Genomic DNA, 288,358 nt, shown 5'->3' on the forward strand with positions numbered 1-288,358 from the left:
CACCCTATCCTTGGTTTTATTAGTGATTACCTTGAGACCAAGACTGGACAATTGACCAGAAGGCCTTTCGGAATGATACCAGTGATAAGGGACTTCTGTTTTGCGGAGGGATCGGAGGCGGGGTCTTTTTCTTGTTGGGACAGAGAAGGCTAAGTGGAAATTTGATAGAGTGTTCAAAACCATGAATACCAGAGCCACTGAGAAGAAAATGTTTCCTGTAGGGAGGCAGTCAAAATAAAGGACATCAATGTAGGATAATTGTCAAAAAATCCAGGGGGGGAGATGAGGAGATATTTTTCTTTAATGCTCTGACTCCTTGTGATCTGGAACACACAATCTGAAAGGATGGTAGAACATTAAATATTAACATTCGGAAGAGAATTGGATAAGTGCCTCAAAAGGGAGAGGGAAGCATCGGAAGAGAGGAGAGTGGGACTAATTGGAATGCTCTATCAAAGAGTCAGCACAGGCACAATGGGCAAAATGGCCTCCCATGTGGCGTTTACACATTCTCCCCATGTCTGCATGGGTTTCCCCCAGGTATTCCAGTTTCCTCCCACAGTCCAAAGGTACGCAGGTTAGATTGATTGGCCATGCTAAATTGCCCCTTAGTGTTAGGGGGACTAGCTAGGGTAAATGCATAGGGTTATGAGGATAGGGCTTGGGTGGGATTGTGGATAGTGCAGACTCAATGGGCCAAATGGCCTCCTTCTGCACTGTAGAATTCTAAAGACTTTACAGCAACTGCTAACGACTTGAGTTAATGATCCACAGTCCATCTCCATGCAGAAGTATGAAGTCACTGTCAGATTAAGGTGGTCTGTTTGTGAGCACAGGTTTATGGGGTGGCATGGTAGCACAGTGGTTAGCACTGCTGCTCCACGGCACAAGGATCCTGGGTTCAGTCCCTGGCTTGGGTTACTGCCTGTGAGAGGTTTGCATGCTCTCCCCATGTCTGCATGGGTTTCCTCCTTGTGCTCCGGTTTCCTCCCACATTTTGAAAACATGCTGGTTTGACGTGCCAGAGTATGGAGACTAGGGGAATTTCACAGTAACTTCATTGCAGTGTTAGTGTGAGCCTTACTTGTGACTAATAAATAAATTTTGTAATCTTGTGACCAGCTGTGTGGTGTTCGTAACAGGTAAATCACTTGTGATAAGTGACAACTGGAATATCTTTAGCCAAAGCTTTAAAAATGTGCCCTCAAAGCAAACTACATCCATTTTATAAATTCAAAATGCATGTTTTAAATGAGGAATATTTGTTATGTAGTTAGAGCTGTCTTCTATAATGACAGCTCTCGTCAGCACTCTTTATAGTCTAAGATCATTCACTCTTGAGTCAGTATTGTGTAAGTGTTCTTAAACCCATAATTATGTGTTTTCTATTAGTCTAATTTAACTCCCCTACATCAAACACCAAAGACCTTTCTGTTCATTTAGGCTTTTCACTATTGTGCAGTTGGTAGTACACTGATTTTCCATAACGATCGATCCAATGTGCATTACTTCACACTGAATTCCATCCTCGTGCCAATCACGCCATTGCGATGTGGTGCCTCTGTGGCTCAGCTGGGCAGTGGCTCTGTCTTTCTGCCTCAAACTCTCAGCTCTCACTCCAGGGAAGGAAGGTTTATGGAATCATGGAATGGTTTAAAATGGTTGCCAATTTCATTCTCAATATTCCCGAAAAGGGTGAAATCAACAAATCCATTCCTAAGGGTGCTTTTTTAAAATTTATTTGTGGGATACGGGCATCGCTGGTGGGCCAGCATTTATTCCTGTCCCGAGCTGCCCGAGGGCAGTTGAGAGTCAACCACATTGCTGTGGCTCTGGAGTCACATGTAGGCCAGACTGGGTAAGGATGGCAGATTTCCTTCCCTAATGGACGTTAGTGAACCAGATGGGTTTTTCCAACAATTGACAATGGTTTCACGGTCATCAGTAGATTCTTAATTTCAGATATTTAAGGTATTTGGATACAAAAGCTTCAGGTGCAAGGTGACAATCCAGAGTGTCAGTAGCCCTGACACTCCTCAGGATATTTACAGGTGAGACTCCCTGATTTGGGGCAGGCAATCAGGAAGCTCATACTCCAAGAGACCCAGCTCGCGGGCCTTGCTCAGGTCATTACACGCAATGATTCCTATTTCTCAGCCAGAAGTTCCGGGTTCAAGTCCCGCCCCAGGACATGATGGACAAGGAAGGTGCGTTGGTAATGCGGCCAAACAGGTTGAGTGTCAACCTATAACATCCTTCCAAACACACCAGTGGCTGGCAGTAAGAATGGGAGAGACTCTTGGTCAGCAAAGCTTGATGTGGAGTGGCGCCCCTCAAGCTACAAGCCCCTGGCGAGAGATTAACAACCTGTTCCGGGAACTGAAACAGATGAAATTACGCCACTAGGTGCAGGAGGAGATTTGAAATTGGAAACCTATCATTCTCTGGATCATGGTTCACTGCAGACTTTATCAATGTTGCTCTTTACATCTGAGCAGTAATACATGTGACAATAATAAATTAAATCAAAAAAAATCACAAAATGGAAGACAATTGCCAATTTGTATTGCTGACTCAGAGAGGGTCATTTACAAACCACTAAGCTGTTTCAGAAATATTTAACATGGTTCTAGGTGTAACTGAAGGTGGCAGCAAATCTTAAGAAATATTTTATTGTATTTTCCCCTTTTCAATGGAATTAAACAGACTCAATTCTTACATTTACAGCCCATTAAAAATAATAATGACAGCATGCATACTGGAACATGTCATTTCAATGTGAGTAAATCTCTTAATGACATTTTGAACAACTTCCGTACTCATAGAATCCCTACAGTGCAGAAGGAGGCCATTTGGCCCATCGAGTCTGCACCGACCACAATCCCACCCGGGACCTATCCCCATAACCCCAAGTATTTAACAGACTAATCCCCTTGACGTTAAGGAGCAATTTACCATGGCCAATCCATCTTACTCGCACATCTTGGAAGCATGGGAAGAAACCGGAGCACCCTGAAGAAACCCATGTAGACACAGGGAGAATGTGTAAACTCCGCACAGACAGTGACCCAAACCAGGAATTGAACCCCGGTCTCTGGCACTGTGAGGCAGGGACCACTATGCCACCATTGCTTAGAGCTTCTCCAACGGATAATGAACCATGGAAGCTACGTAAATAACATAAATCCTGGGTTCTCGCTCTAGCTGCATGGACCAAAAGGCAACCTAAATCACGGGTATGGACTTAGTTCAGTGGTTGGAGATGACTATTTCATTCCTCCCCCCACACAATGGAGATACCTGCCCTTCTATTGTGGTAATGATCGGATTATCATCCAAGACTTGGTAAGGGCCAAAGGTGTCTTATTTTATGCTTCTCAAAGTGTTCTGGCCCATATTCTTCCCTCAGCCAAAACGCACCAGATAAACTGGTCATTCATATCATCCAGATTGTTATAAATCACCGCTTAGGCCTCAGCTAATGGACCATTTGGGGCTGTGTGCTTCAGGAAAGGCTGAGGGCAGCTTTACAAGGACATTACCGTGGATGATGGATTTCAGTAATGAGGAGAAGTTGGGAAAGCTCAGAATGTTCAGTTTGGAACCATGAAGGATGCTATGAACACATTCTGTTAGCTAAGTACTTGGCCACTATTAGCACCTGCTTAGTCTTTAACACTATTTGTTTTTATTCATTCGTAGACATGGGCATCGCTGGCTGGAAAGCATTTATTGTCCATCCCAAATTGCCCTGCAACTGAATGGCTGACTAGATCAATTTCAATTACACATCGTAGGAGCACAGAATCCTGCCAGTGCAGAAGGAGGCCATTTGTCCCATCAAGTCCACACCGACAACAATCCCACCTAGATCCTATCCCCATAACCCTACATGTTTACCCCACTAATCCCCCTGACACTAAGGGGAAACTTAGCAAGGCCAATCCACCTAACCCGGACTGTGGGAGGAAAGTGGAGCACCCGGAGGAAGCCCATGGTGAGAAGGTGCAAACTCGGAACAGCGGTGAGCACTGCTGTAACACAGCACCAAGGGACCTGGGTTTGATTCCCAGCTTGGGCCACTGTCTTTGTAGAGTTTGCACCTTCTGGGTCCTCCCCACAGTCCAAAGATGTGCGGGTTAGGAGGATTGGCCGTGCTAAATTGCCCCTGAGAGCCTGGGAGAGATTATGACCGGCGCAGATTCGATGGGCAAATGGCCTCTTTCTGCTCTGTGGGGATTCTATGATTCCGCAGGGACAGTCACCCAAGGCCATAGTGGGACAGCGGAGCTAACCACTGTGCCGTCCATTTTATAACACCATCACATAGCTTCAATGTTTCTTGCTTGTCCACGCAGCCTCCTGTCTGAATGCGTGATGAAATAATCCAGTCTATTCTGTGTTGACTGAGTGTTGGCCCAGAAGTGCTTAACGATGCAGTGTGTCAGTCATTGTTACCAAAGCAAATAAATTAGGCGCAGTTTGCAAGTTTGATGGGTACATGCTGACTGTGCGTGTCCGGGGAATTTTCTATGCAGATCTTTTATGGAAACACATGCCTGGTGAAATGCTCTGACCATGTGGAATTAATGCATTGACAATGCGGCTGTAAAGTGCTGGAGAAAAGGACAATAATAAATAACGAGGCATTGTCTGGAGTCCTGTGTTGTTCCCAAATGTATTTATTCTCCTGGAAAGGGGCTTGCTGGCCCTTCATATATTGGAGGGGGTGCTGTGCGGTCTAGGGGAGCTTGTCCACTGCAGGGGGGAAGCTGCTTCAATCCGAAACAGTCGGCTTTGACAAGGGAAAACCGGCACAACCCCGGCATGTTCGGCTCGAGGTACCTGGAGGCAGGGAAGCAAAACGAGCGGGAGCCGGACCCCTTCGCAGAGCGGAGCGGGGCAGAGTCTCCGGGGCCCAGCATGGGAAGTCTGCAGGAGTTCAATCTGCGGCTCAGCAGGTACATGGAGCGAGCCCGAGCTGTGCAGCGCAGCAGTGCCGCCCTGGAGAGGCAGCTGGAGAGTCTGCGCCAGATCGAGGAACTGTCCGGCCTCGAGGGGGTCTTTGCCGGACAGATCGAGTACAACCGACAGAGAATCTGGCAGCTGCTCAATGACCTTAACCGCCTAGAGAAGGAGCTGAAAGATGCTCAGAGAGCCCTGGAAGAATATCGCACCAAGTAAGACCATTTACTTTCCGTTTTCACACCCACTGGGGCCTGACCACAAATAAGCAGTGAATAATGAGACTAACCTGAGGCGTTATCCTCACTGGGGTGTAACTGATAAACACAATCAATAAAGGGATAATTTGACATGGCTTAATAAGAGTAAAATTTATTTACCAGCTACAATTAAGGCTTACATTAACACTGCAATGAAGTTACTGTGAAATTCCCCTCGTCGCCACACCCTGCTGCCTATTCAGGCCAATGCACCCAAACCAGCACGTCTTTCAGACTGTGGGAGGAAACCAGAGCACCCGGAGGGAACCCATGCAGACACGGGGAGAACATGCAAACTCTGCACAGACAGTGTCCCAAGCCAGGCCCCAGACGCTGTGCCACCAGGCCACCCATAATCAGAGCAGACAAAAACGAGAGCAGGTGAAATTGGAATACATTGCACCCGTTTTCTGGACAGAAACCACAGAGACTAGGGGTTCAACTGAAGGCGGAAACCTCCTGCAGCCAAATAGTATTGGAATTATAACCAAAGCCACATCGGTATTGGGTGCTGGTGGCTGCCAAGAATAAGTGTGTTTTTGGGTCACTGTTTGTGTGGAGTCTGCACGTTCTCCCTGTGTCTGTGTGGGTTTCCTCCGGGTGCTCCGATTCCCTCCCACATTCTGAAAGATGTGCAGGTTAGATGCATTGACCCGATCAGGTACCGGAGTGTGGCGACTAGAGGATTTTCGCAGTAACTTCATTGCGGTGGCAATGTAAGCCTTACTTGTGACTAATGAATAAACAAAATAAGACATGCTGGTTAGGTACATTGGCCGTGCTAAATTCTCCCTCAGTGTACCCAAACAGGCGCCGGACTGTGGCGACTGGGGGATTATAGGTAAAGGGGCAGGAGAGGATTTGAGGAAAATCTTTTTCACCCAGAGGATGAGAGGAACCTGGAACTCACTGTCTAAAAGGCTGGTAGGCGTGGGAACCCTCACAACATTTAAGAAGCATTTAGATGAACACTTGAAACACCATAATGTACAAGGATACAGACCAAGTTCTAGAAAATGGGGTTAGAATAGGTGGGTGCTTGATGGCCTGTACAGACAAGGTGGGCCGAAGGGCCTCTTTCTCTGCTGTTGACTCTACAATGGAAATAGTATTTGAATTGAAGGGCAGATGGGTATAGGAGTGGTGGTTGTGGGGGGGGGGATGGTGGGGAGGGGGCATCGTGTGGGTGGGTGGCAGGGTTGACATGTTCTGTGTGGGTGTAACTGATATACAACTGAGCAGGGTGATGGGAGCTGTGTCTTGCATGCTGCCACCGAGGTGTGATAGACTCGATACTGACACAAAACGGATTGAAATGGATGGTACCCAGATGGCAAAGGCTCATCTAGACTGTAAACGTTGGCTCTATTCTCTCTCCACAGATGCTGTCGGACCTGCTGAGATTTCCTAGCATTTTTTGGTTTCTGTTTTAGATTCCAGCATGCGCAGTATTTTGCCTTTATATACGGGGAGCTGCTCCAGTTCGTAGAACACCAGTCTAAACTTGGTGTGAGTGCAAAATCGAGGGCCAGTGCAGTGTCATAGAGTCATAGAGGTTTACAGCATGGAAACAGGCCCTTCGGCCCAACTTGTCCATGCTGCCCTTTTTTTCAAACCCCTAAGCTAATCCCAATGGCCTGCATATCCCTCTGTACCCATCTTATCCATGTAACTGCCTAAATGCTTTTTAAAAGATAAAATTGTCCCCGCCTCTACTACTACCACCTCTGGCAGCTCGTTCCAGACATTCACCACCCTCTGTGTGAAAAAATTGCCCCTCTGGACCCTTCTGTATCTCTCCCCTCTCACCTTTAACCTTTAGACTCCCCTACCTTTGGGAAAAGATGTTACATATCTAACTGATCTGTGCCCCTCATTATTTTATAGACCTCTATAAGATCACCCCTCAGTCTCCTACACTGCGGAGAAAAAAGTCCCAGTCTATCCAACCTCTCCTTATAACCCAAATTAAAAACTCTGTCAAAGAGAAGGACTGTTGACTGTGGACTTATTGCAATGAATATTGAATAGAATCCAGGTCTGGCCTGAAGAATTATTGGGAACTGTTAATGGTGAAAGATGTGGTTACTGTCTCCTTGACAACTGCTGTAATTACCTGTCATCTTGCTGTCCCTTTCAATTCCATTGCTGAAATGAATGTATCTGTTAATGGGCATTTAAATAGCAATGCGGATAGGGACAATGAAATCATAATTAGCAATTATAACAGCGGTTTGTGATGTGAGTTTGTGAGGGAAAGATTGCATTCGGATCACCTCCTCTGCTGCCATGTATCATAATCGCTTGTGACTGGCAGGACCCGAATCTCCAAGTGTCTGCGCCATACGGGGGCCAAAGCTAGCTGGGTCCTCTGTAGCTGCAGCATCGGATAGAACTTTCCAGCAAGAACCTGGTTTCAAAATACAGAATCATTTCAAGGTGCTCCACATGGGGTGGTGAGGGAGCTGGTGGTGGTGGGAGAGGGTGGAGACAACAAGTTATATTCATGTAGCACCTGTAACTATAACCTATAACCTTTGAAGAGAAACTACTTCTCGAATCTGTGGAATTCGCTACCCCAAAATGCGGTGGACGCTGGGACAATGTGCAAATTTGAGGAGGAGTTAGACAGATTTTTAATTGGTAATGGGTTATAGGGAGAAGGCAGGAAAATAAGGATCAGGAGTATATCAGCCATGATCGAATGGCAGGGCATTCTCGATGGGCCGATTGGCCTAATTCTGCTCCTATATCTTATGAACTTAGGAACCTAAGGAAGGATATGCTGGTCTTGGGGAGGATCCAGAGGAGGTTCACGAGAATCATCCAGGGAATGAAAAGCTTGCCTTCTTTAAAAAAGTTTATTCATTAGTGTCACAAGTAGGCTTACATTAACACTGCAATGAAGTTACTGTGAAAATCTCCCAGTTGCCACACTCTGGCCCCTGTTTGGGTACACTGAGGGAGAATTTAGCACGGCCAATGAACCTAACCAGCACATCTTTCGGACCAAGGGTGGAAACCGGAGCTCCCGGAGGAAACCCACACAGACATGGGGAGAACGTGCAGACTGCCCCTGGTATTGATAAACTTGAAGGGGAGCTGGATAAATGGATGAGAGAGACAATGTTGAAGAGTTAGATGATGCCAGGAGGCTGATGTGAAGCATCAGTGTCAGTATAGACTAGCTAGACTGAATGACTTAGTTCTGCACTGCGTAGTCCTTCATTGTTATGGATGTGATGCGTTGTCAACTGAGTCCTGCATTGTTTGCTCCCTGGAGATCCCGCAGGGAAGGCCGCCTTCAGACCGACCAGAAGATCCCATCAGCAAGAAAGCTTGGAAAATCCCACCCATTATTTCTTTACCCCAGCAGCCACATTGGATAAAGTTTTCCAGTGTTCCCAGTAGCGAAATCTTCCTCTACCACCAATGGCGAGCCCTTACCATGGGGTCCCTGGCATTGGAGGCTGCGAACAACAGGAAAACCCATTGACATTCCTATCAGATTAGATGATCCTATTCAATGGCAGGGTAGGTTGGAGGGGCTGAATGGCCTAGTCCTGCTTGGGAAAATATTGCTGTGATTTATCATCGCTTTCTACAGTGATGGCTGATCAGGAATTTCTGCATTAGGCGTATCGGAAAGATTTACAGGGTGGTAATTTGACCTTTTTGAGCATGTTATGAATGCAACTTCCATCGACCTGAAGCCCCAAAGTGGGACCTGAATCTGGAGCTGTTGGGTCAGAGGTCGGGACCCTCATGCTGACACTATAGTTAAGAAAGCCCCACCAACGCCTCTATTTTCTCAGAAGACTAAGGAAATTTGGCATGTCAGCTACCACTTTCACCAACTTTTACAGATGCATCATAGAAAGTATTTTTTCTGGTTGTATCACAGCTTGTTATGACTCCTGCTCTGACCAAGATCGCAAGAGACAATAAAAGACTGTGAATGTAGCCCAATCCATCACACAACCCAGCCTCCCATCCATTGACTCTGCCTACACTTCCCATTGCTTCGGCAAAGCAGCCAGCATAATCAAGGACCCCATGCACCCCAGATATTCTCACTTCCCCCTTCTTCCGTCGGGAAAAAGTTTGAGGTCATGTACCAAACCATTCAAGAACAGATTCTTCCCTGCTGCTGTCAGACTTTTGAATGAATCGACCTCGCATTAAGTTGATCTTTCTCTACACCCTCGCTATGAGTGTAACACTCCATTCTGCACTCTCACGTTTCCTTCTCTATGAACGGTATGCTTTGTCTGTATAGCGTGCAAGGAGCAATACTTTTCACTGTACGTTAATACATGTGACAATAATAAATCAAGTCAAACGAAATCAAATCAAATCTTTCCCGACAGTTGCCCTTCACTATCTCAGTACAACCACCATCTTCATTGACTAAGCTAATGTATCGCAGTCTATATAAAACCAAGAAGAAAGACTAGCTGAAAGATTTACCCTGTTAGAGTGGGTGAGGGAAGAGAAATTGTGACAGTTTTAGAATTTCGTAAGGCAGTCGAGGATGGAGTGTATATTTCTCATGCATTAACGCTGCATCTTGTAGGCTTATCTTTGGAAAATTGTAATAATATAACACGAGTAAAAATGAATTAATTGCGCAGTTGCTCAGGTTTGTACTTTGAACATTTGACACCTGTCTTGCTTTCAGATACCAAACTGAGTGGGAGAATCATGAGGAACTTCAAGAAACGTTTGTGGATCTGAATAGGGTGAGATTCTTTGATTTGCCTATTCACTGCAATTAAACAGGGGAGAACAGGACAAGATTATAACATCATAGACCGATTCTGGGGGCGAGCGAGACTCGGAGAACGGCATGCTCTGTTGGCCTCGGACGGGATTGTACAAACCTCGACGTGCCGGTAAAATTCCACCTATAGAAACCCGCCAGTGCAGAAGGAGACCATTTGGCCCATCGAGTCTGCACCGACCACAATCCCACCCAGGCCCTATCCCCAAAACCCCATGTATTTACCCTAGCTACTCCCCCTGACACTAAGGGAGAACTTAGCGTGGCCAATCCACCTAACCAGCACATCTTTCAAACTGTGGGAGGGAACTGGAGCACCCGGAGGAAACCCACGCAGACATGGGGAGAAGGTGCAAACTCCACACAGACAGTGACCCAAGCCAGGAATCGAACCCGGGACCCTGGCGGTGTGAGGCAGCAGTGCTAACCACTGTGCCACCGTGCTGCCATTCAGCCCCTCGAACCTGTTCAGCCATTCACCCTAACCCATTGCTCGGGACACAGACGTTGACACAGGGCTCCACTCAATACCTCAAGGAGTAAGTGCCGTATGTTTCAATGCTGAGTCAGGTGGAATATCAGTCTGTGCCTACTTAACTCATGTGAGGCACCCAGGAAAGGTTGGCCGGAGAGGAGGAGATACTATTAAACTCCTTGGAGTTGGAGGGGGTTGGCTGATGCGTTACAGGTCATTAAACAACTAATTTTACTGCCAAGACTTGTCTCAAAGGCACTGCTGCCCAGTGTGGTTGTTAATTGTACATACATTGAGTGTTTAATTATATTCAGATGGTGGGCATTAACTGGGGATTCAGTTATGTTTGTATATGTAGGAGCAGATTGTAACTGGATTTGGAGGTGTGATGTGTATCTCTGTAAATAAAATCCTATAAAAATTGTGAAAAGATTAGCTTCCATAAGACTTAAGAACAGAAGTAGGCCATTCGGCCCATCGGGTCTGTACTGCCATTCAATGAGATCATGACTGATCTGATGTGATCTTCCTCAACTCCACTTTCCCGCCCTATCCCCATAATCCACGGTTCCCTTTCTGATTAAAAATCTGTCTATCTCAGTACTTAATGACCCAACCTCTACAGCCCTCTGCAGTAGGGAATCCCACAGATTCCCTCCCCTCTGAGAGAAGAAATTCCCTTCTCATCTCTGTCTTAAATGGACGACCCTGTACTCTGAGATTGATACCGCCTGGTCCTGGTGTCTCTCACAAGGGGAAACAACTCTCAGCATCAACCCTGTCAAGCCCCCTGAGAATCCTATGTATCTCAATAAGGTTGCCTCTCATTCTTCTAAACTCCAGTTAGTACAGGCTCAACCTACTTAACTTCTCCTCATAAGAAAACCCTTCTGTGAACCTTCTCTGGACTGCCTCCAATGCCAGTTTACCTTCCCTTAGATGAGGGGACCAAAAATGTTCCACAGATTCTGTTGTCTCCTTCAGGGACCAGAGTAACTGTGGATGTGAGTGTGCTAACGTGACTCTCCTGACACTGGAGAGTGAGTCTTTGCAAAGCCTTGATCACTAAAATAGAAATTTTTCAAAATCAAATAAAGATGTGCTTGTCATTGTGCCCACTTCACAGAATGCAAATGAAGCTTTATTGAAGAACTTGGAACTGCAAATCCGTACCCAATTCCTTCAGGAAGATATAAACTCCACGAGAGAGAGAAACAGCAAGGTAGGTGCAAACTGTCCATGGCCTGGCGGCTACAGAAACACACTGAGTAACGATGAGCGAAGTGAGCAACTCACACATGTCAACAATAAGTAATGTACGCCCTCAAATTTACTTCGATTGAGAGCACTGCAGAGTTGTGCATGACCCAAATCTTAACAATGCTTGCCTGAGGCTACACTTGATCCAGGATGTGTAACAATTTTCTCGAGAGCTGCATAAATCAACAAATAAAAAGGCATTTGAAATGAGCGAGGGTGGAATATTTATCCACCTTTCACCGATAGGGAGAACCTTATAGCTTACGGACAACACATCCCTGTTCTGGCTGCCACTCGGGCCCAATCCAAGACAAATGGTTCATTTATGTTGGCCCTTTCTACACAACAGCCATCAAAACCCTGCAGATAAAATTAAATCATGGTCTGTTTCAGCTTACTGTTAATGGGAAAACATATCCTGAGAGGGGCAAAGAACAAAGACACAGGAATAGGCCCTTTGGCCCTCCAAGTCTTGTCCTATCACCTTGTCCAATCTAGACCAACCACTTATATCCTTCTATTCCCAGTCTGTTCATGCGCCAATCCAGATAAGACTTAAATGTGGCTAACACGACTGCCTCAACCACCTCACTCGACAGTGCATTCCAGGTCCCCACCACCCTCTGTGTAAAAAACTTGCCCCACACATCTCCACTGAACCTTTCCTCCCCTTACCTTGAACTTGTGCCCCCCCCTCGTAAATTGTCATTCCTGCCTTGGGCAAAAGCTTCCATCTGTTCAGACTATCAATATGCCTCATAATTTTATAATTATGGAAGTACGAGGCACTCTTCTCCCTGCTGAATGGTACATTTTTGTAAAATTAGAGCCCTGCCAACGTCGCTGTAATCTGGGAGATGGCGGGTAGGTGAAAGGAAGATCAGATGAGCCCTGTGTTCAACGGGATGTCAGTGATTGGAACTACGAGCGAGAAGCTGGAATTGGTTCAGCAGACGCACGATCCAGCGCTACTGACTCAAAGTGGCCAGGCTGATTTTAAATTCAATGCACAACAGCGAGTGAGCGTTGTGGTACATGGGGAGAACATTACGGCAAGGGAGGGGGGAGAAGTGGAAAGAACGGTGCCAATTTCCTTCTTGCGACACTCAAAATTACCAGCCGATTGAGAAGGTAAAAAGAACTGAAATTGACGCCATGCCATCAGGTTAGATTATTCCTAAATCTGATCGAGAAAGATCATAGAATCCATACAGTGCAGAAGGCTATTGGGCCCATCGAGTCTGCACCAAAACAATCCCACCCAGGCCCTACCCCCATGTATTTCCCCTCCTAATTCCCCTTATAATGACTTCAATCAGGCCATTGAGATTGGCCTATTGGAGTATGAACTCCCTGATTAAGGATCCAATTGATGGGCCAATCAAGGAGCCTTTTCCTTGTATTTAACCGGGGCTGTCAGTTCCTCTGGCACCCCTGGACGATTTGAGTTTTGCTCTCAAGTACCCTGCCCCCGGAGGTAGACTGCTGACTGCGAGCACTCTGTGTACTGCTGTTAGAGTTTGTAAATAAAGGGATTTTAGTGGAGGGACTTCGGCCTCTGCTGACTTATTACACCCCTGACACGAAGGGGCTATTTATCACGGCCAATCCACCTAACCTGCACATCTTTGGGGTGCGGGAGGAAACCAGAGCACCCAGAGGAAACCCACACAGACATGGGGAGAACATGCAGACCCTGCACGGACAGTAACCCAAGGCCAGGATTGAATCTAGGTTCTTAGAGCAGTGAGACAACCGTGTTAACCACTGTGCCACCGTGCCACCCTTGATGACCTGGATTTTTGGGGGAAAGGAGGGGGGGTACATGTGCTCCCTTCCCTGTCCTCCCTCATTCTACCCTCTGTACAGTTGGAGTGTTCCAAAATTCTACTGCCCATATCCTCATTTGTACCAAGTTCCATTCGCCAATGACCCCTATCAAAGCGACATTTGGACTCAGAATGTTAACTCTGTTTTCTCTCTCCACGGATCCTGCCAGACCTGCTGAGTCTTTCCAACATTCTCTGTTTCTATCTCCAGCACCTACAGTACTTTGCTTTTACATTATTGCGCTAACCTCCCTTGTGAGTGACAAGGAAGTGAAGTTTTGCTCTCAGATCCCTCCACGGCGGTTTACCGGTGATGTATCTCACGTGACAGGGGCCTGCCTGGAATTTCCATGCAAGATTGGAAATTTCAAGGGTGGGGTGTGTAAAATAATTGTGTTTTGTTTTCTGAGATCTTTCTTCGATTCTTCAGAACCTGGCTGAAATTCAAGACTACATGAATGTTCTAAAGGACGTCCACGATTCCACAAGCAGCAAACCTTCAACCACAGAAAGCCAGGAGGTAACACAGCAGATGCCGAAAGAGACTCGTTTTCGCGATTTGTCACTACTTAAAATGTCAAATTTGAAATAAATAGCATCTGAGCACGTTTGTACATCATAGAGTCATAGAGGTTTACAGCATGGAAACAGGCCCTTCAGCCCAACTTGTCAATGTTGCCCTTTTTTGTAAACCTCTTAGCCAGTTCCAATTGCCCACATATCCCTCTATACCCATCTTACCCATGTAACTGCCTAAACGCTTTCTAAAAGACAAAATTGTACTGGCCTCTACTACTACCTCTGGCAGCTTGTTCCAGACACTCACCACCCTCTGTGTGAAAAACTTGCACCTCTGGACCCTTTTGTATCTCTCCCCTCTCACCTTTAACCTATGCCCTCTAGTTTTAGACTCCCCTACCTTTGGGAAAAGGTATTGACTATCTAACTGATAGTTCTCCTCTTTGTTACAGGCTGAGGAGGCAGTGGAAAGGAGGACATCTCCATTGGACGTTGACAGGGATGGTTCATGTGAGACACAGAGTCGGATACAGAATGAGGTCAGTCAGTGTACAAAACACGCCTGGCAGATTCTCCTGAACCCAGGCTATTCATCAAATGAACATCTGAATGTTCAGAATGAAATTTTTTTAAAATCTTTACTCCATTCTTAATGCTCAGAAATGACAGAACACTCTACCGAGGCTCATTCCCGTGACCTCTCCAAACCGATCCAAATCCATCTCCTTACTTGCTCCAAAAACCAAATTCAAGTTGAATCCAATTCATTGTCCCCACAAGAGATACGTACAGAAATTTTAATTATTGGCGTCACAAGTAGGTTTACATTAACACTGCAGTGAAGTTACTGTGAAAATCGCCTAGTCGCCACACTCCGGCGCCTGTCCGTGTACACTGAGGGAGAATTTAGCATGGCCCAATGCACCCTAACCAGCGCGTCTTTCAGACTGTGGGAGGAAACCGGAGCACCCAGAGGAAATGCATGCAGACATGGGGAGAATGTGCAAACTCCGCACAGACAGTGATCCAAGCCGGGAATCGAACCTGTTCCCTGGCGCTGTGAGGCAGTAGTGTTAACACTGTACCACAGAACTGTCCTCAAGATCCAAAGTAACAAGATAAGGCATTATAAGCCCCACCTTGGGCTTGATCTTAGCCTTATGATACTCCGAGTAGCTTCCCTCTGAATATAATGAGTCTATATCTGTGCTCTGCCATTTCGGGCTCCATGCGCATCTCCCACATTTTATTCATTCTACCATTGGCAGCTGTGGCTCCAGTTACACCAGTTCTAAGCTGTGGAATTCCAACAGGTCATTAGAGGGAGAGCTATTCTGTAGAATTCCATTCGTCTCACAAGAGCACATCTTTCAGTTCCCTTTTCTTTATCTAGTTTCCTTTTGAAAGATATTTACCTTGATCACTTCCTGCGATAGTAAGCTTCACATTCTAACCACTCTCTGAGTAAAGACATTTCAGTTGATTTCCCTGATGGATAAATTAGTGACCATCTTGTAACTATGAACCCTAGTTTTGAATTCTCTCACAAGGGGAAACATCCTGTGTACGTCTATCCATCCAATCTGTACATCACTTTACACAACTCTGTCAGGTCACCTCAAAGGGAAAGCTCCAAATTGCTCTCAATCTTTCCCAACAACTGCACCAACTTTGCAAATTCCTTTGTGTTTTCTCCGATGCTTCCATGTGCTTCTTACAGCATGGGAAGCAGAAATGTGCACTCTACATAAAGACAGGTCTCACCAGAGACCTATATGTTTACAGTAAATTCACTTTTGGATTTTATACACCTGGACATAAAACCCAATCGACTTACATGTGCAAATGGGCAGCACGGTGGCACAGTGGTTAGCATTGCTGACTCACAGTGCCAGGGTTCGATTCCTGTCTTGGGTCCTGCCTGTGCAGAGTCTGCACATTCTCCTCGTGTCTGCACGTGTTTCCTCCGGGTGCTCCAGTTTCTTCCCGCAGTCCAAACATGTGCAAGTTAGATGGATTGGCCATGCTAAATTGTCCCTTTGAGTCCCAAAGATGTGCAGGTTAGATGGATTGACCATGCTAAATTTCCCCTTAGTGTTACCAGCCATGGTCAGTGCATGGAGTTACAGGGATAGGTCGGGGGAGTGAGCCTAAGTAGAGTGCTGTTTCGGAGGGTTGGTGCAGACTCAATGGACTTGAATAGTCTCCTTCTGCATTGTAGGGATCCTATGAAATGGGCAGAGGTAAATGGGAGATACAGTATCACACGGACAAATGGGAAATGTACAATGGTTGGAATTATGTATGGACACAATGAATGAGAGAGATTTAGTATAGGCAACAGAAAAGGAAACTGGGATGTATTGTGAGGCAACTTTGAATAAAAGAAGCAAAGTGCTGTGATAGCTGGAACAGTAGAATACAAATCCACCTCGGTTATATCATCATAAAGATTTATTTATTCAGCAGTAAATCTGAGAATATTGGAAAATTGGAGTCTGAAGGACATCTAAATGCCATTCTGTGGGTGAACTTTTAGTTTATAGGTTATTTTATAAAGTTTGTAAAGGACAGCTTGACCTTCATCCAACTGGACAGTAATTGAACTGGAGCTATTTGAGGAAAATTGGAGTCTGAAGGACATCTAAATGCCATTCTGTGGGTGAACTTTTAGTTTATAGGTTATTTTATAAAGTTTGTAAAGGACAGCTTGACCTTCATCCAACTGGACAGCAATTGAACTGGAGCTATTTGAGGATCTGTCTGATTCTCATCCCACCTGAATGGCATTGGCAACTTGCTGTGTGCGTAGACCCAGATACAGGACATTGCAGGGTTTCTCTGGGGCGATTGTGGCATTGCCCTTTTGGCGCACCCTTTCTCCCAGATGCCACCTGAGGGGTATAATCACAGAAGGTTCTTACACAGAAGCACGGGACTGGAACAGCCTTTATCTTCTGGCAGTTAGCTCCAACAATACAACAATGACTTCACTTCAGAATTACTTCATTGGCTGTGACAGACTTACGGGCTGAATGAACTGATGAAAAGTGCAGTAGAAATGCTCTGGGCACTGGAGCTGTTGTATATGTGGAATCTCTTTCTACGCACTCTGGTCTCAATGCCCATGTGCCAGTAGTGTGGTATTGGGAAGGTGAATGGAGAAGTTTGATATTTATTGTTGTATTCCATCAATTTGAACTCATCCAAAACTCTTCTCCCAGTCCACACGTAAAACATCGAGCCACCTTGGTCCTGTTTCATTCCTCTTCATTACAAGCTGCTATCTGCTTCCTACTGCATAGACATTGCTTTGTAAGTGTGTAAGTAACTCAGAACTCAACACTTACTAAAAGATTTATTGGTTCCAAAAGATTCCACAGCAGTGTTGCAGTGCCCGTGCTGTGTGAATAGAACATTGGCTCTTGTTGGTGATATATAAGGATTGATACATAGATGACATATGTAGTTAAGATTTTTTGGCAGCCTGTCAGAAGCCAGCAGCATCACCTCCTCATTAGTCTGCTCCGGGCACCCTTCCAGCTCACTTTATTATGAGCGGGGACGAAACCTCTTTAAAATTGCTTTTGTTTCACGTTGAAAGATTAAGTGCGTCTTCCATCCGATGGTGCATCTGGAATTCATTTTACAGTCGGGTAAAGATCACCTCCATCTGGTTTTAACCCTGTGAATTAGGACCCAGCACCTGTGGTGGCAAAGTATAACATGAGCAGCTGGGATGTGCCTGAACTTCAAATGATTTCTACTGACCCATTAGTGTATATTTAAATTTGATTTAATATTGTCACACACATCGGGACACAGTGGAAAGTATTATTCCTTGTGTGCTATACAGACAAAGCATACCATTCATAGAGTGCAAAGGGGAGAAGGAAAGGAGAGGGTACAGAAGGTATTTTTTTTTATTCGTGGGACATGGGCATTGCTGGCTGGCCAGCATTTATAGCCCATCCCTTGTTGAGAAGGTGCGGGTGAGCTGCCTTCTTGAATTGCTGCAGTCCATGTTCTGTGGGTTGAGCCACAATGCTGTTAGGGAGGGACTTCCAGCGACTGTGAAAGAACGGCGATAGATTTCCAAGTCAGGATGGTGAGTGGCTTGGAGGGGAGTTTGCTGGTGGTGGTGTTCCCCATGTATCTGCTGTCCTTGTCCCTCTAGGTGAAAGCGGTCATGGGTTTGGGAGGTGCTGTCTAAGGATCTTGGGTGAATTGCTGCAGTGCATCTTGTAGATAGTACACACTGCTGCTACTGAGCGTCGGTGCTGGAGGGAGTGGATGTTTGTAGATGGGGTGCCAATCTAATGGGCTGCTTTGTCCTGGTTGGTGTCGAGCTTCTTGAGTGTTGTTGGAGCTGCACCCATCCAGACAAGTGGGGAATATTCCGTCACACTCCTGACTTGTGCCTTGTCGATGGTGGACAGGGTTTGGGGAGTCCAGAGGTGAGTTACTCACCGCAGTATTCCCAGCCTGTGAACTGCACCACTGTGTTTACGTGGTAAGTCCGGTGTATAATGCAGCAGTTACAGATGGGGCGAAGAGAAAAATCGGTTTAGATGCAATTCTTTGACACTGTCAAAGAAATATTAGGTTGATTCTCACCTAAGCATACAAAGATTTGACCATTTAGCCTCTTGAACTTGCATGTAGCCATTCAGTAAGATCAGCACCCACATCCCACCTACCCCCAATAATTTTTGACTTCCTCTTAGCCCAGCCTTAAGAATATTCAATGGTACTTCCTCCACTGTTCATTTATTAGTGTCACAAGTAGGCTTACATTAACACTGCAATGAAGTTACTGTGACAATCCCCAGTCGCCACACCCCGGCGCCTGTTCGGGTACACTGTGGGAGAATTTAGCATGGCCAATGCACCCTAACCACTGCGTGTTTCGGACTGTGGGAGGAAACTGGAGCACCCGGAGGAAACCCATGCAGACACGGGGAGAATGTGCAGACCTCACACAGACAGAGTCCTGAGCTGGGAATCGAATCCGGGTCTCTGGCACTGCCCTCTGGGGAAGAGAATTCCACAGGTTCATGACTCTTTTAGGAAAAAATACCTCCTCCTCTCTCTGTGAGACCTCTTATTTTTAAAAGCTGTCCCCTATTTCCAATCTGAACCACAAGGGGAAACATACTTTTAGTATCCACTCGTTCGAGTGGACCTCAAACATTTCAATGAGATCACAGATAGAAATCATAGAATCCCTACAGTGCAGAAGGAGGCCATTCAGCCCATCGAGTCTGTACTGACAACAATCCCACCCCAAGCCCTAACACCACAACCCCGCTAACCTACACGTCCCGGGACACTATGGGCAATTTAGCGTGGTCACACATCTTTGGAGTGTGGGAGGAAACCGGAGCACCCGGAGGAAACCCACGCAGACACGGTGAGAATGTGCAAACTCCACACAGACAGTGACCCGAGCCCGGAATTGAACCTGGGTCCCTGCCACTATGAGGCAGCAGCGCTAACCATTGTGCCACCGTGCCGTCCGCAATCACCTCTCACTCTTCTAAACTCCAATGGATACTGACCCAATCTCCCTGGGACGCATTACCCATAGAGCACAGAAGGAGGCCATTCAGCCCACTGCAGTTGTGCCAGCTCTTTGATAGAATGAACCAGTTAATGCTAGTCTCTTTCCCCAATGCCCTGTGAATGTTTTTCCTTGAAACATTTATCCAAAGTTATTACTGAATCTGCTTCCATCGCCCCTTCAGGCAGCGCCTTCCAGAACTCAAATGTAGCCCGCTGCATTAAAAAAAGTTCCCCAGCGTCACCTTTCATTCTTTTGCTATCACTGATAATCTGTGCCCTCTGGCTATCGAATGTTCTGTCACTGTGCATGTGCTTGTCCACATAGTTCATGAAACTTGAAGGAGAAAGAGCAACATTTATCATTATTAGAGCTTTCAGAAATTGAGGGCATGGGGAGGGTGCCATCGCACCACCACAATAACAACTTGCATTTATATAGCACCTTCAACATGGGAAAACCTCCCAAGATGCTTCACAAGAGCACTTATCAAATCAAAACATGATTCCAAATCACAGAAGCAAAAGGAGTTGAATTTCAGGGGTATCTTAAAGGGGGAGGAGAGGTGGTAAGGAGGTGGAGAGGTTTAGGGAGACAATTTCAGAACTCAGGGCCCAGGTAGTTGAAGACTCGGCTGCCAGCGGCGGGGCGATTAAAATTGGGCAATTAAAATCGAGGAATGGTTGAGGACTCTGGGCCTGTACTCATTGGAGTTTAGACGGATGAGGGGGTGGATTTTATTGAAACTTACAGGATACTGGTAGGACTGGATAGAGTGGATGTGGAGAGGATGTTTCCACCAGTGGAAAAAACTAGAACCAGAGGGCATAACCTCAGGCTAAAGGGACGATCCTTTAAAACAGAGATGAGGAGGAATTTCTTCAGCCAGAGAGTGGGGAATCAGTGGTACTCTTTGTCACAGGAGGCCAGGTCATTGATTGTCTTTAAGACAGAAATAAGTAGGTTCCTGATTAAGAAGGAGATCAGGGGCTACAGGGAAAAGGCAGGGGAAAAAAAATCAGAGCAGACTTAATGGGCCGAGTGGCCTAATTCTGCTCCTATGTCTTATGGTCTGATGGTGTCATGAGCATGCTTAAGAGGTCAGAATCTGAGGAGTGCGGAGGCGAAGAGAGTTGTAGGGTCTGGAGAAGAGTACAGAGATAGGGAGTGGAGAAGCCATGGAGAGATTCAAAAACAAGAAGTTTTATATCGATGGAAGTGCCAGCCCGGGAGTCAGTGTAGGTCAGCGAGCACAAGATGAGAGGGGTGACAGGAATTGGTGTAAGTTGGAAATGGGCAGCGGAGGGGCTTCTGGTCAGTCCGAAGTACTATCTCACCTATGAATAAAATAACAGGACTTGCGCTGTAATCCAATGCTTCACTGCCACCTGCACTCTCTGGAGTTGTTGCAACAAAGATGGAAAGCAGATGAATTAAATAGATCCCCCGGCATTGCTCCCTTGCATGTCCTGTCTGCGTTGGACAGTCTGGGAGATGGAATAGTTCAGCAAGATAAGGGAGGGAATCAAGAATCAGAGCTGTGGCCAGGTGAGTGACGATAGACTTTACAGATCAATTCTCGTGGCAGAGAAGAAGAGCCAAAGAAAATTTTGTAAAATCTTTTCTCAAGGTTATAGGAGATTAAGATAGGGTAGATTACACATAGGGCTCGTACATAAGGTTGCCACTCTCTGCAATACTGAGGGAGTGCTGCATTGTCTGAGGTGTCTGATAAGAACATGAGAACTAGGAGCAGGAGGAGGCCATTCAGCCCTTCGAACCTGCTCTCCGCCATTCAATGCGATCATGGCTGATCTCATCTTGGCCTCAAATCCACGTTTCTGCCCGTTCTCCAGAACCCTTCAACCCATTACAAACTAAAAATCTGTCTAAGTCCTCCTTAAATTTACACAGTGTCCTGACATCCACCACACCCTGGAGTAATAAATCCATAGACTCACCATCCTTTGTTCCTCTACATCTCTACCGCCTCCTTAGCCTAAAGCTATGACCTTCTTGTTCCAGATTTCACGTCATACTTTCTACGTGTAGGACTTGTGGAGGGTTGATTTTTCTCATTGTGCTATTAGCAAAAACTTTCCTTTTCAATGAATCCTGGTTCCATTTGTCCAATATTGCCGGTTAGTCAGGAAAATGTTTGATCATCACAAACAAAAAAACTTGCGCATATCAAGCACCTTTTAGTATATCCCATAGTGTTTCAGAGCCAATGAAATGTAGCAGCCAATTAGCATACGCCTTTGGGGTGTGGGAGGAAACTGGAGCACCCGGAGGAAAATCGTGTAGACCCAGGGAGAACGTGCAAACTCCACACCCTCAGTCACCCAAGCAGGGAACTGAACCAGGGTCCCTGGCACTGCAAGGCAGCGGTGCTAATCACTGTGCCACCCCTGTGAGATATCTAAACAATCCATTCATTCTTTTTATGTCCAAGTATTCGGTGCTGGGCTGAAATTTACAATCTTCTGATAGAAAGGAGAATAATCCCATTGAATTGAAGCAAACACTTATTACCTATCTGAGTAATGAACACTATGGTTATTAATATATGTAATTAAGTCATCTTACACGGCATAATTAATACTTACTTCAAACCCTTTGTGTTAAAACTGGCAACACTGCGGCAGACAAGCCAGCCCCTGAAGGAAAGTTACCTTGATCAGATCCAACCGTACAGGGAACAAATTGAAGACTTGAGGAAAAGGATGAGGGGAGCTGAGACCAACTTGGAGAAGTGTGCCAATGAGTGTCGACAAGTTATCATGTACCAGCAATCACTGGAAGATGAACTGGAAAGCTACAAGAGGTCTATTGCAAGCGAAGATTACAGGTGCGTAACAGGATCATTAGTTTTGGCCTTTTCAATTGCCCAGAATTAATTACATTGTTAATAATCTCAGTCCTGGCTTTCGGCTGTTGTACAATAAGGTATGATGCTCAGTTTTCATTCTGCACGAGATTACTTAGGCGGGAGTTATTGTCTGATGTACGATGTAACCACATAAGCGATTTTGTCTTCACAAATCGAGGCAAGACACCAGCCAGAGAGTGTGAACCCATTGACAGCGGCAGGACTGGAAGATCCCACCAGCAGCCAATGGCAGATCACCTCTGCTGCCACAAATTACATACCAGCGGGAGGGAAGGGAGGGGGGCATTGGAAAATCCCGTCATCTTCTATAATCCCGCACACAAGGGACGCGCATAATATGGTCGAACGGTATTGTCAAGTCTTAGAGCAACAGCAACTTAACATTTATTCAGCGCCATTGGTTAATAAAACATCCCAAGGCACTTCACACAGGTGGCACACTGGTTAGCACCGCTGTCTCACAGTGCCAGGGATCTGGGTTCCAAGCTAGGCTTGCCATTGATGTCCACATCACATAAAGAATAAACACAATGGGGAAATCTTCGCCTTTCCTATGAATGCCTCCCCAATCCATTTGAACAACAACAATGATAAACAGCATAGCTAACACAAGTGATAGCCTAGCGGTATTACTGCTGGACTACTAATCCAGGAATTCAGCTAACATTCTGGGGATCTGGGTTCGAATCTCAGCATGGCAGATGGTGGGATTAGAGTTCAATAAAAAAAGGGATCTGGAGTTAAGAATCTACTGATGTCCATGAAACCATTGTTGATTGTTGGAAAAAACATCTGGTTCACTAATGTCCTTTAGGGAAGGAAATCTGCCATCCTTACCTGGTCTGGCCAACATGTGACTCCAGAGCCACAGCAATGTGGTTGACTCTCAATAGATGGATGTTTTCTAATTTTTTGCCTCTTGATCTAAGTTCACACTTTGGTCCAGTTGTAGATATTACGGTTGAGGCAACAATGCATGGGGCATCCACTGCATAGGTGTTAATGCCAACTATACCCCAAAAAAATACAAAATACTCATTGTCCTTCAGCACCTGGGGATGGGACAACAAATGCTGGCCAGCCAGTGATGACCATGCCCCACGATTGAATAAAAAAAATCCCAAGGTGTTGAAGACTTGTTGCATATGGGCACTCAGAATTGGAACTAAAGGCAACAATGGCACAGCAGGACTACACATGAGTAAATCTATTGGGCAAGATCACCTAACTTGGCCTTGGAGTTAACGACTTGTGTAGTTTTTTTGATGGAATAGATTCTCTACTGGGTTTTCCTGGTCCATGTTAAAGAGATTTATAAATAATTAGTTACTCTCCAGCAACTAAATGGATTACATTCATTTACAGATCTACCCTGACTGAGACACAAGCCACCCCTCTGTCCACAGATCTTCATTATGAATACACGCAGGGCACACCAGAGAGTAAAGGTCAGATGCCAATTTAAAAAATAACTAAAATATTAATGTTTAATGTCTCTGGAAATTCTGCAATAACTTTTATTTCAGCTTGGTACGGGGTTAGGGTGGGATTGTTGTCGGTGCTGCCTTGATGGGCTGAATGGCCTCCTTCCGCCCAGTAGGAATTCTACGATTAATAGAACTGAAAGCTGGAATTATTCTGTAACGATTTTCGAAACTGAAAGGTTGTGCAAGCTTCCATCAGTTTGAAAAGATTTTGAGAGTTGACGCATTTGAGTGACTTTCCAAATGGATTTGTCTTTCTATAGAAACAGCAGGAGGAAACTCTCCTTTAAAAATTCATTCCAAGTGTATTTTGGGTGTCGTTGGCCAGGCCAGCATCTGTTACCCATCCCTAATTGTCCTTGAGCAGGTGTTGGTGAGCCATCTTCTTGAACCACTGCAGTCCCTGGGCTGTAGGTACACCCAATAAGAAGTCTCACAACACCAGATTAAAGTCCAACAGGTTTACCTGGCAGCACTAGCTTTCGGAGTCTCGCTCCTTCAGTGAGTGAATGTGTAGGTACACCCACAGTGCTGTTAGGGAGGCAGTTCCAGGCATTTGACCCAACAATGCTTTATGATATATTTCCAAAGTCGGGATGGTGTGCGACCTGGAAGGGAGCTAAGAGTCAGTGTTGTTTCCATGCACAAGTGGAGGGGTGGCATTTTTAAAAAAAGCTGTTCTTGAACTAAGAGATGCCAAAGCAACAAATAGCTTTGTAACACTTTGTTGAGATTTCCTGGCGGGAGAGTGAGGGGGATGGGGTGTTGGGGAGTGGGGGGATTAGTGGAGTAGAATTTTGTCCCCCATTATAGAAATATCAGGGTCAGGGGATTTTGCAACTGTGGGCACACTGGGGCCAATCCCGCCTGCCGCAGGGATTGGAGCAGGCGAGGGGTGGACCATGGAAAGGTCCGTTGACCTCAGGCGGGATTTTCCAGTTTCAGGGTGAGCACGGCTGGAAAACTCCAGCCATCCACTTTGATCTGGCTGTGAGTTTGGGAGCGGTTGATGGGAAATGGAGGTCTTTACCCTGCCCCGGGAACACGCATGGGAAATATCGCTAACCTTGGGCTGCCTTCTCCCCACTCCACCCCCGGTGTAAGCAAGGGTACCACTCTGCGACCCATTCTATTGCAAAAGTGTCCTGGGACAGTTGGAATTCCCCATGTGCCTTCAAGCTGTTAGCTCTGCTTGACGACAAGAGTTCCTAGGCTCACTGGAGCCCAATGTCCCTCTCAACTTCAACTGAAATCAAGAAAGTGTGGGTGTTTTCCTAATGTACATGATACACTGACCCTTGGTGTATATTCCATGTCCCAGTTCACACCAAGTCCCATTCACACATCACCCACTGTGCTCACTGCCCTACGTCCATTCCTACTGAGGGTAAGAATTTTAAAACAAGGTGTTGTGGGAATAGGATTCGGATCTTTCCTTCCTCGTCCCTCCCAATCTCAGTAACCTCCCCCCAGCCCCACAACCCTCCGAGATCTCTGTGCACCTCCTCCTTGGCATCCCTCACTCCCACCCTAAACCTCTCTGCTTCTCTCTCCTCCCCGTTAATCAGCACGCATGCCAAAGATTTTCACAGCAGAATAGAGGTGGGGTGACTCAAAGAACAGTACAGCACAGCAACAGGCCCTTCGGCCCTCCAAGTCTATATCGATCATGTTGTCCTATCTGGACCAACCGCCTCTATCCCTCTATACCCCATCTGTTCATGTCTATCCAGATAAGTCTTAAATATCGCTAATGTATCTGCCTCAACCATCTCACTTGGCAGCGAATTCTGGGCCCCCAACACCCTCTGTGTAAAAAAACTCCCCCGCTCATCTCCACTGAACCTTTCCCCCCTTACGTTGACCTTGCGCCCCCTTGTAATTGACATTTCTGCCCTGGGAAAAAGCTTCCAGCTGTTCACCGTGTCAATAACCCCCCTAATTTTATAAATTTCTTTCCGGTCGTTTCCCTCCCCCCCCAAAAACCCCTCAGCCTCCATGATAATATCCTCACGATAATTTTGATTTTAAGAAGCTGGCTCTGATTTCCCTGAGAATTGACAAAGTGTATCATCGGCCTGTCGGTCAGTAAAAGATTGCGTTGTATTTTTTTCTTTTTAGCTCTCGCTGCGGCCACTCAGTCCGATGCCCGTTTCAAATCCAGTCAGAAAGGACATTCCGGGAAAGTAGCCGAGGGAAAGGACGCCCCGCCTTCAGACAGCACAGGCGGCAACGGAGCTGATGAGGAACGTGCAAAGAAATCCTCGGAAGTGTGCAAGGACCAGAAAACGGGTGAGGGTGAAGGTGAAGAGGGAGAGTTTCACTCTGACGAAGGGGAGGCGGGTACAAGACCAGATGATGTACCAGACGGAGCACAGATCAGTAGGATGTATCGTGCTTTGTGTAATATAGTCAGGGACAAAATGAGAAAGCACAAGAAACCGGAACCTCCTGCCGCAGAGTTCTACACTAAAGGACATTATGTGCAAGTTACAGGTGAATCCAGTTACAGCGATCCTTTCTTCTATACATGGGTTCCTGCACAGAGCCAGGTCACTGTCACCTTCGACAATCAACACATTCCTGTTGATAGCGACTCTCTTCCGCAACCTGACCAGCCCACACCGTTGAAACCCAGCGGGAAGGACGATGAAGGGAAAGAAATCGATTCCACTAAAGACAGAGGCAAAGATGGGCCTGAAGGTGAGAAGCAAGATGCCAGGAAACCAGGGGCCAATGGAGAGCCCCAGAGGCCGACGCCACCCCCATCAATTCCACCCCCGATCCCACCCGCGCCAGAACCTTCCCAAGCCTCCGATGACAAGCCGACACCTTCCAGCTTCCCATCCGTGCCACAGCCGCCTCCGGACGGCCCGGAGAAATGGGCGGCTAAAGATTCTCCTCCCGGAGACGGCCAGAAAGGGGATGAGGAGAGAGCCAGGATAATCATTCCCCAACAGCCGCTGCCCCCAGCTACTAAACCCCCCGAGGAAGCCAAGTATCGATACTATGAAAAGATAGAAATGACTGAAGCAGTTGAGACGTTTACAGACAACAAACTGAAAGGCTATTCAGAGACTTCCACAATCGTGGAAACCACAGTGGAGAAGACAAACCAGGAAAAGCGAACAAGGAGGTCCTAAGTTACTGGAATTTTCACATTTTTTCACAATTTTTGTTTAAGAAACGTAATTTGCGTCTCAGAGTTAAAAAGTTCACAACAGCCTGTGCACACACATTGATCCTCAACTTGCCTTTCCAGAAACTAAACGAATGCCAGGATCAAACCAGAAATGACCATTTAATAGTTTGTGTGTGTTATTTATGAATGAGCACTAGTGTAGCATTGACGAAGGCAGCACTGGCCACACTGCTTAATTTCTGCTCAAAGGTTGGTTTCACGTCATGAATCCAGTTTAGTTTCTGCGGCAATTCGAGTTCACGCCATGGTTTCAATGGAAAATAATTTGATAGATCTGTTCTCGGGGATCTTTAGTTGTAATGAAAGGGTTTGACCTTATTGACCCAGTGTGCGATGGATAAGTAGAACGATTTAAGAAAGCTCATTTTGTTATTTGATTCATATACTCTGAATGGATTGTCTTCCAGTGATCAATATAATTTGCTTTGTAAAGAAAACTGCAATAAAACCAACTGGCTGAAGATGATCTGCACCAATATTTTCAATATTTATGCTCCATAAAAGCAGATGAAGTTTGATTTGATTTATTATTGTCACATGCATTGGGGTATAGTGAAAAGTATTGTTTCTTGTGTTATACAAAGCATACTGTTCATAAAGAAGGAAAGGAGAGGGTGCAGAATGTAGTGTTACATTCATAGCTAGGGTGGAAAGAAAAATCAACTTAATGTGATATAGTAATAAGTCTCACAACACCGGATTAAAATCCAACAAGTGAGCCATGATGAAGGAGCAGCACTGCAAAAGCTCGTGATTCCAAATAAACATGTTGAACTTTGACTGGTGTGAGACTTCTTACTGTGCCCACCCCAGTCCAACGCCAGCATCTCCACATCATAACTTAAAATGAGGTAGGTTCATTCAAAAGTCTGATGGCAGAAGGGAAGAAGCTGCCCTTGAGTGGGTTGGTGAATGATCTCAGACTTTTCTATCTTTTTCCCAGTGGGAGAAGATGGAAGAGAGAATGTCCGGGGTGTGTGGGGTCCTTAATTATGCTGGCTGCTTTTCGGAGGCAGTGGGAAGTGTAGACAGAATCAATGGATGGGAGGCTGGTTTGCCTGATGGACTGGGCTACGTTCACGACTCTTTGCAGTTTCTTGCGGTCTTGGGCAGAGCAGGAGCCATACCAAGCTGTGATACAACCAGAAAGAATGCTTTCTATGGTGCATCTGTAAAAACTGGTGAGAGTCGTAGTGGACATGCTGAATTTCCTTACCTTCCTGAGAAAATGGAGGCTTTGGTGGGCTTTCTTAACGATAGTGTCAGCATGGGGGAACCAGGGATAATGTTGGCAATCTGGACACCTAGAAACTTGAAGCTGTCGACCATTTCCACTTCATCTCCATTGATGTAGACAGGGGCACGTCCTCAGCCACACTTTCTGAAGGCTGATTCTAATTAGAAGTTATCTCATGACTGCCCTTAAATAAATAAGATTAATTTGTGTCCTGGAGCGAGCGATCACTTAAGTCCACTCTTGTTACTTTAGTCATTTTCACTTAAACATTCTAATTATTCTGTAGGTGTAGATATCAATCTTAATTAACAGGACAAGTGTTTACCATGAATAATTTAAAATCAAACTGAACAGATAATTTAAGTAAATTCAATTAAGAGTCAACGTTTTTATATCTCATATATTTTGGGTGTAATTGATGCAATCTTAAAACTACAATATTTTCAATTTATATTTCAATGATTTATTTTATTTGTCCTGAAGGCATTCAGTGGCAAGGAAGCACTCATTGTTCATCCCTAGTTTAGTCACAGCCATATGTTTAAGTCTATTTTACATTAACACCGCAATGAAGCTACTGTGAAAATCCCTTGGTCGCCACACTCTGGCGCCTGTTCGGGTACACTGAGGGAGAATTTAGCCAATACACCTAACCTGTCTTTCAGGCTGTAGGAGGCGAAGGAAAATATATCCCAGGGGACATTTTGCCTTTGCAAAGTAATCATAAATGTCTTTGCTTAGCAGGTTTGCAAGTTTGTTAAGTACAGTGTGGGGAGAAAAACCTTCCCTGTTATCAAGGTAGATAGCTTGATGTGACGTTGAGAATCTTAGAGTGTGTGACACTGAGCCCCATTGGGATGGCTTTGTGCTTCCGTTCAGTAGATCCTCATGCTGAGATTCCTCAGATACTGTGCGTGTGGGGACACTTACTGCCACAAGACGGATGGTTTGGATTTTTGGGTGGGGGGTGGGGGATTGGAACGTTGTCTGAATCTGGACGTCAACTCTCTTCTAACCTGTCCACTTCCCATTTTAAGAGAAGTGGGAATGGGAGCTTGGTGGATAATCTGTTCCAAGGTTGTCACTTTAGATATTATAATAAGACGATGAGCCTCTTTTATTCATTCATACTCGAAACCTAAAAGCCTTATTAAGTTTGATAGTTCAACAGCGATGAGGGATTCTGGATAAGGAGGTCGTTGCCTTTCTTTCCATTTACCTGCTGGTTCCAGTGTGTTTGCCTCACCCATTTCAGGTCCCACCCATCTCCCAAACTCCCCAAGGCCTCCAACCCTCCCACTAGACCCCACAGTTGCCAGGAGTAAAAGAATTTCAGAACTCTTGGGTCGCAATGTCTCGTTAGGAGAAGTGTTTGCGATGCCTTTTTAAAATTCATTCGTGGGACATCGCTGGCTGGGCCAGCATTTGTTATTCATCCCTAGTCGCCATTGTTCGGAGGGCAGCTGAGAGTCAACCACATTGCTGTGGCTCTGGAGTCACATGTGGGCCAGACTGGGTAAGGATGGCAGATTTCCTTCCCTAAAGGACATTAGTGAACCTAGGCGGGTTTTTCTGACAATTCTCAATGGTTTCACAGTCATTGATAAATCCTTAATTCCAGATTTTTTTAATGAATTCAAATTTCACCAGCAGGATTCGAGCTTGGGTTTCCAGAACATTAGTTGAGTTACCCAGTTCCGTGAGCTATTAAATACTTGAATGTGCAGAGACCAAGATGTAGCAAATAATATGAGTCAGTGCTTTGAGTCTCATAATGTCAGAGGGAGACTTTTGACAATAATTAGTATTTTTGAGGATGATAACTAGTTTGGATATCCAATCGTCAAGCGTAGGTTTATCTAATAAATGTGCATGGCTGAATATGTAATAATCAGTGTTCCATCACCATTAGTCAGCAACATTACTCAATAGCTGCAAGAGATTGAATCCAATCATCTTATTGCTACAAGTGAAGGAATGCCGCAAGCAACACACATATAAATTAAAGGTTTTATCAGTGTTATTATCTTATTTGAGCGGAATGTAAATGCCAACACTTTCTATCAAACGTCTAAATGTAATTTACACGTGAGCTGCGGAATCCCTAACTTTGTGTCGTATGGTTCTTTTTATTTATTCATTCGTGGGACATGGGCGTCGCTGGCTGGGGCAGCATTTATTGCCCATCCCTAGTTGCCTTTGAAACTGAACGGCTTGCTAGACCATCTCAGAGCTAACTACCTCGCAGTGGCTCTGGAGTCACATGTAGGCCAGACCGAGTAAGCATGGCAGATTTCTTTCCTAAAAGAACATTAGTGAACCAGATGAGTTTTTCCAACAATCATTTCTATGGTCATCAATAAATTCTTAATTCCACAGGGGTGTCATGGTGGCACAGTGGTTGGCACTGCTGCTTCACAGCGCCCGGGACCCAGGTTCAATTCCAGCCTCGGGTCACTGTCTGTGTGGAGTTTGCACGTTCTCCCCATGTCTGTGTGGGTTTCCTCCGGGTGCCTCCCACAGTCCAAAGATGTGCAGGTTAGGTGAATTGGCCGTGCTAAAATTGCCCCTTAGTGTCTGGGGGTTAGCAGGGTAAATATGTGGCGTTATGGGGATAGGGCTTGGGTGCAGTTGGTGCAGACTCGATGGGCTGAGTGGCCTCCTTCTGCACTGTAGGGATTCGATGATTCCATGAATTCCAGGTTTTTTCTACTGAATTCAACTCATGGTGGGATTTGAACTTGAACATGAACTGAGTTTCCGGATTAATAGACTAGCGATCACACTATTAGGCCAATGCCTCCCTGTGTTTTCTGCATAGTTTTCTCCAGAGACATGTTTAGCAGTGCAACATTAAACATTTCTCCCCATACCCACCTGGACCATGCAAAGCAAGCCTTGCTACTATTGTTAAACTTCTGGAAGTGTTACCCCTGATGACACTGAGTGTAACAGACTGAAGTCTAACTGAGATGTTTAATAGAACGATAAAAGGGTGAAATGATGTGTAATTCCTCACTTTGGTAGGGTGGGTTCAGACGAAGGGGGCTGATTCACGTTAGAGTCAGTTCATTCAAGGGCGAGGGCAGCACGGTGGCACAGTGGTTAGCACTACTGCCTCACAGCTCCAAGGACCCGGGTTCGATTCGCGGCTTGGGTCACTGTCTGTGTGGAGTTTGCACATTCTCTCCGTGTCTGTGTGGGTTTCCTCTGGGTGCTGTGCTTTCCGCCCACATTCCAAAGGTGTACGGGTTAGGTAGATTGACCTTACTAAGTTGCCCCTTAGTGTCAGGAGCTAGGGTAAATGTGCGAGTTTACGGGGATAGGGCCTGCGTAGGATTGTGGTCAGTGCAGACTCGATGGGCCAAATGGCCTCCTTCTGTACTGTTGGAATCCTATGGTGATGAAAGGGAGGACTTCTTCACTCAAAGAAGAATGGAAATCTGGAAATCTCTCCCTCAAAAAACTTGGGAATATAATTAAAAATGTCAAAACTGAAGTTGTCACGTTTTTGTCAAGGAAGTGTTACAAACACAAGCTGGGTGGATAAGGTTAAGGTGTACATCAACCGTGATCTAACTGAATGATAGCAAAGACTGAAGGGGCTGAATGGCCTCCTCCTGCTCCTGTGTTTCCAAGGATTGGGGACGACTTATCCTTTTCTCTTCATGTATCGATTTCCAGATATTGAGTGGGATTTTACGGCCTCGCTCCTCCCGAGACTGTAAAATCCCGCCTGAGGTGAGAGGACCTTCCCACGTTGCGGTGTCCCTCGCCCGCTCCGATTCCTGTGGCGGGCGGGCTGGTAAAATTCTGGCCAGTGTATTGGATCGACGGCTAAACGCATCGTGAATTTGATGGCCTGCCAAGCGCCAGAAGATGCTGTTTCAATATTGTCCATTCTACAATCAAGAAACGTGCCAAAGGTAATGTTTGGTACACGCATTACCTTTGGGACTTGGTACACGCTCAATATAAGACAATGCAGCACGGGGAAAGAGTGCAGAAGTGTTCCTGCACTGTTGGCCTTCACTGACCTGGGATATAAACAGGTAGCAAACTAAGGCTTCATCTTCCAAGTTTCAGCTTGGGATTCATTATTTTTTTTAATGTGGTACAGTGCAACAAAACACAAGTGCTCACAATTACAAAATGGGCAGAAATTGGTCACCAAACAGTAATCTACTAATGCATGGTCTGTTTTATTTTGTATTAGTCCAAGGTTGAGAAAGAAACCCACTCTGTCTATCGATTGCCAGCGGAGCTGGAGTGCGCGTGACTCAGTGTTATCCAACTGCAGCAACACAGTGTAAAGTGCAAATCCAGCCAGCGGGAGTCTGCTTTCACCTGGGCTAAGCTCTGAATAGAGGCGGTTTGCTCGAACCTAACGCCTGTAAATTGGAAAGGCATTTCTTTTCATATAAACATTTATCACAAAAATATAAAGAGAACCTGCTTCGTTTGCAAGATTTCACTTTTAAATTTCACACACAAAGGATCCTTTACAGTCACAAACTGTACATAAAATTGGTGGAATTAACAGTTCTGGCGTAAAAAATTGTCATTTAAATTTAGTTATTAACTGACAATATGCAACAGATGAGTTTAAGATCACACAGCGAGGTGTGATAGTTTTGCTACAGGGAACATTAATTTGTAGTTTTAGATCACAAAGCAGCGAGGATGTGGGGTTCGGGGATGAGAGACTGACATGCAGTGTTCACTAAATCTAGTTCTTTTTCAGTAGACTTTTCAGGCTTCTCTCTACAGCTTCATCCAGTTCTTCCTCCAGCTCCTCCTTCTTGGACATGGCCAATTTGGACTGGTAATCATTCACTATTTGGTCTATGTAAGGGGCAGTCTGAGTCCCATGGAGCATCAGTGTCCATTCCTTCAGCACACCTTTCTGTGCGGTGCCTCCAACAAAGCCAACTTCGAGGATCCAAGTCCCCCGGGGGTCCTCCCCCCAGGTATGCGTGGTCATGAAAGGCCACTTGTCAAAGCCCACCTTAGAGTCATCGTCTCTGGGCCTCCGACTGAGCAGAATGGATTTGGTGCCCATGGGAGAGGTCATGTTGGCATTTAGGTCACCCCGCCTGGTGGCATTCATGGTTATCACCGCCTGAACGTGCTCTAGATACCGGACAAAGTTATCCTTCCCTTCACAAGCGTCAGTTGATATTGTCAGGACCAACTTGTTGTCTGTGGAGATCATCCTATGACAAGAAAATGAAACAAGAGTGTGACTAAGCCATTAAACAGGGGAAAAAATACTCCAATTGTAATCATAAATAGAAGGAATGGTCATTAATCTGTTAGTTATGGCAGTATTTTAATGGCAGATGTTGCAGATGACCTAAAATGTGCACAATTAACCTATCATCAACCATGATGTGGAGATGCTGGTGTTGGACTGGGTTGGGCACAGTGAGAAACCTCATAACACCAGGTTAAAGTCCAACAGGTTTAATTGGAATCACGAGCTTTTGGAGCGCTGCTCCTTCATCAGGTGAGTGGAGGGGTAGGTTAGGGTTAGGGTTAGGGTTGGTGAACCTACCCCTCCACTCACCTGATGAAGGGGCAGAGCTTCAAAAGCTCATGATTCCAATTAAACTTATTAGCCTTTAACTTGGCCATGTGAGACTTCTATTAACCATACATTCTCCCTTCCACCTTCTTCCATCGGGAAAAAGATACAAAAGTCTGAGGTCACGTACCAACCAACTCAAGAACAGCTTCTTCCCTGCTGCTGTCAGACTTTTGAATATTGAGCTGATCTTTTTCTACACCCTAGCTATGACTAACACCACATTCTGCACCCTGTCTTTTCGTTCTCCCCATATACTCTGTGAATGGTATGATTTGCCTGTATAGTGCGCAAGAAACAGTACTTTTCACTGTAAGGTTTTAAAGTTTATTTATTATTGTCACAAGAAGACTTGCATTAGCACGACAATGAAGTTATTGTGAAAATCCCCTCTAGCCCCTGTTCAGGTACACTGAAGGAAAATTTAGCATGGCAAATGCTTATAGACTATGGGAGGAAGCCAAGAGCAACCAGAGGAAACCCACGCAGACACGGGGAGAACGTGCAGTCTCTGCAAAGGCAGTAGCCCATGCTGGGAATCGAACCTGGGTCCCTGGCGCTGTGAGGCAGCAGTGCTATCCACTGTGCCATCATGCCGCCCATTTACCAATGCACGCGACAAAATTTTTAAAAAGTAAATATTATCTGAGGGTTCAGTCGTCACACAATTAGTTCCACGGCACACTTGCCAACAAATCTTGATTCTTACACTCCATTAGTGGTAACAATTGGCTGAGCAAATTTTCTGCGTCTCTTTCTCTCTTTCAGAATACTGATCCAGCTCAGCTTCTGCAGATCAGAATTGCATTCCGCAGAATGTGCTTCAAAGTCGAAACGTAGACCCACCAAGCACAGGCGAAAGAACTCTCTGGGCAGGCAGAAACTGCGGATACATCCATCAGGACTATAAACCTGACGTGACTTTTTTTGCCTACGCAGACTGCATGCGAATTATGGATTAACTGCATTCTGTGGGTGAAGTCAATCTAGCGAACATGTCCTCCCACTCCTTTCCTTTGCCTCAGGAAGCTTTTAGCTTTGGCGCAGAATGAAACATCGTGATAGTTGAGTGTTGCAGCTCAGCGCATCTGTTTTCCCAGCTCTGGAGTTGTTCATTTATTCTGTTCTCTTTGCTGTTTTGTTTGATAAGCTTTTACTTTGAGGACGCAATATTAAGTTACCCGACCACAGACTCCAAACTTGCATCACCACTTCACCTCATCTAATGTCTTTCGACGTAAAATGAAAGCGATTCATCTCACGTAGGTGCACACTGAAGAATACTTCTCTGCCACTTCTTCATGGAAGAGGCGTGATTTAATTGTCTGGATTCAGCCATTCCCTCCTTGCTGTTAAACCATAATTGCATTCCTAGCTATATTCATATAAAAAAAACACACATTATGCAGCTTACATACCAACTGGGAGCCATTAGCTTGAATCGTGTCTCTGCATTGATTTAGTCTTTAATTGTTATGAGTCAGCGTCGAAACTTAATTAATCCTTTAATTGTTAAAGGTTTTGAGAACAACATTCAGGGCAACATATTTGTATTTAACGTTTCATTTATTTGCTCGAGGTATTATTGTACCTTTATTAATCACAGGTTGTAACAAACGCAGAATGAGATCTCTATCTTTACCAAGCTCATGTTATACAAACGGATACTTAATCAAATCATACAGTGCGATTCCACATAGTTATACATTGGTTAGCACTGCTGCCTCACAGCGTCAGGGACCCGGGGTTCAATCCCAGCCTTGGGTGAGTCCGGGTGTGGAGTTTGCACGTCCACCCCGTCTCTGTGTGTGACTTTCCTCTGGTTTCCTCCCACAGATGTAGACTGGCCCCTTTGTGTCAGGGGGACTAGCTAAGGTAAATGCATGGGGGTCATGGGAATAGGGCCTGGGTGGGATTGTTGTCGATGCAGGCTCAATGGGCTGAATGGCCTATGTCTACATTGTTGGGATTCCAAGGTTCTTTATTATTTAATTCGCAACTCACTGTAAGAATTCGGGTGCCAAGCATTACACTTCCAGCCTAATCAGAACAATAGTTTGCTTTTAACACTTACACCAATCTGACTTTGATCTGTGCATTCCATACATACGGACACTAAACTACAACACATTCAAGGACAGATTTCAGGTCACCTGCAGTCATTAAGTTACACTGGTGTTATTCAATCCCCTCCAACAATTCTTTTAAAATGGCTATATGGTCCACTTCAACCCTTCAATCACTTTATTGCTCTAAATAGTGAGCGAACAATATGTCCCAAGACATGGGTAAGCTGTCTTTCCCATTCTGTTGCCTTTGCAACCTTTACAAAGCAGCTGTTTACACTTCTCATGTGGAGATCCCATCACTGCGGAGATATAGGTAGCATGAACTCACATTCCCATATATCTATTCACTTCAGACATCAAGGACAGTAAGTGACTGTTGAATTTGTGAGTTATGGGTGATCCACCGACTAATTTGCCCTGAGGTTTAAGTGGTGCTGGAATATTGCAAAATCCTAACCAAGGGAGGGTTTAAAACCTCATTAAAAATGAAGAAATCTGTACTGGAAAGGTGTAACAAACACTGTCTGTCATTACATAAACCAAGGGTTCCCCACCTTTATTTGCTCACCACCCAACACCTCCTACCCTCCACTCCATCTCTCCAACAGCAAGCTCAGAGATTCATGATCGGGTACACAGGCAGTGGCACAATGGTTAGCACGGGTTCAATTCCTAGCTTGGGTCACTGTTCGTGCAGAGTCTGCACATTCTCCCCATGTCTGCGTGGGTTTCCTTCGGGTGCTCCAATTTCCTCCCACAGTCCCAAAAGGCACTTACACCCGAATTTTACCACCTCGCCTGCCCGAGACTCATAAAACCCCGCCCCAGGCCAACGGAGAATGCTGCTCTGCGAGCCTCACCTGCCCTGATTCTGAGGTGGACGAGGTGGCAAAATCCTAGCTTTAGTGTCACAAGTAGGCTTACATTAACACTGCAATGACGTTACTGTGAAAATCTCCTAGTTGCCATACTCCAGGTATACTGAGGGAGAATTTAGCTTGGCCAATGCACCTAACTAGCACATCTTTTGGATGTACAGGGGGCGAACAGGACATGATATGAGTTAGGATATGAACAACAGAGGTTTGGACTAATTTAACAGTCTCAGACAGACTGCACCCACCTGCACAGACTTTGGTCGCATTGTTAAAGTCAATTAATTAATTAATCAACATTAACATTGTTAGTGTTAGGGTTCTAAAACCAGTTACCCTTACAATGAGCGGTCAGGAAATTGCTGAAATCCCCGTTAAATTGTCATCAAATAACCTGACAGCTAAGGGTCACAGCCAAGGATACCAGCTAGGTGTTAACATTACAAATACATTACACTGAATGCCCCTGATATCGCTCTACGCCCACTACAGCAGCACGTGATAAATGTTGGATTTCCATCGGGAAAAATAAATATCATAAGTGACAAAGTTACGATTGTTTTTACAAAGTGGGTTCTAAGTTTAATAATTAAATCCATTCAAGTTCAGTTTTGATGGAGTTAATCAGGCCACTGAGCTGGCCACCAATCAGAGCAGTCAATTTGTGCACAGCAAGCTCCAACACAGAGCAATGTGTAAGTGACCAGAGAACCTGATTTAATGGCATTGATTGAGGGATAAATATTAGCCCCAGGACATGGGGGATAAGCCCCCTGCCCTTCTTCGAAATACCACTGGATCTTTTACATCAGAGATATAATGATAGGACCTTGATTAGGTGTGTCACCCAAAAGACAGCACCTCTGACAAACTGGAGGCCTGTGACCAGCGGTGTGCCTCAGGGATTAGTGCTGGGTCCACTGTTATTTGTCATTTATATTAATGATTTGGATGAGAATATAGGAAGCATGGTTAGTAAGTTTACAGATGACACCAAGATTGGTGGCATACTAGACAGTGAAAAAAGTTATCTCCGATTGCAACGGGATCTTGATCAATTGGACCAGTGAACTGATGAATGGTAGATGGAGTTTAATTTAAATAAATGCGAGGTGATGTATTTTGGTAGATTGAACCAGGGCAGGACTTACTCAGTTAATGTTAGGGAGAGTTACAGAACAAAGATATGTCGGGGTACAGGTTCATAGCTCCTTGAAAGTGGTTTAAGGTGAGAAGGGAGAGATACAAAAGGGTCCAGAGGGGCAATTTGTTTCACACAGAAGGTGGTGAGTATCTGAAATAAGCTGCCAGAGGTAGTGGTAGAGGCGGGTACAATTTTGTCTTTTAAAAAGCGCTTAGACAGTTACGTGGGTAAGATGGGTATAGAGAGACTTAGACTAAACGCGGGCAATTGGGACTAGCTTATGGATTTAAGAAAAAGTGCAGCATGGACAAGTTGGGCTGAAGGGCCTGTTTCCCTGCTGTAAACCTCAATGACTCTATTACAGTGCAGCACTCCTTCAGTACTGCATGGAGAATATCAGCATTGATTATTGTGTGAAAGGCCTGGAGAAGGTGTTTCCTATCCCGATGCAATATCAGGTGCGTCATAGAATCATGCAAGTTACTACTTACTGCGGCTCTTGAACTGATCCTCCAACGCAGTGGAATCTTTCAGGAACTGTCTTCCAATCTTTGGCCATTTTAACCATGCCTCCGGCATCCAGCACTCCGTAACCAAAGAGGTGATTAAATTCCAGACCCACACCGTTCCTCCTCCACTTGTGGACCTCATCGTGAAGCTGGTTGCGTTTGGAGGTCAGGACAGTCAGATGTTGCATGTCTCGCCATGTGAGGGTGGGACTGAGAATCAGAAGTTGGATAAAGAGAGGGGAGATCTGTGTGAGTTTACACAGCTGCTGTTGGCTTTGCAAGACTGAGAAACATCTTAAAGGAAATGCAAAACTCTTCTAACTGCACACAATACACAACTTTTTCACTTTATTTTCCTTTTTGTAATGAATTTTGTATCAGTGTGCCCCTCGGTTTACAATGATTCAGAAGGTTGTCAGTAAAAAGCCCTCTTCTGAAATTTGGGTTGAAAATCATCAGCGCTGATATCCCAGTCTCCCTCAGAGTATCTCCCCCACGCCTATCCTTGTAACACCACACGCTTACCATGGTCAATCTACCTAACCTACACATCCAGCATTTAGCTGTAGCTTTGTAATTTCGGGCACTTGAAGTCTAAATCCAGACACCAGAGAAACAAGTTGTGGGTTTCTGTCTCAGTTATCCCTTCGGGCAGTGAGTTCTAGATCCACCACCTCCCCTCCTCCCCACCCCCCACACCCCCCACATAACCCTCTGGGTGAACATAAGAACATAAGAAATGGGAGCAGGAGGAGGCCATCTAGCCCCTCGAGTCTGCCCTGGCATTCAATAAGATCATGGCTGATCTGATAGTGGGTTCAGTTCCACTTACCCGCCTGCTCCCTGTAACCCTTAATCCCCTTATTGGCCAAAAATCTTTCTATTTGTGACTTAAACAAATTTAACGGGGTAGCCTCAATGGGCAGAGAATTCCAAAGATTCACTACCCTCTGGGAGAAGAAGTTCCTCCTCAACTCTGTTCTGAATTGACTCCCCCGTATTTTGAGGCTGTGCCCTCTTGTTCTTGTTTCCATTCTAAGTGGAAAGAACCTCGCTGCTTTCTCCCCTGTTGAGCCCCTTCATTATCTTATATGTCTCTATAAGATCTCCCCTCAACAGGATATGGTCAGGATTCTGACAGCAGTAGCAGAATGATTGCAATGAAATATTTCACACGTACTTGGCTTCCAGAGAAAGGGCAAAGACACCAGCCGCCTCTGGCGCGGCAGCGGATGTGCCAGAGTGACGGAGGGTACAGTTCCCGTACAAATCAGTCGTTGCCTGTAAATGAAGCAATTGGAGAGAAGAGATCATTAGTTTGTTTATTTCATTAAAGAGTTCCTCTGTTGGCTCGCGGGAGGATGGGACGGCCGTATCAGTTACGCCCAATGGCGCGTTATCAACCCTGGTGCGTTTTGAAACCAGCCCCAACGCAAAGCTGCCCGTCCGGCGTGACCTTCGGGGCGACGGCGTAACCACTCACCACGCCGGCTTCCGGGTTCCTCTTCCTGCCGTTGCTGAAGGTGGAGGCGAGGGTCGAGGAGCAGCTTTCGTCGTAGAGCGCCGTCCTCCCGTCGTTGATGGCCGAGTTAATGGATATGGTCCACATGCTCGAGGCGTAACCGTCACAGTTGCAGTCGTCGTAGCTGCCGCCATCCCCGGAGGCCCAGACGTAGATGCTTCCCTTTCCGTTCCGACCCTGCAACGGAAAATTAACCCGTCCAGTGAACTGACCTGCTTTCACGGGGGGGACATTGCTTCAAGAGCCAGATGGAGAGCGACGTTCCAGCGCACGGCATGAATATTCACTGCAAATAAATCTATTTCCAGACCAGACACTAAACTGCAGCCCAGTCTTCCCTCTCAGATGGCAATAAAATAATCCCGTTACCACCGTCTGGGAGAAGGGAGAGCAGGGACGTTTCCCCCACTGTTTAACCCTCAATCCACAGCACAAAACAACAATTCTCTGCTCAGTATCACATTGCTTCCCGTGGGGGCCTGCTGTGCGCAGATTGGTCACCCCCTTTTCCAACATCGCAACAGTGACCAGATTCGGAAAACATTTTATTGGCTGTGAACCTCATCTGGACATCCTGTGGTTGCGAATGGTGCTATATAAATGCAAGTTGTTGCTTCTTTGACATAACATGTAACCTTGCTGCATTGGGAGCAGCACAGAAGCAATGGTGACAATGATCATTAGTGAGACTATAAGACACAGGAACAGAATTAGGCCATTCAGCCCATCGTGTCTGCTCCACTCAATTGTGGCTGATCTCAAGCCCATTCGCCCTCTTTTATTAGTAAGAGGTCAGGTGAGAACATTTACAACAGAACAGAGAATGTCTGGGGTCAATGCCTTCAATCTCCCAGGTAATTGGAGCTCATAGAATCTCCACAGTGCAGAAGAAGGCCATTTGGCCCACTGAGTCTGTACCGACCACAATCCCAGCCAGCCCCTAACCCAGTAACCCCAAACATTTACCCTCCTAATCCCTCTCACACTAAGGGTCAATTTAGCATGGCCAATCCACCTAACCCGCACATCTTTGGACTGTGGGAGGAAACCAGAGCATCCGGAGGAAACCCACGTAGACACGGAGAGAATGTGCAAACAGATAGTGGCCCGAGGCTGGAATTGAACCCGGGTCCCTGGCGCTGTGAGGCAGCAGTGCTAACCACTGTGCCACTGCTCATACATAATAAGTTCAGGCACTTTCTATATAAGTGCTTGAATCTGCACTCTCCGTCCACAAGATCAGTGGCGGGGCTCAAGATCTGACGAAAACCCAGAAATGGTGAATCTTGCCATCATAATTAGAGAGAACCTGATCTATATTCATGAATTTTAATCAATTTCAATCTAATTACAGAGCTCCCTCACCAAATCTTCCCGTCTCACTAGATTTCTGTACCGTGCCAACATGGCGAGGCATGGCTCACAAGTTCACCCCCTCCCCCCGCCAAGGGTGCAAAGGTCACACAGCTCCTGGATCTTGGCGTGATCTGGATTTCGGCCTTTAATTCAAGGGATGCTGTTGTAAATCGTAGAATCCCTGCAGAAGGAGGCCATTCGGCCCATCGAGCCTGCACCGACCACAATCCCACCCAGGCCCTATCTCCATAACCCCATACATTTACCCTGGCTAGTCGCCCTGACACTAAGAGGCAATTGTGTGGGACCTTGCTGTGCGCCAATCAACCCAATCCGCACATCTTTGGACTGTGGGAGGAAACCGGAACAGCCGGAGGAAACCTACGCAGACACGGGGAGAATGTGCAAACCCCACACAGACAGTGACCCAAGCCAGGAATCGAACCCGGGAACCTGGCACGGTGTCACCATGCCGCCCCAAAATGCGGGGATTGTGGCAGTGAGTTGGTGCACAGCAAGATCCCACAAACACCAAAAACACAGAATCATAGAATCCCTTTAGTGCAGAAGGAGGCCATTCGGCCCATCGAGTGTGCACCAACCACAATCCCACCCCATAACCCCATGTATTTACCCTAGCTCGTCCCCCTGACATTAGGGTCAATTCAGGATGGCCAATCCACCTAACCCGCGTATCATTGGACATCATTGGTGCCCGGCCCACGATGTTTTTAAGATGTTGAATGAGGCCAAGGCACAGGAGCACGGATCCCGACACCCCTACCCCACAGAACTTCCAATCGGGACCATGGCTGGGATCTATAACACATCCAGCAGAGAGAGCAGCCTGTTTGCATCTCACCTGAACTGGAGCTTGAAGACGTGAGCTTGAGGCTGATTGCCACCCCTGATGAAGGGATGATGCAGTGAAGAACAGGAGGTAGAACATCTAATCTCTGACACATTTGGAATATTGTGAGCAATTTTGGGCCCCGTATGTAAGGAAGGATGTGCTGGCTTTTGAGAGGGTCCAGAGGAGGTTCACAAGAATGATCCCGGGAACGAAAGGCCTGATGTAGGAGGAGTGTTTGAAGACTCTGGGTCTGTACTCAATGAAGTTTAGAAGGATGAGGGGGAAACTTACAGAATACTGAAAGAGTGGGCATGAGGAAGATGTTTAATTTGTAGGAGAGACTAGGATCTGAGGACACAGCCTCTGGGTAAAGGGACAACCCTTTAGAACCAAAATAAGGAGGAAGTTCTTCAGCCAGAGGGTGGTGAATCTGTGGAACTCTTTGCCACAGAGGGCTGTGAAGGACATTGAGTGCATTTAAGACAGAGATAGATCGGTTCTTGAGGGGATCAAAGGTTACGGAGAGAAGGCAGGAGAATGGGGTTGGGAAACTTATCAGCCATGGTAGAATGGTGGAGCAGGCTTGATGGGCCGAATGGCCTAATTCTGCTCCTGTACCTCATAGTCTGACAGTTAAGCTGCTGCATGAACATTGGTTCCATTAACAGCAAGGCAGCTGAGCAGAGACGAAGAAATATGGTTCAACTGACAGGAACCAACCACAAAAAGCACAAATAGATTTCTGTTGCGTAATTATTTTATTTATGGCTACGCTTATTTGTGTGAGGGAAAGCAATTAGAGGAGCGAATCAGCCCTGCCAATAGAGATTCCCCGGTGACTCAGCAGGTAATTCTATCGTGCTGTTCGAGACACGAGAATATTAACTCTCCCACCTACCAGAAACCAGATCGTGAGTGGGGATGGGGGAGCCAGGGGCTTTGGGAGAGGGGCTGGCGAGGGGCGGGGAGGGGCAAGTGGAAATGTATACCGCAGCCTGGTACGGAGGGTATTAACCGTGGGGAGAGATTGAATAAACTGGGATTGTTTTCCCTGGAAAGATGGAGGCTGAGGAGCGATCTGATAGAAGTTTATAAAATTATGAGGGGTACGGGATAGGGTGAGCAGTTGGAAGCTTTTTCCCAGGGCAGAAATGACAATTACAAAGGGGGAACAAGTTCAAGGTAAAGGGGGGGAAAGGTTCAGTGGCGATGTGCGGGGGTAGTTTTTTTACACAGAGGGTGGTGGGGGCACTGCCAAGTGAGGTGGTTGAGGCAGATACATTAGCGATATTTAAGACTTATCTGGATAGACACATCAACAGGTGGGGAATAGAGGGATAAGGAGGTTGTTCTGAAGTAGGGAAAAGCTGAACGCATTTTGTACCTGAAGGGAAAGGCTTAATGGATTTTGTACCTCGAATATATCACAAACATAACCCTTTCCCATGACTGATCTTCTCAAGCTTATACTGCTCCTGGCAGCAATATAAGTTATTTGTTCATGTTTTACATACTGTAACTCTCGTTTTTATAACAGCTGATAGTTAAATGTGACTGTTATTTTGTAGACTTTGCAAATCTTACCTGTTTGTATTAGTGGGACATCGTTACACAGATGGTAGTTTACAATACCGGCTTTGAACAGGAAGAGTCCTGCTGGGACAGCCGCGATGGCACAAGTAACTTCAAAGAAGGGATTCCAGTACTGCTACAGAAGGGTTTTCCTGTGTCCTGACTGCAGGACTGTAATTCCTGATTAACTCTGGGGCTGCGTCACAACCCAGGAAGGAAGAACTGGAGGTCTGGCAGGAATTGGAACTTTGAATCGTGCTTCCTGCTGGAGCTCATAATGTATAAATACCCACTTGTGTTTGTGTTCTATGAGAAGTCTGGTAAGCCTTAATCAGAGCCAGTTTGTCCCCAAAGCTTTGGAATAAAAACCTCTGTATTTTGACTCACTAACAGTCTTCGAGGTATTACTTTACCACAGTCTTGGAGGGCCGAAGGGCCTGCTTCTGTGCTATACTGTTCTTTGTTCTTTGTTCTAGTAGGCCATTCAGCCCTTCAAGCCTGTTCCACCATTCAACAAAAGTGTGGCTGAACTTCCACCTCAACTCTACTTTCCTGCCCTACCCACATATCCCACACTTCCGCACTTGTCCGAGAAAATCTTGAGAATTCAAGAACTGCATCTCCACAGGGATAGTGAATTCCAAAGATTCACAAGCTTCTGAATGAAAAAATTTCCCTTCCTCTCAGTCCTTATGCATACGCCAACCTCAACACTATCGTAGTCAAAAACGCACCAGCCAATTTGCACCCAGCAGGTTTAAAGTTTATTTATTGGTGTCACAAGTAGGCTTGCATTAACACTGCAATGGAGTTACTGCGAAAATCTCCTGGTCACCACACTCCGGTGCCTGTTTGGGTACACTGAGGGGCAATTTAGCATGGCCAGTGCATCTAACCAGCACATCTTTCGGAGCAACTGGAGCACCCGGAGGAAACCCACACAGACATGGGAAGAACGTACAAACTCCACACGGACAGTGACCCAAGCCGGGAATCGAATCTGTGTCCCTGGCGCTGTGAGGCAGCAGTGCTCACCACTGTGCCACCCTCCATGCCACCTTGTCACCCTAAGCAAGCTCCCACAAATGGCTGATAATGACCAGGATAATCGAGTTTACTGGTGGTGATTGATATTAGGTTATTATAGGTTGGATCCAAGTCAGCTCTGAAAGTCCCTCTCCTTTGTTCCAAGGTTAAACTGGGTAACAGGATTGTATGTATAGAATAGTCACCGAGCTGAGATGCCAATGGGAAACTAGGTTCCAAGAGGAGCCACCTTCCTCAGGGAAAAGAGTACTAGAAGCGGGAAGGGAAATGAATTGGAAAAATCCCACTCTGTGCCGAAAACATTAATATCCCTTTGATTATAATTTGTGAGGACTCGGAGTGAGATATCTAATCACAGTCACTTGGGTTAGAGACTCAAAACCCTTTACAAACTAGTCTGAATAGTTCAAACCTGGCACCACTGCCACTGGCCAAGCAAGGAAACCTTTGATCCCAATCAGTCTAGAAATGTCATCATGACACGCAGGTGAAAAGGCCAGTGTTTTCATCCAGCACTGAGTCAAATCCCTGATTATTGTTAACATTGGAATATGAGACACACAAGCTAATCCTTTCTCACACATCACAGATTGTCGACAAACACTGTTCCGAACACACACACAGGCTCTGGTTCATTAGCTTGAGGTGCAAAGCCAGGGCTAACCAACAAATGAAAAGGTTCCTTGCACCCATGTTATACTAACAGACTTCTGTAAATTAGCTGCTTCACTCAGTGTAAATACTAAAATAAAACATGATTTGCAATGTTTAAAAATTCAAACAAATGACCTTTGGTTATGAGGAGAGATTGGAGAAGTTGGGGTCATTCTCCTAGTTGAGAAGAGATTTAATTGATGCACCGCCTTGTATTTGTCCGGATTAAACTCCATCTCCTATTTCTGTGTCAAGTCTCCGATCTATCTCTATCCTGCTGCCTCCTCTGACAGCTACAGGTTTCCATTCTGAAAAACACCCTCCGCTACTCTCTGCCTTCTACATCCAAGCCAGCTCTGTATCCATCAATATCATGAGAGGTCTAGACGGGATAGGGAATCATAGAAACCCTACAGTGAAAAAGGAGGCCATTCAGCCCATCGAGTCTGCACCAGCAACAATCCCACCCCAGCCCTATCCCCACAATCACCCTTCTAACCCCTCTAACCTACTGGTCCTGGGATTCTAAGGGGCAATTTAGCACGACCAATTAACCCAACCAGCACATCTTTAGACTGTGGGAGGAAACCGGAGCACCCGGAGGAAACCCATGCAGACACGGGGAGAATGTACAAACTCCACACAGTGACCTGAGGCCGGAATCGAACCTGAGTTCCTGGTGCTGTGAGGCTAACCACTGTGCCACCATGCCACCCACAGAAGCAATGGTTCCAACAGGGTCGGAGGGTCTAGAGCCAGAGGCCACCGTCATGAGATGGATGACAAAAGTAAACCCCAAACGGCGACAGGAAGGGGTTTCCAGTTTCCAGAGTAGTCTAGGATCTGGAACGCTCTGTCTGGGAGTGTGGTGGAGACCGATCCGATTGTGCTTTTCGAAAGGGAATTGGAAAAGCACCAAAACAAAAACATTTTCAGGGTGGACGGGGGAGTGGGATGAGCCTTGTTCCTCCTGCCTGGACTCAAGGCACTGAAGGAACTCTGGTTGTGCCCTCGGTTTTATTATTGTTGCCTCTCTCTGTACAAACTAAAAACAGCCCTCTTTAAAATACTCCAGGGATGCATTAGCAGCCAGGAGAACAATTTAGGAGTTTTACACCTATTGCTGCAACTGGATATGTATTTGAGAATGACTCACTTGCCAGGTTGTTGGGAACAAGCAGAGGTGGAATTACACTGGGCGGTGCTTTAGAAGGGGCTAGCACAGATACGACAGGCCAAAGGGCCTCTGTCTGTGCTGGAAGATTCTGTAATGATTTCATGGCACATTCGGAGAGTTATTGTATTGGTTGAAAGGGAGTTCTGAGTGTTAGCAGAGTTCTAGTGGAATCAAAGGATTTCCCACTTCTTATTTATTCCCTGAACGTCCTCTCCCCATCTCCTCTCTCTTTCCCACATTTCCGTTTATTGTCTTCCTGGCCTGTCATTCTGATTCTCACACACCAACTGTTCCTGTGGAATAATAGGAAGTCTCATAACACCAGATTAAAGTCCGACAGGTTTATTTGGTAGCGCAAGCTTTTGGAGTCTTGCTGTTAGCGAGATTCCGGAAGCTGAGGAGGACATTGGGTTGCAGGGGTGTAAAATAGACAGTATTACGGTTGATAAAGAGGATGTGCTGGAAATTCTTGAGGGGCTGAAAATAGATAAGTCCCCTGGTCCGGATGGGATCTACCCTAGGATTCTCTGGGAGGCTAGAGAGGTGATTGCAGAGCCTCTGGCTCAGATCTTCAGGTCGTCATTGGTCTCTGGTGTAGTCCCGGAGGATTGGAGGATAGCGAATGTTGTCCCATTGTTTAAGAAGGGGAACAGAGACTTTGCCGGGAATTATAGACCGGTGAGTCTTACTTCTGTTGTGGGCAAGGTCTTAGAAAAAATTATTAGGGATAGGATTTATAGTTATTTGGAGTGTAATGAATTGATTAGAAATAGTCAGCATGGTTTTGTAGCAGGTAGGTCGTGCCTTACTAACCTTATTGAGTTTTTTGAGAAGGTGACCAAAGAGGTGGATGGGGGTAAGGCAGTTGACGTGGTATACATGGATTTTAGTAAGGCGTTCGACAAGGTTCACCATGGTAGGCTTCTGCAGAAAATGCAGATGTATGGGATTGTGGGTAATCTAGGAAGTTGGATCAGGAATTGGCTATCAGATAGGAGACAGAGGGTGGTGGTGGATGGTAAATATTCATCATGGAGTGCAGTTACGAGTGGTGTGCCTCAGGGATCTGTTTTGGGGCCACTGTTGTTTGTAATTTTTATTAATGATCTGGATGAGGGTATAGTTGGGTGGATTAGTAAATTTGCTGATGACACCAAAGTTGGAGGTGTGGTAGATTGTGAGGAAGGGTGTCATAGTCTGCAGGGAGACTTAGATAGGTTGCAGAGCTGGGCCGAGAGGTGGCGGATGGAATTTAATGCGGAGAAGTGTGAGGTAATTCACTTTGGTAGGAGCAACAGATGTGTCGAGTATAGGGCTAACGGGAGGACTTTGAATAGTGTGGATGAACAGAGGGATCTAGGTGTGTGTGTACATAGATCCCTGAAAGTTGGGAATCAAGTAGATAAGGTTGTCAAGAAGGCGTACGGTGTCTTGGCGTTTATTGGTAGGGGGATTGAATTTAGGAGTCGCAGTGTAATGTTGCAACTGTACACTACTCTAGTGCGGCCGCACTTGGAGTACTGTGTGCAGTTCTGGTCCCCGCATTACAAGAAGGATGTGGAGGCGTTGGAGAGGGTGCAGAGGAGGTTTACTAGGATGTTGCCTGGTATGGTGGGGAGGTCCTATGAGGAGAGACTGAGGGATCTAGGGTTGTTTTCGTTGGGAAGAAGGCGGCTAAGAGGGGATCTTATTGAAACATATAAGATGATTAGAGGTTTAGATAGGGTGGATAGTGATAGCCTTTTTCCTCGGATGGAGAAAGCTAGCACGAGGGGGCATGACTTTAAATTAAGGGGGGGTAGCTACAGGACGGATGTCAGGGGTAGGTTCTTTACCCAGCGGGTGGTGAGGGATTGGAATGCCCTGCCTGCTGCAGTTGTAGATGCGTCTAGTTTGGGGGCGTTTAAGAGATCTCTGGATAGGTTTATGGACGAAAAGGGATTGGTATAGGCTAGTGGGTCATTGTTTTTGTAACTGGTCGGCGCAACATCGTGGGCCGAAGGGCCTGTTCTGCGCTGTAATGTTCTATGTTCTATGTTCTAAATCAACCTGTTGGACTTTAACCTGGTGTTGTGAGACTTTTTACTGCGCTTACCCCAGTCCAACGCTGGTATCTCCACGGAACAGTGAAAGGGGAGTTGGGTTTTGCGTGTGTCGATGCAATAACATCATGGGATTGGGCCTCACATGATCACAGATGTCATATGATCATTCTCCAGGAATGTCTCCAACCAGTCAAGGAACAGCGATATAGTTCCAAATCAGGATGGTGTGTGGCTTGGAGGTAACATGCTGATTGTGCTGTTCCCCTACAACTGCTGCCCTCCTTCTGCTGGATGGTAGAGGTTGCAGATTTACATCCTGCTTTGTGTTGCAGTGACACAGATTTCCGCAAATAAACATCATTCCGTGGCTGATACCAAACTCAATGTTGTGTGGGCTTTGAATATCTGGCAGAATGCAATTTTCATCACATTTCGTTCTCCGCAGTTACCTCGTCAATAACATGACCTGTGAGGTTCCAGCTCCAGTTAATGCTTTAAAGTTTATTTATTAGTCTCACAAGTAAGGCTCACATTAACGCTGCAATGAAGTTACTGTGAAAATTCCCTAGTCGGCACATTCTGATGTCTGTTCGGGTATCACTAAGGGAAAATTTAGCGTGGCCAATGTACTTAATCGGTACATCTTTCGGACTGTGGGACGAAACCAGAGCACCAGAGAAAACCCACGCAGACACGGGAAGAATGTGCAAACTCCACACAGACAGTGACCCAAGCTGGGAATTGAACCCGGGTCCCTGGCGCTGTGAGGCAGCAGTGCTAACCACACTACCACCATTACAGCCCACGTGATTGTTAACCAACCAAATTGTAGAACTAAAACATTTCAATCTAAGAAAAAAGGCAATATCTATCATGGGATCATTGAATCCAAGAATGCAAAAGCATTTTAGCCTATCATATTTCTGCTGGCAATATGGGTGACACTGGTGGCGATGGTGATTAACACTGCTGCCTCACAGCACCAGGGACCCGGGTTCAATTCTGTCCTCCGGTTGTGGTCTGTGTGGAATTTGCACGTTCTCCCCGTGTCTGCATAGGTTTTCTCTGGGTGCTCCTGTTTCCTCCCACCATCCAATGATGTGTGGGTTAAGTGGATTGGCCAGGCTAAATTGCGCCTTAGTGTCAGGGGGACCAGCTAGGGAAAATGCATGGGGTTATGGGATAGGGTCTGGGTAGGATTGTGTTCGGTGCAGACTCAATGGGCCGAATGGCCACTTTCTGCACTGTGGGATTCAATGATTCTATACACGGGGTTATGGGGATGGGACCTGGGTGGGACTGTTGTGCAGACTCGATGAGCCAAATAGGGAATCTATGGTAATCTATCTATGATAATCTATCTCCGTACTGGTTTAATCATATTGCAAGAATGAGTTCCTGTACTTTCTCCAACACACCTCCCTCCACCTTCCTTACCTTATTAACACCATCAGCCATGGCCTGTAAGGTCAACTCACGAGGTCCATCCACTGTTTTGCCATCATCAGTTGGTCCCCAGCTCGCACTGTAGATGTCGATGATCTGAGGCATGTGACTGATTGAAGAAGCCTCTATGATGTCAGTCATGAACGGCTGGTCCAACATTCGAATGCCTTTGGAAGATTGAGAGATCATTAACTTCAATCCCTTTCTTAATGTCATAATTATACTTCACTGGAAATAACACTGGTTAATTTTAATATGAATGGGCACTTCTTTCTAACCATCATTTTAGTCCAATTATTATACAGGATTTGATATTGAAAGGATTTTGGTGTCTTTGTACTCAAATCAGTGGAAGCCAAGATACAGGACTGGCATGGTGGCACAGTGGTTAGCACTGTGGCCTCACAGCTCCAGGGACCTGGGTTCGATTCCTGGCTTGCCTGTGTGGAGTCTGCACATTCTCCCCATGTCTGTGTGGGTTTCCTCTGGGTGCTCCAGTTTCCTCCCACAGTTCTGAAAAATGTGCAAGTTAGGTGCATTGCCCATGCTAAATTGTCCCTTAGTGTCAGTGGGACTGGCTAGGGTAAATGTATGGGGTTATGGAGAGAGGGCTTTGGTGGGATTGTGGTTGATGGAGACCCATTGGGGCGAATGGTCTCCTTCTGGATTCAATGAGCCACCACAAGCAATCAGTAATATCAATGGTTTATTAGCCTTAATCTACTCAATGCATTGTTAGATGGAATTTGTTGTCAGTTCTGGAATGGTTTGAGGCAACTTAATGTCAGGATTTTCAAAAAGTTTTTTTATTCATTCATGGGACATGGGTGTTGCTGGCTGGCCAGCATTTATTGCCCATCCCCACTTGCCCCTTGAGAAGGTGGTGGTGAGTTGCCTTCTTGAATCACTGCAGTCCATGTGCCGTGGGTTGACCCACTATGCTGTTAGGGAGGGAATTCCAGGATTTTGACCCAGTGAGTGCGTAGGAATGGCAAAATATTTCCAAGTCAGGATGATGAGTGGCTTGGAGGGGACCTTGCAGGTGGTGGTGTTCCCCATGTATCTGCTGCCCCTTCTCCTTCTGGATGGAAGTGGTGGTGGGTTTGGAAGGTGCTGTCTAAGGATCTTTGGTGAATTGCTGCAGTGTATCTTGTAGATAGTAAATTGGTGAACTGTCATAGGTCAGTTCTAATTGTCTGCAGTGTAGTGGTTATCACGTTTGCCTCTCACATGAAAGGTCCCTGGTTCAAAACCAGGCAGGATTACTGTTGGATCTTTCTCATTAAGCGTGAACAAAGTCTGCATAATTGAGCAGCACAATGGCACAGTGGTTAGCAGTGCTGCTTCACAGCACCAAGGACACAGGTTCGATTCCCGGCTCGGGTCACTGTCTGTGCAGAGTCTGCACAGTCTCTCCGTGTCTGCATGGGTTTCCTCCGGGTGTTCCGGTTTCCTCCCACAGTCCAAAGATGCACAGGTTAGGCTGCATTGGCCTTGCAAAATTTGCCGCTAAAAGTCAGGGGGACTAGAACAAAGAACAAAGAAAATGACAATGCAGGAACAGGCCCTTTGGCCCTCCAAGCCTGCACTGACCATGCTGCCAGACTGAACTAAAAACCCCCAACACTTCTGGGGACCATATCCCTCTATTCCCTCCCTATTTGTGTATTTGTCAAGATGCCCCTTAAAAGTCACTATTGTATCTGCTTCCACTACCTCCCCCGGCAACGAGTTCCAGGCACCCACCACCCACTGTGTAAAAGATCTGCCTTGTGTATATCCTTTAAATCTCGCACCTTAACCCTGTGCCCTCTAGTAATTGACTCTTCCACCGTAGGAGAAAGTTTCTGACTATCCACTCTGTCCATCCCCCTCATAATCTTGTAGACTTCTATCAGGTCAGCCTTCAACTTCCGGAGTTAGGGTAAATGCATGGAGTTATGGGCATCAGGCCTGGGTGGGATTGTGATTGGTGCAAACACGATGGGCTGAATGGCCTCCTTCTGCACTGTAGGATTCGATGATCAAGAATCAATGATATTGATCATATCTAACAGGCAGATCCTGTAACAAATGAATTACTATCTCCGTCTACCAAACACTCTAAATGTCAGGGATGTGGGCTGGAATTTTACCGTCCTCTCTGCCATGGGAACCAGAGCGGGTGAGGGGCAGACCATGGAAAGATCCATTCACCTGGGGTGGGATTTTGCAGTTTTGGGGCAAGTGAGGCTGGAAAATCCTGCTGTAGATCTCACAGCAGTTCAGGTCAGAGTGAGTAGAGTGTTCAATCCCAGCCATGTAAGGTAGTTAGTCACTGTCCACAGGGGACCATGGACAGCTCTCTGTCTCTCGTTTGAGGAGAGAGACGCATATCCAGCATGGGCGCAAGGCGAGGAGATAGGCCCCAGAGAATTATTACAACGGGTACTGAATCCATGCTGCGGGCATCACACTCTGGCCATCTAACCAACTGTCTCCCACCCCTTCCAGCATCATGTGAGCAGAATATCTTTGAATACCAAAGTCTCATCGCGTCGCAAGTGAATTTTCATTTCTGTTTTAGAAACCCTCAGCAAATACTGTTCATTTAAAATAAACAAGAAATGGAAAATGAAACTCATTGAGTATGGGTGGCACGGTGGCACAGTGGTTAGCACTGCCGTCTCTCAGCGCCAGGGACCCGGGTTTGATTCTAGCCTCGAGTGACCGTCAATGTGGAGTTTGCACATTCCCCCCCCCGTGCCTGGGTGGGTTTCCTTCGGGTGCTCTGGTTTCCTTCCACAGTCCGAAAGACATGCTGGTTATGGGAAACGGGTGAGGTAACAAGGATAAGTGAGGGGGAGAGGGCCTGGATAAGACATTCTGCCAGAGAGTCGGCGCAGACGCGATGGGCCAAATGGCCTCTTCTGTGCTGTTGGGATTCTATGGTCAGGATCTTACCACTATTCACACCAGTGGGGTATTCCCATCTCACTGCAGCGAACTGAGATTTGGCTGGATGCAGCAGGAACTTGGTGTGAAAGGCAGTAAGATCGCCTCCAATACTGACAAGAAAAGGATGCGTTTCTTTGGCAATTTCAATCCCAACGGGATTCACAGAGGAGTAATCAAACAGAAAATAAATTAACATCGTCTTTCAGGAGTGACATTTTTTGTAAAAAGAGCATTGTTTTTCTTCTTACCTAATTTCAATTCACATTTGTAAAATACAATGGATATTTCTGCTCCTCCATTGTCTCATTGCTATTGTTAACTCAGCGTAGCGTTAAGGTGATCCCGTACCTGCTACTCTTGATGAGTAAGCCACCCCCACACCACATATGTTGTTATTTGCAGCGGCAGACACTTCGCCAGCGCATCTGGTCCCGTGGCTGCAGAAGGAAAGTTCCACAATCGTCAGACAATAAAAAAAAAACACTCAAATGATTTTTCTTTTAATGCATTCGGGGGAAGTGGACATCGCTGGTAAGGCCGATATTTATTGCCCATCCCTGGCTGCCTGTTGAGTAGGTGGTGAGCTGCCATATTGACAGCTGGGTGTTTTGCTAGATCCATTTTTGAGTCACCCACATTGCTGTGGCTCTGGAGTCACATGTAGGCCAGGCCAGGTAAGGAGGGCAGATTTCCTTCCCTAAAGGGTATTAGTGAACTAGTTTTTTAACTGTAATTCATTTGCTTCACGCATTACTGACACTAATTATTCCAAATTTATTCAATTGGCTTAATTTACTGTGGTGAGATTTGAACTCATGTCACTGCATTATTAACCTGGGCCTGTGGAAGTACTACTAATCCAGTCACATAAACACTATGTTTCCATTCCAAACTAGCCAGCATGGTGGCACAGTGGTTAGCACCACTGCCTCACAGAGCTAGGGACTTGGGTTTGATTCCCAGCTTGGGTCACTGTCTGTGTGGAGTTTGCACGTTCTCCCTGTGTCTGTGTGGGTTATCTCTGGGTGCTCCAGTTTCCTCCCACAGTCTGAAGATGTGTAGGTTAGGTTGATTGGCTACGATAAATTGCCCCTTAGTACCAGGAGGATTAGCAGGCTAAATACGTGGGGTTACAGGGATAGGATCTGGGTGATATTGTAGTTGGTTCAGGTTCGATGGGCCAAATGGCCTCCTTGTGCACTGTAGGGATTCTGTGATACAAAGCGTGGGTAACTTTATTCTTTTATTGCTTGAGCAGCAAACTTTATTTTCAAAAAATCTTCAACAATTCTCTTCCTTTTTGCTGTGTGTGAAGTGTTTAGGTTCTGTGCCAAACTCATTCAGGGTTATGCTTTATGAATAATGGTTTAAATGTATATGTGTTATGGCCAATAAGAAGCTGCAAGCAAGGCAGCATTGCATTCTGCTTTAATGTCGTTCATTAAAACTGAAAGCAGCTGTGTGTGTGTGTGTGTGTGTGTGTGTGTGTGTGTGTGTGTGTGTGTGTGTGTGTGTGTGTGTGTGTGTGTGTGTGTGTGTGTGTGACAGAGAGTGTGTGTGTGTGAGAGAGAGAGTATGTGTGTGAGTGTGTGTGTGTGAGAGACAGAGAGTGTGTGTGTGTGTGAGAGAGAGAGAGTATGTGTGTGAGTGTGTGTGTGTGAGAGACAGAGAGCGTGTGTGTGTGTGAGAGAGAGAGAGTATGTGTGTGAGTGTGTGTGTGTGAGAGACAGAGAGTGTGTGTGTGTGTGTGTGTGAGAGAGAGTGTGTGTGTGTGTGTGTGTGAGAGAGAGTGTGTGTGCGAGTGTGTGTGTGTGAGAGACAGAGAGTGTGAGTGTGTGTGTGTGTGAGAGAGAGTGTGTGTGTGTGTGAGAGAGAGTGTGTGTGTGTGTGTGAGAGAGACAGAGTGTGTGTGTGTGTGAGAGAGAGAGTGTGTGTGTGAGTGTGTGTGTGTGAGAGACAGAGAGTGTGTGTGTGTGAGAGAGAGAGTGTGTGTGTGAGTGTGTGTGTGTGAGAGACAGAGAGTGTGAGTGTGTGTGTGTGTGAGAGAGAGAGTGTGTGTGTGTGTGAGAGAGAGAGTGTGCGTGTGAGTGTGTGTGTGTGAGAGACAGAGAGTGTGAGTGTGTGTGTGTGTGTGTGAGAGAGACAGAGAGTGTGTGTGTGAGTGTGTGTGTGAGTGTGCATGTGTTTGTCTGTGTATGCGTGAGAGAGTGTGTGTGAGTGTGTGTGTGTGTGTCTGTGTGCGTGAGAGAGTGAGTGTGTGTGTGTCTGTGTGCGTGAGAGAGTGTGTGTGCGTGAGTGTGTGTGTGTCTGTGTGTGTGAGAGAGTGTGTGTGTGTCTGTGTGTGCATGACAGAGTGTGTGTGAGTGTGTGTGTGTGTGTGAGTGTGTGTGAGTATGTGTGTGAGTGTGAGTGTGTGTGTGTGTGTGTGAGAGTATGAGTGTGTGTGTGTGTGAGTATGTGTGTGTGTGTGTGTGAGTATGTGTGTGAGAGTAAGTGTGTGTGTGAGTGTGTGTGTGTGAGTATGTGTGTGAGTGTGAGTGTGTGTGTGTGTATGTGTGTGAGTGTGTGTGAGTATGTGTGTGAGTGTGTTTGTGAGTGTGTGTATGTGTGTGTATGTGAGTGTGTGTGCGCGTATGTGTATATGTGTGTGTGAGTGTGAGTGTGTGTGTGTGAGTATGTGTGTGAGTATGTGTGTGAGTGAGTGTGAGTATGTGTATATGTGTGTGTGTATGGGGTGTGTAATGACTTCAATCAGCCATTGAGCTGGCTACAGGAATATGAACTCCTGATTAAGGAGTTAATTGCTGAGCCAATCAGGAAGTCTTTTCCTTGTATTTAACTGGGAATGTCAGTTCCTCTGGCACTCCCGGAGGTAGACTGCTGGCTGCGAGCACTGCTGTCGGAATTGTAAATAAAGGGATTTGGGTGAAGGGACTTTGGCCTCACAGACTCATTGTGAGGGGGTGAGGGGGAGTTGCAGAGATCAGTTCCAGTTAGGAAGGCCCCTCATGTTTTGATAAAAACAGCGGGCGGGTTTATTTTAGGTGTGCACTGTGCAGGCTGCAATGCCCAGCTGTCGGCAAACGGTGGAGGTGCCCCCAGCAATGCCATGCAGTGAGCACGTGAACGCCCTCTTAAAGGGGCCACGCCACCCACAGTCACTCCCCGAATGCACAGTGACCCCCCATTCCAGACACACTTGGAATAACGATGTTTCATAACCCATTGCTGAGTTACAGAACTAACTGTGTCCCTTGATAAACACAAAGTGCTGCGGATGCTGGAATCACAGAATAAAGCCCCAGCAGGTCTGACAGCATCTGTGGAGAGAGAATAGAGCCAACGTTTCACGTCTGGATGGCCCAGTGTCACGGCTCTGTTCTCTGTCCGCCGATGCCGTCAGCTCTGCTGAGATCTTCCAGCATTCTTCTGTTTTTGTGTTCATGTTGGCCACCGTGAAAAATTGTAATTAAGGATGGAGAAATCCTATTATTACCAAGAAAATGTACAACCCATTGTAAATACATCAATGACTGTAGCCAAGAATAGAACAATAAATACAGATTACATCTGAGTACAGCAGTCCCTGACTGCGAATAAACTGTTGTTTATTACCAATGGATTAGTCTTGTCTGATAATGAAATTTGTGTTGGTTATATCATCAGCCTACATATTCCTCAGCTGTTTGCCAATTGTGTAAGCCCCTTGATTTATTAAAACCCTTTTAATAAATCAATAATGAACTGATCATATATCTTGCTGGCTTTATACTGAGAGTTTTATAGCTGCACTTTTTCACAAACCGGGCATATTCCAGGATGAGGGCAAACACAATTGGGGTTTGCACTTTCTCCCCATGTCTGCGTGGGTTTTCTCTGGGTGCTCCAGTTTCCTCCCACAGCCCAGAGATGTGTGGGTTAGGTTGATTGGCCGTGCTAAATTGACCCCAGTGCCAGGGGAGTTCGCAGAGTGAATATGTGGGGTTACGGAGATAGGGCTTGGATGGGATTGTGATCGGTACAAACTCGATAGGCTGAATGGCCTCCTTCTGCACTGTAGGGAATTCTGTGATCGCACACCTGAAATGAATACTAAAAGTGATCGTACTGACGCAACATGGCCGGAATCTTCCCATCCTGCTCGCCAAGGGAATCACAGTGAGTGGGACACGATCCATACAAGGGTTCTTGGATGTCAGGCGGGATTTTCCGGCTTTTGGGCGAGCGCGGCTGGAAAATCCCGTTCCGTGCTACTGGGAAAACACTGTTTAGACGCAGACATGGCATTTCCATCGCACCTTTTGGGAAAGCACAGCAGTGGAATGGGAGCAGCTCCCAGATAATTCCCACATTATACAGAATCTGCAGTACAGGAACAGGCCATTCGGCCCAACTCCTCTATGCTGGTGATTATGAGCCTCCTCCCAGCCCCTCTTCATCTCACTTCTAGTCCTTTCTCCCTCTTGTCTGGTTTCTCCATAAACACATCCCATGCTATTTGTGAGCTTGACATTTTTGCCACTTTTGAGTAAATCTCACAACTTTGAATATACTCAACAATTTGGTATCCACACCTCTCTGGGGTAGAGAATTCCAGAGATTCACAACTCTCTGAGTGAAGAAATTTTCTCCTCATCACATAGGATCTCTACAGTGCATGAGGTGGCCATTCAGCCCATCGAGCCTTCAGCCACAACAATCCCCGTAACCCCACGTACTTGCCCTATCAATCCTCCTCACATTAAAAGACAATTTAGCATGGCCAATTCACCTAACCTGCACATCTTTGGAGGGTGGGAGGAAACCGGAGCACCCAGAGGAAGCCCACGCAGACACGGGGAGAATGTGCAAACTCCACACAGACAGTCACCCGAGGCCGTAATTGAACCCGGGTCACTAGCCCTGTGAGGCAGCAGTGCTAACCACTGTGCCACCGTGTCCTAACTACTTGAGTCCTTAGCCTGAGACTGTGACTCTGTGTCCTAGATTCCCCGGCCTTTGGAAACAACCCTGAGCAGTATAATTCATCAGATCTGAGATGATTAAGTGTTATAAATTCTAATATTAAATGAAAAATTTGGTAAGTATTTAACTTGTGTTTGGTTTCAATTTTTTTGTACATTTCTGCTACAGGGAGAACATGCAGACTCCGCACAGACAGTCACCCAAAGCCAGTATCGAACCCTGGCTCTAGGCATTGTAAAGCAGCAGTGCTATCCACTGTGCCACCCCCAAGAACGGTTCATGAATTTGCATGTCACCCTTGCACAGGGACCATGCTAATCTTCTCCGTATCATTCCAATTCTAGAGTATGCGCTGCCAAAGTGAGCATGATAATGGATAGATAAGCTCAAAGGCATTCCCAACCGAAATATATGAGCACGAATTCTGCAAAAGTCGAAAGCACTTTGGTGCTAAAGGAATATAAATTTGACAGCAGCTAAACACGAGAACATAAAGTGCATTAAAATTGCTTTGGGTGGGATGCACATCTTCAGAAAATCAATACCAAATGTAACCTAGACACTCACTGCTCTCTATCACTAAATAGCCCCAATCGCCCAGCATATTTATACTTCAGCAAGAGAGTACACACTCTGACATTGAACCAGCCTGCTCAAAGCTTCCTAAGAATGAACCACTTGTGTCTAAGTTACCTGTTAAACCAATCGTCCGTGTAACGTGGGTATGGATATGGATCATTGCTGCTGAAGTCATAGCTGGCTTCTGCATTCTGTAAGAGATATGTATCCAAAATTTAACCTTATAAAGACAAAAAATGTATTAACTTAACAATAGACACTATGTTAAAGTTTATTTATTAGTGTCACAAGTAGGCTTACATTAACACCACAATGAAGTTACTGTGAAAATCCCCTAGTCACCACACCTGTTTGGACACACCGAGGGAGAATTTATCATAGCCAATGCACCCTAACCAGCATGTCTTTCAGACTGTGGGAGGAACCCACGCAAACAGGTGGAGAATGTTCAGACTCTGCATAGGCAGCGACTCCAGGCCAGGACTCGAACCCAGGTCCCTGGCAGTGTGAGGCAGCAGTGCTAACCACTGTGCCACCATACCTTCCCTGTATGGCTGTATGGAAGTTGAATATTGCTCAACAGAAAGACATGCCGAAGCTTTTCATCTTGCACTCATCTTGCCGGACAAATGCAAGAATGCCAAGTTTCAAACAATCACAACAATTTATATTACATGAGCAAGGAATGCTGTTTACAATCAGCACCTATTTCTCCTGGAGTACAAATTGAAAGGAAGCAATAACTATATTGCACATTTTAATTACTAAGCATTTGATTTATTAATGGCACATGTATCAGTATACAGTGAAAAGTACTGTTTCTTGCGCGGTGTACAGACAAAGCATACTGTTCATAGAGAAGGAAAGAAGAAAATGCAGAATAGAGTGTTACAGTCACAGCTAGGGTGAAGAGAAAGATCAGCTCAATATATGATAGGTACATTCAAAAGTCTGATGGCGGCAGGGAAGATGATGTTTTTGTGCTGGTTGGTACGTGACCTCAGACTTTTCTATCTTTTCCCCGATGGAACAAGGTGGAAGAGAGTATTTCCACGGTCCTCAATTATGCTGGCTGCTTTCTCGAGGCAGCAGGAAGTATAGGCAGAATCAATGGAGGAGATATTAAGACAGGTTACCACAAACTTGTGATATTGATGTAAGAAGTGTCTTAAAGGAGGAGAGAAGTAGAGAGAGGCAATTCCAGAGCTTAGGAGCCAAGTGGCTGCAGGCATGTTGGAGCCGGGAATGCCTAGAGGTCAGAATCAGAGGTGCACAGAGATCTCAGCGGGCTGGAGGAGATCGCAGAGATCGAGTGGGACAAGGCCATGGAGGAATTTGAAAACAAGGCTGAGGGTATTGCTGGACTTGGAGACGATGTAGATCATTGAGCAAAGAGAGTAATGGGACTTGTTGTGAGTTAGGGAACAGTTAACAGTTCCTGAGATCAGCTTAATGGAGCAATGGAAGATTGGAGAACAGCCAAGAGAGCATGGATTAGTTAAATCTGGACATAATTTGGGTTTGTCACATTCTCAACACCTAATGTATGTTCTAACCACATGCTATACACTTGTAAACTCCCCAACACAGTGAAGAATCATGAATTATTCTCCCTTTAGTCTGCGGAGTCACTAATAACTCAATATTCACCAATGTTTCTGTAATATTTTTATTGAAGGAAGTAAATTGGGGGACTTTTAGCCACAAAAGAAGTGGGTGGGTCCAGGTTGGATGGGAGGTTAGAATTTTAAAAATCTCAAATCAGATCTCAACCAGACCCTACCCTGGCATCAGAATATTAGACACTTTGGGCAACACTGCTAACCACCGTGGCACCATGCCACCCAAAAGGGCCAAGAAAGGATCAATCATTTAGGGCTGTGATTTTGGACTTGCAAGTGGAGTACCCCAAAAAATAGTTGGGAGGCACTTTAAAATGACTCCCCAATGCATTCTTGATGCTGGGGAACATTCTGGGATAGGTTGGGAAGGGGATTGGCTATCCAAGTTAAAGGCTCCAATTAGAGACGATTTTTCACCTCACCAGCATCTTGCTGCCTTCACTGTGGTTCCTCTGCCCAGTACAGAACCTACCAGCTCAATAGAAATAGCCTCCCAATGGCAGGCTGGGGTAGGGGAATCATCAGAGCCAGAAGGTCCATGCTCCAGAGTGGGGGCTACATTCATAAAAGGCCATACTGATCGGGATTTCCTGATGGATCTGCCAATCTGTCCTTGTTATTTAATGACTAAAACGTTTCCATGCTGCCCTTCTTCCACCCTCACCTCCTCACTAGCTCCTACCTCTCCCATCATCTCCATCACCGACTCCTCCCTCTGCCAGGAACTACAGACCTGGAGCCTCATCGTATCCCAAAAAACAGGATCCCAAAGCCATCAGGAAAATGATCTCATAGAATCTCTACAGTACGGATGGAGACCATTGAGTTTGTACCAACCACAATCCCACCCAGGCCCTATTCCCATCACCCCACACATTTGTCCTGCTAATCTCTCCAACGCTAATTTAGTATGGCCAATCAACCTAACCTACACATCTTTGGACTGTAGGAGGAAACCCACACAGACACGGGGAGAGCAGTCCCCACACAGACCGAGGCCTGAATTGAACCCAGGACCCTGGTGTTGTGAGGCTGCTGTGCTAACCACTGTGCCACCGAGTCTAGTTTCAGACTTGCCAACCAGCACGCAACATCCTCTCAACTGCTAACCTGTCAAGCCCGCTTGGAATTTTGTAATTTCAATTAGATAATTTACAACAGATTAATGCAAATATTAATCAGCAAATTGTAAAATCACATTCCCGGGGAGCTGAAAAAGCCTCCATCAAGCTTCCTTCTGAAATTGTAACTTAACTGCCATTAAAGTTAAGTTTAATTAGAATCACAGAATCGTACAGTGCAGAAGAGACCCTTCGGCCCATCAAGTCTGCACTGACACGCGAGAAACACCTGACCTCCCATCTAATCCCATGTACCAGCACGTGGCCCATAGCCCTGAATGTTACGATGTGCCAAGTGTTCATCCAGATACTTTTTAAAGCATGTGAGGCATCCCACTTCCACCCCCCTCCCAGGCAGCGCATTCCAGACCCTCACCACCCTATAAGTAAAAAGGTTTTTCCTCACGTCCCCCCTAAACTTCCTACCCCTCACCTTGAACTTCTGTCCCCCTTGTGACTGATCCTTACACTGAGGGGAACAGCTGCTTCCTTATCCACTCTGTCCATGTCCCTCATAGTCTTGTACACCTCGATCAGATCACCCCTCAGTCTTCTCTGCTCCAACAAAAACAACCCAAGCCTACCCAACCTCTCTTCGCTGCCTCAGAAAAGCAGCCCATATAATTAAGGACCCTACGCACTCCGGCCATTCTCTCTTCCATTTTCTTCCACTGGGAAAAAGTCTGAGGTCACGTATCAACAGATTCAAGAACAGCTTCTTCCCTGCTGCTGTCAGACTTTTGAATGAACCTACCTCACATTAAGTTGATCTTTCTCTACACCCTCGCTATAACTGTGACACTACAGTCTGCACTCTCTCCTTCCCTTCTCTATGAACAGTATGTTTTGTCTGTATAGGACGCAAGAAACAATACTTTTCACTGTATGCTAACACACGTGACAATAATAAATCAAATCAATTCAAATTCATAACTTAAATGTTCCATCCCAGACAATAAACTTGCAGAATTCACATGTTAAACCAATCTGTACAGATTTATTAAGCTGGATTAGATCCGTTTAAACTACGCAGTGACATGCTGCCAAAATCTAACCATCAAAAGATATTTCAGTGGCTTTGAGAGCTTCATGTTGTTGCCTTAATGCTGAGGCAGTCCCCCGCAGAGCTGTTAAGCCTCTGAACATCAGTCAGACTTTGAGAAAAGAAAAGCAATCTATTTTCTGCCCTGTCTCTTGAGGTTATTTAAATAATGAAGGTTGTCATGGCAGCCTTTTTAATCTCCGAGCTGGCCAAGAGGAGATGTGTTTGGATGACACCTCCGGCTAGTAGCAAGAAACCACGGGCCTTCCCTGCTTCCCCTTGAGGGGCTGAATGGTCTCTGCCCATTCCTACGCAAGTGAAAACTCGTCCTCAAATGTCCTCCTTTCTTGTCCCCCAGTTGATCACCACGCCACGATTGAGAGCAAGTTGCTTTATTTTTAGTATCTGATATCGTCTGGAGCCATTTTACCTTCCTGGTTCCTGCCCAGGGGTGGCACAGTGGATTGGCACTGCTGCCTCACAGCACCCAGGGACCCGGGTTCAATTCCGGCCTCAGGTCACTGTGCGGTGTGTGCACATTCTCCCCATGTCTGCGTGGGTTTCCTCCGGGTGCTCCAGTTTCCTCCCACCATGCAAAGGTGTGCAGGTTAGATTGATTGGACAAGCTAAATTGGCCCTAGTGTCAGGGGGATTAGCGGGGTAAATATGTGGGGTTACAGGGGTGTAGGGCCTGGGTGGGATTGTGGTTGGTGCAGACTCGATGGGCCGAATAGCCTCCTCCTGCACTTTGGAGATATTTGATTTATTATTGTCACATAGATTGGGATACAGTGAAAAGTACTGTTTCTTGTACACTAGACAGACAAAGCAAACCGTTCATAGAGAAGGAAAGCAAAATATATAGTGTTACATTCATAGCTAGGGTGTAGAGAAAGATCAATTTAGTGCAAGATAGATCCATTCAAAAGTCTGATGGCAGCAGGTTTTTATGTGACCTCAGGCTTTTGTATCTTTTTCCCAATGGAAGAGAGAATGAATCCAAAAGGTTACTTATCTATATGGAGGAAGGTCAATGATCAAGTGCGTAAACCTTGTATTCCAGCCCTGTTCCTCAACCAATCCCTACCCCAGGGTGTTCATTATGATTCTGCATGTTATTACATTAAGAATTCTCTTCAACAGCAGCTTAGTGACCAGAGTACGAAGACTGCCTCTGAGTCTGCTCTTGCAGTGACACAGTTAGAGCCTGAAGGGGTTTGAGCTCCCTGATCATATTAACAGGGACATCATCACCGGCGTTTAACAATCTCTGGCACAACCTGTCTTTATTTTTTTAACACTCGGTCAAGCGACCAAGTGAAATTCTGAAAAGAAAATGCATGTTCGTTCATCATACCTCATTGAAATTTATTCCGTTTAGTGGCAAAATAATGGAATAAAAGTCATTTCAATTAATTTCTCATTTATTTTTGGCAATTATTCTCACAAGAAGGGCTTCAATGGACATTTTATTTACTAATGGGGCATGGACGTTGCTGGCTGGGCCAGCATTTATTGCCCATCCCTAGTTGCCCTTGTTCAGAGGGCAGTTGAGAGTCAACCACATTGCTGTGGCTCTGGAGTCACATGTAGGACAGACCAGGTAAGGACGGCAGATTTCCTTCCCTAAAGGACATTAGTGAACCAGATGGGTTTTCCCGACAATCATTTCATGGCCATCTTAATTTTTTTTATTGAATTCAAATTCCACCATCTGCTGTGGCGGGATTCGAACCCGGGTCCCCAGAACGTCAGCTGAGTTTCTAGATTAATAGTCTAGCGGTAATATCACTAGGCTATTACCTCGATTCAGAAATTTGAGGGATAAATTGGACCAAAACATTAACAATGAGGCCTAATGTGCGTAGTGGGCTATCTAGAAAATGTTTAAATATTCCATGTGACAAGTTGCTATACGCACGAGCTGATAATGATACTGTGAGAGAAACAGGGCATCTGGAACTATAGGGAATGGTGCAAATCACTGTCTATTCCTTTACCAATTAAACTGAAGGATCACAGAATTAACAGCGCAGGGATTGAGAGGGATGTCGGGATTGGGATGTGTCATTTCAATGTCGCATCAGATACAGGCAGAGAAATGAGAAGAGGAAAAGGAAGAAAACTCAATGGTAGCAGTCCCGATTCTGAAACTAATTCATGCAATTGAATCCATCTTCAGTAACGATGGAAGCAGTTCCTTTCGATGTGTATCTCATCCCTCTTATAACAGAAGAGGCCAAATCTTCCAGTCTCTGGATTGTCAGAGACCAGACACAAGTCTGAAGATACGCATGTCAGAACTCTGTGGAATTCCACCCTCCCCCCACCCCACCCCACCAACTACCCTCTGACCCACGAATACCCTCCCAACCTGTCTTGACCACGCTTTGATACAACCCAACCAACCCCATGCAATTATCTCCTGGCCACCCAACTATTGCCCCCTAACCTAAACTAACTACCCTCCCCAGTCATCCAACTACCTCCCTGACCTGACCTTACTCCCCTCTTGATGCAACATGTCAACCCCCACCCCACAGGGGTTGGCACTGCTGCCTCACAGTGGAATTGAACTCAGATTCAATTCCAAACTTGGGTCACTGTCTGTGTGGAGTCTGCACGTTCTCCCCGTGTCTGCATGGGTTTCCTCCCAGTGATCCGGTTTCCTCCCACAGTCCAAAGATGTGCTGGTTGGGTGGATTGGCTGTGTTAAATTGCCCTTTAGTGCCAGGGGGACTAGCTAGGGTAAATGTATGAGGATAGAGCCTGGCTGGGATTGTGGTCAGTGCAGACTCGATGGGCTGAATGTTCTCCTTCTGCACTGTAGGTTTCTATGATTCTAACTGCCTATCTTACCCAGCAAGACAACCCTCTTAATCACCCTGACTACACGGCCCCTGACCTGATCCAACCATCCTCTGAACTCAACCTTTCAATCAACTGACTGCCCCCTGACCCAAGCATCCCCTCGACCTGGTCTGACCCCCCCATCAACTCACTACCCCCCTGACCCTACCCGACTACCCTCATGACCTGACCTAACTACTTCCCCCCAATCAACTGACAACACCCCCTCCCTACCACAACCCCCCCTGCCCCACCACACCCCCAAAACAACCCAACCATCTACAAGGCACAAGTCAGGAGTGTGATGGAATACCCCCCACGTGCCTGGATGGGTGCAGATCCAACAACACTCAATAAGCTTGACACCATCCAGGAGGCAGCCCACCACCACCCCGCCGAACCCCGACCACTCGAATACCATTCCAACCCGTCTCAACTGCCTCCAACCCAACTGCTCCCTCATATACCCAATCATGTACCCACCTTCCCACTTACCCACATAACTCTAACCCCAGCCGCCCATCTACTCATCTGTTTCACCCACCTCACCCAGTTCACTGTCTCACCTGCTTATCCATTCACCCACTCACCCATTCATCCTTTCATTAACCTTCTGTTGCCCGGATCTTAAACATTTACCACTACGGCAGCCATGCCACACAGCAGGGACACTTCCTGCCTTCCCCTTGCTCCACTTCGCCCCGATGGAACTCCCCAAGGGATGCTACGTTACACGTTTCTGGGAAAGCCGGAATCGGAAGACTCTGGAAGAAAGTTGGAGCAGCGTCCAGGCAGGGTAATTGGGTTAGAGGGTTATGGGGAGGAGGCAGGAAAATGGGGATGAGGAGTGGACTCGATGGGCCGAATGGCCTAGTTCTGTTCCTACATCTTATGAACAAGAGTAGCGGGAATCTGGTGACAATCATTGCCGCTGGTTAGAGGATCCAGTTCCATTGAACACCAATGTAAATTTGGGAATTCTGCCAGGTAGGGATATGGGGGTAGGGCCTGGATGGGATTGCGTTCGGTGCAGACTCGATGGGCCGAAGGGCCTCTTTCTGCACTGCAGGCTTCTATGATTCTATTTAGGTTACTGCTTCTGTTCATTTTGTAATTCAAAGGACATTTTCTCACAAGCAGACAATGACTACCTTTGATGATTTGCGACATCTATCAACACATCCACTCTTGCTATAAAATAAATTACAAGCCAGAAAATTCACTGTGTACTTACATAGTTATCAGCAAGGTCAGGGTGTAAGTAATCGATCCCTGCATTGAAACAATAAATACATTACATCCGCTGAATTTCAAAGGGGATTCTGCAAACTGATCAAATTACATTTTCAGCAGCTTTGAAGGGATTTGAAGAATGGCTTTAGAAATATCTCGAGTTTCCACAGTTACGGCATCAGTTTTCTTGGATCAGAGACCATTCCTTCCACAAGGTCTGGTGTAATGGGCATCACTAAAGTTTAAATATAAACATCCTGAAGATAAGGGGTGGCACGTTGGCACAAAGGTTAGCACTGCTGACTCACAGCGCCAGGGACCTGGGTTCAACTCCCAGCTTGGGTCACCGTCTGTGGTTACATGTTGTCTGCGTGGGTTTCCTCCAGGTGCTCTGGTTTCCTCCCACGGTCTGTAAGACGTGCTAGTTAGGGTGCATTGACCCGAACAGGCGCTGGAGTGTGGCGACTAGGGGAATTTCACAGTAACTTAATTGCAGTGTTAATGTAAGCCTTACTTGTGACTACTAAATAAACTTTTTACTTTTCAATAAAAGGGAAAATGTCCTCCCTCCCTAACAGCACAGCAGGTGTACCTACCCCTGCAGTGATTCAAGAAGGCATCTCACCACCACCTTCTCCCACCAACTAGGGGTGGGCAATAAATGCTGGTCCAGCCAGCGACACCCACACTCTGTGAGAGAATTTAAAAAATGACCGCCCCTCATGACTTTTAAATGTGGCAGGATTTAAATTAGAACTGAAATGATTTTAACAAAGATTCAGGTGAAATGAGTCACGTCTCAGAGGTTGACAGTAAACCAGGGCTGAGGAGAAGAATTCTCGGGGAACCTCAGACCTCTTCTATTCCCCCTTTGTTCTCCAACTCATTTTGGGTAGATTACATGGGAAAAGACCACCAACATCCACTTACTTCCTCAAAATTAAGTATCCAGTAAAAGACACAGAGAAACTCGCAAGCACATACTGTCAACAGGCTTATAGTGTCATGTGAGTGTACCTTTACGAAAGCTTTTCTTAAAATCATGCAGCTTACAGCTTCAGCAATGTCATCAGGGAGCGGGGCTACACTCCTGCATGATAGGGGTAATAGGGGTTTCAGTTTCATTTGTGGCAATCAGGAGATAGGGGTTTTTTTTCTTTTGGGCTTTCAGTTTTGTTTTGGGGAGTGCTTTTTGGAAGCAGTTTAGGAGCAAGTTAAAAAGCAGTCTCCTTCTCTCTCTCCCTGTTCTTCTCTTTGTTTGGTTCTGAGACTATTATCTGCTGCCTTAAAGAAGCTGTATTCTGGGAAACAGATTCGACTACAACCTCTTGTGAGTTTCTTCACAAGGGATTTTCAATCCAGGAGGCCAGATTCCTGTAAATGAGTGGGCATTAACCTATGCTACGTTGTGTTTATTTGGAGGGTTTTTTGTATTGGATGCTGGCTTTGGTTGGAGCACAGATATTTCCTTAAGAGTCGTACATTATCTCGGTTGCTGTGTTTCTTGTTTGTAATTGTTAAGAGTTCTTGCTAAGTGTTTCACTATACATGTCAACAATATTCTTACTTAAACTTTGTTTTTGATAAAAGCTCCTTGTGGGTCAGTTAAATCACACCTGGAATGAACCCTGTCATGCTCATCCTAGCTAAATTCCATGTAAACGTTACAGGTCAGATGAGCTTCATTGAACCCCTTGAAGTATCTAACCTGACTTGTAACAACAGTAACAACAGTCAAAGAGCTCTTACCATCATCCATGATCGCTATGGTTACTCCTTTTCCAGTGTAACCCAATTCCCAAGCCTCGGCAACATTAAGATCTAAGCCAGGGGTTCCATCTGCTTGACCTGTGTTGACCTGTTTGAACAGGAATAAGGACACACACGAGATGAACGTGTTGCAATATATATGCACTGTTCTTTCCCAGAGCTTCAACCCAACTTAAACCCAACAGGAACAGAGCGGGGAGGGGGAGGAGTTAAAATGTCAGGCTGGCTGGGATCAACCTGTGCCAAATAATGCCCCATCCATGGAGCATGGAGCCGTTATACCCCCTGTCATTTCAACTGCTGGGTTTCTGGGGGTGTAATGGCTCCATGCTTCATACATTTTCCTTAGACAGCACTTTTCAAACCTGCAAACTCTACCACCACAGGCAGACGCAGACACATGGGAACCCCACCATCTGGGCGTTACACTCTGAGGCACGTAATAATCCAATTTGGAAATATATCGGCCATTCCTTCTCTGCCACTGGGTCAAAATCCTGGAACTCCCTCCCTAACAGCACTGCGGGTGTACCTAGCCCACACTGACTGCAGCGATTAAAGACGGCATGGGATTGTGATTGGTGCAGACCGATGGGCTGAATGGCCTCCTTCTGCACTGAAGGGATTCTATGATGCTATAATATACTGGTACTCCCTACCTGGGAACACCATTGGCACATGGATTACAGTGGTTCAAGAAGTCCACCCACCCACCACGACCCTTCCCATGACAACCAGGGATGGACACTAAACGCCCAGATGCCGTGGGAGAAGAAAAAGTCAATGAGGGGTAACAGGAACAGGTAAACATTGAGCACAAGTTAAAGAGATGTAGGTAAGTTAGACAGTGCTTACAAGATACCACTGTTTAGTAAACAATGGATCATTCATCATGATACCGATTTCACTAATGCTTCGATATCCTCGCTTCTTTCTGTTAAATGCTTCTTGCTGCAGGACATGTTTTACCTGGAAAAGAAACATTCGACATGAGTAAATACATCAATATTAAATTGAGCTTTAGGATTCTAAAGGCTGCCATTCAAAATTTCAAACCAATTGCATGAATTGCAATGTCTCATTCTCTACATCAGGAGCACAATTTCGACTGGGTTTCCAAGGTGTTTTAGGGGTGGCGCGGTGGCACAGTGGTTAGCACTGTTGCCTCATAGCGCCAGGGACCTGCGTTCAATTCCTGGCCTCGGGTCGCTGTCTGTACAGAGTCTGCATGTTCTCCCCATGTCTGTACGGAGTCTGTATGTTCTCCCCATGTCTGCGTAGGTTTCCTCCGGCTGCTCCGGTTTCCTCCCACAGTCTGAAAGACATGCTGGTTAGATGTATCGACCCAAACAGGAGCCAGACTGTGGTGACTAAGGGAATTTCTCAATAACTTCATTGCAGTGTGAATGTAAGCCTACTTGTCACTAATGAGTCAACTTCTCTGACACTATTTTCTCAATATACTTTTAAACAAACATGCGCTCCTCCAGAGATCTCACTTTTCAGTATTCATCTCACAAAAGTGAAAAGAAAGACAGACAGAAAAGCAGTCACTACTCCTGTCCCACATGGTTGTAATGCCTTATGTACCTTGTACACAACCCACCCCACGAAAAACCAGATAAAAACCAAGGACAGGGGCACAGAGGAGATTTACCAGGATGTTGCCTGGCCTGGAGAGTTTTAGTTACAAAGAGAGATTGGATAGACTGGGGTTGAGTTCCTTGGAGCAGAGGAGACTGAGTGGGGGGACACGGTGTATAAAATTTTGAAGGGCATAGAGAGGCAACAGGAAGAGACTTTCCTCTTGTTGAAAGGATCAACGATCAGGGGACATAGATTTAGGGTAAGGGGCAGGAAAGTTAGCGGGGACATGACTAAAAACTGTTTCGCCCAGAACATTGCCGTATGAGGAACGGTTGAGGACTCTGGGTCTGTACTCATTGGAGTTTCGAAGGATGAGGGAGGATTTTATTGAAACTTACAGGATACTGCGAGGCCTGGATAGAGTGGGGATGAAGAGGATGTTTCCACTAGTAGGAAAAACTAGAACCAGAGGGCACAACCTCAGGCTAAAGGGACGATCCTTTAAAACAGAGATGAGGAGGAATTTCTTCAGCCAGACAGTGGGGAATCTGTGGAACTCTTCGCCGCAGAAGGCTGTGGAGGCCGGGTCATTGAGTGTCTTTAAGACAGAGATAGATAGGTTCTTGATTAATAAGGGGATCAGGGGTTATGGGGAAAAGGCAGGAGAATGGGGGTGAGAAAAGTATCAGCCATGATTGAATGGCAGAGCAGACGTGGTGGGCTGAACGGCCTAATTCTGCTCCTATGTCTTGTGGTCTTATGGTCATGTGGAACTTGGCTATCATGAGGACAGCCTCAACTGGGATCTTGGGTTCGTGTCACACTATCTGTAACCCTCAGGACTTGCCTGGGCTTGCAACATCTCACTTGCTATCCTGCCCGGAGACAATACACATCTCTTTAAACTATCTTAATGTTATCTCCACTCACATTGTCTGCACCTTTAAGACTTGATTAGCTGTAAAGACTGGCATTCTAATCAATATTCTGTAAACTGAGTGTGTGTCTTTATATGCCCCTGTTTGTGATCAGAACTCCCCACTCAACTGACAAAGGGACAAAGCCCTGAAAGCTAGTGGCATTTGCTACCAAGTAAACCTGTTGGACTTTAACCTGGTGTTGTGAGACTTCTTACTGTGTTTACCCCAGTCCAACGCTGACACCTCCACGTCATTTTAAAACAAACAGCTCTCCAGTGGCAACTCTGGAAGTAATGAGGCCAGCGTTGATATTGGAAAAATGACCTACATTTATATTGCATCCTCGGATGCAATTATTTCTGCATCCTCGGAACATCCCAAAGTGTTTGATAACCAATGAATTCTTTTTGAAGTGTGGTCGCTGTTGCAACAGTAGGAAAATACTATGGGACCAGGTTACCTGGGAACTGCAACCGTTTGGTGTGTAGGAGTCTCAGATCATTATTGTTATGTGTTTTTATTTTGCTGCTGTGACCTCTCCAGGTGCGTTCAAGTGGGACCACATGAAAATTGCAAGAGGCAATTTGGCGGCAAATCAATTCAGACGGAGGAAAGCGTTAGAAGAATTGCTGCCCCTCCCCTCCCAAAATGTCTGGTGCACAGGCTCCCCATTATCAGATAAGAGCAAATTACAAAAGGTCCCCTGGACTCGAAACCTCAGCTCTATTTTTCTCTTTACAGATGCTGTTAAACCTGCTGAGATTTTCAGCATTTTCTCTTTTGGTTTCCCAATTTCAGACGCTGTCCCATCACGATAGACTAGAAAATCCTCGCTAACAGTCTAGCAAGGGCAGGGCTATCGGTATTCTTCCTGTTACTCTCCTATCCAGCTAATGCTTCACATCTGACGCTGCATTCTAGATGTATGGATATAAATGTTTGTGTCTGTAGCATTTTTTTTTCTTTCTAATCAAGTGCCCAGTCAGATTTATCCTCAAGTGCAAAATACCGCAATTCAACGTCCATCAGAGACAAGAGTTGATTGAATTTCATTTCAGTCTCGAGCAATTGAGCGCAAACCGTTTGCCTTTTGAGGCTTTGTGACTTTGTTCCAGCCACTTGACTTTATTCTGGAGAGACTGAATGCCTTCAGCTTCCTTGCGCTTGTGAAATACAACAAATGTGAACAAAACTAACCACTATGCCACCATGCCACCTATCTCAGCTTTCACGTGTTTGATGTTTATCATAATGGCTGGAATCTGATAGGAACGAGAAGAGGCCATTAAGCCCCTCTTCCGCCATTCAGTTCGATATGGGTTCATCTATATCTCAACTCCTTTCATGCAGAGTGGGAGAGGGGATTACCAAAAGGAGGAAGTATTTGTCTCCTCTTTCCCTGCATTATAAAATGTTTATGTCCTTGAAGTAATAGAAATAATCCATGTTTACTTTATTTTGTAATATTTACAATCTTTGCTCACCCATCCTCAAGAGAACGAACTGAATATAATTTAATTGCGTTTACCAGTCCGCATCATTTTAGTTAGTTTTTGTTATGGAATAGGGTGCCCCAATATGAAAAGTCAGCTGACAATATTGATGGCAGTTTTTGAATTATTTGTGAATTCGGTCACTTTATATTTAATGTTCATTTGTTGCTGTTTCTTTATATTGCATTCTCCATTTAGCAGCGACTCTTTATCCGGACAATTAAATTTAAATTCCTCCCCCCCCCGCTCAGGATATGATACAGGCTTAGAAAAGGGAGTATCAAACCTCCTCGACATTCAAACCACATTCTCAATGGCCTTTGCTGACAAGTTGATAGCTACCCCACAGTGAAACTGCACAGACGTAACAAAATGTCATTCCCTCAGCTCCGCGTCTCCTGTTGTAATGATATGACCCAGTTCAGCAACAAACCCAGGCTGACCGTATCTGATGCAAATTACATCTGATAGAATTTGAATAAAATTAGAAAGCAGTAACATGCGTCGAATCATCGAGACGTTTCAAAGATTGTGTTGCTCCTTTCTCCATTTCTTCACCACGGATAGTAGAGTTGTTTTTTGTTTCCCGCTGATTAGCTGACCACATTACGAACTGTTGCCTTGGTAACAGCTGCCGAAGGGTGGAGAAACATTAGCTTACCCTTGGGTCCTTTACCAGATAAAGCTTATGACGAATGCTGCGTCTTCTTCTGGACTTTGGAACACCACTATGAGTGAAGTGGAAGAGCCTTTCTGCAAATGGCAGCTGTGGGAAAACAAAAGAAATATTTAAGAACATCTTATTGGCAATGTAAGAACCATCCTGAGTATCTTATGTGGCACCTTCAGTCAAGAATAAATGACCAGACCCTTTTTAACTTCCCCTTTCATGAGGGGACAATTCTTTGAGTGGAAAATGAATGTCAAACCGCATTTGGAATATCGTGAGCAGTTTTGGGCCAGGGAAGGATGTGCTGGCCTCGGTCCAGAGGAGGTTCACAAGAGTGATCCCAGGAACAAAGGGTTTGTCATATAAGGAACGGTTGAGGATTCTGAGTCTGCACTCGATGGAGTTTAGCAGGAAGGAGTGGGGGGGGGGGGGGATCTAATTGAAGCAGACAGAATTGAGGGGCCTGGATAGAGTGGAGGAGGTTTCCAACAGTGGAAAAGACAAGAACTCGAGGGCACAACCTCAGACACTCCTTTAAAACTGAGATGAGGAGGAATTTCTTCAGCTACAGGGTGGTGAATCTGTGGAACTCTTTGCCACAGAAGGCTGTGGAGGCCGGGTCTTTAAGACAGAGGTAGACAGGTTTCTTGGTTAATAAGGGGATCAAGGGTTACGGGGAGACAGCAAGAAAATGGGGCTAAGAAAAATATCAGCCATGAATGAATGGAAGACCAGACTCAACGGGCCGAATGGTCTAATTCTGCTCCTATGTCTTATGTTTTTATGGTTTTATGGTGGTTTTTATGGTATATGAAATTTTACACCCTCTCCAATTTTAATATCCATTGAGCAACATCGGGGGGGAATAAAACCAGATCATTCCACCTCATCTCATCCTCACTCAACAATTCCATTTAATATCACAGAAAGATTTTCTACAACACTCATAGGAATATATGAACAAAGGGCAGGAATAGGCCATTCAGCCCCTCAAGCTTGCTCCGCCATTTAATAAGATCATTGCTGATTTGATAGTAACCTCAGATCTGTATCCCTGCCTACTCCCAATAACCTTTCACCCCCTTGCTTCCCAAGAATCTCTCTACTTCTACCTTAAACTATTCAAAGATTCTGCTCCCTTTGTCTTGTTAGGAAAAGAGTCCAAAGAATCCCTACAGGGCAGAAGGAGACCCACCAAGTCTGCACCAATCACAATCCTATTCCCATAACCCCACATATTTACCCTACTAATCCCTCTGACATTAGCATGGCCAATCCACCTAACCTGCACATCTTTGGAGGAAACTAGAGCACCCAGAGGAAACCCACGCAGACACAGGAGGATGTGTAAACTCCACACAGATAGCCACCCAAGGCTGGAATTGAACCCAGATCCCCGGCACTGTGAGGCAGCAGTGCTAACCACTGCGCCACCATGCCGTTCAAAGAGCTCCAAAGACTCACAACGCTCTGTGTGAAAAAGATTGGCATCACCTCAGTTTTAAATGGGCAATACTTAGGGGATTTTTGCACTAACTTCATTGCAGTGTCAATGAAAGCTGACTTGTGATGCTAACAAATAAATAAAAAGTTAAAGGATAGTTTCTTAGTATGGCATGTTCTGGGACCAGCCAGAGAGCAAGCTATCCTAAACCCATTATTGTGTAATGGGATGAGATTAATTAGTGGTTTCTTAGTGAAGGCACCTCTAGGTAGCAGCGACCAAAATATAATTGAATTTTACATTTAGTTTGAGGGAGAGAGGAGTGAGTCCAAGACTGTGTTTATAAACTTAAACAAAAGCAATAATGAGAGTATGAAAGCAGAGCTGATTCAAGTGAATTGGCAAATAAGATTAAAAAAAAGGTCAAAATAAGATTTTGTGATAGAGAGAATAGTGTCCCTGCCTCTGAGCCAGAAGCTCCGGGTTTGAGTCCCCTACCAGGATTGGAATTCTCTTGCCCCGCCCACCATGGGAATCGAAGCGGGCAGGGGGATAGACCACGCAAAGGTCTGTTGACCTCAGGCAGGATTTTCCAGTTTCGGGGCGAATTGGAAAATCCCACCTCAGGACCTGATGACGAAGGAAGGTGCGCTCATAACATAACCAAACATGGTGCATATAAACCTGTAACATCCTTCCAATACACTGTGGCAGGCAGTAAAAGTGGGATAGACCTCAGTCAGTCATGCTTGATGCAAAATGGTGTCTCTCAAACCCCTGGTGACAGGGTTGCTAGCTTGAAGGTGGCACGGTGGCACAATGGTTAGCACTACTGTCTCACAGCACCCGGGACCCGGGTTTGATTCCCAGCTTGGGTCACTGTCTGAGTGGAGTTTGCACATTCTGCCTGCGTGGGTTTCCTCTGGGTGCTCCGGTTTCCTCCCACAGTCCAAAGATGTGCATTGGCCGTGCTAAATTGCCCCTTCATGTCCCAGGATGTGTAGGTTAGAGGGATTAGCAGGATAAATATGTGGGGTTAGGGGGATAGAGCCTGGGTGGGATTGTTGTAGGTGCAGACTCAATGGGCTGAATGGCCTCATTCTGCACTGTAGGGATTCTATGTACTCTAACCCACTCCTGGAAAAGCCTTGCTATGGGAACAGGTGAAAATTTGCTTTGGGAGCCACTGAGAGCAAGAAGAGAAATGAAAAAAAGGTCGATAGAGATGCAATAGCAAACACTGGAGGAGATATTTCAGAATACGTACATTCTGATGAGAATGAAACTGTCCAAGGAAAGTACACACCTTCTGAAGTTAACTAGGGAGTTAAAGATAGTATCAAACTTAAGGAAAAAGTGTATAATTGTACAAAGATAGATGGAAGGTCAGAAAATTGGACACAACGTAAGGAATGGCTAAAAGAGAGGGAAAGTTAGAGTCTGAGGGAAATATGGCCAGAAATATAAAAACAGGTAGTAAGAGTATTTTAAAAAGAAACAAGTTAACAAGGCAAGTGTTTGTCCTATAGAAACCCGAGTCTGGAGAACTGATAGTGGAAAACAAGGAAATGGCAGATTAATAGGGGACAGTGGTGGAGGTGGGATGCCTCACTCACATCCTTTAAAAAGTATCTGGGTGAGCACTTGGCACATCATAACATTCAGGGCTATGGGCCAAGTGCTGGCAAGTGGGATTAGGTGGGCAGGTCAGGGCCTTTCATGCATCAATGGAGGCTCGATGGGCTGAAGGGCCTCTTCTGCACTGAAGTATCATGTGATTCTGTGAACACAACAGGTATTTTGCGAGAGTCTTCACCATAAGAGGATAGAATCCCAGAAGCAGCAACAAACCAGGAAATGGAAGTGAGGGATGAACTCTGGGAGATTACAATCACCAGAGTGAATGGTTGGGGCTGTGGGCTGGCCTGTGCCCGCTTCCTGATGGATTTCATTCTTAACAGAAATGACCAGTGAGGAAGTTGATACATTGGTTTTAATTTTCCAAAACTCTCTAGATTCAGGGAAAGTTCCATTAGGTTGGAAAATATTAAATGTAATTCCATTATTTACAAAGGGAGGGAGACAGGAACTCGGAAATTACAGGCCAGTTATCTTAAAATCTGTCATAGGAAAAATAATAGAAGCCATTATTCAAGAAGTTCTAGCAGGGCACTTGGATATGCTCAAGCTAAGAAGGAGGTATTCAGCCCATTAAGCCTGCACCAACCATACCCTCACCCAGCCTCTATTCCCCTAACCCCACATATTTACCCTGCGAATCCCCCTGACACTAGGATCAATTTAACACGGCCAATCAACCTAACCCACACATCATGGAATGTGGGAGAAAATCGGAGCACCCAGAGGAAACAAACACAGACATGGAGAGAATGTGCAAACTCCACACACAGACAGCTACCTCACAGCGCCAGGAACCTGGATTGTGTGTGTGTATATGTGTGTGTGTGTGTGTGTGTGTGTGTGTGTGTGTGTGGGGCAGGGGTTGCGGCGGGGTGGTTACATTCACACAGCAGGGATGCAGATGTTAATAGAAAACCTTGGGCACTTACCTACCTTTCTGTAGGCTCAATATTCAGGCCTCAGAACTCAGTCCATCAGGACAAGTTCATTGGCAGAATCATAGGACCCCTACAGTGCAGAAAGAGGCCATTCGGCCCATCGAGTCTGCACTAGCCACAGTCCCACCCAGGCCCTATTGCCCATAACTCTACTAATTGCCTGACATTAAGGGGCAATTTAGCATGGCCAATCAACCAAACCTGCACATCTTTGGAGTGTGGGAGGAAACTGGAGCACCCGGAGGAAACCCACGTAGACATGGGGAGAATGTGCAAACTCCACACAGACAGTGACCCAAGCTGGGAATTGACCCGGGCTCCCTGGCCCCGTGAGGCAGCAGTGTTAACCACTGTGCACATCTGGCAAAGGGTCTCAGAGACAATGTTGATCTTTCTCTACACAATGACTGTAACACTACATTCTGCACTCTCTCCTTTCCTTCTCCACTATGAACGATACGCTTTACCTGTATAGCATGCCCCTAAGTTAATGTGAGTTTGTTCATTTGTTTGGTATGCAAAACAGCTACCTGTAGAGCATGGAAGAAACAATACTTTTCATTATATACTGATACACATGACAATAGTAAATCAAATCCCAGGACTGAAACATCTGAGTCTCTGCTCCATGGTAATATCTACCTCTGAGCTCACGTTCCCAGTTGCTTCTCCCACCACCCCAGTGGGGGTCGTAATCCACAGTTTGGGAATCTCTGACCTCAAGCTAAGGGTCCACAGTCAATATACTCGCTATTTATTGAAATGCACAGATTATTTGTTTGAGTGTATGGCCCCTTTGAAGTAAATTATTTGGTATGTAATAATTGAAAACAGTCAATGTGTGCGGGACCTGCATGGGAAACTTTGGATTGCTTCAGCGTTGACCATCACAGGATAAGGGGTTGGCCATTTATGACAGAGTTGAGGAGAAGTATCTTTGCTCAGAGAGTTGTGAATCTTTGGAATTCTGTGCCCCAGAGGGCTGAGGATGTTCAGTCATTGGGTGCAAACGAGACTGAGGTTGACAGATCTTTGTGCAGTGAGGAGTCAAGGGATTTGGGGTTAGGGGTCAGAATGTGGAGTTGATGTAGCAAAAAAACTACAAAATGTCCTGAACAAAGCCCAGTCCATCACTGGAACCAGCCTCCCATCCATTGACTCTGTCTACACTTTGCCTCGGCAAAGCAGCCAGCATAATCAAGAACCCCACACACCCCAAACATTCTCTCTTTCACCTTCTTCCATCGGGAAAAAGATACAAAAGTCTGAGGTCACGTACTCAAGAACAGCTTCTTCCCTGCTGCTGTCAGACTTTTGAATGGACCCACCTCACACTAAGTTGATCTTTCTCTACATTTTAGCTACGACTGTAACACTACATTCTGCACGCTCTCTTTTCCTTCTCTATGAATAGTATGCTTTGTCTGTATAACAAGAAACAATACTTTTCACTGTATATTAATACATGTGACAATAATAAATCAAATCAAATCAAAAGTTTGATCAGGATTTTATGAGGATAAACAAGCCTAAAGTGCTGAACGGCCTGTTCCTGTTCTTATTTCTTACATTCTTATATATCCATGTGGTCTTAGTCCAACCCCTCAGTCAACATAACAGATCAGTTTCTGTCTACTCTGGCCCACCTCTAAATTTCAAAATATTCTACTCAATTATCTCTTCATTTGTAACCTCCCTAATTGTACAAAGTTTGGGGAAACACGAGAGTTTCTATTTTTGCAAAGTGGCATTAATTTATTTAACGACAATTCCTTCTCCTGCTACCAAACATCCCACTGTTGATCCGTAGATTTTGTCACAGTTCTTCCCCCCTCAATCCTCAGCTCCCTCGCTCATGTCTAACCGTTGAGTTCCAAATGTTGATGAAGATATTTATGTTGCCAATGAGTCAGGGGAATACATTTGGACCCACATTACCATAATGTATTCTGTCACGCTAATTGCAAAGCATTATCTGAGACTGTTCTGAACGAAGCAGGAACTTGCACCAACTCCTACACCTGAATAAATTACACAAATGTAAATTAAACAGCGAACACCCTCACACACGTAACAATTTAGCACTGCCAATCCACCTAACCAGCATGGCTTTCAGACTGTTGGAGGAAAATGGAGCACCCAGAGGAAACCCATGCAGACACTGGGAGAACGTGCAGACTCCACACAGACCCGAGGCTGGAATCGAACTCAGGCCCTTTGCACTGTGAGGCAGCAGTGCTAACCACTGTGCCGCCCACATGTGAGGGTTTACAGGTAAAGGGTGTGGCTGGGTTGCTCAGTCAGACAGCCAGTGACGACTAGATGGGCCGACTGGGCTCATTCTGCACTGTGGGAATTCTATGATACTCACCCACTCAAAAAATGTAAAATCCAGCTTTAGGCCAATAATAATTACATTCCACGCTGACCCCTGACCTTGTACACTGTTCCACACAGGCCTGAAGAGCAATGCAGTCTGTTCTCTGGTTACCTTACCAGCTGGGTCATTCCGAGCACAATCTTGCCTGGTGGAGGTAGACTTGAAGGCAGGACCAGGATTAAGGTCGGAGGTGAGGGTACCGAGACGTGTCACCACTTCCCAGCAATCCTGCCAGGGGCTGGTCAACCCCCCCACCACCATGCCTCCCCACCCACATCTCCCCACCCCCTCCCCCGGCAGCGGCAGGCAGCCAGTAAAGAGCTATTCAGGCATCAGTGAGGAGGATGGGGAGGACCCTCCAGCCCTTGGGGCAGCTCCCCGTAAAACGCAGACCCCAACAGCACCATTAGTGAAAGGCCATTACTCAAACCAGCTCCCATCCATTGACTCTGTCTACACTTCCCACTGCCTCGGCAAAGCAGCCAGCATCATTAGGGACCCCACACACCCCAGAAATACTCTGCTGGGCCCTGCAAGGTGGCACAGTGATTAGCACTGCTGCCTCACAGTGCCAGGGATCCGGTTTTGATTCCCGGATTGGGTCACTGTCTGTATGGAGTTTGCACATTCTCCCCATGTCTGTGTGGGTTTCTTCCGGGTGCTCCGGTTTCCTCTCACAGTCCAAAAGACATGCTAGTTAGGTTCATTGACTGCGCTAAATTCTCCCTCAGTGTACCCAAACAGGTGCCAGAGTGTGGCGATAAGGGGATTTTTGCAGTGTTAATGTACATGTACTTGTGACACTAATAAATAAACGAAAAAAAACTTCCACCTTCTTCCATTTGGAAAATGGTTCAAAAGTCTGAAGACATTTACCCAAACTACTCAAGAACAGTTCCTTCCCTGCTGCCGTCAGACTTTTGAATGGACCCACCTCGCATTAAGTTGATCTTTCTCTACACTCTAGCTATGACTGTAACGCTACATTCTGCACTTTCTCGTTTTCCTCTCTATGGACAATGTGTAAAAAACAATACTTTTCACTGTATGCTGATACACGTGACAATGATAAATCAAATTAAAAATTCCTACAGTGCAGAAGGAGACCATTCAGCCCATTGAGTCTGCACCGACATCAATCCCACCCAGCTCCTATCCCCGTAACCCCATACATTTACCCTAGCTAGTCACCCTAACACTGAGGGGCAATTTATCATGGCCAATCCACCTAACCCACACACCTTTGGAGTGTGGGAGGAAACCGGAGCACCTGGAGGGAACCCAGGCACACATGGGGAGAATGTGCAGATTCCACACTGACGGTGACCCCAGCTGGGAATGGAACCTGGGTCCCTGGCACTATCAGGCAAGAGGATTTTCCCAATAACTTCACTGCGGTGTTAATGTAAACCTCACTTGTAACACTAATAAACAAACTTTACTTTTAAAAGAAATGGCATCTGCCTCCTGAAAATTTAACAAACGCTGGAAGATTCCAGCCTGAGTTTCTGTTAACAGATTTCCAGCATCTGCAAAGTTTTATTCTTAGAACTTTAGAACTGCCAGTCAGAAGTCACCTGGGAGTAGACAGCTTGTACAGCACTTTCACAATCAGCGCTGACATCCCAAATGAGGGCTAAAGTTTATCACTCACAGCTGGCAGTGTGTGGGAGGGACCTCTCAGCAAGAGGAGAACCTCTGACTGGTGTCTTTTCCATTTTCCACACTTGGATTCAGCTGTTGCTTTTACACACTTTGTCATTTCCATTCCGACCTCTCCATCCTACACTGCAGCAAACCCCAGGGACCACAGCTCATTTCAGATGGAGGTACTTTGCAGCCTGCCGCAGTCAGTAATGTGTCTCAATTTCATCACTGCAGCAATTCCCGAGAATGATTTGGCAGCTGCCGTTCACACCTCCTCCAGACCCATTCCCTGTTTCTCCCATTATCACCCTCCTTCGTCACAGAGTTTTGATTTAAGGGATATGGGCAGTGGGCAGGAAAGCAGATCTGAAGGTTAAGGTCAGTCATGTTCATTATGAGTAATGGACAGGCTCAAGGGGCTGTTCCTTCCGTTCCTATTTATTTTTATTTATTAGTCTCACAAGCAGGCTTATGAAGTTACTGTGAAAATCCCCTAGTCGCCACACTCTGGCGCCTGTTTGGGTACATTGAGGGAGAATTTAACACAGCCAATGCGCCGAACCAGCATGTCTTTCAGAATGTGGGAGGAAACCGATGCAGACATGGGGAGAATGTGCAGACTCTGCACAGACAGTGACCCAAGCTGGGAATTGATCCTGGGTTCCTGGTGCTGTGAGGCAGCAGTGCTAACCACTGTGCCACTGTGTCACCCCTATTTATGTTCTCACACCATTATCCCTTTCGTCATTTAATCTCTCTTGCCCTGTGACACTCACAGACTTCCCAATCTGATTAATTTTTTGCCCCCTACCCCCCAATCCCTGCCTTTCCCTCCCTCTATCCACTTGCTTACAAACCTGCTACACGTCTAGTTCCAGTTCCGATGGAAGGGCGGCACGGTGACACAGCGGTTAGCACTGCTCCCTCACAGCGCTACGGAGCTGGGGTCGATTCCCGGCTTGGGTCACTGTCTGTGTGGAGTTTGCACATTCTCCCCGTGTCTACGTGGGTTTCTTCTGGGTGCTCCAGTTTCCTCCCAAACGCCAAAGATGTTCAGGTTGGGTGGATTGACCATGATAAATTGCCCCTTAGTGTCAGGGGACTAGCTAGGGTAAATAAGTGGAGTGGTGGGGATAGGCCCGGGTGGGATTGTGGTCGGTGTAGACTTGATGGGCCGAATGGCCGCCTTCTGCACTGTAGGATTCTATGATTCTAGATCATTGATCTGGAACATTAATCCTGCTTCTCTCTCCACAGATGCTGTCTGAGTTGCTGAACATTTTATCATTTATTTCAGATTTCCAGCTTCTGCAGTATGTTATATTTTGCGACCTGCTCTGCTTACACATTTCAATAGTGTGTCTATCTCACACTCTGGCTCCTAACCATGTTTGACTTAAACAAACCTCTGGCATCTCCAAGGCTGAAGTAGGCTAACCATCAGTTCTCGAAAGGATCTCTGGGGTTTTCTCAATTAAACACTCAAGTATTTGAATTTTACTGTTCTGGGTTTCTCCAGCTGTAAATACTCTAAGGGCGGGTACGGTGGCATAGTGGCTACCACTCCTGCCTCACAGCACCAGGAATCTAGGTTCGATTCCCGGCTTGGGATACTGTCTGTGCAGAGTCTGCACATTCTCCTTGTGTCTGCATGGGTTTCCTCCGGGTGCTCTGGTTTCCTCCCACAGTCTGAAAGACGTGCAGGTTAGGTGCATTGGCCATGCTAAATTCTCCCTCAGTGTACCCGAACAGGTGCCAGAGTGTGGCAACTAGGGGATTTTCACATTAACTTCATTGCGGTGTTAATGTAAGCCTACTTGTGGACACCAATAAATAAACTTAAGCTTAAAATTTAAACCGACTCCACAAAAGAATCGATGACCACTATCGTCGCCAGCACCCCACCCCTGCCCCCTTCTTACCCAGATCAGTTCCTTCTCTAGAGAAATAATGAGTGCAAGGTCCACTAAATTTCCTGTCCTGCAAAAGTTTAGTTTAGTTTATTTATTAGTATCACAAGTCGGCTTACATTAATACTGCAATTAAGTTACTGCAAAAATTCTAGTCGCCACACTCCGGTGCCTGTTCGGGTACACTGAGGGAAATGCTTGGTCAATGCAGCTAGCCTGCATGCCTTTGAACTGTGGGAGGAAACCAGAGCACCCGGAGGAAACCCATGCAGACACGGGGAGAACGTGCAAACTACACACAGACAGTGACCCAAACTGGGAATGGACCAGTCCCACTGGAAGTCAATGGACTTTGACTGGACCATCACATCTCACGTGATATGTCCCGATACGACAGTAAAGTTTACTTATTAGTCACATATAGGCTTACATTAACACTGCAATGAAATTACCATGAAAATCCCCTGGTCGCAACACTCTGGTGCCTGCTTGAGTGCACTGAGGGAGAATTTAGCATGCTTAATTCACCTAACCTGCACATTTTTGGACTATGGGAGGAAACTGGAGCACCTGGAGGAAACCCACGTGGATACAGGGAGAATGTGCAGACTTTGCATGGATAGTGACTGGAGCTGGGAAGGGGACCCAGGTCCCTGATGCCTTGAGGCAGCAGTGCTAACCACTGTGCCACCTCAGGGTCAGAAAATCCCAACTTCTCTCTGTTGCTTTTGTAAAATACAGAACTGCACTGAGTACGTTGTGAACTCTACTGGAATGTTCCCTGTGGTCTGTTAGATGCATTTTCTTTTTTGCTTAGTTATGGTTTCCGAACACTAACTCAATAGAAGAAATGCTACACGGATGGCGCAGACTATTCAACATTCTGCTACTTTTAGCTGCTCTGCAGGTTACTGCAAACATGTGTGAGTAAAATCAAGAACAGTTATGAATCCTTTTTATAACATTTACACTTATTACATCAACTCAAATGATTCCTGCCCTCTGTTAATAGATCCAGAAGAAAATGCAATTTTTCGGAATTACTCAGCATCACCCCAGGATAGCAAATCTGGCTGTCAAATATAACATGCACTGCTCCAATTAGACATAACCATTGTTTTTATAGTTCTTAGCCATTCCATGGCATTGGATCAGCAAAAAATTCAAAAACTGCAGAAACAAAAGCAGAGATTGCAAGAAATACTTGGCAGGTTTCTCAAGGTAGAACGGCCAAGTTGACCATTCAGGCTGCTCAACCCATGGTCCTGCCTCAAACATGAACATGTTTGATCCCTACGCAGACTCTGCCTGGCATGATGGATGTTTCTGGCATTCTTCGATCTTGTGTCAGCTTGGCTTTTTTCTCAAAATCATAATCCCGGATCCGGAAAAGAACGCGGCGACATTTTTGTCATAAAATGAGATGCGTTGGTAATGTATACTGGAAATAATAGGGTGGCACGGTGGCACAGTGGTTAGCAGTGCTGCCTCACAGCGCCAGGGACGCAGGTTCAATTCCCAGCTTGGGTCACTGTCTGGGTGGAGTCTGCCCTGTGTCTGTGTGGTTTCCTCTGATTTTCTTTGAAAGACATGCTGGTTAGGTACATTGGCTGTGCTAAATTCTTCCTCAGTGCACCCGAACAGGCGCTGGAGTGCAGCAACTAGGGGATTTTCACAGTAACTTCATTGCGGTGTTAACGTTAAGCCTACTTGTGAAACTAATAAATCAGGAGTGGCGCTGGTCGCAAACTGCAGCATCGAACATTGCATTTATTTTGGCAGCTTTTGTATGACAGCTCAGTGCCTGCATTAGAAAAATTCAAAGAGGGATTTCACACAAACCTTAGTCATAAAATATTCCTCACAGAGCGACTTGTGGGAATGTCCTCGTCAGCCAGTGTATTCCAATCAAGTATATGTTCCTTCACCAAAATCCCTTTATTTACTAACTCTAACAGTGAGACACAGAGTGCTACCAGTCAGCAGTCTATCTTTGGGCCTGAGGAGCTGACACTCCTGGATAAGAGCAAGGGAAAGATTGATTGGCCCATCAATTGGATCTTTAATCAGGGAGTTCATACTCCAATAGGCCAACCTCAATGGCCTGACTGAAGTCATTACAGTTATCCTGTTATAGCTATACCTATCCTGCTCTCAATTATCTCAGTTAGCCTGTTACAACAATAACTACCTTGTTCTTAGTTATCTTAGTTACCCTGCTAAAGACAATCTTCTGCTGCCCACCATAAAGTTTCACCATTCATTGTGATCATGGCTGATCATCAAATTCAATATCCTGATCCTGCCTTCCCTCCGAATCCCTTGTCCCCTGTAGCCCCAAGATCTGTGTCTAATTTCTTCCTGAAATCACACAATGTTTTGGCCTCAACTACTTTCTGTGGCAGTGAATTCCCCACATTCACCACAGCCTGGGTGAAGAAATTTCTCTCCATTATTCCTCCTACAACTTACGCAATAAACCATATTCATATAATTATATTCTGATTCAAGGACATAAAGCTCAAAAGATGAAGATCAAGTGATATCTTGGGTTTAATTATGAAATTCAAGTCAAAACTCTGATCGCACCATCAGAATGGGGTAACTATGTAAATTTTCTCAATTAGCTGTAATTAAAACCTCCTTTAATGACAATTCACAAGTCTGCCTGCATTTAATCTCTAAATGTGGATAAGAACAGGACATGGAGCTTGACTCATCAATCGACAGTTCCGACGTGACGCAGCAAAAAACCGCACTGACCTCCTCAGAAGACAAACACGGGACACAGTGGACAGAGTACCCTTCGTCGTCCAGTACTTCCCCGGAGCAGAGAAGCTACGACATCTTCTCCGGAGTCTTCAACTTGTCATTGATGAAGATGAACATCTCGCCAAGGCCATCCCCACACCCCCACTTCTAGGGACATGTTCGACACAACTTTGTGGGCCAAAGGGCCTGTATTGTGCTGTAGTTTTTCTATGTTTCTTGCCTTCAAACAACTGCACAACCTCAAACAAACCATTGTCTGCAGTAAACTACCCAGCCTTCAGGAACACAGTGACCATGACACCACACAACCCTGCCACAGCAATCTCTGCAAGACATGCCGGATCATCGACACGGATGCCATCATCTCACATGAGAACACCATCCACCAGGTACACAGTACATACTCTTGCAACTCAGCCAACATTGTCTCCCTTATAGGCTGCAGGAAAGGATGTCCCGAAGCATGGTACATTGGGGAGACCATGCAAACACTATGACAACAGATGAATGAACACCGCTCGACAATCACCAGGCAAGACTGTGGTCTTCTTGTTGGCGAACACTTCAGTGGTCACAGGCATTCGGCCTCTGATCTTCGGGTAAACATTCTCCAAGGCGGCCTTCACAGCACATGACAGTGCAGAGTCGCTGAGCAGAGACTGATAGCCAAGTTCCACACACATGAGGACAGCCTCAACAGGGTTCTTGGGTTCATGTCACACTATTTGTAACCCCCATGACTTGCTTAGGCTTGCAACATCTTACTTACTGTCCTGTCTGGAGACAATACACATCTCTTTAACCTATGCTTAATGTTATCTCCACTCACTATGTCTGTACGTTTAAGACTAGATTAGCTGTAAAGACTCGTATTCTAATCAGTATTCTGTAAACTGTGTGTGTGCCTTTATATGCCCTATTTGTGATCAGAACTGCCACTCACCTAACGAAGGAGTAGTGCTCCAAAAGCTAGTGATGTTTGCTACCAAATAAACCTGTTGGACTTTAACCTGGTGTTGTGAGACTTCTTACTGTGCTTAATCTCTAACCCATTCTAAAGTCCTACAATACAAATTACTTAACACTCCAACTCTTTTTCAGAAAAGAATACAGGAAATGTATTTAATTTACAGAGTCAAAGTCTTAGATTAAATCAGGTTATGTGCAAAATGCACACCCAGAAAATGATTGTATTGAAAGGGTTCTGATAGTGTTAGAAGATGCAAGAACATCAGTGGTATGGTGGCACGATGGTTAGCACAGCGCCAGGAACCTGGGTTCAATTCCAGCCTCAGGGTCTCTGTCTGTGCAGAGTCTGCACATTCTCTACATGTCTATGTGGGCTTCCTCCAGGTGTTCTGGTTTCCTTCCACAGTCAAAAGGTGTATGGGTTAGGTTGATTGGCGATGCTAAAGTGTTCCTTAGTATTAGGGGATTAGCAGAGTAAAGCAGTTGTGGAGATAAAGCCCAGGGTGTTATTGTGGTCGGTGCAGACTTGATGGGCTGAATGGCCTCCTTCTGAACTGTAGAGATTCTATAATTCTATGAAAAGGGTTGAGATAAATTTCATCAACAGAAATTTTCATTCCAGTTCCTTCTTTACATCAGCTATCTTTATCCTAAATGTGCATTTCCTACATATCTCTTTTCATTCAAAAATCTCAATAAAATGAATGTTATTTAAACAAAGTTCATATTTTACGAACTTGTATCCAGATTTTATTCCTTATCAAGGGTTACGGCCCAGGTTTTGTGGTGATAATGACTGTCTCACCACTCATCTGAGGTCCAGCTTCAGGAGTCTGCGTACGCGCAGTTACACATAGAAATCCAGAAATTGCTCTGTGTGATTCCACATTTCCCCATTGGGTGAATTGTTCAAGACCTGCTCAAACAGAACTGAATAAAAATCTCAAACGCAGCTGTGTTTTGTTAATTGAAGCGGGCCTGACAAATTTCCCCATTTTGATAAATGTGTATATTTTAAATACATTTGTTTGCAATATTACAACTTAGTGTATGTCCCAAATATTCATTTCATCTTGGTAAAACTGTACTTAGAGGTAAAAACTTCAGTACATTTCACTTCCTGGTTTGCTGTCTGTGAGAATACTTCACCGTGATTGGATGCTTACCCTTTTTGATGGCACCACTGATGTTGGATGCTTGGGAGTGCAGGCGCAGCAAGCTATTAGGACGGCTAATGGAATGTTATCCTTTGCTGCAAGAGGATTTGAGTATGGGAGTAGTGATTCCTACTTCAATTGTATGGGAGCTTGTTTAGAGCTCACCTGGAGCACTGTGTACCATTTTCGTCCCCTTACCTCAAAAAGGATATTATTGCCATAGAGGGAGTGCAACAAAGGTTCACTAGACTTGTTCTGGGGTAGCGGGACTGTCTTATGAAGAGGGATTAAGCAAACTGGGCCTGAATTTGTGGAGTTCCCTCCTCTAATGCATTGTTTAATAACTGGCATTCAAGACTGGCTGTGACAGGGTCATAGAATCCCTACAGTGCAGAAGGAGGCCATTCAGCCCATTGAGTCTGCACCAACAGCAATCCCACCCAGGCCCTATCCCTGTAACTCCACATATTTACCCCACTAATCCCTCTAATCTATGCATCCTGGGACACTAAGGGGTAATTTAGCATGGCCAATGCACCTAACCCACACATGCTTGGGCTCCAGAAGGAAAAAAAAGTTTGGGGAGCCAGTACTCTCATTTCCATGTTTACTGGCATTCCATTTTAAAGTATACAAGAAGAGTTCAGACCAGTATTTTCCCCATTTTACTGTTTTTCTTCCCTTCCGGGACTGCAGAGCTTAGATCTGTTCCATTGGTTGTGGCATTGCTTAGCTCTGTCTAAGACTTCAAGTTTAGGCTGTGTTTCGCTACATCACACAGTTCAATTAGGTTAATACCAGCCCAGTGAAATGTAATTGCTGTTTGGGGAGATCAGTTCTGGAAACTGGGATGTACTGGTCAGTTTCAGAAACATCCGGCACTTTGAGAAGTGCAGCATCTGCACGACACTTGCTTCACTTGGCAGTAAGTGAGCAGAGGTTCTTGCGATATAAAAACAGAGGCTGGATTTCCTTTCACACATCACATACACAACAGGATCAGCGCGATTCACTTCTCCAGCAGAGTTACTTTCTGCTGTTTGGTGCTCCATCACATGATCAAAAGTGAAAAATCATTTACTGGTAAGTCGAAAAATGCAACTCTGCAAAAACAAGCATTCACTGGACTTAGAAATGGAAATATCCATATGTAGGAAGGTCCTCCGGGATAACGCAAATTAATAAACTGAAGTCCATGCCATACATTCAATAGAATTGCTTTCATATGACTACATTATTCCAAACATGTACAGTTTTTTTAAATCAATTAATTTAAATAAAGAACACCAACATTGTTGTGATACAATCAGCAAGTTATAGAATGTTTTTCCGACCTGACACCATTATTATCCACTGAGCTACCCGGCCTGTATTATTTTGTGAGCTTTAATCATAGAATAGAAGCACAGAATTCACATTGAGCTGAAGGAGGCCATTCAGCCCATCAAGTCTGCACGGAATCTCTGACAGAGCATCTTACCCAGCCCCCTACCTTATCCCCGTAATCCCACATATGGACTCTGCTAATCCCCCTAACCAACACTAAGACACAACTTAGCATGGCCAATCCACTGTGGGAGGAAACCAGAGCACCCAGAGGAAACCCACGCGGACACAAGGAGAATATGCAGACTCCACATATACAATGACTCAAGGCCGGAAACGAACCCAGGTTACTGATGCTGTGAGACAGCAGTGCTAACCACTGTGCCACCGTGCCGCCCCCTCTTCAGTAGCTCTTCCAGAGGTGCCCAGCATCACGGATGCCAGTCTTCAGCCAGTTTGATTCACATTCCACATGGCGTCAAGAAATGGCTGAAGGCACTGGATTCCGCAAAGGCCATCACGGGCCCTGACAACATTCTAGTAATGGCAATGAAGACCTGTGTTCCAGAACTACCTGTGGCTCTAGTCAAGCTATTCCAAACCAGCTACAACCCTGGCATCTGCCTGCCAATGTGGAAAAATGCCCTACCCACAAAAAGCAGGACGAATCCAACCCAACTGATTACTGCCCCATCAGCCTACTCTTGATCATCAGTAAAATGATGAAAAGAATCATCAACAACGCAATCAAGTGGCACTTAGGAACATCGGAATGGAGCAGGCCATTCAGCCCATCAAGCTTGTTCCGCCATTCAATATGATCATGGCTGATCAGACACGTAAATGTCTTTTACCCGCACTATCTTCATGCCCCTAGAATATTGTGTGCTGTTTTGGTCTCCTTTCCTAAGGAAGATGTCCTTGCTCTCGAGGGAGAGCAGCGAAGGTTTACCAGGCTGATTCCGGGGATGGCGGGACTGATATATGCGGAGGGATTGACTAGATTAGGATTGTTTTCGCTTCAGATGAATGAGGGGGTGTCTCATAGAGAGTTATAAAATTCTAACAGGTCTAGATGAGATAGATGCTAGAAGGATGTTCCCAATGGTGGAAGTGTCCAGAACCAGGAGTCACAGTCTGAGGATTCAGGACAGACTATTTAGGATGGAGATGCAGAGACATTTCTTCACCCAAAGCGTGGTGAGCCTGTGGATTCATTACCACAGGGAGTACTTGATGCCAAAACATTGAATGTATTCAAGAGGCGGCTGGATATCGCACTTGGGAAGAATGGGATCAAAGGTTATGGGGAGAAAGCAGGATGTTGAGTTGGATGATCAGCCATGATCATGATGACTGGTGGAGCAGGATCGAAGGGCCAAATGGCCTCCTCCTGCTCCTATATTCTGTTTCTATGTTATCCTTTATGTTATCGTGAATCCGAAATCTATCAATTTCTATCTTAAACAGACTCAATGACTAAGTTTCCCTCTGAATAGAGAATTCCAAAGATTCACAACCTTCTGTGTAAAGAAATTTCTCCTCAGCTCAGTCCAACGTGGCCTCCACATTACTTTGAGATTATGTCCCCTGGTTCTAAGTGCCCCAACCAAGGAAAATATCTTATCTGCATCTACTCAGTCTGTTCCTTGAAATATTTTGTAAATTTCAATTAATCACCTCTAATTCTTCAAAATTCTCTTGGTTTCCCCATTTTTAATTGAGTTCAGGATCCACCCAGAGTACCAATCTCTAATTCATATTAAGAATAATTTAGGAATGTGACAATAAGTGGAGCATGAAGTGAGGATATCTGAGAATTTACAGTAGAGAAACAGGCCATTCAGAACAACTGCTCCAGGCTGGTCTCAATGCTCACTAGGGGCCTCCTCCCAACCTGCTTTATCAGCAATAGGGAACAGTAGCGTTTACATTACTGGACCAGTAAACCAGAGACCTGGGCTAATGAACCAGGGATGTGGGGCCAGAATTTGGCCACCAAGGTAGATAGTGTAGCAATTTCCAAATTGCTGAACCCACCTCTGTGAAAAGTATCCCGAATCATGTGAATTTAGCTCTGACGGAGCCTGGGAGGGGTGGGAATGTGTGATCTTGGAAGCAAAGCCTGGGATAATGGATGCTGAGGCAACCTGGTTAGAAGACCCACTTTTGTATTCTTGGTCTTTGCCCCAGTTATTTTAATAGGTGTTAGGCCCCTAGCTCTCACCTCTCAAGCCCCCTCATTCCTACCCATTCCAATGGCCTCTTATACCTTCCAGGCCAACTCATGACCCCACCCACCCCCACAACATCTCATACTCTCCATGCCATTTACTCAGGATCCACCACAAGTAAACCTCAGGGGCCATGTGGAGATAAAAAAAAGTCTAACAATCTAATTCAGCTCTCACTCCTACGCACTTGACAGTGGGAAAACCTCCCACTCATAAATCCATTAAAAGCTCTTAAATCTCCTCAAGCAGTTGATTTCCTATAAAAAAAAAGCTGTATTTAAACCCTACATCAAAGACAGTTAATCATTTAAATTGTCAATTAAATAGTGAACTCAGAATCTCCATTCTAGCTTTTGAAACTCAGCCAAATATTCCTAATTGCATAATACTAGTGCTAGAGGAAGTGTCAACAAGGACCTCAATGGAAACTGCACAGATGCCTTACTTTCTAAGCTATCAGGTCTGCCAATCAAAGCAAGCCAATGGAGGGATTTTTAAACTCTTTCTGATAGCCACAGCCCATTTTTCTTTATCCCAAAGTTTAAAAAGTGGGACATTTTTTTAAAAGTCAGAGATTGATAGTTCTCCAGACCTTATCCACCCTTCAAGTGCACTTATGTCTACTCCATCAATTTGTGACCCCCACATTGTGTGTTAAGGCCCTTGCAATAGCCAAAATTATGACTCAGCACTCGGTTCCAATGGCCCTGCTGAGTTCAGGTTTGCCACCTAGTGATTCACAGCCTCTCCCACGCAGTGGAAGTTGGAACTATCAGAAATGGGCGTGGAACTTCCGCACCTGGGTCCTACCCACCATTAGTAAAGGTCCACAAAATCTTCCCCACTCTGAGAAAATCCAGGCCATGAATTCAAATCCCCAGATGACAGTTGGGAATTTAAATTCAATTAAATAAACCTAGTGTGTACATATATGTGTATTTAAAAAGTGGCACCAGTGATGATGACTATGAAAATACTGGATTGTCCTTAATTTAGAAAGAGTTAAACTTCCTGGTTCACTAATGAACTCATTCTTATTTATACCCAATCTGCTTTACAGAAACTCCAACCATTTCATTGCTAGCAATGAAATGACCTAGCAAGCCCCCAGCTGCCCCTATCCCCAACACCAACACCCATTCATGGTTTTTTGACAAAGCACAACTCCTCATTCCCTTCTCCCTTCCAGTGTTTAGCTACCTAACCCTAAACCCCTCAATGCACCAACACACTTTGTCTCCTGCACTCTCCGTGTTCCAGCTTCTCACCACTCTCTGGGGAAAGATACATGGCGGTTTTCAGAGGGCAATTGAAATAACTCCCACACCAAGAGCCACAAGGGACAAAGTATTTTCCAAAGCTCTGAGCATTCAGCCCTTCAATCTGCTGTCCTTGCCCCTCGAACCCCCCCCCCCACCCCTGTACATGTCCACAGAGATTTAATAAAACGTCACTTTAAGCAAAAAACGTGCAAAGGAGCCCAATATGGATAAAATGCAGCAGAATTTAATGACACAATAATATAAAAATCTATCCTATTTTACTAGGAGATCATTTGGGAGGGAAATTGACTTGATTGGGGAAAGTAAATGGGAAAACAGTCTTGTGAAATTGAAGGCAAATTGAAGTGATGTTTATAAATCAGGGTCCCCGCTATGTTACCAATTACTGACGGTATCAGTCTCCATGAAGAAACATTCTGTGGAAAATGTTAATATTTTTGAAAAGGTGGAATATTGTTGAGTGGATGAAGGCATGTTGATGATTATCACTCAACAGTAAATTTTATCATATTAAAAACCGCAATTTTAGCAAAGTGCAATTGTGTTGTAAGGAAATTCCTAGTCCTCCAGAGACACAGCTCTCTGATGATAAAGTACCTGTCCCTCTCTGTACAAATTGAACACAAATGAAGGGTTAGGAAATTGGTCAAACTATGTTTGGACGAGAGGGTTTGAGAGTCAATCCCAAAGGATGATTGGAGAAAAAACGATCAGCAACGCTGCAAAGTCTTTTGACAATAAATATTTAGTTCCATTAAAACTGACCAACGCAAAAGGCGGATGTCCAGTTCAAAACATTCATCACAACTCCGCGGTCGACCAGCAGTAATGTTTCAAAGTTGTGGGAATAGCACCTCGGATTCAGCACCATGGACAGCGCCGAGTGGGAACAGCGTCGGGTGCTGAATGAATGAATGAATGGGTTCTTCACTCTGAATGTAACTTAAGATTGTGAGATGTACCGCACTTTACACAACTACCACGCCCACCCCCCACCCCGCACTCACCTCCCCCCACCCCCCGGCACACACACACACACACACACACACACGCTTTAAAGAGTTGGTTACAATGCATCTCATCAGAAATTCTACTGGCACCTATTAACCACCCACAAGGCAAATGTATTAGAGTTTCTCTCTGGAGAATTGGAACCTGCAATTGGATTTATACTCAGAGGTTACATTCCCTGAGTGATAGCTTTCAGAGCTCCAATGGATTTCCCAATGTTTAAATCGTTGATCTGGATCTATATTTTGAGCCTTGCCGACACTGTAGCTGGACAGAGATGCTTTTATCTATAGGGATGATGGTGGAGTGATGATTTTCCACATCTAACCTTCCCTGAAGTCTGGACTTCCCACTCTCTTTGTACTGGGGTTTTTATATCAGACTGCAGTTTCACAACATCAACAGCAGCAGTGTGTGTGTGTGTGTGTGTGTGTGTGTGTGTGTGTGTGTGTGTGTGTGTGTGTGTGTGTGTGTGTGTGTGTGTGTGTGTGTGTGTGTGTGTGTGTGTGTGTATAAGTGTGTGTGTCTGTGTACGTGTGTGTGTGTGTGTAAGTGTGTGTGTCTGTGTACGTGTGTGTGTGTGTGTGTGTGTGTGTAAGTGTGTAGGAGGGGAGTTGCTCTAACAAATAATCGAAGCACACCATCTCCCATCTCCCAATCATGGCACAGATCATAATTGTTTCCAAAAGATGCCCCAAACTCCCTGTCTCGCAGATGTTTAGCGCATCCAACTCTCCAAAACAAACCCCCCCCAAGAGGCCTTTTCTATTTCTTTCCAGACACAAATATAGACCCATTTCAATCTTGTCTGGACCAAAATAAGATAACACCAGTGTAAACAAAGAGTTAACAGGGTTGTAGAGCCACAGACCAGCTCTGCATGTTATCTCAGTGACTGAATAGGGGTTTTCATAGAAACTTATAAAATTCCAGCAGGAATAGAAATAGATAGGGTAGATTCAGAAAGAATCCATAACTAGGTTCCAGGATTCCATAACTAGAGGGTCACAGTTTGAGGATAAGGTGTAAAACTTTTAGAACTAGAGGTGAGAAGAAATTTCTTCACCCAGAGGGTGGTGAATGTGTGGAATCCACTACCACAGAAAGTAGTTGAGGCCAGAATGTTGTCTGATTTTAAGAAGGAATTAATCATAAAATCATAAAATCCCTACAGTGCAGAAGGAGGCCATTCAACCCATCGAATCTGCACTGACCACAACCCTATGCAGGCCCTATTCTCATAACCCCATATATTTACCCCGCTAATTCCCCTAACACTAAAGGTCAATTTAGCATGACTAAATTCTTTGGACTGTGGGAGGAAACCCGAAGCACCCAGAGGAAACCGACACAGACACGGGGAGAATATGCAAGCTCCACATCGACAGTGACCAGAGGCTGGAAGTGAACCCAAGTCCCTGTAGCTGTGAGGCAGCAGTGCTATCCACTGTGCCACTGTGCCACCTGGGTAAGAACTAGAAATAGCTCTGCGGCTAAAGAGATCAAAGGATATGGGGGGAAGGCGAGATCAGGATATTGAATTTGATGATCAGCCATGATCAAAATGAAATGGCGGGGCAGGCTCGAAGGGCCAAATGGTCTACTCCTGCTTCTACTTCCTATGTTTCTATGAATTAATGGACAGTTAACCTAAGCCCAAATAAACAGGGGGTGAGAGGGGCATCTCTTAATGACAGTGAGAAACTGGTCGGGGTGTGGAGGGGGCAGCTCCAGTTAATGAATTATGAACCTTGTTAAAGTGATGATCAGCCTGCCAGATGGTTTATGAGCTGAAATGTAGAAGTGTTTAGTAAGAATCCTGGCTAACCCACTTCAGGAGTGGCTGATCTGAAAGTTTTTGTGGATGCCAGTGACCAGTCCTTTGTGTGGATGCATAATCCACTACTATTTGATGGCCGGACATCACAACACTTTATTGACATCAACAAGGCAAAAAAAAAAATTATTTTAACCAAGGGAGATTTTAAACCCCAATACTTTTTATTATCCGCCATGAAAGCGAGAAAAGGGGGGAACGTTTCCCGAGCAATTTGCCAATTTCCAAAATATTCAGTGCAAGACAGAATGGTGCAGAATGCGGGTTAGGTTCCAGAGATGAAACAGAATGTTAAATAACACTGTCAGCGTTTTCAATAAGTGTGGGTGGCAAATTAGCACAGCTCTGCCTGATTAGATTAATGTTATTCCTTGCATGAGCTGACATGCACAATTCCTACCTTCCTGACACCGATGAAGCCAGTGTCTGCTGCAACTCGCTGGGCCACATCATCCCCTTCTCCGGCTAACTCCACCAAGAAGTGATTGGTGTAAAGCTTCTGCTGCGCCGCGGTGGTTGCCAAAATTGCTGCATTGAGCAACAAGAGGAGAACATCCTTGATAAATCCTCCCTTCATCTCTCGCAGGCAGAGAGTCAATGCTGCAAGCACACAGGCGGATAGAGAGAGAGAGAGAAAGATAGAGGCAAGCAGGGAGGGCTGAACTGGACACTAAGGTTAGCACAACTGCTGTCCACACTTCATGAGAAGTGGCTTCTTCCCCTGAGTAACTAGGCGGAGGATGGAGCTATGCAGCCTAGGGACCGCCTCGTTCCTCTCTCTCTCTCTCTTTCTCTGTGTGGGGAGGTTAAAAAAGAGCCTGCCTTTTTCCGCGGCTGATCTATAATTCATGTCGAAATTCCCTGCTCCCTCACTGGGTCACGTCGAAGGCGCGTCAAAGCCATTAAACATTCAGGATAATGTTCAGGGGGGCGGTGGTGGAGAGAGTGCTTTTGAAAAACATGCATGATTTACAGGTTCACACCAGAGTGACACAGAAGTTAAAATGGACCCTGGAAAATAAGCTGTTTCTGGGAGAGAGAGGACTGTCACCCATTCCCCCAAAATAATCCCTTTCTGGGAGAGATAGGACTGACACCCATTCCCCCACAAGATACCCCTGACATTGTCTGTTGGCAAACAAGAGAGCCACTGGACACACACTGAGGTCCTGGTTGTGCCATTCCTCATCATACAATCCCTCCAGTGCAGAAGAGGTCATCCGGCCCATCACGTCTGCATTGACTCTCTCATAGAGTATCCTAAAGTATTTATTATTTCTACACTTTACAGATCACTCACTGCCTTCTCTTTGTGAGAACAACGGAGAAGATGCAACCATGATTGACATGGAGTCGTTGCCAGGACAGGTCAATGAAGATTGGACGGGCAAACTGACCTGTTTGCGATTTTTGTGATGGGCAAGGAGCAAAGGAAGAGCATAGACAATGAGAGAATCAAAAGTGTCTAATGGAGATGTTACCAATTGTGGGGAAATCCAAAGCTGGAGTCCATAAAAAGACAACAGTCACTGATAAATCTAACATCGGAATTCAGGAGAATCTTCTTCAGCCAGAGAGTGGGAAGAATGTGAAATTTACTGCCAAAACCACTGGCAGAGGAGATAACAGAGACCCATTGAGGAGAAACTGGATAATCATATCAGGGTGAAAAAATAGTGAAAGGATACGCTGATCAGATGAGAGAACCCAAGATGAGATGAGGCTTGTGTAGAACATAATCACCAGGATAGACCCACTGGGCTGAATGGCCTGTTTCTGTGTTTAGGTTCGACATAATTCTATGCAATATAAGATGCAGTCATCAGCAAAACATGCAGATATATTGTATGAAATATCAAAGCTAAATGCAAGAATGGGCAGCACAGGGGCACAGTGGTTAGCACTGCCATCTCACAGCGCCAGGAGCCTGGATTCAATTCCGGCCTTGGGTGATTGTTTGTGTGGAGTCTGCACATTCTCCCCGTGTCTGTGTGCATTTCCTCCGGGTGCTCCAGTTTCCTCCCACAGTCCAAAGATGTGCAGGTTAGGTGGATTGGCCATGCTAAATTGCCCCTTAGTGTTGGGGGACTAGCTAGGGTAAATACATCGGGTTATGGGAATAGGCCCCAAGATGTGTTGGTTAGATGGTTCTAGCTGTTAAGAAAGTGCTTTCTTGCAATTTTGTTCTGATTCAAGGATCTACAGCTGAAACATCAACTCATTTGCTGTCTCCACAGAGGCTAATCTGGCCTTGCTGAGTGTCCCCAGGTTTTGGTTCTCTCCTATTTTACCAGCACCTGTAGATTTGTTTACAGGGCTAATGATGTTCAGAATAGGGGAAGAAAGGGTCAACTTGTTTCGGTGTTTAATAGTTAAGCCATAAAGGGTGGAAAGATCTGATTCTCAGACTGTGCTGATTTAGATGAAGTTAGACAGAGCAGTTAATTAGTCAAAGTGAAATCATAGAATCCCTACAATGTAGAAAGAGGCCGTTCAATCCATCAGTTCTGCACTGACCACAATCCCCCCGGGGCCCTATCCCCTTAATCCAAGTATTAACCCTAACTAGTCCCCTTGACACTAAGGGGCAATTCAGCATGGCCAATCCACCTAACCTGCATATCTTTGAACTGTGGGAGGAAACCGGAGCACCTGGAGAAAACCCACACAGACACAGGGAGAATGTGCAAACTCCACACAGACAATGACCCAAACCTGGTCACTGGCGCTATGAGGCAGCAACGCTAACCACTGTGTCACCATGGTAATGGTTTCATCAGTAGATTCTTAATTCCAGATATTTTTTATTAAATTCAAATTCCACCATCTGCTGTGGCAGGATTCGAACCCAGGTCCCCAGAACATTGGCTGAGTTTCTGGATTAATAGTCTAGTAATAATACCAGCAGGCCAACGCCTCCCCTCCAGCCTTTAGCTACCTCAGTTTCGGACTCACGTATTAAGGACAGTCGCTTAGCTATTGTTCAGGAAGGCGAGAAGCCCTGTGGGGAAATACCCTGAAGCAGCTCGTTCCAAATTTTGATCAATTCTTCACTAATGTTTTCCATTGTCAAAGTCATCGTTCACTAATTCCTCTCTGTGATCTTCGGCGCGACAGCAGATAGCACCACAGTGGCATGGCAACAGCAGAATCAAAACATACCAAATAAAATCAAAACCTGATTAATTTGTGCTGTGCTGGGCTCTTTAAACTGGCTCCCACCTTTTCAGAGTGTCCAACAACCATGTGTAATCCATGCCACACAGATCGCGAGGTCATTGTGGACAGATTTGTTTGGGATCAGTGGCAAATACAATCACTTCTTTGTTGTTGCAGAGTGCAGTCCATTAACACATGGTTCCTTGCCCTGACACCAGGCAATGTGAAGTATTGTCCAAGCTGTGTATTTTGGAAGGCGATGGCCTAGTGGTATTATCGGTATTAATCCAGAAACTCAGCTACTGTTCTGGAGACCCAGGTCCGTATCCCACCGCAGCAGAATTTAAATTCAATAAAAAAAACTATGGGCTTAAGAATCTACTGACGACCATGAAACCATTGTCAATTATTGGAAAAACCCACCAATGTCCTTTAGGGAAGGAAATCTGCCGTCCTTACCCCGGTCTGGCCCACGTGCCATTCCAGAGCCACAGCAATGTGGTTGGCTCTCAACTGCCCTATGAAGTGGTCCAGCAAACCACTTAGTTCAAGAGCAGCTAGGGATGGGCAATAAATGCTGACCAGCCAGCAACGTCCATGTCCCAAGAATGAGTAAAGAAAAGGTCATTTAAGGCCACATGTGTATGCAAGCTATATGAAGTTAGAAAACACTTCTTCAAGAATCTTTCTCCACACCCTATGACTGTAACACTATATTCTGCACTCTCTCCTTTCCTTCTCTATGAATGGTATGCTTTGTGCGCAAGAAACAATATTTTTTACTGTATACTAATACATGTGTCAATAATAAATCAAATCTAATAAGTTATATCTTAAATCTAAACTGTGACACATGTTATACATGCTGTATTAACAGATCATTTACATGTGAGAGGTTTTCTTTTCCTATTAACTTTTCCTATAGAATCCTACAGTAGCATGGCCGATCCACCTGCACATCTTTGGACTCTGGGAGGAAACCGGAGCACCCGGAGGCAACCCATGCAGACACAGGGAGAATGTGCAAACTCTGCACAGACAGTGATCCAAGCCGAGAATTGAACCCAGGTCCCTGGCACTGTGAGGCAACAGTGCCAACCACTGTGCCATCATGGCAAGCTCCCTTACACAGTAATGACAGAATGACTATCACCTTAGGGCACTGTCTGTGCAGAGTCTGCATGTTCTCTCTGTGTCTGTGTGGGTTTCCTCCGGATGCTCCGGTTTCCTCCCACAATCCAAAGATGTGCAGGTTAGGTTGATTAGCCATGCCAAATTGACCCTAATGTCAGGGGGATTAGCAGGGTAAATATGTGGGGTTATGGGAATAGGGCTTGGGTGGGATTGTGGTCGGTTCCAGCTTGATGGGATGAATGGCCTCCTTCTGCACTGTAGGGATTCTATGATCCTATGACCCTTTAATCTGTTTTTAGTGAATGTAAGTTGGAAGCATTGTCATAATAAATCTCTTAACTTCTTCATTGTCATCACTGCCACAAGTCTTCCGTTAAATCTCATAAATCAGGCACTTAATGTCTATTGTTGATAATCAATTGTTGCATCTGAACTGGTTAGTCATCATCTCTGCCTCAGAAAATCCTTGCTGTAATAAAGCCTGCACCTTGTGCACAATTCACAATCAATCAGAGAGAATTCTTCCATGATCGCAGCTGGTCTGGACTCCCGCAACTTCTCAGCCTTCGGTGTAAAACACCACAACCTCTTCAGGACTCGCTGTCCAAAACGATGGCAAAATGTTTGATAAGACAGAGCAGACTCCAGAGGTAAGGAATGTATGGTTCAGCACTTTGAATATTTTGTCAAGCTGCGGTTGGATTCTGCATTTGAGCATCTCTGTGGAAAGGTATGTTTAATTAAAATAGGTAGCATTAATGTAAAGTCGCCCTGACCATTGCCAAATTATACATGTTAACAAATTTGCTATGTTGCAACTGTTTTATTAGATTTAAGGTAAAACTTATTAGATTTGATTTGTTATTGTCACATTTATTAGTATACAGTAAAATATATTGTTCCTTGCGCGCTCTACAAAGCATACTGTTCTTAGAGAAGGAAGGGAGTGCAGAATGTAGTGTTATAGCCATAGCTAGGGTGTAGAGAAAGATTCTTCCAGAAGTGCTTTCTAACTTCATTGCAGTGTTAATGTTTGATTTGATTTGATTTGATTTATTATTGTCACATGTACAGTAAAAAGTACTGTTTCTCGCAAGCTATACAGACAAAACATACCGTTCGTGGAGAAGGAAAGGAGAGAGCACAGAATGTAATGTTACAGTCATAGCTAGGGCGCAGAGGAAGATCAACTTAGTGCGAGGCAGGTCCATTCAAAAGTCTGATGGCAGCAGGAAAGAAGCTGTTCTTGGGTTGGTTGGTACGTGTCCTCATACTCAGAATAGAATGCAATTCAGTTTAAACTGTGTAAACTAAATAATTTTACCTCTACCTGAGAACATTTGTTGGCTTTTGAACTTTCATGTCCTCATTTCTTTATTCTTCCAATGTTCTCCCACACGTAAGGTCTTGCTTCCATCAATATGTTCCAGATAGGAGGTGGTTTCATTTATTCCCATTGAAGTAACTAAATTATTTTCAGGCAGGCAGTGTGCAGCTGCAAACTCTTTTTATGTGTCTATCCAGAATATATGACATATTACACATAAAATTGGGACAAAACAACTACATCAGAAGACATTGTTTGATTTACTTTACAATAAATCGCAACTGTTTGGATTTTGCAATCTCTGCGATGGTGAGGCAATCAGTACTCAACATAATTAAGGACAAAAACAGAAAATGCTGGAAAACCTCAGCAGGTCTGACAGCATCTGTGGAAAGAGAATAGAGCCAACGTTTCGAGTCTGGATGACCCTTCATCAGTGCTGTTAATTAAGATCTCAACTGTGACCACAAAAGCACAGTTCAATACAGAATGTGGAAGTTGCTATACAAATTTCACTGCTTCATGATCTTAAACGTATGAAGGGGTACTCAAATGCAAGAACATATCCACCAGCTACCCACTAAATGTGCTGGAAATTGTTTGGGCTGATGCACACAGGAGTAAATGATTTTTTAATGGTGTGATTTGTCTTAGTTACTGCCAAATAGCCACGCTGACATTGAGAATTTACTTTCACAAATGAAATGTCTGTGAAACTGGAGTCTTTGTTCAAGATTCTCTTAAGGTTAATGTGCAGATTCAGTTGGCAGTTAGAAAGGCAAATGCAATGTTAGCATTCATGTCAAGTGGGCTAGAATACAAGAGCAGGAATGTACTTCTGAGGCTGTATAAGGCTCTGGTCAGACCCCATTTGGAGTATTGTGAGCAGTTTTGGGCCCATTTCTAAGGAAGGATGTGCTGGTCTTGGAAAATGTCCAGAGGAGGTTCACAAGAATGATCTCTGCAATGAAGAGCTTGTCGTATGAGGAACAGTAGAGGACTATGTACTAGTTGGAGTTTAGAAGGATTTTGGGGGGGGGGATCCTATTGAAGCTTGCAGGATACTGTGAGGCCCAGATAGAGTGGACATGGAGAGGATGTTTCCACTAGTAGGGAAAACTAGAACCAGAGGGCACAACCTCAGGCTAAAGGGACGATCCTTTACAACAGAAACGAGGAGGAATTTCTTCAGCCAGAGAGAAGTGGATCTATGCCTCAGAAGGCTGAGGAGTGCCTTTAAGAAGTTGATAGATTCTTGATTAATAAGGGGATCAGGGATTATGGGGGAAAGGCAGGAGAATGGGGATAAGAAAAAAATCAGCCACGATTGAATGGTGGAGCAGACTCAGTGAGCTGAATGGCCTAAATCTGCTTCTATGTCTTATGGTCTAAGTTGGTCTAAATGTGAAATCTCATTCCTGTAAATTTTAATTATTGGAGATTTCAACAAATTTTTAAAAAATTCTGATCTGCTTATCTCCTTCTTTCATAATCCTGTTTATTTTTTATCCCTCAATGAACTTGCTGCATATGATTTTATACTGAATTAAAGATTCCGCTTGCATTTCCTTGGTGTCTTAGTGTGGGCAGCATGATGGCTCAGTAGTTGGCACTGCTGCCTCACAGCACTAGTAAAGTAAAATGTAAAGTTTATTTATTAGTCACAAGTAGGCTTACATTAACACTGCAGTGTGATTCTTTTGAAAACCCCCTAGTCACCACACTCAGGGACCCAGGTTCAATTCTGGCCTTGGGTGACTGTCTGTGTGGAGTTTGCACATTCTCCCCATGTTTGCATGGGTTTCCTCCAGGTGCTGCAGTTTCTTCCTACAGTCCAAAGGTGTGCGTGTTAGTTGGATTGGACATGATAAATTGCCCTTGAGTATCCCAAGATGTATAGGTTCGGTGAATATTTACAATTATGGGGACAGAGCCTGGGTTAGATGCTCTGTTGGAGAGTCAGGTTTGGGTCACTGTCTGTGCGAAGTCTGCACTTTCTCCTTGTGTCTGTGTGGGTTTCCTCCGGGTGCTCCAGATTCCTCCCTCAGACTGAAAGACATGCTGGCCATGCTAAATTCTCCCTCAGTGTATGCAAACAGGCGCCGGAATGTGGTGACTCGGGATTTTCACAGTAACTTCATTGCTGTTTTCGGCTCAGACAAGGAGGGCCAAAAGGCCAGTTTCTGAGCTGTGATTTTCTAAGGTTCTATGGTAAGCCTACTTGTGACACTGAGAAATAAATTTTAAACTTTAAAAAAAGATTAAGACCATTGTGGCCAGAGATTCAGCATATAATTTAAATTTGCCGCAATGTTAAATTCTTTATTCATAGAATCCCTACAGTGCAGAAGGAGGCCATTTGGCCCATTGAGTCTGCACTGACCACAATCTCAACCAGGCCCTATTCCTGTGCAGACTCAATGGGCCAAATGGCCACTTTCTGTACTGAAGGGATTCTATGTTTCTATGGATCTTCACTCTGATTGAGGAGGCATATTGTTGCTTATGCTGTTCATATGTGCCACACACCCCCTATAGAGTACACAGTTTTGGATTCCTAATGACCACAAGTTTCATTGTAAAAGCTATAGAAAGTCAGTGGGCCAGTGGAACTGTAATGAATAGAAGATGCAGTTGATGCACCACTGACTACAAAACCTGGGCTAGCTAATGTATCAAAATATGTAAAATAATTCAGTCAGAAATTAAAATAAGAAACAGAACAGTGTTTCAAAACAGATGGTCTCCAATTTCAATTCAGTTGTTCTTCCCTTTAGTTTAGAAATTAGGATCTTGTCAGAGTCAAGGAGTGGGATTTTCCATCTCCAAAACCTGAAAATCACACCCATATTCTGTCCCTCACCCACTCCAATTCCCCTGGTGAGCAGACTGGGAAATTCGCCCCAAGGGAGTATGACCTGATTTTCAACATTTATTGTAAATGAGGTCATACTCGGCAGGAAGTCTAAATACATTAGAAAGGTCTTTGCACTCAGAGAAATAATAAGTTCCTTAACTTTAAAGAGCCATTTTTCACTTAGGCATAAATAGCAGCATGTGACCCCAGCCTATTGGCTAAGATCAAACATTGGATGGAGCTTAAGATGAGGTTCAATGCCTTATCTTGTCAGCTTGGATCTTGTTTGTATCTCTGATGGGAACCATGATTTGAATTCAATTTGAATTTGGTTTTTTTGGAGCAATCAAGGAGATGGATTTGGGTTTGCCCAATCCACTCTGATCATTGGCTTTGTAACTTCAAGACTGGGATGAAATAAATAAATAGCAGCATGTACTGTCATTAACATTGTGTGGGGTTGTGTGAATGCAAACTTGTTTGGCAGCAGGGAACCACAGTCACTCATAGCTTATAATAAAAAAAGTGCCCCCAAAAATATCAGCAACAAAGATATTATTGTTTAAATTCATAGAATACACAGTACCACCCAGGCAAAGCAGCCCACATGATTGGCACTCCTTCTATAAACGTTCAATCTCTCCACCACAGACACCCAGTAGCAGCAGTGTGTACTATCTACAAGATGCACTGCAGCAATTCACCAAAGACCCTTAGACAGCACCTTCCAAACCCATGCCCAGGTAGCAATCAAAAGGGTTGGTTTGCACAATGTGAAATTAGCATTATATAAAAATAAATGATTAGTTCTTGTCAAAGTTAGCAGCAAGATTAGGGCGGCAAAGTGGCACAGTGGTTAGCACTACTGTCCACAGCGCCAGGGATCCAGATTCGATTGCCGGCTTGGGTCACTGTCTGTGCGACGTCTGCACGTTCTCCTCGTGTCTGCGTGGGTTTCCTCCGGGTGCTCTGGTTTCCTCCCTCAGACCAAAAGACATGCTGTCCATGCTAAATTCACCCTCAGTGCTACCCAAACAGGCGCCTGAGTGTGGCGACTAGGGGATTTTCACAGTAACTTCACTGTGGTGTTAATGTAAGCCTACTTGTGACACTGATAAATAAATATTAAATTTAAAAAAAAAGACCATTGTGACCAGAAATTCAATATATAATTTAAATTTGCTGCAATGTTAAATTTTTTATTCGTAGAATCCCTACAGTGAAGAAGGAGGCCATTTGGCCCATCGAGTCTGCACTGACCACAGTCTCAACCAGGCCCTATACCCGCATATTTTTCCTGCTAATCCCCCTGACACTAAGGGGCAATGGCCAATCCATCTAACTAGCATATCTTTGGAATGTGGGAGGAAACCGGAGCACCCGGAGGAAACCCACGCAGACACAGGGAGAACGTGCAAACCCCATACACACAGTGACCCGAGGCAGCAGTGCTAACCACTGTGCCACCACGACGATTTTGTTTTTGACATTATTTTTTCTGGAGATTAAATTCAAAATTTTAAAAAATGCTGCAAATTTTACTTGGCAAAGTGCCCTGAATAAATTTGATTTTTCTTGCGGGCCATCTATATTCTTTACCCCACACCTGCTTTTGAAACGGGATACAAAATGTGAGCCATCCTTTCTTTGTTTGCCTGGGCTGAAAGTAATATTTTTAATAAACAGAGCAATGATGATGTTTAAAAATAAGTCAATCACTGATATAAAGTCATCAGAACATTGGCTTTCTGTTGATAATCCCAGCATGAAGGGTGGCTTTCTGAAAATAGCAGAGAAAGCTTTTACAGCTGATCTGGAGAAGGTGAAACCTTCACATCACATTAAGGACCAAAGGCAACCGTAGCCTGTAGAGAATTAACTCAACTAATACGGGTGAAGATGAAAAATTGAAATGATAAAGCGCTATGAAAACACTGTGGAAATATGAAACGCTTGTTCATAAACCTCAAAGCAACGAAAAAGCCGTCACAGACATTTTGATTACAACGAGTGGAGATTGACTTGACACAGTCTAATTAAATATGATGTGATTGTTCAGAAATAGGACACCTCGAAACTTTTGTGAAACATTTGATCTGTAGATGTGACTGTTGAGTGTGGCACACATCCCAGCAAAAGATGTGTTTAGTATTAATATTATGAGTTCCTCAGGAGAGGGGTAAGTTTTAATAACTTCAGATAAACTAAAAAGATAATACATTGAAATGAGTGATTGCTAAGTAATAGTGTATGATCAGCGTATAACTGATCTACAATTGAGAGATACCATAATTACACAGTCTGTGCTCAATATTCCTGCTTGTTCCAATGTGATCCTGCCATTTTACATTCTCCATTTACTTGGTGCATCTGAAAATTAGGCCTCCATAGAATCCCTACAGTGCAGAAGGAGGTCATTCAGCCCATTGAGTCTGCACTGACTCTCCAAAGAGTATCTTACCTAGGCCCACCCCTCTATCCCTGTAACCCCGTGCATTTACCCTGCTAATCCACCTAACCTGCACATCTTTGGACACGAAGGGGCAATTTAGCATGGCTAATCCACCTAACCTGCACATCTTTGGACACGAAGGGGCAATTTAGCATGGCTAATCCACCTAACCTGCACATCTTTGGACACGAAGGGGCAATTTAGCATGGCTAATCCACCTAACCTGCACATCTTTGGACACGAAGGGGCAATTTAGCATGGCTAATCCACCTAACCTGCACATCTTTGGACACGAAGGGGCAATTTAGCATGGCTAATCCACCTAACCTGCACATCTTTGGACACGAAGGGGCAATTTAGCATGGCTAATCCACCTAACCTGCACATCTTTGGACACGAAGGGGCAATTTAGCATGGCTAATCCACCTAACCTGCACATCTTTGGACACGAAGGGGCAATTTAGCATGGCTAATCCACCTAACCTGCACATCTTTGGACACTAAGGGGCAATTTAGCATGGCTAATCCACCTAACCTGCACATCTTTGGACACTAAGGGGCAATTTAGCATGGCTAATCCACCTAACCTCAACATCTTTGGAGTGTGGGGAGGAAACAGAACCATGTGGAGGAAACCCAAGAGGTGAACGTGCAAACTCCAGACAGCCGAAAATTGAACCTAACCATTGTGCCACAATGCTGCCCAAGTCCTATTTACCCATCACCATGGCACTCATCCTTATTTTAAATCCCTTCCATAGCCTTGCTCCTTCCCTATCTCCCTTAACTTTTCCAGTATATCCTTTTGAGATCTCTTGCTCCTCCAGTCCTGGCTTTTTCTATCTCTCCAGTTTTATTCACCACTGCTGCTGGCTGTACCTTCAGGTGACAAGGGTGCAAAGCCCCCTCACTAAATATTTCAAAGTCTCTATCTCTTCCCATCCAACCTGTCCTCGCGCCACCCTCCCTCCAGCTCGACACATACACACACACACATACACATACACACAGACACACATATACATACACAGACAGACACACACACATATACACAAACATATACACACACACACACATGCACATATACACACACACATATACACACACACATATATACACATACACGCACATGCACATATACACACACACACATACACAAACATATACACACACACACACATGCACATATACACACACACATATATACACATACACGCACATGCACATATACACACATACACAAACATATGTATACACACACACACGCACATATACAAACATACACACACACATACACACACACACACGTTTTAAAAGGGTACCGAAACGTATATCTTTGACCAAGCTTTTGTCACCAGTCCTAACGAGTTCTCATATGCCTCGGTCTCAAACTATATTTAATAATCATTCCTGTGAAGTGCTTTGGGACTTCTTACACGTTAAAGATGCCATACAAGTGCAAGTTGTTATTGTTGTAGTAGCGCTTTTGTCAGTGAAATAGTCCCATCAGAGTTATATTACCTTCAGCGTGTGTACTTTCTCACCAAAGTACTCGTGATCATACAGTCCCTTGGCAGAAGGAGGCCATTCAGCCCATCGAGGCTGCACTGACCACAGTCCCACCCAGGCCCCTCTTCCTGTAACCTCACATATTTATCCTGCCAGTCCCCTGACACTAAGGGGCAATTTAACACGGCCACTCAACCTAACCCGCACATCTTTCGGACTGTGGGAGAAACCGGAGCACGCGGAGGAAACCCACGCAGACACGGGGGGAATGTGCAGGCTCCACACAGACAGTGACCCCAGCCACAAATCGAATCCAGGTCCCTGGAGCCGTGAGGCAGCAGTGCTAACCACTGTGCCATGTGGTATATTTATGGTGCTTCCCTCCTTTGCAATGGGGATAACGGCACAATTAAATTGGAATTATCTTCATTTCATCAGTTGTCGGCCAAGATCAACATTAAGGTCAAAAGTGATCGATCACTGGCACCACCATAACTTGGGTTCACACTGGAAAACACATCAGTCAAGTGTTGATCGAAGTGCAGTAACCCTGTTTCTCATGGAGAACATGAACCAAGGAAATGTTTTAGGTTCTGCATTTCATTTATAATACTACTGAACAAAAATCTCCACGAAATACCCTTTGTTTAGATCTCAGCTTCATTAGAAATGATTTGTTCTGGATCTTTCTCACTGCTGCAGTCACTGCTGTCCACTTGTGTTTTCAAGTTAATGATCACCTCAATCTGTTTCGCGAGCCGCACGGTGCTGTCCATTTCCAGCGACTCCTCATCCTCTTCCTCATCGTCGAAATTGGACACTTGAGAATCCCCCGTCTTCCTCAAATCACTCAGTTCTGCCGCCAAATCTTCAGAGTTCTCCTCTTTGAAAGCTTCTTGAATTTTATGCTCGATCGCATCTACCTCTCTCTGCTTCTTGCCACTGGGGTCCTGAATGCTTATTTCCGAGTGGGGAGAAATCCTTGTCCTTGAGCTGAAGGGAGCACGTGTCTTCACTGAATTTCCAGCTTTGCCTGGCAAATATAAAATTGCAGCATTAATAATCTTGTCATCAACACAGTGGGAGCTTTGAACAGATTTGGGGGCTCGATGATTCAATAAGGCTGAGGGGGCAATCTGATCAAGATTATGAGGGCCCAAAAATGAAAAGCTTGATGTACAAAGAGCATCTGGGGACCCTGGGTCTGTGTTCGATGGAGTTTAGAAGGATGAGGGGGGACCTCACTGAAACTTACAGATTACTGAAAGGCTCGGATAGGGTGGACATGGGGAAAATGTTACCATTAATCGGGCACCATAAGGCCATAAGACCTTAAGACATAGGAGCAGAATTAGGCCTCTTGGCCCATCGAGCAGTAGTGTTAATCAATGTGCCACTGGGTGGCATGGTGGCAAAGTGGTTACCACTGCTGACTCACAGCGCCAGGGTCCCGGCTTTGAATCTGGGCCTTGGGTCACTGTGGAGTCTGCACATTCTCCCCATATCTGCATGGGTTTCCTCCAGGTGCTCCAATTTTCTCCAAACATGAGTGGGTTAGGTGGATTGGCCATGCTAAATTGCCTCTTAGTGTCGGCTGGGGGGTGGGGACTTGTGAGGGTAAATGCATGGGGTTATGGGATGGGGCCTGGGTGGGTTTTGGGATGGAGCCTGGGTGGATTATGGGATGGGACCAACTGGCCTCCTTCTGTACTGTAGGATTCTATGAATCTGCTCCACTATTCCATCATGGCTGATATTTTTCTCATCCCCATTCTCCTGCCTTTTCCCCATAACCCCTAATCCCCTTATAATCAAGAATCTATCTATCTCTGTCTTAAAGACACTCAATGACCCGGCCTCCACAGCCTTCTGCGGCAAAGAGTTCCACAGATTCACCGCTCTCTGGTGAAATTCCTCCTCATCTCCGTTTTAAAGGATCATCCTTTTAGCCTGACGGCATAAGATTTAGAATGAGTGTAAAACAAACGTAATTATTTTTTATAAAACCAAGTTTCTGAAAATTGCTACAAGGGAATTTAGGAGGGTTGCAAATTGTCTGGGCTGGGATCTGTGTCTGGTTATTCACTTGGTCCTACAATTCAGTGAGATATCACACCTGGAGTGCTAACTAATGGGCAGCACGGTGGCACAGTGGTTAGCAGTGCTGCCTCACAGTGCCAGGGACCCAGGTTCGATTCCCGGTTTGGGTCACTGTCTGTGTGCAGTCTGTACGTTCTCCCTGTGTCTGCGTGGGTTTCCTCCGGGTGCTCCGGTTTCCTCCCACAGTCTGAAAGGTGTGCTGGCTAGGTGTATTGGCCGTGCTAAATTCTCCCTCAGTGTACCCGAACAGATGCCGGAAGGGGCAACTTAGCATGGCCAATCCGCCTAACCCGCACATCTTTGGACTGTGGGAGGAAACTGGAGCACCCGGAGGAAACCCACGCAGACACAGGGAGAATGTGCAAACTCCACACAGACAGTGACCCAAACCGGGAATCAAACCCGGGTCCCTGGCGCTGTGAGGCAGCAGTGCTAACCACTGAGCTGCCCAAATCTCCAACGCCATTCAGAACAGTTTCCTTGTGAGGATTAATGAAAAGAAATTGCTGACTGATGGCTTAAAACGCAGACAGGTTGAGAGGTATCTTATTTTGGTGTAATGTGATTATACAGATCTCATTTCGATCAAATACCAAAAGGGGGAAATTCACATTGCGGAGGAAGATTTGCATAATATCTTTGTTGAGTGATTAAAGTAAAAACTAGCCAACCAGACAGGGGAAAAAACAAACCAGTTTGTAATCAAAGCGATTAATACAGAAAATAATTCACTGGTAGTCAAACAGTCCCAATGCTGACAACAAACAAGACATCTTATTGCAAACTGGGTGCAAAAGTGGACCTTGGGTGTTCCCAAACAACAGTGGTAATGGTCAGAGATGTCCTCTGTGCTCAGAGTAATAAAATCAAAGTCCTGTTTTTTTCAATTTGGCCACAGATGAATCACAAGAGGAAATCCTAGCCCTGGGTTGCCTTGTCAGTTGTAATGGAGGAAAGTCGCTTAGGATGATGGATGCTCCCTGATGTTATCAGCTCTCGATCAAGGGTGCCTGTAAGTTGGCCTGTTACTACTTCAAAGCCAATTATATACACATGAAGCAGCCTATCAGGTGGTTGGTTTTCAATAATTCTCTACCAACAGCGAGTCCTCCACTGCTGTGTGTCCCAGACCAAAGCAAGTGGAGCAGAATGTATTCACAGAATCATAGAATCTCTACAGTGCGGGAGAGGCCATTCAGCCCATTGAGTCTGCACTGACTCTTTTTTATCCAGGCCCACACCCCCTTGCTCTATCCCTGTACACATGTCCCATGGCCAATCTATCTAACCTACAGATCTAGGGGCACTAACGGGCAATTTAGCATGGCCAATCCTCCTAACCTGCATATTTTTGGACACAAAGTGGCAACTTAACATGGCCAATCCCTGTAACCTGCATATATTTGGACACTAAGGGGCAATTTAGCATGGCCAATCCACCTAACCTGTGCACCTTTGGACACTAAGGGGCAAATTAGCATGGCCAATCCCCGTAATCTGCACATCTTTGGTCACTAAGGGGCAATTAGCATGGCCAATCCTCATAATCTGCACATCTTTGGGTACTAAGGGGCAATTTAGCGTGGCCAATCCCTGTAACCTGCACATCGTTGGTCACTAAGGCTCAATTTACTAGGGCCAATCCAATTAACCTACAAATCTTGAAACATGAAGGGGCAACTTATCATGGCCAATTCACCTAATCTGCACATCTGGGCTGGTATCTGTGTCTGGATGCTCACATGGTTCTACAATGCATACCAGGAACACCCAGAGGAAACCAGGGCACCCGGAGGAAACCCACGCAGACATGGGGAGAATGTGCAAACTCCACATGGACAGTGACCCAAGCCAGGAATAGAACCCGGGCCCCTGGAGCTGTGAGGCAGCAGTGCTAACCACCGTGCCACCTGTATTGCTGAAGATAATTATACAACGAAGTACGGTCAAGTAGAATAGACGAAATTGGTGAGTGTAAGCACATGTAGCCATGCCAAGTGATGGGTATTGAAAGATAAAGTGACAAGATGGGTAAATGGAGTTAGGGTATAGATCAGCCCCCATCTCACTGAGTGGTGGTACAGGCTCCAGGGACTAGATTTGTACATGCGTTCCCATTAAAGAATTATGGAATGACAGAAGGAGGCCATTAGGCCCATTGTGCCTGTACTTTGGGCTTAGAAACTTTTCTGGAATATGCCATGGTGTCACTGCTGCTCTAGAACTGTGACAGGTGGAAATTCTGCCTCCTGTTGGTCCCATCCTGAATCACAGCTACAGTTGCTTCAACAGTCGTGCTGGACAACCCCTGTTACGCCTCTCCAAGTGTGTACGTCCACTCTGGGAAGAGCAGATCAAACTACAGAACTGGAATTCCCCAATCTTGCCCACAGCTGGAATTCTCCAGGCCCCGCTGCCGTGAATGAAGTCTTGGCTGAGCGCCAAATTCTCCGTTCTCACTGGCAGCGGTGGCGGGGACGAGCAAGACCGAAGAACTCCGGCCACCGTCCCTGGGGGGGTGATGGAAGAGTCAGCGATCCAGTAGGACTGCAAAAACTGCCAGAACATAAGACATTTTCATTTTCTTTCCCCACGGTGGCTGTAAGTATTTCAATGGAAACTTCCCCTACAGCTCAGGCTGTGCTGAAATCTCTCTGATATTTCCCACAATCGCCATCCCTAAAACTGATTGCTGCTGTGGGATCTTGCTGTGCACGGCTCGCCTGGCAGTCATTGCCCATTGCAACTGTGATGACGCTTCAAAAAAGTTGTTAAGCTTCTTCGGACATCTTGAGGTCTGAAGGGTGCTATGTAAATGCAAGCCTTGTATCTTTTGTTCCTATCTGGGATGTGAGTGCCGCTGGCTTGGCCAGCATTTATTGCCCATCACTAATTGCCCCTTGAGAAGATGGTGGTGAGCTGCCTTCTTGAACTGCTGTCGTCCGTGTGGTGTAAGTACACCCACAGTGCTGTTAGGGAGGGGGTTCTTGGATTTTGACCCACCGAACAGTGAAGGAACGGCTGATATTTTTAAAATCAGGCACGTGTATGGTTTGGAGGGGAATTTGCAAGTGGGGGGTGTTCCCATGCATCTACTGTCCTTGAGCTTCTAGGTGGTCGAGGTCGTGAGGTTTGGAAGGTGCTGTTCAAGGAGCCTTGGAGTGTTGTTGCAATGCATCTTATAGATGGTACACACTTCTGCCACTTTGTGCCATGTTGCACAGAATGAATGTTGAAGTTGGTAGATGGGGTGCTAATCAAGTGGGGCTGCTCTGGATGGTGTCGAGCTTCTTGAGTGTTGTTGGAGCTACACCCATCCAGGCGAGTATAGAGTATTCTCCTGGTTTGTGCCTTGCAGATGGAGGACAGGCTTTTGAGAGTTACTTGCCTCAGGATGTTGCACAAAGCGCAATTGTATTTGAGCAAAGGGAAACAGTATGAATTTTTCATCAGTTTGTAATTCCACCCCTGAATGACACAAGCATCTAGCTTTTATTCAATGTTCGACTGTATGGAAAATAAGCCAGAGCATCCAGCTGAAAGTATAATGAACTGGTTCTCAAATTTCTACAGCCACTTCACCACTAAATATCATAGATTTCACTTCCGTTTTGATGTAGGATATTTGCCCATTTCTCAGGCTGCCCATAGCTCTATGGGTGGCACGATGGCACAGTGGTTAGCACTGCTGCCTCGTAGTGCCAGGGACCTGGGTTCGATTCCTCTCTTGGGTCACTGTCAGCATGGTTTTCCTCCGGGTGCTCCGGTTTCCTCCCACAGTCGTGCTGGTTAGGTGCATTGGCCATGCTAGATTCTTCCTTAGTGCACCCGAACAGGTGTGGCAACAAGGGGAATTTCACAGTAACTTCGTTGCAGTGTTAACGTAAACCTACCTGTGACTAATAAATAAACTTCAAACTACCTCTGAAGTCATGACAGGCGATCTAGAGAATCCCTTCAGAATCTGAATAAATGACCTTACTCTGTTTTTTTAAGTGTGAACGGTAACAAGTCTTCAGAGGCAGAAGTCCTTTCACCAAAATCCCTTTATTTACAAACTCTAACAGCAGCACACAGAGTGCTCGCAGTCAGCAGTCTACCTCCGGGAGTGCCAGAGGAACTGACACACCAGGTTAAATAAGGAAAAAGCTCCCTGATTTGCCCTTCAATTAGGTCCTTAATCAGGGAGCTCATACTCCAATAGGCCAATCTCAATGGCCTGATTGAAATCAATACATAAACCCAGCTGGCTCCTGGGATTCTAGATCCCTCTCTGCCTCTTGTAGTCCATGAAGCCACAGCAGAAACCTGCTCACAGTTCAGATTGAATTGACAATCACACTGGGGGTGCAGTCGGGGAAGAGGGACGTACCGAAGGCAGTCTCTCGGAGGATGGGATTGTAGCTTTTGTCACTGCAGGGCAGAGAGAGGTTCACCTAATCATGCTGGAGGAGATGGCAGCTCACCACCACCTTGTCAAGGGCAACTAGGGATGGGCAGTAAATGTTGGCACTCACATTGGCACAAACCCTGCTTTTGGCCCCTCGTGACATTTTGTGGCCAATACGGGGTTGGTGCCTGCAGCTAAAGGGACAACTAAATCCTGCCCAAAAGATGAACTCAGAACCCACGTGGACAGCAGTCCCTTTTCCCCAGAAGAATTTGCTGCTACATTCAGTCGCACTCCTGGTGGCAGGGCCGTTCCTCCTGCCCTTACACTGCCTCATCACAGCTTCTGTAGCATCGCTCACAAAGCATTTCACATCCGACAGCCCGAGAATATGGCAGGCAAAGAAACATTCCAGGCTATTCACTCAGTAACAAGCCTCACAATGCCAGGGATCAGGGTTCGATTCCTGGCTTGGGTCACTGACTGTGTGAAGTTTGCGTATTCTCCCCTTATCTGTATGGGTTTCCTCCGGGTGCTCTGATTTCCTCCCACAGTCCAGAGATGTGCGGGTTTGGTGGATTGGCCAAGCTCAAATGCAGCGTCAGGGGGACTAGCTAGGGTAAACGCATAGGGTTAGGGAGATAGAGCCTGGGTGGGATTTTGGTTGGCGCAGACTCAATGGGCCCAATGGCCTCTTTTTGCATCCTTCTACAGCCAAAATCTGGGCGACTGGCACGATGATGTTCCTGACATCCCCATGTCTTATTTTATGTTCAGATGGCAGGGCAGGCTGAGGGAGCGGGATGGAGTTGGGTACACTCTAGCCTCTATTCTCCACATTCAGGGAAGATCACACACGAAAGAGTGCACTGTTGTGAAATCAGTATTTAAGAACATAAGAAATAGGAGCAGGTGTAGGCCATCTAGCCCTTCGAGCCTGCCCTGCCATTCAATAAGATCATGGCTGATCTGAAGTGGATCAGTTCCACTTTCCCGCTTTCTCCCCATAACCCTTAATTCCCTTGTCTATCAGAAACCTATCTACCTGTGACTTAAATATATTTAGCGAGGCAGCCTCCACCACTTCAATGGGCAGAGAATTCCAGAGATTCACCACCCTTTGAGTGAAGAAGTTCCTCCTCAACTCTGACCTAAACTGACCCCCCTTATCTTGAGGCTGTGCCCCCTAGTCCTGCTATCCTTTCTAAGCAGGAAGAATCTCTCTATCTCTACCCTATCCATCCCCTTCATTATCTAATACATCTCTATAAGATTCCCCCTCATCCTCCTAAACTCCAGCGAGTACAGACCCAGTCTATTTAGTCTCTCTTCATAGTCCAACCCCCTCATCTCCAGTATCAGCCTAGTGAACCTCCTCCGCACTCCCTCCAAGGCCAATATATCCTTTTGCAAATGCGGTGACCAAAACTGCACACAGTACTCCAGTTGCAGTCTCACCAGTGCCCTGTACAGTTGCAGCAAGACCTCCCTGCTTTTATATTCTATCCCCCTCGCTATAAAGGCCAAATTTGTACAAAATCAGACCGAGATACGTGAATCAGAAATTCCTCATACTGGAAGCTTCTCATTGGCAGGGCACTGATATAACCACAGCCGGAAGTGCGACACTCAAACAAATGTGTGCTTTGTCATCAGGCCTTTTTTGTAAATAATGCCCTAAGATTAAGTCTATACACAATAATTACATTTTTAATGCTAACACAACACTGGAATCTGATGAGAATAAATAAATGCAACCTTTGCCTGGTTGTTAGGTTACTAATGTGATCTCAGCATCAACAGAATAAGGGGCTGGAATTTATAGACCATTATTTAACACTTTTAAGGTTTTATCATTACAGTGCAGAAATGAAGTGTAGCAAAGATATATTCTTGTGTCTAATGATATTGACTGTGGAACATACACACTCCACTTACACCAGCAAAAAACCCTCTCTAAGGAACCTCAATAACGTTACTGCGCCTCTCAAATCCCATAGTTGTGATTGCTTGATTCTGAAGGAAAAAGATTTGCATTTATATAGCAACTTTGACCACTCCAAAACCTCCCCAAAGTGCTTTGCAGCCAATGAAGTATTTTTGTTGGTACTTTTCGGTACTTTTATTCCAATCAAAAAACCCAAATATAATTAAGGACCCCACGCACCCCGGACATTCTCTCTTCCACTTTCTTCCATCGGGAAAAAGATACATCAGTTTGAGGTCACGTACCAACTGACTCAAGAACAGCTTCTTCGCTGCTGCCGTCAAACTGTTAAATGGACTTATCTCGCACTACGTTGATCTTTCTCTACACCCTATTACATTCTGCACTCTCTCCTTTCCTTTTCTATGAATGGTATGCTTTGTCTGTATAGTGCGCCAGAAACAATACTTTTCACTGTATACATGTGACAATAATAAATCAAACCAAATCAATTCAAGTTAAATCCAATTCACGGTCCCCACAGGAGGGACAAATAAGATCCAAGCTGACAGGATGAGGCATTGCACCCCTTCTTGGGCTGAATCTAATGTTTCATTTTAGTCAAAAGGCTGAGATGACTTTGAAAAACTTTTATCAGCTAAAGCTTCGATTTAACCTCATTGGCTATCCTGATTCTTTACTCTACAGTAAAAAGTCATAAGAACATAAGAAATAGGAGCAGGAGTAGGCCATCCAGCCCTTCGAGCCTGCCCCGCCATTCAATAAGATCATGGCTGATCTGTCGCTGCTCAGTTCCACTTTCCCGCTTTCTCCCCATAACCCTTAATCCCCTCTCTTATCAAAAACCCATCAACCCGCGTCTTAAAAATATTTAGCGAGGCAGCCTCCACCACTTCAACGGGCAGAGAATTCCAGAGATTCACCACCCTTTGAGTGAAGAAGTTCCTCCTCAACTCCGTTCTAAACCGCCCCCCCTTTATCTTGAGGCTGGGCCCCCTAGTCTTACTGTCTTTTTTGAGCGGGAAGAGTCTCTCCACCTCTATCCTATCCATCCCATTCATCATCTTATACGTCTCAATGAGATCTCCCCTCATTCTTCTAAACTCTAACGAGTACAAGCCTAGTTTATTCAGCCTCTCCTCATAGTTCAACCCCCTCAACTCCGGTATCAGCCTAGTAAACCTCCTCTGCACTCCCTCCAAGGCCAAAATATCTTTGCGCAGGTGCGGCGCCCAAAACTGCACACAGTACTCCAGCTGCGGCCTCACCAATGCGCTATACAGCTGCAGCAAGACCTCCCTACTTTTATATTCAATCCCCCTCGCTATGAAGGCCAGCATCCCATTCGCCTTCCTGACCACCTGCTGCACAACACCAGGTTTTAGTCCAACCGATTTATTTGATAGTAAACGCACAAGCTTTCGGGTTAGTCCCTTCGTCACCTGGTGTTGTCAGACTTTTTACCCCAGTCCAATGCCAGCACATTCACATCATCTTTACTCTACCCCAGCCTGGGCAAACCACTATGGCAGACATCAGCAGCCCCCCCCAGCGCAATAGGCTAGCCTCATTCCCTGCCTGACCTTTGAAGTGTACAAAAAGCAGCAACACATTTCCACACAGCAAACTCCCACAAACAACAATCTGATTATGACCTGTTCATCTGTTTTCATGACACCAGTGGAGCGATAAATATTTGCCAGGGGAATTCCTGCGATCTTCTTCAAAGTATCTCATGGAATTATGGAATGCCTACGAGCAGCACCACCACCGAGAGACGGTGATAACATTCCTGCAGTTTGATTTTCTGCCGACGGCCATTTGGTTCATTCGTATTGCTTTGGGGAATGTGAGCTGCCTTCTAATGTAGCAAGACAAAGCTCTGGGTGAATCTAAATGCAATGATTATGCAGACAGTGAGTTAAAATGTGGTAATTCAATTCTAACAGTGGCATAAACTGTAACAAAGCTTTTAACATGCTTGTGGCAAAGATTATTCTTTATTTTATAATTGGAACTTGGAAAAAAACCTTTTCTTTTTCCTGCTAAACAACCAGTTACACTGAATCTGACTGGAGCACCATCAAAAGGATCCCTGAATTAACATGAAGTGGAAATTTAAGTTTTAATACTCCACCATTGGCAGTTGTACTTTTAGCTGTATAACACCTAGACACTGGAGTTCCCTTCTAATCATGACCATCTCACTTTCCTCCCTTAAGCTACTCTTTAAAACCTACCTCTCTGACCAAGCTTTCACTCACCTATCCTAATTCCTCTCCACGTGCCTCAGTGCCAATTTTTATTTGATAATCAGCGATAGCTGTCAATTATTTTATTTAGCTGAAATGTGTGCACCTGTCCTTCCTGTCTGCAAAGAACAGGGCCCTGTGTATGTAGCTTCTAGAACACCCAAATGCAGCTGTGAGCCCAACTGATAACCTTAAATTGGTTGTCAGCAAAATTCTTAGCATGTTACGGATAATGTCATCTTTGCAGATGGAAAGAGTGCGCACACACATATTGCCTCCGTTTCAGCAGTTGACAGCCATTCACTGATTCATTCCCCAGGGCAATGCTTTGATCAGTCAGAGTCAAGCTGCCTGGTTTGAATTTCAAACAATATCTGGCAGTTAACTGTCAGTCAACATCAACTGGTGCATTCTACATGGAAACGCCTCTACCAAACAGAGTCAAATTGCCAACCAATCAGCCCTCTCTTCTCGTACAATATTAATTGTTGTTTTCCCCTTCTATTAGCATCCTTGCCAAATGTCCTGATGATTGCCAGACGCAAAGCTTTGACAGTATGTGTCTTTTTCAACAATACCCAAGTTTCCAAATAACTATTATATGACATCATATGACTGTTAATACACTAATTGCAATTCATTTATCAAGAAAATGCACCTTATACAAACAGATACATAAGAAACAATATACAATATACCACATTATTATAACACATATTGTGCAATCTGGTCTTGATTTTCCACCGTAATGACCTGACAAAACCCTAGTGCAGCACAACAGAAAGTTCTTCAACAACCAATTATTCAATTCTCCACCATTTTCTGCGTTATTTTTTGAAGGTGATTTTGGGTGTATCATACAGAGGAATTAACATGTTGATCATAGAATCATAAACTCCCAACAATGCAGAAGGAGGCCATTTGGCCCATCAAATCTCCACTGACTCTCCAACAGAGCATCCCACCCAGGCCCTATCTTCATAGCCCCAAATATTTACCCCACTCATCCCCCTAAACTATACATCTTGAGACACCTAAAGGGCAATTTGGCATTGCCAAACCACCTAACCTATGCATCTTTGGACGCTAAGGGGTAATTTAGCATGGCCAATCCACCTAACCTACACATCTTTGGAAGCAAAGGGACAATTTAGCATGGCCAATCCACCTAACCTACACATCTTTGGTCGCTAAGGGACAATTTAGCATGGCCAATCCACCTAACTTACACATTTTTGGACCCTAAGGGGCAATTTAGTATGGTTAATCCACCTCATGTACACATCTTTGGATACTAAGGGGCAAATTAGCATGGCCAATCCACCTAATCTGCACATCTTTGGAACATGGGAGGAAACTGGAGCACCGGGAGGAAACCCATGCAGACGCGGGGAGAAGTGCAAACTCCACACGGACAGGCACCCAAGCCGAGAATTGAACCCGGGTCCCCGATGCTGCGAGGCAGCAGTGCTAACCGCTGTGCCAACCTAAATGCAGGGCTGATTAGTGAGTGGTGAAGGAAGCCAGCATGTGGGCTCAGGCACATGTCAAAGCACACATCACTAGTCCATGATCCAGACTAAAATTTATCTCCTGGGCTAAGATAAAACACTGGGAGCACATATCGGGAAGGAAACATGTAATAAATAAAAAGAACCTATCTAAGGATTAATGCTTTCAGTAGGACAACACTGCTGGGGTGCGGGGGATGGGGGAGACACTAGTTGAAAGCTGTTCCTACAGTCATCACACCACTGACAATTTTGGAAATCGGAATCCTTTTTATGCTTATGCATGCTTCATCTCACCCACACACAGCTAACTCACAAATGCTTTCCTGCCCAATCTTGTTTTTAATGAAACCCCTGGGTTTAACCTGTTAATGGGTAGTCAGGGCAGTGTCCTAGACACAACCATCTTCAGCTGCTTCATCAATGACCTTCCCTCCGTCATAAGGTCAGAAGTGGAGATGTTCGCCGATGATTGCACAATGTGCAGCATCATTCACGACTCCTCAGGCACTGAAGCAGTCCATGTTCACGTGTAACAAGATCTGGACAATATCCAGCCTTGGGCTGACAAATGGCAAATAACATTCGCGCCACACAAATGCCAGGCAATGACCATAACCAATGAGAGACACTCTAACCACTGCCCCTTGATACTCAATTGTGTTACCATCACTGAATCCCCTTCTGTCAACATTCTTAGGGTTACGTTTGACCAGAAGCTTAACTGGTCTCACCACATAAACACAGTGGCTACAAGAGCAGATCATAGGCTAGGAATACTGTGGCAAGTAACTCACTTCCTGACCCCCCAAAATCTGTTCACCATCTACAAGGCACAAATATAATGGGATGTTCCCCACTTGCCTGGATGGGTGCAGCTCCAGCAACACTCAAGAAGCTTGACACCATCCAGACAAAGCTGCGTGTTTGATTGGCACCACATCTACAAACATTCACTCCCTCCACCACCGACACTCAGTAACAGCAGTGTGTACTATCTACAAGATGCACTGCAGCAATTCATCAAAGATCCTTAGACAGCACCTTCCAAACCCATAACCACTTCCATCTGGAAAGACAAAGGCAGCAGATACATGGGGAACACCACCACCTGCAAGTTCCCCTCCAAGCCACTCATCCTGACTTGGAAATATATCACCGTTCCTTCACAGTCACTGGGTCAAAATCCTGGAATTCCCTCCCTAACGGCATTGTGGGTCAACCCACAGCACGCGGACTGCAGCGATTCAAGAAGGCAGCTCACCACCACCTTCTCAAGGGAGGCTAGGGATGGGCAATAAATGATTTTGATTTGATCTGATTTATTATTGTCTTATTTATTAGTATATAGTGTAAAGTATTGTTTCTTGCATGATATACAGACAAAGCATACTGTTCATAGAGAAGGAAAGGAGAGAGTGCAGAATATAATGTTACAGTCATAGCTAGGGTGTAGAGAAAGATCAGTTTAGTGCAAGGTAGGTCCATTCAAAAGTCCTATGGCAACAGGGAAGAAGCTGTTCTTGAGTCGGTTGGTACATGACCTCAGACTTTTGTATCTTTTCCCTGATGGATGAAGGGGTCCTTAATTATGCTGGCTGCTTTCCCAAGGCAGCGGGAAGTGTAGACAGAGTCAATGGATGGGTTGTGTGATGGATTCGGCTACATTCATGACCTTTTGTAGTTCCTTGCAGCCTTGGGCAGAGCAGGAGCCCATACCAAGCTGTGATACAACCGGAAAGAATGGCCCAGCCGGCAACACCATGTCCCATGAATGAAAAAGGAAAGGTAATCCAAGCCTCTGGAGCTATTGAAGCAAATGGGTAGGATGGGTAAAAATGGTTTCTCGTTTTCCCATTCCCACATGCATGTTTGCTACCTCCGATTTGGAAATGTTATGCCACGCTGGCGAGCTGCCAAAACTCTCAAAGTAAGAGATAATTCAACATTTTCGTCTAACGGCAGGGTGTTCAGCATTCTTGCTACCGACCAAACTCAATTCCTCCCCAGTGTTTCTCTCGCTGTCATATCTTGTGTGTTGGTATGAGACAACTGGAGAGAGCTGCTCCTGTCTGGGTAAGCATGCTGGCGTCAGTGATAGAGGTAATTAGGGCAGCCTGCAGAGCGTACCCTTCAAAGTCAAAACAAAAAGCAGAAACTTGACTGGGTTTAATCTCTTTCTTTAGAAAGTGAACTAAATATCCATGATTCATTGGGATGTCTCGTTGAAGTTGTACAAGACATTGGTAAAGCCACACTTGGAATACAGTGTGCAGTTCTGGTCACCCTATTGTAGAAAGGATATTATTAAATTAGAAAGAGCGCAGAAAAGATTTACTAGGATGCTACCGGGACTTGATGGTTTGAATGTTAAGGAGAGGCTGGGTCGACTGGGACTTTTTTCTCTGGAGTGTAAGAGGCTGAGGGGTGATCTTATAGAGGTCTATAAAATAATGAGGGGCATAGATCCGCTAGATAGTCAATATCTTTTCCCAAAGGTAGGGGAGTCTAAAACTAGAGGGCATAGGTTTAAGGTGAGAAGGGAGAGATATGAAAAGGTCCAGAGGGGCAATTTTTTCATGCAGAGGTGAGTGTCTGGAACAACCTGCCAGAGGTAGTAGTAGAGGTGCCAGAGGTAGTAGTAGAGGCGGGCACAATTTTGTCTTTTAAAAAACATTTAGATAGTTACATGGGTAAGATGGGTATAGAGGGATATGGGCCAAATGCGAGCAATTGGGATTTTAAAAAAAGGGCAGCATGGACAAGTTGGGCCGAAGGGCCTGTTTCCATGCTGTAAATCTCTATGATTCATCTCTGGGTGAAGGAACAGAGTTAGCTCATTGACCTGTCAGAGTTCTATAATGTTAGCTCTGTCTCTCTCTTTCTCTCAACAGATGCTGCCTGCACTGCTGAGTATTTCCAACCTATTTCTGCGTTTACCGAGTATCCAATTGTTTGTTCAGGAAAGTGTAGGCAGAGATTTGAAACACGTCATGAAATCAACAAAATTCACTGTGTTTCTTCATCCATTATTCAGCTATTTACCATTTATATAGATGATCTGGAGGAGGGAACCGAGTGTAAGGTGTTGAAATTTGCTGATGACACAAAGATTGGTGGAACGGCAAATTGTGCGGAGGGTGTGGAAAGTCTGCAGAGGGATCTAGATAGGCTGAGCGAGTGGGCGAAGACCTGGCAGATGGAATACAATGTTGGCAAGTGCGAGGTTATCCACTTTAGTAGGAATAATGGTAGGAAGGGCTACTACTTACAGGGCGAAAAACTGCAGCATGCTACGGTGCAGAGGGACCTGGGGGTCCTTGTGCATGAGTCGCAAAAATCCAGCCTACAGGTGCAGCAGGTGGTCAGGAAGGCAAATGGGATGCTGGCCTTCATAGCAAGGGGGATTGAATATAAAAGCAGGGAGGTCTTGCTGCAACTGTACAAGGCACTGGTGAGGCCGCAGCTGGAGTACTGTGTGCAGTTTTGGTCGCCGCACCTGCGCAAAGATATTTTGGCCTTGGAGGGAGTGCAGAGGAGGTTTACTAGGCTGATACCAGAGTTGAGGGGGTTGAGCTATGAGGAGAGGCTGAATAAACTGGGCTTGTACTCGTTGGAGTTTAGAAGGATGAGGGGAGATCTCATTGACACGTATAAGATGATGAAAGGGATGGATAGGATAGAGGTGGAGAGGTTCTTCCTGCTCAGAAAGGACAGCAGGACTAGAGGGCACAGCCTCAAGATAAAGGGGGGGCAGTTTAGAACTCAAAGGGTGGTGAATCTCTGGAATTCTCTGCCCGTTGAAGTGATTGAGGCTTCCTTGCTAAATATATTTAAGATGCGGGTAGATAGGTTTTTGGTAGGCAAGGGGATTAAGGGTTATGGGGAGAAAGCGGGAAAGTGGAACTGATCCACTTCAGATCAGCCATGATCTTATTGAATGGCGGGGCAGGCTCGAAGGGCTAGATGGCCTACTCCTGCTCCTATTTCTTATGTTCTTATGTTCTTATGGGATAGAACTCAGGGACTGCATCAAAGCCTCCTGGTCATGGTTATGGGCAGGGTCATGGTCCAAGCTGGGGAATCTCTGTGCGGAAAGCCAGCCGGACTTTTGCTGGCATGCCCCGAGTCTCACAAAACGGCATTCTCCATTGGCCTTGGGTGGGATCTTACGATCGTCAGGCAGGCAAGGTTGTCAAATTCCACAAATTCCAGTATGTGTGTATTATTTACTTGCTTTTAATATATTCATCACTTTTTAACCATGTAACTATTTCTTTATTCCATTTCTATTATTGAATGTTGACCGAGTGTTTGGTGGGCAGCTCACCTCATGGTGGTAACAAGGAGAAACTGTACTCTGGCTGAAGGCGTGAAGAACTGTATTATGGGAGTAAGGCAGGATGGGTAATTTAGCCAAGACACAGCGTTAGCAAAGTTGTCAAAACGTATTAAACTTTGCTGGAGGACTGGCCTGGAACTGTGAGAGAGATAGACACACTCAGTGATAGACTCACTGAGGTTAGTAAAGAGGACGGGCGCGATCTCACCTGCTGTTCGTGCCACGCTCCCGTCGCAACCAGTTTGGGAAATTTGGCACCCAGCCAAATCTCCATTCACTGCAGCGGGAAGGGAAAATCCCACTGGCGTGAACGGTGATAAGATTCCAGCCATTGTCTATACCAGCCTGGGATTTAATGAGCGCAAGAGATAACAAAGTAAACCAGAGGGTGCAACCTCAGGCTAAAGGGACGATCCTTTAAAACAGAGATGAGGAGGAATTTCTTCAGCCAGAGGGTGGTGAATCTGTGCCATCCTTCGCCGCAGAAGGCTGTGAAGGCCGGGTCTTTAAGACAGAGATAGACAGGTTCTTGATTAATAAGGAGGTCAGGGGTTATGGGGAAAAGGCAGGAGAATGGGGATGAGAAAAATATCAGCCATGAATGAGAGGTGGAGCAGACTCGATGGGCCGAGTGGCCTAATTCTGCTCCTATGCCTTATGGTCTAATGGGCTGACTCTATTCCATCCAGTTTGGCTTGATGAGAGGCCCAGGCCATAAAGACAAGGGAAGAGACACTGATATAAATTGTATACTCATTAAACAGGCTAAAAACAGGTATTACCTTACAAGGCCAGAGTCAAAACTAATATAAAGGAAGAAGACACAAAGATATTGTTGCTGCAGTGCATTCAATCCATCTGATCAGTCACTCCAAAGTCATGCACAGACACCTTGTTGGTGGATTGAGGATCGAGGTGAATTCCAGCTCGCAGTTAGTAATTAAGCAGCAGGGTGAGTATGCACTCTTGTGTTGTAATATTAACGAAAATGTACCGCACTTAGTGGAACAGCACCCAAGTGGCCGTGTTAACCATTGATACCCACAGGATGAACCTTTAGACCAGATCGATGGTCTTACAGAATCTTTCAGGACCTGCGTAGGGTATTAGTGGGACCGCCCCGGGAATAATGTGCGCAGTTCGGGTCTCCTTTATCCTAAGGAAGGGTAAACCTGCCCTACAGGAAGTGCAGCTGAGATAGGGGATTTTCCTGTGAGGAGAGATCGAACAGAGGTCTGGATTTGAGAAGATTGACAGATAGTTTCACCAAATCATATGAACTCCTGAAGGGTTTGACAAGGTAATCCCCCCCGGGCTGGGGAGCCCAGAACGTATCATATTCTCATACTGAGGGTCGGTCATTTAGGACAGAGATGGGGAGAAATTTCTTCACTCACAGAATACATGGAGTTTTGTAGCCCAGGGAACTATGGATGTTGAGTCGCCTGATGAAGGAGTAGCACTCTGAAAGTTCGTGATTCCAAATAAATCTGTTGGATTTTATCCTGGTGTTGTGAGACTTCTTACAGTGCCCACCCCAGTCCAACGCTGGCATCTCCATACCACATTCAGCCAAGACAGAGGCCAATAGATTTTTGGGTACTTGGACTAAAAATGACAACATGACACTACAAACACTTAACAAGTCGGTACTTCATTCCTCACTTTGACATTTCGATGGATTTGTTAAAATGAAATAGGATAGCAAGTCGATTGGGAGCAGAGAAAAACGTGGGTCAAACGCATTGGGCAAAATCTTACCAACAAATGGCAAAGTGTTGGTTCCGGCACAAGAAACGGAATGTTTCCCGTCAGCATTGCTGTTGTGGTTCCGGGCCACATCTCGTGTATTCCACAAGATTCTCTCTCCCAATTCGCCCGCCAGGTAAAACTTAACAGCCGCAATCGCTACGGAGCTCCATACAGACACTGCCCAGCACTTGTTCCACAATGGCTCCAGGACATGGTAGCCAAGAAGCCCGGACCTGGCCTTACAGAGGGGACCCTGACTGCGTGACAAAGTAGGAAAGCCAGTACCCAGCCGTCAAACTGTGTCACCCACCCCTGCCAGCGATACAGTGGCAGCCCTGGTCAAATTAACCTAGTGGCGTTTGCTACCAAATAAACCTGTTGGACTTTAACCTGGTGTTGTGAGACTTCTTACTGCGTTTACCCCAGTCCAATGCTGGCATCTCCACATCAACCCTGGTCAGTGCCAGTGCACTGCCAGCCTTGAAAGCAATGGGCAGCCCAACATGAAGGGATGGTAAGGGATGCAAGTGGCCCCTCCCAACCTCTCTCCCCGAAATGGTGACTCCAGGACCCCTACCCCTCTGGACCCGAGTTGAATTTATCTTTGCATCCCCCTGAGTTCTCTCTAGTGTCCCTTGACTGTGAACACCACAGAGGGAGCTGGCTGCCTGAGCACTCACCTTCCAAACCTCCCCCCAGCCCCCATCCCCGGTCCCTCAGAGGTGAAGACGCCAGGTTTATGCTTCTGTAGCAGGTGGCATGGTGGCAAAGAGGTTAGCACTGCTACTTCACGGTACAGAGGTTCGATTCACAACTTGGGTCACTGTCTGCGGGGAGTTTGCATATTCTCCCCGTATCTGCATGGGTTTCCTCCAGGTGTTCTGGTTTCCTCCCATATCCAAATATGTGTAGGTTAGGTAGATTGGCCATGCTAAATTGCCCCTTAGTGTCTAAAGATGTGTAGATTAGGTGGATTGACCATGTTAAATTGCCCCAAAGTGTCCAAAGATGTACAAGTTAGGTAGATTGGCCATGCCAAATTGCTAAATAGTGTCCAAAGATGTGTAGTTTAGGTGGATTGGCTATACTAAATTGTCCCTTAGTGTCCAAAGATGCACACATTAAGTGGACTGATCATGCTAAATTGCCCCAAAGTGTCCAAAGATGTACAAGTTAGGTAAATTAGCCATGCCAACTTGCTAAATAATGTCCAAAGATGTGTAGGTTAGATGCATTGGCTATGTTAAATTGCCCCTTAGTGTCCGAAGATGTGTAGGTTAGGTGGATTGGCCATGCTAAATTACCCCTTCGTGTCCAAGGATGTACAGATTTGGTGGATTGGCCATGCTAAATTGTCCCTTAGTGTCCAAAGATGTGCAGGTTATGTGCATTGGTCATGCTAAATTGCCTCTTAGTGGATTGACAGGGTAAATACATGGAGTTACAGGGATAGGATGGGATTGTTGTTGGTGCAGACTCGATGAGCTGAATAGCCTCATTCTGCATTACGGGGATTCTACGATTCTAAGTGTTGTAAATGGCACCGATGTGACATCATACAGGTGCCAACTGTAAGCTCTGTGCAGGTAGGATATCCAGAAAGGGTGCTCATTAGTGACACACCAACATATCCTTCGGTGAGCTCACACACCGCTCCGTCAGTGAGGGCAGCACAGTAGCACAGTGGTTAGCACTGCTGCTTCACAGCTCCAGGGACCTGGGTTCAATTCCCAGCTCGGGTCACTGTCTGTGTGGAGTTTGCACATTCTCCTCGTGTCTGCGTGGGTTCCCTCCAGGTGCTCCGGTTTCCTCCCACAGTCCAAAGATGTGCGGGTTCGGTTGGTTGGCCGTGCTAAAATTGCCCTTTAGTGTCCTGGGATGCGTAGGTTAGAGGGATTAGCGGGTAAACGTGTAGGGGTATGAGGGTAGGGCCAGGGTGGGATTATGGTCAGTGCAGACTCGATGGGCTGAAGGGCCTCTTTCTGCACTGTAGGGTTCTATGCATTCTATGCATCGATGCAGATGGGAACTCAGAAACTAGCCAGCACAAATCACGCTCTCAGGATTTTGAGCGTGCATTGTCATTCCCACTGACAGGGCTCAGGATTGTCCCCATCAGCTGCATTGTGCAGTAAATCAGTGCCAGGATTTTTGTCCTGTAATGTGTGACTGAGCTTTCTCATGAGAGATTATTGTAATTTGCTTTCTAAAAGAACACTTAAGTCGGTTTCTTTGACATCAAAAACTGACGTGCAATATTTCTCTGCAGCTTGTAAATAAGCCACTCCACACTCCAGGCATTTATTGGCTCATTCTAACCCATTTTAGAGGAGCTCTTGTCAATTCTGGAAGATATTCAAACGTTCTATCAAACATCCTTTGTCACTTCACGAGAACCACTTAACAGCATCTACACGACAGGACTAGGTTAGCACTTAGACACAAAGGCTATCGAATGGATCTATAATCTCTAGAGTTCAGAGTAAAAGAGAGGTCATCTCAAAGAAATGTGTCAAATTCTTCAAGGGTTTGACAGGGTAGATGTTGAAAAGCTCTTTCTATCAGCTAGAGGGTTTTGAACGAGGGGTCACAGTGTCAGAACATGTGAAAAGGGTTGAGTGTAGACTCAATGGTGTGACAATTTAGCTATGAGGAGAGATTGGGTAAACTGGGGTTGTTCTCCCTGGAAAGACGGAGAATGAGGGGAGACCTAATAGAGGTGGATAAAATTATGAAGGGTCTAGATAGAGTGAACAGTGGGAAGCTTTTTCCCAGGTCAGAGGTGACGATCACAAGGGGTCACAGGTTCAAGGTAAGAGGGATGAGGTTTAACTCTGATATCAGAGGGACATATCTTACACAGAGGGTGGTGGGGGCCTGGAATGCACTGCCAAGCAGGGTGGTGGAGGCGGACACGCTGGGACGGTTTAAGCTTTTTACCATTTATATAGATGATCTGGAGGAGGGAACCGAGTGCAGGGTGTTGAAATTTGCTGATGACACCAAGATTGGGGGAAAGGCAAATTGTGCGGAGGGTGTGGAGAGTCTGCAGAAGGATCTAGATAGGCTGGGCGAATGGGCCAGGAAATGGCAAATGGAATTTAATGTTGGCAAGTGTGAGGTGGTCCACTTTGGTAGGAATAATGGTAGGAAGGACTATTACTTACGGGGCGAAAAACTGCAGCAGGCGACGGTGCAGAGGGACCTCGGGGTCCTTGTGCATGAGTCGCAAAAACCCAGCTTGCAGGTGCAGCAGGTGGTCAGGAAGGCGAATGGGATGCTGGCCTTCATAGCGAGGGGGATTGAATATAAAAGTAGGGAGGTCTTGCTGCAGCTGTACAGGGCATTGGTGAGGCCGCAGCTGGAGTACTGTGTGCAGTTTTGGGCGCCGCACCTGCGCAAGGATATTTTGGCCCTGGAGGGAGTGCAGAGGAGGTTTACTAGGCTGATACCGAGTTGAGGGGATTGAGCTATGAGGAGAGGCTGAATAAACTAGGCTTGTACTCGTTAGAGTTTAGAAGAATGAGGGGAGATCTCATTGAGACGTATAAGATGATGAATGGGATGGATAGGATAGAGGTGGAGAGACTCTTCCCGCTCAAAAAAGACAGTAGGACTAGGGGGCACAGCCTCAAGATAAAGGGGAGGCGGTTTAGAACGGAGTTAAGGAGGAACTTCTTCACTCAAAGGGTGGTGAATCTCTGGAATTCTCTGCCCGTTGAAGTGGTGGAGGCTGCCTCGCTAAATATTTTTAAGAAGCGGGTTGATGGGTTCTTGATAAGAGAGGGGATTAAGGGTTATGGAGAGAGGGCAGGAAAGTGGAACTGAGCAGCGACAGATCAGCCATGATCTTATTGAATGGCGGGGCAGGCTCGAAGGGCTAGATGGCCTACTCCTGCTCCTATTTCTTATGTTCTTATGTTCTTAAGACTTACCTGGATAGTCACATGAGCAGACTGGGAATGGAGGGATACAAACGAATGGTCTAGTTGGACCAATGAGCGGCGCAGGCTTGGAGGGCCGAAGGGCCTGTTTCCTGTGCTGTGCTGTTCTTTGTTCTTTGTTTGTTCTTTATGTTGCAATTACATAGTGTGTCCTGGAGGATTTCTCCTGCCTGGGGGATGGTCTGTCCCTACAAAGCTGAAAGATCAGTCATTTAGGACTAAGATGAGGAGACATTTCATCACAGTCCAAAGATACGCGGGTTGGGTGGATTGGCCATGCTAAATTGACCCTAAGTGTTGGGGGGACTAGCTAGGGTAAATGCATTGGGTTATGGGGTAGGGCCTGGCTGGGAATGTGGTAGGTGCAGACTCGATGGGCCGAATGGCTTCCTACTGTACTGTAGGGATTCTATGATTCTATGATACCAACCAAGAGCCTATCTATCTCTATCTTAAATACACTCAGTGACCTGGTCTCCATGGCCTTCTGTGGCAATGAATTCCACCATTCACCTCTGGCTCAAGAAATTCCTCCTCATCTCAGTTCTAAAGGGTCGTCCCTCGGATCCCAGTCTCTCCTACTCACGGAAACATCTTCCTCACTTCCACTCTATCCAGGCCTTTCAATGAGTCTCATTCTAACCCATTTAAGTTCTGGAGAATGTTCAATCCTTCTATCAAACATTCCTTGTCACTTCAAGATAACCGGTTAAGAATATCTCCTCACTGGACTGGATTAACACTTAGGTTTACCTTATCTTAAACTTACTTATTGCAGACAAAAATCGATCTGTGTTCTCCCGAGCAGAAAACTATTCTACCCCAAGTAATGAGAAGACAAAGGAAGATATACGTTATTGTCCCAACAGTTGTACAGGAGGGTGTCTCAATTACACTATTCAACGCTCGTGGCCTGGCAGTATTGCTCCCTTTTTATCAGCACACTGTTATGCTGGAGGAGTTAACTGATTTCTAACAGATCTGTCATATCTTTTGGCCACGGCGCTGAGAAGTACGCGCTAAAGGGAAAAGGAACAAAATGTAACTCAATTCACTGACTGGATTTTGTGTTAATAAAAGAAAATGGCCACAGGCAATTGCTGACATCCGCTGTGAACCATGTTACATTACTAAGAATTGCTCCCGGTTCAGGAAAATATTTTCTGCACATTCTGCATGTGTTACTGGCACATGGGAGTCGCTGGCTGGCCAGCATTTTGTACCCATCTCTAGTTGCCCTTGAACTGAGTGGCTAGCGAGGCCATTTCAGAGTGAACCACCTCGCTGTGGCTCTGGAGTCACATGTAGGCCAGACCAGGTAAGGATGGCAGATTTCTGTTTGCCCCTGTCCAATGCCAACATCTCCACATCATGAACATTAATGAACCAGATAGGTTTTTCCAACAATCGACAATGGTTTAGGGCGGAGATGAGGAGACATTTCTTCACCTAAAGAGTGGTGAGCCTGTGGAATTCATTACCACAGGAAGTAGCTTATTGTCAAAACATTGAATGTATTCAAGAGGCAGCTGGATATAGCACTTGAGGTGAATGGGATTATGGGGAGAAAACAGGATTAGGCTATTGAGTTGGACAATCAGCCATATTGCGATGAATGGTGGAGCAGGCTTGAAGGGCCAAATGGCCTCCTACTATCTTTCATGGTCATCAGTAGATTCTTAATTCCAGATTTTTTAAATACCACCATCTGCCGGGCAGGATTTGAACGCGGGTCCCCAGAACATTCGCTGAGTTTCTGGATTAATAGTCTAACGGGAATACCACTACCTCCCCTATGTTATAACAGCTAGGAAACCATCTTTAATTCTTTGCTTGGGCAGAGTTTTCCTGTCCCCGCTGACATGGGAATGGCAGCAGGCAGGACACGGACCATGAGCAGGCCTATTGACCTCAGGTGGGATTTTCCGGCCTTTGGACAAGCGTGACCAGAAAATCTTAAAGATGGTGTTGGAGGGAGGCAAACTTTTGCAAACTGTCCCCTCCATACTCTCTAATTGTACCTTTTACTCTCATTTAGAACTCTTAAAACTCTACTCTAACTCTCTCAAACTCATTTCATTAAGCTGACCTTTCTCTACACCCTAGCTATGACTGTAATGCTACATTCTGCACCCTCTCCTTTCCTTCTCTATGAATGGTATGCTTTGTCTGCATGGCGTGCAAGAAACAATACTTTTTACTGTATACTAATACATGTGACAATAATAAATCAAATCCAAATGATATAGGGTGAGATTCTCCAGTCTCTCAGCTGCATGTTTCCCATCGATGTGAGGTGGTGCACTGTCCACTAGTGGTTGAATTCTCTGGTCCCACCATGGTAAATGGAATTTTGTCAGAGCTGTTTTGTCCTTGACCAGCATCCCCTGTTGTTTCTGAAGCAGTATAATTGATACCATGTTTGTTTTAATGTGAACTAATGCAGTGTTCTGTAGTTTAAGAGTTCCCCTGGAATTACAGAACGGAGCTTGATTGGGATGATTGACAGGTCAGGTCAGGTGACTGGAAACAGCTAGGCTTTCACAGAATTCCAGCTTAGTTGCTGTTTTCAGATGCTGTTTGGAGTTGTGAGAGTGCAGGGTCCCTTTTTTCCCCTCTCTGGAGTTGGAGATTCTGCTGTCTAAGTGTTGCTCTTTTAGAAGCTACAAAGAGAGGAAGGTACCCTCTCCTGTCTCTGAAATATGAAGACTGGAAGCTGCTTACTTGTCTGTCTTGCTGCCTTGCGGATATATCCTTCTCGGAAAACTGCTGTTTAGATTTCAGTCCATAGGTGTTGTAAAGCTGGAAATCGAGTATCGCATGAGCATGCTTGTTTTAGTGCTAACCAATTTTGAAGAAGAGTGTATACCTATGGGGTATTGCTTTAAACTGGAACAACAGAGATAACTAACTGTTAAGAATTTTAATGTGTCATATCTAAGTCTTGTAATGGGTAAAAGTGATGCTAATTCTTAGTGTTATATTCTAACTGTCTTCTTAAATAAACTTTGTTTGATAAAAGCATCCTAGTGGATCACTTGAATCATACTGGATGAAACACCTTATGGTCACGCTAATGCCAAAATCAAATGTAAACTTAGAGTCTAGGTTAAATTCATAAAACACTTTGGAGTTTCTGGCCTAGATTTTAACACAGGGTTGTAAACAGTCTGATTACAGGAGGATGGAATTTGCGACTGGGATGGTGATATTGGCTTCCCACATCCTTTTTTTAATATTAATACTCTCCTTAAAATCTATCTCTTTCACATGGTCCTTTCCTTTCCTTTAGCTTCTGTTTTTATCTGTCTACGTCTCTTTGTAGCACCTTTGAGTGGGTTTGATATCAAAGACTTGATGGATTGAGTTATAAGGAGAGGCTGGATAGACTGGGAGTCTTCTCTCTGGAGCGTAGGAGGCTGAGGGGTGATCTTGTCGAGGTCTACAAAATAACGAGGGGCATAGACAAGGTAGATAGTCAATATCTTTTCCCAAAGGTAGGGGAGTCTAAAGCTAGAGGGCATAGGTTTAAGGTGAGAGGGGAGAGATACAGAAGTGTCCAGAGGGGCAACTTTTTCACACAGAGGGTGGTGCGGTAGTAATAGAGGCAGATACAACTTTATCTTTTAAAAGGCATTTCGATAGTTACATGGGTATGATGGGTATAGAGGAATATGAATCAAATGCGGACAATTGGGATTAGCTTAGGGGTTTTAAAACAAAAAAGGGCAGCATGGACAAGTTGGGCCGAAGGGCCTTTTTCCACGCTGTAAACCTCTGTGACTCCATGACTCTCTGACACTGCAGCGGGACTGGAGAATTCCACCAGCATGAATAGCTGGAGAATCCCGCCCATTCTCCAGCACTGACATCACTTGCCTTAGTGAACACAATTCACAAATCTGTTTTCAATTTCTCAGCAACGAGCAATGCAAATAACAAAATACAAAACAGGACTGTACGTTAATCAGAATATCTCACTTTTCAGTGTATCCGTCCTTCCTGATCCATTTGTCACATGCGTGTCAATCACAGTAGCTGCTGTGAGCACCTTTACAAAGAAAGATATCAGAACATTTTCAATTTAAGTGTTCCCTATTTTAGTGTGTTGCTTTACAGTTATTCATAACCAAAATCATTTTGGAAAAATATTTACAACATAGCACACAGAATGGCATGGCGGCATGGTGGTTAGCACCGCTACCTCTCAGTACTAGGGACCAGGGTTCGATTCCCGGCTTGGGTCACTGTCTGTGCGGAATCTGCACATTCTCCCCATGTCTGCGTGGGTTTCCTCCCACAGTCCAAAGATGCGAGTGTTAGGTTGATTGGCCGTGTTTAAATTGCCCCTTAGTGTCAGAGGGATTAGCTAGGGTAAATGCATGGGGATAGGGCCTAGATGGGATTGTGGTCAGTGCAGACTCGATGGGCCAAATGGCCTCCTTCTGCATTGTAAGATTCTATCATTCTATGATTCCTCCTCCTGGCCTTCACTTTCGCTACACAAACCTTCTCCCAGTCACCTCCAACCACAGCGTAATGATCACTCAACCCTTCAGCCTGGTTTGACCTGGAGCATACTCATAAATCCCCAAGGCCTACCACAGGTTAATGTTTATTTATTAGTCACAAATAGGCTTGCATTGACACTGCGATGAACTTACTGTGAAACTTCCCTAATTACCACAGTCTGGTGCCTGTTTGGGTCAATGCACCTAACCTGCACATCTTTCAGAACATAGGAGGAAACTGGAGCACCCGGAGGAAACCCACGCAGACACGGGGAGAACGTGCAAACTTCACATAGACAGTGACCCAAACTGGGAATTGAACCCGGGTCCCTGGCGCTGTGAGGCGGCAGTGCTGACCACTGCGCCACCGTGGTGTGTTAAACGTCAAGTTTTCATTGTTAATAAGTGGGGCTAAGGGTAGGGCTCCTGTTTCATTATAAAATACATGGGTCAGTCAATTCTTTTTGATTTTTTTATGACAACGTTGGGACTGCGGTGAAGTTGCAGGATGGTTTATGTCGATATTTCTCTTCTAGATGGGAGACCGATACCTCAATAACCTTTATCTCACCTTTTCATCGGGCCTATTTTTAGAATTAAGTCTGTTAGCTCCATCCAACCATTGAGATGTTAAAAACAGACAAGCTGTACACAAATTACTACCATAATCAATCTCCCGCTGTGTTACTAAAAAAAGGTGTCAAGACTGCTTATTGCCCTGAGGTGAAGGAGTCAGGGTGGGGTGGGGGAAGGGGGGTGGGGAGAGGGATGTGGTGGAGGGGGAGGTGGTGGAGGGGGAGGTGGTGGAGGGGGAGGTGGTGGAGGGGGCAATGGTGGAGGGGGAGGTGGTGGAGGGGGAGGTGGTGGAGGGGGAGGTGGTGGAGGGGGATGTGGTGGAGGGGGAGGTGGTGGAGGGGGAGGTGGTGGAGGGGGAGGTGGTGGAGGGGGAGGTGGTGGAGGGGGAGGTGGTGGAGGGGGAGGTGGTAGAGGGGGAGGTGGTGGAGGGGGAGGTGGTGGAAGGGGCAATGGTGGAGGGGGAGGCGGTGGTTGTTGGAAGAACAGGAATAGTTGGACAGGAGTACATAGACATAATTCAACATGAGAGGCTTGTGGCCGGTTCTGTGGGGGAGGGAGGACACACCTTGCGCTCTCGAGACATTGAATGTTGAGTTCCGAAGGCTGCAAAGTGCCCCATCTGAAGACGAGGGAGTATTTTCCAGTAACGGCTGAGCTTCTGAGCATCATAACTGGGGGTGGCGGGGGGATAGTGGAGTGTTGTACCCCAGAGGTGTACTGGGAACCCACCACCTCCCCTGAATGCCCCCATGTTAGCCAAGTAGTTGCACAGGGTGGCACGGTGGCACAGTGGTTAGCACTGCTGCCTCGCAGCGCCAGGGACCCGGGTTCAATTCCCAGATTGAGTCACTGTCTGTGTGGAGTCTGCACGTTCTCCCAGTGTCTGGGTGGGTTTCCTCCAGGTGCTCCAGTTTCCTCCCACAGTCTGAAAGACGTGTAGGTTAAAGTGCATTGGCCGTGCTTAATTCTCCCTTAGTGTACCTGAACAGGTGCCGGAGTGTAGCAACTAGGGGATTTTCACAGTATCTTCATTGCAGTGTTAATGTACACCTCACTTGTGACCCTAATAAATAAAATTTACTATTAAGTTCAAGAAAGAGATATTTGTTTTAGAATTTAGTGGCATCAGGGGAAATGGGCAGAAAGCAGGAATATGGCATTGAGCTAGGGAATCAGCCACGATCATATCGAATGGTGGAATAGACTTAAAGGGCTGAATGGCCTCCTCCAGGCTCCTAGTTTCTTGGGTAACTGCCCTGCAATCAGAGCCATGCAGAAGTTATGATTTTAATTGCAAATCACGGATGGTTTCTGTGGATTTATCAGAATATTTACCCAGGATAAGCTACAAGAATTAAAAGAACTTCTACTTTCGGGATGACTCCCTCAACCATCCTGAGCTGCGCCCCCCACCCCACCCCACGCCAAACCCCCGTCCCCCCCCACCCCCCACACACCCCCACTCCCCCACTCCTCCTCGCTCAACGTCAGGACTCTCCACTGACCACCTGAATCCTCCCAAACTCTCAACCAGCTGACAACTAATACCCACCTGAACCTCAGACTGACCAGCTAACCTCCCACCACTACTGCCCCCACCCCACCCCCGCCCACCCCAAAATGGACAGATCCCTTCCCCCCAACTGACCACCCAATCCCTGCCTTGGATTGCTGCCCTGTAGATTGTCAGGTCCAGTGTCACCGGATGGAAATCTGAGCTCGGGAGAGTTGAAATGGCAAGGTGCGTTTGAAGTTCTTTGATAGTTTTGTGCAGTTATCACAGAGCTATCATTACAAACACAGCACTGATACTTTCCAACAAAGACAATTGAACTTCTTCTCTTTCATTGAGTCTTTCAGGTTTTCCCTCTGAATACTAGATTCTTAACACATTATCAATCATATTTTCACAAAGTTTTTATCTAGGACACGTAACAAAGCAACCACCAAAACTTCTGAAGAATAAAAATGCGATACCTGCCTTTCAAAGTTTGATCATGGAATCCTTACAGTGCAGCAGGAGATCATTTGGCCAATCGAGTCTGCTCCGAATCTGCAGCAGAGCATCCCACCCAGGCCCAATCTCTGTAATCTCATGTTTCTTTCCCACTAATCCCCCTGGCCCACAAATCTTTGGACACTGGGCGACAATTTAGCATGGCCAATCCACCTAATCTGCACATCTTTGGACACTAAGGGGCAATTTAGAATGGCCAATCCACCTAACCTGCTCATCTTTGGACACTAAGGGGCAATTTAGCATGGCCAATCCACCTAACCTGCTCATCTTTGGACACTGGGAGACAATTTAGCATGGCCAATCCACCTAATCTGCACATCTTTGGACACTAAGGGGCAATTTAGCATGGCCAATCCACCTGACCTGCTCATCTTTGGACACTAAGGGGAAGTCTGAGGTCATGTACCAACCGACTCAAGAACAGCTTCTTCCCTGCTGCTGTCAGACTTTTGAATGGACCTACCTCGCACTAAGTTGATCGTTTCTCTACACCCTGACTGTAACACTACATTCTGCACTCTCTCCTTTCCTTCCCTTGTCTGTACAGCACGCAAGAAACAATACTTTTCACTGTAGGTTAATACACGTGACAGTAATAAATCAAGTCAAATTCATCGTGGCCAACCCACCTGACTCGCACATCTTTGAACTGTGGAAGGAAACAGGAGCACCCGGAGGAAACCCATGCAGACATGGGGAGAACATGCAAACTCCACACAGATGGTGATCCAAGCTGGGAATTGAACCTAGATCCTTAGTGCTGTGAAGCAGCAGTGCCAACCAGTGTGCCATTGGTGGGTGTTCTAACTACTTAAAAAAAAGTTCTTTCCAATAAACAGTATTTGCCCCCAAATCTGAATCACAGTAATTATTTAAAAACAGTGACCATTCTCTGGGTCCTGACAGCTATTAAACTGTACAGCCTACACTGAAGAACTGTGCATTTCCTACCTGGTTACTGCTGTTGTTGCCATTTCTCCTCTGTTTCAGCTCCAAGGATTTGGAAATTTGGTTACATCTCAAAACTGTGTTGAGTTTTGGCGTCCTACACCCAGGAAAACCACTCTCGGTGTAGCCTAAGACAGATTGGAAATGGAGTAAAATTGAGGAATTTGGCATTAAGATTGGTGCTGGGTGTGAGGGGGGTTGGGGGGGGAGGAGGTGGAGAGCTGGTGGAGGGGGGTGGCATGCGGAGGGAGCAATGATAACATCAGTTAGATTTGCAGATCATAAAGCTCAGGAGGAGGTTTACCAGAAGGTTTCTGACACCAGGGATGAACTTTGCAGTGAAAATAAACATTGGCAAAACCCAAAGTGACGCATATCTCAAAATCCCCCACAAAATACTCATCAGATCATAAGAGAACAAGGCTAGGTGCAGGAATTCAAGTGTTGAGGAAGCAGATGGAAGATGCAACAAAGAAATATGAGGGAGGATAGCAATAGCGAAGGCCGTGTTTGGCAAGGAGAGCTGGGTGCTAACTGTAAAGCTGAATAGACAACTCAAGAAGTGACTTGTAAAGTGCTTGATCTGGAGTGCTGTGTTATATGGATATTGGACTTGGACCTTATGCGAAGAGGAGAGCAACTTGCTCAATAACCTTGAGGGCTCAGAGGAGGATGGAAAGGTTCAGCTGGGCAAACAAAGTAATAAATGATGATGCGGACAGGAGGCATAGAAACATAGAAACTAGAAGCAGGAGTAGGCCATAAGAACATAAGAAATAGGAGCAGGAGTAGGCCATCTAGCCCTTCGAGCCTGCCCCGCCATTCAATAAGATCATGGCTGATCTGAAGTGGATCAGTTCCACTTTCCCGCATTCTCCCCATAACCCTTAATTCCCTTGTCTATCAGAAACCTATCTACCCGTGACTTAAATATATTCAACGAGGTAGCCTCCACCACATCAACGGACAGAGAATTCCAGAGATTCACCATCCTTTGAGTGAAGAAGTTCCTCCTCAACTCTGTTCTAAAATGCCCCCCCCCTTTATTTTGAGGCTGTGCCCTCTAGTTCTACCATCCTTTCTAAGAGGGGAGAATCTCTCTACCTCCACCCTATCCATCCCCTTCATTATCCTGTAAGTCTCTATAAGATCCCCATTCAGCCCTTTGAGTTTGCTCTACCATTCATTATGATCATTAAATTCAATATCCTGATCCCCCTTCCCCCCATATCCCTTGATTCCTTTATCCCCGAGAGCTATATCAAAGTCCTTCTTGAAAACATACAACATTTTGGCCTCAACTACATTCTGTGGGAGTGAATTCCACACATTCACTACCCTCTGGGTGAAGAAATTTCTCCTCACCTCAGATCTAAAGGGTTTACTCCTTATCCTCAAACTGTGAACCCTAGTTCTGGACTCCCCCACGATTGGGAACATTCTTTCTGCATCTACCCTGTCTAACCCTGTTAGAATTTTATAAGTTTCTATGAAATTCCTCCCCTCACTCTTCTAAGCTCCAGTGAATATAATCCTAACTGACTTATTCATTCTTCATATGACAGATCTGCCATCCCAGGAATCAGCCTGGTGAATCTTTGTTGGCCTTCCTCTAAAGCAAGGACATCCTTTCTCAGATAAGGACACCAAACCTGCACACAATACTCCAGGTGTGGCCTCACCAATGTCCTATACAATTGCAGTAAAACATCCCTATTCCTATACTCAAATCTTCTTGTCTTTGCATTTGCCAACAACTTTCTTCAATTTCCAATCCATCCAGCAACAATATTCTCTTTCGCCCTCTTCCACTTTTTCCTTGAAACCTTCCCTCCATTGCATCTCTTACATTTCCTCTCTAAGACATGCCCTGCACAGACTCTCCTCTCTCCTTCATCTGTTCCTAATTAGGTTCAGCAAATTTCTTTGTTGACTTTCCTCAGGTACAGGAACAGCCTGTAGAGAAGGCAAATGGCATGTGGGCCTCCGTAGCGAGTGGATTTGAGTACACAGATAGGGATGGTCTACTGCAATTGTACAGGGCGTTGGTGAGGCCAACCTGTAGAATTGTGTGAATTCTCTAGAATGGCCTGCTCCTGCTTCTAGTTTCTGTGTAAGACAGAAAGATATGGAAGTGTGCCTCAGCCAAGGACCTGCCTTTGGACAGAATATCCTTGATCACGAAGGTGAAATTTGAGGAATCTAGACCAGCCGTTAAGTGTGAGTTTAAATTCATCAACTTTGTTCATAGAATAATGGTTCTTCAGCAAGCCAAATGCATTTTTTCTGAATTCTAGAACTGCTCCATGCTATAATTTGATATGTCTCTGAACACAAACCTTTAGATGACATTTTTGTAACTTCCATGATGCAAAACTTGCCATTTATTTTCCAGGGTCTGCTTGAAGCCACATTGCTAAATTAGGTGAAAGTTAATAAAAGCATTGAGGGACATCTGCCACTCCAGTCCCAAGAAAGGTTCAGACTCTGGAGATAAGTTAATGCTCAAGTGTATTGAATGCTTCCTTGAGTTTTACTGCAGAAAAGAGACATGCTATCAAAGTTTTTCATCTTGCACTCATCAGAGCAGCTTGCAAGAAATTACCAATGGTAATGGAGGATCAACAGTTGATTACAAGTAAACAAGTATGTCTATTTGCTTTGTCTAACTCCCTCCTGCATTCTTTAAACCACCACAAAAGCCAAGTCTTTGATTCTACTCAGTGTTGATTCTACTCTTCTGAACTCCCTCCCAAAACTTCTCCATCTTTATACTTCTTTCTCTGGCTTTGAGAATCATAGAATAATAGAATCCCTGCAGTTCAGAAGGAGACCATTTGGCCTATCGAGTCTGCACTCAGGCCCTATCCCCATCACCGCACATACTTACCCTATTAATCCTCCTGACATCCCCCTAACACTAAAGACCAATTTAGTATGGCCAATCAACCTAATCTGCACAGTGGCACAGTGGCTAGCACTACTCCCTCACAGTGCCAGTGATCTGGGTTGGATTCCTGGGCACTGTCTATGCAGAGTCTACACTTTTCCCTGTGTCTGCATGGGTTGCCTCCGGGTGCTCCAGTTTCCTCTCACAGTCCAAAGACGTACGGGTTGGGTGGATTGGCCATGCTAAATGACCCCTTAGTGTCAGGGTGATAAGCAGGGTAAATACATGGAGTAGGGCCTGGTTGTTGGCGCAGACTCGATGGGCTAAGTACCCTCCTTTTGTACTGTAAGAATCCTATGATTTTATGATTCTACATGAAGGGATACATTTTTAGAAGTCCAACTTCATAAATGAAGGGTGAATTTGCCAAAACAACATTAAACAAAGTGTCTATGAGCTAAAATGTAATTCTCCTCAAAATGAGCTAGTTGCATAGTTACCCAAAATAAAGTCTCTTTTTTGACTGCACTTTAAAAATGGCTTTTCTTCTTATTACGCTTGCTGAAGCTCTACCTGGGCTGACATCCCAGGGCAGTACTGAGGCAGCACCACAGGGTTGGGGATGTCCTTATTTCACCTGAAGAATTGAGGCACTTCTGTCTGTGCAGGAAGACACAGAAGATCCAAAGGCGCTATAGAAATGCTGCTTGATTTTTCTTCTTCCTTTCCAGAACTGTTCGCCCGTGAAATCTATTCATACAATAAAGATAAAATACTGCGGGTGCTGGAATCTGAAACCAATGCTGGAAAATCTCAGCAGGTCTGACAACATCTGTGGAGAGACAATAGTTTTGAGTTCTCATTTTGAGTACCCAAGTTTCCACTTCTAAAATCTTGCTTTCCATCTTATTTCATCACCCCTAAATCACCGCTACCCCCTTCACCTCACTCGAGCTATATACTGCATTCCTCCATCTTACATCTTAGTTCTGCCATTCCAATTTCTTAATGATGTGGAGATGTTGGCATTGAACTGGGATGGACATAGTAAGAAGTCTCACAACACTAGGTTAAAGCCCAATAAACCTGTTGGAATTTAATCTAGTGTTGTGAGACTCCTTACTGATCTCTTAATGGATGCTGTTACCACCATTCCTGGCCTTTAGTATCACCATTTAGACCCCCCTTTGTCTTTTTATCTCTGCCACCCCTATCAATTACAACTCCCTCACCCCCACAGTATAAATCGTGTTCAAATTTTCTCGTCTTCAGCTCTGACGAAGGGTCATCCAGACTCGAAACGTTGGTGCAATTCTCTCTCCTGATGAGATTTTCCAGCATTTTTCTGTTTTGGTTCAAATGTTTTCCATTAACAGCTTTTTCTGAGGAGTATCAGTCTCGAGGACTTTGCGGTGTCTCTGTCCATGTTAAGAGTACGATACAACTATAAGCTGTTGTTACACGCCGTTACACTGATCCAGCCGGACATTTCATTTCAACAGTGAAGAAAGTGCTGTCTTTGGGAATTAACATTAGACCATAGCTCTGTCTGCCCGTGGTCCAGTTCACTTGTGTTTGTGGTCATGGTGCCCTCACCAAGATTCATTGCTCAATCAACACCACCCAAACATATTCCCCAATATTTTACCTTCATTGCTGGAATCTTAGAATCCCTACAGTGCAGAAGGAGGCCATTCAGCCCATCGAGTCCCACACCAACCACAATTCCAGCTAGGCCCTAGCTCCTTAACCTTACATGTTTACCCTAGCTAGTCCCCTTGACACTAAGGGGCAATTTAGTATGGTCAATCAACATAACCTGCGCATCTTTGGACTGTGGAAGGAAACTGGAGCACCCGGACGAAACCCACGCTTTGTGCGAACTCTGCACAGACAGTGACCCAGACCGGGAATTGAACCCGGGTCCCTCCAGCTGTGAGGCAGCAGTGCTAACCACTGTGCCACATGCCACTCCGTGGTGCAAGTAGGTGGGCTCCAGCTAATTCTTTTGTCCTTTCTCATCTGGCTTGCTGACGTTAATTTCAGTGTCTCACTTGATAAGAATCATAGAAATCCTACAGTGCAGAAGGAGACATTCAGTCCATTGAGTCCGCACCAACGACAGAGCATCCTACCTAGCCCCTATCCCTGTAACCCCACACATTTATCATGGATGATCCTCGTAATCTACACATCTTTGGACATTAAGGAACAACTTAGCATGGCCAATCCACTTAAACTGCACATCTTTGGACATTAAGGAACAATTTAGCATTGCCAATCCACCTAACTTGCACATCTTTGGACACTAAGGGGTAATTTAGCATGGCCAATCAACCTAACCAGCACATCTTCAGAGTGTGGGAGGAATCCGGAGCACCCAGAGGAAACCCAAGCAGACACGGGGAGAATGTGCAAACTCCACACAGACAGTGACCCGAGGCCGGGAATCAAACCCGGCTCCCTGGCGCTGTGAGACAGCAGTGTGAACCACTGTGTCACCATGCCATCCTTCAGCTGAGATGAACTTATTCAAATCTGTACACTTTGTGAGGATTTTGTACCAGCGCATTTCAGAAAGAAGAAACACTGGGAGTGACTCAGGCAGAGGCTGAAAATAGACCTCTGACTGTACATTCTAATAGTCACCCTTCACCAGCTGCCTCTCCTGGCGTGACATTTCTGAAATCACTTCAGGCTCCGTGTGAAATTATCTCTAACTATATTTAACCTGCACAATTTTCAATCCCATTTTAATTTAAATGTTGACTGATCCAACATTAATTGATTTAACTAATGGTTTCTGCTTCCCCAAGACAGCAGATCATCTGCTCAGGTCATCTGCACCATCAGTGTGACTGCAGTTTGTGAAGATTCAAACAGCCTGCCCAAAACTGGCGGGTGACACACGAAAATATCTAAATGATGTTAGGATTGTCCTGCCCATAGTTCCCTGACAATGTTCGTACAAGCAACCCAGTGTTATTAATGATTTGATTTGATTTGATTTATTATTGCTACATGTATTAGTATACAGTGAAAAGTATTGTTTCTTGCGCACTATACAGACAAAGCATACCATTCATAGAAAAAGAAAGAGTGTTGAATGTGGTGTTACAGCCATAGCTAGCGTGCAGAGATAGATCAGCTTAACATAAGGTAGGTCCATTCAAAAGTCTGATGGCAGCAGGGAAGAAGCTGTTCTTGAGTTCGTTGTTATATGAATGGCGGGGCAGGCTCGAAGGGCTAGATGGCCTACTCCTGCTCCTATTTCTTATGTTCTTACATGACTTTTGTACTTTTTTCCTGATGGAAGAAGGTGGAAGAGAGAATGTCTGGGTGCGTCAGGTCCTTAATTATGCCGGCTGCTTTTCCTAGGCAGCGGGACGTGTAGACGGAGTCAATGGATGGGAGGCTGGTTTGCGTGACAGATTGGGCTACGTTCATGACCTTTTGTAGTTTCTTGTGGTCTTGGGCAGAGCAGGAGCCCACACCAAGCTGTGATACAACCAGAAAGAATGCTTTCCATGCATCTGTAAAAGTTTTGAGAGTCGTAACTGATGGCCAAATTTCCTTCTGAGAAGGTAGAGGCGTTGGTGGGCTTTCTTAACTATAGTGTCGGCATCGGGGGGACCAGGACAGGTTGTTGGTGACCTGGACACCTAAAAATCTGAAGCTCTTGATCCTTTCTACTTTGTCTCCATTGATGTAGACGTGTAATCCACCACGCTTCCTGAAATCGATGACAATGTTTCGTTGACATTGAGGGAGAGATTATTGTCATTGCACTTGCTCAGAAAATGCTCAAAAAATAGGAGCTGACACTCATTAATTGCATGTGGATGGCAGATTAAAGAACGCAATGAATCGTGATGTCCATCGTTCTGTTCTCACTGACCTCCTATTGTCGTCCTGTCTTGCAATACCTGAGTTTTGAAATTATCATCCTTGTTTCCGACTCATCCATAGCCTCACCTCTTCCCTGTTTGTTTAAATTTATTTATTAGTGTCACAATTAGGCTTACATTAACACTGCTACTGTGAAAATCCCCATCACCACACTCCGGCACTGTTCAGGTACACTAAGGGGGAATTTAGCACAGCCAATGCACCCTAACCAGCACGTCTTTCCGACTGTGAGAAGAAACCAGAGCACCCGGAGGAAACCCACACAGACACGGGGAGAACATGCAGACTCCACACAGCCAGTGACCTGAGCTGGGAATGGAACATGGGTCCCTGGTGCTGTGAGGCAACAGTGCTAACCACTATACCACCGTGCCACTCTTTCAATAGGGACCAGTCACATGGGACCTGGCGTTGAGGTGGGCAGGGGAGGGGGTGGGAGCATGATTGGTGAGGACAGGGGTTGGTGTTTCCACGGGGGTGACCTTTGGTGTCAAGGGTGCCCTCTGTGGGTCACAAGGTGAGTGTGGCATGGTTAGACTGCTGCCTTATAGCGCTAGGGGCCTGGGTTCAATTCCAGCCTCACTGTCTGTGTGGAGTCTGCACGTTCTCCCCGTGTCTGCGTGGGTTTCCTTTGGGTGCTCCAGTTTCCTCCCACAGTCCAAAAAATGTGCTGGTTAGGGTGCATCGGCCATGTTTAGTTCTCCCTCAGTGTACCCAAATAGGCGCCAAAGTGTGGCAACTAGGCGATTTTCACAGTAACTTCATTGCAGTGTTAATGTAAGCTTACTTGTGACTAACAAATAAACTAATAAACTAACCAATCAGGGGCCTGAACAGCTGGATCGCCCACATACGAATAAAATCATCTGGCTCAGCTCTCTTCCCATACATTGAATGCCAATGAGGGAGCAGCGACACAGAGGGGTGTAAGCTGAGGCATCTTGGGTCACTGTCCGTGTGGAGTCTGCACGTTCTCCCCGTGTCTGCGTGGGTTTCTTCCAGGTGATCTGGTTTCCTTCCACTGGTCAAAGATGTGCGGGTTAGGTGGATTGGCCGTGCTAAATTGTCCCTTGGTGTCAGGGGGACTGGCAGGGTAAATACATGAGGTTATGGGGGTAGGGCCAGGATGAGATTGTGGTCAGTGCAGACTCGATGGGCCGATTGGCCTCCTTCTGCACTGGAGGGGTTCGATGATTCTATCTGTCTCCCTCCTCAATCTACCTGCTCACTCACTCAGCCGGAGACCGGAGACGGGTTCGATGTGTTCCCACAGACCCCACGAGGGTCAGTATGAGGAGCAGGGTGCATGACCCCCCCCCCCACTCCGTGGCTGCCCCCCTGCGGACAGTATGGGAGATCCCTGGGGCAGTCTCTGCATAAATCAGACGGCCCTATTCACTGCTGGTAAAACGCCAGCAGAGGCACAGAGCAGCGCTCAGGGGATTATTAATTGGCCACTTTCCTGTAACTATTTGAGCCGCTGAATGTTTTGCCCGTGTTCAGTCCTTCACTCTCAACACTTCTACATTCTTTGTGATCCTAACCTGCCCTCGGGGCCCGTGCGTGGTAATGAGCTGATGCCCAAAGACCCCAGGAATCCACTGGTACTGTCCTGGGGTGGGGGGATAACCACAAGGGGCAAGCACACTGCTCCTCATTTCACCCTGGGAGGGTCAGTGGGAGCACACTGAACCCGTCTCTGAACCCCACCTGAGTGAGCGAGTAGGGAGGTGTCTGGGCCTTCACTCCAGTGTGTCCCTCCTCCCTCATTGGTGCCATGTGTACAGGGAAAGGTGAGCTGGCTGTCCTTTGGAGGAAACCTTCCAACTGGGGCCCATTTACATAGAAATGGAGAAGAGGAGGAGGAGGCTATTCAATCCTTCGAGCCTGCTCTGCCATTCATCAGGATCATGGCTGATCATCCAACTCAATAGCCTAATCCTGCTTTCTCCCCATAACCTTTAATCCCATTCACCCCAAGTGCTATATCCAGCCGCCTCTTGAATACATTCAATGTTTTGGCATCAACTACTTCCTGTGGTAATGAATTCCACAGGCTCACAGGTGAAGAAATGTCTCCTCACCTCCATCATAAATGGTCTACCCCCAATCCCCAGGCTGTGACCCCTGGTTCTGGACTCCCCCCACCATTGGGAATATCCTCCCTGCATCTACCCTGTCTCGTCCGGTTAGAATTTTATAAGTCTCTTTGAGATCTGCCCCTCATTTGTCTGAATTCCAGCAAAAACAATCCTAACCTGGTCAATCTCTCCTCGTACATCAGTCCCCCCGGAATCAGCCTGGTAAACCTTCGCTACATTCCCTCCAGAGCAAGAACATCCTTCCTCAGAAAAGGAGACCAAAACTGCACACAATACTCCAGGTGTGGCCTCACCAAGGCCCTGGATAATTGCAACAATGATGTGGAGATGCCGGCGTTGGACTGGGGTAAAAACAGAAAGAAGTCTCACACAACACCAGCTTAAAGTCCAACAGGTTTATTTGTAGCAAATGCCACAAGCTTTCGGAACAGGCTGTTCCTTCGTCAGGTGGGTGGGAGTTCTGAGGGGTTACTCAACCCCCACCCACTTAACGAAGGAACAGTGTGTTCCGAAAGCTTGTGGCATTTGCTATAAATAAACCTGTTGGACTCTAAGCTGGTGTTGTGTGAGACTTCTTTCTAATTGCAACAACACATCCCTGCTCCTGTACTCGAAACCTCTCGCAATGAAGACCAACATTTGATGAAGCTAAATATTTATCTCTCTCACCCTTGCTCGGCCTGGCCCAGGAACACTGGAAGTCTTGGGTTCTGACGAAACCTTAAAGGGAATTTGAGGTTGGAGTGTTACTAATGCAATAATGACTGTAGCTAGATAGCATTTGCAGATACGAAATGGCGCAAGGTATTAAACGGTTAACCAAAGCCACAGACTTGCACAATCAGAACTTGAAGGTCACAGCGCTATACTTAGAATCTTACCCCATCCTCCTGCCAAGTAGGCCCGTCCCTGAGGTATAGACATGCGAGGAGGCAGCAATGGACTCCCGCTGACAGATGATGACGGAAGCATTATCTTGTCCTCGCTGGCTCTCTGCGAGTGGGCCTTTGCAGCTCTGCCGAGCTGCTCTGTCCTTGGAAAAGTCTGAGAACTCCGAAGGTACCTGCTGCTTTGGAAATGCATTGATCGTGAGGGGAGGAATTTCATGACAGGCGGAACTACACGCGGCTTAGTGCAGGCTGTTGCTGCATTACTCTCGGCTAACAGTCACTGACAGTCAGGGATAGAGGCGTGCCGGCCTCCATTATGTGGGAGGCACGATGGCACAGTGGTTAGCACTGCTCCCTCGTAGCGCCAGGGACCCAGGTTCGATTCCCGGCTTGGGTCACTGTCTCTGCACATTCTCCCCGTGTCTGCGTGGGTTTCGTCCAGGTGCTCCGGTTTCCTCCCACAGTTTGGAAGACATGCTGGTTAGGGTGCATTGGCCGTGCTAAATTCTCCCTCAGTGTACCCGAACAGGTGCTGGAGTGTGGCGACCAGGGGATTTTCACAGTAACTTCATTGCAGTGTTAATGTAAGCCAACTTGTGACACTAATAAATAAACTTTAATTAAACAGGCGCAGAATTGGCACTGGTCAAACACAGCTGAAAATACCTGACATTGTCCAAACATCTGGCCTTTATAACCCCTGAGAATATGTATTGTTCCTTCAGCAGAGAGAGCTCTCCCACCTCAGAGAACTAGACAACTCATGTCATCTTGTGTGGATGCTGGGGAGAAAGGGCATGGGAAAAGGAAGGCAGAGGAGAATGGACGGAAAGGGAGAGAGGATAGACAGAGAAAGGATAGACAAAGAGAGGAGAGAGGACAGACGGAGAGAGGATGGACAGAGCAGAGAAGATAGAAAGAAGAGAGAGGGAAGAGGAATGAGTGAAGATAGACAGGATAGAGGGAGGATAGAGTGAGAAAAGATTGACAGAGAGAGGATAGAGAGAGAATAGACAGAGGATAGATAGAGAGAGGATATACAGAAGAGGAAAGACAGAGAGAGAAAAGAGGATAGAGAGAGAGAGAGACAAGTGAAGATAGACAGAATTGGGAGAGGATAGAGTGAGAGAGGATAGGCAGAGAGGGGATAGAGAGAGGAGCAAGGATAGACACAGGAGTGAAGACAGCAAAAGAGGAGAAGGGAGGTGACACAGAGGAGAGAGAACATAGGGCAGAGACAGGAGTGAGGGAATTGAGAGGAGACAGAAAGGACACTGGGAAGAGGGCCAATTGTTGTTGGCAAAATTGACAATGATAATTGGAAGAACAGGAGTTGAAAACGAGACTTGACTGCCATTTGCACCTTCAGCAGGGTGCATTGTGGGATCCCTGGAGAAAGGACAGTGATGTGGGATAGGGGTCATGGGGAATGGGTCATGGGTCGTGAGCAAGGGGATAAAGTGTAAGGAGTGAGCATCCCAGTTCCTGAGGCCAGGGACCTCAATCAGGCACTGTGTGCCTTTGAACAAGGGAGCATCAAACAATTTCACCCTATCCCAATCAAACCCCTCTACACCAACCCCCACCAGTGACCCCCCCCCCCCCAACTCCCCCCACCCCTCCGCCACCCACCCACGTGCAGACAGATTCCCTTTACAGACGTGGAAGGTGTGGCACAGAAGGGCAGCGGCAACGATCCCAAATAACAGTCCGAGAATCGTGATGAAATATCAGAGAAATTTACACTCCTGTTGGCCGGAGAGAAGGTTAACAGGAAACCTCCTGGGGTATGGGGAAGTATTAAATTGCGCTGAAAAGGGTGAATTCAAAATGTGAGAAAAGGTCATTCATTTAATTCAAGAAAAGTAAGTTTGACGTGGATTTGTAAAAGGACGGTTATCCTGATGGGAAATAAATAATTGGAGTGATCGACCAGATGAGGCAGTGAAGAGAAAATATTAGGGGATTTTGAGATACAATTGTGTGTTTTGTGGACTGAGATCAAACACTGGAGTCTGAAACCTCCTCAAGCTTAACTTTTGAATGTCTTCACGCAGACTTCAATAAAACTGTCAATTGAATACTCTTTTAAGATGTCGTGAAGCACTCAACTGTGGGAGTCAAGCAATTGGTCAATTGAATGTTGAACCCAATTAGTTTGGACGAACTGTTCGAATCTAAGTTCACTCGTCAAATACAAAATCCCTTCCTTCAGCTGTGACTTGGTCTGAATACTTAAGATAAGCTGGAGACTGAAAAGGGAAGTCTCGTTACACAAATACACGAGTATTTGCTCTACTCTGCTGCGTAGTGTGTTGCCAGTCCAAAACGTTGCCGACAAACTCAATCACAAGTCCTATTAATCTAGGCATAGAAGCTGGGAGCAGGGGGAGGCCATTTGGCCCTTCGAGCCCGCTCCACCGTTCATCGTGATCGTGGTCAGGGCAGAAACATGGTCGGTTGTGTCAAACGTAAAGTTTATTTATTAATCACAAGTAAGGCTTACATTAACACTGCAATGAAGTTACTGTGAAATTAGCCTAGTCGCCACACTCCGGCGCCTCTTCAGGTCAATGCACCCTAACCAGCACGTCTTTCAGAACGTGGGAGGAAACTGGAGCTCCCAAGGAAACCCACACAGACACGGGGAGAACATGCAGTCTCCACACGGACAGTGACCCGAGCCAGGAATCGAACCTGGATCCCCAGCGCTGTGAGGCAGCAGTGCTAACCAATGTGCCACTGCAGTGCCCCAGGAGATAACCCTGGGATTATTTTCTTCCCTTAGCCTTCCTGTTTCCCATATCAATCTTAAACCCTTTGATCTGCTTGGCCTATGGCATTGGTAATTCCTGGTCTGATCTCTCTCAGGCAGGAGACAAGGCGTATACAGTCAGCAGCTTAATAATGGCCAGATCATCTGTTGTTGTGATATTGAAGGAGAGATGAATATTGGGCCGGATGAAGGGGAGAACTCCCCTGTTCTTCTTTTTTTAGAGTTAAGTTTATTTATTAGTCACAAGTAGGCTGACATTAACACTGCAATGAAGTTACAGTGAAAATCCCCTAGTCACCACACTCTGGTGTCTGTTCGGGTACACTGAGGGAGAATTTAGCACGGCCAATGCACCCTAACCAGCACGTCTTACAGACTGTGGGAGGAAACTGAAGGAAACCCACGCAGACATAAGAACATAAGAACATAAGAAATAGGAGCAGGAGTAGGCCATCTAGCCCCTCGAGCCCACCCCGCCATTCAATAAGATCATGGCTGATCTGTCGTGGCTCAGTTCCACATTCCCGCCCTCTCCCCATAACCCTTAATCCCCTCGCTTATCAAAAACCCATCAACCCGCGTCTTAAAAATATTTAGCGAGGCAGCCTCCACCACTTCAACGGGCAGAGAATTCCAGAGATTCACCACCCTTTGAGTGAAGAAGTTCCTCCTCAACTCCATTCTAAACCGCCCCCCCTTTATCTTGAGGCTGTGCCCCCTAGTCCTACTGTCCTTTCTGAGCGGGAAGAGCCTCTCCACCTCTATCCTATCCATCCCATTCATCATCTTATACGTCTCAATGAGATCTCCCCTCATTCTTCTAAACTCTAACGAGTACAAGCCTAGTTTATTCAGCCTCTCTTCATAGCTCAACCCCCTCAACTCCGGCATCAGCCTAGTAAACCTCCTCTGCACTCCCTCCAAGGCCAAAATATCCTTGCGCAGGTGCGGCGCCCAAAACTGCACACAGTACTCCAGCTGCGGCCTCACCAATGCCCTATACAGCTGCAGCAAGACCTCCCTACTTTTATATTCAATCCCCCCCGCGGGGAAGAATGCACAGACTCCACAAGGTGACCCAAGCTGGGAATTGAACCCGGGTCGCTGGTGTTGTGAGACTGCAGTGCTAACCACTGTGCCACCATGCTGCCCTTTCAATACTATCCCATGGGACCTTATATACCCACCCGGAAGGCTTTAATCTAACCTCCCATCCTCCAAAGGCAGCAGTGCAGCGGACAAATGCCAGCTTTGATATTTATGCCCACAACCTTCTCAACTCAGTAGCAGGAATGTGACTCTGACCTGAGTCACGCACAGATCCTGCCAAGGTGGGTTTGCAGTTTGGAACTGTGCAGAAAGTAAGTGGATTGTAATAGCTTTTGAAGACAGAAACTCATCTAATTTTAGCAATAGTGATGACAAATGGGGGTAGAACACACAGAATGCCCGGAGTGATGATAAATACCAAAGAGAAGAAGACTGTGTGTAATCCCAGGAATTAACAACGGCAAGTAAACCAATCAAGCAGAGAAAGGAATGAAATCTACTATTAGATACGAAAGCCAGTGTTCTTACTTCAGGGGAAGGTGCTGAGCTCCGCTGTTCCTCGGCTGTCTGGTGTTATTGCTTCTCTCGGGATGGGAAGGAACTGCGCTCTGAAACACAAACATTCCCTCATGAGAAAAGAACAGGCAAAGAGGTGGGAAGCCGGACATCTGATGGAAGTGAGAATGAGAGTTCAGTCTTACTGGAGTGTGCGGAGGGGTATCCTGCCTTTGAGGAAATCAGCTTGAGTATAAATACAAAGTTTTGTCTCCAAACATTGGCCCCACCTAAGCAGGGGAGACTTACCTACAATGTGGGGTGGTGATGGTCTAGCTGTATTATTTCTAGACTATTAATCCAGAATCTTAGCTAATGATCTGGGGACTCAGGGTTCGAACCCCGCCACAGCAGATGGTGGAACTTGAATTCAATAAAAAATATCTGGAATTAAGGTGACCGTGAAACCATTGTTGGAAAATCCCATCTGGTTCACTAATGTCCTGTAGGGAAGGAAATCTGCCGTCCTTACCTGGTCTGGCCTACATGTGACTCCAGAGTCACAGCAATGTGGTTGACTCTCAACTGCCCCTCTGAAATAGTCCAGAAACCCACTCGGTTGTTAACCCACAGCACGTGGACTGCAGTGATTCAAGAAGGCGGCTCACCACCAACTTCTCAAGGGCATCTCAAGGTGGGCAATGTTGGCCCAGCTAGCGCTGCCCATGTCCCACGAATGAATAAAACAAGGTGGATGTCAAGGATTAAGGGGCACCACTTTAAAAGTAGGGGTTGACCTTTTAGGACGGAGATGAGGAGAATTATTTTCTCTAAGGGTTGTGCGGCTTTGGGACTCTGCCTCAGAAGGCGACGGAGTCAGGGTCACTCGATAATGTTAAGGAGAGAGAGAGAAGCATTCTTGTTCAGCAAGGGAATCGATAACCATCGAAGGATTACAGGAGTATGCAATTCAAAACACTGAACATTCTTACTGAATAGCGGAGTGTGCTCGAGGGGCTGAGTGGTCTACTCCTGTTCCTATTTCCTATGCTTGTGTGTCTTTCTGTGAAAGTCTCTTCCTCAGAAAGCAGTGGAGAGACCTGGTCATTGAGTTTATTGGAGGCTGAGTTAAGATTTTTAAGGGACTTCAGGGCTATGGGGGACAGACAGGCAAACGGAGCTGAGGCCCACAACCAGATCATCTTATCTAACGATAGAACAGGCTTGAAGGGCCAAATGGCCACTCTGCACATTCTCCCCATGTCAATTTCCTCTGGGCTCTCTGGTTTCCTCCTACAGTCTGAAAGACGTGCTGGTTAAGAGCATTGTAAGCCTAAGTGTTAATGTAAGCCTACTTGTGGTACTAATAAATAAACTTTAGTTTACGGGGGTAGGACATTAGAGATTGTTTCACGGTTCTTGCGAATGAAAACTGCTTCCGTAATGTATAATTTTCCCTTGTGTTCACTCCTCAGGAATATAGGATTTAAGAGTACAGATTGTAGACCAGGCAGGAGGTAATGGGACAGGTAAAGTAAAGTTTATTTATTAGTCACAAGTAGGCTTACATTAACACTGCAATGAAATTACTGCTAAAATCCTCTCGTTGCCACAGTCCAGCACCTGTTCGGGTACACTGAGGGAGAATTTAGCACGGCCAATGCACCCTAACCAGCACGTCTTTCGGACTGTGGGAGGAAACTGGAGCGCCCAGAGGAAACCCACGCAGACACAGTGAGAACGTGCAAACTCCGCACAGACAGTGACCCAAGCCAGGAATTGAACCTGGGTCCGTGGCGCTGTGAGGCAGTCGTGCTAACCACTGTGCCACCGTGCCACCACTTATCTAGGTCTTACCCAGCTTAGAGATTGGCGCAGCCAATGTTACACTACGGTTTATTATTGGCTGTGCCGGAGGGTCCAGACTGGAAACGTTGGCTCTATTCTCTCCCCACGAGCGCTGTCAGGCCTGCTGAGATTTTCCTGTGTTTGTTGCTTATTATTTTTCCTGCGCCCCGCTGTCTCCCATCGTGACTCTGTATATAACAGCACCGTTAAACCTCGCAGCATTCGCTGCTTATCAAACTAACAAGGTTCATTATGTTACGGGAAGGAGAAGCCCCGCAGCCCTGTGACTGACACCTCATTTGTAAAATGAAATTGAACTGTTCTTTCACTTATCACGGTCACACTTGGAAGCTGAATCCTTATTACATTCTGGACAGGGAGCACATTGCTTTTCGCCTCCAGTCTTTTATCAGCCATCAGGCCTAACGTGTCAGCAAGGCCCGAGGTCACACTAATCCTCCCTGAAGTCTTACTTATCCGACTGCCTTCTCTTGCTTCAGACACTCAGCTGAGCACAGCTTAATTTCCCAAAGACACTTCAGTGTTAGAATTAGACATTTTAAATGCATTGAGATCAAATAGGTTCCGCACTTTGGCTGCCGCAAATAACACTGAATAAATGATTTCCCAATCTCACCATCCCCTCTTTCTCCCTGATTCCTGGGATGGCAGGTCTGCCATATGAGGAGAGATTAAACCAGTTGGGATTCTATTCGCTGGAGCTGCGAAGAGTGGGAGGGGATCTCACAGAAACTGACAATGTTCTAACAGGATGAGACAGGATAGAACCATAGAACCCTACAGTGCAGAAAGAGGCCCTTCGACCCATCGAGTCTGTATCGAACACAATCCGACCCAGGCCCTACCCCCATATCCCTACACATTATACCCACTAATCCCTCTAACCTACTCATCCCTGGACACTAAGGGGCAATTTCTTAGCATGGATTCAGAAAGAATGTTTCCAGTGGTGGGGGAGTCCAGAACTAGGGGTTACAGTTTGGGGATAAGGGGTAAACCTTTTAGACGCAGCACAGTGGTTAATTAACACTGCTGCCTCACAGCGCCAGGGACCCGGGTTTGATTCCGGCTTCGGGTCACTGCCTGTCTGGAGTTTGCACATTCTCTCCGTGTCCGTGTGGGTTTCCTCCGGGTGCTCCAGTTTTCTTCCACACTCCAAAGATGTGCAGGTTAGATGAATTCATCATGATAAATTGCCCCTTAGTGTCAGGGGGATTAGCAGGGTCAATACATGGCGTAATGGGGATAGGACCTAGGTGGGATTGTTGTTGGTGCAGGCTTGTTGGGCTGAATGGCCTCTGTCTGCACTGAGGGTTTCTATGATCCTGTAGCTGAGGTAGGGAGATATCTCTTCACCCAGAGAGCGGTGAATGTGTAGAATTCACTACCACAGAAAGTAGTTGATGCCAAAGCATCAGGTTTCAAGAAATTAGATATAGCTCTTGGGGCTAAAGGGATCAAGGGGTAAGAGGGAGAGGGGGGGAATCAGAATATTGAATTTGATGGTCAACCATGATCAAAAAGAATGACTCAAAGGGCCAAATGGCCTACACCTGCTTCTGGTTTCTAAGTTTCTATTACTCTTCCATATTCACTCTCCAGTATCAAAACAAGCCAAAGGCAATGTTTGCAATGGTACACCATCCTTTCAACTGATGGTCAGGGGTGTAGACTGGGAGCTTCCTTGCACTTATATAACAATTGGGAGAGTCAGAGTCGACACTGATATTATAGTTTCGGCCAAGAGGTTTACCAGTTTCTATCTAAACAATTACAGGCAGCAATCTAATTGGGCAGAGTGGCCCACCAGCATTATTGCCAAACTTTACTAAGTTTACTAACTCTTAATTAGACGATTGTTTCATTGCTCATTTACCATTCACAAGTTGCCACTATGGTGATAGCAATTGGTAACAGTGAAGCAGAAATCACTCTGCTAATGATATACACTGAGGATTTGTCCTGACCGCTTTTTCACCAAAAAAAATGGAAGTTCCAGGAAAGTGAAATGTTAAAGATCTTGGCCAGACCAAATTTTCACACTCTCGCTTAGACTTTTGTTAAATTATCTTCCAAAGTAATTATTCTCTCATTGTGTCCCACTGAGCGAATGTGTCTTACTGGCATTATTTACATAGAGTCATAGAGGTTTACAGCATGGAAACAGGCCCTTCGGCCCAACTTGTCCACACCACCCTTTATTTTTAAACCTCTAAGCTAGTCCCAATTGCCCACATTTGGCCTATATCCCTCTACACCCATCTTACTCATGTAACTGTCTAAATGCTTTTTAAAAGACAAAATTATACCTGCCTCTACTACTACCTCTGGCAGCTTGTTCCAGACACTCACCACCCACTGTGTGAAAAAATTGCCCCTCTGGACACTTTTGTACCTCTCTCCTCTCACCTTAAAGCTATGCCCTCTAGTTTTAGACTCCTCTATCTTTGGGAAAAGATATTGACTATCTAGCTGATCTATGCTCTTCATTATTTTATAGACCTCTATAAGATCACCCCTCAGCTTTCTACACTCCAGAGAAAAAAGTCCCAGTCTATCCAGCCTCTCCTTATAACTCAAACCATCAAATCCTAGTAGCATCCTAATAAATCTTTTCCGCACTCTTTCTAGTTTAATGCTATCCCTCCTATAATAGGGTGGCCAGAACTATACACAGTTCTGGTCACCTTATTCTGGATCTAAAAGGGATGTAAGAAAAATTCAAATGGACAGACGCACTGTAAGAATCCTCCATTCCCAAGATTTGGCCAAATATTTCAACAGTAAGCTGAATGTCAAGTTTCTTTTTTATATGTTCATGGGATGTGGGCATCACTGGCTGGGCCAGCATTTATTGCCCATCCCTGAGGTAACAACTTAAGAGCCAACCACATTGCTGTGGGTTTGGAGTCACATGTAGGCCAGACCGGGTAAGGACGGCAGATTTCTTTGCCTGAAAGACATTAGTGAACCAGATGTGTTTTTCGACAATGGTTTCATGGTCATTGTTAGACTTTCATTTCCAGATTTTTATTGAATTCAAATTTCACCATCCGCCATGGTGGGATTTGAGCCTGGGTCACTGGGCCATCACCCTGGGTGACCGGACAAGTAATCCAGAGACCCAGGAGCTAATTTTCCCATACAGCCCACCACGAAAGCTCCATTGACTTCGGACAGGATTTTCCGGTTTCAGGGTGAGCGCGGCTGGAGTATCCTGCCCTCTAGAAACAAAAAACGCGGGGAAACCTCAGCAGGTCTGACAGCATCTGTGGAGAGAGAGAATAGAGCCAACGTTTCGAGTCTGGATGACCCTTTACCAGAGACCCAGAGTAATGTTCTGGGGACACAAACTCAAATCCCATCATGGCAAAATTTGAATTCAGTAAAAATCTGGAAATTGGAAGTCTAATGATGGCAGTGAGACTGTTGTCAATTATCATAAAAGCCCAAATGGGTCACTAATGTCCTTTAGGGAAGGAAATCTGCCGTCTTTACCTGGGTCTGGCCTACACGTGACTCCAGAGCCACAGCAATGTGGTTGGCTCTTAAATTATCTTAGGGATGGGCAATAAGCGTTGGCCCAGTCAGTGACACCCACAACCCAGCATTGTTGGGACTTTCAGCTTACTGTTTATGTATTTGTCCAAATCACAGAGGTTTCTCACAGTGTTATTTGTCTGTTTTTTTCTTACACCTCTTTAGCTCCAATATAACTTACGGGTTAACTTGCTGAAAACGCAAAGGCACAGAGATTGCAATCTCCGGTAAATCTGGCACCTCGATCGATTGGTAATGTTTACAGCCCACTCCCTAGTCAATTCGATTTAAGGATTGAGAAAGAAACATTGCAACAGCAGAGAAGGAAATGGGATGAATTAGCGTTACATTAGATATAGGAAGAGAAATAAAGAGAGGGAAAGAGAGATTGGATCAAGAGAGAAAAGGGAAACAGCAAGGAGAGGAAAAAAATTAAATTTTAAAAATTAAATTTTAAAAATCTCTATCAGCAACTTACTGTCTACAGCAGTGAGGCTCACAGTTTAAATTGTTCCCTTTCTGGCGATGGATTGGCATTGCATTAAAAATGATACCATAGGAGAAGCAATGGTCTACTGGTAATACTGCTAGACTATTATTCCAGAAACTCAGCAATTGCTCTGGGGACCCGGGTTCGAATCCCGCTACGGTGGAATTTGAATTCAATAAAAAATACCTGGAATTAAGAATCTGCTGATGACCACGAAACCACTGTCGATTGTCAGAAAAAACCCATCTGGTTCACTACTGTCCTTTAGGGAAGGAAATCTGCTGTCCTTACCTGACCTGGCCTCCAGAGCCACAGCAATGTGGTTGACTCTCAACTGCCCTCAGGCAGCTAGGGATGGACAGTAAATGCTGGTAAGCCAGAAACACCCATGTCCCACGAATGAATGAAAAAAAAGGTTTCGTGCATTGAAAATTACCACTCCTAACTTCCTGTAGCAAGTTTACTGTCAAATCCAGCAAGCTCTTAGAATTCACAGGGAGACCATGGGAGAGACAATGGGCAGAAAATGAGAGCGTGGCATCAAGTGTTCGGGGCCTCTGGAGATTCATAACTCAGTGTCTATCTACATTCCCTGAACTTGTTAGTCGACTTGTACAGGAATAACCACGCGTGTGGTTAACAGCCTGTTATTTTTCCAAGAAGACTTGTCTCAGTAACAAATCTTCCTCCCTCTGATGCTAATTAACCTGTTGCTCAGTCGCTGAATTCACTTTTTATCTCATTACCTCTCCAGCACTTAAGAGTTTACATGTCAATACTGCCAGCAATCGCTCTACTGCCCTGTGACTCCTCCTGGCCTGCAATTGCCCAGAACGAAAAGCACTAGTTTAGTTTTTAACGACAGGTTATCTCATGAGTGGGTGATAAAACTGGTTCACTGACCTACAACATTGTATGGAAATAATTGGATGGCAAAACCGTCTATCCGAGTGATACTTCAGCAGAAACTTTATTTGTTTTTGACAACAATGCAACAACATTACTGTCTACTTTGGCTACTGATTGTACCAATAAAACAATTACTTCTGTTTAAATATGATATAGCTACCATCTATCTTTTCAACCATGATTACATTATGACACTTTTGTCATTTCCAACCATGACTACAAGCAATCACTGGAGGACAAGGCACCCCGATTTGGCACTCCATACACAACCTTCAGTTTATTTATTTGTGTCACAAGTACACATGGCAATTAAGTTACTGTCAGAATTCTTCAACGTCCTCCATCACCGGCGCACAGTGGCAGCAGTGTGTACCATCTACAAGATGCACTGCAGACTCTGTAGATCTCTATGACTCTATTAGACTGGGACTATTTTCCCCTGGAGCGTAGGGGCGATCTTATAGAAATATATAAAATAATGAGGGGCACAGATCAGCTAGATAGTCAACATCTTTTCCCAAAGGTAGGGGAGTCTAAAACTAGAGGGCGTAGGTTTAAAGTGAGAGGGGAGAGATACAAAAGGGTTCAGGGGGATAATCTTTTCACACAGAGAGTGTTGAATGTCTGGAACGAGCTGCCAGAAGTAGTAGTAGAGGTGGGTACAATTTTGTCTTTTAAAAAATGTTTAGATAGTTACATGGGTAAGATGGGTGTAGAGGGATATGGGCCAAATGTGGGCAATTGAGACTAAGTGGTTAAAAAAAAGGGGTGGCATGGACATGTTGGGCTGAAGGGCCTGTTTCCATGCTGTAAACCTCTCTGAGTCTATAATCCTAACTCACCAAGACTCCTGCAGCTGCACCATTCAAACATGTGGGCCCGATTTTTACCATTTTGTCACACCCGTTTTCGGATATGCAAATGTGGTAAAGTCGGGTGTGAGGCCACTAACGCGATCCGCGCAGATTGCCACTTTACCGAAACCTGCGAATGGCGGCAATCGGCTTTGCACCCAAACCGAGCACAACGGCGATTTAAATGAATTCATTTCAATTGAATTAATGAACTGCCTGCCCAACTCTACCAGCATTTCCCCCTTTACCACCGTGTTTGCCGACCCGGAACCGCGCCGTAATGGACCTGCGAAATAAAAGCCTGAATCGGGTGCTCCAGTCGCTTGTTTTAATGTATTTAAGCAAGATGGAAAGTTTAGTTTAATTAGAACATTCTTGGAAAAAGGTTTAACTTCTCACATGATTATCGTAAGGGCATTCAAAATTGATTGTCTCAAAACCCCACAATTACTAAAAGAGGTTACCTATCTCTCACTGATAATGTGATAAGTATAACATAGAAACACAGAAGATAGGAGCAGGAAGAGACCATTCGGCCCTTCGAGCCTGCTCCACCATTCATCAGGATCATGGCTGATTGTCCAACTCAATAGCCTAATCCTGCTTTCTCCCCATAACCTTTGATCCCACTCACCCCAAGTGCTATATCCAGCCTCCTCTTGAATATATTCAATGTTTTGGCATCAACTACTTCCTGTGGTGATGAATTCCACAGGCTCACCACTCTTTGGGTGAAGAAATGTCTCCTCACCACCATCCTAAATGGTCTACCCCCAATCCCCAGACTGTGACCCCCTGGTTCTGGGACTCCCCCACCATCGGGAACATCCTCCCTGCATCTACCCTGTCTAGTCCTGTTAGAATTTTATAAGTCTCTATGAGATCCCCCCTCATTCATCTGAACTCCAGCAAAAACAATCCTAACCTAGTCAATCTCTCCTCGTACGTCCGTCCTGCCATCCCCCGAATCAGCCTGGTTTTAACTTGCATTTTGGCTTCATCTGTAAATTTAATAACTGTCTATATTTTGGAATAAGACTTAGTCTTAGAACCATAGGAAAGTTACAGCACAGAATGAGGCCATTGTTTCCATGTCCCTAAGCAAGACTACTAGAGTTTGGAAATACGAGATGGTGAAAAATCTGGTTGGATGAGATTTATCTGAGGAAGGCAAACTCATGAAGAAGGTATGCGTACAAGAATTCACAACGTTGAACTATCTTGTTGTCCTGGGCTGTTTTGTAGTTCCAGAAAACAATGAGGTTAAGTAGTTTTCTGCCGCGCATGGGACATACCCCCTGAACCGGCGAGAGACTGGGGCTGATGGAATATGTGAAGTCCACTTATCAATGTCTCTCACGTTCTGAAAGATGTTAATCTGGTCAGTTATATTGTAACACATGATTATACATGTAAGCATAACATTAAAAGTGATGACAGAATAACAGAAGATCAGATGCACCATGGAAAGGATGTATCACAGCTTGGTATGGCTCCCTCTCTGACCAAGGCGGCAATAAAATACCAAGGGTTGTGAATGTAACCCAGTCCATCACACAAACCAGCCTCCAATCCATTGACTCTGTCTACACTTCCCGCTGCCTCGGGAAAAGCAGCCAGCATAATCAAGGGCCCCACGCACCCTGGACATTCTCTCTTCCACCTTCTTCCATCGGGAAAAAGATACAAAAGTCCGAGGTCACATACTAACCGACTCAAGAACAACTTCTTTCCTGCTGCTGTCAGACTTTTGAATGGACCTACCTTATATTAAGTTGATCTTTCTCTACACACTAGCTATGACTGTAACACTACATTCTGTACTGTCTCCTTTCCTTCTCCTCTCCGTACACTATGAATGGTATGTTTTGTCTGTATAGCGCGTAAGAAACAATACTTCTCACTGTATCCCAATACATAAAGTATAGTTTATTTATTAGCTTACAATAACACTGCAATGAAGTTAGTGAAAATCCTCTAGTCACCACACTCCGGTTCCTGTTCGGGTACACTGAGGAAGGGTTTACTATGGCCAAATGTACCTAGCCAGCACGTCTTTCAAACTGTGGGAAGAAACCGGAGGAAACCCACACAGATATGGGGAGAACATGCAGAGGACAATAATAAATCAAATCTAATCAAATCAAAGGTAAGTATAAGGTTAGTGGGCTTCATGTTGTTATTCTGATGTCAGTTGTATGCACTGTGATGTACTGTAACCGAGTAGTAGCGTGCATTAATTGTAGAGATCAGAAGTAGAATAGTCAAAAGAGTGTGAGTGGGACTTTGTATGGTGCTCACGTTCAGGGATTGTGAAATATGGTGTGCCTGCGTGTACATATTGGAATTTGAGTAATGGAGTTTCAATGAAGGCCTGACCTCACATTGTTACAACTGGGAGAATGTGTCCTCTTGTTTAAAGCTGTGAGCCAAATTAGAATAAGGAAGCTGTCAAACCGCCTGATCTATGTTTCAAGATGGCAATGCCACCCTCTACAATCGCAATTTTGACCATTTTTTTTTAAAGAAGTGACCATCATCAAAGCTGATTTCAGTTGACTTTTTAACATTTGTGCCAATGATACATCTTTCCATCTCTGCCTTCAGAGTCTGTTTGGTTTTGGAACCATGCCACGCGACAAGTGAAGTGTCATCAAATAAAAATAAATTGGCTCCATTCCCAATTTCCTGAGGCAGTCGGAGAGTTTACTACGGAAGCCAAATGGATGTAAAAGTTAATCACAAATTTTTACAACTGCTTGACTTTTACAGTCAGGACTGGACGGTGAAACGTGCTCTGGAATAGGTTTGAAAGCTCATCTGAAGGCTGCTAATGCGAAATAAAATGTTAGTATTGATCTTGTTGGTTCTCAGTCATTTCTAACCTCACCAGAATGAAGAGGAAAATCAATGGGAAATAACTAGCGTAGGAGCAAGCAGAGGGGACAGCGGTGGTTGTTATGTCATTAAGGTAGCTGAATTGTTGTTAACTCATCATTTGTGTGCCTAGATATTACCTTTAGTGATGCTACTGTGTGAATATTTAACGTGTTTCTATTCCTCTAATACTAAAAAAGAACCTCAACTCACTCATTTGAACTATTTAAGGGCGCTCGTAGCCATGATCTGTCAAAGTGCACTCCCCCTGCTCCATTCTCAATGCCTCTTGTTTTCCTTCTCTGCTCTCCTGTCGCCCATGGAGATCTTCCACCTCTTCGCTTCTCTGCCCGACGGCAGCTCAGAAACTAAACACTCCTCCTCCCCAGGACAAAGCAGCCCCACTTTGATTGGCACGCCTCCTCCGTCACTTCAAATATTCACTCCCTCCACGCAGAGTGGCAGCAGGTGTGCACCATCTACACAACGCACTGCAGCAACTCACCAAGGCTCTTCTGACAACACCTTCCAAAGCCGCAGCCTCAAAGGGCAGGGACACCGCCATCTGCAAGTTCCCCCCCCCCCCCCGCCAAAGTCACACACCATCCTAACTTGGAACCATATCACCATTCCTTCACTGTCATGGAGATACAGAGGTATAGAGCACAGCAAAAGGCCCTTCAGCCCATCACATCGCTGCCAGTCAAAGACAAGCCACCTAACTGTTCTAACCCCATTTTTCAGCATTTGGCCCATAGCCTTGTGTTCCTTGGCATCACAAATGCACATTTAAATACTTCTTAAATATTATGAGGATCTCTGCTTCCACCACCCTTTCAGGCAATGATTTCCAGACTCCCTCCGTCCTTTGGGTGAAACAGTTTTCCTTCACATCCCCTCTAAACTTCCTATCCCTTACCCTAAATCTCTGCCCCCGGTCATCGATCACTCCTCAAGGGAAAAGTTTCTTCGTGTCTACTCAATCTTTGCCCCTCATAATTTTATACATCTCAATCATGTCCCTTCTCTGCTCCAAGGAAAACAACCCCAGTCTATCCAATCTCTCTTCACAACTAAAACTCTCCAGCCCAGGTAACACCCTGGTAAATCTCCTCTGCACCCTTTCCAGTGCTATCACCTCCCTCCTATAATGTGGACTCCAGAACTGCACACGATACTCTAGCTGTGACCTAATCGGTGTTTTATGCAGTTCCAACATAACCCCCCTGCTTTTAAACTCCATGGACAGGGAGGACTCCACCTTCCAGCTGCGGTCCGCCCCTGAACCGAAAAATTCCGCCCAAGGTCAATGCACCTTTGCTTCCCCCCAATGCCACCCATCCACCCCCACCACCCCAGCCCCACCTGCCACGATTCCTGTAGCGGGTGGGAAAATTCCCCCTTATATCACTGGGCCATGATCCTGGGACTCCCTCCCTGACAGCACTATGGGTGTACCTGCACCACAGGGACTACAGCGAGTTCACCACTCTCTCAAGGGATGGGCAATAAATGCTGGCCTTGCCAATGAAGTTCACAACCCCAAATTTTTTTTTAGGTGCCATAAACATGTTTGTAAAACATAAGCAAAGTTTGTAAGTTCATAAAACATAGGCAAAGGACAAAGAACGGCGCAGCACAGGACAGGCCCTTCGGCCCACCAAGCCTGTGCCGATCCTGATGCCCAACTTAACTAAAACCTTATGCTCATACGGAGTCTGTATCCGTCCATTCCCCTCCTATTCATGTATTTGTCTAGTCGCCTCTTAAATGCCCCTATTGTACCCACTCCCACCTCCATGGGGTACAATTTCTTTTCATTCTTCATCTGAAATCTTATCACGGTGATGGGGATGTAACAGACACAAAGGCACGTGACCCCCATGTCACATTAATTCCCTGTCATATATGTTGGTCTAATACTGTGCGATTCTCATGTATCAGGTTTTTAATTCTGAAAGCTATCATTGGATGATATCACGTGATTGCGGATTGTCGAAGGTTTTAAAAGTGGAAATAATTAGTCTGTTGTTTATCTGTCGTGTAAAGCCAACCGATGGATATCCAGAATGAAAAATGAGACCTAGTTGAAGCTTATGTGGTCCTTTTAGGCCCCAGTGAGAAATCTCACAACAAAAAGTCTGACAACACCAGGTTTTAGTCCAACCTATTTATTTGATAATATACTAGCAAGCTTTCGGGTTAGCCCCTTCGTCACCTGACGAAGGGGCTAACCCGAAAGCTTGCGAGTATATTATCAAATAAATAGGTTGGACTAAAACCTGGTGTTGTCAGACTTTTTACTGTGTTTACGCCAGTCCAACGCCGGCATACCCACATCAAATCTCACAACACCAGGTTAAAGTCCAACAGGTTTACTCGGAATCACGAGCTTTCAGAGTGCTGCTCCTTCACCAGGTGAGTGGAGGGGCAGGTTCATAAATCCCAACCTTAACCTACCCCACCACTCACCTGATGAAGAAGCAGTGCTCTGAAAGCTCGCGATTCCAAATAAACCTGTTGGACTTTAACCTGGTGTCGTGAGACTTCCTATTGCACCCACCCCAATCCAACTCCTATATCTCCACATCACTTCCAAGTCTCATCAAGTCCTTGTCATAAAGCACATCTCATTAAAGTGTTGACGCAAGTAATCAATATTGTTTTTCTCCCAAAAGGTACATCTGACCATGTTTTCTGAAGGATGTGTTACTGGTAAACAGTACAACAGCCAGGAAAGAAAATCCAGGTGACTCCATAGAATCCCAACAGTGCAGAAGGAGACCATTCAACCCACTGAGTCTGTACAGACTCTGAAAGAGCATTTTACCCAGGCCCACACCCACTCCATTCCTGTAAGCCCACTCTTTTACCTTGCTAATCCCCCTAATCTACATATCTTTGGACACTAAAGGGCAATTTACCATGGCCTATCCACCTGACCTGCTCACCTTTGGAGTGTGGAAGGAATGATGTGGAGATGCCGGTGTTGGACTGGGGTAAACACAGTAAGAAGTCTCACAACACCAGGTTAAAGTCCAACAGGTTTATTTGATAGCAAAAGCCACTAGCTTTTGGAGTGCTGCCCCTTCGTTAGGTGAGTGGGAGTTCTATTCACAAACAGGGCATATAAAGGCACAAACTCAATTTACAAAATAATGGTTGGAATGCGAATCTTTACAGGTAATCAAGTCTTAAAGGTACAAACAACGTGAGTAGAGAGCTACCCAGACTTCAGGAGAATACACATCACACAGCAACCTCTGCAAGACGTGCTGGATCATCGACACAAATGTCATCATCTCATGTGAGAACACCATCCACCAGGTACACGGTACATACTCTTGCAACTTGGCCAAAATTGTCAACCTGATACGCTGCAGGAAAGAATGTTCCAACACATGGTAGACTGGGGAGACCATGCAGACGCTACGACAACGGATGAATGAACATCACTTGACAATCACCAGGTAAGAATGTTCTCTTCCTGTTGGCCAACACTTCAGCGGTCACGGGCATTTGGCCTCTGATCTTCAGTAAATGTCCTCCAAGGCGGCCTTCACAACAGCGCAGAGTCGCTGAGCAGAGACTGATAGCCAAATTCCGCACACAAGGACGGCCTCAACCGGGATCTTGGGTTCATGTCACACTATCTGTAACCCCCATGACTTGCTGGACTTGCAAAATCTCACTAACTGTCCTATCTGGAGACAATACACATCTCTTTAACATGTGCGTAACGCTCTCTCCACTCACATTGTCTGTACCTTTAAGACTTGATTACCTATAAAGACTCACACTTCAATCATTATTTTGTAAATTGAGTTTGTGCCTTTATATGCCTTGTTTGTGAATAGAACTCCCACTCACCTGACGAAGGGGCAGCACTCCAAAAGCTCGTGGCTTTTGCTACCAAATAAATGTGTTGGACTTTAACCTGGTGTTGTGAGACTTCTTACTGTGTGGAAGGTAACCGGAGAACCTGGAGGAAATCCACGCAGACACGGGGAGAATGTGCAGACTCCGCACAGACAGTGACCCAAGGCTGGAATTGAACCTGGGTCTCTGATGCTGCGAGGCAGCAGTGCCAACCACTGTGCCACTCACTGACAAAGGGTCATCTAGACTCAAAACATCAGCTCTTTTCTCTCTTTACAGATGCTGCCCGACCTGGTGAAATTTTCCAGCATTTTCTCTTTTGGTTTCAGATCCTATGGTAATAATTCAAAGGTGAGCAGTGTTGCCCTACGTGGGGTCCTGGGCAGTATTTACCTCTTAATCAATGTCCCAAAAACAGATTCTCTGATCATGATCACACTGCAGTTTACTGTGTGTTGATTGGCTGCTGCGTTTCTGACACTACAGCAGTGGCTGCAGGCACCTTTGGATACCCGATGGTGGTGACGGGCGCCATATAAATGCAAGTCTTTTTTGTATATCCACACTCACTCACCTTTCCTGTTTACAAAGAACAAAGAAAGTTACAGCACAGGCACAGGCCCTTCGGCCCTCCAAACCTGCACCGACCATGGTGACAGTCTGAACTAAAGCCCCCCTACCCTTCTGGGGACCGTATCCCTCTATTCCCACCCTTTTCATGTATTTGTCCAGACGTCCTTTAAAATTCACGACCGTACCCGCTTCCATTACCTCCCCCTGGCAGCAAGTTCCAGGCACCCACCACCCTCTGTGTACCTCTTACGTCTCCTATAAACCTTGCCCCTCGCACCTTAAACCTGCGCCCCCGAGTATTTGACTCTTCCACCCTGGGGAAAAAGCTTCTGACTATCCACTCTGTCCACGCCTGTCACACTTAAACTCAGTAACAGTTTGATCTGATGTAGCAGAGAGCTGTGTCAGGCGACAGCAGGAGTAATACCAAATGACAGCTTCAATGCTGTAAATCTTTATTTGACTTTTCAAATATGTCCGAGATTTATATGTTTTTGATGCCATTGAGCACCGTTCTTATTTAATTAGATAACCATTCAATTGGATTTAAAACGTAACACAAAAGAATTCGCTTCAGCAATGAATCTTACGCCGTTCTCAACAGGCAGCACTGCTTCTCTGGGACAGCAACGGGGAACAAAACACATCAGGGCCGTGCGCTTTCAGACAGCAGATCAGCATGGAAATTGACAGAATTATTGACGTAATCTTATTACCGTCATGGGCAGGCTCGTGGGAAATGGAGAGGAAGCAGAGGTTGTACAAGATGGAGATTGATTTTCCCCATTTCTTTTCTCCTGTCTGTCTCCCCACGCTCGGACGGCTAACGAAGCATCACCGTGCATGGATAGGGCTACGTAGAGTGGGGAGACAGCAAGCTGAAGCCCAAGCCTCAGGGGAGCCCCCAAAACCCTTGGGGGGGGGGGGGGGTGGTGAAAGGCGCAATATAAATGCAAGTCTTTTTTATACATCCACACTCGCTCACCTTTCCTATTTACAAAGGGCAAAGAAAATTACAGCACAGACAGAAGCCCCTCGGCCCTCCAAGCCTGCACCGACCATGGTGACAGTCTGAACTGAAACTCCCTACCCTCCCGGGGACCGTATCCCTCTATTCCCACCCTTTTCATGCATTTGCCCTTTAAAAGTCGCGACCGTACCCGCTTCCACTACCTGCCCCTGGCAGCCAGTTCCAGGCACCCCCCCCCACTAGTTTGAGGATAAAGGGGTAAACTTTTTAGGGCTGAGGTGAGGAGAAATTCCTTCAAATCTGTAGAATTCACTAACCCCAAACCCCAGCTTTGACAAAGGGTCATCGAGACTCGAAACGTCAGCTCTTTTCCCTCCTTACAGACGCTGCCAGCCCTGCTGAGATTTTCCAGCATTTCCTCTTTTCGGTTTCAGATTCCAGCCTCCGCAGTCATTTGCTTTCATCCAACGTAGAACTCACAATCGCAGAATGTAGATAAGATCGAAACATTGTGTGATTTCAAGAAGGGATTAGATATCGTTCTCGGGGCTAAATCATAACATTCCTACAGGAGGCCATTCAGTCCATCGAGTCAATCCCACCCAAGCACTATCCCTATAACCACCTGCATTTACCCAACTACTCCCCATAACGCTAAGGAGGAGAGACTTAGCACAGCCAATCCTCCTAACCCACATTGGATCAAGAGATGGGGGGGGGGGGTCAGGCTGTTGAGTTGGATGATCAGCCATGATCATATTGAATGGCAGAGCAGGCTCAAAGGGCTGAATGGCCTTGTCCTGCTTCTAGTCTTGATGCCTCTATGTTTATATTTGAAGCACGAGGGTCAACATTGTGTTCGGTGCAGGATGGGAATGGGGGGGGGCATGTCGGGGGGGGGCGTTGGAAAGTCGGGTGGGTGATAACTCTGGTCTCATTGGCCCTCCGGTGGGCCCACCACCCAGCAGGAGGGAGTTTCCGATGGGCAGGGTGATACAGGAGGTAGGTCATCACCCACCAATGACCAGCTGGGACCCACCCACTTTTCCAAACTTGGATCCTCTCTCTGCTGTGTTGTTGGGACTAAAATTCACCCTCAGTGGGGGTCAAAATGGAGGCGAACGCATTGAACAAGCCCATTGACCCTTGTACAACCACCTTCAGCATCGCAACTCACACATCCATGTTGCTATTCCACTGATTATAATTGGATCACATTGGTGACATGCCTACCTCACACACTCCCTGCTGACTCAGCTTGGTCCTCTTTAGCTCCTGTTTTGCTAAAATTATCCGGTAGGGGTCATCCGCTCTTCCAGAGTTTGTGACCACGGACAGTGCTTGGATGTTTGACGGGTGGCTGCTGTTTCGGGGCTTCCTCGGACTATTTAAGAGGCCGGAACATTTGCTTCTTCTGCCGGATACATCCCCGTTGCTTTGTCCTGGAACTGCAAATTCCCTCAGAACTTTCCTGTAACAACGCGTAAGAAAAAGGAATTACTTCCTTTCCTCTCGTACCAATTTCTAGATGTAAAAAAAACCTAGGATTTGTTATTGGTAAATTAAAATTGCATTTCTGAAGGTCTAATATAGATGGGAAATAGACAGTAAATGGCAGAACCCTTAAGAGTATTGAAAGACAGAGGGATCTGGGCGTACAAGTACACAGGCCACTGAAAGTGGCAATGCACGTGAAGAAGGTGGTCAAGAAGGTATACGGAATGCTTGCTTTCATCGGCCGGGGCATTGAGTTTAAAAATTGGCAAGTCATGTTGCAGCTTTATAGAACCTTAGTTAGGCCGTACTTAGAATATAATGTTCAATTCTGGTCGCCACACTACCAGAAGGATGTGGAGGCTTTGGAGAGGGTGCAGAAAAGATTTACCAGGATGTTGCCTGGTATGGGGGGCATTAGCAATGGGGAGAGGTTGGAGAAACTTGGTTTGTCCTCACTGGAGCAACGGAGGTTGACGGGGAGACATGATAGAAGTCTACAAGATTACGAGGGGCATGGACAGAGTGGATAGTCAGAAGCTTTTTCCCAGGGTGGAAGAGTCAATTACTAGGGGGGCACAGGTTTATGGTACGAGGGGCAAGGTTTAAAGGAGGGGCAGATTTTTTACACAGAGGGGGGTGGGTGCCTGGAACTCGCTGCCGGGGGAGGGAGTGGAAGCGGATACAATAGTGACTTTTAAGAGGCGTCTGGACAAATACATGAATAGGATGGGAGTAGAGGGATATGGTCCCCGGATGGGTAGGGGGTTTTAGTTCAGTCGGGGGCAGCATGGTCGGTGCAGGCTTGGAGGGGCCGAAGGGCCTGTTCCTGTGCTGGAATTTTCTTTCTCCTTAGTTCTAAGTTGAATATATTTAATGTGTAGCGAGATTGAATATCTCACTCCAGGGACTTGAACACAAGGATCTAGGCGACCCACCCACTGAGGGAGTGCTGCTGTTGGACGTGGCATCTTTTGGATGAGATCATGTCAGCCCTCAGAAGTGGACATGTAGGATCTTGTGGCATTATTTCGGAGCAAAGTAGCATTGTTCTCCACAGCATCCTGGCAAATATTTATTCCTCAATCCACAGCAGATTCTATCTGGTCCTTATCACGTTGTTGTTGTTTGTGGGATCTTGCTGTGTAAATTAGTTGCCTCATTCCCTACGTTACAACAGTGACTACTAATTCATTGGCTGTAAAATGTCTTCAGATGTCCTGAGGTCATGAAAGACGAAATGATTTTCGATATAACAATTGGTGCCATCAGCTATCAGAAATATTACTTTCTCCAAAGCGCCGGCATATTTTATTTGATTTTATACCATGTGTTTCTTTATCTTTGCTACAATATTAGTCTAACATCAGTGAACTCTCCAGTGCCATGCTCCTGCAGCAGGCCCAGGTTGTATTACAGGTCACATCCTTCTTTTTCCAGTCAAGAAAAGGCTCTACATACAGCTTCAGGGCGTCATGCGTGGTATTGTAAGAGTGATAGTGCTCCGTTATGTATTTGCCAGTTTGCTGTGTATCTGAGACGTCCGATTTATCTCAGAAGTCTCACAACACCAGGTTAGAGTCCAACCAGTTTATTTAATCTTACAAGCTTTCGGAAACGGTGTTCCTTCATCAGGTGTGTGTAGACTCTGTCTACACTTCTCGCTGCCTCAGCAAAGCAGCCAGCGTAATTGAGGACCCCACGCACCCCGGACATTCTCTCTTCCACCTTCTTCCATGGGGAGAAAGATACAAAAGTTTGAAGTCATGTACCAACCGATGCAAGAACAGCTTCTTCCCAGCTACTGTCAGCCTGTTGAATGGACTTACCTTGCATTAAGTTGATCTTTCTCTACACCCTACCAATGACTGTAACACTACATACTGCACCCTCTCCTTTTCTTCTCAATGAATGGTATGCTTTGTCTGTATAGCGCATAAGAAACAATACTTTTCACTGTATGTTAATACATGTGACAATAATAAATCAAATCAAATCAAATCAAAATGGCCTCCTTCTGCACTGTAAGGATTTTATGAAACGTGTTATGAACTCTGAATGAAACAATTGCGTTTGGACTGAATCAAGCGAGGCCTCTGCTTATTCTGTTCAGTGCAGTCTAAGTGAAGCTGTGCTGCTGTGATGTAAATAAAGGAGACCTGAGGAGTTAGCAGCTGGCGTTCATCTCACTCAGCCGTCAAGAGCTTAGCAACGTCATAAAAGGGAACATTGAAACATTTTCCACTGTCAGTGAGTACATCCGTCACACTCATCAGCAGTCAGGAACAACTTCCCCCGGCTCCTTTCCGCAGTGTGATTAACGGTACTGTGCTAACGGCAAACCGGGGCTTACAAAACCCCGGAGAATTTAATTCAGCTCCGCTTACACCGGATTGACTTAATACAGCTTATCGGGAGATTAAAAAACTGAACTCAGCACACGGACGCAGAGGTTAATCCCCTTTATCTCCCTTCGTAATCTGGCCAAAGTGTTGGGAAGGTGTTCTAAATTAATGTTTAGAGGTTCACTAATATAACGACCTGACACTCGCGATGTGAATAATCGACAACTAACCAGGAAATTTAACTAGACCAGTAATATTTTTAAGTAAAGGATGGTTCCAATGAAATGCTGTTCAAATAAAGACAAGGACCATTCAGTGCCAAAACAGTAATAACAGAATCTTATTCACTCTCAAAACAAAACTATATACAACCAGATCTGACGGCTTGGTAAAAAGTTGGAGTTTTGTTCTGGTGATTTCTCTGTCTGTAAGGTCTTTCTGACTTGCTATCCTGGTGTTAGATAGATGGAAAATGCTCTTCAGAGATAGTTCTTCCAGCTGCCCGGGTGGAGAACCGTTCCAGCGATGGCCTTCTCAGTTGAACTCAACTCAGCTCACTAACCAAAGTGAAGTCACGGAAGACCAGCAGTTGAATTCCTATATTTATGTTCCTGATGACCTATATATTTTCTACATCTGGATTGGTTTGATGCTAGCCACAATAGCAAATTCAAATCTGATAGGTTCCCTTTAGCTGAGTGTCTTCTTTAAACTCATAGGCTAACAAAATGCAAAATCCTGCAGAGCCCGTTACCAAGGCAACCCTGATGTTTGGTCCTAGTCACAATTGTTACAAACCTATGTACCGTGTATTTTAAACATTCAAGCCCTGAATACAAAAGCAGCTTTTAAAAGGACTATGCACTGTTGATCTTTTAGTATTTTACATTCTTTACAAAGCTTCTTTACATTGGTACAAACTCAACCTCACAGCACTCAGCTAGAGCAAAAGAGAATGAGATCACTCAACAGAGTAGAGAATGAGAATATGTTTCCACGTACACTGTCAATATGGCTGTGCAGTATGGCTACCCTGTGCACGTGCTCACTGATCTGTGCATGCGCAAAACCAACCAGGGAGTAAGGGGAATATGGAGTGTGATGGAACACTCCCCACTTGCCTGGATGGGCGCAGCTCCAACAACACTCAAGAAGCTCGACACCATCCAGGACAAAGCAGCCCATTTGATTGGCACCCCATCCACAAACATCCACTCCCTCCACCACCAACACTCAGTAGCAGCAGTGTGTACTATCTACAAGATGCACTGCAGCAATTCACCAAAGATCCTTAGACAGCACCTTCCAAACCCATAACCACTTCCATCTAGAAGGACAAGGGCAGCAGATACATAGGAACACCATCACCTGCAAGTTCCCCTCCAAACCACTCACCATCCTGACTTGGAAATATATCACCGTTCCTTCACAATCGCTGGGTTTGTGGGTCAACCTACAGCATGCGGACTGCAGCGATTCAAGGAGACAGCTCACCACCACCTCCTCAAGGACTGCTAGGGATGGACAATAAATGCTGGCCAGCCAACGACGTCTGTGTCCCACAAATGAAGAAAAATAAAATCCCAGTTGGAGCCTGCAGTTTAGGAACTCAGAGTGGGAGTGACCGGAAGAATGAGGAAAGGTAATCTAATCTAATACTCACAGCAACCTACAGTCCACTTTCATTTATGGGATTGTGAGAGAGGGTTTAGAGACACTGTACAGCATGGCTGTCCCATCTGCAAATCCTCCCCTCCTAACCCCCTGTAAAAGGAGCTTCCAAAATCCATGGCTGTCGCTCTCTTTAAGAAATTCACAATCTTCTCTCCTCCTGCTGCCAGGGACAGTGAGGGGCACAAATGATCTCCCCTGCACCACCCGCCCCAGAAGGGTGGCTGGCCTGGGTCTGTCATCAGCTGGCAACTGCACACACACACACACACACACACACACACACACACACACACACACACACACACACACACACACACACAGACACACACACACACACACACACCACAGGCAGCTGTTTGGAGGGAAGCACAAAACTAGGGGCAATAAATATAAAATAGTCACTAGTGAACCCAACTGGGAATTCAGGGCAAGCATATTTACCCAGAGTGTGGGGACAATGTGGGACTCACTCCCACAGGGAATGGGGAGAATGTGGGACTCACTCCCACAGGGAATGGGGAGAATGTGGGACTCACTCCCACAGGGAATGGGGAGAATGTGGGACTCACTCCCACAGGGAGTGGGGAGAATGTGGGACTCACTCCCACAGGGAGGGGGGAGAATGTGGGACTCACTCCCACAGGGAGTGGGGAGAATGTGGGACTCACTCCCACAGGGAGTGGGGAGAATGTGAGACTCACTCCCACAGGGAGGGGGGAGAATGTGGGACTCACTCCCACAGGGACTGGGGAGAATGTGGGACTCACTCCCACAGGGAGTGGGGAGAATGTGAGACTCACTCCCACAGGGAGGGGGGAGAATGTGGGACTCACTCCCACAGGGACTGGGGAGAATGTGGGACTCACTCCCACAGGGAGGGGGGAGAATGTGGGACTCACTCCCACAGAGAATGGGGAGAATGTGGGACTCACTCCCACAGGGACTGGGGAGAATGTGGGACTCACTCCCACAGGGAATGGGGAGAATGTGGGACTCACTCCCACAGGGAGGGGGGAGAATGTGGGACTCACTCCCACAGGGACTGGGGAGAATGTGGGACTCACTCCCACAGGGAGTGGGGAGAATGTGAGACTCACTCCCACAGGGAGGGGGGAGAATGTGGGACTCACTCCCACAGGGAGGGGGGAGAATGTGGGACTCACTCCCACAGAGAATGGGGAGAATGTGGGACTCACTCCCACAGGGAGTGGGGAGAATGTGGGACTCACTCCCACAGAGAATGGGGAGAATGTGGGACTCACTCCCACAGGGAGTGGGAGAATGTGGGACTCACTCCCACAGGGAATGGGGAGAATGTGGAACTCACTCCCACAGGGAATGGGGAGAATGTGGGACTCACTCCCACAGGGAGGGGGGAGAATGTGGGACTCACTCCCACAGGGACTGGGGAGAATGTGGGACTCACTCCCACAGGGAATGGGGAGAATGTGGGACTCACTCCCACAGGGACTGGGGAGAATGTGAGACTCACTCCCACAGGGAGGGGGGAGAATGTGGGACTCACTCCCACAGGGAATGGGGAGAATGTGGGACTCACTCCCACAGGGACTGGGGAGAATGTGGGACTCACTCCCACAGGGAATGGGGAGAATGTGGGACTCACTCCCACAGGGAGTGGGGAGAATGTGGGACTCACTCCCACAGGGAGTGGGAGAATGTGGGACTCACTCCCACAGGGAATGGGGAGAATGTGGGACTCACTCCCACAGGGAGTGGGAGAATGTGGGACTCACTCCCACAGGGAATGGGGAGAATGTGGGACTCACTCCCACAGGGAGTGGGAGAATGTGGGACTCACTCCCACAGGGAATGGGGAGAATGTGGGACTCACTCCCACAGGGAATGGGGAGAATGTGGGACTCACTCCCACAGGGAGTGGGAGAATGTGGGACTCACTCCCACAGGGAATGGGGAGAATGTGGAACTCACTCCCACAGGGAATGGGGAGAATGTGGAACTCACTCCCACAGGGACTGGGGAGAATGTGGGACTCACTCCCACAGGGACTGGGGAGAATGTGAGACTCACTCCCACAGGGAATGGGGAGAATGTGGGACTCACTCCCACAGGGAATGGGGAGAATGTGGGACTCACTCCCACAGGGAGTGGGAGAATGTGGGACTCACTCCCACAGGGAATGGGGAGAATGTGGAACTCACTCCCACAGGGAATGGGGAGAATGTGGAACTCACTCCCACAGGGAATGGGGAGAATGTGGAACTCACTCCCACAGGGAGTGGGGAGAATGTGGGACTCACTCCCACAGGAGTGGGGAGAATGTGGGACTCACTCCCACAGGGAGTGGGGAGAATGTGAGACTCACTCCCACAGGGAGTGGGGAGAATGTGGGACTCACTCCCACAGGGAGTGGGGAGAATGTGGGACTCACTCCCACAGGGAGTGGGAGAATGTGGGACTCACTCCCACAGGGAATGGGGAGAATGTGGGACTCACTCCCACAGGGAGTGGGGAGAATGTGGGACTCACTCCCACAGGGAGTGGGGAGAATGTGGGACTCACTCCCACAGGGAGTGGGAGAATGTGGGACTCACTCCCACAGGGAGTGGGAGAATGTGGGACTCACTCCCACAGGGAATGGGGAGAATGTGGGACTCACTCCCACAGGGAGTGGGGAGAATGTGAGACTCACTCCCACAGGGAATGGGGAGAATGTGGAACTCACTCCCACAGGGAGTGGGGAGAATGTGGGACTCACTCCCACAGAGAGTGGGAGAATGTGGGACTCACTCCCACAGGGAATGGGGAGAATGTGGGACTCACTCCCACAGAAAGTGGGGAGAAGTTGGACTCACTCCCAGGGAGAAGTTGGGACTTGCTCCCACAGGGAGTGGGGAGGATGTGAGACCCTGATGTGCGCTGGGCCACAGGTGATAGTGTCACCTGGGGCTGAGAGTCAGTGTTTAGGGGTTTGTGTCACTTGTGAGCATCCTTGAGGTGGAAGTTAAGATGTCCTCATGTTCTTCTGACTCCAGCTACCTCGCCACGCAGAAATCCTTGGATACACAACCATCTTCCATTCTGGGAATGTCTCCCAGCCATGTCACCTCTGCAGGATGAATGATAACATATTTGGAAGCGATGTCTTTGTCAGGAATCTAAAATTAGAGCCATCGGACGTGGGGACTTGACAATCAATCTCCCCACACTTTATAAACATCTACCACGCACAAGACTTTGATTTATCTTCAGAGGTTAAATACACACGATAATCAGTTTAAACCACCAACCAATTAAGAATTCTTAACTGAATGAAAATGACCAGCCTCAGAATGAGAAAGTGGCTGTTAAAGACAGACTTTAATGAGGTGTGAAAATCTTTGCAAGTTTCCCTAATTGTCTAGGCTAACACCTGTTCAGTGCGGTCGATAAAAATGGCTTTTTGTTTGTGTGTGTGCGTGTTCTGAATTGTAATTTACTTTCTAAAGCATGAGTGGTTGTCACAGTTGTCAGCCCAGTTTCATGGTAAACAACAGTTTTTAACCTGGTCTTATGGGTACGAACACGAGAGGTCATGATTTAAGGGTGAGGGGGGAGAGGTATAATTTGGAAGTGAGAGGAAGGTTCTTTACGCAGAGAGTTGTGGGGGTATGGAACGCGCTACCGAGTAGGGTGGTGGAGGCAGGAACGTTGGACTCGTTTAAGGTTCAGTTAGATAGACACATGAGTGAAATGAGGATGGAGGGTTATGGTAGGGGCTATTAAATAAGGTTAGAACCTCGGGAGACATCAGAAAAGCAGGCTTGTAAGATTAACGTTTTTGTCTTTTTATTCCGCAGGTGGAGGTCCATCTCGTTGTCAAACGAGGGGCATGCACACGGTGGGTCGTGCGTGGGCTGCTCTTGGAGGTTCCGGGAGTGGCCTAGTACTTCGTGTCGTTGTGTGTGCTTAATCCTGGACCGGTACACGGGCACCGCAACAGCTCAGTGACTAGCACTGCTAGCTGTGCAGATACTTGGATTTTTGGGCCTGTGTCTGTGGGAGTTTGCGCATTCTCCCTGTGGTTGCGTGGGTTTCCTCCGGGCGCTCCGGTTTCCTCCCACACCCCAAAGATGTGCTCTTAGGCTGATTGGTTTTACCAAATTGACACTATTCTCCCCTGAATCTGGCTAAGTTAGGGGTTCTATTCGTAGACACGCAGGGTAGAATAGGTGTAGGGTGATGCGGCGGCACGGGCTCGTTGGGCCGTAGGGCCTGTTTCCCGTGCTGGGTTGTTCTTTGTTCTTTGTTCTTTGTAACCCACCAGATCAACCTTCAACACATCACTTGGTCCAACAACACTGTGAACCCACACTCAATAAAGACACAACATCCCCATTGAGAGGCTGGTGGCCTTCTGCAGAATGGAGGTGGCACGGTGGCACAGCGGTTAGCACTGTTGCCTCACAGCGCCAGAGACCCGGATTCGATTCCCAGCTTGGGTCACTGTCTGTGCAGAGTTCGCACATTCTCCCCATGTCTGTGTGGGTTTCCCCCCAATGTTCCAGTTTCCCCCCACAGTCTGAAAGATGTGCTGGCTAAAAGCATTGGCCATGCTAAATTCTCCCTCACCAAATAATGCCAAATAGAGTGTGGCAACTAGGGATTTTCACAGTTACTTCACTGCAGTGTTAATGTAAGCCTACTCGTGACACTAATAAATAAACTTTAAACAGAACCTGATCTCCCAGTTTTCCATATTGTTTTCGGTACGGCACAGTTAGCTCTGCTGTCTCACAGCACCAGGGACCTGAGTTCGATTCCAGCTCAGGTGACTGTGTGGAGTTTGCATGTTCTCTCCGTTCCCTCCCACACTCCAAAAATGTGCAGGTTAGGGTGGATTGGCCATGCTAAATTGTCCCTTAGTGTCCAAAGATGTGTAGGTTAGGGTGGATTGGCCATGCTAGATTACCCCTTAGAGTCCAAAAATGTGCAGGTTAGGGTGGATTGGCCATGCTAAATTGTCCCTTAGTGTCCAAAGATGTGGAGGTTAGGGTGGATTGGCCGTGCTAAATTGTCCCTTAGTGTCCAAAGATGTGTAGGTTAGGGTGGATTGGCCATGCTAAATTGTCCCTTAGTGTCCAAAGATGTGTAGGTTAGGGTGGATTGGCCATGCTAAATTGTCCCTTAGTGTCCAAAGATGTGTAGGTTAGGGTGGATTGGCCATGCTAAATTGTCCCTTAGTGTCCAAAGATGTGCAGGTTAGGTGGATTGGCCATGCTAAATTGTCCCTTAGTGTCCAAAGATGTGTAGGTTAGGGTGGATTGGCCATGCTAAATTGTCCCTTAGTGTCCAAAGATGTGCAGGTTAGGTGGATTGGCCATGCTAGATTACCCCTTAGAGTCCAAAGATGTGTAGGTTAGGTGGATTGGCCATGCTAAATTGTCCCTTAGTGTCCAAAGATGTGTAGGTTAGGGTGGATTGGCCATGCTAAATTGTCCCTTAGTGTCCAAAGATGTGTAGGTTAGGGTGGATTGGCCATGCTAAATTGCCCCTTAGAGTCCAAAGATGTGTAGGTTAGGTGGATTGGCCATGCTAAATTGTCCCTTAGAGTCCAAAGATGTGCAGGTTAGGTGGATTGGCCATGCTAAATGTGCAGGGTAATGGGAGTTCCCAGTCTCCCCTCCCCCAGACTCCCCAACCCCCACCACCCCCGCTAAGCCTCTCCTCAGAAAATTGCTCATCCGAGAAACCTGATACGTTGGCCGGGATTCTCCGGTCTTACACTCCTCTCTACCGCGGTCAGCAGGAGTGGAGAATTTGCCCTCAGCCAAAAATCCATTCACTGCAGTGGGACTGGAGAATCCCAGCAGCAGGCGAGACCAGAGGTTTCCAGCCCTGATTCCTTGTAATTCTGTCAAGACATAAGTTTTAAAGTTTAAGTTTAAAGTTTATTTATTAGTGTCCCAAGTAGGCTTACATTAACACTGCAATGAAGCTACTGTGAAAATCCTCTAGTCGCCACACTCTGGTGCCTGTTCGGGTAACACTGAGGGAGAATTCAGCACGGCCAATGTACCTAACCTGCACATCTTTCGGACTGTGGGAGGAAGCTGGAGCATCTGGAGAAAACCCACGCAGACACGGGGAGAACATGCAAACTCCATGTAGACAGTGGCCCAGGCTGGGAATCAAAGCCGGGTCCCTGGCACTGTGAGGCAGCAGTGCTAACCCCTGTGCCACCGTGCCACCCTGTGGGGTGTTCCCAGTGAGGACGGCATTGTTCTTTGATTTTAATTGCTTAAAGCCGAGTTGAATAAGAAGCAGGAGTTTTGAAGCAATTTCTTCCCTGGAAGGTGATATTGGGAAGCTGCTTTTATCTCTCAAGTGATGGGGTAACAATTGGTTGGAACGTGACAGATGTAAATTTGCTCTCATTGAATGGAGCGATTTCCTTTCCGGAACATTCTGCCACGAGGTCAAAGAAGATACTGTAACTACTTTCAAAGAACATTGGCAGTCTTTTCAAGAGAAGTGTACAATAAGTACTCGATAACTGAAAAGCCTAATTAACCTGATGCAGCTAGAATACTGGTGCAGTCCTTGCAAACAAGTCAGCACCCAGACATCTGTCCCCGTTAGTTGACAGTTAATTACATTGAATTTAAAATTCAGAATCGAGCCTGGGTGAGGTTTGTCAGCTACCACTCTCACCAACCTTCATAGATTCACCATAGAAAGCATTCTTTCTGGTTGTATCACAGCTTGGTATGGGCTCCTGCTCTGCCCAAGACCGCAAGGAACTACAAAAAGGTCATGAATGAAGCCCAATCCATCACTCAAACCCATCCATTGACTCTGTCTCTCCTTCCAGCTGCCTCAGCAAAGCAGCCAGCATCATCAAGGACCCCACACACCCCGGACATTCTCTCTTCCACCTTCTTCCATTGGGAAAAAAGTACAAAAGTCATGTAACAACCAACTCAAGAACAGTTTCTTCCCTGCTGCCATCAGACTTTTGAATGCACTTACCTTATGTTAAGCTGATCTTTCTCTACACCCTAGCTCTGACTGTAACACCACATTCTGCACTCTTTCTTTCTCTATGAAGGGTATGCTTTGTCTGTATAGCGCGCAAGAAACAATACTTTTCACTGTATACTGATACATGTAACAATAATAGATCAAATCAAGTCAAATCATTAATAACACTGGGTTGCTTGTACGAACATTGTCAGGGAACCATGTACAGGACAATCCTAACATCATTTAGATACAAACCAGCAGCTTCTTCCCTGCTGCCATCAGACTTTGGAATGGACCTACCTCGCATTAAGTTGATCTTTCGCTACACCCTAGCTACGACTGTACCACTACATTCTGCACTCTCTCCTTTCCTTCTCTATGAATGGTATGCTTTGTCTGTATAGCGTGCAAGAAACAATACTTTTCATTGTATACTAATAGATGTGACAATAATAAAGCAAATCAAATCAAATCAAAAGATTTGTGCACCACAAGACCACCCCCTCCCCCCACTAAGTCTAAATCATCTCATTGGATCATAGAATCCCTATAGGGCAGAAGAAGGAGGCCATTCAACCCATCACACAAAGATGTCCTGGTTGGGTGGATTGACCATGCTAAATTGCCCCTTAGTGTCCAAAGGTGTGTGGGTTAGGTGGATTGGCCATGTTAAATGTGCAGGGTTACAGGGATAGGGCAGGAGGGGTGGGCATGAGTAGGATGCCCTTTCAGAGAGTCAGTGCAGCCTCGATGGGCCGAATGGCCTCCTTTTGTAGTGTAGGGGTTGTACAGGGCCAGCAGCATTCTACTCACCACTTCAGGGTAAAGAAACAGGTAAAATTTAAGTAATTCAGGTGGTGAGTTCCAAGCCCGGGAACTTTCTCATATTTGTGAAAAAGAATTTTGCAAAATAATAATCAGCAAAAATACCACGGATGCTGGGAATGTGAAATAAGAACATGAAAGACTCAGCCGTACTGGCAGCAGCTGCGGAGAGTGAAGCAGAGTTAGCGTTACAAGTTCAGTATGACTCTTCTTCTTAACTTAACTAAATCAGTGCCACTTTGAAGAGGTCATTCCATTGTCCGTGACTGCATGTCTCCATGTCACTGTTATTGTGTCTAGCTGAGTTGACATGAGCAGGCAGTGTGCCAAGATGAAACAAGGTCAACAAGGCGAGCTATCAAATAGAAAATCTTGCTAATTCCGCCCCCCCGCCGAGTTTCTGCTGTGGGGGATCACTACATTCTCTTTGCAACCTAAACAATCACTGTTTTGCTGTGATCCAAGCACAGAAGAGGTGATAATACATCAATGATGTGGAGCTCACAAGGTAAGCTCACATACAGCTGCAGCAAGACCTCCCTACTTTTATATTCAATCCCCCTCGCTATGAAGGCCAGCGACTCATGCAAAAACCCAGCCTGCAGGTGCAGCAGGTGGTCAGGAAGGCGAATGGGATGCTGGCCTTCATAGCGAGGGGGATTGAATATAAAAGTAGGGAGGTCTTGCTGCAGCTGTATAGGGCATTGGTGAGGCCGCAGCTGGAGTACTGTGTGCAGTTTTGGGCGCCGCACCTGCGCAAGGATATTTTGGCCTTGGAGGGAGTGCAGAGGAGGTTTACTAGGCTGATACCGGAGTTGAGGGGGTTGAGCTATGAGGAGAGGCTGAATAAACTAGGCTTGTACTCGTTAGAGTTTAGAAGAATGAGGGGAGATCTCATTGAGACGTATAAGATGATGAATGGGATGGATAGGATAGAGGTGGAAAGACTCTTCCCGCTCAAAAAAGACAGTAGGACTAGGGGGCACAGCCTCAAGATAAAGGGGGGGCGGTTCAGAACGGAGTTGAGGAGGAACTTCTTCACTCAAAGGGTGGTGAATCTCTGGAATTCTCTGCCCGTTGAAGTGGTGGAGGCTGCCTCGCTAAATATTTTTAAGAAGCGGGTTGATGGGTTTTTGATAAGAGAAGGGATTAAGGGTTATGGGGAGAGGGCGGGAAAGTGGAACTGAGCCACGACAGATCAGCCATGATCTTATTGAATGGCGGGGCAGGCTCGAAGGGCCAGATGGCCTACTTCTGCTCCTATTTCTTATGTTCTTATGTTCTTATGTCATTGTCTGACATTCCAGACTCCTCTTTCCAATGAGTTCTCAAACCATGTCTCCGCCTCATCTGTCAAGTGGGTTCAAAACCCGACCGTTGTCTGATTTCAAGAAGAGATTAGATATCGCTCTTGGGGATCAAGGGACGTGGAAGGGAAGGGGAGAAATCATGATGTTGAATTTCAGCCATGATCATAATGAATGGTGGAGTAAGCTCGAAGGGCCGATTGGCCTATTCCTGCTTCTAATTTCTATGTTCATAGAGTTATAGGGGTTTACAGCATTGAAACAGGCCTTTGGTTCAACTTGTCCATTTTTTTTAACCACTAAGCTAGCCTTGTTTGCCCGCATTTGGCCCATATCCCTCTATAACATGTAACTGTCTAAACGCTTTTTAAAAGACAAAATTGTACCCACCTCTACTACTACCTCTGGCAGCTCGTTCCAGACACTCACCACCTTCTGAGTGAAACAATTGCCCCTCTGGACCCTTTTGTATCTCTCCTCTCTCACCTTAAAATGCTTCTAAGGCAGTTCTATTTCCGAGCTTGAAGAAATGGTGGAGCAACTTGTTCCAGGCAGGAGAGGATCAAAGCTCTCTCTCTCTTTTTTCTGTGTGTGTGTGTTTAAAGCTTGACCTTGAAGAGTCTAACAAATGGCAAAGAAGGCAATAAAAATGGTTTGCGTCTTCTTTATTTAGAGCAGAGTGAAATTCTGCAAAGCTATAAAATCCTCAAGGGGAAGGTCTCCTGGCCAACTCAACATCCGATGTGAAGAGTGAACTGGAACAGACTTTTCCTCAAGATTAATATTATGGCAGGAAAGAGCCACTTTGGATGTGTGATCACATTTATATCAGTTCAAATCTTCAAGGCAACAAAAGCCTATTAAAGTTTAGAGGTTTGTTTTTAAGATTATAAGCAAACCTTCAAGGGTGAAAAGTAAGCAACAATCTTTTTGTTTAGAGTTCTGACCAAGATGGTCAGGCAGAACTGAGTTGAAAACCTGATGTCAACCCTTGCTGGATTACACTGGTAAAGGTGCTTTATAAATGGTTTTTAAGTTGATTCAGTGTCTTGGCTCTGTGTAATTGAATTTGTAAATAAAATCAGGGAAACCATGGAAACCACTGACCTGTCAATCTGGAGCATTGCCTCAAGGGGAGGAGATGGCCTAATAGTATTCTTACTACATTATTAATCCAGAAACTCAGCTAATGTTCTGGGGACCCGGGTTCGAATCCCACCACAGCAGATGGTGGAATTGAAATTCAATTAAAAATATCTGGAATTAAGAATCTATCGATGACCATGAAACCATTGTCCATTGTCGGAAAATCCCGTCTGATTCATTAATATCCTTTAGGGAAGGAAATCTGTCATCCTTACCTGGTCTGGTCCATATGTGACTCCAGAGCCAAAGCAATATGGTTGACTCTCAATTGCCCTCCAAGGGCAACTAGGGATAGACAATAAATGCTGGCCCAGCCAGCAACACCCGTGTCCCATGAATGAATAATGAGAAAAAGTAGACCAAGGCTGGAGGGAGAAGATTAGAAACATTCAGGGAACAAAGTCCAAAGTTTCAGAGTCCAAAGATGTGTGGATTCGGTTGATTGGCCAAGGTAATTTGCCCCTCAGTGTCAGGGGGGCTAGCATGCTAAATATGTGGGGTTAAGGGGTTAGGGCCTGGGTGGGATTGTTGTCAGTGCAGGCTCAATGGGCCAAATGGCCTGCTTCTGCATTATAGAGATTCTATGAAAATTGGAAAGAGATAGTTCAAGGGACCTAATGCAGTCTAGAGAGAAGGCCAGCAATTGTGGTGAGTTAATTCCATGAAGTAAATGTCTGAAGTATGAGTATCGAAGCTTTGATTTGGTAATATTGATGTTAGTGACATGGTGTGGGTATATTTACATCTGTAGTGTGAGGGTCAGATCATACTGAATTCCCCAATACAACCTCACCATCATCCTTCCAAAGTAGAATAAGCTAGAGGGACAATTTCCTAAGCAGCCTTATGTGGCTCAGTGGTCAGAGCTCTCAGACCCAATTCAGAAGGTTTGGGTTCAAGTCTTACTTCAGGAGAAAGGGCACAATGCTAATGTTGACACACTAGTGTAGCACTGAGAGAGTGCTACACTGTCGAGGGTACTGCCTTTTGGCTAGGGTGACAGGGAGAGCTTCCTACAAAATGTTGTCCGTCACCTCTCAGTCAGAGGGTTGTGGGATCAGGTCCAAACCAATAACTTGAGCCCAATTCCCCCAGGCTGATATTGTCAATGAGGAAGTCCTGCCTTCTCTCTTTTGTTTCATTCAGTCACAGGAAGTGGGCATCACAGGTAAGCCAGCATTCATTGCCCATCCCGAATTGCCCTTTGAGAAGGTGATGCAATGCCTCCTTCTTGAACTGCTGCAATCCACGTGGTGTAGGTACACCCTTAGTGCTGTTTGGGATGGAGTTGCAGGATTTTGACCCGGTGACGATGAATGAATGGTGATATATTTCCAGGTCAGGATGGTGAATGGCTTGGAGGGGAACTTGCTGTTCCCATGCGTCTGCTGCCCTTGTCCTTCTAGGGGTAGAGGTTTGCAGGTTTGGAAGGTGCTGTTGAAGATGCAGTTGCTGCAGTGTATCTATAGATGGTACACACTGCTGCCACTGTGCATTAGTGGGGAGGGGTTGAATGTTTGTGGATGGGGTGCCAATCTTGCAGGGCTGCTTTGTCCTGGACGCTGTCGAACTTCTTGACGTTAGTTGGAACTGCACCCATCCAGGCAAATGGGGAGTATTCCATCACACTCCTGATTTGTGCTTTGTAGATGGTGGTCAGGCTTTGGGGAGTCAGGTGGGTTCGATCCCCGGATTGTGTCACTGTCTGTGTGGAGTTTGCACATTCTCCTCGTGTCTGTGTGAGAAAGATGTTCCATTTATTTCCACATGTGGTATTTAATTATCTTAGTGTGTGTGTGTGTGTCTGTGCGTATATGTGTGTGTGTGTGTCTGTGCGTATATGTGTGTGTGTGTGTGCGTATATGTGTGTGTGTGTCTGTGCATATATATGTGTGTGCGTGTGTGTGCGTGTGTGTTTGTCTAGACAACATGCATTTACAGCTGCTTGCTTGCAATCAGTTGCTTTCCTGAGGAGATTGGTAATAATAGCAGCTCAGGATGGCAAAGAAGCACTTGTGTCAGTGCAGGTGAGAGTCCTGGTGCATGAAGGGTGACAGATTTTCAGGCTGGCCTTTGCTCTTTGCCCTAATGATGAAGTTTATATATGTTGCCCAAAGCATTGAAAGCAGCTGATCTATAATGCTGCCCTTGTTTCACCAGCTATTCAAATCCCAGCCTGTGAAAAACGAGTATCCACAAAGGATTAGCTTGAACGAGGTAACCTGGTGCAGGATGCGTTTGCACTTATCCCCTTTGCTGTGGCCAATGTAAAATAAGTTATTTGGTCTGAGAAATAACGGCACACAGTACATTTTGAGGCATGTGTATAGTTTTAAGTTTTGAAATGTAATGTCTATAGTTTGTATAGAACTGTAAAAATGTTTTTATTCTGCACTGTTTGCTATTTTTACACATGTAGGTTTGCAATGGTTTCATTGAGATTTTTTATGAGTAAAAGTATATCTTTGAAAAATAAAATGTTATTTGGGATTCACTTCTCACCCTTCACTTTAAAAACTGTCTCATCGCGGTTCACACCACACAAAATAGACGCAGAGACAAACAGCAAACACCGCTGGATTGCATTGGAGTGTCAAACTTTCCCTCAATATCAGTCCCTCTCCTTCTCCCCACACACACCAGTCCTATTAATAACCAACTCACGATATTCACGCCACAATCCTTTGTTCATTACTGTGGAAACCGAGAATATCAAAGCAGAAAACAGCTTTGGTGTTTCCGACCGTAACTGACGCGTGTCACATAAATTACAGCCTGCAGCACTGTCTGTCTCAAGGTTAGAAAGGGAACATGAAGTCACCGACTAAAAGCTTTTTGAACGAACCATTTGCCTCGTGTGTAGCAAGCCCCAGCTCACTGCAAACCAGGGCTCGTCTCACCATCCGAGCAATAGGCAGGGGAAAAAAAACCCCTCCCAAATATCTCTGATGTTGATTGCGGCACTTAAAAGGGTCAGGCTGGCTGGAAAATTTCTGCCTTCAGTGAAGCAGTGAATTGTACATACAACTGCGTACAATTAGTATTAGAGCACTGATCAATTATTTACCCATATTTCTTCCAGCTTTGAACATCCTTACATAGATCATAGGAACCCTACAGCACAGAAGGAGGCCATTCAGCCCATCAAGCCTGCACCCACGAACAATCCCACCCAGGCCCTATCCCCGTAACCCCATGTAAAGAAACCCTACCATGCAGAAGTAGCCCATTCGGCCCATTGAGTTTACTAATCCTCCTGACCTGCACATCTCAGGACACTAAGGGGCAACTTAGCTTGTCCAATCAACCCAACCCACACATCTTTGGAGTGTGGGAGGAAACCGGAGCACCCAGGGGAGACCCACACAGAGAAAGGGTGAACATGCAGACTACACACAGACAGTCACCCAAGCTGGGAGTCAAACCCAAATCCCTGGAACTGTGAGACAACAGTGTTAACCGCTGTGTCACCATGCCACCCTAATTGCTAATCCCCCTCCCTCTTGAGCCTAATTGCTAATCCCCTGACACATAGAGGTAATTTAGCACGGCCAATCCACCTAACCCGCACACCTTGGATTCTGGGAGAAAACCCGAGCATCCAGAGGAAGCCCACACAGACACGGGGAGAACATGCAGACTCCACACAGAAGCCAGACCTCCGAGCAAGGTCCTAAAATTCCCATCAGAAAGTCACCCTCGTCCGGAATTGAACCCGGATCCCTGGCATTGTGTGGCAGCAGTGCCGACCACTGTGCCACCATGCCACCACCACATATCTGAAAAAAAATTCAACAAAACCTAATCAAGTCTTGCTCAGGATCAATCGTGGGAATCTCACTGGGCCGGATTCTCCAACCTTGCCCATGGCTGGAATTCTGTGATCCCACTTCTCATAGAATCCCTACAGTGCAGGAGGAGGCCATTCAGCCCATCGAGCCTGCACCAACAATCCCACCCAGGCCCTATTCCCGTAAGTTCACACATCTACCCTCGCTAATCCCCCTGACATTAAGGGGCAATTTAGCATGGCCAATCAACTTAACCCGCACACATTTGGACTGTGGGAGGAAACCGGAGCACCTGGAGGAAACCCACACAGACACAGGGAGAATGTGCAAACTCCACACAGACAGTGACCTGAACCAGGAATCGAACCCAGGTCCCTGGCTCTGTGAGGCAGCAGTGCTAACCACTGCGCTGTCCTGGGAGTGGAGATTTGGCAGAGCGTTAAATTCTCCGTTCTCACTGGCGGCGGCAGCTGGGGTGTGAATGGCTGGAGAATTCTGGCCATTTTGGAACATAGAACATGGAACATTTTATTGAATAGCGATCGTTCAAAGGTAGGATTCGATCCACTGTGGAATCGATAGAAAACCAGGAGAAGCAGATATGATTCAATCCCCATCTCAATATCATTCAGTGTATCTACATCTTTGTATCCACATTGAGGTCACACATTGAATTCAATACGGGTAACAAACATTTCATTGCAGTCATTATAAGAACCTCCTGTGGATGAAGTTCTGATTAGCATTTTCTGTGTTAAGGGTTTCACACTGAGTTACGTACAATTACTGCTATTTTATCGTGAGTGTCTGTTACACTGATATCATTCAATCTGCTTTCCATAAAAACACTGGAAATGCTTTCCTAACATTTCCTCATTTGTCATTTTCTTTCTGGGTAACAGGACTATCGAATATCCAAACGAGGGGTTAAACAAAGCATTAAAATAGTTACAGGTTCTGCAACAACTTGAATAATTTAGATAAATGTGAGGCTATCCACTTTGGTAACGAGTACAGGAAGGCAGATTACTATCTGAATGGTAATCTTGTCTTGTAAACATCTTCAACTAAATATTTCACTCTGAGCCCTCAGCAGCTCTCAGATGTCTGAGTTTGGATGATATTTTTCCCGTTGCCATGACTCAGCCTCACACAAGTGAAAATGATATAAAATATCCCTCCTTCGTTCTACATCCTGCTCCCGCGGGCTAATTCTGCACCCCCTCCCCACCCACCCTCCCCGACAAGGCTCTATCATGGAACAACACACACAGAATGAGGCCATTCTGCTCATACAGTCTGTGCAGGTTCTCTGGTAGACCAACCCAATGAGTCCCACTCCCTTCTCCCATATCCCTGCATTTCTTTCTCCTCCAATTCCCCTCTTCCCAGGTTAGATTCCTCATGCACCGCCCTACCAAGGGAATCTTTTACAAATCCTCACCTCCTATCCTCAACTTTTATCCCATGCGTTACAGGAGTGCGTTACAGGGGTGCGTCACAGGAATGCACTACATGTGTGCGTTACAGGAGTGCGTCACAGGAATGCACTACATGTGTGCGTTACAGGAGTGCGTCACAGGAATGCACTACATGTGTGCGTTACAGGAGTGCGTTACAGGAATGCACTACATGTGTGTGTTACAGGAGTGCACTACATGTGTGCTTTACAGGAGTGCGTTACAGGAGTGCGTTACAGGAGTGCGTTACAGGAGTGCGTTACAGGAGTGCGTTACAGGAGTGCACTACATGTGTGCGTTACAGGAGTGCACTACATGTGTGCGTTACAGGAGTGCACTACATGTGTGCGTTACAGGAGTGCACTACATGTGTGCGTTACGGGAGTGCACTACATGTGTGCGTTACAGGAGTGCGTTACAGGAGTGCGTTACAGGAGTGCACTACAGGAGTGCGTTACAGGAGTGCGTTACAGGAGTGCATTACAGGACTGCAAATAAAACAAGAGCACAACAAGTTGTTACCCACTCTTCTGGGTCACGTGACTGTGTACCATGCCTGTGTTGCTGAATAGTTGCAGCACCCGGGAGGCCATTCGAGCCATCCTGTCCATGCCAGCCCTATGCAAATCACTTCATCCCACTCCCCACCTTTTAATATTACCCCATTACAGTCAATCCATAAGGCGGATGCAGAGATCTTTCAGTGCGATTTGGGCAAATTGAGTGAGTGGGCAAATGAATGGCCGATGGAGTATAATTTAGATAAACGTGAGGTTATCCACTTTGGTAGAAAGTACAGGAAGGCAGATTACTATCTGAATGGCCATAAAATAGGAGAGGCGATAAAACCTGAGTGCCCTTGTGCACCAGTCACCGAAGGTAAGCACACAGGTGCAGCAGGCAGTAAAAAAGGCAAATGATATGTTGGCCTTCATTGGGAGAGGGTTTGAGTACAGGAGGAGGGATGTCTTGTTGCTAACATACAGGGCTTTGTTGAGGCCAGACCTGCAATTCTGTGCGCAGTTTTGGTCTCCTTATCTGAGGAAAGATGTTCTTGCTCCATGGGGAGTGCAGAGAATGTTTACCGGGCTGATCCCTGGGATGGCAGGACCGATGAATGATAGGAGATTGAGTCAGTTGGGATTATTTTCGCTAGAGTTCAAAAGAATGGGGGGGGATTCATAGAAACCTATAAAATTCTAACAGGACTGGACAGAGTAGATGCAAGAAGGTTGTTCCCAATGGTGAGAGTGTCCAGAATCAGGGGTCACCGTGGGGCGGCATAGTGGCACAGTGGTTAGCACTGTTGCCTCACAGCACCAGGGATCCAGATTCGATTCCTGGCCTGGGTCACTGTCTGTGCGGAGTCTGCATGTTCTCCCTGTGTCTGCGTGGGTTTCCCCCAGGTGCTCCGGTTTCCTCCCACAGTCCAAAGATGTAGGGGTTAGGTGCATTGGCCGTGATAAATTGAGTAAGAAGTCTGACAACACCAGGTTTAAGTCCAACCGATTTATTTGATAGTAAACTCACAAGCTTTCGAGGTTCCCCTCTTCGAAAGAAGGGGGGAACCCCGAAAGCTTGTGAGTTTACTATCAAATAAATCGGTTGGACTTAAACCTGGTGTTGTCAGACTTCTTACTGTGTTTACCCCAGTCCAACACTGGCATCTCCACATCATGATAAGTTGGCCCTCGGTGTCCTGTATTGTGTAGCGGGATTAGTGATGTAAACATACGAGGTTGTGGGGATATGGCCTGGGATGGGATTGTTGGTGGTGCTGCCCCGATGGAGACTATAGACCTTCTGTGAGTAAAGTGATGCAAACCTCTGTGAAATGTGGAGTATTTTGTGACTGCGGATTCATTTCCCTCTGATCTTTAACCGTGCTGGGGGGCCCGGATGTATTATTGACTTGGCAACTTAAGCCGGAGAAATCCCATCAGGAAGGAAGTAAATTATGAAGTTTGGAAGTAGGTACGCTCTCTGCTTGTTGAGTTCAGCATCGGAGACACATTCAGGGAGCTGCCTCATGGCAGTAAACCCGTCACCTCCTTATTCATTCCAGTGGGCCCACTAACACCCTCCCCACACGGGAGGCTCCCAGTTTCCCGCAGTCAGGCAGCGAGCTGATAGATCCCACTTAGAAACAGTCGCTGACAGCCAATCAGATTCTCACACGCTGGAAGCTCAGACAAGATAGCAGCAATGCTAATTTGATTTGATTGCAGCCTTGAACAGTGCTGGGAGGGGAGGGGGAGAGTGCTTTTAGTGCTCTCTTCACAGTTGATTTAATTGGAAAGGAAGAGGCCAAATAAATTAGGATGGCCAGGGATATCGGAAAGCTCCAGAAGCAAGCTGACTATCCACGATAATACTCTACAATAGCAGCAGTGTGCAGTAGCACAGTTATCTTCAGAGACTCATATCGACAACTCACTGGGTACTAAAGTGTTGCCTCTGCGTCTTAATCACCTTGGCTTGGTGTCCTCCAGATTCTCCTTATTTGCTCTATTTTGTCACCTGAATGCCTCTCTCAGATTCCCTCCCAACCTTCAGTTGACAACTCAGCAGTTATTATAGAATCCGGAAGGAGGCCATTCAGCCCATCGAGTCTGCACAATCCCACCCAGCCCCAATTGCTGTAGCCCCAAGTATTTACCCTAGCTAGTCCCCCCCCCCCGACACTAAGGAGCAATTTGTCGTGGCTAATTCACCCAGCCCGCACATCTTTGGGCTGTGGGCGGAAACCGGAGCACCCGGAGGGAACCCACGCAGACACGGGGAGAACATGCAAACTCTACAGTAACCCGAGGCCAGAATCAAACCCGGGTCCCTGGCGCGGTGAGGCAGCAGTGCTAACCACTGCGCCACTGCTATAAGGAGAACAACCCCTGCTTCTCCAGTCTCTCCATGTCAACTGAAGTTCCTCATCCCTGTAATCATTTTAAGACTAGGTTTCTTTTATTCATTCCTGGGACATGAGTGCCGCTGGCTGGCCAGCATTTATTGCCCATCCCTAGTTGTCCTTGTTCAAAGCGCAGTTGAGAGATAACCACATTGCTGTCCATCCACTGATCAAATCTGTTCAAATCAGCTCAAATCAGATCAAATCAGCTCAAACCAATTCAAACCAGTTCAAGTCAACTCAAATCAGCTCAAATCATCTCCAATTAACTCAAATCAGTTCAAATCAGCTCAACTAAGCTTAAGCCAGTTCAAAACAGCTCAGATTAGGTCCAAAATGCTCAAATCAATTCAAATCGGCTCAAATCATCTCCAATCAGCTAAACTCAGTTCCAATCAGCTCAGATCAGCTCATATAAGTTCAAATCAGTTCAAATCATCTCAGATCAGCTCAGATCTGCTCAAATCAGCTCAGATCAGCTCAAACCAGCTCAAATCAGCTCAAATAATCTCCAATCAGTTCAAATCAGTTCAAGAAAGCTCAAATCAGCACCTTTACGGCATGAAACCTCAGTGCTGATGGTATAAACCTCCGACCAGCTGCTTCACCTTACCCTGGCACCAATCATCTTTTAAATATTTCAATTAAAGTCTTCCTCAATTTAAAAACTTTCATCCCTGGTTTCCAACCCCTCCATGTCCTCGGCACTCCCACACCTCCAGCCCCATGTCCTTCTCCACTTGTGGCCACACCTTCAGTTGCCTGGGCCGTAAGCTCTGGAATCCCTCCCTAACCCTCTCTATCCCTCCAGCTCGCTCTCTCTCTCTCTCTCTCTTCCCTTGAGACGTTCTTCACAGACAAACCCCTTGACTGAGCTTCCACTCATTATCTCTGATACTTCCCGATGTCAACCCTTGCTGGTTTACTGTGGTAAAGGTAGGTTATGAATGCACATTGTTAGATGGTTTTTAAGTTGATTCAATATCTTGGCTCTGTGTAATTGAACCTATAAATAAAACCTGGGAAACCATGTTCTCACTGGTCTGACAGTGCGGAGCATCGCTTCAAAGGGAGATGATATCCCAGTGGTATTATTGCTAAACAATTAATCCAGAAACTCGGCTAATATCTGGGGACCCGGGTTCGAATCCTGCCACGGCAGATGGTGGAATTCAATAAAAAATATCTGGAATTAAGACTCTACTGATGACCATAAAACCATTGTCGATTGTCAGAAAAATCCATCTGATTCACTAGTGCCCTTTAGGGGTAATGTCCTTACCTGGTCTGGGCCTACATGTGACTTCAGAGCCACAGCAATGTGGTTGACTCTCAGCTGCCCCCGAGCAATGATGGATGGGTGGCTTGGTGGGTCAGTGATTAGCACTGCTCCCTCGCAGCACCAGGGACCCAGGTTCAATTCGGGCCTCTGTCACTGTGTTTGCTCTCCGCTCACCTGACGAAGGATCAGCGTTCCGAAAGCTTGTGGCATTTACTCTCGAATAAACCTGTTGGGCTTTAACCTGGTGTTGTGAGATTTCTTACAGCGTTTGCGCACATTCTCCCCGTGTCTGCTTGGGTTTCCTCTGGGTGCTCAGTTTCCTCCCACGCTCCAAAGATGTGCGTGCTAGGTTGATTGACCATGTAAAGTTTGGTGTCAGGGAGATTAGCAGGGTGAATGTGTGTGGGGTTATGGGGACAGGGTGGGATTGTTGTCGGTGCAGACTCAATGGGCATCCTTTTACACTGTGGGGATTCTATGATTCGATGAAATGCTGGCAGCCAGCGATGCCCGTGTCCCACGCATGCATTTTAAAAATCCACCATATTTAGGAGACGCTGCAGTGAGCATGCCCAGTGTTTTCCATCAAAGTTGTGCACATTTGCTCACCCCAGCTCCAGTAACTCAGACATGACAGATGTAAGGGCACAAAAATTCAAATCATCAGCGACTTTGCCCCGCTGTTTCATCACCAAGATGACAGCGTGTGTCGCTGAGTGCACTTTTGCAAAAATAAATGGCCCGACACCTCCATTAAAATGGTAATTTTGTACAAACAGGTTAAGCGTTAATGGTGTTAGACCACGCAGTATAACCAGCAAATTAAATTCGCTGATAAATTTCAGGCCATCAATCAGATAACCATTCCGTGATTCCGTGACTCCCGCTTTGCCCCCCCGGGCACTTGGAATAGCTCGCAGATAAATTGCTATCTTCTGTTCTGGCGTTTGGCCATTCTCTATCGCTATTGCATATTTCACAGCTGGCTGAATGAAATTTGAGAGATTATTCCCATTTGCAGAAGCTTCCCTCCCGTTTGAAAAGTTTTTTAATAAGCTATTAGTGCTTGATGACGGGCTGAAGTTTTTATTTTTCTAGGATGTACCTGTTCAATAATAATTAACAGTTCGCAAAATAAAGTCAAATCTCACTCACCACATCTCCAGCTCAAAGTTTTAATGAATAATATACCAGATAAATTTTCTTTTATTCATTCGTGGGACATGGACATTGCTGGTTGGCCAACATTTCTTGCCCATCCCTAGTTGCCCCTGAAGGGCAGTTGGAAGTCAGCCACATTGCAGTGGCTCTGGAGTCACATGTAGACCAGGTAAGGTCAGCAGATTTCCTTCCCTAAAGAACATTATTGAACCAGGTGGGTTTTTCCGACAATCGACAACGGTTTTATCTCATAGAACATCTCCTACAGCACAGAAGGAGGCCATTCAGCCCATTGCGTCCATACTGACCACAATCCACCCAGGCCCTATTCCCATAACCCCACATATTTACCCTGCGAATTCGCTAATGGTAGGATCAATTTGACACGACCAATCCACCTAACTAGCACATCTTTGGACTGTGGGAGGAAACCCACGCTGACACGGGAAGGATGTGCAAACTCCCAAAGCTGGAATGGACCCTGGATCCCTGACTCTGTGAGACAGCAGCGCTGACCACTGTGCCATGTGCTGCGCTGGTCATCAGTACAGATTTTTAATTCCTGATATTTTTAATGGAATTAAAATTCCACCATCTGCCGTGGTGGGATTCAAATCGAATTGTTTTACAGTGAAAGATTAATTGTTTAACAAGTGAAAAATTTTACTGAATTAATGTCAAACATCCGAAGGCACACCCTTCCTGTCTGCAATCTGTGGTTGAAAAGTGGCTCATGTTAACTGAACTGTTCCCTGCCTTTTCAAATGAGCACAAGTGCGGTAATCGTACCTTGTCAGAGTCCTCAGTTCTTCCTCTGTGAGCAAGGGGGATTTGGTGTGAGAGCGAGGATGTAATTCCACCTCCGGACTGACACATTTCACCTTCGGCTGCATCGGGAAATAACGGCAACTGTCATTACACAGGACACCAATTGGAAAAGATTATTCAGACAATGACCCAGCTCCTTTTTCCATATTTATCTGCTCACTCGATGTGGGCACTGTTGACTAGGCCAGCATTCATTCTCATAGAATCCCTACAGTGAAAAAGGAGTCCATTCAGCCCAGCCACCTTAGGAGGGATGTCAATGCTTTAGACAGAGGAGAGAGGCTGTTTCCCAGAATTGTACCAGGGCTGTTAGAAACCAGACAATGCAGAAAGAGGCCATTCGGCCCGTCGAGTCTGCACTGACAACAATCCCACCCAGGCCCTATCCCTACGCATTTACCCGCTAATCCCTCTAACCTACACATCCCAGGACACTAAGGGGAAATTTAGCTTGGCCAATCAACCTAACCTGCACATCTTTGGACTGTGGGAGGAATCCGGAGCACCCAGGGGAAACCCACACAGACACAGGTTGATGGATTAGCCATGATGAATGTGTGGGATTACAGAGAATAGGTCAGGGCACTGTAAGATACTCTGTCAGAGAATTGGTACAGACTCTTGGGAAGATTGGCCTCTTCTCTACTGCAGGGGATTCTATGAAGTCTTTGAATTGGGTAAATACGGAGAAGGTGTTTCGATTGGCAGACGGGTCAGTAAGCAGAGAATACAGGTTTAAGAGGAAGGCACGATGAAGCTACATTTTTTATGCAGCAAAATTATTGTGATCTGGGATGCCCTGCCTGAAAGGATGGCAGAAGCAGATTCTAATAATCATTTTCCAAAGGAGTTTGGTAAATAGTTGATGGGGTGGTTGGGAGGTGGAGGGAGATTTCAGATTCTGGGAGATTGAGCAGAGTTGGCACAGGCACTGTGGGCTGAATGGCCTCCGTCTGTGCTATATCAGGGCAGGGTTCGATGAGGGTTCGAATGCATCAATGAACTCAGGATCACCTTTGTCAGTTTAGTGCACAACTCAGATGAAACTTCAAAGAACACACACAGGGCATCAAGAGAATATAACTATCTTAACGTCTAACTGCAATCAGATTACAGTTAGACCCAATCATTCCTATCTCCCAGAACAGAGGGGTTGCTCCAAGGCTCAAGATTAGTACATCCTGCACCAACAGGGTGATTGGCGAGGGGTAAAGCCTTTGCGCATGCCAAAATACAAACTCTGACTTCCACTGCAGTGCTAATGACTTTTTAATTTAGACATCCTACTCAGAATTCTTTGCTTGTAGCGCATGATGCTGTTCATCAGTTTAAAAAAAAGTGTTTTTTCTTCCAATAAAGCTATAAATTATCAGCGGAACCTCAGTGGCATAGAGCAATTGGTGTCCGGTCAGACTGATCACATCTGGGTGTCCAGAACCAGGGTTCACAGTCTGAGGATTCAGGGTAGACCATTTAGGATGGAGATGAGGAGACATTTCTCCACCTAAGGAGTGGTGAGCCTGTGGAATTCATCACCACAGGGAGTAGTTGATGCCAAAGCATTGAATGTATTCAAGAGGCGGCTGGATATAGCACTTGGGGTGAACGGGATCAAAGGTTATGGGGAGAAAGCGGGATTAGGCTATTGAGTTGGATGATCAGCCATGATCGTGATGAATGGTGCAGCAGGCTTGAAGGGCCAAATGGCCTCCTCCTGCTCCTATCTTCTATGTTTCTATGTTTAAACCTTGGCGTACGGCCAGATTTATCACATCTGGGCTTCCAATGTTGCCTGGATCTTCGTGCCAAGGAGAAAGTGCTAATAAGCTCCATGCTTTCACACACATTGGGGGGGAGATTACACAGCAAATTACCCTGAGCAGCATTCACACAAGAGTTAAGCTCCAATCCTTTTTAAAAAAACACCTCCTGTCTCTCAAATATTTAACCATTTCCCTCCAGAAAGGATTTTGGATTCTGTTTCCAGTAAATGATTCGGAATCTTGTTAATTCCTTGGAATTTCTGGCCAATTCGTTTAGAGATTTTAAGGGATCTGGCTAAAGAACCAGAGACAAAATGAATCATCGAATCCCTGCAGAGTAATGAGAGGCCATTCAGCCCATCAAGTCTTCACCAACCCCCTGATGGAGCATATTACCCAGACGCCATCCCAATAAGCCCACATATTTACCCTGCTCATCTCCCTAACTACACATCTCAGGTGACTAAGGGGCAATTTAACATGGCCAATCTCCCTAAACTGCTCATCATTGGCGTGTGGGAGGACACTGGAACACCCGGAGGAAATCCACGCAGACACAGGGAGAATGTGCAGACTCCAGGCAGACAGTGACCCGAGGCTGGAGTTGAACCCGGGTCCCTGGCGCTGTGAGGCAGCAGCGCTAACCACTGTGCCAAAACCTTTTTGAGATGTTGCACACTGACTTAGTGTGATCTGAAATGTGCTGCTTGAAAGGACAGTGGAAGCAAATTCAAAAGTAACTTACAAAATGGAATTGGCGGAATACTTGAAATGGGAACGTTTGTAGGTCTACAAGGGAAGGAGTGGGAAATATTGGATTGCTCTTTCCAAGAGCTAGGACAGGCGCAATGGGCTGAATGGCCCCATTGTGTATGGTTCCATCTTTCTGTGAAGCAGGGGAAAAAAGACACAAGCATTCATTTTTCTTACATACCAGGAAGAGTCCTAAAAAAGTACAATCACTGCAAAATCTCTCCCTAGTTCACCTTGCCACACATCTAGACGGGTAATCACCTAAAGCATTAGTTCCTTATGAAATTGAACACTAATGAGATGGAATGCATGGAACCCATGCAGGTCTCTGTAAAAACTAACCCATATTGACAGCAGAATCAATGCATTCACTTCATTCAACCAATTTGGTATTAGGGGAATTGGACGTGTATATTACCAGGACCAGTACAGGAATTAAATAAACATTTGTTATCTTCAAGTTCCCATGAATATCGGGAGGTACAGTGGTTAGCACCGCTGCCTCACAGTTCAATTCATGCTTTGGGTGACTGTAGAATCATAGAATCTCTACAGTGCAGAAGGAGGCCATTTGGCCCATCGAGTCTGCACTGACTCACTGGGCCCCTATACCCACAGCTCCTTGTGTTTACCCTGCTAATCCCCCTCACACTAAGGGGCAATTTATCATGGCCAATCCACCTAACCTGCACATCTTTGGAATGTGGGAGGAAACCGGAGCACCCGGAGGAAACCCACATGGAGAATGACCCCAACTGGGAATCGAACTCGGGTCCCTGGTACTGTGAGGCTGCCGTGCCTAACCATTGTGCCACCATGCTGCCCATGTCTGTGCGGTGTCTGCACATTCTCCCCGTGTCTGCATGGGTTTCCTCCAGGTGCTCCAGCTTCCTCCCACAGACCAAAGATGTGCAGGTTAGGTGGATCAGCCATGCTAAATTGCAAGATATATAGATTAGGGGGATTAGTGGGGTAAAAGCAGGAGGTTACAGAGATTGGGCAGGGGGGTAGGCCTGGGTAAGATGCTCTGCCAGAGACTCAGTGCAGACTCGATGGGCTGAATGGCCCCCTTCTGCACTGTAGGGATTCTAAGATGCTATAGAAGAATGGAGGATGATCTAATTGAGGTGTGTAAGATTTTGAATGGGATGGGGTAGAGAGGGAAACTACTTCCTGTTGTGGTGTGGTCCAGAATAAGGAATCACATGTCTGTGATTTCCATCACACTTTATCTGAGAAAATGTTTCCTGACATTCTGTACCGCCTGGTTCTCAGTTTAATGTTTTGCGCCCTTGATCTGGATTCCGCCATCAGAGGAAGTAATTTCTCAACCCCTTCAATCATCTTAAACACCACAATTAGATCACCATTAATCAGGGTGGCACGGTGGCACAATGTTAGCACTGCTGCCTCACAGCCCCGCGGGTTCAATTCCAGCTTCGGGTCACTGCCTGTGTATAGTTTGCAAGTTCTCCCCATGTCTGCATGGGTTTCCTCCAGATGCTCCTGTTCCTTCCCACAGTCCGAAGGATGCGCAGGTTCGGTGGATTGGCCATGCTACATTGCCCTTAGTGTCCAAAAGTATACAGGATAGGTGGACTGGCCATGATAAATCTTCAGGGTTACAGGAATAGGGTGGGGGAGAGGGCAGGAGGTTACAGAGATTGGGCGGGGGGTAGGTCTGGGTAAGATGCTCTCTCAGAGAGTCGGTGCAGTCTCAAAGGGCCAAATGGCTTCTTCTGCACTGTAGGGATTCTATGATTCTACACTTAAAGGAATACAGGCCTAGTCTGTACCTAACCTCCCATTTTAGACCCGATATCATTCTGCTGAATCTTTATTCTACCTCCTTAAGATGCAACATATCCTTCCCAAAGTGCATTTCTTCAACAGATATTTAGTCACAGAGAAACACAGAGACACATGAAGGCCAAGAGCTTTCTATTAAAAGCCAGATAAGGTTCCTTATGTGAATCTTTTGAGAAATATCTTTAACATTGCCTTACATTTAACTAGTTCAGTGAATGGCAAAGTGAGATTCTTTTGTACCGTGTTGTGTCAAGTTCTATTGCTCTGCCTGTGGATCGATGGGAAGATGTTGGTATTGATTAAGCAAGCACTACTTTATTCTACTTAAAAGATCAATCAATGCGTGCCTCATCTCTTTCAGCTGGTTTTGTGTGAATAATCTCTCAAGGATCTCAGTTCAAGCTGATCCTAACTGACCATTAGAGAATGGTTATTGGATTAAAACACAGAGCACCATAAATTTTTGTGTCGCAGAATGGATTCATACAATGGTTACAGCATGGGAGGAGACCATTCAGCACATCGAGCTCAGACTAGCTCACTGCAAGAGCAAATTAACAGGTCTTACATCCCTGCCCTATCCCCACAGCCCTACAAAATCTTAATATTTCAGAGACTTATCCAACTTCTGTTCGAAAACCTTGGCTATCAGACTCTCAGGCAGTGCATCCCACATCCTATCCACTCACTATGTGTTTTATTTCTTGTTCATGGGCCGACATTTATTCCCCACCCCTGAGAACATTTAAGAGTCAACCACATTGCTGTGGCTCTGGAGTCACATGTAGGCCAGACCAGGGTAAGGACAGCAGATTTCCTTTCCTGAAGGACCTCAGTGAATTAGATGGGTTTTTATGACAATTGACAATGATTCCATGGTCATCAGTAGATTCTTAATTCCAGATTTTTTACAGTATTCAAATTTCAACAACTGCGATGGTGAGATTTGAACCTGGGTGTCGAGAACATTACCCTGGGCCTCTGGATAACTGGAGCAATGACAATACCACAACACCACTGCCTCATTATCATCATTGCAGCTTCTTCCAATTGTCTTAAGTTAATGTCTTCTGGTTCTCGACTCTGCCGTCCAGTGGGGACAGTTTCGTCCTGTCTACTCTGGCTCAGGTCACTGTCTGTGCAGAGTCTGCACGTTCTATCTGTGTATGTGTGGCTTTCCTCCCACTACCTGACAAACGTACTGATTAGGTGCATTGGCCATGCTAAATTCTCCTTCAGTGTACCCAAACTGGCACCAGAGTGTGGCAACTAGGGGATTTTCACAGTCACTTCATTGCGGTGTTAAGTCCACTTGCAACTAACTTGATAAACTTAACTAAATAAACTTTAAACTTGGTTTTAAAATTCTTATCCTTGTTTTTAAATATCTCCCTGGTGTCATCCCTCCCTCTCTCTGTAATCTCCTCCAGCCCTACGCCCCTCCCTCTCTCTGTAATCTCCTCCAGCCCTACGCCCCTCCCTCTCTCTGTAATCTCCTCCAGCCCTACGCCCCTCCCTCTCTCTGTAATCTCCTCCAGTCCTACGCCCCTCCCTCTCTCTGTAATCTCCTCCAGCCCTACGCCCCTCCCTCTCTCTGTAATCTCCTCCAGTCCTACGCCCCTCCCTCTCTCTGTAATCTCCTCCAGCCCTACGCCCCTCCCTCTCTCTGTCATCTCCTCCAGTCCTGCAAACTTCTAATTCTGGTGTCTGAGACACCCCTGGTTTTAATCACTCCATCACGGGTCTCTGTCCCTTTAGCTGCCTGGGTCCTGAGTTTTGGATGTAATTCGCTCCATAAACATCTCCGTCTCTCTACCCCTCATTCTTTCTCGAATATGGTCCCTAAAACATTGCTCATTTGCTGTTCGATTCCTGGCTTGGGTCGCTGTCTGTGCGGAGTCTGCACATTCTCCCCATGTCTGTGTGGGTTTCCTCCGGGTGCCCCGGTTTCATCCCACAGTCCAAAAGACGTGCTGGTTAGGTACATCAGCTATGATGAATTCTCCCTCAGTGTACCTGAACAGGCATTGCAGTGTGATGACTAGGGGATTTTCACAGTAACTTCACTGAAGTGTTAATGTAAGCCTACTTGTAACAATAAAAGAAAATTTTAAGTAAAGATTTTATCCTGCTTTTGCCACTTATCTGTGGATGAAGGTGGTATGGTGGCACAGTGGGTTAGCACTGCTGCCTCACAGCACCAGGAACACAGGTTCGATTCCGGGCTTTGGTCACTGTTTGTGCAGAGTCTGCATATTCTTCCCTGTGTCTGCGTGGGTTTCCTCCGGGTGCTCCAGTTTCCTCCCACAGTCTGATAGACATGCTAGTTAGGGTGCATTGGCCGTGCTAAATTCTCCCTCGGTGCATCTGCACAGGCGCTGGAATGTGGCGACTAGGGGATTTTTCACAGTAACTTCATTGCAGTGTTAACGCAGCGACGTTAAATAAATTTTTAAAAGTAACAACTCTATCCCACTTTTGCCACCTATCTGCAGACGTGTGACCGAGATGGGTAAGTGTGGGCTCACACACAGCGAGGAGAAGGGATCAAGCTTCCTTTCACAGCCGCGAGATAGCGTAAACACAGAGAGCAAACATTCGGCACTCTCTCAACATGTTTAAACACTTCAGGTCACATTGATCGCACTCAACAGATGAGCTGTACCCAAACCAAAGCACAGAAGTGGGCTAATTGCAGAGATGGCCTGACAAGATCAGCTAATGTGACCGATTAGGTTGGCTGGATTTTCTGGGAGCCAGCCACAGTGTATTTTACAAACATCAGTCACTTTGTTAATGCAGTGAAAAGGAATGTTTGCTGAACGCACACAAAAACATACGCCAGCAGTGCAAACACTCGAAAGACAATTTTCTGACAGCTTTGCTATTTTTGTAACTTTCAAGTGCTCGGTTCAGCCTCGTGCTTAGGTGAGTAAATACATAAATATGTTTCCTGTGGTCAGAACGTGCGCTGCTTTGAGAGGACAATCATCTTTTATTTCCTCCTCATTACATTTTTCCAAAGCTTCACCGTATTTATTCATTCATTCGTGGGGCATGGGCGTCACTGACTGGCCAGCATTTATTGCCCGTCACTAATTGCCCGAGGGCAGTATCCCTCTGAGGGTGAACTGGCGCGGCAACAATAATCTCTCCCTCAGTGTCAACAAAACGAAGAAGATTGTCATTGACTTCAGGAAGTGTAAAGGAGAACGTGCCCCTGTCTACATCAATGGGGACGAAGTAGAAAGGGTCGAGAGCTTCAAATCTTTAGGTATCCAGATCACCAACAGTATGTTCTGGTCCCCCCCATGCTGACACTATGGTTAAGAAAGCCCACCAACGCCTCTACTTTCTCAGAAGACTAAGGAAATTTGGCATGTCAGCTACAACACTCACTAACTTTTACAGATGCACCACAGAAAGCATTCTTTCTGGTTGTATCACAGCTTGGTATGGACTCCTGCTCTGCCCAAGACTGCAAGGATCGACATAATGTAGCCCAATCCATCACGTAAACCAGCCTTCCATTCTGTCTACACTTCCCGCTGCCTCAACATAGCAGCCAGCATAATTAGGGACATAAACTGACAATGTTGTCAGTTTAGCTCAATGGGCCAAATAGCCTCCTTCTCCCATAGAATCATACAATCCCTCTAGTGCAGAAAGAGGCCATTCAGCCCATCAAGCCTAAACTAATAACAATCCCACTCAGGCTCTATGCCCATAACCCTACATATTTACCCTAGCTAGAACCCCCTCTCACTAGGGCCAATTTAGCATGGCCAATCCACCATCTCGCACATCTCTGAACTGTGGGAGAAAACCGGAGCGCCCAGGGGAAACCCACGCAGACACGAGGAGAACATGCAGATTCCACACAGGCGAGCTACCCGAGGCCAGAATTGAACCTGGGTCCCTGGCGCTATGAGGCAGCAGTGCTTAACCACTGTGCGGCCCTGATGCAAGAATGATAGGGGTGGGTGGGGACTGAGACAGTGGGGATGGAGAGGGACGACAGGAGGAGGGAGAGAAAGGAACAGGAGGATGAAGAGAGGGAAGGGCAGGAGGGCGATACTGAAGTGGGGAGCAAGGCTAGGGGTGTCTGCTCACCTTAGAACCTTGTAGATAATCAATGACTCATATACTGTTCAATAAGTATAATCTTTGTATGCTGTAGTTTCTTTACTAACTGTAATACAGTTTGGAACATGGGTTTTCTGTGGTCCCAGAGTATCGGAGCCAAATTTAACGGAAAATCACTCACAGCATCCACAAGAAACCAACCTTTGCCCCAGCTCAGAGCTGCTCAATGTGGCAGAGGCTCAGGGCCGAATGGCCTTGGTCCTGAGGCCTTTATTTATTTCCTGCAGTCTGTTGTCCCAATGCTAATGGTGACCAGCGCTCAGGGTAGGACATGGCACATAATCAAATTGCTCAGCGCCAACTTAAAAATGGAGCCGGAGGGTGGGACCTGCCTCTGGGACATGTGCCCATCACAGCGCATCGTTAGTCTGTAGAATATTGCAATCAACGGCAGTCAGCCCGGAGAGGGGGTATGTAAACGGTCTCCCCTCACATGTGAATTTGTTGTCAGGAGTTGTATGATGTCTCAATGTTGGTATGGTAGGAATTTCGGGGAGAGTACAGTGGTTAACACTGCTGCCTCACATTGCCGGGGACGTGGGTTCAATTCTTGGCTTGGGTCACAGTCAGTGTGGAGTCTGCACATTCTCCTTGTGTCTGCGTGGGTTTCCTCCTGGTGCTCGAGTTTCCTCCCACAGTCCAAAGATGTGCAGGTCAGGTGGATTGGCCGTGCTAAATTGACTCTTAGTGTCAGGGGATTAGCAGGTTAAATATATGGGTTTATGGGGATAGGGCCTGGGTGGGATTGTGGTCGGTACAGACTCAATGGGCTGAATGGCCTCTTTCTGCACTGTAGGGATTCTATGATTATAACAGGGTGAAAAGCTGAACAGTATTGAGTATTGATGACTCACGCAAGGAATTATTTCTGGATAGCGCTGAGGTGGCACATGGAATGGAGGGAGTTGCGTCAGGCATCTTGTGGAGTTTGGAACATCAATGTGATGGTGGAGAATTGCCTCGGCAACTAGAATTGCTGACAATTAGCTGAATCTAAGGGGGAAGTTGTGCAGTGGGGCTGAGTGTAACTCAGAGATACAAATAAGTTTCTCCAATTTCTACAGTTCCAACTCCGCTGGAGGGTGTTGTTTTTGCTAATGATTTCCCTGGATTAAACACAGCTTGTTAGAATAAAGCATCAAGTATCATTAACCATCAAAATCCGAACTCGAACTGAACTACGGTGGCACAGTGGTTAGCACTGCTGCTTCCCAGCGCCAGGGAGCTGGGTTCAATTCCAGTCTCGGGTCACTGTCTGTGTGGAGTTTACACATTCTCCCCGTGTCTGCGTGGGTTTCCTCCGGGCCTCCTTTACTGTGGGGATTGTATGAATTCCCCTGGTTGGCAGGACGGTAAAATTCCAGCCATTGTTACTCCAGCGTTTGCGACTGGAATACAAAAGGTACAGAGCCCGGTGGAAGTCAGAAATGTCAGAATCCTATTTTCTGGAAGTTTGCTCTTTTCCGGAAGTTAGGTTCAGAGGGATGAGAATAACGGCAAAATCTCACCTTGACAACGGTACCTTTAAATCCCTGCCTGGATTCAATGAGTCGCAACATCTCAATTTTTTTCTAGGACAAAATAGACAATGATAAATGAGTAAGAATGCAGTGGTTCGAAGATGAACTCGTTCCATAAAGCGATAAATAACTCTTGACTTCCCTCTTGTACCCCTACAGCACAGAGGGGAGAGGCAGTGAGAGGAAAGGGAAGGTGTGCCTGGTTAGCTTTGTCCCGTGGACCTGTACCCACGACCTCACCATATAGACCAATGACTCGGATGCAGTTACTGAGAGTTGTATACTCAGGTCTGCAGTTCTCACGAACTGAGATGGGTCAGTAAATGGTTCAGATCAGTAATACAGATTTCAGAGGTGGGTTAAGAAAATGGGCACAACTGTTGCAAAATGGGAAAGTGAGAGATCATCCGCTTCGGATCCAAGAGATCAGAACACTTTCTTAAATGGTGAAGACCAGAAAATGGAGGTGCAAAGAGTGTTGTATCTATATAGCGCATTTAACATAGCAAAAAACCCAAGCTCCTCTTGGGGCAGCAGGGTGGCACAGTGGTTAGCGCTGCTGCCTCACAACACCAGGGACCCAGGTTTGATTCCCAGCTTGGATCACTCACTGTGCAGAGTCTGCACATTCTCCCCTTGTGGGTTTCCTCTGGATGCTCCAGTTTCCTTTCTAACCTGAAAGACGTGCTGGTTAGGGTGCATTGGCCGTGCTAAATTCTCCCCCGGTGTACTCAAGTGTGGCGACAAGGGGATTTTCACAGTAACTTCACCGCAGCGTTAATGCAAGCCCATTTGTGACACTAATAAATAAACTGAGCATTAGAAAGCAAAATTTGGCACCAAGACACAAGGCATTCACCCCCAACCCTCGCTACTTCTCTCTCTTCTAATGTGCTCCTTTAAATCTACCTCTTTAACCGAGCTTGAAATGATATCTCTTTATGTGGCTCAGGGTCAAATTTTCTTTGATAATTGCTCCAGCGAAGCCCCTTGGGAGGTTTTACTACTTTGGAGGTGCTATGCGAATGCAGAGTATTGTTGTTGCTGCTGGCACTTTGTAAGGAAAGACAGGACAGGATTATCCGTAACACCCTTACAAAGTCAGAACTCACCAGAGCATTTTTTCCAAAACGCGTCAAGCAATGGGAGGAATTGATCCGTCGATTCAGACGTTTGAAGCTAAATGAGACCCATTGTGGTTCCCAATAATATCCCTCTTTCTTTCATTTACTGAAGTTTAAAGCAAGGTTTAAAATAACCAGAAATGGACGTGGGTAATTGGACTCAGCACATCGAAATGGAATAATTGACCAGAGCATCAGCCTCTGGTACAGCCAGAGGGTAATCTTTCTAAACTCAGAGAATAAACTTTAATATTTAATAATCCATAAACTATCTGCTGACCATCTGGCAGTGGATATTCCTGCTTTCCCATCCAGAACAGCTCCAATCTCCAACTGCAGAGAAGGACCACAGAAGCGGGCAATCACATACCAGGCTTTGAATGATCCCCGAGCATAGAACCACGCAGTGGTGTAGCACAGGGTAGGCCATTCGGCCCTGTATTGGCACTTTGGTGGATTCTCCGATTAGTTCCACTCCCGTTGCTCCTTTCCCGTGGCCAAGGGTCACCATCTCAGAGCAAGGGTTCGGCCACTTAGGGCTGAGATGTGGAGGAACCTCACTCACAGGGTGTTGAATCTTCAGAAATCTCTATCCCAGATAGCCATGGAAGCTCAGTCGTTGAGTGTATTCATAGAATCCCTACAAAGGAGGACCATTCGGCCCATCAAGTCTGTACCGACCACTATCCCACCCAGGCCCTATTCCCATAAAAGCATTTAATTACCCTGCTAACCCCCCAGTCACTAAGGGTCAATTTAGCACAGCCAGTCCACCTAACTCACACATCTTTGGACTGTGGGAGGAAACCGGAGCGCACGGAGGAAACCCATGCAGACACGGGGAGAATGCACAAACTCCACACAGACGGTGATCTGAGGCCGGAATTGAACCTGGGTCCCTGACGCAGTGAGGCAGCAGTGCTAACCACTGTGCCACCATGCCACCCCTTCAAGACAGCGGTCGATAGATTTCCAGACACTAAGGATGTCAATGGATATGGGGATAGCCTGGCAAAAAGGCACTGAGTAAAAGATCAGACATGATCTAGTTCATCATGATCTAGCCGGGCGGCACGGTGGCACAATGATTAGCACTGCTGCCTCACAGTGCCAGGGATCCGGGTACAATTCCCGGCTTGGATGGAGTTTGCACATTCTCCCCATGTCTGCATGGGTTTCCTCCAGGTGCTCTGGTTTCCTCCCACAGTCCAAAGATGTGAGAGTTAGGATGATTGGCCGTGCTAAATTGCCCCTTAGCGTCAGGGAGATTAGCAGGGTAAAATATGTGAGGTTACAGGGATAGGGCCTGTTTGGGATAGTTTTCATATAGATTCGATGGGTTAAATGGCCTCTTTCTACACTGTAGAGATTCTATGATTCTAGTTGAACAGCAGGGCAGGAATGAGAGGCTGAATGGCATTCTCCTGATCCTATTTCCTACGTTGTGCTGTGCAATGTTGAACTACTCTGTCCAACAGAACGTGGAAGAAGAAATCCCTGGAGGTAACTAGCTGGAACTGATCGAATATTCCACCTGGAAGAATGGGTTTCGCTGTACATAGCCTGATAGCACAAATTGATTCAGAGATAACAGCAAAGAAGGCCACATGAGAACAGTCCACTCTGTAAGTAGATATGAAATATTAAAATATCTTGAGGTCAGACAAGGCTCAGTGATAGCTCCAGAGTCCAAGCCCCAATCTAGAGGCTGGAACTCTGAACCCAGTGTGAGGCAATTTGATTGAAACACATCAGACCGTGAGGGCTCTTGACAGGGTTGATGTGGACAGGATGTTTCCCGGTGTGGGAGAAGCTCTAGACGCCACTCTTTCAAAATGAAAGGCTGCCCATTTTCTTTTTATTCATTCGTGGGACATGGGCATCGCTGTCTGGGCAGCATTTATTGCCCATCCCTAATTGCCCTTGAGAAGGTGGTGGTGAGCTGCCTTCTTGAATCGCTGCAGTCCATGTGCCGTGGGTTGACCCACAATGCCGTTAGGGAGGGAATTCCAGGATTTTGACCCAGCGGCTGTGAAGGAACGGTGATATATTTCCAAGTCAGGATGGTGAGTGACTTGGAGGGGAACTTGCAGGTGGTGGTGTTCCCCATGTACCTGCTGCCCTTGTACATTTAGATGGAAATAGTCGTGGGTTTGGAAGGTGCTGTCTAAGGATCTTTGGTGAATTGCTTCAGTGTATCTTGTAGATAGTACACACTGCTGCTACTGAGTGTTGGTGGTGGAAGGAGTGGATGTTTGTGGATGTGGTGCCAATCAAATGGGCAGCTTTGTCCTGGATGGTGTCGAGCTTCAAATGTTGTTGGATCTGCACCCATCCAGACAAGTGGGGAGTGTTCCATCACACTCCTGACTTGTACCTTGTAGATGGTGGACAGGGTTTGGGGAGTCAGGAGGTGAGTTACTCACTGCAGGATTCCTAGCCTCTGACCTCCTCTTGTAGCCACTGTGTTTATGTGGTGAATCCAGTTGAATTTCTGGTCAATGGTAACACCAAGAATGTTGACAGTGGGGGATTCGGTGATGGTAACACCATTTAGGGCAGAGTTAAGGACTTTTTTTTCTCTCAGACTCTATCTTACTGACCATTCACTCCACACTCCCGCTGCAGCAAGGCCGGAGAATTTGGCGGTCAACGAAATCTCCACTCACTGCGGCGGAATGGGTAAATCCCGTCGGCGTGAATGGTGGTAAGATTCCGGCTTTGGAATTCTCTGCCACGAGAGGTGTTGGAAGCAGAACATTGGAATGTTTTTAAGACAGGGCTCGATAGATTCTTAATTAATAAGGGAGTGAAAGGTTAACGGGGGTCAGCAGGAATGTGGGCTGAGGTTAGAACATAAGAACATAAGAAATAGGAGCAGGAGTAGGCCATCTAGCCCTTTGAGCCTGCCCCGCCATTCAATAAGATCATGGCTGATCTGTCGTGTCTCAGTTCCACATTCCCGCCCTCTCCCCATAACCCTTAACCCCTCTCTTATCAAAAACCCATCAACCCGCGTCTTAAAAATATTTAGCGAGGCAGCCTCCACCACTTCAACGGGCAGAGAATTCCAGAGATTCACCACCCTTTGAGTGAAGAAGTTCCTCCTCAACTCCGTTCTAAACTGCCCTCCCTTTATCTTGAGGCTGTGCCCCCTAGTCCTACTGTCCTTTCTGAGTGGGAAGAGTCTCTCCACCTCTATCCTATCCAGCCCATTCATCATCTTATACGTCTCAATGAGATCTCCCCTCATTCTTCTAAACTCTAACGAGTACAAGCCTATTATCAGATCAGCCATGATCTTATTGAATGATGGGGCAGGTTCGAGGGGCTGAGTGCCCTCCTCTTGCCCCTAATTCATATCCTCATATTTTTGGATTTGATTTGACTTGATTTATTATTGTCACATGTATTAACGTACAGTGAAAAGTATTGTTTCTTGCACGCTATAGAATAAAGCATACCGTTCATAGAAAGAGAAAGGAGAGAGTGCAGAATGTAGTGTTACAGTCATAGATAGGGTGTAGAGAAAGATCAACTTAATAAGAGATAGTTCATTCAAGAGTCTGATGGCAGCAGGGAAGAAGCTGTTCTTGAGTCGGTCGGTACGTGACCTCAGACTTTTGTATCTTTTTCCCGATGGAAGAAGGTGGAAGAGAGAATGTCCGGGGTGTGTGGGGTCCTTAATTATGCTGGCTGCTTTTCCAAGGCAGCAGGAAGTGTAGACAGAGTCAATGGATGGGAGGCTGGTTTGCGTGATGGATTGGGCTTCATTCATGATCCTTTGTAGTTTCTTGTGGTCTTGGGCAGAGCAGGAGCCCAGACCAAGATGTGATACAACCAGAAAGAATTAACATACCTACATATGTAAACAGCAGGACAGCATTAAGGGAGTGCTGCACTGTCAGCAATGTCGTGCTGCTAACTAAAGAGAAGGCCCCTGCCCACCCTAAGGCACAGGATAGAAATGATGCCCTGGTCCTCTATTTCGGAGAGGAGAGTTACTCCAGGTGTCCTGGGCCAAAATCTGTCCCTCAATCAGCATCACAAAAACAGCTGATCTGGGTCATTATGTGTGTGGGATCTTGCTGTGTTCAAACTGGTTGCGACATTTCCTACATCTCAGCAGTGACAATACTTCAAACAATATCTCATTGGTTGTAAAATGCTTTGTCCTGAGGGTGTGAAAAGAGTTATATCATTGTATAGGTTTTATAAATTTTAAATAAGAAATCTGAATCATCAAACAAGAATCACAGAATCCCTACAGTGCAGAAAGAGGTCACTCGATCTCAGAGTCTGCTCTGACTCTCTGACGGAGCATATTACCCAGGCTCTATCCCCATAACCCCACCAATCTAACCCCTGCTAATCCCCCTAATCTACACATCTTGGGACACTAAGGGGCAATTTAGCGTGGCCAATCCACCTAACCTGTACATCTTTGGACTGTGAGAGGAAACCGGAGCATCCAGAGGAAACCCATGGGGAGAACTCTTGAGATTGGAATTGAATCCAGGTCCCTGGCACTGTGAGTGTTAACCACTGTGCCACTGTGCATAAATTGCAGGTCCTCTGAATTTTAGTTGATTTTTAAATTTCTGTTCTACGAAAGAAGCATTTGAGCAAATAGCTTCCAGCGAGCATAGAATCCTTACAGCACAGAAGAAGGCCATTCGGCCCATCGAGTCTGCATCGACCACAGTCCCACCCAGGCCCTATCCTCGTAATCCCACATATTCATCCTGCTAATCCCCCTGACACTAAGGGGCAATTTAGCACGGCCAATCCAGCTAACCCGCACATCCATGGAGAGTGGGAGGAAACCGGAGCACCCGGAGGAAACCCACGCAGTCACGGGGAGGATGTGCAGACTCCACACAGGTGATGACCCGAGGCTGGAATTGAATCCAGGTCCCTGGCACTGTGAGGCAGTAGCTAATCACTGTGCCACCGTGCTGCCCAGTGCAGGCTGCAAGGTCCCTGTTCCCTGTGAACTGTGGCAGTCACAACAAACATGTGGCAAAAATCCTTGGCAAAGCTCTCCATCCAGTGGCACAGATCAGTCACAACACCAATATCAACTGTGAAATTAAACTGAACCAGTGGGAGAAACACTCGCTGTGCAATTGCACACAAGTTCACAAAGGAGGGCTGGAAATAAACACATTCCTAAATGACCTGGACTTTCCTCTAGTTACTCAGTACCCCAACATTAGGTGATAAATTAAAATATCCGCGAGACTAAAGACAGTGCAACAGTGGATCCTCCTCTGATGTGGGCCTGTGGGACATTGTTAGTGTTAGAGTGGGGACAGTGTCCTTACTCCATCAGCAAGATCCACTTGCTTCTTCCTCAGATCAGACTGAGCTCCCTCGGTGCCTCAGGTCCAGCCCCGCTGCAGCCAGGGAGACCCATCTCGCTGTTTATTGCTTTTCTCGATGTGGAGATGCCGGCGTTGGACTGGGGTAAACACAGTAAGAAGTCTCACAGGTTAAAGTCCAACAGGTTTATTTGGGAGCAAAAGCCACTAGCTTTCAGAGCGCTGTTTTTCTCACCAGTACACACCTCAAGTTTAAAGTTTATTTATTAGCGTCACAAATAGGCTTACAGGAAGTTACTGTGAAAATCCCTCAGTTGTCACACTCCTGCACCTGTTCGGGTACACTGAGGGAGAATTTAGCACAGCCAATGCACCCTAACCAGCACCTCTTTCAGACTGTGGGAGGCAACCAGAGCACCCGGAGGAAACCCACGCAGACACGGGGAGAATGTGCAAACTCCACACAGGAAGCGACCCAAGCTGGGAGTCAAACCTGGCTCCCTGGCGCTGTGAGGCAGCAGTGCTAACCACCATGCTGCCCACACGCAATAGTACACAAGAGAGAGGCATCGGAACTATTACTGAGCCAGCACGGTGGCACAGTGGTTAGCACTGCTGTCTCACAGTGCCAGGGACCTGGGTTCAATTCCCGGCTTGGGTGACTGTGTGGAGTTTGCACGTTCTCCCTGTGTCTGCGTGGGTTTCCCCCGGGTGCTCTGGTTTTCTCCACAGTCCAAAGACGCTCTGGTTAGGTGGATTGGCTGTGATAAATTGCCTCTTAGTGTCAGAGGGATTAGCTAGGGTAAATGCATGGGGTTACGGGGCTAGGAGCTGGGTGGGATTGTGGTCTGTGCAGACTGAGTGGGCCGAATGGCCTCCTCTCTGATACTCATGAATCCAGTCATGCTTTGAAGTAGAAGGGCAGGTCATGACATCCTGGCTCCCACCCTCACAAGCTCTACTTTCATCTCTGCAGTTCCCAGAATAACCTCCCTCTCTCTAGCCCGACCTCCAAGCAGACACAGTCTCCCCAAAATGCAGAGGGTACAGATTCAGGCAATCAATGGAGGAGTGTGTATGGGAGGTGTACAGCGAGGGAAGGGAGTCCCCTTCTGGACAATGAAAGAAGCACAGAAAGAGTAGAAAATGGAAGATACCTCAGCTATATGCACCTATCTATATTGGGTTAGGACTTGGTTTAATCCCGTTCTTAACCTTTTTTTTGCTTTCTGTTTACTTTTAAATGGTTTGTGGATTTATTCTGCAGCAAGAATTACTGAAATTAGCAAGGTTGATTATTTTACAAACATTGTGAGCGGCAAGATGATACAGTGGTTAGCACTGCTGCCTCTCAGGGACACGGGTTCGATTCCCAGCTTGGGTTACTGTCTGTGTGGAGTCTGCACATTCTCCCCGTGTCAGTGTGGGTTTCCTCCGGGTGCTCCCATTTCCTCCCACAGTCCAAAGATGTGCGGGTTAGGTGGATTGGCCATGCGAAGAAATTGCCCCTTAGTGTTAGGGGGACTAGCTAGGATGGGGTTCTGGGGATAGTGCCTGGGTGGGATTGTGGTCGGTGCAGACTCGATGAACTAAATGGGGTAGCACGGTGGCTCAGTGGTTGGCACTGCTGCCTCACAGTGCCAGGGACCCAGGTTCGCTTCCAACCTCGCATCACTGCCTGTACAGAGTTTGCACATTCTCCCCATGTCTGCGTGGATTTCCTCCAAGCGTTCTGGTTTACTCGTATACTCAAAAGATGTGCAGGTTAGGTTCATTGGCTGTGATAAATTGCCCCTTAGTGTAAGGGAGACTAAGAGGGTAAATATGTGGGGTTACAGGGATAGAGCTTGGGTTGGGATTGTTGTCGGTGTAGACTCGATGGGCAGCGTAGATTTCATGATTCTATGATTCTAGATGTCAGCTTTGGACTGGGGTGGGCACAATGAAAAGTCTCACAACACCAGGTTAAAGTCCAACAGGTTTATTTGGAATCACGAGCTTTCGGAGCGCTGCTCCTTCATCAGGTGAGTGGAGAGGGAGGATCACAAACACGGCATATGGACAGGGGCAAGATGATGGTTGGAATGCGAGTCTTTACAGGTAATCAGGTCTTTACAGGTACAGACAGTGTAAGCGGAGAGCGGGATAATCACAGGTTAAAGAGGTTAATATGTCAGGGTATAATTTAGCTGCACGAATCATGTTCAGAAAGTTTGTCCCTCACAAGAGGTTATTGCAGAAGGTCGAGGGACATGGAGTTGGGAGTAGGGTGTTAGCGTGGATAGAGGATTGGTTGTCAAATAGGAGGCAGAGAGTGGGGGTCAACGGGTGCTATTCGGATTGGCGGATGGTGACTAGTGGAGTGCCCCAGGGGTCGGTGCTGGGGCCTCAGCTTTTTACCATTTATATAGATGATCTGGAGGAGGGAACCGAGTGTAGGGTGTCGAAATTTGCTGATGACACCAAGATTGGGGGAATGGCAAATTGCGCGGAGGGTGTGGAGAGTCTGCAGAAGGATCTAGATAGGCTGGGTGAATGGGCCAGGAAATGGCAAATTGAATTTAATGTTGGCAAGTGCGAGGTGGTCCACTTTGGTAGGAAGAATGGTAGGAAGGACTATTACTTACGGGGCGAAAAACTGCAGCAGGCGACGGTGCAGAGGGACCTCGGGGTCCTTGTGCATGAGTCGCAAAAACCCAGCTTGCAGGTGCAGCAGGTGGTCAGGAAGGTGAATGGGATGCTGGTCTTCATAGCGAGGGGGATTGAATATAAAAGTAGGGAGGTCTTGCTGCGGCTGTATAGGGCATTGGTGAGGCCGCAGCTGGAGTACTGTGTGCAGTTTTGGGCGCCGCACCTTCGCAAAGATATTTTGGCCTTGGAGGGAGTGCAGAGGAGGTTTACTAGGCTGATACCGGAGTTGAGGGGGTTGAGCTATGAGGAGAGGCTGAATAAACTAGGCTTGTACTCGTTAGAGTTTAGAAGAATGAGGGGAGATCTCATTGAGACGTATAAGATGATGAATGGGATGGATAGGATAGAGGTGGAGAGACTCTTCCCGCTCAAAAAGGACAGTAGGACTAGGGGGCACAGCCTCAAGATAAAGGGGGGGCGGTTTAGAACGGAGTTGAGGAGGAACTTCTTCACTCAAAGGGTGGTGAATCTCTGGAATTCTCTGCCCGTTGAAGTGGTGGAGGCTGCCTCGCTAAATATTTTTAAGACGCGGGTTGATGGGTTTTTGATAAGAGAGGGGATTAAGGGTTATGGGGAGAGGGCGGGAAAGTGGAACTGAGCCACGACAGATCAGCCATGATCTTATTGAATGGCGGGGCAGGCTCGAAGGGCTAGATGGCCTACTCCTGCTCCTATTTCTTATGTTCTTATGTTCTTATGACTCAGCCTTGTGTCAGTGGGACCCACTCACCTGAACCGAGAGATATCGCCTCCATGCTGCCCTGCGCCCTCCGCCCCCAGCCCAGTCCTGAATACAGTTAAAATTGGGCTGTTCATTCCGTACTTACGTAGCGCTGATATTCCACTGAGGTTTTCGCTCGGTATAGACTTCTCCGACGAAAAAGAGGTGGGACAGCAGAAATGTGAGTAAATCTGGGCAGAGTGCCTTCCTGAAAAACACAAGGTTTTAAAATAACAATCATTTCCATACTTCTGAACTTGGGGAACAGATTCATTTAGTGGCAATTTACAAGGATATTAGAAATTACAGCACACTTACAAGCAGAGTTGTGGTGTTTAGAACCATAGAATCCTTACTGTACAAAAAGAGGACATGCGGCCCATCGAGCTGGCATGGACTTCAAAATAGCACCCAATCCCCACAGACCTATCCCCCTAACCTCACACATTTCCCATGGCCAATCCATTTAGCCTGCACATCTTTGGACACTAAGGGATAATTTAGCAAGGCCAATTCATCTAACCTGCACATCTTTGGACACTAAGGGGCAATTTAACATGGCCAGTCTCCCTAACCTGCCCAGCTTTGAACCCTAACAGGCAATTTAACATGGCCAATCCACCTAATGTGCACACCTTTGGACAATAAGGGGTAATTTAGTTTGGCCAATCCATCTAACCAGCACGCATTTCAGACAGTGGGAGGAAACTGGAGCACCTGGAGGAAACCCATGTAGACACAGGGAGAACGTACAAACTCCACACAGATAGCGACCCAAGGCTGGAATTGAACCCTGGTCCCTGGCACTGTGGGGCAGTAACTGTGGCACTGTGCCACCCCAGATGAGCTTGCAGGGTGGGACTTTTGCATGTACTCAAAGCTGCGTTTATTATTATGCAGTTCCTTACAGACAGTGACGTGCATTGAGCCTATTTCCAGTAAACAGAATAAATGACAGCCATTTGCTGTTTCATTTCTCCAGGGCAATGCCTTGACCAAATTGAATCAAACTACCTGGTTTAAATCTCAAATGATGCTTGGCAGTTATCTGTCAGTCACATTCAACTGGTGCATTCTCCATGGAAAAAGATTTTTAAATATTTTTAAGGCAGAGTGTGATAGATTGTTGATAAACAAGGGAGTGAAAGATTATCTGGGGGGGGCGGGTGTAGGTGGGAGATTACAGTCAGATCCGTCACAATCTTGTTAAATGGTGAAGCAGGTTGGAAGAGTCAAGTGGTCACCTCCAGCCCTCATGTTCGTATGTATTTGAGGTGAGGGACAATAGAAGCAGAGATGACTTGAGGCAAAGCTTTTATCGATGGGATGAGTGGTTAGGATTTGGAACACTCTGCCTGACTCATCATCAACCCTGACTGCAACATCCCTCCCAGGTGGGATTTTACGATCTCACTCAGGCGAGTCTCACTAATATACCGCCCGAGAATTTACACACACATTGTTGCTGGAGCAGTGGACACTGGAGATAACTGCTACCTGCACCAATCCTCCAGCATGGAATTAATATCTTCAAGGAGAAGTCACAAGAGAAGGAAATTGAAAGCAATTTGGGGGGGAGTGGGAATGGAACCCTGATCAGGCTGATTTCCCAGTCTCCCAGACTGGCGAGCTACACTGGGGCATTTATCTGACACTGGCACCCACTCAGTGGCGATTCAATTAAGCCCAACAGATGGATTCGGTCCAAATCTCAGACTAGCATGAACCAGCACAACAGTGTGACTTTACACCTTCAATCTGATTTATTATTGTCACACGTATTAATATGCAGTGAGAACTATTCTTACGCAGTAAAAACATACGTAGGGGAGAAGGAAAGGAGTGGGTGAAGAACGTTGTGTTACACAAGTGTAGAGAAAGATAAACTTAATATAAGGTAGGTCCATTCAAAAGCCTAACAGCAGCAGGGAAGAAGCTGTTCTTGAGTCGGTTGGTACGTGACCTCAGACTTCTGTATCTTTTTCCCGACAGAAGAAGGTGGAAGAGAGAACGTCCGGGGTGTGTGGGGTCCTTAATTATGCTGGCTGCTTTGCCAAGGCAGCAGGAAGTGTAGACAGTGTCAATGGATGGGAGATTGGTTTGTGTGATGGATTGGGCTACATTCACGACCTTAATTATGCTGGCTGCTTTTCTGAGGTAGTGGAAAATGTGGACAAAGTCAATGGACGGGAGGCTGGTTTGATGGACTAGGCTACGTTCACAGCACTTTGTAGTTTCTTACAGACTTGGTCAGAGCAGGAGCCATCCCAAGCTGTGATACATCCGGAAAGGATGCTTTCTATGGTGTAAAGGTTGGTGAGAGTCATAGTGGACATGCTGAATTTCCTTAGCCTTCTGAGAAAGTAGAAGCATTGGTGGGCTTTCTTAACTATAGTGTCAGCACTGAGGGACCAGGACCTGTTGTTGATGATCTGGACACCTAAAACTTGAAGCTCTCAACCAATTCATCACCGTTGATATGGACACGGGCATGGTCCTCCACTAAGCTTCCTGAAGTTGATGACTATCTCTAGTCTTTGATTTGATTTGATTTATTATTGTCACATGTATTAACATACAGTGAAAAGTATTCTTTCTGGCCATACAGACAAAGCATACCATTCATAGAAATGAAAACGAGAGAGAATGTAGTGTTACAGTCATAGCTAGGGTGTAGAGAAAGATCAACTTAATGCGAGGTAGGTCCATTCAAAAATGTGACAGCAGCAGGGAAGAAGCTGTTCTTGCGTCGGTTGGCACATGATCCCAAACCGCATCCCCCCCACCCCACCCCCTCCGCCTCTCCAGCACCCCTGTCATGTCTTGAGTGTTGAAACGTAACCAGTAAGGTCAAATTTGCTGCAAAAAATAAAAGCGAAAGTACTAAATACCTGTCCCAAAAACAGATCTCAGCAGTGAGTCAGATAATAGTTTCAGCTTAGGGACCTTTGCTCATAGATTGGAGTTAAATAGAACACATACAGTGCAGAAGGAGGCCTTTCAGCCCATCAATCCTGCACCAACAATTGTCCCACCCAGGCCCTATCCCCGTAACCTTGCATATTTATCCTACCAATCCCCCTGACACCAAGGAGCAATTTAGCACGGCCAATCAAACTAACCTGCACATCTTTGGAAAGTGGGAGGAAACCCATGCAGATACTGGGAGAAGGTGCAGACTCTGCACAGACAGTGACCCGAGGTTGGAATTGAACCCGGGTCCCTGGCGTTGTGAGTCAGCAGTGCCAACCACTGTGGCACCATGCCACCCCAGGGTAAAGGCTAAACCAAAGCGAGCTTGTCTCCTGCAGCACAGACTTTCCGTGCGTCCAGTAAGCTTGTGAATTACTATCAATTTTCACATTGAAGGCTGCCAAATCCCCCTTCACATTGGTGCAAACATAGCAATAGTATAATGAGGGACTAAAACGAGATTATAGAAATGTGAATGCTGCAATTATTTTGCAAGCCAGAGTATGTTTTTAACACTCGATTCAAAGCAAAGTGTTTTGGACATGTTAATGGGCAAGTCTCGACATGTTCTTTTTCTCTCACTGGTTGCAATGACCAGTTCCGTTAGTTCTCTAATTAGAGGGAATGTTTGCAAGAACGGTCATGAGATACCCAGCAGCTAAATCACTGTAATTTCAGTATCGTGACCTGATGTTTTGTTTGCTCCTTAACAGCAACACTTGGCAGCATTAGATGCAATTTGTCAGGACGTAATCATCATTTTAATCCACCGGGACACATTTTCCAATCAGGAAAGGTGGGGGGTTTGGGCTTAAATTTAACAGTCCTGACAGGAAAATTGGCTGCACATCCCAGGTGAGACCTGATTGATTCTGGGTTGGATATGGAACAGATATAACAGAGCCTGAACGGTGCGCACTGCCCCAGAACGTGTAAGACAGCCAGCAACCTGTGGAGTGATAGAGGTGACCTTGTGGTATTATTGCTAGACTATTAATCCAGAAATTTAGCTAGTGTTCTGGGGGACCCGGGTTCAAATCCCGCCACAGCAGATGGTGGAATTTGAATTCAGTAAAAAAAATTTGGAATTAAGAATCTACCGATGACCATGAAACCATTGCTGATTGTCGGAAAATCCCATCTCGTTCACTAACGTCCTTAGGGAAGGAAATCTGCTGTCCTTACCCGGTCTGGCCTATATGTGACTCCAGAGCCACAGCAATGTGGTTGACTATCAACCGCCCTCAGGCAACTGGGGTTGGGCAATAAATGCTGGCCAGCCAGCGACACCCATGTCCCACGAATGAATTAAAAACAGATACCGTGTAAATTGCTGATCATTACATGTTTGCAGGATAGAATCATAGAATCCCTACACGCCAGAAGGAGGCCATTCTGCCCATCAAGTCTGCACCACCCACAATCCCACCTAGACTCTATCCCCTTAACCCCACGTATTTCCCCCGACGCGAGGGTCAATTTAGCATGGCTTATCCCCACGCAGACACGGAGAGAAGGTGCACTCTCCACACAGACAGTGACCCGAGGCCGGGATTGAAACTGGGCTGTGAGGCACTGTGCTACCGTGCCGTGCTTTGTGTTACTTCACTGTTAGCCTTGTGAAAACAGCAGATCACATTTAATCACCCTGCCAGGGTCATGAAGTTGCTGTATTCCAATCGTTCATTAAACTCACTACCCAACAATAAGTCTGGCAATTAGCAATGTAAGGGGAGACAGCAGCGCAGTGGTAATGTCACCAGAAATCCAGAAGCTCAGGTTAAGGGTGCTGGTGAGGCCACATCTGGAGTATTTTGTGCTGTTTTGGTGTCCTTATTGGAGGAAAGTTGTCCCTACTCTAAGAGGGAGTGCTGAGAAAGTTTCCCAGGCTGATTCCTGGGATGGCGGGTCTGTCATATGAGGAGAGACTAAGTCTGTTAGGATTATATTCACTGAAGTTTAGAAGAGTGAGAGAGGATCTCATAGAAACTTATAAAATTCTAACAGGGTTAGACAGAGAGGTTCAGAAAGAATGTTCCCAATGGTGGGGGAGTCCAGAACTAGGGGTCATAGTTTAAGGATTAGGGGTAAACCTTTTAGAACTGAGGTGAGGAGAAATTTCTTCACCCAGGGGGTGGTGAATGTGTGGAATTCACTCCCACAGAAAGTAGTTGAGGCCAAAACATTGTGTGATTTCAAGAAGAAATTAGATATTGCTCCTGGCGCTAAAGGGATCGAGGGATATGGGGGGAGGGGGGAATCAGGATATTGAATCTGATGATCAGCCATGATCAAAATGAATGTTGGAGCAGGCTCAGAGGGCCGAGTGGCCTCCTGCTGATTCTAATTTCTATGTTTCTAAGGCTTTGGGGACATGGGTTTAAATTCAATTAGTAAATCTGGAATATGAAGCTAGTCTCATTAATAGTGACCATGAAAGGACCATCAATTGTCATTAAAAACCCATCTGATTCACTAACAGAAGAACAGAAGAACTAGGAACAGGAGTCGGCCATCTGACCCCTCGAGGCTGCTCCGCCATTCAATAAGGTCATGGCTGATCTTTTCATGGACTCAGCTCCACTTACCCACCCGCTCACCATAACCCTTAGTTCCTTTATTGTTCAAATATTTATCTATCCTTGCCTTAAAGACATTCAACTGCTTCACTGGGCAGGGAATTCCACAGATTCACAACCCTTTGGGTGAAGAAGTTCCTCTTCAACTCGGTCCTTAATCTGCTCCTCCTTACTTTGAGACCATGCCCAGTTTCCATGGCTGGAAATTGGCCGAAACCCCTTGAGCTGTGTGCCTGATGTGGAATAGGCAGCACAGTGGCGCAGTGGTTAGCACTGCTGCCTCGCAGGGAGCTGAATTCAATTCCGGCCTTGGGTCACTGTCTGTGTGGAGTCTGCACATTTTCTGCGTGGGTTTCCTTCGGGTGCTCTGGTTTCCTCCCACAGTCCAAAAGACGTGCAGATTAGGCGGATTGGCCATGTTAAATGCCCCTTAGTGTCACTGGTATTAGCCATGGTAAATTTATGGGGCCACGTGAATAGGGCCTATGTTCTCCCTCAGCGTACCCGAACATGAACCAGAGAGTGGAGACCAGGGGATTTTCACAGTAACTTCTTTGCACTGTTAAGGTAAGCCATTGAATCATAGAATCCCTACAGTGCAGAAGGAGGCCATTTGGCCCATCCAGTGTGCACCCAATCACAATCCCACCCAGGCCCTATTCCTGTAACCCCACATATTTACCCTGCTAATCCTCTTGACACTAAGGGGCAATTTAGCATGGCCAATCAACCTAACTTAATCTTCGGACTGTGGGAGGAAACCGGAGCACCTGGAGGAAACAAGGAGAATGTGCAAACTCCACACTGACAGTGACCCATGCCGGGAATCGAACCCAGGTTCCTGGCGTTGTGAGGCAGTAGTGCTAACTGCTGTGCCACTGTGCTACCCTTACTAGTGACACTAATAAATAAACTTAAACATAAAGGAAACAAACCATTAATTCCAACCTCCAGCTGAACTTGGGTTCATTGCTAAGCCCCAGAAAACAAGACCTACCATTCCCAGGTATATTCCAGTCATGTTCCTCACTGGTGCATTTTGACGCTGTTGCTTGCTCTGCATTTTGGAACTTCAGTATCTTCAAACAGAAGGAGATTGCAAAGGGACGATCTCAGACAGGGAAAAACGATGTTCCTTCTCTGTTTCCTAAAGCTTTTGTTTTTCTGTCAACAAATGAAGCTTGTAGACAAGGAAGGACCCGCAGTAGATTGTCCATAAAATCGATCGAATTTCCTTGGAACACACTGTATAAATGCACAAAATATTCACTAGCCAGCGTACAATTGCTTTAAAATAATTACAAATTGTTTTATACAGCAGTAAGGAATCTTTAAACAAAGATATTTTATAAAAGTAAAAGTTGCCAATCTCACCAAAAATCCCTAAAGTATCAGCTCCCTCAGAATGTTCCAACTTTCTCACTAGATTCCAAATCGCTGGCAGCATCTGAAACCAAGTGCACAGTGGAAAGCGAGGAGGGAAGGCTTGGAGCCGGAGTAGTTAAAGTGGAAAAGTCCCAGCTTCCTTCCCCACTCCCGAATTGCCATTATTTCCAGGAAAGCCGATGAACAATTTTGCTGAGAAGTTGAGTTTTGCGGGGGGGGGAGGGTTTGGTGTTACACACTGTCTCTGTTTTGCAGAGACCAAAACAAAGCAACCAGAACAAGCACCCTGGAAACCACAACATTTCAACTCCCCTACTGCTCTCAAACTCCTTCCCCCAAGTTTAATTTGATTTGATTTATTACTGTCACACGTATCAGTGAAAGTATTTTTCTTGCATGCGATACAGACAAACCATACCGTTCATTGAAAAGAAAGGAGAGGGTGCAGAATGTAGTGTTACAGTTATTTGATTTGATTTGATTTATTAATGTCACATGTATTAACATACAGTGAAAAGTATTGTTTCTTGCACACTATACAGATAAAGCATACCATTCATAGAGAAGGAAAGGAGAGAGTGCAGAATGTAGTGTTACAGTCATAGCTAGGGTGTAGAGAAAGATCAACTTAATGCGAGGTTAATCCATTCAAAAGTCTAACAGCAGCAGGGAAGAAGCTGTTCTTGAGTCAGTTGGTACGTGATCTCAGACTTTTATAACATTTTCCCGACGGAAGAAGGTGGAAGAAGAATATCCAGGGTGTGTGGGGCCCTTAATTATGCTGGCTGCTTTGCTGAGGCAGCAGAAAGTGTAGACAGAGTCAACGGGTGGGAGGCTGGTTTGAATGATGGACTGGGCTACATTTACAACTTTTTGTTGTTTCCATATCCCTGTGTATCTATATCCCTGATGTGGAGATGCCGGTGATGGACTGGGGTAAACACAGTAAGAAGTCTCATAACACCAGGTAAAAATCCATTAGGTTTATTTGGTAGCAAAAGCCACTAGCTTTTGGAGCGCTGCCCCTTCATCAGGTGAGTGGGATTTCGGTTCACAAACTGAACTTTTGTGAACTGAACTCCCCACTCACCTGATGAAGGAGCAACACTCCGAAAACTAGTGGCTTTTGCTACCAAATAAACCTGTTAGACTTTAACCTGGTTTTGTGAGACTTCCTGTTGAATCTATATCCCTGCAGCCTGTGTGTGTGTGTGTGTGTGTGTGTGTGTGTGTGTGTGTGTGTGTGTGTGTGTGTGTGTGTGTGTGTGTGTGTGTATGCACATGTGTGTCTGTGTGTATGTCCAAGTGAGACTCTGTGTGTCCATGTGCAGCATGTGTGTCTGTCTGTGCTTGTTTTAAGTTTAAGTTTATTTACTAGTGTCACAAGTGAGCTTACGTTAACACTGCAGTGAGGTTACTGTGAAAAGCCCCTAGTCGCCACACTCAGGTGCCTGTTGGGGTACACTGAGGGTGAATTTAGCACGGCCAATTCAACTAAGCAGCACGTCTTTGGGACTGTGGGAGGAAACCCAGGCAGACGGGTGGAAAATGCGCAGACTCCACACAAACAGTGACCCAAAGCAGGAATCAAACCCAGGTCCCGGGCACAGTGCTAACCACTATTACTTCTGTCTCTGAGTGTGTCTGAGTGTGTCTGTGTACATGTAAGATCATAGAACCCCTACAGTGCAGAAAGACGCCATTCGGCCCATTGAGACTGCACCAACAATAATCCCACCCAGGACCTATCCCCGTAACCCCACATAGTTACCCTGTTGATCACCTGACAATCGGGGCAATTTTAGCATGGCCCGTCAGCCTAACCTGCACATCTTTGGACTGTGAGAGGAAACCGGAGCCCGCAGAGGAAACCTGTGCAGACACAGACAGTGACCCAAGCCTGGAATCGAACCTGGATCCCTGGCACTGTGAGGCAGCAGTGCTAAACACTGTGCCACCTACATGTATGTGTATGTGTGCGTGTGTGAGAGTGTGTGTGTGTGTGTGTGCACACCCGTGTATGGCTGTCTATTTGTGTGTTAATGTGTATGTGAGACTGTGTGTGCGTGCGTGTCAGTAAGTGCATCAGTGTGAGTGTGCCTATGTGTTTGTGTAACCGTCTGTGTGTGGATGTGATTCTGACAGTCCCCAGCAGAGGGAGATCACTGTGGCGTGACATTGCAGATTTTAAATATTTGTTGGATTTTGCTGTCAAGTATAACGAGTAGAATGGACCTAAATTCTCTGAAGTTTAGATGAGTGAAATTCTCAGAGGATTTGATAGGGTAAAGACAGTATCCCCTGGCCTGGGGAGTCTAAAACCCAGGGTCACAATTTCAATATAAGGAGTCGGCCATTTTGGACAGAGAGAGAAAGTGTTTTCACTCAGCGAGTTGGTGACTATTTGGAATCCTACATCAGGGCTATGGATTATCAGGCTTTGAATATATTCAAGAGAGAATATAGGGGTGGCACAATGGGTAGCACTGCTGTCTCACAGCACCAGGGACCCGGGTTCGATTCCCAACTTGACTCACCACCTGTACAGAGCCTGCACGTTCTCCCCGTGTCCGCATGGGTTTCCTCTGGGTGCTCCGATTTCCTCCACATTCCAAAGACGTGTGGATTAGGTGGATTGGCCGTGCAAAATTGACGCTTTGTGTCAGGGGAATTAAGCAGGGTAAATATTTGGGGTTCCGGGGATGGGGCTTGGGTGGGATTGTTGTTGGCACAGGTATGATGGGCCAAATGGCCTCCTTCTGCACTGTAGTGACTCTATGGTTCTAGATATTGGTCAATGTTTGGACACTAAATCAAGACACATGGGGATAGGGTGGGAGCGTGGGGCTGAGAAAAATCAGCCATGGTCTTATTGAATGAAGCATCAGGTTCAAGAAGCCAAATTGCTGAATCCTGTCCTTGTTTCTTCTGCTCCTAAGTTATGTTCTTCTGCCATCTACTGGGATATCTCTTTCTCTATTGATCACAGTGTTCCACAGCTACGGCACAGCGGTTAGCACTGCTGCCTCACAGCGCCAGGGACCCGGGTTCGATTCCCTGCTTGGGTCACTGCCTGTGCTGACTCTGCACATTCTTCCCATGTCTGCGTGGGTTTCCTCTGGGTGCTCCGGTTTCCTCCCACAATCCGAAAGACGTGTCGGTTAAGGTGCATTGGTCATGTTAAATTCTCCCTCAGTGTACCCGCACAGGCTCCAAAGTGTGGCGACTAGGGGATTTCCACAGCAACTTTATTGCGGTGTTAATGTACTTGTGACAATAATAAATAAACTTTAAAAGCTGCCACAAGAGAAGGTGGAGGGAAGTCTGTTCATGTTTGGAATCAACAAGGCCAAATTCTCTTTCCGTCCTGCACAAGTTCAATTTCCAGATTCATTCCAGAACATTCATTAATCTGCTCAGATTTGTTTAAAATCTCTGTCTTAATACATCTGTCTAAGACCTGGTTTAAAAAATAATTCTTAGAATGAGACAACAGGAATGAGCTCAATGTGATAGAATCCAAATCAAAACCAGGCTGAAATTCCGAGATACCTTAAAAATTCACAGAAAATGAATAGAAATAAAGAACACAGCCATGCATCACGCATGTCACTGCGATCAACACAGACTGGTCGGTAATGTAACTATAACTAAACACACTTTGGCCAGAATGTTACTGGCCGCCTGCCCCAATTTCAGGGGCGGGCAAGACTCAGAGGTCTCTGTTGGCCTCAGTCAGAATTGAACAAACCTTGGGCAGATATGTCGTTAAAATTCAGCCGTTTGTGTTTGCATTGTAGACTTTGCTTGCTGAATTTAAGTGGAAAATGTGTTGTCAGTTTTTTATGAGACACGCAAGCTTCCTATGCACTTCTTCACGCACCTTGCAGTATGTATTCCCTAACTCAGCTTATTTATTATCCAATCATGGGACACGGGCATCGCTGGCTGGGCCAGTATTTATTGCCCATCCCTAGTTGCCCAGTCAAGCTTGCTAGGCCACATCAGAGGGCAGTTGACAGTTAACATATCGCTGTGGCTCTGGAACCACATGTAGGCCCGGACCAGGTAAGGACGGCAGATTTCCTTCCCTAAAGTACATTAGTGAACCAAATGGGTTTTTCCGACAATCAACAATGGTTTCATGGTCATCAGAAGATTCTTAATTCCAGGTTTTTTTATTGAATTCCAATTCCACCATCTGCCCATGGCGGGATTCGAACCCAGATCCTCAGGACATTAGCTGAGTTTCTGGATTAACAGTCCAGCTATAATATCACTAAGCCATCACCTCCTGGAACAGGTTGTTAGCTGCCACCAGAGGATATACCGTGAGGACAGTCACTCTGCATCAAGCATGCGTGACCGTGAGACTCTCCCACTTTTAACCACCTGTCATAGGTGCTTTGGAAGGATTTTGATGTGGAGATTTGATGTGGAGATGCCAGTGTTGGACTGGGGTGGACAAGATGAGAGGTCACACAGCACCAACGCTCCGAAAGCTTGTGATTTCAAATACACCTGTTGGACTATAACCTGGTGTCGTGTGACCTCTGATCTGGAAGGATTTACAGGTTGACATACAGCCTTTTTGGCTATGGGATGAATATATCTGCCTTAGCCAACAAATCCCGGAGTGGGATTTGAACCCAGCGCTGCTGATTAGAGGCAGGGACATTACCCATTGTGCCACAAGACTCTCACAATTTCTGGCAATACACTAAAGATCCATCCTTCTTTGATGCTTTGGGAAGTCCCAATAGGCGCTACATAAATACAAGCCTTGTTTATTTCTTCATCCGTCTCTTTTATCACATGCACCCGTTCACATGTCATGTCTGTCAGATGCTAATGTTGGACCCAGCTCCTATTTCCTATGTTCCAATCAGCAATTGTGTATATTTGTAGACAGCAGCCATCTGTTCCCTACAACTGTTACCCTGATGTAATCGATCACACACACACACACACACACACACACACACACACATGCACAAACACACAAACACATACATGTACACACTTACACATACACACGCACTTACACACAAACACAAGCACACACACACAAACACACATGCACAAACATGCACACACACACAAACACATACATGCACACACTTACACATACACACGCACTTACACACAAACACAAGCACACACACACACATGCACAAACATGCACACACACACAAACACATACATGCACACACTTACACATACACACGCACTTACACACAAACGCAAGCACACACACACAAACACACTTACACACAAACACACACACAAACACATACACACACAGACTTGTACAGAAACACATACACATAAACACACTTACACACACACTCACATACACACACACAAACACACAAATGCACACTTACACACACATACACACAAACATTCATACTTACACACAAACACACACACACAAACTTACACACCCGCACATACAAATATACACACACACAAACGGAGATTCTGTTTATTTTTGTGCAGTATCCCTTTAAGGAACTGAATTTTGAATTTATCCCATAGTTTGCTGATTTAATTTCCTTTTAGTTTTGACAGAGGGTTATCTGGACTCGAAACGTCAGCTCATTTCTCTCCTTACAGATGCTGCCAGACCTGCTGAGATTTTCCAGTGTTTTCTCTTTTGGTTTCAGATTCCAGCCTCGGCAGTAATTTGCTTTTATCCCGTGTTGATTGAGTTTATTTGGTTAACAGAAAGAAGCACACACAAATGGATTAATAAAAGTAAATATGCTTTAATTTTGCTTGTATGCGTTTCTGCATCGCACGAGGGCGAGTACATTGATTAGCTGAACGCAACGGCTAACTCAGGGTTTGCGTATTTATTGAAATTTAACAGAACAGCATCTAAGTACATTGATAACATTGGTGTTATTAGCCAAGGTGCATCGAACCAAAGCAGGTCAACTTTTCTCTTTAATCCACCAGTTGTTCCGAAAGTCACATAGAAACCATAATCGATTGAGAGATAAATGGAAAATGAATGAGTTGCCAATGGTTAATTGCAACAGTAGAAAGGGACAAAACAAGTAGCCTCAAACATTTTATCTCGGTCTTCAGCAACTTGACATTTTACGTATACTTTCATTTCTTCCAGCCTTGACAATTAATGCTCCAAGCAGCAAGAAGCAATACAGATCTTCTCAGTTACGTTGCAATTTGCTCCACATTTTTCCTTTAATCACGTCTTTTGAGGAGTAGATTATGAACATTAGTCACAGTAAAAGTCAACGGCCTGAGTGGAAATTAGAAACAAAATGGAACAGTCAGATCCCAAAACCAATTAAGATTTCCTCAAACCTTGTTGTTTCGAAACATTGGTCAGCAATTGAGAAAAATGCAGGGTCGTTATCGGACAAAGAAATCAAAGCATTTCCCACATCTCTCGGTATAGCTTTAAAACAACAAAATTCACCAGGGCCGTTCGAGAGGGCAGCTCACTACCACCTTCTTAAAGCCATGATGTGGAGATGCCGGCGTTGGACTGGCGTGGGCACAGGAGGGAGTCTCACAAACACCGGGCTAAAGTCCAACAGGTTTATTTGGAGCCACCTCACCTGATGAAGGGGCAGCGCTCCGAAAGCTCGTGATTGCAAATAAACCAGTTGGACTTTAACCAGCTGCTGTGAGACTTCTTATCTTCTTACAGGTCATTAGGGATGGGCAGTAAATGCTGGCCTGGCCGGCGATGCTCACATCCCATGGGTGAATAAACAAACAAATAAAGAATGCAAGAAGGACTTTCCTTAGCCAGACTGTGGGCGGAATTTCCCCATCTCACTAGCCATAGCGGGAATCATAGCGGGCGGCTGTGGGTTGGTGGCATGGTCCATCCTCCATCCCCCCCCGGTAGGATTTTCCAGTCTTAGGGTGAACGCAGCTGGAAAATCCTGTCCAGTGCATGGAACAAATGTCTGTAGTTACATTGAACAGTTTATGAATAGCTTTGCACAGGAATGGAGGTCTTGCTCTCCTCACGTTACACACCAGGTATTTTAATAATTGTAACTCAGATTGAAACGTTTACATGTTTGATAGCTTAAAGTTTATTTATTAGTGTTACCGTAGACTTACATTAACACTGCAAAGAAGTTACTGTAAAAATCCCCTAGTCGCACACACCCTGTTCGGGTGCACTGAGGGAGAATTTAGCATGTGCAATGCTCCTAACCAGCGCATCTTTCTGACTGTAGCAGGAGACTCACACAGACACAGGGAGAATGTGACTCTAGCAGGAAACTGGAGCACCCAGAGGAAACTCACGCAGACTCCACACAGACAGTAACCCAAGCCGGGAATCGAACCCAGGTCCCTGTTGCTGCAAGGCAGCAGTGCTAACCACTGCGCCATCGTGTAACATCCACTGAAAACACATTCCGCACAGGCAGTGATTGTGATTATGAGTCAAGTGAATTATATCCAGATTAGCACTTTTAAAAACAACCTAAGCAATTGAAGGCAATCTGTCACATTTAAAAGAGTATCCATAAATATTTATTGCACTTGTTCGGGTGGCTGTAACATATTTTGTCAACTTTTGTTAAATTAGATTGCCTTTACGAAATAAATCCAATTACATTTCTCGGTTCTCTGGTTGTATGCTTTCACATAAGCATATTAATTTCCCAGTTGTGCACTCATTATTTCGTCACCTATCCACACAACTTCTGATTTACTTTGGAAAAAAGAGGTAAAAATGTTTAAAAAACAGATTGCATCAATTCATCAGCAGAATAGAGAGGGATTTTAGAAATTGCCGTGTTGAGACCAAACTCTCAAATAGCACAAAGTTCTTGTCACATTCAGATCCCAAATCCCTGGAGTTGAGTCATAAAATTACAGAATCCCTACAGTGCAGAAGAAGCCATTTGGCCCATTGACTCTCTTCCATATATCAGGAAGAATGTGCTGGCCCTGGAGAGGGACCAGAGGAGGTTCATGAGAATGATCCGTGGAATGAAAGGCTTGATGTATGAGGAATGTTTGAGGACTCTGGGTCTGTACTCGATGGAGTTCGAAAGAACGAGGGGGGGATTTCATTGAAACTTACAGAATACTGAAAGACCTGGATAGAGGGGACGTGTGGAAGATGTTTCCATTAGTCGGAGAGACTAGGATCCAAGGGCACAGCCTCGGAGTAAAGGGAATGAGGAGGAATTTCTTCAGACAGAAGGTGGTGTTCACGTAGTCCCACCATTGATGCAAGCTTCCCAAAATACGTTAATGACTCCAAAGATGTGCAGGTTAGGTGGATTGGCCATGGGAAATGTGTGGCGTTGTGGGGGTGAGGGCCTACATAAAATAATCTGTCAGATTATAAGACATAGGAGCAGAATTAGGCCATTCAGCTCATCAAGTTTGCTCCACCGTTCAATCACTATGGAATTCATTGCCACAAAAGGCTGTGGAGACCAGGTCATTGAGACATAGAATCATACAGTGCAGAAGGAGGCCATTCGGCCCCTGGAGTCTGCAACGACAACAATCCCATCCAAGCCCTATGCCCATAACCCCATATATTTACCCCACTAATCCCTCTAACCTATGCATCCTGGGGCACTAAGAGACAACTTAGCGTGGCCAATCAATCTCACCCGCACATCTTTGGACTGTGGGAGGAAACTGGAAACCCACGCAGAAATGGGGAGAAGGTGCAAACTCCACACAGACAGTGACCCAAACCGGGAATTGAACCCGGGTCCCTGGAGCTGTGAGGCAGCAATGCTAACCACCGTGCCACCGTGCTGCCCAGTATATTTAAGGCAGAGATAGATAGGTTCTTGATTGATAAGGGGAGTAAAGATTATGGGGAATGGTGGGAGAATGGGGTTGAGAAACTTATCAGCTATGATTGAATGGTGGAGCAAACTCAATGAGCTGAATGGCCTAATTCTGCTCCTATATCTAATGGTCTTATGGTCTGACAGAATTTCTCACGTAGGCTTCTCCCCCACAACGTCACACATTTCCCATGGCCAATCCACCTAACCTGCACATCTTTGGAGTCATTAACGTATTTTGGGAAGCTTGCACCAATAGCGGGACTATGTGAACACCAACCCAACAGATTTGTTTGGATTTTATCGAGTAATACAAGAAAAGGAGACTATTCCTTCCCTTAAGCCTGTTCTGGCATTCAATGAGATCATGGTTAATTTGTATTAATGGGGACATGACACTGTGGTGTTGCCGTTAGACCAATCATCCAGAAACCCAGGGTAATTCTCTGAGAAGCTGAGTTTTAATTCCACCACAATGGATGGGGAAATCTGCAACTTCATTCTGCACCCTCCCCTTTCCTTCTCTATGAACGGTATGCTTTGTCTGTATAGTGCGCAAGAAACAATACTTCTCACTGTATATTAATACATGGGTGGCATGGTGGTACAGGGTTTAGCACTACTGCCTCAGGGACCCGGGTTCAATTCTGGCCTTGGGTCACTGTCTGTGTGGAGTTTGCACATTCTCCCCGTGTCTGCGTAGGTTTCCTCCCACAGTCCAAAGATGTACGGGTTAGGTGGATTGGCCATGGTAAATTAGCTGTTAGTGTCAGGGGGATTAGAAGGGTAAATATGTGGGGTTACGGGGCTAAGCACTATGGTGCTGTGAGACAAAGGGAAGGAAAATTGGGAAAATTAAGCTATTCTTACTTGAGAGTTTCAGACTAATTAAAAAATATTATTAATGAGGCAAAACTGTGAAAGGGACTGAGGTGTCGAGACAGAAATCTAGGCAGGGAAGAGAAAAATAGATTCTACAGTAGTTAAAGGAGGAACTGAAATGTGAACGTTGACTGTGTGAATGTTTGTATCGGCGGTATTGAGGTACTCACCGTCGTGGGAAGTTCCACTGTTTTGTTGTGGAACACATGTTGCTCGGTGATCATAGTGCTGGGAAAATAACCGACCACACCCATCTCATCCACAAACTGATTGTCGCTGTATATCTGTCAAGGGAGAACCAAGGCGTTAACCTGAAAGAGGCCATCATACACAAAGAGCTCGCAGAGGATCACTTACTCCCCATTTTCAACACCAAATGCACTGACTTACGCTGCCAGACCAGAATTCGCCACCTTGCCCTTCCTGGACCAGCTTGGAGTAGACGTACATCAAATGTCCTTCCTTAAGGTTTAGAAACCTGCAATCTGGAGCATTGTAATCGTCAACCACTCGGCCAATCGACATCACATCTGAAAAAGGAACCATTTATTGTGTGTGAAGAGCCTCAGCGCCTCTCAGATAGATCTCCCCTTACCTCAGAATGAAGGCGATGACACCATGAGGCCTGTGACCAGCGGTGTGCCTCATGGATCAGTGCTGGGTCCATTGTTATTTGTCATTTATATTAATGACTTGGATGAGAATTAGGGGGCATGGTTAGTAAATTTGCAAATGATACCGAGATTGGTGGCATAGTGGACAGTGAAGAAAGTTATCTCCAATTGCAACAGGATCTTGATCAATTGGGCCATTGGGCTCACGAATGGCAGATGGAGTTTACTTTAGATAAATACGATGTGATGCATTTTGGTAGATTGAACCAGGGTAGGACTTACTCAATTAATGGTAGGGCACTGGCGAGAGTTACAGAACAAAGAGATCTAGGGGTACAGGTTCATGGCTCCGTGAAGTTGGAGTCACAGATGGACAGAGTGTTGAAGAAGGCATTCGGCATGCTTGGTTTCATTGGTCAGAACATTGAATACAGAAGTTGGGATGTCTTGTTGAAGTTGTATAAGACATTGGTAAGGCCACACTTGGAATACTGTGTACAGTTCTGGTCACCCTATTATTAAACTAGAAAGAGTGCAGAAAAGATTTGCTAGGACGCTACTGGCTCGTGATGGTTTGAGTTATAAGGAGAGGCTGGATAGACTGGGATTTTTTTCTCTGGAGCGTAGGAGGCTGAGGGGTGATCTTATAGAGGTCTATAAAATAATGAGGGGCACAGATCAGCTAGATAGTCAATATCTTTTCCCAAAGATAGGGGAGTCTAAAGCTAGAGGGCATAGGTTTAAGGTGAGAGGGGAGAGATACAAAAGGTTCCAGAGGGGAAATTTTTTCACACAGAGGGTGGTAATAGTAGGGTGGGTACAATTTTGTCTTTCAAAAATTGTTTAGACAGTTACATGGCTAAGATGGGTATGGAGGGATATGGGCCAAATGCGGTCAATTGGGGCTTGCTTAGGGGTTTTAAAAAAGGCAGCATGGACAAGTTAGGCCGAAGGACTTGTTTCCATATTGTAAACCTCTATGAGTCTGTGACTCTACGAGAAGGCCACTTAGCCCATATAGATATGTGCTGTCTTACTATTGCGGTGACTCAGTGGGTAGGGGCAATCCTAGTCAGATACCTAAGATAATCTGAATGTGGTCTGCTGATGGCCTCGGGAGCAGCACGGTGGCACAGTGGTCAGCACTGCTGCCTCACAGTGTCAGGGGCCCAGGTTTGATTTCTGGCTTCACGTCACCGTCTATGCGGAGTTTGCACATTCTCCCCGTGTCTGCGCGGGTTTCCTCCCGCAGTCCGAAAGATGCGTGGGTTAGGTGGATTGGCCACACTAAATTGCCCCTTAGTGTCCCGGGGTGTGTAGGTTAGAGGGATGAGAACATAAGAACATAAGAACATAAGAAATAGGAGCAGGAGTAGGCCATCTAGCCCCTCGAGCCTGCCCCGCCATTCAATAAGATCATGGCTGATCTGTCGTGGCTCAGTTCCACTTTCCCGCCCTCTCCCCATAACCCTTAATCCCCTCTCTTATCAAAAACCCATCAACCCCCGTCTTAAAAATATTTAGCGAGGCAGCCTCCACCACTTCAACGGGCAGAGAATTCCAGAGATTCACCACCCTTTGAGTGAAGAAGTTCCTCCTCAACTCCGTTCTAAACCGCCTCCCCTTTATCTTGAGGCTGTGCCTTCTAGTCCTACTGTCCTTTCTGAGCGGGAAGAGCCTGTCCACATTCTTCTAAACTCTAACGAGTACAAGCCTAGTTTATTCAGCCTCTCCTCATAGCTCAATCCCCTCAACTCCGGAATCAGCCTAGTAAACCTCCTCTGCACTCCCTCCAAGGCCAAAATATCCTTGCGCAGGTGCGGCAACCAAAACTGCACACAGTACTCCAGCCGCGGCCTCACCAGTGCCCTGTACAGCTGCAGCAAGACCTCCCTACTTTTATATTCAATCCCCCTCGCTATGAAGGCCAGCATCCCATTCGCCTTCCTGACCACCTGCTGCACCTGCAGGCTGGGTTTTTGCGACTCATGCACAAGGACCCCGAGGTCCCTCTGCACCGTCGCCTGCTGCAGTTTTTCGCCACGTAAGTAATAGTCCTTCCTACCGTTATTCCTACCAAAGTGGACAACCTCACATTTGCCAACATTAAATTCCATTTGCCATTTCCTGGCCCATTTGCCCAGCCTATCTAGATCCTTCTGCAGACTCTCCACACCCTCCGCACAATTTGCCGTTCCACCAATCTTGGTGTCATCAGCAAATTTCGACACTCTACACTCGGTTCCCTCCTCCAGATCATCTATATAAATGGTAAATAGCTGAGGCCCCAGCACCGACCCCTGGGGCACTCCACTAATCACCAACCGCCAATCCGAATAGCACCCATTGACCCCCACTCTCTGCCTCCTATTTGACAGTCAATCCTCTATCCACGCTAACACCCTACCCCCAACTCCATGCCCCCTTACCTTCTTCAATAACCTCTTGTGAGGTACCTTGTCAAACGCCTTCTGAAAATCAAGAAACACCACATCCACCATGTGTGGGGTTGTGGGGACAGGGCCCGGGATGGGGTTGTCGTCTGCGCAGACTAGATGGACAGAATGGCCTCCTTCCGCACTGTCAAGATTCTATGATTTCCAAGTTTCTGTGGCCCTTTTAAAAATGATGTGGAGATGCCGGTGGACAACCTGGTGTCGTCAGACTTCTTACTGTGCCTACCCAAATATGGCTTTGTCAGGAATGAACCCAATGCTGAACCCCTGGACTCTGATTTTTCAAACAATGGCTGCGAGACCAGGGCAAGCCTGACTTAGAAACACAGAAATTAGAAGCAGGAGTAAGCCTTTTGGCCTTCGAGTCCGCTCCGCCATTCATTTTGATCATGGCTGATTGTTGAATTCAATATCCTGATCCCCCTCATCCCCCCCATATGTCCCGATCCCTTTAGCCCCAAGGGCTATATCGAATTTCTTCCTGAAATTAGACAACGTTTTGGCCTCAATTACTTTCTGTGGTTGTGACTTCGGCCGAGTGAAAGTTTGAAGGAGCTCAGGTTTCCTTTCGAAAGGCAGCATTTGTACCTCATGGGTAGCGGGAGTCTTGGATCAGAGATCGCTTTTTCATTTGCCATTAACTCCTGCGAGGAAGCAGTGTCTGTAATTAATCACCTCTGGTCCCAGCTGTTGGGCACTTTGAAATGAATTGAATATCTAAAAGGAAGCCAGTTTGTTTTTTTCTGTGCTTTGTAGGAAATAACTTTCTGGAGAAATTTGACCCAAAATAACAGACAACTGAGCAATGGGAAAGGGTCACACACACTGAAATCCATTGCAAACATTGGGCTGCTGTGTAACAACACAGCGTCAATTGAATTGATTTATTATGGTCACGTATTGGGATACAATGAAAAGTATTGTTTCTTGAGCACTATACAAACAAAGCATACTGCTCCTAGAGTACATAGGGGAGAATAAAAGGAGACGGTGCAGAATATAGACACCTTAGAATACCTGCAGTGCAGAAAGAGGCCATTCAGCCCATCGAGCCTACATCAATAACAATCCCACCCAGACCCCAACCCTGTAACCCCATATATTTACCCTGCTAATCTCCCTGAAACTAATGGACGATTTAGCATGGCCGATCCACCTAACCCGCACATCTTTGGACATTGGGAGGAAACCAGAGCACCCAGAGGAAACCCATGCAGATTCGGGGAGAACGTGCAAACTCCACACAGATCATCACCCAAGCCAGGAATCGAACCTGGGTCTCTGGCAATGTGAGGCAGCAGTGCTAACCACTGTGCTGCCCTTTAGGAAAAAGGAAGAAATATGCGATGATTTGCTCAGATATTAAGGGCGGCACGGTGGCACAGCGGTTATCATTGCTGCCTCACAGCACCAGGGACCCGGGTTCGATTCCCAGCTTGGATCACTGCCTATGTGGAATTTGCACGTTCTCCCTGTGTCTGCGTGGGTTTCCACCGGATGCTCCAATTTCCTCCCACACTCCAAAGATATGTGGGATGGGTTGATCAGACGTGCTAAATTGCCCCTTAGTGTCAGGTGGCTAGCAGGGTAAATATCCGGGGTGACGGGGATAGGACCTGGGTGGGATTGTGGTTGGTGCAGACTCGATGGGCCAAATGGCCTCCTTCTGCACTGTGGGGATTCTATGTTTCCTGGGTTGGATGTTGAAGGAGCAGTATTAACAGTAACTAAGAAGGTACTTTGTTAAGTCTGGTCAGCTGTTGCAGTGAGGGAGGATTTGTACTTGAGGGAAGCAACAGCTGGATTTCAATATGGAGAAAACCGAGAGAACATTAAAATTGTCAGCAAACACACAATAGCTGTTGAATGTAGAATGTATTACTATGTTCATAGAATCCTACAGTGCAGAAGGAGGTCTTTTGGCCCATCGAGTCTGCACCGACCAAAATCCCACCCGGGTCCTACCTGCATCTCCCCATGCACTTACCCTACCTAGTCGTCCTGACTCTAAGGGGCAATTTAGCATGGCCAATCAACATAACTCATATATCTTTGGATTGTGGAAGGAAATCAAAGCACCCGGAGGAAACCCACGCAGACACGGGGAGAAGGTGCAAGCTCCACACAGACAGTGACCCGATGCCGGAATTGAACCTGGGTGCCTGGCGCTGTGAGGCAGCAGTGCTGAACACTCTGCCACTGTGCCGCAATGACAGCAAACGTACATACGTGAGGAAGCTTTCCTGACAAACGGAGAATATCTACTTACAAATACATTCCTCGTCAGCACAGACCTTCCTGTCCGCAAGTTTGTCCATGAAATCTGCTGTTGCAACTTGCATTAATGCGACGAACCAAAGGGGAAATAGACCACAGGCCAGCCTTGCCATCTTGACGCCCCGATATGCAACCTTTTCCTTTTCTGTTAGGTCAAATCTCTTGCGCCGCCAGCCACTTTGACTGTTCCCAATCCAAACATCTGGATAAACATCAGCCACCAATGGCATTCCAAGCAGTGGAATCCGCAGAGTCGTTTCAGACAGGGGGAGGGGCAGGGAAGCAGAGCAGACGGTTCCAGTTACCGAAGAGAGCTTTCCTAACTTGTAATAAATACTCATGGGTAGGTTTTGTCTTGGGAGAACTTTAGAGATGCTTTGGATCTGCGCACTTACATTAATATTAGAGAGGTCACTCACTTTAATTGAAGCAGTTAAAAAAAATGTGTTGTGATTTGCAAACAGCCTCTGTTACATTTGGATTACGCCCAAATGGACAGAATGAATAAGGTTCTCTTTGCAACAGGGTGGAACGTTAGGTTTTAACATTTCAACCTTCAAGGTGCAGACACGGACTGATTTGTTTTTCTCCATCAATTATATCCAGCTCCCATCTGAACAGCACTCACCACTTCCTGCGATGGGGTCCCATAAGGAAAAGCTATCCCCTCTGCTCAAATACTCATGACTTTATGAATGCTTTGACAATGTAGGGAGGCTATCCCAGTGGTTCTGAAACATTTGCACAGTGGTTAGCACTGCTACCTCGCAGCGCCAGGGACCGGGGTTCGATTCCTGGCCTCGGATCACTGTCTGTGTGGAGTCTGCACACTCTCCCCGTGCCTGTGTGGGCTTCCTCCAGTTTCCTCCCACAGTTCAAAAAACATGCTGGTTAGATAGGTACATTGCTAAATTCTCCCTCACTACCCGAACAGGTGCTGGAGGGTGGTGAGGAGGGGATTTTCACAGTAACTTCATTTTTTTATGTAGAATTCTACAGGGCAAGAAGAGACCATCTGGTTCTTCAAATCTGCACCAACTCTCTGACAGAGCATCTTATCAAAGTCTGAAGTCACGTACCAACCGACTCAAGAACAGCTTCTTCCCTGCTGCCGTCAGAGTTTTGAATGGACTTACCTTGCACTAAGTTGATCTTTCTCTACACCCTAGCTGTGACTGTAACACTACATTCTGCATAGTCTCCTTTCCTTCTCTATGAATGGTATGCTTTGTCTGCATAGTGCGCAAGATACAATACTTTTCACTGTTTGTTAAAAATGTGACAATAATAAAGCAAATCAAATCAAAAGTAGGGATTCTAAGATTTTTCTATGAAATAATGGGCCAGATTTTGTGGCCTTCACAATGAAGCAGACAGCTCTCACCATTGTTACTGGGTAAATTGGATGGCAAATTATGGCGTCCGCACCTGCATAGTTAAAATGGAGAGGCAATGGCCCTGTGGGGGTATCGCTAGACCGTTAATCCAGCAACTCAGCTAATGTTCTGGGGACCTGGGTTCCAATCCTGCCACGGCAAATGGTGAAATTTGAATTCAGTTTAAAAAAATTTGGAATTAGGAATCTACTGATGACCTTGAAACCATTGTGGATTGTTGGAAAAACCCATCTGGTTCACTAATGTCCTTGAGGGAAGGAAATCTGCCGTCCTTACCTGGCCTGGCCTACATGTAACTTCAGAGCCACAGCAAAGTGGTTGACTCACAACTGCCCACCGAGGGTAACTAAGGATGGACAATAAATGCTGGTCAGCCAGCGACACCCATGTCCCACAAATGAATAAATAAGATGCAGAAATCTAGAAGGTGCTTTCAGCGATAGCTTGCTTATTAATTGGCTGCATTGTAGCAGTATCCACCAACAGAATCTGATATGGAGATGCCTGCGTTGGACTGGGGTAAACACAGTAAGAAGTCTCACAACATCAGGTTAAAGTCCAACAGGTTTATTTGGAATCATGAGTTTTGGAAGCGCTGTTCCTTCATCAGGTGAGTGATTCCAAATAAACCTGTTGGACTTTAATCTCGTGTTGTGAGACTTCTTACTGCGCCAACAGAATCTGCACAGAGATTGCTGCCGTGATGTAGATTTAGACTAATTACCCACTTGTGGCATATTTCAGCTAGATGTTGGACTATGTTCAATCAGGAATAACCTAAGTTTCTGATAGTGTAACGTATGCTAATCACAGCTGAACAATCCTTAGGCCCTGGAAAAACTAAATCTTACAAGTTTGGAGCATTATTCCCTCACAAGAAAATTAATATTGCAGACTTTTTAAATGATGACATGAAAATAACCGTTTCAATAGCTTTTCTGTTTTCCTCTTTTATGTCTTTCCTTTAGACCTGTATGGGATTTCCCAATTTTTGTTTTGCTTCTTGTACAATGATTTAAATGTAATCTATATTTCCTGTAGCACAATGGGTAGCGTTGCTGCCTCACAATGCCAGGAGCCAGAGTTCGATTCCCGGCTTAGGTCAGTGTCTGTGTGGAGTTTGCACGTTCTCCCCTGTGTCTGCGTGGGTGCCCTCTGGGTGCTTCTGTTTCCTCCCACAGCCAAAACATGCGCGGGTTAGGTTAATTGGCCATGATAAATTGACTTGAGGTTCAATCGGCGGTTAGGAAGACAAATGCAATGTTAGCATTCATGTCGAGAGGGCTGGAATACAAGAGCAGGGAGGTATTTCTGAGGCTGTATAAGGCTCTGGTCAGACCCCATTTGGAGTATTGTGAGCAGTTTTGGGCCCCTTATCTGAGGAAGGATGTGCTGGCCTTGGAAAGGGTCCACAGGAGATTCACAAGAATGGTCCCCGGAATGAAGAACTTGTCATACGAGGAATGGTTGAGGACTCTGGGTCTGTACTTGGAGTTTATATGGATGGGTGGGGATCTTATTGAAACTTACAGGATACTGCAAGGCCTGGATAGAGTGGACATGGAGAGGATGTTTCCACTGGTAGGAAAAGCTAGAACCAGAGGGCATAACCTCAAGCTAAAGGGGTGATTCTTTAAAACAGAGATGAGGAGGAATTTCTTCAGCCAGAGAGTGGGGAATCTGTGGAACTCTTTGCCGCAGAAGGCTGCGGAGGCTGGGTCATTGAGTGTCTTTGAGACAGAGATGGATAGGTTCTTGATTAATGAGGGGTTCAGGAGTTATGGGAAAAAGGCAGGGGAATAGGGAGGAGAAAAATATCAGCCATTATTGAATGGCAGAGCTGAATTGATAGGCCGAGTGGCCTAATTCTGCTCCTATGTCTTATGGCCTTATGGTCAGGGACATGAGCAGGGTAAATAAATATGGATAGGACTTGGCTGGGATTGTTGTTGGTACAGACTCAATGGGCCAATTGGCCTTCTTCTGCACTGTCGAGATTCTATGATTTAATGAACACCAGTATGTGGGCTGAACTTTGAAAGCTACTCAGGACAAAATCTGGATCATAGGGTTATTGAAAACTTGTGAATCAACTTTTCAAAAATTTCAGAAAGACTTTTCACTTTTCCATTGTTTCCAATTCATCTGACCGCAGCGGAGAGCAGATAGATAGGAGATAGAGATAAATACAGGGCAACTCCTGATCAGTGAGAAAGAAAAGTAATTTCAATGTTGGATACCGATATACTCTTCAGGGAATAGAAGTTCAGGGCTGAAGTGACCTCTAAAACTGGACTTGGACATTTACCGCAAGCCAGATTGCAGCATGTGACATAATTCTTTTAGATTGTCTATGCTCGAGTGCAGCCTTTACATAAATAATTGCTCAGAGCACCAAGTCTGCCAATGCCCGTATATCTGATGTGGCAGGTCATCTCATTTCTCTTATGATGTAACCTGGCTTGCCTGCTAGATCGTAGAACGATAGTGCACAGAAGATGAACATTCAGCCTTTTCATTAGAACAGTGCAATATAGACTGTAATCATTCAGATCATCGAGACTGCACAGACCTTTTATAATCACCCCCCAGTTAGTCTCACTCTGTTGCTATTCCCCATTTCCCAGCAATTCTTTTCTCCTTCAATTATTTATTCATTCCATTTTGAAGAATACTCTGAAATCTGTGTCCACCACCATAAGATATAGGAGCACAATTAGGTCGTTCCGTTCATTGAGTCTGCTCTGCCATTCAGTCATAGCTGATATTTTTCTCATCCCCATTCTCCTGCCTCCTCCCTCTAACCCCTGATCTCCGCATTGACCAAGAACCTATCTATCCCTGTCTTAAAGACACTCAATGACCCGGCCTCCACAGCCTTCTGCAGCAAAGAGTTCCACAGATTCACCACTCTCTGGCTGAAGAAATTCCTCCTCACCTCTGTTTTAAAGGACCGTCCCTTCACTCTGAGGTTGTACCCTCGAGTTCTAGTCTCTCCCACTAGGGGAAACATTCTCTCCACATCCACTCTATCTAGGCCTTTCAGTATTCTATAAGTTTCAGTTAGATCCCCCCTCCAAATCCTACTGCATATTTTTTTTTGTCATATTGCCTCTGTATCTTTTGCCAATCATCTTAAATTTGTATCTTCTGTCTATTGACTCTACTAGAAAAAACATCTCTTTAGAGATCTCTTTAGAGAGCGAGGTTTGAAATGTATATACTTTAACGCGAGGAGTATTCGCAATAAGGTGGATGAACTTGCAGCGTGGACCAGTACCTGGGACTTTGATGTTGTGGCCATTTCAGAGACGTGGATAGAGCAGGGTCAGGAATGGATGTTGCAGGTGCCAGGGTACAAGTGCTTTAGTCGGAGTAGAGAAGGAGGTAGAAGGGGGGGTGGAGTAGCATTATTGGTCAAGGACTATATCACAGTGTCAGAGAAGAAGTTTAATGAGGATTTGTCTGTTGAGGTAGTATGGGCAGAAATTAGAAATAGGAGAGGAGAGGTCACCCTGTTGGGAGTCTTTTATAGACCTCCAAAAAGTTCTAGAGAGGTTGAGGAAAGGATTGCAGAGATGATCCTGGTTAGGAGTGAAAGTAATAGGGTAATTGTTATGGGGGATTTTAACTTTACTAACATTGATTGGAATAGCTATAGCTCTAGCTTGTTAGAGGGGTCAGTTTTTGTTCAAAGTGTGCAGGAAGGTTTTTTAACTCAATATGTAGATAGGCCAACTAGAGGTGAGGCTATATTGGACTTGGTGCTGGGAAATGAGCCAGACCAGGTGCTAGACTTGGAAGTTGGTGTGCTTTTTGGTGATAGTGACCACAATTCGGTTACGTTCACCTTAGTGATGGAAAGGGATAGGCATGAACCTCGGGTCAGTAGTTTTAGCTGGGGGAAGGGTAACTATGAGGCCATTAGGAGAGAATTAGGAAGCATTGGTTGGACTAGGAGATTACAGGGACTAGGAACGTCTGAAATGTGGAGTTTGTTCAAGGAGCAGCTACTGTGGGTCTGTGATAGGTATGTCCCTGTCAGGCAAGGAGGAATTGGTAGGGCTAGGGAACCGTGGTGCACGAAAAAAGTTGATTTGTTGGTTAGGAAGAAGAAGGAGGCTTATGTTCGGATGAGGCTTGAGGGCTCGGGTAGTGCAGTAGAAAGCTTTAGATTGGCTAGGAGGGAGTTGAAGAGGGAGTTAAGAAGGGCTAGAAGAGGGCATGAGATGACTTTGGCTGATAGGATTAAGGAGAATCCTAAGGCGTTCTATAGGTATGTCAAGAATAGAAGGTTGGTCAGGGCAAGATTAGGGCCAGTTACAGACAGTAGGGGGAAGTTGTGTGTGGAACCGGAAGAGATTGGAGAGGCATTGAACCATTATTTCTCTTCGGTGTTCACACAGGACGATATGAATGTAGCTGAGGAGGTCACTGGGGTGAAGGGGTGTAAAATAGAAAGTATTGTAGTTGATACAGAGGATGTGTTGGATATTCTAGAAGGGTTGAAAATAGATAAGTCCCCTGGTCCTGACGGGATTTACCCTAGGATTCTATGGGAGGCAAGAGAGGTGATTGCAGAGCCACTGGCTCTGATCTTCAGGTCGTCGTTGGTCTCTGGTATAGTACCGGATGATTGGAGGACAGCGAATGTTGTCCCATTGTTTAAGAAGGGGAGCAGAGACTTCCCTGGGAATTATAGACCAGTGAGTCTTACTTCTGTAGTGGGCAAGGTTTTAGAAAGAATTATTAGGGATAGGATTTATAGTTATTTGGAGAGTAATGAATTGATTAGAGATAGTCAGCATGGTTTTGTAGCGGGAAGGTCGTGCCTTACTAACCTTATTGAGTTCTTTGAGAAGGTGACCAAAGAGGTGGATAGGGGTAAGGCAGTAGATGTGGTATATATGGATTTTAGTAAGGCGTTTGATAAGGTTCACCATGGTATGCTTCTGCAGAAAATGCAGATGTATGGGATTGGTGGTAATTTAGGTACTTGGATCAGGAATTGGTTAGCAGATAGGAGACAGAGGGTGGTGGTTGATGGTAATTATTCATCATGGAGTTCGGTTACGAGTGGTGTGCCTCAGGGATCTGTTTTGGGGCCACTGCTGTTCGTAATCTTTATTAATGATCTGGATGAGGGTATAGTTGGGTGGATTAGTAAGTTTGCTGATGACACCAAAGTCGGAGGTGTGGTAGATTGTGAGGAAGGGTGTCGAAGTTTGCAGGGTGACTTGGACAGGTTGCAGAGCTGGGCCGCGAGGTGGCGGATGGAGTTTAATGCGGAGAAGTGTGAGGTAATCCATTTCGGTAGGAATAACAGATGTGTTGAGTATAGGGCTAACGGGAGGACTTTGAATAGAGTGGAGGAGCAGAGGGATCTAGGTGTATGTGTACATAGATCCCTGAAAGTTGGGAATCAAGTAGATAAGGTTGTTAAGAAGGCATACGGTGTCTTGGCGTTTATTGGTAGGGGGATTGAATTTAGGAGTCGCAGCGTCATGTTGCAACTGTACACAACTCTGGTGCGGCCGCACTTGGAGTACTGTGTGCAGTTCTGGTCCCCACATTACAGGAAGGATGTGGAGGCTTTGGAGAGGGTGCAGAGGAGGTTTACTAGGATGTTGCCTGGTATGCAGGGGAGGTCCTATGAGGAGAGACTGAGGGATTTGGGGTTGTTTTCACTGGAAAGAAGGCGGCTAAGAGGGGATCTTATAGAAACATATAAGATGATTAGAGGTTTAGATAGGGTGGATGGTGATAGCCTGTTTCCTCGGATGGAGAAATCTAGCACGAGGGGGCATGGCTTTAAATTAAGGGGGGGTAGTTATAGGACGGATGTCAGGGGTAGGTTCTTTACCCAGAGGGTGGTGAGGGACTGGAATGCCCTGCCTGCTGCAGTTGTAAATGCGCCTAGTTTGGGGGCGTTTAAGAGATTGGTGGATAGGTTTATGGACGAAAAAGGAGTGGTTTAGATTAGTGGGTCAATGTTTTTTTTTTAAAATAAGACTGGTCGGCGCAACATTGTGGGCCGAAGGGCCTGTTCCGCGCTGTAATGTTCTATGTTCTATGTTCTATGTTCTTTATTGAATCTCTTTAAACTCTCTGGGATATCTACGATCCTCCAATTCTGGATGTCATGACTTCAGTCAGGCCATTGAGGTTGGCCTATTGGAGTAAGACTTCCCTGATTAAGGATCTAATTGATGGTCCAATCAGGGATTCTTTTGGATGGTGACTAGTGGAGTGCCTCAGGGGTCGGTGCTGGGGCCTCAGCTATTTACCATTTATATAGATGATCTGGAGGAGGGAACCGAGTGTAGGGTGTCGAAATTTGCTGCTGACACCAAGATTGGAGGAAAGGCAAATTGTGCGGAGGGTGTGGAGAGTCTGCAGAAGGATCTAGATAGGCTGGGTGAATGGGCCAGGAAATGGCAAATGGAATTTAATGTTGGCAAGTGCGAGGTGGTCCACTTTGGTAGGAATAATGGTAGGAAGGACTATTACTTACGTGGCAAAAAACTGCAGCAGGCGACGGTGCAGAGGGACCTCGGGGTCCTTGTGCATGAGTCGCAAAAACCCAGCTTGCAGGTGCAGCAGGTGGTCAGGAAGGCGAATGGGATGCTGGCCTTCATAGCGAGGGGGATTGAATATAAAAGTAGGGAGGTCTTGCTGCAGCTGTATAGGGCATTGGTGAGGCTGCAGCTGGAGTACTGTGTGCAGTTTTGGGCGCCGTACTTACGCAAGGATATTTTGGCCTTGGCGGGAGTGCAGAGGAGGTTTACTAGGCTGATGCCGGAGTTGAGGGGGTTGAGCTATGAGGAGAGGCTGAATAAACTAGGCTTGTACTCGTTAGAGTTTAGAAGAATGAGGGGAGATCTCATTGAGATGTATAAGATGATGAATGGGATGGATAGGATAGAGGTGGAGAGACTCTTCCCACTCAGAAAGGATAATAGGACTAGGGGGCACAGCCTCAAGATAGAGGGGGGGCGGTTTAGAACAGAGTTGAGGAGGAACTTCTTCACTCAAAGGGTGGTGAATCCCTGGAATTCTCTGCCCGTTGAAGTGGTGGAGGCTGCCTCGCTAAATATTTTTAAGGCGCGGGTTGATGGGTTTTTGATAAGAGAGGGGATTAAGGGTTATGGGGAGAGGGCGGGAAAGTGGAACTGAGCCACGACAGATCAGCCATGATCTTATTGAATGGCGGGGCAGGCTCGAAGGGCCAGATGGCCTACTCCTGCTCCTATTTCTTATGTTCTTATGTTGACCTGGGGTGTCAGTTCCTCTGGCACCCCCAGAGATAGACTGCTGACTGCGAGCACTCTGTGTTCTGCTGAAGACTTGATTTGATTTATCATTGTCACGCGTATTGAGATACAGTGAAAAGTTTTGTTTCTTGCGTTAATGAAGCACCTTCCAGATTTCTGCATTTTATTTATTCATTCGTGGGACATGGGCGTCGCTGGCTGGCCAGCATTTATTGCCCATCCCTAGTTGCCCTCGGTGGGCAGTTGAGAATCAACCACATTGCTGTGGCTCTGGAGTCACACGTAGACCAGACCGGGTAAGGATGGCAAATTTCCTTCCCTGAAGGACATCAATGAACCAGATGGGTTTTTCCGACAATCGACAAGGGTTTCAAGGTCATCAGTAGATTCTTAATTCAAATTTCACCATTTGCCGTGGCAGGATCGGAACCCGGGTCCCCAGAACATTAGCTGAGTTGCTGGATTAATGGCCTAGCGATATCCGCACTGGGCCATTGCCTCCTCATTTTAACTATGCAGGTACAGGCACCATAATTTGCCATCCAATTTACTCAGTAAGAATGGTGAGAGCTGTCTGCTTCATTGTGAAGGCCACAAAATCTGGCCCATTATTTCATGGAAGAATCATAGAATCCCTACATTTGACTTGATTTATTATTGTCACACATATTAACATACAGTGAAAAGTATTGTTTCTTGCGCACTGTACAGACAAAGCATACCGTTCATAGAGAAGGAAATGAGAGTGTGCAGAACATAATGTTCCAGTCATTGTTAGGGTGTAGAGAAAGATCAACTTAATGTGAGGTAGGTCCATTCAAAAGTCTGATGGCAGCAGGGAAGAAGCTGCTCTTGAGTCAGTTGGTACGTGACCTCAAACTTTTGTATCTTTCTCCCGACAGAAGAAGGTGGAAGAGAGAATTTCCGGGGTGTGTGAGGTCCTTAATTATGCTGGCTGCTTTGCCAAAGCAGCGAGAAATGTAGACAGAGTCAACGGATGGGAGGCTGGTTTGTGTGATGGATTGGGCTACATTCACGACCTTTTGTTGTTCTTTGCGGTCTTGGTCAGAGCAGAAGCCAAACCAAGCTGTGATACAAACAGAAAGAATGCTTTCTATGGTACATCTGTAAAAGTTGGTGAGAGTCGCAGCCGACATGCCAAATTTCCTTAGTCTTCTGAGAAAGTAGAAGTGATGGGGGGCTTTCTTAACTATAGTGTTGGCATGGTGGTGGGGTGGGGAGGACCAGGACAGGTTGTTGGTGATCTGGACACCTGAAAACCTGAAGCTCTCGTCCCTTTCTACTTCATTCTGACATGCAGAAGGAGGCCATTTGGCCTATTGAGTCTGCACCACTCTCTGACAGAGCATCTTACCCAGGCCCAGCCCCTTGCCTATTCTGTAATCACCTGCATTTATCCCCCTTAACCCTCCTAATTTTGTTGCTCAGTTCGAGTTTGTTCAACTTTGCATTCAGTCTAGGTTACAAGCTTGAAAACACTCAACAGGTTATAGTTAAAAGAACGTTAAACTGAGAAATTGAGGGACATAATTAAACAAATACTGTCCGTACACTTTTAAAGTGTTGAAAATATATCTCAAAATGGGAGCATAATACAGGCATTTTTACAGATGCATCATAGAAAGCATAATTTTCGGATATATCACAGCTTGGTATGGCTCCTGCTCTGACAAAGACTGCAAGGAACTACAAAAGGTTTGTGAATGTAGCCCAGTCCATCACGCAAACCAGGCACTCACCCATTGACTCCATCTGCACTTCTTCATGCCACGGGAAAGCAGCCAACATAATCAAGGACCCCACATACCTTGGACGTTCTCTCTTCCACCTTCTTCCATCGGGGAAAAGAAACAAAAGTCTGAGATCATGTACCAACAGACTCAATAACAGCTTCTCCCTCTTTGCCATCTGACTTTTAAATGGACCAACCTTGTTGATCTTTCTCTACACCCTAGCTATGATGGTAACAGTATATTCTGTACCCTCTCCTTACCTTCGCCCCTAAGTACTCTATGAATGGCATGCTTTGTTTGTATAACATGCAAGAAACAATACTTTTCACTGTACATCAGTACACATGACAGTGATGGTGGCAGAGTGGTTAGCACTGCTGCCTCACAGCACCTGAGACCTGGGTTTGATTCCTGGCTTGCCGTGAAGTCTGCACATTCTCCCCGTGTCTGCGTGGGTTTCCACTGGGTGCTCCGGCTACCTCCCACAGTCCGAAAGTCATGCTGGTTAGGATGCATTGACCGTGCTAAATTTTCCCTCATTGTACCTGAACGGGTGCGGGAGTGTGGCAACTCGGGGATTTTCACGGTTACTGCATTGCAGTGTCAATGTAAGCCGACTTGTGACACTAATAAATAAACTTGAAAAAATCCGAATCAAATCAAATCAAAATCCTTTCTCTGATGGCAGTCGATGAGCTGAGGTCAAACGTGCATCCCATCAAGTTGAAAAGTATTTTCAAAAACCAGAAAATGTATGTCAATAAGCCTCAAATGATTTCCTGCTTACTTATATCACCAAGGAAACGATTTGCAGCTGAATGAACTGTGCCACTTCACATCCCAGGAAATAAATCTGAAAAATTAAATCGAATGCTTAAATAAAACAGTCATGATATATTTCACACAAAGAAACCTGGAGGTAATCTGTTATATTGTTTTACCATTCGGTTAATTTTACTTCATGTTTTTTAAATAAAGGAGCTCTGTACACCTCCCAGGTAAATATTCACTAACACATTCCTGAGGGTAAACCAGAGTCTAACACTGTTGTGCTGCTATTCCCACTGAAATGTAACTTGCAGAGAAATGCCTACCTCTCGACACTGCCACAAGTGTGTTACCTTCCTAACTCAAAACACGTTTTGGCAACCTTATTTCGTCACATTTGCAATCAGTATAATTGCAGCTCTGTTAAGCGGCAACAAAACCTGCCAGAAGCAAATGCAATAAACTGAGGATGCAAGGAAGTGTTTTACTGAATAAATATTTACGTCGACTATTTTTCAGCACTAAATTAAATGCGACTGTCATTTCCGATTGCAGATCCAAGAGGATTTTTCGGATCCTTTACTTCTCTGAATACTTGAGTCCCTGAAAGATCCGGAATCTTGGAAGTATGAGGTAAATAATTAATCGAATACGTAGCTATGGCTCCGGTCACAACACACAGAGTTTAGAAGGATGAGGGGGGAATCTTATTGAAACTTACAGGATACTGCGAGGCCTGGATAGAGTGGACGTGGAGAGAATGCTTCCACTAGTAGGAAAAACTAGAACAAGAGGATACACTTCCTGCTACAGTTCCCGTTGCCTCGGCAAAGCAGCCAGCATAATGAAGGACTCCATGCACCCTGGACATTCTCTCTTCCACCTTCTTCCATTGGGAGAAAGATACAAAAGTCTGAGGTCACATACCAACCGACTCAAGAACAGCTTTTTCTCTGCTGTCGTCAGACTTTTGAATGGACTTATCTTTCATTAAGTTGATCTTTCTCTACACCCTTGCTAAGACTGTAATACTATATTCTGCACTCTCTCCTTTCCTTTTCTATGAATGGTACGCTTTGTCTGTATAGGTGCAAGAAACAATACTTTTCACTGTATGTTAATACATGTGACAATAATAAATCAAATCAAATCAAACAACCTCAGGCTAAAGGGACAGTCCTTTAAAACGGAGATGAGGAGGAATTTCTTCAGCCAGAGAGTGGTGAATCTGTGGAACTCTTTGCTGCAGAAGGCTGTGGAGGCCGGGTCATTGAGTGTCTTTAAGACAGAGATAGATAGGTTCTTGATTAATAAAGGGATCAGGGGTTATGGGAAAAAGGCAGGAGAATGGGGGTGAGAAAAATATCAGCCACTATTGAATGGTGGAACTGATTCAATGGGCTGAGTGGCCTAATTCTACCCCTATGTCTTATGGTCTTATGTGTTATATTGGTTTGTTGTTTTACAGTTTATTGTTGTGAAATTTTAATGCATTCCGGTTTCTAATTCATTATGGTGAAACTGTGGTGCATTTTGGTTTTGTATTTGGGTGAATTGTTTTAAATAAAAAGATTGGCTCCAGTCACAAGAGCCAATAGTGAGAAACTCGACGATAAACAACATGAGAGAGTCTTGATTAAAGAAGTGAAGTTCTGAACCATAATGATACCAATCCCGATAGACTCATGACCATTCCAGGAAGCTTGGTAACCCCATTTAGAAGCTTTGTGAATTGTGTGGCTTTCAAATTTGCACTGGATCCGGACAGCATTGAGTTATAGGATTATACAACATGGGGGGGGTGTCATAGAATCATAGAATCCCAACAGTGCAGAAGGAGGCCATTTGGTCCATTGAGTCTGCGCCGACCACAATCCCACCCAGACCCTATTCCCATAACCCCACATATTTACCCTAGTTAGACCCCATGACACTAGGGTCAACTTAGCATAGCCAATCAACCTAACCCATACATTTTTGGAGTGTGGGAGGAAACCAGAGCACCGAAAGAAACCCAAGCAGACATGGGGAGAATGTGCAAACTCCACACAGGCAATCACCCAAGGCAGGAACTGAACCTGGGTCCCAGGGCTGTGAGGCAGCAGTGGTAACCACTGTGCCACCATACCACTCACTAGATTGAACCTATTGAAAATTATACAGTATGGATGGTAAATTGAGTTTGGTCTGTAAAAGGATTTTTAAAAATTCATCGCTCTAATTTCAGAAGAGACGGATAATCAGGTAGGAGATTGAGAACAACTTGCTCAATTGTAAAATATTAAACTTGAGCCAGGCAGCTGACAAGGAAGAGCTACAGAAAAATGAAGAACATTTCTCTGAGTTGGAAGCATATTAGAGAGAGAGACTTCATCCTGAACTTGTGCTCTCCAGTGGAATAATGGAGAATTAATTTCTCTGCAGATTCCTTTGTCAAGGACAAAAGGTTGGAAGATAATTCCTAGGAAGGTACGGTGGCAGAGTGGTTAGCACTGCTGCCTCACATTGTTAGGGACTTGGGTTCAATTCCTGGCTTGGGTCACTGTCTGTGTGGAGTTTGTACATTCTCCCTGTGTCTGCATGGGTTTCCACCGGGTGGTCCGGTTTCCTCCCACAGTCCAAAAGACATGCTGGTTGGATGGATTGGCCATGCTAAGTTCTCCCTCAGTGTATCCAAACACTGAGATTTTCAAGCAACCTCATTGCAGTGTTAATGTGAGCCTTACTTGTGACACTAATAAATAAACTTTAACACTTTTAACATCACACATGACTGTCAATTTTGCTCCTTTTGCTTTTTTTGTCAGAAGTAAAAAGAGCAAAATGATTAATATCATTCCCACAGAGGGTGGGAATAAATTGAAGTTGTAACAATGCCGTGAAGTGGCTTGGTCCAGAACTGTTGTAAAATTTGGTGCACAGATGCCTTTGATAGATTACACACCCACAGAATTTGTGTGAAGGGAACAAAATGTTTGGAATGAGAGGACAAAAACTGCAGATCTGAAATAACAAAAGATGTTGTGAGGCATGCAGAGCAGAATACTCAGCTTAAGGACATTCAGTTCTGTAGAAGCAACCACGTACCTACAAGCTGGATGAGTAAGTGGCAGAATAAAGTTAGTGAGTAACAACCCAGGAAGAATGCTCCATGAGTTATGCTAAAATAATTCAGAGCAGTGATTTGATTTGATTCTGAACATATTGAGTCATCACAGAGTAGCAATGGACCAAGTAAAGTTAGAGTTTATTTATCAGTCACAAGTAAGGCTACATTAACACTGCAATGAAGTTATGGTGAAATTCCCTTAGTTGTCACAGTTTGGCGTCTCTTTGGGTCAGTGCACCTGACCAGCATGTCTTTCAGAATGTGGGATGAAACCAGAGCACCCGAAGGAAACCCATGCAGTCACAGGGAGAACGTGCAAATTCCACATAGACAGCGACCCAAGCCGAGAATCGAACCCAAGTCACTGGCACTGTGAGGCAGCAGTGCTATCCGCTGAGTTATCATGCCACCCAATTAGACCAGGATAGGCACGGAAGAGTTATTCTTACACCCGTGTGTTTTTTTTTAATGTATTCATGGGTCAGTATTTATTGCCCACCCATAGTTGAGTGTCAACCACATTGCTGCGATTCTGGAGTCACATATAGGCCAGATGGGTAAGGATGACAGATTTCCTTCCCCAAAGGACATTAGTGAACCAGATGGGTTTTTTCAACAATCGACAATGGTTTCATGGTCATCAGTAGATTCTTAATTCCAGATATCCTTTTTATTGAATTAAAATTCCACCACCTGCTATGGTGGGATTCAAACCAGGGTCTCCAGAACATTAGCCAACTTTCTGAATTAATAGTGCAGCGATAATACAACTCAGCCATCACCGTCCCTGATGTTAACAAGAGATGGATTCCTAGGGGAGCAGTTTTACTGATAAACCGACATGCCAACATCATAATGTGAAGTGGGCGATTTGATCCACTGAGTTTTCCGTAAATTGTTACAACTTCCTTAATCGCTGCACTATTAATCCAGAAAGTTGGCTAATGTTCTGGAGACCCTGCTCCTTCAACTTTCTTGCACTCCAGGAAATTTCTGCATTTACACATTCATTGCTCCTTATACTCAATGCTGAAAGTTATAGTCTAGCAATGAAAGGTTAAAGTCCCTATTTAATGACATGATAATTCTCTCAAGTACCTAAAAAATGATTTAGTGATAATTCTTAATGACTCCCATTTGGACTTCTGCCCCAAAGAGCGAACAATTAAAAATTTACAGGCTCATTCCTTTGGATTGTGAATTGTTGTTGGAGATTTTAAGAAGTAAAACTTAGACAAACTGAACTCTTTTTTTCCTAGTTTGTGATTTTTTTTCTCTCCTTCTTTCTCGTCTTTCCCTAGAGGGGCACTAGAGGTAGAGGAATCCAACCCTCTCATTGCTTTGTCCCACCAAGTGATAAAGACTGCCACTCTCAATCTTCTGTTCAATCCTGTGGAGGAGGTCTACATATGCCAAGTAATCCCACCTTGGCTGAGCTGACCCATTTTGGATGGAATTTCTCATCAGTGCAAAGCCCAGAATCCTCCACTCAGGAACAAGTTAAGCTATCTCATAGAAATCCTGGCTGTGCATTCCCTTCTGCACAATCCTATATCTTCCTTTCTACACAGACTCCTATTTATCGACTACAGCTCAGCCTTCAACACCACTGTTCCTATGGAACTCATCTCCAAACTCCATGGCCTGGGCCTCAGCTCCTCTGTCTGCGACTGGATCTTAAACTTCCTAACCCACAGATCACAATCAGTGAGGATAGGAACAACAGCTCCTCCACGATCATCCTCAACACTGGTGCCCCCCAAGGCAGTCCCCTACTATATACACCTATGACTGTGCGGCCAAATTCCCCTCCAATTTGATTTTCAAGTTTGCTGATGACACCACTGTAGTGGGCCGGATCTCAAGCAATGATGTGACAGGGTACAGGAATGAGATAGAGAATCTGGTGAATTGGTGCAAAGAAAATCAACTCTCCCTCGATGTCAACAAAACAAAGGAGATTGTCATCGACTTCAGGAAGCGTAGTGGAGAACATGCACTAAATAGAAATAGAAATGGTCAAGAGTTTCAAGTTTTTAGTGACCAGATCATCAATAACTTGTCCTGGTCCCCCCATGCCAACACCATTGTTAAGAAAGCCCATCAATGCCTCTATTTTCACAGAAGACTAAGGAAATTTAGCATGCCAGCTATGACTTTCACCAATTTTTACAGATGTACCATAGGAAGCATTCTTTCTGGTTGTATCACAACTTGGTATGGCTCCTGCTCTGCCCAAGACCGCAAGAAACTACAAAAGGTTGTGAATGTAGCCCAATCCATCATGCAAACCAGCCTCCCATCCATTGATACTGTCTACAATTCCCACCACCTTGTAAAAGCAGCCAGCATAATTAAGAATCCCACGCACTCCGGACATTCTCTCTTTCACCTTCTTCCATCGTGGAAAAGGTACAAAGTCTGAGGTCACGTGCCAACTGACTCAAGAACACCTTCTTCCCTGCTGCCAAGAGTCTTTTGAATGGACCTACCTTGCATTAAGTTGATGTTTCTCTACACCCTAGCTATGACTGTAACACTACATTCTGCACTTGCTCATTTCCTTCTCTGTGAATGGTATGCTTTGTCTGTATAGCACGCAAGAAACAACACTTTTCACTGTATACTAATACATATGACAACAATCAATCAATTAAAATAAAATCTCTACTCCAACATCCATGTTAAATAAATACAGTATACTTCAGTGATATCATGTTAAAACTTTCCATTCCTCCTATTTTGGTTGAGAGAAGGCAAAAGGGTATTTTTTCCAGCAATTAATGTGAAGCTATGAAGAACCTGAGGGCACATTCCTGCAGGGAAATTATACTGATGAAGAACAGAGATGGATCCTACTATTCTATCCCTCAGGGGAGTCCATGGCAGAGGCCTTGCAAGGCACAAGTTCTCCCTCCTTCCTGTTTCATCACAAAGTTAGCATGGAAAGGGTTGCACAGAGTGGACTTTTTGCAACAAGTGCTGAACCAGGTTCACCAATTCTTGTGTTGCATTTTTTATGAAATGGAAAGGGTTAGGAACTAACTGCTATGCGAATGTACATCAGGGTGCCACATGTACTGCTCCTTGGCGCTGAGCAGGAGCATCAGTTCATCAGCCACATTACCTGAAACGTATGAGAATGTATGTAGAACTGAATCTCTGCGGCCTGTCTGAGCCCATGTTCCCTCTCCACATGGAATGTAAGCATTTGCAGCCTCTCTTCTACTGCTTGAAGGAGGACACTCCACCTCGACATCTGGCTGCACCTCAGACCCCAGAGATCCTCATTTTTTTTATGGGATGTGGGAGTTGCTGGCTGGGCCAGCATTTATTGCCCAGCATTTATTGCCCATCCTTAACTCCCCTCCACTTCAGAGGGCATTTGAGAGTTAACCACATTGCTGTGGATCTGGAATCACCTGTAGCCAGACAAGGTAAGGCAGGGGTAATGGCAGCATGTATTGGAATAGTGAAAAGCATTGTTTCTTGCATGCTATACAGACAAAGCATACCATTCATAGAGTACATAGGGAATAGGAAGGGAGAGGTGCATTATATAATGTTACATTCATAGCTAGGGTGTAGAGAAAGATTAGCTTAAGGTAGATCTTTTCAAAAGTCTGATGGCAGCAAGGAAGAAGCTATTCTTGAGTCAGTTGGTACTTGACCTCAGACTTTCATATCTTTTTTCCAATGGACAAAGGTGGAAGAGAGAAAGTTCAGGGTGCGTGGGATTCTTAATTATGCTGCTGCTTTTCCGAGGCAGTGGGAAGTGTAGATCGAGTCAATGGTTGGGAGGCTGGTTTGCCTCCCATCCATTGGTGGACTGGGTTTCGTTGACAACTCTTTGTGGTTTCTTGTGGTCTTGGGCAGAATAGGAGGCACACTGCACTGTGATACATCCAGAAAGGATGCGTTCTATGGTATATCTGTAAAAGCTGGTAAGAGTCATAGTGGACATGCCCAATTTCCTTAGCCTCCTGAGAAAGTAGAGGCGTTAGTGGGCTTTTTCAGTTGCAGTGTCAGCATGGGTTTGTCAGGTTCTAGGACAGATAGTCAGTGATTTGGACACCCAAAAACATGAAGCTCTTGACCATCTCCAACTCATCATGATGAGAGAAAAGAACATTAGATATGGGGGCTGGGGGTGGGGTCATCCAACTTACCAGCCCTCCCAACCACCTAGCAGCCAACTTCAGGGACAGGGGGAAAGTTGTGCGCAGGCGCATTGCCGGTCCCGGCCAGAGGCGTGACGTCCCAGGTCGACGCGTTGCCGGGGAAACGCGGGCAGCCCGACGCGGTGACAGGACGGGGCGGCACGTCGTGACGTGTGGAGGCCGGACGGGCGGAGCGCGGCGACGTCGGGGGGGGCCACGCCCCCATCCCATTCCCGAAGCCGATTGGAGGGCCCTCACGCCGATCAGGGCAGGGTAGCCCAGTCAGGGAGCGGAGGGGGCGGGAGGTGCTTCGTTTCGTGGCTCCCCCCCGCCCCCCGGGGCGGGCACCGCCAGGCATTGTTGTCAGCCGCTTGGGCCGCGGGCGGGCATGGGCACGGGGACGGGAATGGAGGCCGGGCGGCGGTGAGAGGGGCTAACTCCTCCCCCTCCCAAATGAGCCGGGCCGCAGCGGCAAACACCCACCTACCTACCCGCAGAGGGAGGAGAGCGGCGAGTGAGGAGCCATGGCCTCGGTGAAGGTGGCGGTGAGACTCAGACCCATGAACCTGAGGTAAGCGGCGATGGAGCCAGAAGCTTCCAGAAGCCCCAGCCGGCAGAGAGGGAGGGAGGCAGTTAATCAGAGCAGGGCAGAGCCACTGCATTCCCAACACGTGTGAGAAATAATAAATCAAACCAGGGGCTGGCCTGTCTTATTATTATCAAATAAATAGGTTGGGCTAAAACCTGGTGTTGTCAGACTTTTTACTCTGTCTGAAACCAGGCAGCAAACTCCACACTCACCCTGACCACTCTGCTCTGTGGCTTTTTATTGAAGGTTTCTTTATCAGCCTCACAAGTAAGCTTACATCATTTCTCCACCGCAGATTCTCCACTCAGCAATGTAAAGTACTGTTTGTTTATTTACTGGTGTCACAAGTATGTTTACATTGACACTGCAGTGAAGTTACTGTGAAATCCCCCACACTCCTGGCAGCCGCTCTGGTACACTGAGGGAGAATTCAGCATGGCCAGTGCACCTTAACCAGCGTGTCTTTCGGACTGTGGGAGGAAACTGAAGGAAGCCCGCGTAGACACGGGGAGAATGTGCAGACAGCGACTCATGCTGGGAATTTTACCAGGGTCCCTGGTGCTTTGAGGCAGTAGTGCTAACCGCTGTGTTACCCCAGATCTGAGGGCGGAAGGGCATGCTAGTCAGGTGGTGAAAAAGGCATAAGAGGAACTTGCCTTTATCAATCGAGGCATAGATTACAAAAGTAAGGAAGTCGTGTCGGAGATGTATAGAACTTTGGTGAGGCCACAGCTAGATACCATGTGCAGTTGCGGTTGCCACGTTTATAGGATTGCACTGGAGAGGTCCAGAGGAGACTTACCAGGCTGCTACCTGGGATAGAACATTTAAGTTATGAAGAGAGCTTGGGTAGGGCTTGGGTTGTTTTCATTGAGAAAGAGAAGGCTGAGGGGCGACCTGATTGAGGTGTACAAGATTACGAGGGAAGTGGACAAAATGCTCTTCCCTTAGTTGGAGGGTTAGTCACTAGGATGTATAGGTCCAAGGTGAGCAGTAGGAGGTTTAGGAGGGATGTGAGGAAAAACCTTTTTACCCAGTGGATAGGAATGCACTGCCTGAGTAGTGGTAGAGATGGATTGCGTCACATCCTTTAAAACGCATCTGGATGTGCACTTGGCGCATCTTAATATTCGGGGCTATGGGCTAAGTGCTGGCAGATGGATTAGGTGGGAGTTTGGCTGTTTCTAATATGTTGGTGTGGACTCAATGGGCCAAAGGGCCTCTGATGCTACATGATTCTACGACTCTATGACCCTGCACTTCATTGGTTGTGAAGTTCTACGGGGCACCTTGTGGTTGTGAAAGGTGCTATATAAATGCAAGTTTTTAATACTACTTTTGTGGCTGAGCAACAGATTATGATTAATGCTTCACTAAAGTGTTTTGGGTGCTTTGCTGTATTAAAAAAGGTATGTAAAAATATAAGTGCAAGTTGTTCCCTGATTAGAAATTGCCTTTCTATCTCTTTCCCCTTAAGATGATTCTTGAAACCTGCTGCTTGACTCAAGGTGTTTGGCCTCCTGTCTGGTGCAGTGCAATGTAAGACCTGGTTAATTGTCCAGTGCTTTTCTTACGTTAGAGGTGGAAGTTGTTGAAGAAAAGGCTGTTTGTAAATGTTTGTGACATTTCAATGAGTTGTTTGCAGAAGTTTGTTTTTGTTTTGAGCACCAGCTGATTTGGGAAGTGAAACATGGGAATTTCATTTCGAAACCTGCTGTGGCAGCGTAAAGCCCTTATCAGCACACACCTATTGCAAACATGGTGTATCAGTCAGATGACCTTGCTCTTGATTGAGTCTGCTTCCTTTATGTTTATCTCATTCATAAGAACATAAGAACATAAGAAATAGGAGCAGGAGTAGGCCATCTGGCCCTTCGAGCCTGCCCCGCCATTCAATAAGATCATGGCTGATCTGTCGTGGCTCAGTTCCACTTTCCCGCCCTCTCCCCATAACCCTTAATCCCCTCTCTTATCAAAAACCCATCAACCCGCTTCTTAAAAATATTTAGCGAGGCAGCCTCCACCACTTCAACGGGCAGAGAATTCCAGAGATTCACCACCCTTTGAGTGAAGAAGTTCCTCCTCAACTCCGTTCTGAACCGCCCCCCCTTTATCTTGAGGCTGTGCCCCCTAGTCCTACTGTCTTTTTTGAGCGGGAAGAGTCTTTCCACCTCTATCCTATCCATCCCATTCATCATCTTATACGTCTCAATGAGATCTCCCCTCATTCTTCTAAACTCTAACGAGTACAAGCCTAGTTTATTCAGCCTCTCCTCATAGCTCAACCCCCTCAACTCCGGTATCAGCCTAGTAAACCTCCTCTGCACTCCCTCCAAGGCCAAAATATCCTTGCGCAGGTGCGGCGCCCAAAACTGCACACAGTACTCCAGCTGCGGCCTCACCAATGCCCTATACAGCTGCAGCAAGACCTCCCTACTTTTATATTCAATCCCCCTCGCTATGAAGGCCAGCATCCCATTCGCCTTCCTGACCACCTGCTGCACCTGCAGGCTGGGTTTTTGCGACTCATGCAGCAAGGTTTGATTGTCAGGATTCAGGCTCTTGCAGTGTGAATGTACTTTTTAAACTTGAAGCAAGGCAAATATTTAAGACTGATCAGATAGAGATATATTGGAGTGACTTATTGCATGTTGGTGGTTGGTATGAAAGTGAACAAAACAAAGCTGTAGTGAGCTTTTAATGCGACCTCACCAAAGTTGCAATCAATTGGATTTGATCTAAATCTTGATAGCTGTGCATTGTATCCATAGAACCATAGATTCTCTACACTGCTGAGAGAGGCCATCTGGCCCATCAAGTCTGCATCAATTCTCTGTGCATTTATTATGGCCAATCTACCTAACTGCACATTGTTGGATTGTGGGAGAAAACTGGAGCAACTGGAGGAAACCCTTGCAGACATGGGACGAATGTGCAAACTTCAGACACAGTCACCCAAGGCTGGGATCCCTCGGGCTGTGTGGCAACATTGCTAACTATTGTGCCACTGTGCCATCCATATCGATACACCTGCATCCATTTCTACGTTCTTGCCTTCAAGTGCTGTACAGTGATGCCAAATGTCTGATTGCATATCCTTTAGTAGAGCACTGGGCCAACAACTCATGTTAACATTCACTGACTGTTCTCAGTCAGGGCAGCACGGTAGCACAGTGGTTAGCAATGCTACTTCACAGCTCCAGGGTCCTGGGTTCGATTCCCGGCTTGGGTCGCTGTCTGTGGAGTTTGCACGTTCTCCTCGTGTCTGCATCGGTTTCCTCCCACAGTCCAAAGATGTGCTCGTTAGGTTGATTGGCCATGCTAAGACATTGCCCCTTAGTGTCCAGGGATGCGTAGGTTAGAGGGATTAGTAGGCATAATATGTAGGGATATGGGGGTAGGGCCTGGGTGGGGTTGTGTTCGGTGCAGACTCGATGGGCCGAAGGGCCTTTTTCTGCATTGTAGGGTTTCTATGATTCTGTATGATTCTCATAGTGAACAGTAAAGTTTTTCAGACCTTTTGACCTGAAGTGCTCTAACAATGAGCACTGGAAGCAAAGAGCAGTGTTAATGTTAACTGGTTTAATCATATTACCAATACAAACTTGACACTTCAATCAGTTTAGATCAGGCATGCATCCAGTGGAGGTGTTCTGCTAATGACAGTGCTCTCTACTAAGAATCTCAGGTATTCTGTTTAAAAGCGCAAGATTTGCACTCTGGTGCTGCCTGGTTATTTTTGTGGAAAAATAACAGAAGTGTTTTAATGTGGCTTATTTTCATTTTAGTCATCATGATTGGATTTATGACCTTGATTCACAGAATGGCAGCATCATGGAATAGCTGCCAGATCAAGATGCAAGTAAGAATTATCAGATGATTTGGTTTGCATGAGTGTCCACTGAGTCCATCAATCTCTGTGAAGACTGTAAATTGAAGTGGCATGGATACCAAAATCCAGCACAGAAGAGTCTGAATAAACAATCAGAATAACCTTAAAATCAGAGTTGGGTTGTTCAGGAGTGAGATTGGGAAGCGTTTCTTTCCATACAAGTTGGTGGACATTTGGAACCTCTCTTCCCTCTTCATTCCCCAGGATGAGGGATTGGGGACCACTTTAATATTGAAGAGTGATAGATTTTTGTTGATCAGGAGTACTGTACATACTTATCTAAAAGTTCCCCATCAGTTTTAGCCGAATAATCCATAGTTTTTCATTTACCTCAAGTCAATCCTAACTTTTTTGAGGACCAAAGGCAAAACATTTCAGAACATTTCTGGATCAGAAGTATAGTCTCCACAATCATATCAAAACCCTCAGTTCATTATTCATTCAGATATAATTTCTCCAGTTCACACCTGTCAATCAAAGCAGGAAGAAAATAGATTGATTGTGAATTTTGGCAGTAAAAAAACTAACAAGTTGGGATGAGTTATAAACAGCACACATGGAAACAGGATGCAGAATCAACTTTGAGCACCAGGCCCTTGTGAATGCTGACCTACACTAAGGCCCAGATCAAGGACTGAGCCGTCAGTGTAACTTTTCCAATGGCAGGGCCCTTCTCTCTCCTTTCCCTAACCCCAAGCAGCATTGACACGACCTGCCTAGCCAGTGCTCCTGTTCTCTCTCATTTGGGCAAAGCTCCTTAGCAAAAATACAGAGAGAGATTGATCTGAGTACCACTTCCCCCATTACTTTGTGATTGTTTTGAGAGCGGCATTAGGTGAGCTAGGTGCTGTGTTTGATTGGTATGTAACCCGTTTGAAAACATTGCCCTTGACTTTCCCTAAATAATAGGTCTTGGAAATTCAACTTTTAGAAGAGAATATTTTGCCTGAAGGACCTCACAATGATGAGACAGAGTACAGGAATGAGATAGAGAATCTGGTGAGCTGGTGCGATGACAAAATCTCTCCCTCAATGTCAGCAAAACGAAGGAGACTGTCATCGACTTCAGGAAACGTAAAGGAGAACATGCCCCTGTCTACATCAATGGGAACAAAGTAGAAAGGGTCGAGAGCTTCAAGCTTTTAGATGTCCAGATCACCAACAACCTGCCCTGGTCCTCCCAAGCCAACACTAGTTACAAAAGCCCTCCATAGCCCTTCTTTTTCAGGAGACTACGGAAATTTGGCATGTCAGCTACAACTCTCCAACTTTTACAGATGCACCATAGAGAGCATTCTTTTTGGTTGTATTTACAGGTTGGCATGTCTGCTGTTCTGCAAGACTGCAAGAAACTACAAAAGTCATGAATGTAGCCCAGTCCATCACACAAACCAGCCTCCTATCCATTGACTCTGTCTGCACTTCCCACTACCTCGGAAAAGCAGCCAGCATAATCAAGGACCCCACGCACCGCGCACATACTCTCTTTCACCACCTTCTGTAGGGAAAAAGATACAGAAGTCTAAGATCTTTTACCAACTGACTCAAGAACTGCTTCTTCCCTGCACAGACTTTTGAATGGACCTATCTTGCACTAAGTTGACCTTTCTCCACACCCTAGCTATGACTGTAACACTATGTTCTACTGGAGGAGGGAACCGAGTGTAGGGTGTCGAAATTTGCTGATGACACCAAGATTGGAGGAAAGGCAAATTGTGCGGAGGGTGTGGAGAGTCTACAGAAGGATCTAGATAGGCTGGGCGAATGGGCCAGGAAATGGCAAATGGAATTTAATGTTGGCAAGTGTGAGGTGGTCCACTTTGGTAGGAATAATGGTAGGAAGGATTATCACTTACTTGGCGAAAAACTGCAGCAGGCGACGGTGCAGAGGGACCTTGGGGTCCTTGTGCATGAGTCGCAAAAACCCAGCTTGCAGGTGCAGCAGGTAGTCAGGAAGGCGAATGGGATGCTGGCCTTCATAGCGAGGGGGATTGAATATAAAAGTAGGGAGGTCTTGCTGCGGCTGTATAGGGCATTGGTGAGGCCGCATTTGGAGTACTGTGTGCAGTTTTGGGCGCCGTACTTACGCAAGGATATTTTGGCCTTGGAGGGAGTGCAGAGGAGGTTTACTAGGCTGATGCCAGAGTTGAGGGGGTTGAGCTATGAGGAGAGGCTGAATAAACTAGGCTTGTACTCGTTAGAGTTTAGAAGAATGAGGGGAGATCTCATTGAGACGTATAAGATGATGAATGGGATGGATAGGATAGAGGTGGAGAGACTCTTCCCGCTCAGAAAGGACAGTAGGACTAGGGGGCACAGCCTCAAGATAAAAGGGGGGCGGTTTAGAACGGAGTTGAGGAAGAACTTCTTCACTCAAAGGGTGGTGAATGTCTGGAATTCTCTGCCCGTTGAAGTGGTGGAGGCTACCTCGCTAAATATTTTTAAGACGCGGGTTGATGGGTTTTTGATAAGAGAGGGGATTAAGAGTTATGGGGAGAGGGCGGGAATGTGGAACTGAGCCACGACAGATCAGCCATGATCTTATTGAATGGCGGGGCAGGCTCGAAGGGCTAGATGGTCTACTCCTGCTCCTATTTCTTATGTTCTTATGTTCTGCACTCTCTCCTTTATGAATGATATGCTTTGTCTGTATACCATGCAAGAAACAATACTTTTCATTGTATACTAATATACATGACTAATAAATCAGATATGGAGTTAAGGTGGTGGTCAGAATTGTGATACAGATCAATCATGATCTAATTGAATAGCAGAACACGGGCAGTGGTTAGAACTGCTCCTCACAGCGCCAGGGACTGGGTTCATTCCAGCTTTGGGTGACTGTGTGGAGTTTGCACCTTCTCCATGTGTCTGCGTGGGTTTCCTCCGTTTGCTCTGGTTTCTTCCAACAGTTCAAAGATTGATTAGCCTTGCTAAAATTGCTCCTTGGTGTCCCAAGATGTGTAGGTTAGGGGGATTAGTGGAGTGAATACGTCAGGTTACAGGGATAGGGCTTGAATAAGATACACTGAAAAGTCTGTGCAGACTCTAGGCTGAATGGCCTTCTCCTGCACTATTGGGATTCTATGATTCTATTCTGTGAACACATGCGAGGGGCTGAATGGCTGCCTTCAGTTCCTATATAAAAGCAAGACTTTTCTTTGCAGCTGAAGTTAAGGTCTGTTGGTGCTATTGCTTCACTATCCAAAAACCAGGAGAGAAATGAGAAGTTTCTTGCATTCTAGTGGCACGAGTTCCTGTTTGACCCCTGGGTGAGAATACATTGCCAAATGTTGGGCCCAAAGTCACACTCCAGTTGACAGAGATTGAGAGCTGGCTTTTCAGCTTGGTTCTTTGGTGCACAGTACAAGAGAAATGCAGTAAGACTCAAGTCACGTAAGAGTTATGAGGTTATGTTATAGTTTTTGTTAGCAGTCCTTTCACAAGGTCTGTAAAGTCAGCAAAGCAGAATCCTGCAGATGATAGAAATCTGAAATAAAACAGAAAATGTGGACAGTAGTGTTATTACTGTAAATGTAGACTTTGTGGGACCCCTGACTTATCCATTGCAAAGTATTAAATTTGCATTTTTTTGTTGCGCTGTGCTTGCAAATGCAGGTAAAGCCTTTGAATTTAAGCAAAGTCTCCAGTAATCTGAGTGAAGTAGTTCAAAATCAGTTGATAAATTACAAATCTACAGTCCAAACTGTAAGCATTCGTCTTGCAGTTGAGTTGAATAACAAGTTTAAGTGTACTTTAATCCCTTGCTGATGTACCAACATAATAGTTCAATGATGTAATGACGTCCTGTTCTATGTAATCATGTGCTTATATCACATCCTGTTGCAAGGGAATATTGTACCTTGTTATTGGAAGAGAGTAAGTTGAGGCTATAAACTGCTTGAAATTTGAGCTTGCTGATTAGATGTCATGTGAACTGGGGATCCAATTACACAGGATCGAGACAAATATCATGAGACTGCTTAAAATATGTTGTTACATTATCATGTATTTTCATTCTGCCTTTGCTAACTTTCTGGACCCCCAAAATAAGTGCAAGTTGTTACTTTCACTTCATAGGTTTTTCACCAATTCATAGCAAATGATTAAGAAAGTTTAGCCTGTTTAGAATTCTGTGAATGGGGGAAATTGCAGGGATAGTGATAGGGCAACTTGTTCAACATCCAATACTGGATGAGCATAAGGCTAAGGTTAGTTATTAGTGTCACAAGTAGGCTTACATTAACACTGCAATGAGGTTACTGTGAAAATCCCTTGGTCGCCACTCTCCGCCACCTGTTGGGGTACACTGAGGGAGAATTTAGCATTATTTATGCACCTAACCAGCACATTTTTCAGACTGTGGGAGGAAACCAGAGCGCCTGAGGAACCCTATGCAGACATGGGGAGAATATGCAGACTTCACACAGACAGTGACCCAAGCTGGGAATTGAACCCAGGTCTTGGTGCTGTGAGCCAACAGTGCTAACCACTGTGCCACCGTGCTGCCTACAAACTTCCTCTGGCTAAATGTTGGGAAGGTGGAAGATGATGGCTTGCTCCTGGTACAAGTTGCGGTGTCTCTCCCTGGGAACTGTCTGAACCTCATCCAGAGTCCTTGCAATTGTGGTGCCATGTTTGACTCTGAGATGAGCTTCTGCCAGTGCACCCACATCATCACCAAGACCTCCCACTTCAGCCTCTCTAACATTGTTCATTTCTGCCCTGCCTCAGTTCACCTTAGTGCAGAGACTCCTATCTATGCTTTCATTATCTCTGGATTCGATGATTATAATGCACCAATTTATGTTCATCCTATGCTCATTGACCTGTGTCAGCTCACAATTAAGTTAACTGTTGTCTTTGTTTTCAAATCCTTCCTTGGCTTCACCTGGCCCTAGCTCTAGGTGGCATGGCAGCACAGCGGTTAGCACTGCTGCTTCACAGCTCCAGGGATCTTGGTTCAATCCCTGGCTTGGGTCACTGTCTGTGTGGAGTTTGCACATTCTCCTCATGTCTGCATGGGTTTCCTCTGGGTGCTCCAGTTTCCTCCCACAGTCCAAAGATGTGCGAGTTAGGTTAATTGGCCGTGCTAAAATTGTCCTTTAGTGTCCTGAGATGCGTAGGTTAGAGGGATTAGTGGATAGATATGTAGGGGTGGGGGTAGGGCCTGGGTGGGATTGTGGTCAGTGCAGACTCGATGGGCCAAATGGTCTCTTTCTGCACTGTAGGGTTTCTATGATTCTATAATCGCCTTTAATCACACAACCCTCTGAGATACCTGCGTTCCTCTAATTCTGACCTCCTAAGCATCTCTATTTTAGTTGCTCCATCTACTCTTTCAGTGTAGACAATAAAAACATGACGGAACTTAGTCCAACTTATAAATCAAAGAAAAGGTTTAATGAAGAAACTTCATTACTCCAAGCTTGAGACCCTACCCTGGGCCATTCTAAGTTTCCCACAATTCCCAACATGTTCTAATTTATACTGAGCTGGTCATCACATGGTTTACTGGGTCAGCTGATCCCTACAGGTTGTTACCATTGATCACATTACAACAGATCCAATGTTATCACCGATTACGTTCTAATAATTCGTTCCCTGACCCTTCCTTAACGAGTCACCAGCAAGAGGCCTGAAGATTCAGAAAGCATGATCTCACCAGTGAGGATTGTGTTTCTCAATTCTCGCTATATTTTGCACCTGTGTTGCAGTTCTTAAATGTTGCGTGGGCTGGAGAGGTTTACTCATGAAGAGTGATTGTCTAGATTGGTATTGTTTTTCTTGGAGCAGAGGAGACTGAGTGGGGACATGATTGTATAAAATTATGAGGGGCAAAGATTGAGTAGACAGGAAGAAACTTTTCCCCTTGGTGGAGTGATTAATGACCAGGGGGTGGAGATTTAAGATAAGGGGCAGGAAGTTTAGCGAGGATGTGAAGAAAAAGTGTTCCACGCAGAAGGTGGTGGCAGTCTGGAATTCTCTGCCTGAAAGGCTGGTGGAGACAGAAACTCTCATGACATTTAACAAGTAGTTAGATGTGCATTTGTGATGCCAAGGCTATGGGCCAAGTGCTGGAAAATCGGATTTGAATCATTAGGTGGCTTATCTTTGACCAGCACAGATGCGATGGGCCAAAGGGCCTTTTCCTGTAATGTCTATCTCTCTGACTCTAAGTGATGCAAATTGTTGTTGTTGACGTGGCTATGTCACTTTCTTGCATCTTGATGTGGCTTGATGTCACCTTTTGTTTGATAACACCCCTGTGAAATCTCCTGAGATGTTTTAAGAGCCGCATGAATTCAAGTTTTTGTTGTTGTAGCAATGTCACTTTCTTGCATCTTGGTGAACTTTGCAGCAAATAGAATTAAATTTCTCCAGTTTTAGGAAATTGTGTACCAGACTGATTTGTAAACAGTTAAGTAGCAAAATAGTGATTCTTTTTTAAAAAAAATCAAAGGACATGAACACCCCTCCCCCAATTCAGTTCATTAATTTTGATTTGATTTATTATTGTCACATGCATTGAGATACAGTGAAAAGTATTGTTTCTTATGTGCTATACAGACAAAGCATACTGTTCATAGAGAAGGAAAGGAGAGGGTGAAGAATGCAGTGTTACAGTCATAGCTAGGGTGTAGAGAAAGTTCAGCTTCAGAAGACCCACTCACCTAATGAAGGAGCAGCATTCCGAAAGCTCGTGCTACCAAATAAACCTGTTGGATTTTCACCTGGTGTTGTGAGACTTCTTGCTGTGCCCACCCCAGTCTAACACCAGCATAAGAACATAAGAACATAAGAAATAGGAGCAGGAGTAGGCCATCTAGCCCTTCGAGCCTGCCCCGCCATTCAGTAAGATCATGGCTGATCTGTCGCTGCTCAGTTCCACTTTCCCGCTTTCTCCCCATAACCCTTAATCCCCTCGCTTATCAAAAACCCATCAACCCGCGTCTTAAAAATATTTAGCGAGGCAGCCTCCACCACTTCAACGGGCAGAGAATTCCAGAGATTCACCACCCTTTGAGTGAAGAAGTTCCTCCTCAACTCCGTTCTAAACCGCCCCCCTTTTATCTTGAGGCTGTGCCCCCTAGTCCTACTGTCTTTTTTGAGCGGGAAGAGTCTCTCCACCTCTATCCTATCCATCCCATTCATCATCTTATACGTCTCAATGAGATCTCCCCTCATTCTTCTAAACTCTAACGAGTACAAGCCTAGTTTATTCAGCCTCTCCTCATAGCTTAATCCCCTCAACTCCGGTATCAGCCTAGTAAACCTCCTCTGCACTCCCTCCAAGGCCAAAATATCTTTGCGCAGGTGCGGCACCCAAAACTGCACACAGTACTCCAGCTGTGGCCTCACCAATGCCCTATACAGCTGCAGCAAGACCTCCCTGCTTTTATATTCAATCCCCCTCGCTATGAAGGCCAGCATCCCATTCGCCTTCCTGACTACCTGCTGCACCTGCAAGCTGGGTTTTTGCGACTCATGCACAAGGACCCCGAGGTCCCTCTGCACCGTCGCCTGCTGCAGTTTTTCGCCCCGTAAGTAATGGTCCTTCCTACCATTCTTCCTACCAAAGTGGACCACCTCACACTTGCCAACATTAAATTCCATTTGCCATTTCCTGGCCCATTCGCCCAGCCTATCTAGATCCTTCTGCAGACTCTCCACACCCTCCGCACAATTTGCCGTTCCCCCAATCTTGGTGTCATCAGCAAATTTCGACACCCTACACTCGGTTCCCTCCTCCAGATCATCTATATAAATGGTAAAAAGCTGAGGCCCCAGCACCGACCCCTGGGGCACTCCACTAGTCACCATCTGCCAATCCGAATAGCACCCGTTGACCCCGACTCTCTGCCTCCTATTTGACAACCAATCCTCTATCCACGCTAACACCCTACCCCCAACTCCATGTCCCTCGACCTTCTGCAATAACCTCTTGTGAGGTACTTTGTCAAACGCCTTCTGAAAATCTAGAAAGACCACATCCACCGGTTCTCCTCTATCCACCGCCCTAGACACATCCTCATAGAACTCCAGTAAATTTGTCAGACACGACTTCCCTTTAATGAAACCGTGCTGCGTCTGCTCTATCAAGCAATTCCCTTCAAGATGCCTCGCAATTTCCTCCTTAATGACAGATTCTAACATTTTACCTACCACAGACGTTAAACTAACCGGCCTATAATTCCCCGCCTTTTGCCTCTCCACATCAAAAGTCTAATGGCAGCTAACTGTTCTTGAGTTGTTTGGTACCATGTCCTTAGAGTTTTGTCTTGATGGAAGAAGTGGAAGAGAGAATGTCCAGAATGTGTGGGGTCCTTGATTATGCTCGCTGCTTTTCCGAAGCAGCAGGAAGTGTAGACAGAGGCAATGGCTGGGAGGCTGGGTTGAGTGATGGACTGGGCTTTATTCACAACCCTTTGGAACATTGAAACTCATTGCTAATTTTCTCAGCATGGAATCCAAAAGATTTGAACATCTCCTAGGTTTTTGCCTTTCGCTGTCCAGTGTGCCTAACTATTTCAAACCTTTATCGCTGAGTAAAAGTAGTTCTTCCAGATTTATGCTGTAAATGTACACTTCTATAAATGTATATCCTCTCATTCTACATTCCTGAAGCAGTTTCTGAATTTACCTGGTGTATTTCATTTACTAGTCTATACTTCAGAGGGATCTGCCCTTAACCTCTAAATCTCTAAACTGAACAACATGAGGTTTTTTTATCATTCCTCCCATCTCAACTTCATTCTTGGTCAATTTGTATTCAGTGCGCAGTTTGCATTTTTGGAGCATTGTGTCTGGAATCGAATGCAATATTTCTAAGTGTTGTATAGCTGGAATATTCCAAAACCTTAACTATCCCTTCTGAAAATTTTATTCCATTGTTAATGCTAGATTATAGCAGCCTTCTCAGTTGCCCCATTACATTTACACACTGAAAGTGGCACGTCCGTTATATTAGCCCTAGCTTCCAATCTCAGCTCCTTGTGCTGATTTCAGTTTCATTCATTACATATTTATGACCTCCTTCAGTTTGAGTGGAATTTATATTTGTCAGTGTTGGCTTCTTTTGGGGTGGTGATAATCTAAATCCTGACAAGGATGGAAGGAGGCTATTTGGTCCATTGTGCTCTTGCGGCTTAGAAAATACCTATTGCACTTACCCTCTGTCTCCCATTACCCTGAAAATCTTTCCCTCCTGTGCTTTTGAAAGCCAATATTGAGCCTGCCTTCACCACAGTCACCTTTGATTCTTTTGCTAATCTTTTATGTTCTCGATCCTTCCACCCATAGGAACGGCTTCTCGCTCTCTGCTCTGCGTAGACCCCTTGTAATGTTAAACTTCAGCGGACTATTAAGAGAGACTAAATAGATTGGGTCTGTACTCGCTGGAGTTTAGAAGGATGAGGGGGGATCTTAAAGAGACGTATAAGATAATGAAGAGGATGGATAGGGTAGAGGTAGAGAGATTTGTCCTGCTTAGAAAGGATAGCAGGACTAGAGAGCACAGCCTCAAGGTAAGAGGGGGGCAGTTTAGATCAGAGTTGAGGAGGAACTTCTTCACTCTAAGGGTGGTGAATCTCTGGAATTCTCTGCCTGTTGAAGTGGTGGAGGCTACCTCGCTAAATATATTTAAGTCATGGGTAGATAGGTTTTTGACAGACAAGGGAATTAAGGGTTATGGGGAGAAAGCAAGAAAGTGGAACTGATCCACTTCAGATCAGCCATGATCTTATTGAATGGCAGGACAGGCTCTAAGGGCTAGATCGCCTACTCCTGCTCCTATTTCTTATGTTCTTATGGTTAGCACTGCTGCCTCAACACCAGGGACTCGGGTTCGATTCCCAGCTTGGGTCACTGTCTGTGTGGAGTCTGCACGCTCCCCCCTGTGTTTGCATGGGTTTCCTCCGGATGCTCCGATTTCCTCCCACAATTCGAAAGATGTGCTGTTAGGATGCATCAGCTGTGCTAAATTCTCCCTCAGTGTACTCGAACAGGTAAGGAGTGTAGCAACTAGGGGATTTTCACAGTAACTTCATTGCAGCGTTAATGTAAGCCTACTTGTGACTAATAAATTTTAACTTCTCTCCAATTTCCTCTCGATCTTATCTTTGGCAAAACTTTGGCTGTTTTCAATCTATCCACATGACTGAAGTTCCTCATCCCTGGCACCATTGTTGGGAATCTTTTTTGTACCCTCTAATGCAATTACATCCTTCCTATTATGACCAGAATTGGATACAGTACTCCAGTTAAGGCCAAAGCGGTGTTTTGTATGGGTTTAGTATAACTTCCTTGCTTTTGTGTCCTAGTTTTTGTTTATGAAGCCCAGTATCCTGGGTGCCTGTTTAAGTGCCTTTTCAACCTGACCTGTCACATTCAATGATCTGCATGTAAACACTGAACATAAGAAATAGAGCAGGAGTAGGCCATCTAGCCCTTTGAGCCTGCCCCGCCATTCAATAAGATCATGGCTGATCTGAAGTGGCTCAGTTCCACTTGCCCGCTTTCTCCCCATAACCCTTAATCCCCTTGCCTACCAAAAACCTATCTACCCGCGTCTTAAATATATTTAGCGAGATAGCCTCCACCACTTCAACGGGCAGAGAATTCCAGAGATTCACCACCCTTTGAGTGAAGAAGTTCCTCCTCAACTCTGTTCTGAACTGCTCCCCCCCCCCCCATCTTGAGGCTGTGCCCTCTAGTCCTGCTGTCCTTTCTGAGCGGGAAGAACCTCTCCACCTCTACCCTATCCATCCCTTTCATCATCTTATACGTGTCAATGAGATCTCCCCTCATCCTTCTAAACTCTAACGAGTACAAGCCCAGTCTATTCAGCCTCTCCTCATAGCTCAACCCCCTCAACTCTGGTATCAGCCTAGTGAACCTCCTCTGCACTCCCTCCAAGGCCAAAATGTCCTTGCACAAGTGCGGCGACCAAAACTGCACACAGTACTCCAGCTGCGGCCTCACCAGTGCCCTGTACAGTTGCAGCAAGACCTCCCTACTTTTATATTCAATCCCCCTTGCTATAAAGGCCAGCATCCCATGTGCCTTCCTGACCACCTGCTGCACCTGTAGGCTGGATTTTTGCGACTCATGCACAAGGACCCCCAGGTCCCTCTGCACCGTAGCATGCTGCAGCTTTTCGCCCTGTAAGTAGTAGTCCTTCCTACCATTATTCCTACCAAAGTGGATAACCTCACACTTGCCAACATTGTATTCCATCTGCCAGGTCCTCGCCCACTTGCTCAGCCTATCTAGATCCTTCTGTAGACTTTCCACACCCTCCGCACAATTTGCTGTTCCACTTATCTTTGTGTCATTGGCAAATTTCAACACCTTACACTCGGCTCCCTCCTCCAGATCATCTATATAAATGGTAAATAGCTGAGGCCCCAGCACTGATCCCTGGGCACACCACTAGTCACCAACCACCAATCTGAATAGCACCCATTGACACCCACTCTCTGCCTCCTATTTGACAACCAATCCCCTATCCACGCTAAACACTGGAATCGTTATGTTCTTTCACCTCTTTAAGCTTTGGATTCTTTATTTTATATTGCCAGGGATAATTATTTAGCTTCATGCCCTATGCTTACGACTACTTCTGCTTTAGTGGTATCAACCAAGTTTAAAATTACGAATTAAGGGGCAGTCTATGCATTCGGAATCAGGATGGAATAATGTATAGAGAAACAGGATTGTTTCCAATAATTTTCAGGCCCACAGAAATAAGATTGCAAGCAGCAGGGAGCAGGAGAAACTTTCTTACAGACTTTGAAGCACTAGCTTTATTCTAAGAGATTAGCGGCAAAGCAGAACATTGGGATTAGATTGGATGGATAAAGGAAAGGCTATGGCACCAAAGAGAGTAAGTGTGATTGCTGGATTAATGTGGCCGGTGGACTGTAGAAATGGGGATGAATATTGGAGGCAGCAAAAGAAACGCGCTGGCTTATAGGAACCGTAGGATTAGTTTAGGATTGATCTAGCAAAGAACAATACAGAATCAGTTGTGTAATGTATTGCTCATAACTGGAATTTAATTACCAGGGAGGCTTGGTGACACAGTGCCAGGGTCTCAGGTTTGAACCCCAACTTGGGTCACTGTCTGTGGGGAGTCTGCATGTTCTCACCGTGTCTGTGTGGGTTTCCTCTGGGTGCTCCTGTTTCTTTCCACAGTCTGAAGATGTGCGGATTAGGTGGATTGGCCATGCTAAATTACCCCTTAGTGTCGGGGGCTAGCTAGGATAAATACATGAGGTTATGGGGTGGGACCTGGGTGAGATTGTGGTTGGTGCAGACTCGATGGGTTGAATGGCCTCCTTCTGCACTGTAGGATTCTGTGATAACGATACCTAGTTCTGTGAAATGTAGAATCTTAGTGACAGAACGCCATTCTGCCCGTGTGGAGCCGTTGAAAGAGGTGTCCAATTTGGGGGCTTACATTTTGCAACTCCTGCTTTGTGCAAAGTATAAATCTTGACCATCAGTTCTGGATTCGTGTGTTGTATCTTCTGTAGATTTGCTGCCATTCAGAAGAGGCTCCAATGCACTACTCTCTGTAAGTAACAACCTGGGAATATAATTCGTCACATGCCCCTTGAGGTTTATTCCTGAGATGTCTTATAAATGTGTGATTGGTAATCTCCATACCACTTATAGGCATTTCTACTTCTAATGTATGCATACCAGACTTGCAATATGCATCTATCTCTCTGTGGTAAGGTATCACCATAATTGCTGGATGATTGAAACCTTATCCATTCTTCAGCTCTGGCTATAACTGACTCAGAGTCACATCTGATGTAAAAGGCTACTGATTATGATTTCTGAATCGTAGAATAATGATTCTCAGAATATTAATGAAAATCCCAGGTTAATGCCCACTGCAAATGACCTTTTCAGTCACTGAACTAGTGGAGCTGCATATAATACAATTTCTTTCACCTGATCTGAAATCCTAGGTACTAAGTTTGCACAGGAGTGGTTTTTTTTAGTTTAACAAGGAACTTATCAGAAAATGGTATTTACAGACTGAACCAAAACTCAGGTATTTCATGGAATGGTCAGTTTTTTTAAAACTGAGAGCAGCAGTTTATGCTGTGTATTTTCCAAGAATATTAGTGCTAAGCAGCCTTGCTTCATAAGAAAGCTGCAATTAAAGTGGAAATGCAGGCTAAATTCGGAATCAGAGCTCAACCTGGCACAGCGGTTAGCACTGCTGCCTCACCATGACAGAGATCTGGGTTCGATTCCCGGCTTGGGTCACTCCATGTCTGCATGGGTTTCCTCTGAGTGCTCTGGTTTTCTCCCACAGTCATGATGTGGATATGCCGGCGTTGGACTGGGGTAAACACAGTTAAAAAGTCTGACAACACCAGGTTTTAGTCCAACCGATTTATTTGATAGTAAACTCACTAGCTTTCGAGGGGTTTCCCTCTTCTTCAGGTGAATGGAGAGTTCTGGCCTCAGACAGGGCATATAAAGCACAGACAGTTTACAGATTACAGTTTTCTGTGCTTTATATGCTCTGTCTGAGGCCAGAACTCTCCATTCACCTGAAGAAGAGGGAAACCCCTCGAAAGCTAGTGAGTTTACTATCAAATAAATCGGTTGGACTAAAACCTGGTGTTGTCAGACTTCTTACTGTGTTCCTCCCACAGTCCAAAGCTGTTCAGGTTAGGTGGATTGGCCATGTTAAATTGCTGCTTAGTGTCAGGGGGAATAACTAGGATAAATGGGTTGTGGGGGTAAGGGCCTGGGTGGGATTGTTTTCAGTACAAACTCAATGAGCCAAATGGCCTCCTTCTTTACTGTAGGGATTCTATGATTCTGACACTGAAGTGAAGTGGAAAGAGAACCTTGATGCCCACTTTACACTGAATAAGTTTAATGGTGTGGAACCAAAGCTTGTACTGTAAGTGCACATTTAGATTTCAGGCTCCATATGGGCAGTAGCACTAACATTTGCTCAGGCAAAGTGCCTAACGAGCTCCTTGACGCATCCCTATGAATGTGATTTGGGCAGAGAACATGTTATCAGTTTGCCCAATGTAATTCTTCAAGAGCTGTTTTTATTGCCCTCCTCCAAATTGTTTGTGTTTTTTTATGATTGTACTGGTGAAAGTCACCATGTGGGTGAGGAAACTCTGAATGCCCCCCCCAGGAAAGAAGCAAGCTATGTGTGATTTATTTCAGAAAATATTTCTGTACTTGGGTAACTTGTCAGATTTTCTGTGTTGTCTTGTCCAAAGTGTAGTTCCATATTTTCATGCTGTTATAAATGTTGAATAATTGAGTAATTTTGTGTTCTTTCTACAATTCTTGTGAAACTTCTGCTGTCATCTGCACTTGCTGTGACTGATGAATGAGGCAAGTCACTAAAGGTCATTGTTTAGCATGGCAGTGGAGATAATCCAAAACAAGTTCCAGAGTGTAATATTAACATGACACACTCTGTCCTTTTTACATCACCATCTTCCGCAGACTGAAGGAATAAAACCTAACCTTTTGGGTTCTAGGGCAAGGGAGTGCATATGTTGTGCCCTGGGCTATGTTTGTTTACAGAAATAAAGTGAAGTTTATTAGTCACAAGTAAGGTTTACATTAACACTGCACTGAAGACACTGTGAAATTTCCCGAGTTGCCACACTCTAGCACCTGTTCGGGTCAATGCACCTAACCTAAATACATCTAATGTGAAAACTATTATGTTCCAGAAAGTTTTAATGATATCAGTAGTTCATGAGATTTTTAGGGTCATACGCAGAATTGTCTGAGTTGTTCATAAGCTGCTCTGTATCGCATCGCTCTTACTCCTTCACTTAAACCGGCAATGTAGCTAGGTGCAAAGTACACATGGTGTAGATTTAGTACTGAGTGTGGGATTGGCAGACTGCTTTTGGCAAATCTGGGGTCAGTCAATGATTGTACAGTGCTCCCCTCAACTGGGTAGGGGTTCCAGTGCCTTGGTGGACATCACATGAATGACCTGGATCATTCCTAGTGCATGTTTTCTACTCGAGTGGGCAGGAAATAAATGGTTGCAGAATTTTACCGGAAGAGGTAGTGACTGTACAGCCTTAGGGATGGGTAATTTCCTCAAACTGAGAACCACAACGTACGGGTGCAGGGCATCTTTGTGAAGCATCATGCAAATGCCATTTGTGAGTGTACAAGTTTCGGAGGAAGCTAATGAGGATTGCACCTGTAACCAAACACCCCAGGGGCAGAGATAGTATTTTAAAATCCTGCGTTTCTAAAAGGAAGTTCCTTTTTAACCGACACTATTGAATTCTTGAAGCAGCAGAAAGGGACATTAAAGCAAAGCTCTGACTGCTCGCTCTGGTGAATATAAAAAATCCCCAGTGGCATTATGTTAAAGGAGAGCAGCTGTGTTCTCTTTGGTGTCCTGGCCCATATTCATCTCTTCCCCAAGATGATGATCTAGTCAACAGAACTTGCCGTGCACAAATTGGCTGCTGCGACCCCTACATTTATAGCAGGGGTAGATTTCAAAATTGCTTCACTGGGACATCCTGGGGTTGTGAAAGGTGCTGTCCAAATGTAACATTCTTTAGTTGTATGGGGTGATTCACGAGTCAGTCCGAAGTGTTGACCTGTGCTAGCACATATTTATAAACTGTATTGCATGATGTTATCTCCTCGTGTGTGAAGCAGAAGCAGACTCCGTGGGCTGGAATTTTACCACCTCGCCTACCCGAGCAAGGCCGTAAAATTCCGGTACATTTCTCAGCATCCAGTCAATTTGCTCTCAAACTAGCTTCCACGTAGTTGGGTTGAGGTGAGTGAATCGCGGCTGACTCTGAGTAATTGACTTTGTGGTTTTGCACAATGTTTCTTTATTTAAAAAAAAAGAAACAAGGAAGCAGCCCTGCACATTCCACTCCTGGGCACCTTCAGGAGCCAGGCTGGTCAGAATGACAGCTGATGTTCAGCTGAAAAAGAAGGCAGTTTGTTTCCATAGTTCTGTGGTGTTTTTAATTCTTTCTCTGCCACAGACAGTGATCAGCTGGCTAACATTTTGCAGTAGGATCTTGAAACCGTCTCAGATAATTGCTAAATTGGGAGTGAAAATAGTCATTGCTGTTTGTAATACCCAATTGGTTGATGTGAGTGTGCTGAACTGCTTTAAGCTTTAAAGCATCAGTGCAATGATAGCTGTTATGTTAATGTTGCTGAGTAAAGATAATTGAAGGAATTTATTAATAAATGGTATTTATCTGTTATGTCCACAAATATTAGCATCAACTATGATGTACACCTGAATGCAGTAGTTAAACCAATTCCTTGCTGGTTTGTCTACACTCGGCAAAGCAGCCAGCATAATTAAGGACCTCATGCAACCCGGACATTCTTTCTTCCGTCGGGATAAAGACACAAAGGTCTGAGGTCACGTACCAACCGAGTCAAGAACAGCTTCTTCCCTGCTACTGTCAGACTTTTGAATGGAAATACCTTGCACTAGTTGACCTTTCTCTACACCCTAGCTATGACTGTAACATTACATTCGGCACTCTTTCCTTCTCTATGAACAGTATGCTTTGTCTGTATAGTGCGCAAGAAACAATACTTTTCATTGTATACTAATATGTGACAATAATAAATCAAATCAAAAATCATTTTAAGTGATTTTTAATATCCTCTTATTTTTATGCAGCTCAATGAGAATGGATAATCTATTACTGACATGATTAACGAGAGCTGTTCTGATGCCATAACTGTACCAATTAATATCCTTTTACCTCTACTTTTCACTGTTCAACTCCAGTTCAACTTGAGAATTTTTTAAAAAATCACTAGGCTGTACTGTGAGCGAGCATTGTAATTGTTGGACTCAATAGAAAATAGAGACTGAAACAAAGTGTGCATATCGAAAATAAAAGTTCTGATGTGAAGATAGCTGGTGTGTTTCAGTGAGGGAGAGAGAATGATTTGTATTCCAAAAGGTGCAAATATCAGTTGCCAAGTAAAGATTTCTCTACATTTTTTAAATATTCATTTATGCTAAGCCAGCATTTATGACCATGCCCTAATTGAGAGGGTGGCAGTGTTCTGGAATCATTGCAGCCCATGTAGGCACATCCACTATTCGAGAAGGAGATCCAGGATTTTGATCCAGCAACAGTGAAGGAATGGCAGCGATATAGTTCCAAGTCAGGATGGCAAGTGGCTTTGAGGGGAACTTACAGGTGGTGGTGTGTCTGCTGCCCTTGTCCTTCCAGGTTTTAGAGATTGCGGGTTTAGAAGGTGCTGTCACAAGAGCCTTGGTGAGTTCCTGCAGTGCATCTTGTAGCTGGTACACACAGCTGCCACTATGGAGGGAGCAAATGTGTAGGACTAGGGGGCATAGCCTCAAGATAAAGGGGGGGCGGTTTAGAACAGAGTTGAGGAGGAACTTCTCCACTCAAAGGGTGGTGAATCTCTGGAATTCTCTGCCCGTTGAAGTGGTGGAGGCTGCCTCGCTAAATATTTTTAAGACGTGGGTTGATGGGTTTTTGATGAGAGAGGGGATTAAGGGTTATGGGGAGAGGGCGGGAATGTGGAACTGAGCCACGACAGATCAGCCATGATCTTATTGAATGGCGGGGCAGGCTCGAAGGGCTAGTTGGCCTACTCCTGCTCCTATTTCTTATGTTCTTACGTGATGGGTGGGGTGCCGGTTAAACAGGCTGCCTTGTCCTGGATATGTCAAGCTTCTTGATTGTTGTTGGAGCTGCACTCATCCAGGCAATTGGAGACTATTAACATTCTTGTTTTATTTCACTCTGTTTTAACAAAGATGATAGCATGAAAATTTGCAGAAAGAGTAGTGACTGTGAAATTGGCATAGAGTCAAACATCTTAATTATATGTTTGCTTCATGTAATATTTATAAATAAAACTGGCATAATTGCTGATTTGGTACAACCTACTAGCTTGAAAGTTAATTTAGTGTAATATTATGAATGAATAGATTTTTTTCTTTTTCTGTGCAGAGAAAAGGATTTGGATGCCAAGTTCATCATACACATGGATGGAAACAAAACAACAATCACAAACTTAAAGGTATAGAACTATTTTAAAAAGTATCAGCCCACTTTCATACAGTACCATTTGACCTGAAAGGATCATTCCGTTGCCTCTTTCTTTTGTTTAGTCCCTCCCCTTTTCCATGCTGTCTCTTTTCCTCATGAACCCTGACCCATGGAAGGTGGTTACTGACCATTATGAGTTTGACACCTCGTGATAGAGAAACCAAGAGCTCCTTGCAAGTAGCATTCTGATTAGTACAGTTCACCGTGTCTATGACCAAAAGGGAAAATGCTGGAAAATCTCAGCAGGTCTCGCAGCACCTGTATGGAGAGAAAAGAGCTGACGTTTCAAGTGCAGATGACCCTTTGTCAAAGCTAAAAGGCATAGAAAATGGGAGATACTTATACTGCAGGGTGAGGGAATGAAAGATGAGTCATAGTCATAATGGCTATTTTGTGGCTCTGACTCATCTTGCATTCTCTCACCCTACAGTGTAAATATCTCCCACTTCCTATGCCTTCTAACTTTTGACAAAGGGTCATCTGGATTTGAAATGTCAGCTCTTTTCTCTCCTTACATATGCTGTCAGACCTGCTGAGATTTTCCAGTATTTTCTCTTTTGGTTTCAGATTCCAGCATCCGCAGTTATTTACTCTTATACCATATATATGACCTTGCACACCCACTATCCTGCTCACACCATGGATAGTATCTCCTGTGCGTTGCTCGTCCAATTAAATGGATACAGACCAGAGATATGGAGTTTGAGCTGCTATAGTTTACTTTTCTGTAACTCAGTCCCACAGCTAAATTTCTCCATTCTTGGTAACAACCTTGCATTTTGTATAGGGCATTGGTGAGGCCACATCGGGAGTATTGGGTGTAGTTTTGGTGTCTTTATCTGAAGAACGATGTTCTTGCTATAGAGGGAATACAGCAAAGCTTTACCAGGCTGATTCCTGGGATGGCAGGTCTGTAATATGAGGAGAGACTAAGTCAGTTAGGATTATACTCACTGGAGTTTAGAAGAGTGAGAGGCGATCTCATAGAAATTCTTAAAATTCTAACAGGGTTAGGCAGGGTAGGTTCAGAAAGAATGTTCCCAGTAGTGGGGGAGCCCAGAATTAGGGGTCATAGTTTGAGGATAAGGGGTAAACCTTTTAAGAACTGAGGCGAGGAGAAATTTCTTCACCCAGAGGGTGGTGAATGTGTGGAATTCACTACCACAGAATGCAGTTGAGGCCAAAATGTGGCGTGATTTCAAGAAGAAATTAGATATAGCTCTTGAAGCTAAAGGATCAAGGGATATGGGAAGAAGGGGGTATCAGGATATTGAATTTGATGATCAGCCATGATCAAAATGAATGGCGGAGCAGGCTTAAAGGGCGAAATGGCCTACTTCTGCTTCTCATTTCTATATTTTTATATCTTCTCTGTACCTTCTCTACTGCGATTACATTCTTCCTGTAGTACTTTACAGTTTAGATGTCAGGGTATCTTGAGAATAAACAACCATTTTGTTAATTCTAGCCACAGTAAAAATCCACAATTCATTTGTAAGCATAAATTATGTAAAAACCATAATCACATGAGATTAAACTAAATCCTAACCTTGTGTATATAGATTCTGGCCTCTGCTGAGGTGTATGATGTGAGATTCATACCTCCTTTTTGTCACCATGTAGTGAAACAAGATCTTTAAGGTAGAGATAAAGAGTGAAATCATGGAACTCAGCACGATTTGTTACATCTTACCGTGGTAATAGAATTGACCCTGTTTTTTCTGATGGAACTTTTACATTTCTGGGTGTCTTGTTTGCATTAACACTTGTCTTCAGCAGTTGAAGACTGTTTGTCACCACCTTCTTAAGGGCAATTCGGAGTGGACAATAAATGTCAGCCTAGCTACTGATACTTCAATTCCACGAATGAATAAAAAAAACTGAAGGAGAATTATAATTTTAAGTAATGAGCTAATTGACATAGAAGAGAAAGGAAAGGTATATGAGCAAGGTATATAAAGAAAAATACCAGCACAATAAGTGATTTTAAAGTGTTAACAGCGGAATATCTAGAATGTTGCAATGCTTAGAATCATAGAATCCCTGCAGTGTAGAAGAAGGCCATTTGGCCCATCAAGCCTGCACCAACAACAATCTGTCCCTATCTCCGTAACCCTGCTAATTTACCCTCCTAATCTACACATCTTGGGACACCAAGGGGCAATTTAGCATGGCCAATCAACCTAACGCACACATCTTTGGACAGTGAGAGGAAACTGGAGCACCCAGAAGAAACCCATGTGGACACAGGGAAACTCCACACAGGCAGTCACCCGAGGCCAGAATTGAACTCGCATCCCTGGCACTGTGAGGCAGCAGTGCTAACCACTGTGCCACCATACCACCACATGTATTTTAGATTCCCTGGTTTCTTACTATTGAACATCAAAATGCTTTCAGCACAGTGTAAGCACACTCTTTTCCAGAAAAACTCTGGTGTTCAGAATAAAGTGCTGCACTGGTGACTAACGTGTTCTAAATAATAATGTTCCCTGTAGCTACCAATGTTGAACTGAGGTGATCAGTGCTCCCATCCAAAATTAATGCATGTAAAAACATTTATCAATTGTTCCTAAGTTTCAAGTAGATTTGTGTGGTATCTTACAATAGGTTCAATTCAGGGTAAATGTGAAACAATTTTAGAAGTATACGTAAACACTGAGGTTAAATGTGATGAGCTAAATCCTTTACATAACTCATTTTTCAGGAGTAAGGTGAACGTAGTTTTTGCACTGCTTTTACCAGCAATGAGGATATTCACGTATTTTATCTAAAACATGCACATAACCAAAACATTTTTTTCAAATTTTAATGGGTCATAATTTTAAAGTTTTTTTTGTTCATTCTCCTCCCATAGATCCCAGAAGGAGGTTCAGGAGACTCTGGGCGAGAGCGACTAAAAACATTCACATATGACTATTCTTACTGGTCTGCTGACTGCAGTTCCAAATTTGTATCCCAGGAAAGGGTATGTTTCTGTTCATTGATTAAATGGGCTTAATTTCACCTTCTCTCTACCCCATACAGTGAAAAAAATTAGAAGCATGGATCATGATGTAAATTATTTAATATAACTAGTGTTTGTGGGATAGAGGTTGTTGGTCGTGTCCCTGTCTCTGAATCAGAAGCTGTGGGTTCAAGTCCCATTCCAGGACTAAGGAAACCGCGGCCAAACAGGTTGAGTATAAACCTACAAAATCTCCCAACGTATGGCAGCAGCAGCTGGTAAGAGCAGGAGAGATTCCTGGTCAGTCATGTGTGGAAAGAAGATCAACAGCTGCGACTCAACTCTGCACTGCAACATGCATGTTCCGGCTTGGATCACTGTCTGTGCAGAATCTGCATGTTCTCCCATATCTGCACGGGTTTCCTCCGGTCCCCCCTACAGTTCGAAAGACGTACCAGTTTGCTGCATGCTAAATTCTCAGTATGACCTCACAGGCATCGGAGTGTGGCGTCTAGGGGATTTTCACAGTAACTTCATTGCAGTGTTAACGTGAACCTATTTGTGATCATAAATAAACTTTAAACTGGGACTCCTGGGAGGCGGCATTGAGCAGGTTGGCTTAGCTGGCTGGTGTGGATCAAGGGAGGCATGGTAGCACAGTGGTTAGCACTGCTGCTTCACAGCTCCAGGAACCTGGGTTCGATTCCCAGCTTGGGTCACTGTCTGTGTGGAGTTTGCACATTTTCCTCGTGTCTGCGTGGGTTTCCTCTGCATGCTCCGGTTTCCTCCCACAGTCCAAAGATGTGCAGGTTAGATTGATTGGCCATGCTTAAAAAAAAATGCCCTTAGCGTCCTGAGATGCATAGGTTAGAGGGATTAGTGGTTAAGTGTGCAGGGATATGGGGGTAGGGTCTGGGCGGGATTGTGGTCGGTGCAGACTTGATGGGCTGAGTGGCCTCTTTCTGTACTGTAGGGCTTCTGTGATTTCTATGATTTCTGAGATTGGCACCAGCAGAATGGGGCTCGATCAAACCCAAAATTTTAAAAGAAAAATTGGATATAGATCTTCAAATTTTCTTTTAAGTCCTTTGGCCTTCCTATTTTTGTTTGCTGCAGCCGATGTCACAAATTTTGCAGCTTGATAGCAACAAGTAATTGGATAGCATGGGAAAAAAATGTTGTATTTATTTTCTGGAATTTTAGAATTAGTGACCCAATTTAAAAAGAAATATTTGTTCAGTGGATGTTACCAAAGGTTGCCATCTGCGGGGATTGCAATAGCTCGCTCTATGGACGAGCAGGGAATTCAGTTACACAATCTACATGTCCTCCGTGGTTAACTGTGCATGCCTGGACTCTGAAAGTTCCTTTCAGTCTTTGGAGGACGAATGATAGTGAGCACCGACTGTTTCACAGTCATTGCAACTGCCAAATCTGGGCTATTATGATTGGAATAATTAAGTGGCTTTCAAGATTACAGGAATTGACATTGAATGGGATTAGAGAAGGACAGGGAGCAAATCACGTGCTCTTTTTATTCAAGGAATATTAAAACTCATATTACAATCCTGTGCCAGTAGTACAGAACCTCTGGTGTGAAAGAAGTGAGGGCTTGTCAAAGAGTAAAAAGTCTGACAACACCAGATTTAAGTCCAACCGATTTATTTGGTTGGACTTAAACCTGGTGTTGTCAGACTTCTTACTGTGTTTACCCTAGTCCAACGCCGGCATCTCCACATCTTGTCAAAGAGGCCAGAGTTGGAGGGCTGCACAGTTCTTGGATCTTAATAGGGTTGGAAAAGGTTAAAAAGATGGGGAGGGAACGACAGCTGAATGCTGGTAAACAAGAAATAAAAACAAAAGGAGGAGGATTTAGTTTCAAGCTGACAAAGTAAAAGGAGATTAAGTATAACCTTCTGTCATCCATAATTCGTATCCTGGTCATTTAAGTTGATCTTTCTCTATACCCTAGCTATGGCTGTAACAATACATACTGCACTCTCTCCTTTCCTTCTCTATGAACAGTATGCTTTTTCTGTGTAGTGCGCAAGAAAGAATACTTTTCACTGTATACTAATACATGTGACAATAATAAATAAATTAAATCAAATCATTTGTTATTTTCTGCCAGTTGCCATACTGATAACAGATATTGTGGTGCAGCTGTACAATAACAGTGATTGAATTGCTATGCTGTGTTCTGTGTTGCATGTCGAGGTTTGAATGATCCAATTCCAAAATGTAAAGGATTCATTCTTGTTTTGAGCTCTTTTTCTAAACAATATTCACAGAGGCAGCGTAGTCTCTGACATGTTTGCAATCTCTGTCTCTCTCTCTCGATATGTTAATATATAGGGCAGCAATCCATTGTGCAAGTTGATGCCTTTATTCTTTTAGTTAATTTTAAAACATTATTTCTTTCCCTTCACTGTATCTCAGTGCATGCGACAATAAATCAAATCAAGATCAGCAACAAATATTCCAGTGATGGCTATGGTGGGGACTATGTAGACTGGGATGGCATTCATCTTTTATAAAGTCCGGTGGACATTGTTAATATGTCATATATGAAGCAGTGGTGACGATGCTTCACCACTCTATGGTGGTATCAGCAAGTGGACACTTCAGCTTTCGAGAGCTGAAACATCATCTCTGTGGAGGGGGAGGAAAAGCGTTTACTTAAGATCATGAAATGCAGCTGAAAAGAGACCATAAAACCTATCATGCTTGTGCCTGCTCTTTGGTAGATATTTCCACTTGATTGCACTCCCCTGCTTCTCATGGCCTGTTTTAAAAATTCTCTTCAAAAATTTATCTAATGCTGAGTTTTTAAATGTTACTATTGAATCTGCCTTGGGATCAAAGGTTATGGGGAGAAAGCAGGATTAGGTTATTGAGTTGGATGATCAGCCATGATCGTGATGAATGGTGGAGCAGGCTCAGTGGGCCGAATGGCCTTCTCCTGCTCCTATCTTCTATGTTGCTATGTTAACCACCCTTTCAGAGAGTGCATTCCAGATTACAACTTCCTTGCGTTGCCTCTGACTCTGTTGCCATTCCCCTTTTTTATTAATAAATTGAGAAAAACAAACACACAGCCCGAACTGTTCAGACTGAGGCGATTAAATGAAACTGGTCTGTACAATAGGACATTCTGCGATAGGAGTAATTGCATCTTGCTCCTGTTGCTTCCTGACTTGAGCCTTGAACTTTAATAACAGACTATGTTGGTGGAATCTAGTTATTGCTTGGCAGGTCAGAAATTTTTGAAATTAACATAAAGAATTAAGTCCTTTTGTACTTGAGGAATTTGGCCACAAGACTAACCTTTATTCGAGAGGCCACGTCTTGTAAATATCACACTATGTCTATCATATGGAAAATATGCTTCTTCTTTTGTAGGTTTTCAAGGATCTTGGCACTGATGTTCTTGAGGCTGCTTTTGAAGGCTACAACGCATGCATATTTGCTTACGGTCAGACTGGATCTGGCAAATCATATACAATGATGGGGAACCCGGTAAGACGTTTGTGCTAACAGTATGGGCTGGCTACACTGGGTAGCTTTTCCAGTTCCAAAGGCCAATGGTGTAGGCACAGAGCAAATGCTGGCGAACTGGATCGCCTCCACATTCATGACAAATGCTCGTGTTTTGGCAGCTGCTTTAGTCTTTTGGTCTAAAAGATTCTTGCTAAAAAGAAGAAACCATTTGATGCAAATATCTTAATGCATTGAAATTAAACTTAGTGCGTTTTTTTTCCATCTGAAACTTCCTATAAGCCACCTTCTCTTTGCAGATTTTGAATTAAAAACAAAGTTTTTGAAAATTAGTTCCATCTGATTATATGATAAATTCTATACTGATGCACTGATTCTCTTCAGCTGCTCTCTCCCCTTCTATTATCGTCTTAGCCTTTTGTGTTCTCTCCTGGTGCTATCTCCAATTTTCCTAGAGTATGTATTACCATACCTTCACTTGGATTGACTGTTTGGATTGCTTTGTTTCTTCTGCAGTTAAGCTTGCTTCCATGTGCTCTTAATATTTGCTTCATGCCTCTACCTTGTTTGCTTAGCCCCTCCCACACAGCTTTATTAACCTGGTCAGCAACGATATTGGCACCAATTTGCATTAGGTGATGCCAATTTCAGTTTCAGAGCTTCCTGTGTCCCCAGAACTCAGTCAGTGTCCTAGAAACTTTTGAATCCACGTTCACAGAATCACAGTATACTATAAAGCAGATGAGGCCCTTCAGCCCATCGAGTCTGTACCAGCACATGAAATGCCCTGACCTGCCCACCTAATCCCACTTGCCAGCACTTGGCCCATAGCCTTGAATGTTATGGCGTGCCAAGTATCCATCCAGGTACTTCTAAAAAGGATGTGAGGTATCCCAGCTCCACCACCCTCCCAGGCAATGCATTCCAGACCATCACCACCCTCTGAGTAATGTGCTTCACTAATGGAGCTGTTAATTTGACAGACTTTATTAAGGTTTGTCTTAACAGAAAAGCTTAATTGAATGCATCAGAAAGTAAACTTAGTGTTGACATCCCTTTTTCTTCTCTGGATCACAGACAATCTTTTTATTTTATTTTAGGATGATGCAGGGTTGATACCTCGAATTTGTCAAGGGCTATATGACAGAATTGCAGGGAAGTCTAGGTGGGATGAAGCTTCGTTTCGCACAGAAGTAAGGTAGGAAGCTGGAGTGTTGTTGCTTTGTTTGCTCCATCTCGGGCTTCTCCATTATGTGCCATTCCCTGACTGATGTGTTGACTGCCACCCCACTGTAAGAATTAGAATGTTCAGTGCAATATGTGCCTTTGGATTTATCATACGTTGTCAGGGTGGCTATTGGAAATGTAATTGCAGGAAATGTGGGGACAGACCTAGCGATACACCTAGTATTCAGGTATCACTGTGGTTAGCACTGCTGACTCACCGCACCAAAGATCCAGGTTTGATTCCGGCCTTGGGTCACTGTCTGTGTGGAGCTTGCACTTTCTCCCCATGTCTGAGTGCTCTGGTTTCCTTCCACAGCCCAAAGATGTGCAGATTAGGTGGCTCGACCATGGTAATTGCGTGGGGTTACAGGGATAGGGTGGCGGAATGGGCATGGGTAAGTTGCTCTGTTGCAGGGTTGGTGCAGACTTGCTAAGCCAAATGGCCGCCTCCTGCACTGTAGAGTTCTATGCTTTTGTAGCTGGAAATGCCTTATGCTGAGAGTGGGTCCAAGAAGTGTACCCAAAACTTGAATTAGCTTCCATTTTCAACATCCCAGTGCACAATTTAATCAGTACAAAAAAATCCCAAATAGTTTATTTTTTGAAAGAAATCCAAATTAAGGTAATGTATTATTACATGTTTGATTCGATTTTACAGCAAAATTAAGAATTTTCAAGTCTTACAGTAGAAATCATGCCTATTTTATCAGAGTGTTCTATTATTCAGAAATGAGCTGACCCTTTGAATTTTGAGAGGCTGTGTTGGCTTTTGAAAAAAATAATAAATGCGGTAATGTCCCAACAGAATGGAACAAAGAAATCTTGGAATTATATTTGATCGCTAGCTGAGCTGACTTTTAAACTCTATATGCTGTCTATATCACTAAGACTGTTTATTTCCACCTCCCTGATGCCTCGCCCTTCCAGCCCTTTCCAACAATACTTGGATGCACCCTTCAACTTCCAGAATCAAAAATTTCAATGCCCCCTCACTGGCCTCCCATATTCTTCCCTTTGTGAAGTTCAGCTTGCCCATATCTCTACTGTTTGTGCTCTGTCCCACGATAAGCCTCATTTTTCGATCATCCTCCTCAGTAACCCAAGAACACCAGTTTTCCATTCATCAAAATATATTTGAAATGTAAATTGTTGACCTTGTCTATAAGTTCTTCTATGACCTTGCTCCACCGTATCTCTGGAAGATCTTCCAGCTGGTAACTCTTCCCAAATGCTCTGTTCCTCTGACAATGACCTCCCTGACTTGAAAGGAGTCTCACAATACCAGGTTAAAGTCCAACAGGTTTATTTGGAATCACGTGCTTTTGGAGCACTGCTCCTCCATCAGGCAAGTCCCTGATGTTATGAGACTTCTCGCTGTGCCCGCCCAATCTAATGCTGGCAGCTCTGCCTCAGGGCTCCCTCACTTGTGGCACTAAAACTTTCAATTGCGTTAATCTTGCTTTCCTGAACAGACTCACTGAATTACTTTGCCTCTCTCATCTCCCTATCCACCTTTTTATTTGAAAAGTTTAGGTGTCAGTTTTGATTCAGTGATAGCAGTCTGCCCCCTAAATTGGATGGCTGTGGCTTTTATCCCCACTCCAGAGCCACACAATCTAGGATGATGATTTGGTGCAGTTTGGAGTGCCAAATTGACCAAAGCTGCAGTCTGTTCTTTTGAGTGAGTGTTAAAGATCCTGTGGCACAGTTGAAAGGAGAACAGGACAGCTTTCCTGGTGTTCTGGACCACCATTTATCTCAATCAACATCACAAATCAGCAACGTGATCAGTTTTGATCCGTGTTTGCTGTCGTTCCTGTGAATTTGCCGTGATCACACTGGCAGCTCCCTATATTACAGGAGCGGTTGCTCTTCAAAAGAGAATTTATTGGCTCTCAGGCACTTGGTGATGTCCAGAGATTGTGAAAGACTTTATATAAATGCAAGTTCTTTCTTTCCCAAAACTCATTTCTTCAATCTTACATCTTCCTTATCCATGTTTCCCTTGCTTGGCATTCATTCTCAATCAGTTCTAGCAATGAATGGTGTTACTTTTACATTGCTTTGAGGTGCCTTAGAATCTGTACAGTGCAGAAGAAGGCCATTCGATGGGCTGCACCGA

The 288,358-nt window shown here is 45.6% G+C and overlaps 5 protein-coding genes and 1 pseudogene across 7 annotated transcripts in view; 2 read left to right on the plus strand and 4 right to left on the minus strand.

The window, feature by feature from the left end:
• The first annotated feature begins 4,827 nt into the window (after positions 1-4,827).
• bfsp1 (beaded filament structural protein 1) lies at positions 4,828-27,694 on the plus strand. The gene is made up of 8 exons (XM_080199716.1): positions 4,828-5,180; positions 9,907-9,967; positions 11,610-11,705; positions 14,003-14,092; positions 14,544-14,638; positions 22,308-22,505; positions 23,913-23,995; positions 26,153-27,694. Exons 1-8 carry the CDS (start codon positions 4,828-4,830, stop codon positions 27,172-27,174), a joined length of 1,998 nt encoding a protein of 665 aa, XP_080055842.1. The 3' UTR covers positions 27,175-27,694.
• Positions 27,695-32,653: 4,959 nt separating this feature from the next.
• Positions 32,654-96,438, minus strand: pcsk2 (proprotein convertase subtilisin/kexin type 2). Its single transcript, XM_080199717.1, has 12 exons — positions 96,065-96,438; positions 73,107-73,211; positions 69,301-69,414; positions 68,425-68,533; positions 66,677-66,714; positions 58,922-58,998; positions 53,612-53,700; positions 50,318-50,493; positions 40,138-40,353; positions 39,835-39,935; positions 38,637-38,864; positions 32,654-33,686 (listed from the first exon to the last, which is right to left on the minus strand). Exons 1-12 carry the CDS (start codon positions 96,239-96,241, stop codon positions 33,200-33,202), a joined length of 1,917 nt encoding a protein of 638 aa, XP_080055843.1. The 5' UTR covers positions 96,242-96,438; the 3' UTR covers positions 32,654-33,199.
• On the minus strand, positions 58,497-58,594 carry LOC145351241 (U6 spliceosomal RNA; annotated as a pseudogene).
• Positions 96,439-108,597: 12,159 nt separating the features above from the next.
• Positions 108,598-215,867, minus strand: LOC145350685 (uncharacterized). The gene is made up of 11 exons (XM_080199895.1): positions 215,841-215,867; positions 215,629-215,730; positions 205,651-205,713; positions 195,633-195,730; positions 169,703-169,940; positions 152,542-152,621; positions 148,179-148,363; positions 147,967-148,017; positions 138,400-138,524; positions 134,323-134,392; positions 108,598-109,135 (listed from the first exon to the last, which is right to left on the minus strand). Exons 1-11 carry the CDS (start codon positions 215,865-215,867, stop codon positions 108,750-108,752), a joined length of 1,425 nt encoding a protein of 474 aa, XP_080056021.1. The 3' UTR covers positions 108,598-108,749.
• A 12,379-nt stretch (positions 215,868-228,246) lies between these two features.
• On the minus strand, positions 228,247-237,846 carry LOC145350686 (otoraplin-like). The gene is made up of 4 exons (XM_080199897.1): positions 237,498-237,846; positions 232,549-232,688; positions 232,329-232,442; positions 228,247-228,731 (listed from the first exon to the last, which is right to left on the minus strand). The coding sequence occupies exons 1-4, from the start codon at positions 237,844-237,846 to the stop codon at positions 228,708-228,710; spliced, it is 627 nt and encodes a 208-aa protein (XP_080056023.1). The 3' UTR covers positions 228,247-228,707.
• An 18,494-nt stretch (positions 237,847-256,340) lies between these two features.
• Positions 256,341-288,358, plus strand: part of kif16ba (kinesin family member 16Ba) — a 152,000-nt gene continuing 119,982 nt past the window's right edge. For all 3 annotated transcript variants that reach the window (XM_080200001.1, XM_080200002.1, XM_080200003.1), the window contains exons 1-5: positions 256,341-256,538; positions 278,466-278,535; positions 281,422-281,532; positions 284,914-285,030; positions 286,110-286,207. In XM_080200001.1, coding sequence (XP_080056127.1) covers positions 256,492-256,538; positions 278,466-278,535; positions 281,422-281,532; positions 284,914-285,030; positions 286,110-286,207 — 443 coding nt within the window. In that variant the 5' untranslated portion in view covers positions 256,341-256,491. The remainder of the gene's footprint in view (positions 256,539-278,465; positions 278,536-281,421; positions 281,533-284,913; positions 285,031-286,109; positions 286,208-288,358) is intronic.

The sequence above is a fragment of the Carcharhinus amblyrhynchos genome, chromosome 12 (assembly GCF_965287045.1).
Source record: "Carcharhinus amblyrhynchos chromosome 12, sCarAmb.v2.hapA, whole genome shotgun sequence".
Taxonomy (NCBI): domain Eukaryota; kingdom Metazoa; phylum Chordata; class Chondrichthyes; order Carcharhiniformes; family Carcharhinidae; genus Carcharhinus; species Carcharhinus amblyrhynchos.

Excerpts from the sequence above, each read along its gene's own strand:
- pcsk2 (XM_080199717.1), bottom strand. The coding sequence starts at position 96,241 with ATGAAGGGAGGATTTATCAAGGATGTTCTCCTCTTGTTGCTCAATGCA. Across the intron at positions 69,415-73,106 it reads ATCTGGTAAAGGACCCAAGG|GTAAAACATGTCCTGCAGCA; the intron begins GTAAGCTAATGT and ends TTTCTTTTCCAG. Across the intron at positions 68,534-69,300 it reads TTACTAAACAGTGGTATCTT|GTCAACACAGGTCAAGCAGA; the intron begins GTAAGCACTGTC and ends CTGTTCAAACAG.
- bfsp1 (XM_080199716.1), top strand. The coding sequence starts at position 4,828 with ATGTTCGGCTCGAGGTACCTGGAGGCAGGGAAGCAAAACGAGCGGGAG. Across the intron at positions 14,639-22,307 it reads ATACAGAATGAGGTCAGTCA|CCAGCCCCTGAAGGAAAGTT; the intron begins GTGTACAAAACA and ends GCGGCAGACAAG. Across the intron at positions 23,996-26,152 it reads GGGCACACCAGAGAGTAAAG|CTCTCGCTGCGGCCACTCAG; the intron begins GTCAGATGCCAA and ends TTTTCTTTTTAG.
- LOC145350686 (XM_080199897.1), bottom strand. The coding sequence starts at position 237,846 with ATGAGTATTTATTACAAGTTAGGAAAGCTCTCTTCGGTAACTGGAACC. Across the intron at positions 232,443-232,548 it reads GCGAATTCTGGTCTGGCAGC|ATATACAGCGACAATCAGTT; the intron begins GTAAGTCAGTGC and ends CTCCCTTGACAG. Across the intron at positions 228,732-232,328 it reads CAGTGGAACTTCCCACGACG|GCCGTTGACTTTTACTGTGA; the intron begins GTGAGTACCTCA and ends ATTTCCACTCAG.
- LOC145350685 (XM_080199895.1), bottom strand. The coding sequence starts at position 215,867 with ATGGTTCTAAACACCACAACTCTGCTT. Across the intron at positions 148,018-148,178 it reads CTACTTGGCAGGAGGATGGG|GTTTCGTCAGAACCCAAGAC; the intron begins GTAAGATTCTAA and ends ATTCCCTTTAAG. Across the intron at positions 138,525-147,966 it reads CTGGGCCAGGCCGAGCAAGG|GCTACACCGAGAGTGGTTTT; the intron begins GTGAGAGAGATA and ends AATCTGTCTTAG.